Source organism: Lingula anatina, chromosome 10 (assembly GCF_051362555.1).
Source record: "Lingula anatina isolate TDL-2025a chromosome 10, LinAna3.0, whole genome shotgun sequence".
Lineage (NCBI taxonomy): Eukaryota > Metazoa > Brachiopoda > Lingulata > Lingulida > Lingulidae > Lingula > Lingula anatina.
The window spans coordinates 18,615,245-18,891,375 of record NC_141776.1 but is presented as its reverse complement, the minus strand read 5'-3'; the positions used below and the strand labels follow the sequence as shown (position 1 = coordinate 18,891,375).

General features: G+C 37.0%; 15 protein-coding genes and 2 long non-coding RNA genes across 42 annotated transcripts in view; 8 read left to right on the top strand and 9 right to left on the bottom strand.

The window, feature by feature from the left end:
- Window positions 1-13,156: 13,156 nt before the first annotated feature.
- Window positions 13,157-15,766, bottom strand: LOC106166943 (uncharacterized). The gene is made up of 3 exons (XM_086996504.1): window positions 15,546-15,766; window positions 14,753-15,003; window positions 13,157-14,585 (listed from the first exon to the last, which is right to left on the bottom strand). The coding sequence occupies exons 1-3, from the start codon at window positions 15,697-15,699 to the stop codon at window positions 14,277-14,279; spliced, it is 714 nt and encodes a 237-aa protein (XP_086852630.1). The 5' UTR covers window positions 15,700-15,766; the 3' UTR covers window positions 13,157-14,276.
- Window positions 15,767-21,386: 5,620 nt separating this feature from the next.
- LOC106157867 (uncharacterized) lies at window positions 21,387-22,930 on the bottom strand. Its single transcript, XM_013533657.2, has 3 exons — window positions 22,766-22,930; window positions 21,937-22,187; window positions 21,387-21,776 (listed from the first exon to the last, which is right to left on the bottom strand). The coding sequence occupies exons 1-3, from the start codon at window positions 22,917-22,919 to the stop codon at window positions 21,468-21,470; spliced, it is 714 nt and encodes a 237-aa protein (XP_013389111.1). The 5' UTR covers window positions 22,920-22,930; the 3' UTR covers window positions 21,387-21,467.
- Window positions 22,931-27,563: 4,633 nt separating this feature from the next.
- On the bottom strand, window positions 27,564-30,209 carry LOC147759719 (uncharacterized). Its single transcript, XM_086997772.1, has 3 exons — window positions 29,881-30,209; window positions 29,073-29,320; window positions 27,564-28,752 (listed from the first exon to the last, which is right to left on the bottom strand). Exons 1-3 carry the CDS (start codon window positions 30,032-30,034, stop codon window positions 28,444-28,446), a joined length of 711 nt encoding a protein of 236 aa, XP_086853898.1. The 5' UTR covers window positions 30,035-30,209; the 3' UTR covers window positions 27,564-28,443.
- A 4,951-nt stretch (window positions 30,210-35,160) lies between these two features.
- LOC106157860 (uncharacterized) lies at window positions 35,161-37,810 on the bottom strand. The gene is made up of 3 exons (XM_013533644.2): window positions 37,639-37,810; window positions 36,837-37,090; window positions 35,161-36,565 (listed from the first exon to the last, which is right to left on the bottom strand). Exons 1-3 carry the CDS (start codon window positions 37,793-37,795, stop codon window positions 36,251-36,253), a joined length of 726 nt encoding a protein of 241 aa, XP_013389098.2. The 5' UTR covers window positions 37,796-37,810; the 3' UTR covers window positions 35,161-36,250.
- A 10,130-nt stretch (window positions 37,811-47,940) lies between these two features.
- LOC106153394 (uncharacterized) lies at window positions 47,941-49,050 on the top strand. Its single transcript, XM_013527301.2, has one exon. It carries the CDS (start codon window positions 47,941-47,943, stop codon window positions 49,048-49,050), a length of 1,110 nt encoding a protein of 369 aa, XP_013382755.2.
- A 10,356-nt stretch (window positions 49,051-59,406) lies between these two features.
- LOC106172896 (collagen alpha-1(XIV) chain) lies at window positions 59,407-64,201 on the top strand. Its single transcript, XM_086997030.1, has 5 exons — window positions 59,407-59,679; window positions 60,083-60,392; window positions 60,818-61,077; window positions 63,273-63,479; window positions 63,850-64,201. The coding sequence occupies exons 1-5, from the start codon at window positions 59,577-59,579 to the stop codon at window positions 64,059-64,061; spliced, it is 1,092 nt and encodes a 363-aa protein (XP_086853156.1). The 5' UTR covers window positions 59,407-59,576; the 3' UTR covers window positions 64,062-64,201.
- A 2,693-nt stretch (window positions 64,202-66,894) lies between these two features.
- On the bottom strand, window positions 66,895-72,246 carry LOC106172907 (uncharacterized). The gene is made up of 5 exons (XM_013553836.2): window positions 72,138-72,246; window positions 70,480-70,635; window positions 70,079-70,171; window positions 69,445-69,562; window positions 66,895-69,041 (listed from the first exon to the last, which is right to left on the bottom strand). The coding sequence occupies exons 2-5, from the start codon at window positions 70,610-70,612 to the stop codon at window positions 68,534-68,536; spliced, it is 852 nt and encodes a 283-aa protein (XP_013409290.2). The 5' UTR covers window positions 70,613-70,635; window positions 72,138-72,246; the 3' UTR covers window positions 66,895-68,533.
- A 92-nt stretch (window positions 72,247-72,338) lies between these two features.
- On the top strand, window positions 72,339-97,217 carry LOC106157986 (run domain Beclin-1-interacting and cysteine-rich domain-containing protein). 5 transcript variants are annotated; one of them, XM_086997026.1, is made up of 24 exons: window positions 72,339-72,479; window positions 73,419-73,572; window positions 74,473-74,704; window positions 79,755-79,861; window positions 80,140-80,353; window positions 85,712-86,557; window positions 86,909-87,033; window positions 87,394-87,567; window positions 87,836-87,878; window positions 88,096-88,152; window positions 88,626-88,670; window positions 89,652-89,732; window positions 90,497-90,545; window positions 90,793-90,952; window positions 91,295-91,384; window positions 91,849-91,922; window positions 92,379-92,443; window positions 92,798-93,098; window positions 93,298-93,376; window positions 93,680-93,754; window positions 94,203-94,296; window positions 94,595-94,667; window positions 95,115-95,164; window positions 96,154-97,217. In XM_086997026.1, the coding sequence occupies exons 1-23, from the start codon at window positions 72,451-72,453 to the stop codon at window positions 95,149-95,151; spliced, it is 3,204 nt and encodes a 1,067-aa protein (XP_086853152.1). In that variant the 5' UTR covers window positions 72,339-72,450; the 3' UTR covers window positions 95,152-95,164; window positions 96,154-97,217. The 5 variants fall into 5 exon arrangements, with proteins under 5 accessions (XP_086853152.1, XP_086853151.1, XP_086853153.1 ...); XM_086997025.1 differs by lacking the exon at window positions 95,115-95,164; XM_086997027.1 differs by lacking the exons at window positions 89,652-89,732; window positions 95,115-95,164.
- Window positions 97,218-98,761: 1,544 nt separating this feature from the next.
- Window positions 98,762-100,410, top strand: LOC106179207 (uncharacterized). Its single transcript, XM_013562739.3, has 2 exons — window positions 98,762-99,026; window positions 99,675-100,410. Exons 1-2 carry the CDS (start codon window positions 98,844-98,846, stop codon window positions 100,188-100,190), a joined length of 699 nt encoding a protein of 232 aa, XP_013418193.2. The 5' UTR covers window positions 98,762-98,843; the 3' UTR covers window positions 100,191-100,410.
- A 797-nt stretch (window positions 100,411-101,207) lies between these two features.
- Window positions 101,208-118,971, bottom strand: LOC106179210 (sarcoplasmic calcium-binding protein-like). Its single transcript, XM_086996848.1, has 3 exons — window positions 118,865-118,971; window positions 102,619-102,930; window positions 101,208-101,956 (listed from the first exon to the last, which is right to left on the bottom strand). Exons 2-3 carry the CDS (start codon window positions 102,781-102,783, stop codon window positions 101,441-101,443), a joined length of 681 nt encoding a protein of 226 aa, XP_086852974.1. The 5' UTR covers window positions 102,784-102,930; window positions 118,865-118,971; the 3' UTR covers window positions 101,208-101,440.
- Window positions 108,438-110,715, bottom strand: LOC106172904 (uncharacterized). The gene is made up of 2 exons (XM_013553834.2): window positions 109,959-110,715; window positions 108,438-109,217 (listed from the first exon to the last, which is right to left on the bottom strand). The coding sequence occupies exons 1-2, from the start codon at window positions 110,253-110,255 to the stop codon at window positions 108,702-108,704; spliced, it is 813 nt and encodes a 270-aa protein (XP_013409288.2). The 5' UTR covers window positions 110,256-110,715; the 3' UTR covers window positions 108,438-108,701.
- LOC106172898 (uncharacterized) lies at window positions 113,393-125,738 on the top strand. Of its 3 annotated transcripts, none has more exons than XM_013553826.2 (2): window positions 113,393-113,581; window positions 122,648-125,738. In XM_013553826.2, exon 2 carries the CDS (start codon window positions 122,664-122,666, stop codon window positions 124,356-124,358), a length of 1,695 nt encoding a protein of 564 aa, XP_013409280.2. In that variant the 5' UTR covers window positions 113,393-113,581; window positions 122,648-122,663; the 3' UTR covers window positions 124,359-125,738. The 3 variants fall into 3 exon arrangements, with proteins under 3 accessions (XP_013409280.2, XP_086852956.1, XP_086852957.1); XM_086996830.1 differs by lacking the exon at window positions 113,393-113,581 and adding an exon at window positions 120,048-120,322; XM_086996831.1 differs by lacking the exon at window positions 113,393-113,581 and adding an exon at window positions 120,721-120,814.
- Window positions 125,739-125,850: 112 nt separating this feature from the next.
- On the bottom strand, window positions 125,851-136,014 carry LOC106172899 (uncharacterized). Its single transcript, XM_013553827.2, has 10 exons — window positions 134,895-136,014; window positions 131,165-131,294; window positions 130,659-130,828; window positions 129,980-130,158; window positions 129,512-129,615; window positions 128,679-128,831; window positions 128,239-128,369; window positions 127,754-127,956; window positions 127,102-127,169; window positions 125,851-126,890 (listed from the first exon to the last, which is right to left on the bottom strand). The coding sequence occupies exons 1-10, from the start codon at window positions 135,210-135,212 to the stop codon at window positions 126,646-126,648; spliced, it is 1,701 nt and encodes a 566-aa protein (XP_013409281.2). The 5' UTR covers window positions 135,213-136,014; the 3' UTR covers window positions 125,851-126,645.
- A 62-nt stretch (window positions 136,015-136,076) lies between these two features.
- LOC106163513 (peripheral plasma membrane protein CASK) lies at window positions 136,077-270,426 on the top strand. 20 transcript variants are annotated; one of them, XM_086996811.1, is made up of 27 exons: window positions 136,077-136,250; window positions 136,388-136,462; window positions 166,702-166,814; window positions 169,033-169,138; window positions 178,189-178,266; window positions 178,582-178,757; window positions 179,485-179,514; window positions 181,774-181,949; window positions 182,213-182,335; window positions 183,113-183,193; window positions 183,581-183,686; window positions 183,912-183,932; window positions 195,392-195,513; window positions 247,220-247,297; window positions 248,317-248,403; window positions 253,941-254,135; window positions 255,423-255,501; window positions 256,391-256,476; window positions 258,562-258,657; window positions 259,234-259,302; window positions 261,032-261,275; window positions 261,475-261,624; window positions 263,194-263,274; window positions 264,481-264,516; window positions 264,936-265,138; window positions 265,861-265,941; window positions 268,317-270,426. In XM_086996811.1, the coding sequence occupies exons 2-27, from the start codon at window positions 136,404-136,406 to the stop codon at window positions 268,491-268,493; spliced, it is 2,853 nt and encodes a 950-aa protein (XP_086852937.1). In that variant the 5' UTR covers window positions 136,077-136,250; window positions 136,388-136,403; the 3' UTR covers window positions 268,494-270,426. The 20 variants fall into 20 exon arrangements, with proteins under 20 accessions (XP_086852937.1, XP_086852935.1, XP_086852934.1 ...); XM_086996809.1 differs by lacking the exon at window positions 265,861-265,941 and adding an exon at window positions 267,323-267,424 and having other exon boundaries at window positions 136,078-136,250; window positions 195,395-195,513; XM_086996808.1 differs by lacking the exons at window positions 255,423-255,501; window positions 265,861-265,941 and adding exons at window positions 255,844-255,922; window positions 267,323-267,424 and having other exon boundaries at window positions 136,078-136,250.
- On the top strand, window positions 212,568-220,670 carry LOC147759718 (uncharacterized). Its single transcript, XR_015331313.1, has 3 exons — window positions 212,568-213,246; window positions 217,688-218,905; window positions 220,548-220,670. It is a non-coding gene; the product is annotated as an uncharacterized LOC147759718 (long non-coding RNA).
- Window positions 219,607-259,239, bottom strand: LOC147759717 (uncharacterized). The gene is made up of 2 exons (XR_015331314.1): window positions 259,037-259,239; window positions 219,607-220,197 (listed from the first exon to the last, which is right to left on the bottom strand). It is a non-coding gene; the product is annotated as an uncharacterized LOC147759717 (long non-coding RNA).
- Window positions 270,427-276,107: 5,681 nt separating the features above from the next.
- The window catches only part of LOC106160325 (beta-1,4-N-acetylgalactosaminyltransferase bre-4), a 15,815-nt gene continuing 15,791 nt past the window's right edge, over window positions 276,108-276,131 (top strand). Inside the window, exon 1 of the mRNA XM_086996838.1 lies at window positions 276,108-276,131. This exon is cut by the window's right edge and continues 162 nt beyond it. The gene's annotated coding sequence lies outside the window, so the exon portion shown is untranslated.

Sequence of the window (276,131 nt, the reverse complement as noted above, 5' to 3'; positions counted from 1 at the left end):
TTTTCATTTCTCTGAAAATAAAATATCATTACATTAATCATTTCATAGTCACTCTACGTATGTTATTTAGCGGATACAGGGAGCTATATGTAAACTGAAATATAACTCCCTCAATTATTCTAACGTTTTCTTTTTAATAATCAATACCCTTCAGCTCCTGTTATTAAAATTCACAAAATGAACAGTGTATTTGTTTTACTTACTTCAGTGCAGCTAATAATTGCCATATATTTTGCTCCTAAATGCTTAGTCAAAAGGGTATAAAGATGCAAAAATCGCACTGTAATTTCTAGCACAGCTGGCACATCTGGTACATGCCCTCTCCACAATTCACAAAAAATAAATAAATAAATAAATAGATAAATAAATAAATGAAATATGTTTAACGAAGGTACCCCCTCGCCTTTACTATATATAAACCGACATGTATAACAAACAAATAGGGGCACCTCTACATCTGAAAATAAAGTAGATTGTCCTCCTGTAATGTCTCATGTTGGCTTAATACAGCTAAATATGTTGAGTGATGCATATGTATCTAGACATTATGTATATGACGCAATCACATCAGTGATTAACGTAAAATAATAATTAAACACTACCATAAGATGTTGCACCAAAAGAACTCTTAACCTGTGATAGTCGAAGGCGGAACAGACAAATGCTGTGCTGACCCAGCGGGCAAATGACGTTGTTTTAACGTTGAAACAACGTTGAGCCATAACGTTGATAAGACATCGGATAAAAGTTGGATTTGAAACTTGGATCAGTGTCAGATAACAACATTGTATCAACCTCAGTTGTTAGACAACATTCTTGCACGAAAAGACATTAAAATGACCTGAAATGTTTTTATTTTTGGTACAAAACACAGGTGCACAATTATAACGTAGACTGTAAAAACATTCAAGTGCTTGCTTTGTCAGATTTATTCAACGCATTTAGCTCCCAAGCATGTTTTGCACCTAAGCATGGTACACCCTTTTAGCCTGGATGTGTTTAGCAGTAGCACATGTTTGATGGCTAAATATATGCAGGGTATATATGTATGACCTTTAAGTTAGGATTTCCAAGGTTTAATTAATATATATACACTTCAAACAGTTATACCGCAGGTTTATCAAGGTAACGTGCTACAATGTAACCCAATGTAAATGTCATCCCAAGAAAAAAGTCAGTCTTTGATACCTTAATGAATTGTTTGTAAGAGCGCTGTAAAATTGTATCAAAGGAAATGTTTTTGTGGCTGTTTCGGGTGTTTCTTTCTTAAAGTGTAAGCATGTGGCCGCAGGGTGGGTGGAGGTCATTTTTCACCCCCGGCACTAAATTAATTTTTTCGTGTCTAGAGTTTAATCGACTTTAACGTTAATGTGCATCACAGCAAGGCAATCATTTTTAAAGTAATTATCCTTGACGATGCTATATATATTTTCTCGACCCCTTGTAAAACTTTGGGTTTGGATGTTTCTCTGTTGGACTTGGGTTTGTGTGGGCGAGGGCCTCAAATACAAAAACCTTCCATCATATCGAGATTCAACTCCTCTTTTTTGTTGCATGTAATCACAGTAAACGTACATCTCATCGATTTTGTGAACGAAATATAGTATTTTTTTACAAATGCCAATGATAAAACAATGGTAAGAACAGTAGCTGAAAAGTTGTTTTCAGAAAATGTAATACTTGTTTGCATAATAAACAGAAATTATGGATATGTATGATTAAAAGTTATGTAATTTATATATGGTAATTTTAACCCAATCACAGGATAAAAAGACTTTCATTTTAGTTGTCTTAATAGCGGTATTCAATTGACCTCACCCTCCGAATCAATGCAAAATTTCTACTCTTAGCTCCTATGCTATCTGTTCTTACTCATAGCTAACGATTGTGACAACTTTATCAACTCATTTGAAGTTGATAACATGTTCTTGCATGTGATATCGTTTAAAATATCAGGTTGTTTTGAAATTAACGTGTACAAAACATAAAATATTGATATGCTCCACTTTGTTTTCAAACAGTTTTATTGAAAAAAATGGAAATGAATAATTAATAGATATGTTAAGCTTTCTCTAACAACCGCGTCCCACAAATCATAAATCATAGATCCGATTTAATGTTTTATTCATTCATTTATCTCCCTAACATTTAAATTCATTATTATGCTTTATTCATGTTCACTCTGAATAAAATCTGCATATTGCAATTCCACACTTTTAAGTATTTTCCAACCCTGACGTCGTCTTGGGCACTATGGTGTGTTTCTGTAGCTTCTGTAAAAACAGCAATGGATATGACGTCATCAATCTCTGAAAGTACACCATTGTTATAGCACTTGTTGCATAATTATTAAGTACTGAGCAAACTAATCCCAACATGTTCTACTATTTCTTGTACAGTAATCTACAGTAATTATGCAATACACAGTTCCGCATTCTATATAAGCTAACGTTGTGTTCTTCAATAGGGCTAACTGATTTTCATATCTGGGGCCTTAAATGTTATGTAAAAGGATTTTTAAAGTACAAGTATACCCAAACGCAAACCCTCTTGTAGTGTGCACTAGGAAGAAACGAACATATGGACACTATAAATCTTTACACTGCCCTCACCCCCATTCCCACCACAGGATCTCCCACAAACACACACAAAATGAAATACAAAATAAATGGGTTGCGCCTTTTCCGAATATTTTTGGAAAGAGACAATTCCTCATCCTTGCCTTTCAATACATCCAGAATCTAGTCTCCTCGCCTATTTGTGAGTTTCACTAAAAACTTCACCCGCATCAGTTTCATCAGCATTGTCTGCAAGGGCACGCTTGTTTTGACATTTGCAAACCGATCTTGTTTGCCCTCTGAAATGATACATTTGGTGTTTGAAATAAATGCCACGCATTAATTGTGATAAAGGGCATTTTGAAAAAGGCCATTTTAGTTGCACAAATTTAATCATAGTTGTCAATAATACACAATCCTGCGTTAAATAAACGTTATGATGGAATCAGTCTATGGGGTTCATTTAACAGAGTTCAAATTAAAATCTGACGACGAATCGTTACCGATGTTCTCACTTTCCTGGACAGCAGGATAGTTTAAGTATAATATCAACCTAAATTAGAATATGACATGTCGAATATAATAGCATACAATATACATAATATCTTACGGCAGCATAACCATTGCAGGCGAACAGTCTTCTTTGCATCCTCCTACGCAGGCACAACCAAAAATGTTGCAGCTCCCCTTTCCACAATACTCACCGTCGAGCTGCAGTAACAAATAAGACTCTCAAAAGATTTGATTTCAAAATTCCAGTTAAAATAATAATAATAATAATAATAATAATAATAATAATAATAATAATTACGAGGTCGCACACCTCAACTATTTCAGAACTGCTCCATTTTTCATATCCACAATGTTAATAGTGTCCAAATGGTAGTGTCCGATGGGTTGAAAATCCTAAACACATACCTGATGAAAGGTCTTTTAAAAATTCAAATGTTCAATGTAATGGCCAAGGAATTAGCAGAAAACACAACGTGAGAAAAATTAGAATCGACCATCGCCCAGGGCTAGCCCAACCTCCAGAAATTAAAATTATGACATGTCCATGCACATCCCTGATGACAGGTCTATCAATCACTAAAGTTTCAAGTTTCTTACTCTTATGGTCTAGGGGGAGTACACAGAAATTACTATGTGAAAATAATAAAGAATCGACCACACAAGGGGCAGACCAGCTCTCTGTTGCACTAAAATTTTGAAATGTTCGTGTACATCCCCTAATCAATCCCCAAAGTTTGAACTTCCTACATCTAATGATCTAGGAAGAAATGACTGAAATCACAAAAGCTCAGACACATCGACTCGCGGACAAGCAGGATAACATGATCCCCGACGTGTTTATCAGCTAATCCGAGTGCATTCAGCAGGGGTCCCCGCAGCGTTAGATCAAAGTACGTAGAACGATAGTTTCATTGGGAATGAACCATATGGTTTATGTATAATGCCCCTATTCCTCACCGACTACGAATTCCACGAACAGCCAAGAATCCATAAATCCCAGGATTCTTGGTTAAAACGTGATAATTTTTAAAGTTCTTAACTGATTCTTCTCTTTTCTCATTCATTTCATGCAATTCTTGAGAGATCGTCAAATCGACTCAAAAACTTCGACCCAGATTTCTATTTAACGCCAGTTGATGTTCATACTCCAGTTCTACATGTAGGACAAGTACTATAGGTGCTCTATGTTGAACATCCATTTTGCAGTGAAGCCCAAGCAGAGACAAGATTTCTACCAGAAATGTGCAAAATCCCAAGATACCTCACGATTTCTAAAATGTATCAACCCCTGGCGGTTCGTGGAATTCGTGGTTGGTGTGGAACAGGGGCATCATAGTATCAGTTAAACTTACCTTGCTACAATCAAGGCAAAGTTCATGATAAAAATACGAACTGTGACAACAAACTTCTTCGCTTCTCTCTGACAAAAGAACAGTTACAAGTACAATTACAGCAACAAGATGACCAGCCATTCTCTGCAATGTAATTCAAATGATCGTTTTAAGCGATAGTTTTAATATGAAAGTACAACGTAATACAAATGCCGTGCACGCTTGATTTGACAGATGCTGGCAGTATGTTTTTCTGTTTCCTGTAATTAATACGAATAGATTTTGAGTCCATTGTATTTTATCCTTGGCGTTGAATAGTTTTTTTTCTTTTTTTCCAAAAATTTATTTGATAAGAAGTCTGACTCACCGTGAATTGACACCTAAATCAGCAACACGCCATCCCCCTATTTTCCCAATAAATTATTCTTTAACAATGTTTAAAAAACATCAGGCTGACAAATGTGAACGATTCAATGCCATTATATCACCTTACAGAGAGACAGTAATTTTGAACAGTAGATATCATGTATATTCGTTAAGTCCCCTTATTTTTCAAGAAAGGAAACAGGAGAACGGTGTGCATTGTCCAGATGTCAAAACAAATAAATTGCTGTCAGCTTCCGAGAGCCGAGCGCGCACAAAAGTTAATTACACCCTTACAGCTTTTAGTAGGTGGGACAGACTTTTAAGTCGGTCAGGCTGACAGCAATCTAGTGAGACTACCCAGGGGGATAGATCGATTTTAATATTTGTGGTCTATTAATCAAAAGGGCATTAGGATGCAAAAAAAAAAAAAAAACACACACACACACACACACACACACACACACACACTGTAGCCTAAGTCCTAGCACAGCTAACACATCTGGCACATGCCCTCTCCCCAATTCACAATAAATATATAAATAAATAAAATAATAAATAAACAAATAAAATATAATGTTTAACGAAGGTTACCCCTCGTCCTTACTATATATAAACTGTACATGTATAACAAACGAACAAAGGCGCAATCAAGCGATTTCTTGCTTATGTCCCCTACATATTAAAGTAAAGCAGAATGTAGTCCCGTAATGTTTCATGTAGGCTTAATCCAGCTTAAGATGTTAAGTGATGTGCATGTATGTACATTATGTATATGACATCAATAATAAACATGAAATAATAATTAAACACCAAAGGACCTTACCCCAAAAAACTCGTACACCTGTGATAGTTGAAGGTGGAGCAGACGAATGCTGTGCTGTATTCATGATTAAATGTGTACGCTTTAAACAGCTATACCTCAGATTTATCAAGGTAATATGCTACAATGTAATCCAATGTAAATGTCATCTAAAGAAAAAAGTCAATATTTGATGCTTTAATGAATTGTTTGTAAGCGGGCTGAAAAATTGTATCAAAAGAAATGTTTGTTTTTTTCTTCCTTTATGTATATGAAACAATTGTGTCCGGCAAATCATCAAACTATCAGATCCAATTCAACGCTTTTTTCACTGATATATCTCACTGACATCCAAATCCATTATTTTAATAACTTAAAAGCTTTATTTATGTGCCTGTAGTCTCTGAATACAAACTGCATATTGCCATTCAACATTTTAGATGTTTTCAAAACTTGTTGATATCTTGTGTACTATGATGTGTGCCCGGGGCTTCTGTGATAACGGCGACTGGTATGACGTCATCAATCTCTGAAAATACACCAGATTTATAAAACTTGTTGCATAATACCCATCAGCATGTTACTAATTTAATACAAGGGATAGGAAAACTAAAGATGTCCGTATATATCTCAACGTATTCTACTATTTCTACTATTTACAGTTCCTCATTTTCTTTAAGCTAACAAACAAATGTGCTCTTAATTGTTTTACTCACTTCAGTAGGGCTAATTGGTTTTCTTATCTGTCGCTTAAATGTTCTGTACATGTAGAAGGGGTTTTAAGATACAAATATACCCAAACCTCTTGCAGTGTATAACATGAAGAAGACCTACATATGTACAATATAAATCTATACACTAAGCAGTAGTTGGTTTGGGGGAGGGGTAGCAGGTATCTAACACCTAACCCCTCACCCCCACCCGCACCAACGGATCACCCACAAACACACACAAAATGAAATACAAAATTAATGGCTTGCATCATTCCTGAACATTTGCCAAAAGAAATGAGAAAAAAATCCAATAAATCCACACCAAAAATTACCAAGCCCAACCTCTAGCAGTGTGTTACAGCACCATAAGGAAAACCAACATATGGACAATATAAATATATACACTGAGCAAACACAAAATTAATGGGTTGCGTCATTTCTGAATATTTTTGGAAAGAGATAATTTTTCATCCCTGAATTTACCATTAAATCCAGAATTTAGCCCCCTCTCCTATTTGTGGGTTTCACTAAAAACTTCACCCGCATCAGTTTCGTCAGCATTGTCTGCTAGGGCACGTTTGTTTTGACATTTGCAAACCGATCTTGTTTGCCCTCTGAAATGATACATTAGGAGTTTAAAATAAATGCCTCACATTAACTTCCAGTTTGATAAAGGGTATTTTATATTCCATATATATTTTATATTTATGTTCTTTACACAAATTTAATCAAAGTTGTCAATAATACAAAATATTTTATGGGGTTCATTGAATACAGTTCAAATTAAAGTCTGACGACGAATAGTTACCGATATTCTCACTTCCCTGGACAGCAGGATAGTTTAAATATAATATTGAAACCTAAATTTATATATGACATGCCGAATATAATAGCATACAATATACACAATATCTTACGGCGGCATAACAATTACAGGCGAACAGTCTTCTTTGCATCCTCCTACGCAGGCACAACCAAATATGTTGCAGCTCCCCTTTCCACAATACTCACCGTAGATCTGCAGTAACAAATCAGACACTCGAAAGATTTGATTTCATAACTTTAATCAACATAATAATAATAATAATAATATGTATCTGTTCACCTTAGACACTGGTTGATATATGCCGTTTTTCAGACATCAGAAATGTGACACTGACATGAGCGCATTTTATTACAAAGAGCAGATTGTTTTCTAATTTATTTTGGCTAAAATATTGTATTTTGTTTCATCAAATAGATTTTTTAAACTCTTGCACATTTAAGCTTCAGATTAAAAATGTGATATGGGTTGGCGGGTTTTTATTATCAAATGCATGTTGTCTGGAAAACAACTATTTCAGAACTGCTCAATTTTTCATATCCACAATATTAACACCATTCCTGAAGGAAGGTTCATCAAACATCAAATGTTCAACTCCAAATTGCAATGGATTAAAAGTCAGCAAAAAAACGATGTGAGAAAAAATTAGAATCAATCACCGCCCAGGGCCAGCCCAACCTCCAGACATTCTAAAATTCTGTCATATCCATGCACAACCCCGACGACAGATCTACCAATTACTTAAGTTTCAAGTTTCTTACTCTTATGGTCTAGGGGGAGTACACAGAAATAACAATGTGAAAATAATAAAGAATTAACAATCCCCCAGAGATAGACCAGCGCCCTTTTGCACTAAAATTTTGAAATGCTCGTGTACATCCTTCTATCAATCCCCAAAGTTTTAACTTCCTACATCAATGGTCTAAGAGGTAATAGCTGAAATTACTAACGCTCAGACACACCGACTCGAGGGCAGGTGGGATAACATGATCCCAGACGTGTTCATCTGCTAATCCGAGTGCGCACGTGGAACGATAGTTTCGTTGGTCATGAGCCATATGGTTTTTGTATAAAGCCCCAATTTCACATCGACTACGAATTTCACGAACCGCCAAGAATCGATAAATCCCAGGATTCTTGGTTAAAACGTGATAGATTTTTTGTCAAGTTCTTTACTGATTCTTATCTATTCTCATTCAGTTCATGCCATTTTTGAGAGATCGTGAAATCGATTGAAAAGTTTCGACCCTGGGTGCCAATGAAAACGCATCATTTATTTCTCAAATAATATTTCAAGTTCCTGTGGCACATTAGAAAATAACAGTTTTTGTGTGAAATATGTGAAATATGATATAGTGGTCAGCCCACTCTCTTATGGCCAAACAAGTGCAATTGTACTCGTTTATATGGTTGGAATCGATTCTCGGTAGAAAAGTACAAAAAAGTTTTCTGATGTGTTTTCATTGACTGTCATTATATTTATCACCATCTGATGTTCATACTGTAGTTCTAAGACAAGTACTAAAGCTGCTCTATGTTGAACATCCATTTTGGAAGTAAAGCCCAGGCAGACAGGGTTTCTACCAGAAGTGTGCATAATCTCAAGATTCCTCGCAATTTCTAAAATGTATCAACCTCTGCCGGTTCGTGGAATTCGTAGTTGGTGTGGAACACGGACATAATAGTATCAGTAAACCTACCTTGGTGCAATCACTGCAAAGATCATGATGAAAAAACGAATTGTGACAGCAAACTTCTTCGCTTCTCTCTACGAAAGTAACTGACAAAAGGGCAGTTACAAGTACAGTTACAGCAACAAGATGTCCAGCCATTCTCTGAAATGTAATTCAGATGATCACTTAAAGTGACAAATATGAAAATATAATATAATACAAATGTAGTATTAACTATGTAACTCCGTTAATTCTTAAAAGTAAATAACAGAAATGAATATTCAAACATAATTAGCTAGGAGTATATCTTAGTAATATGGTACATGAAAAAAAAACATTGTATCATTCGAACTCCTCTTGTTATGTATTACATGTATAACGATGTCAGTATAAAAATAAACGCGTCATTTACACCATCTAAAGAATGAACACTTTTAACACTAGTATTAGTAAAGGCACATAAGTTAGAATTTTGTCTGGCTCACCGTGCGCATAGTACATAAACAGTGAATTGACGGTAGAAACTGTACATATCATAAATACATAAGCACACGGCATTGTTGCTTTCTGTCATGTACCATCCAGCCAATCAGACAAGAGGTTAACATATCATACGTGCATCAGTGTCTATGGGTGGATTCCCATAGATTTTAGATCGATCTATCCCCGGGGGGTGTCTCACTAGATTACTGTCAGATAATCCAGCTTCAATGTCCGTCCCGCCTACTACAAGCTGTAAGGGGGTAATTAACTTTCGCTCCCGCTCGGCTGACAGCTATTTAGCGTAAACCCTGATTAATATTTGTTGAATAAAGCGGGAGCAATTTCATATCCTTGTCTTTCCGATAAATCGAGACAATTTGCTTAAAGGGATAGTAACTCTTCGTATGAGATCTACATTTCACAATAAAAACATTGTGCATAACTCATAGAAATATAATATATTCTGTTTTACCACAAAACAGCAGTTATAGCTATTATTCTGATATCTGAGCTCGTCTTTAGACCACGTGACCTCCATTGATGGCTATACTCTGTTAAAATCTCTTAAAAGATTTTAACAAAAAACCAAACTTTGTAGAAAAAAAACAGGGACTAACTTTGAATGTAAAAATGGATTCATTAACCATTGGTAAGTATGGGAAAATTGTTGTTTACTCCAGGAAAATTCATTTTTTTTGCCGAAACGAAGAGTTATTATCCCTTTAATTTGTGTGCGACTGTTTCATTTGCCGAATGAAGCGTGGCGATTTCTTTTCTTTTCCGCTCCATTGAACCGCGGTACTTCACCCTACATATCCAGACCCTGGGGAGGGGGGGAGTTCGAACAGACCTTTTTACCGGTGAAAGGTTGGTTTTGGGTAAAAGTTGATCGATGTTTAAGAAGATTTCTCAGAAAAAAAGTTTCCTCCCTTTGAAATAACTGGTTACGGTCTTGATAATATAGTCTTCTCCAAATGTTCCATTTGCCGAATTAAGCGTGGCGATTTCTTTTCGTTTCCGCTTCATTAAACCGCGGTACTTCACCTGTTTGTGACAAGTTCACTAGAAAATTCACCTGCATCAGATCGTTATCATTGCCTGCCTGGGAACCCTTGTTTTTACATCGTCAAACTGATCCTGTTTACGCTCTGAAAATATACGGGTTTAGAATAATTGCCAGGCGAAAATTGTCATTTTGGAAAAAGAAGTATTTTTATTTGTGCAGTACATCGCACGAGTTTTTTCAAGGTTTTTAACAGGAATTTTAACCAATGTAGTGAAAGAATAATTTAACGGGGTTCAACTTGAAGCCTGATGTTTAATATTTACCATTACCCTTACTACAATATATAGCAGAATTGTATAAATGCAATATCAAATTAAATTAGATCTTAATATGAAAACTTATTCAAAAGGAAAAGAACTAAACATCATAACAATTATAATCGAACAGTCCTCCGTCATCCCACGATGTCATACTCAGTTCTGCTGTTCAAAACCAGAACCACTATCGGGCTTGAAAGTTTATTATAACTCTTAAGTTACATAAGTATAATAACGGTAACTCCTTAGGGTACAAAATGTGCGTCAGCCACTTGTGTCAGAACTGGATGTCTAGCTCTACCAGAATTATACAGTGGGCCGTGGATATAATAAACATAATAATAATAATAATAATAATAATAATAATAATAATAATAATAATAATTTAGCGGTAACGCAAGCTTTAATTAAAATCTAAAGTACTGTAAGCTATTTGAGTTATTTCATGCGCAATGATACAAAGCTTTAAAATCTTAAAGTGCCCGTTAAGTACCAGTACACCTTCTAAAGAACTTGGTTCAATTGTGGAAACACGTGCAAAATCACCCGTTTGTAACACGTACCATTTATTCTTCAACAAAAAAAAAAAAAAAAATACTGACACCATGTTAGGTTATTTTTATACTTTTTGTCATCTGCAATATGAAATAATATATTACCTGCATAGCTAGATGTAATCCTATGTGTTAGTAACGTTAAATGTACCGTGGTACATTGTGTATTATATAGTTATTGACATTAGCGGATTTCTGTGAAGCAAAATGTTGATCAAATACATTGTCATCCGAGCCTCATGCGTCAGAGACAGGTGTTCAAGGCATGTGTTGTGAGAGGATAGCAGAGTATTATTTGGCATACATACCAAGATAAAAATGCTCGCATTTCACCGAAAAACCAACCTTAAATCCGAAAAAGCGCATATTGTCACGATCTCATAACGCATCTACTTCTCTAGATATGCATGCAATTTTTTGATTCCTTCACTCGCTTAAAAACAACGGATTACGTTAAGAGTCAACATTTAGTCCAGTTGCCACTCCCATAAGTCATACATAGAACCTGCAGTGTTATTTTCTAATTGACACATAATGACTGATTGGTTTAGTCATAGAGTATCTTAAATGGGCTTTTTTTTTCTTTTTTTTTGTGTGTGTGTTATAAAGATAAACTGTTTTATTTATATTTTCTTGCATGCTTGAAATGCAGGTATATCATTTTACTGAGATATTGGTAAATTTAATTGAAGTTGAAAGAAAAATTATTTTCATCTTTTTCTTTGTCTTTTCCATAACGTTTTTATGGTCATTTTGGATTCTACCTACCCAATACAGCATTTCTGATATCCATGAGATTGTGCATACGCATCATGAGTTCATATCTTATAGGCAGGAAGACCATTTGGGGATGCGGAGTCGAATTTGTTAGTCTGGGATTATTTGTTAGTCTGGGATTATGCAACATTGCTTTCATGTGGAGTTAGGCTGCGGATCATCTGTGGTGATTGCAGCCCAAATTTGTCTAAAAAAGTGTGATTTACAGTAGCTGGACAAAAGCACATGGAATTGGGGGTAGGACAACCCTTTTGACCAATGTTGTATGTGTTAATTAGTCTACGGAAAGCTGTTGTGGAATCGGCATAAATTAGTATTAAAAAGTATGATTTTGCAGTAGCAGGACAAAATTTGGACGCATTTATTTCCCCGTCCATCTTTCGAAAATGCCCGAAGTCAGTCTGAGATATTGACAAAGCAATGTTAATCAGCTTCTTAACGTGGTGCAAATAATGATATTCTACATTCCACACAAACAACACAATCAAGGGTCGTACTGCAGTTGCGGAGTCTGTTGGTGGCGACTGATTGGGCTGCAGCAAAATTTGATGAAGCAGACTTTGATGCGGAGAGGGGGGAGGGCTGGTTTAAATTAATTTTCCCATGAACAAATTTATCGACCAACCGAATCAAACGCCTTCACCCATGGCACAGTGACGGATTTGGGGGGAGGGGGTGCCAGGGGGCCCTGAAAAAACATACCAATGGCCCCCACTTGAAATTAGAATTTTGACTAGCTGAAACATAGTTCTAAACCGTACCAAATGGCACCGTTCACCCTCTAAAATACTAAAAATTTTCGAGGCCCTTTCAGCGGGCGGTGGGGTGGGGTGGGGTGGGGTGGAGTGGAGGGAAGAAAGTCGGCTCCACATCTGCAGACCCCCCCCCTTTCAAATAATCTCCGACGGTGCCGCCCCTTCCTCTGGGACCCCCAGTGAAGCAGTGAATATACCACATGCGGCAGTATTTGAACCCTTTGGTCGTCGACTCTCCCGCTGTGCCTATCTGCCATTGCAGCGTCACTTTAACTTATTATTATTATTATTATTATTATTATTATTATTATTTTGCCATGACTTTTCGTGGTCAATTTAAAAATCAGAGCACCGATAGGGTCACTTTCCATGTCCCACGCATTGCATGGTTCCTGTTGATAATAAGGGCAGTTATCATTTCCTATATTGTAACATAGCTGTAGCTTCCCTTTTTCAATAATATCCTTTCGAATAAAAATGTCGTCAACAGCTTTTTTTAACCTCTTTTATTCAATATTAAGCAAAGCTAAAAGAAGGAAATGATTTAGACCTCATAAATATACACAATCTTTTTTATCATTTTAGATATTTGAAATAAGCAAACAGAACTTCAAAATGTCTCTCTAACCCTCTTACTTACATGTAACACATATTCCACACATTAAAGATTGTTACATTTCAATGAAAAGTTTCAAATTTAAATCCCTCTTATATATCAGAAGAACAATTATTAAGTCTACGTTTGAATAAAAATACCACCACAACCTCGTATATGTCTTCACAGTAACAATACACACATAAGCACCCTGCCTTGGTAAAATAATGTGGAACAGGAAACAAATCAGTCTTTCGCTATAACTAATAACTAAAGATTCATTCTAATCAATATCCCATATAAATATGGTGGACAGAAACAATGTTCAGAATGCAGCAGAGGTAAACTGATTAAGATCTAATAAATACAAATGCATATACCAAGGTAAATACACCATTTTCTATCATTTCGCTCACTTGAAGAATTCCAAATTTGAAAACAGTGCCTCAAAATATCACAAACATTACCATTACTATTCTGTCCGTTCAAAGATGTTTTTAAAATTAAAATTGGAAAAAATGTTTTAATTTGAATCACTGTAATATATCAAATGCGAATACTAATTTAATCTACATTGCAATACATATGTTATGGGAAAATAAGATTACACAGACACATACATTTATGCCCTACCAAATAATTTGCTATAAGCACCCTGTCTATTACTAAAATAATTAAATGTATAAGTATGATCGCATGAAAAAGAACCCATTGGCATTAATAACTGACCAATTATTCCACAGTAATTGAAAGTCAATTAACATAGTTGAAGGAAACAGTATCTGAACCATAAAGAACCAAGAAACAGTCATTTTAGTTAAATAAAACAAGTGAAATTGCAGTTTGCGTTCTCCATGTTACCGTTCATTGTCCGTATTCTTATGGGTTTCAGTCCGTCTTGTTGTCTCTGTTTACCTATACATTTTATTTCTCCTATTAAATGTTTCATTTGTCCTTGTTCGTGTCTTTTTTATCATCGTCAACGTTCGAAATCCGTCATAATTCGTCCGAGATTAAATTAAGAAAGGTGTCCAGGCGGGGAAAGGTGGAGGTCCCAACAACTTAATCCAGTCGTTGACCGGCACGCCATTGAAGTCCGCACAAATACCACGTACTGCGTGTGGGCCACCGGTTGCCCACTCGCCGCTAGCGTGTATGCTAACTGTGTGTCGGAAGACAGAGACAAGTACGAATGGGACTATATCGCAATCTATCGTGATGTATTTCGCTGTGCCAGAAACCCACGCGGTGCCACCGGGAGGGGGGAAAAATCCTGGAAGACCTGCGACATCGATGGAAACCCATGCAGCACCATCCCAATACTGAAAGCAAAATGCAAGAATATTAACAAAGCGCAATGAAGTAAATGTTATGAACATTTTGACTGCGACTGTTAGAGAAACGAGAATAAGGGGTATGGTTATTTCAATAACTTCGTGCAAAAAGTGTTTACTGTTCCTACAACTACAGTATCACAAAGAAGACTCACATATAAGTTGACAAGCGACCCCAATGTAGCCCTGAAGTAAGTGGCATTTGGACACTTCACATATACTTCGCTGATGCGCGTTTTAGTTGTTCCACCAAAAAACTCGTGTTCAGTCATCACCCACCATGCATTGCCAATCCAAGGCAGGAGCATAACGCCGTACAAATGAACAGGAGAATTGAAAGGGAAGCGTCTGTCATCTAGAGTGTCGTAACGTACATCGCCGTGTCCCCAACAGTAGGAATCATCAACTACAAAAACATAAAATTCTTAATATTAACTGAGGATGTCACTTCTACATGTAAATATCATATGTTATGTGGCATGAATATTTGCATTTATGCTTCAAATAGTTTAAACAATGGTATGAATCAAGTCTTTGCTCTGCCGAGTATAGACTTAAAGAAGGCGAAAACAATTTCTTTTTTATGCCGTTCCCCTTCCACTCCACATATGCAGAGACTTTCAGAGAGATGGGAATAATCCTATAGCCCTCTGAAGCCACAGATTAGTGTGTAAAAGAAAAACATTACTCAGTTTTGGAGTTGGTTTTTTAAATGCATTCAATCTAGTTATAGGGTATACCCTACTAACTGCAATAATCGATTTTTTCTGATTAAGGCAGGCTCCATTTAATTTTGTCTATATCTCTGCATTTCATAATAAAATGAGTTATTTGTTAGTTGTCGGATTCACTGTGAACGCTGCATAACAGCAGTAGTGTCAAACACATACGTTGCATTTTCGTCGGCAATCAAATGCGTCCTGTATTAAGTCCGTTTCTACTACTTACGTACGCCTGGTCCTGCTGGCAACGGTGCGATGACCAAATGGGGTTCCAGCCTTTTTTCAAGCACTGGGGGAGTAGTAACGCCAACTACTGTCGCCTTAGGCCCAACGTTAAACAGCACCAGGGCCACGGCCAGTGACATAAGGTGTCGATCCATAACGAGCAGTTATTTCGGCAAGTTATCTTGACAGTCGTCAGTGCAGAGATTTTTATACTCCTCAAGTTCATTAAATTTTTATTGAGGCGGAACAGAAACGACCAATGAACGTTCTGATAAAATTTAATTTTGACGTCAATTCTACCTGTCCCGTGTGTCACGTTTTCATTGGCCTATATAGAAAAGGTGCGGAGTCAGTTTATTAATAATGGCATTCACAATTATATTTTTACTGACGAAAAAAGCTAATAACAGTGACGGATCCATATATTTCCAAATTATTTTTGTTAAGTCAGCCCCCATTTTTGACCGTCTTCCAACAGAAAAAATTAGATTCCCGTCAATGTAAACTTACAAATCTGACTGTCTTCCGGAAAACCCAGAAGACGGCCTAATCCGCCCCTGTATAATCTCTCCCTCCCCCCCCCCCCCATTCTCATTCATCCTTTGATTGATCATTATCGTTACTGTGCCTTAAACCGTCTGCTCCATTACTTCATATGGAGCCCTTTATTGAAAATTGATCTGCATTAAAATGATCTGATATTTTTTAAACGAAGGGAATTTTAAAAATATTATATTAATACACCTACAGCTTAAGACTAAATTTATATATACATATTAAAAGACAATATCAAAAACCCTAACAAATCCAGAACACAATAGGACTCATTTCTGACACCTCCTGTAAACGCCCATTCAGAATTAGAGGGACATGGGTCAACACCTTCCTCCCCCTCCCCCTTCCACACACACACAAAGTGTTTTCCCCAATATATCGATCATCATCAGTAGGCCTACCAGTTAACAGGATGAGACTTAATTAAAATACGAACACAGCACCTACGTCTCAACCGCATGTGTAATGCGGTGAATAATAAAAGAGGCTTTCGTCTTTCCACAAACCTCGCACAAGGTCCGATAACAGCTGCTTCAATTAAGCAACTTCTCCAGGCGCTCGTTGGATACTAACGTAAACACGGGCTATCTTCTGTTAAAACTTTTACTAACTCTTTTGCTGACAGGGGGGATCTAGTCTATATAGAATGTTATTTTTTCTAAAGAAATTACGAAAGTACTAGAAAGCCAGTATAGAATGGAAAATATGTGACTAGAGTCGGTATCAGATGGAATTTAATTCACGGGTGTGGGGGGGGGGGGGGGGGTAAGTTAATTCAGAATGGATGGACTCTTTTTCATCTGAAGCTTTTTAATTACTGTTTAAGAGCTGAGGGAAAACGTTTCCAAAATAGCAAAGACTTTGCATATTTAATAAAGTGAATGCGCCAAAAATTTCTGTTTGCCCGTATATTTTGCAAATCAAAACCTTATCGCCTGCATAATAAACCGCTTTAATTACGTTCTATCTTAAATGTAGATGAAGTATATCAAATCAGTCTAATGAAACACTGCATCTGTGGAAAATTGGTCATTTCTCATATAAGGAATATAATGAACAGTACTATAAGGAGCTTATATCAGGGCCACACCCAGGGCCCTATTCCAGAAAAAAATACAATTTTTATACTCAGTATTATAATATGATTGCAGACAAAATTTATTGACAAAACTTAACAAGGTATCTTCAGCTTCTTTGGCCATGAATACCTTACTATGTAAATTGCGCTCTCTTTTCTCTGTGTGATTATTTTTGGTTTCTCACGACAACGTCACAACAGTTATATATTGATTTCAAAACCCTTTATTATATTTTTTAATTCTTACCCCCTAGCAATCACTTTACTTATACAACCACCCTACACATATTTCGTTTTCAACATTGCATCCCTTTACAGTTTATACTTACAGCTTCACTTCTGAGTACCGTGTACATTTGTACCCTGGTATAGCATCGGCATCACCGGTATGACAGGGATGGTAGTCCTAGGAATGGAAGCCCGGGCTCCGATGTGATTGGTACAGATTAGTGTTGGGTTAGGGATACCCGGTTAATTGAGAGTGGATGATCTCGATATCGAATGACACATTGGCCGTGGGCTGTGACAACGGCCTTGTTTCCTTCTTATTGTCATCAGTGAATTCTTTTTCATCTGAAGCTTTTTTAATTACTGTTTAAGAGCTGAGGGAAAACGTTTCCAAAATAGCAACGACGTCGCATATCTAATGAAGTAAATGCGCCAAAAGTTTCTATTTACCCGTATGTTTTGCAAATCAAATCCTTATCGCCTGCAGAATAAACCGCTTTAATTACGTTTCATCTTCTATGTAGATGAAGTATATCAAATAAGTCAAACGAAACACTGCATCTGTGAAAAATTGGTCATTTCTCATATAAGGAATATGATGAACAGTATTATATTTTTGATAAGGAGCTTATATCAGGGCCACACCCAGTAGGGCCCTATTCCAGAAAAAAATGCATTTCTTATACTCAGTATTTTAATGTGATCGCAGACATCTGTTTTATTGACAAAAATTAACAAGGTAATTCCAATGCCACTGGTTATGAATAGGTTTTCTTACTGTGCTAATAATCCTCTCTTTCCTCCGTATTCTTTTTTTCCACAACAACGTCAGTACACAGTTAAATGTAGATATCGAAACCCGTTATTAAATTAATTTTATTCTTACCTCCCAGCAATCAGTTTACTTTTACAACCTCCCTACACATATTTTGTTTTCAACATTAATAATGATAATAAGAATAATTTATTGTCATATTTATACATAAAAGCGTAAAATTGAAATCGACATGATCTATCGATAAAATAAAATGGAATAATAATTAAAATCCATTACACTCATTAAAAATACGTACTGCTGATGGGTAAAAGCTATTTTTAGTGTTAGTATAGGGGCTGCCTTTAATGACCGTTGTCGATTTGATGACACGGGTATAAGTAAACTATTCGATGGGTGACCCTCTACGGTTTATACTTACAGCTTCACTCATGACTACTGTGTACAATTGTACCCCTAGAATCTGCATCACCGGTATGACAGACATGGTAGTCCTAGGAATGGAAGTCCAGGAACTGATGTGATATAGTACCGTACAGGTTAGTGTTATGTGAGGTATATTCCGATAAGTATATAAGACGAACGACACCTGTATTAAAATAAATCTCTAAAAACCTCTGAATTATCCTTTGAAGACAGACCCTTTGTTGACGTCCTTTGCTGGGGAAATTGATGAAATCGAACACAGCAGTACCATGCATTTTATTAAGCTAAATAAATCATAAGCTACCTTTGACTTTGCTCACATATTTGTGGTCGGGGAATATTATCTGCGAGGCTGACAGCAGCTGAACTGAACGTTGCAGTGCTGTTTACCGTGGAGGTTTTTAAAAGTGTTTCATATGTTTATGTATATGTAGGGTTACTTCTCTCGTTATTAAGGGAATAAAATAAACACGGATACAGTGTATCTTAATCTTAATAATACAACTACCCACATTCAGATCCAGGGCCCCGTAACTCGAAAGCATCGCCTACTGCGAATAGCGATATCACATAGAGGCTACAATGTATTATATGGGGCGAGTATGGGCGAGTTATGGAATCGAGACGCTTGCGCTCGGTCGCAATGCGCGATGCTTTCGAGTTACGGGGCCCAGGTTTTTACAGTCCCCCTCTCGTATCCCTCTCCTCCCCCCCCCCCCCCCCCCCCCCACAGGTTGGCTCTGAGAATGTCGCCATACACATGGGGTAATTACCTGTTAACCTTCACCTGTGCAAAACACTTGGAATTGGGGGGTGAGACAACTTTTTTTACCAACGTTGTATGTGTTAGTGTAAGGATCAGCAATTGTGAAATCGGCCTTAATTAGTTAAACAAAATATGATTTACAGTACCAGGACAAAATTTGGACGCTCTCGTTTCCACCGGCCATCTTGATCACATTTTAAAAAGGCCTGAAGTCAGTCTGAGATATTGATAAATCAATGTTAGTCAACTTCTTAATGTGGTGCAAATGATTATATTCCTAATTTCACACAAACAACATAATTAAAGGTCGTACTGCAGTTGCGGAGTCTGTTGGCGGAGACTGATTGGCCTGCAGCACAATTGCAACTTGCTGAGGTAGACTATGATGCCGGGAGGAAGTGGGTCGGATTCAATTAATTTTTTCATATGTAAATTTGCAGACGAACTGAATCAAACTCCTTCACCCATGGCACAGTGGCGGATTTAGGACCCCCTGACCCCCCCCCCCCCCCCCCCCCCCTTCAATTTCTGAGAAAGATCACACCAATGGCCTACACTTGAAATTACACTTTTGACTAGCTGAATTATGGTTCTAAACGGTACCAAACGGCACCGTTCACCCCTCTAAAATTCCAATTTTTTTCGGGGCCCGCTTGGCATCCGCAGACCCCCCCCCTTCAAATAATCTCCGACGGTGCCGCCCCTCCCCCTCCCCTGGGATCCCCAGTGAACCAGTGATTATACCACATGCGGCATTATTTGAACCCTTTGGTCATCAACTCTCCCATTATCTCTTTAAAAAAGATAAAGGTCAATATCCCAGAATCTGCCACTGTGCCACTCCTATCCAACGCATCTCCCAGTGCAACGTCATTTAAGTTTTTTAAAATTGTATTATTATTATTATTATTATTATTATTATTGACCGTTCGTAGTCAATTTGAAAATCAGAGCACCGATGGGGTCACTTTCCATGACCCACGCGTTGCCTGGTTGTTGTTGATCATAACGGCAATAATCATTTCTCTTATTGCAACATAGCTAAAACTGCTTTTTTTTCAACAATTTCCTTTACAAATAAGAAATGTCATCAACAATTTTTTTAACCTCTTTTATTCAAGATTAAGCAAAGCTAAAAGAAAGAAATGATTAAGACCTCATTAATAAACACAATGTTTTTTATCATTTCTCTCATTTGTATATTTGAAATATGCAAACAGAACTTTAGAATATCTCTCTAACCCTTTCACTTAACACATTTGAATGAAATTTCAATTTAAATTAATTTAAATCCCTCATACATATTATAAAAGAACAATAATTAAGTTTAAGTTTGAAAATACTACCACAACCTCATATATGTCTTCACCGTAATAATACACACATAAACACCCTGCCTTGGTAAAATAATGTGGATCAGGACAAAAATAAACCTTCTCTATAACTAATGACTTAATAATCATTCTAATCAAAATCCAATATTAATATGGCGAGCAGAATGAAGCTTAGGTAAACTGATTAAGACTAATAAATACATATGTATATACCAAGGTAAATAATTGAGACCTAAAAATGTACACCATTTTCTATCAAGTCGCTCCCTTAAAGAATTCCAAATTTGAAAACAGTGCCTCCAAATATCACGTTTACTTAGCACAAATATTCTGTCCGTTCAAAGTTGTTTAACTGGAAAAAATTGTTTTAATTTGAATCACTGTAATATATCAAATGCAAATACTAATTTAGTCTACATTTCAATACATATGTTATGGAAAAATAAGATATTACACAGCCACATACATTATATGCCCAACAAATAATTTGCCATAAGCAACCTGTCTACTACTAAAATGAATATATGTATAAGTATCATAGCATGAAAAAGAACCCATAAAGATCCAAGAATCAGTTAAGTAAAACAAGTGAAATTGCAGTTCGAGTTTCTCATTTTCAGCGTTCATTGTCCCTATTCTTGTGAGTTTAAGTCCGGTTTGTTGTGTTTATTTACCTACACTGTCCTTTTTCATGTTTCGTTTGTCCTTGTTCATGTATTCGTTATCATCGTCAACATTCGAACTTATTATTCGTCCCAGATTCAAATTAAGAAAGGTTTCCAGGCCGGAAGAGGAGGAGGTGCCTCCAAATCAACACAGTCGTTGCCCGGGTTGCCATTGAAGTCCGCGCAAATACCACGTACTGCATAAGGGCCACCGACGGCCCACTCGCCGTGCGCGTGTATGACAACTCTGTGCCGATAGACAGTGACGAACATGTATGGGGCCATATTGCAATCTATCTTGAAATACTTCGGTGTACCATAAACCCACGCGGTCCCATCTGGAGGGGGGAAATTAGCTGGTAGGCCTGCGGTAGCGATTGGAACCCATGCAGCGCCATCCCAATACTGAAAGCAAAATGCAAAAATATTTTTAATATGGTGCAATGAACTAAGTGTAATGAACATTTTGACTGCAACTGTTAGAGAAACGGGGATAAGGGGTATGGTTATTAAGTTGGTGCAAAAGGTGCTCATTGTATTTAAAACTGTAAGAAAGAAGACTCACATATAAGTTGACACGCCCCCCCAATGTGGCCCTAAAGTAGATGTCAGTTGGACACTTCACGTATACTTCTTTGATGCGCGTGGCATTTGGTGCACCATGTAACTCGTGCTCAGTCATCACCCACCACGGATTTCCTATCCAAGGAAGGATCATAACGCCGTATTTTTCAACAGGAGAAGGATAAGTGAAGGTTCTGTTATCTAGAGTGTTGTAATATACATCGCCGTGTCCCCCACACGTGGAATTATCAACTACAAAAACATAAAAATGTTAATTTTAAATGAGAATGTCACTTCTACATGTAAATATTGCATGTTATGTGGCATGAATTTTTGCATTTAAGCTTCAAATAGTTAAAACAGTGTAAGAATTAAATGTCTTGTTCTGCTTAGTAAAAAAGTAAAAAAAAATGTGAAAATAATTTCTTTTTATGCCTTTCACCATCCACCCCACACGTGTAAAGACTTTCAAAGAGATAGGAACGATCCTATAGCCCTCTGAAGCCTGCGGTTACTGTGTAAAAGCAAAAAAAAACTTTTTACTCAGTTTTGAAGTTGGCTTTTTAAAAATGCATCCAATCTAGTTATAGGGTATACCCTACTGACTGCTATAATCAAATTTGAGTGATGAAGGCCTCCATTTAATCTTGTATTTATCTCTGTATTTCACAACATAATGAGTATTCCGCACTCACTTGCCATACAAAAAGCGCAACATATTTTTGGTTGTCGCAAACATAGTGAACACTGCATAACAGAAGTAGCGACAAAAACTTACGTTGTGTTTTCATCGACAATCAAACTGCATTAACCCCGTTGCTACTACTTACGTATGCCTGGTCCTGCTGGCAACGGTTCTGTGACTAAATGAGGTGCCAACCTTGCTTCAAGCTGTGGGGGAGTAGCAACGCCAACTACAGTCGCCCTCGGGCCAACATAAACCAGCACCATGGCCACGGCCAGTGTCATAAGGCGTCGATCCATAATGAGTAGCTCTTTCGGCAAGTTCTCTTGACAGTCGTCAGTGCAGAGATTTTTATATTCCTCAAGTTCATTAAATTTCCATCGAGGCGGAACAGAAACGACCAATGAACGTTCTGATGAATATTAATTCTGACGTCAATTTTACACGTGTCCCGTGTGTCACGTTTTCATTGGACTATCTAGAAAACGGGCAGAGTCAGTTTATTACAATGGCATATTGCTGTCCGTACGCCAGTCGAAAATTCTTGGAGACATAGAATGACCTTTATAATGTAAAGGGGATACCAGATGTGAAGTAGACCTGGAATGGTACGAATTGAATCTACATGACCTGAAGCTGACAGCCCATTTCTTGCCTGACAACATTGATGTGAAAAGAAAGCTTTCTTGAAGCATAAAACCAGAGAGACAAGGGTATTGAAAGATAAAGACCAAGTAATTCATAGAGCTAATGATGGCAATTAAAATATTTTTTTTTACAGATGAAAAATCTTATAATCTCTTCCTTCTTATCCATCCTTGTCAATACTGTCTTAAACCGTTTGCTCTCTGAGATTCTCATCAAAAACAATCTGATATTTTTATAATGAGGGGGATTTTAAGAATATCATAACAATACAGCTGAAGGATATATATATATATATATATATATATATATATATATATATATATATATATATATATATATATCCAAAAACCTAACAAATCAGTTCCAAGTGTCTTATTTTAATATAAGCTAATTACCTCCGCCAAGGAGGTTATGTTTTTGGTTCCGTTAGTTTGTCTGTCTGTCTATCTGTCTGTCTATCTGTTAGCAACATTACAGAAAAAGTTATGCATCGATTTTGATGAAATATTCAGGTACTGTCAGAAGTGGGCCATGGAACAGATGATTACTTTTTGGTGGTGATCAGGATCAATAATCAATCAATAATCAAAAATCAAAAAACTATAAACATAATGATACTGCAAGTTCCACACAGAAACCCATGCTTTAAAAAATACTCGCTTTTTGTCATATTTTACCTTGTAGGGCCTAAAGAAAAAAGGACTTTAATTCTTGACACCACTACCCCCTGTTCAGAATTAGTACAATGTAGAACAGTTCACACCCCCTCCCCCCAAAAAAGAGGACTGGGACTGAAGCTTTAGCGAGGCGTTTTCCCACTACATCGATTATCATCAGTGCCAGTTAGAAGGATGAGACATAATTAAAATACAAACACAGCACCGTCGTCCCAATCGCATGCGTAATGCGGTGAATAGTTAAAGAGGCAATTTCGTCTTTCCACAATCTCGCACAAGGTCAGATAACAGCTGTTTGAATAAAAAGAATAGGTACCTGCCTCCTCTGTGGATACTTACGTTAATATGAGTTTTGTTATGTAAAACTTTATAGTAACTGTTTCTTTTGCTGATAGTGGGAATTTAGTCTATAAAGAACGTCATCTTTTCAAGAAATAACGAAGGTACTAGAAAGTCAGTCGAAAATGACAAATATCTGACTAGAGTTGGCACCAGATGGAATTTAATTGACAGGGGGAGTTAGTAAATTGAGAGTGGGTGGACTCGATATTGGATGGCACACCCGCCGTGGGCTGTGACGACGGTTTTGTTTCCTTGTTATTGTCATTAGTAGTGGGTTCTTTTTCATCTCGAGCTTTTTAATTACTGTTTAGGAGTCAAGGTAATATGTGGGGAAAAAACAAAGACGTCGCATATCTAATGTACTGAATGCGCCATAAGTTTCTTTTTTTCCGTATGTTTTGCAAATCAAATCCTTATTGCCTGCATAATAAACCGCTTTAATTAAGTTCTATCTTCTATGTAGATGACGTTTATCAAACAAGTCAAGCGAAACACTGCAGTTTTGGAAAATTGGTCATTTTCTCATACAAGGCATATAATAGTATAATATTTTGGATAACGATCTTATAGCAGGCCCGCAGCTAGGAGCCTATTCCAAAAAAGTATACATTTCTTATACTCAGTATTTTAATGTAATCGTTGGCATCAGTTGTAGGCCGCATCCACAACAGCAGATCAAATATGGCGACCCACGTAAAAGCTTGACGTCTAAACCCCTAATAGCCAGTGAATAGATTCCCAGTGGAGATTACGCATCAAGCACCTAAGAGGTTCGGCCATATTTGATCCGCGGGCTATTTAGTCCGCTGTTGTGAATGAGGATTTACTGACAAAATGTAACAAGTTAATTTAGATTCCCTTGGCAATGAACACGTTTTCGATCGCCCCATCTTTTTCTGTATATTTTATGTTTCTCACGACAACGTCTCTAGATAGATAGACATTGAAACCAGTTATTATATTCCTTTTATTTGTTACCCCCTAGCAATCAGTTTACTTTTACAACCTTCCTCCACCTAATTCGTTTTTAACATTGCATCCATTTGCAGTTTATGCTTACAGTTTCACTCATGGTTCCCAGCAGACTGCGGTTCCAAGCAGACTACGATTCCTAGCAGACTACGGATCCCAGCAGACTAACATTCCTGTCACACCTGGTCTAGTTTCAAATGTCTAACCAAACCCAAGGTCTTAAATGTCTTTTTTTTCAATGTCTTAAATGTCGATCCATATGACTTATTGTGCCTCAGATGGCTCAGTAACATCACCCTTACTACGTGTGAGTGTTTTATTATCTGTCCACATTTCAGTCTCCTGCTCAACACCTGCCTCTCCATCAAAACATCCCTGTCTGGGGTACATTACTTCAACATTTCTAACCATGTCACACTTATGGCCATTTACAACACTTGTGTTCAAACATATTAAAATATATCTCTCCAAAAAGGTCTGTATTGTCCTTTGAAGATCCTTTGTTGAGGCCCTTTGCTGGAAAATTGATGAAATCGAACACAGCAGTACCATGCAGTTTATTGAGCCATATAAGCTACCTGTTTCTGTGCTCACCTATTTGTGGTCAGGGAATATTATCTGTGAATCTGACAGCAGTTGAATTGAACGCTGCAGCTCTGTTCACCGTGTAGATTTTAAAAAGTGTTTCATATGTGTTTCATATGTAGATGAGCATGCAGAGTTGATTTTTTCATTATTAAGTGAATAAAATAAACACATATCTTATTAATTGCCTACCTTAAAATACAGTTTTTTACAGTTTAAATAGTTAAGAAATACCTTATAAATGTTTCTTCTCTTATCTCACTATACGTTTTTCTAGACCTCAATTAATGTGTGCATTCAGAACACTTTGATCCGCGGACTAACAAATCCTGCTGATCAAATATGGCCGACCAACCTGAAAGCTTGCTGCATAATGCCTTAATAGGCACTGAAAAGATTCCCCGCGGGGATTACGCGGTAGGCTTTCAAGTGAGTCGGCCATTTTTGAACATGGAATTTGTTAGTCTACATATCAACTTTGGTTGTGAGTGCTGCCAATTTATCATTGGCCCATTCAGAATAGGTGATCCGAGGACTAACTGATCCTCCGACTAATTATGGCTGACCACACTTCAAAAGCAATATCGCTGATTTCCGATGATCTCCCCGCCACCACACGCGCCATTCAAGAGATTTATACCACGGCTGGCGCTTTAAATAGTAGGATAATTGCACTTGTATTTTGCGTAGAGGTTTGTCTGTATTTTCATTCTCTTCGCTTCGTTTTTTCTATTGTTGGAAGCGCCAGTCGTGGTATAAGTCAGATGTAATTACGTTCTTGTATGTCGCAAACATTGGACGATTCGTATTGTAACTAGTACTAAATCTCGGCTCCGAGGTTTAATTGCTAGAGCTCTGCAGCGACGGCGAGTGTGGAGGCAGGAAGACCATGATGGAAATAGCGGCGTCGCTTTTGAAGTAAGGTCGGCCATATTTAGACGGCGTATCAGTTAGTACTCGGATCATCTATCCGAATGGGAGACCATTCGGGGATTGTGCGAAATTGCTTTCAAGAGGGGTTGGCCATATTCGTTAGTCTGTAGCAGGACGCAATCGATTTCACCATCTTTATCACTCAACTCGATCACATTTCAAAAAAGCCTGAAGTCAGTTTGAGATATTGATAAATCAACGTTAATCAACTTCCTGGCGTGGTGCAAATAATGGTATTTCTAATTTTGCACAAACAACACAATTAAAGGGCGATCTGCAGTTGCGGAGTCTGTTGGCGGTGACTGATTGGGCTGCAGCACAATTGCAATTTGCTGATGTAGAGTTTAATGCGGGAAGGGAGGGGGCGGTTTCAGTTAAATACCTTCATGTGTAAATTTGCTGACCAACCAAATCAAATGCCTTCGTCCTTGGCAATCTCCGACGGTGCCTTCCCTTTCCCCAGGACTTCAATGATTATACCGCATGCGGGAGAGTCGACTCTCCCACATTTTATGTAATTTTTTTTTCAAAATTTTATTATTATTATTATTATTATTATTATTATTATTATTATTGTTGTTGTTGTTGTTGTTGTTGTTGTTGTTATTTTGCCCTGACCGTTCGTGGTCAATTTGAAAATCAGAGCGCCGATGGGGTCACTTTCCATTATACACGCGTTGCATGATTGTTGTTGATTATAAGGCAGTTAACAATTCTCTTATTGAAACATAGCTGTAACTTCCTTTTTTTTCAACAATTTCATTTACAAGTAAGGAATGCCATCAATAACTTCTTGAACCTTCTTTATTCAAAATTAAGCATAGCTAAAAGAAAGAAATTTTAACGACATACACAATATTTTTTATCATTTTGCTCATTTAAAATATTTGAAATATGCAAACAGAACTTCAGAATATCTCTCTTACCCTCTCACTTAACATATATATCCATCCCATGCATTAAAGATTGTAACATTTGAATAGAATATTTAAAATTTAAGTCCCTCTTATATATCATAAAAGAACAAAAGAATAATAATTAAGTCACCAAGGTAAATAATTGAGACATAAAAAATACACAATTTTCTATCAATTCGCTCACTTGAAGAATACCAAATTTGAAAACAGTGTCTCAAAACATTACGTTTACTTAGCATAAATATTCTGTCCATTCAAAATTGATTAATAGGAAGGATGTTTTCATTTGAGTCACTGTAATATATCAAATGCGAATACCAATTTAGTCTACATATATACATATGTTATGGAAAAAATAAGATGTTACAAAAACATACATTATATGCGCAACATATAATTTGCCATAAGCACCTCGTCTATTACTAAAAAATTAATGTATAAATATCAAGACATGAAAAAAAAACTACGGCATATATAACTGACCAATCATTCTACCGTAATCGAATGTCAATATACATAGTTGAAGGAAACAGTATCTTATCCACAAACTTCGAATAATCAGGAAAATAAGTGAAATTGCAGTTTGCGTTCCCCATTTTCAGCTGTCAGTATTCTTATCGGTTTCAGTCCAATTTGTTGTCTTTGTTTACCTAAACGTTATCTTTGTCCTTTTTCATGTTTCGTTTGTCCTTGCTCGCGTCGTTTTTGTCATCGTCCACATTCAGATATTGACTTTATTCGTCCAGGATTCAAATTAAGAAAGGTTTCCAGGCCGGGAGAGGAGGAGGTGCCTCCAAATCAACACAGTCGTTGTCCGGGTTGCCATTGAAGTCCCCGCAAATGCCACGTATTGCATGAGGGCCACCGGCGGCCCACTGACCGCTCGCGTATATCCTGACACTGTGCAGATAAACAAGGGCGAACATGTATGTGTCCATTCTGCAGTCTATCCTGAACTTTTTCATTGCAGCATAAACCCAAGCGGTTCCAGCGGGAGGGGGGAAAACTCCTGGTACGTCTGCGAGATTGATAGGAACCCATGCATCGCCACCCCAATACTGGAAGCGAAATGCAAGAATATTAATATATATATATATATATATATATATATATATATATATAGAGAGAGAGAGAGAGAGAGAGAGAGAGAGAGAGAGAGAGAGAGAGAGAGAGCAATGACTTATGAGTTGTGAACATTGTGAATACAAATGGAGAACATAGATAACAATGACCCTGGCTCTGGATTGCTTTGCTTTAGTTTACAATTCTGACCCGAGAGAGAGAGAGAGAGAGAGAGAGAGAGAACAAGAGACGCGACAAACTGCTTGGTTCAAAAAGTGTTCGCTGTATTGAAAATTATACTGGAAAGATGACTCACAAACAACTTGATAACCGCCCCCAATATGGCCATGAAGTAGGTGTCAGTTGGGCACTTCACGTATACTACTTTAATGCGCGTGGCATTTGATTTTCTTAACTCATGCTCCGTAAGCACCCACGTTCTGTTACCACTCCAGGGCAGGAACATAACGCCGTATTGATCAACAGGAGAGTTGTACGCAAAGGGTCTGTGATCGAAAGTGTTGTACCTAACATCGCCGCGTGCCAAACAGACGGAATTGGCAACTACATAAGAAAAAACAATGATATAAACAAGAAATTCCAAGTTTAAATACATTATACTCTGTGTCAGTGAATACGTGTTTTAGCTTCGAATAGCTAAAGCAATAGTTTTAATCAAGGTTCTTGTTCTGTTGCGCAAAAAGTAAAATAGGTGAAAATGTTTTTTCTATTATGCTGTTCCGCCTCCACCCAATATGATCAGATATTTTCAGAATGGTCTTAGCCTTTTGAAACCTCCGATGGGTGTAAAAGACATTTATTTTTACTTGCGTTAGAAATGTTTTTATTTTTCCTTTGGCTGAGTTCAATTTAGCCACAGAGAATACCCTATTGACTACAGTGATACCTTGAGTGATTAAAACACATTTTAATCTCGTTTTAACGTACTCTGTATACACATAATAGCGTACATTTCGCACTTGCTTGCCATACAAAAACGCCACATGTTATCTGGTCGTCGCAGTGAACGCTGGATAACAGTAGTAGTGGCCTACTGTAATTATACGTTGCGTTTTAGTCGGCAATCAAACGCGTCCTGGCTTCATCCTGTTGCTACTACTTACGTACGCCTGGTCCTGTTGGCAATGGTTCGTTGACCAAATGACCGGCCAGCCTTTTTTCAAGCTGTTCGGGAGTAGCAGCACCAACTACTGTCGCCCTAGGCCCAACATAAACCAGCACCATGGCCACGGCCAGTGACATAAGGTGTCGATCCATAATGAGTAGTTCTTTCGGCAAGTTCTCTTGGCAGTTGTCGTCAGTGCAGAGATTTCTATACTTCTCAAGTTCATTAAATTTTCATTGAAGCGGAACAGATTCGACTAATGGACGTTTTGATGAATATTAATTCTGGCGTCAATTTTACATATATCCCGTGTGTCACGTTTTCATTGGCCTTTCTAGAAAAGGGGCGGAGTTAAAATTTTATTACAACGGAATATTTCTGCCCGTACACCAGTCAAAAAACCTTGGAGACAGACAGAATAACCTGTATTTACAGGCGTAAAACCAGAACAGTGTACTTTTATTGAAATGTACTACAGTGCAAATATCTACGAAGCTGATAGCATTTAAACTGAACGCTTACAAAAGCTAAACTTTTCAAAATATTTAATAGATGAAAGTTGAATTATTTTTCTCATTAATATGGTCCAATACACCAAAATATTTCATAAAAACACGTACAATTTTAAACTAGTTCAAATTTTGCATCTATGCCGAGTGAAAGCTATGTGACAGCTCCGAATGATTCAGCAAAACTATAAGAATTGTTTTGGAACAATATTGCATAATAATACTTGAAAGTTCTGTAAAGACACCCATGCTTTAAAAAAAACTCGCTTTTTATCATATTTTACCTTCCAGGTCCTGATGAAAAATGGACTTTTATTCTCGAGACCACTACCCCCTGTTAACACCCATTCAGAATTAGTACAATGTAGGACACAGGTCAGTTCACACACACTCGAGCCACACCCCAGAAGAGGACTGGAACTGAAGCTTTTTCCCCAATGCATAAATCATCATCAGTACCAGCTAGTGGGGATGAGACTTGTATTAAAATATGAACATACCACTGACGTCGCAATCGCATGTGTAATACAGTGAAGAGGCTATCGTCTTTCACAACCTTACACAAGGTCAGATAACAGCTGTTTGAATAGAAAGAATTGGCACCTGCTCCTGACGCTCTGTGGATACTTACGCAGGGGCGGATCCAGGATTATTTGAAGGGGGGTCGGCGGATCCTCCCCCCAGCGGAAGGGCCCCGAAAACTTTTGGTATTTTAGAGAGCGAACGGTGCCGTTTGGTACGGTTTAAAACTATGATTCAAGTAATCAAAAAAAATTTTCAAGAGGGGACCAGAAATCGAAGGGGGGGGGGGGCAGGACTCCCCTGACCCCCCTTTAAACTCGCCACTGTTACATACATAAGATTTCTTATGTTAAAGCATATACTGTATGTGTATAAACAGTTTATTATGCTGGCCGGTGGATCTAAATCTATATAGAATGTTATATTTTTAAAAAGAAGGATTACGAAGAAGGATTACGAAGGTACGAAAAAGTCAGTATAAAATGAAAAGCGACTAAAATACATGTGAGTACCAGATGGAATTTAATCGACTGGGGGAGTTAGTTATTTGAGAGTGGACTCAATATATCGCATGACACACCCGCCGTGGACTGGTGACAAAGCAATCATGTTTTCTATTTATTGCCATCACTGAATCATTTTCCATCTGAAGCTTTTTAATTACTGTTTAGGAGCCAAGGTTAAATGCGGGGGAAAAATCAAAGACGTCGCATATCTAATGTACTGAATGCGCCACAAGTTTCTTTTTGCCCGTATGTTTTGCAAATCAAATCCTCATTGCCTGCATAATAAATCGCTTTAATTACGTTCTATCTTCTGTATTGGAGAATTTCATTGAATACGTCAAATGAAACACTGCTATTTGGAAAACTGGTAATTTCTTATCTAAGGCATACGGATAGCACTAGAAATATTTCAAATAACGAGCGTGTGTCAGGACTGATTCCACAAAAGCATACATTTCTTATATTCTATATTTTAATGTGATTGTTGGCATCCATTGTAGGTCGCATTCACAACAGCGGATGAAATAAGCCGGCCAATGTATATCTTGCCGTCTAATCGCCTAATAGACAGTGAATAGATTTTCCCTGGGGGAAAACGCAACCAGCATTGAAGTGAGACAGCCATATTTGATCCGCGGACTAGTTGGACCGCAGTTGTGAATGCGGCCTCACCGAAATATGTAAATATAGGTAAATTCGATCCCCTTGGCAATGGGCATGTTATCTTATTATGTCGGTCGCCCCATCTTTTCACTGTATATTTTATGTTTCTCACGACGACGTCAATATATAGATATCGAAACCAGTTATTACATTCCTTTTAATTGTTGCCCCCTAGCAATCAGTTTACTTTAAAAAACCTCCCTACACGTATTTCAACATTGCTTCCCTTTACAGTCTATACTTACAGCTTCACTCATGGTTCCCAGCAGACAACGGTTCCTAGCAGACTACGGTTCCCAGCAGACTACGGTTCCTAGCCGACTAAGGTTCCTAGCAGGATAACATTCTTGTCACACCTGGTCTAGTTTCAAATGTCTAACTAAACCCAATGTCTTAAATGTCGATCCATGTGACTTATTGTGCCTCAGATGGCTCAGTAACATCACCCTTACTACGTGTGAGTGTTTTATTATCTGTCCACATTTCAGTCTCCTGCTCAACACCTGTCTCTCCATCAAAACATCCCTGTCTGAGGTACATTTCTTCAACATTTCTATCCATGTCACCCCCATGGCCATTTACACCACTTGTGTTCAAACATATTAAAATATATTTCTCCAAAAAGGTCTGTATTATCCTTTGAAGATCCTTTGTTGAGGTCCTTTGCTGGAAAATTGATGAAATCGAACACAGCAGTACCATGCAGTTTATTAAACCATAAAAGCTACCTTTGACTTTGCTCGCCTATTTGTGGTCAGGGAATATTAACTGTGAAGCTGATAGCAGTTCAGCTGAACGTTGCAGCTCTGTTCACCGTGTAGATTTTTAGTGTTTCATATGTGTATGTACATGTACATGCAAGGTTGATTTTTCTCATTATTAAGTGAATGAAATAAACACAGATCCTATTTATACAATTACATACCTTGAAATACAGGTTTTTACATTCAAATCTTTAAAAAATACCTAATACATGATTATGTTCTTATCTCATTATACATTTTTTCGAGCATCAATTAATGGGTGAATGCAGAGCAAGATGATCCGCGGACTAACAAATCCTGCTGATCCAACATGGCCGACCAACCTGAAAGCTTGCTGCATAATGCCTTAAAAGACATTGAAAAGATTCCCCACGGGGATTACGCGGTAGGCTTTCAAGTGAGTCGGCCATTTTTGAACATATAATTTGTTAGTCTACATATCAGCTTTGGTTGTGAACGCCGCCAATTTATCATTGGCCCATTCAGAATAGATGATCCGAGGACTAACTGATCCGCCGGCCAATTATTGCTGACCACACTTCAAAACCGACGACTCGTGTTGCTATGTACCAAATCTCGGCTCTGGGGTTTAGTTGCTGGGCCCCATCATGGAATAAGGGGCGGAATTTCCTATCACTTGTTTAAATACAACAGATTACTTTATGAGTCAACACTTGTCACTCCCATAAGTCAAACAATAGAACCAACGGTCCATTGGTTTAGTCATATGTACCTCTTTTTTTTTTTTTTTTTTTTTTTTTTTTTTTTTTTTTTTTTTGCAATAAAGATAAACTGTTTTATTTTTATTTTGTTGTATGCTTGAAATGCAGGTATATCATTTTACTGAGATATGTGTAAATTTCATTCATCAAGTTGACAGACCCAATAATTTTCAGCTTTCTTTGTATTTTCCATTATGTTTTGGTGGTCATTTTGGATTTTACCTGCTCAAACAGCATTTCTGAGATCCAACGACAAAGTTCACAGAAGTTCTTATAGGAGTTCCGACTTGGCGCGTGTGGTAGTAGGGGAGACCATTCGGGGATTATGCAACATTGCTTTCAAGGGGAGTAGGCCATACATGTATTAGTTAGTCTACGGATCAGCTGTTGTGACATCGGCCTAAATTAGTCTTAAAATAGTATGATTTACAGTAGCAGGACAAAATTTGGACGCACTCGTTTTCGAGGGCCATTTTGATCACATTTCAAAAAGGCCCGAAGTCAGTTTGAGATATTGATAAATCAACGTTAATCAACCTCTTAATGTGGTGCAAATGGTTATATTCCTAATTTCGCACAAACAACACAATCAGATGTCGTACTGCGGAGTCTGTTGGCGTTGACTGATTGGGATGCAGCACAATTGCAATTTGCTGAGGTAGACTTTGATGCAAGGAGGGAGCGGGCGGTTTCAATTAAATATCGTCATGTGTAAATTTGCTGACCAACTGAATCAAACTCTTTCACCCACGGCACAGTGGCGGGTACAGGGGGGGGGGGGGCAGATGGGTCAGAATGGTCCTGACCCCCTCCCCCCTTCAATTTCTGGAAAAAAATTACACTTGACATTACAATTTTGACTAGCGGAGTCACCGTACCAAATAACACCGTTCACACTCTACAATACCAAAATTTTGGGGTCCTTAACCCACGCTAAAGGAGAGGGGTTGAGGGTTGGCTTTGCATCCGCGTACCCTCCCCCCCCCCCCATTCAAATAACCCTGTGGCACCCTCCGACGGTGCCTCCTCTCCCCCCCCCCCGACCCCCAATGAACCGGTAAATATACCACATGCGGCATTATTTTTACCCTATGATCGTCCACTCTCCCACTGTGCCACTCTTGTCCACCGCATCTCCCAGTACAGCGTTACTTTTAATTTTTTCAAAAGGTCATTCATTATTATTATTATTATTATTATTATTATTATTATTATTATTATTATGCCATGACCGTTCGTGGTCATTTTGAAAATCAGAGCACCGATGGGGTCACTTTCCATGACCACGCGTTGCATGGCTACTGTTGATCATGAGGGCAGTTATCATTTTTCTTATTGTAACATAGACTCCGTTCACATGAAAATTCCGACTCCGAGCGCAGCCGAGAATTAATTACAGCTTTGGAAGAAACTGGCTCGCGCTGCCAGTAATTACGCCGCGGGGTATTCAGGGCACAGACCGTGATCACAAGATACCGCAAATAGAAAATAGATTTTTAGAAAATAGATTTTGCATGTGAACGGTCCCTTACACTGTAGCTGCAACTTCCTTTTTTCAACAATTTCCTTTACAAGTAAGGAATGCCATCAACAACTTTTTAACCTCCTTTATTCAAGATTAAGCAAAGCTAAAAGAAAGAAATGACCAAGACTTCATTAATAAACACAATCTTTTTTATCATTTCGCTCATTTTAAATATTAGAAATTAGCACACAGAACTTCAGAATATCTCTCTAACCCTCTCACTTAACACGTTCATGCATTAAAGATTGTTACATTTGATTGAAGTTTTAAATTTAAATCCCTCTTATATGTCATACAATAATTAATAATTATGTCTACGTTTGAATAAAAATAAACACCATAAACTCGTATATGTTATACACACATAAGCTCCCCGCCTTGGCAAAATAATGTGGAACAGGAAATAAACCAGTCCTTCGCTATAACTAATAACTAAAGAAACATTCCAATCAAAATCCAACATAAATATGGTGAACAGAAACATTCCTATTAAGACTAATAAATACATATGTATATACCAAGGTAAATTATTGAGACCTAAAAATATATGCCATTTTCCCTCACTTGAAGAATTCCACATTTAAAAACATTGCCTCAATATCACATTTACTTACCACAAATATTCTGTCCATTCAAAATTGTTTACTTGAAAGAATGTTTTAATTTGAATCCCTCGAATATATCAAATGTAAATACTAATTTAGTCTACATTCCAATAAACATGTTATGGAAAAATAAGATATTAAACAGCCACATACATTATATGCCCAACAAATAATTTACCATAAGCACCCTGTCTATTTCAAAAAAAAAAATAAATAAAAAAATAAATGTATTAGTATCATGACAACAAAAAAGACACCATTGGCATATACAGTATAACTGACCAATCATTCTACCGTAATTGAATGTCAATGTGCATAATTAAATCAAAAAGTGACTTAATTATAAAGATCCAAGAATCAGGCATTTTTGTTAAATGAAATTGCAGTTCGCGTTCCCCATTTTCATTGATCGTATTCTTATGGATTTCACTCCGGTCTGTCATCTCTGTTTACCTACACGTTTTCTTTGTCCTATTTCATGTTTAATTTATCCTTGTTCATGTCTCTTTTATCATCGTCAGCATTCAAACTTTGTCAGAATTCGTCCAAGATTCAAATTAAGAAAGGTGTCCAGTTCTGGAAGGAAGCAGGTGCCTCCAAATTAACACAGTCGTTGTCCGGGTTGCCATTGAAGTCCCCGCAAATACCACGTATTGCATCTAGACCACCGGCGGCCCACCAGCCGCTTGCGTATATCTTAACACTGTGCCGATAGACAGAAACAAACATGTAGGGGAATATGTTGCTATGAATCTCGTAGGTTTTTTCTATGCCATAATAAGAAATCCGAACATCACCATCGGAAGAGGAATACATTTTTGGTAAGTCTGGGATACTTATGGGAAACCATGCACCGCCAAACCAAACCTGTAAGCGAAATGCAAGAAATATTAGCATAACACAATGACTTATCTGTTGTGAACATTTCGATTACAAATGTAGAACAGAGATAACAATGACCACGGCTCTGGATTGTTTTGCTTAGAATTCTGACGCGAGAGAGAGAGAGAGAGAGAGAGAGAGAGAGATAAAGAGAGAGAGAGAAAGAGAGAGAGAGAGAGGTGGAATCAGGAACGTAGAAAATTGCTAGCTCCAAAAAGTGTTCGCTGTATTCAATATTATTAGAAAGAAGACTCACAAACAAGTCGACATCCGACCCCAATGTAGCTCTGAAGTAAAGATCAGTTGGAAACTTCACGTATACTTCTTTGATGCGTGTGGCCACGTCACCTGGTTTACGTAACTCATGCTCCGTCATCACCCATGTGCGGTTACCTCTCCAGGGCAAGAACATTACGCCGTATTGACCAACAGGAGAGTTGTACGCAAAGGTTTTGTGATCGAAAGTGTCGTACCTAACATCGCCGTGAGCCAAACAGACAGTATCCGCAACTACATAAACAAAAACAATAATATAAACCAATTTTAATTCCTTATGCTATCTGTCATAGAATACGTGTTTTAGTTTCAAATTGCTAAAGCAATAGTATTAATCAAGGTTCTTGCTCTGCTGCGTAAAAAGTGAAAAGGGTGAAAATTATTTTTTCAATTATGCCGTTTCGCTTCCACCCCACACCAACAGATATTTTCAAAGCTCGAGATAATGAAATGGTCATAGCTTTTTGAAGCCTCCGACGGATGTAAAATAGATATTTTTCTCCTGTTATACGTAGATTATTTAATACTTCATTTTAGTAAAAAAAAAATACCCTTTTGACTGAAATGATAAACATTGAAAGTGATTAGAAAGTGAAAGTGAGTGATTAGAACATATTTTAATCTCGTTTTAAAGCACCTCTCTATTTCACAAATAGCGGACGTTAAGCACTTGCATGCCAAAACGTCCAACATATTTTTCGGTTGCCGCAATCACAATGAACCTGCATAACAGTAATCGTCAATCAAACGCGTCCTGTATTAAGCCCTTTGCTACTACTTACGTACGCCTGGTCCTTCTGGAAACGGTGTTGTGGAGTCCAAATGAGGTTCCAGCTTTTTTTCAAGCTCTTCGGGAGTAGCAGCGCCATCTACTGTCGCCTTAGGCCCAACGCTAAACAGCACCATGGCCACGACCAGTGACATAAGGCGTCGATCCATATTGAGTAGTTCTTCGGCAAGTTATCTTGGCAGTCGTCAGTGCAGAGATTTTTATACTCCTCAAGTTCATTTAATTTTCATTGAGGCGGAACGTAAACGACCAATGAACGTTCTGATGAATATTAATTTTGACGTCAATTCTACACGCGTTCCGTGTGTCACGTTTTCATTGGCCTATCTAAAATAGGGATGGAGTAAGTTTATTCCAATGACATATTGCTGATTGCACATTATCGATACTGTGCCGAGAACCGTCTGCTCCTTGTATTTTATATGGTACTCGTTAATGAAAATTGATTCTCATTAAAAGTAATCTGATTCTTTTAATAATGATCGGAATTTTTAAAATATCATAATAATACACCGACAGCTTAAGACTGAATTTCGAAAACCTAGCAAATAGGTGTCAAGTGTCTTATTAAAAGTCATATTAGCCGATTGTAGCTTTGTTAACCATATTTGTGGTAAGGGAAAAATTTATCTAAAGATACGTGTTGGAGTAATACCAGAACAGCGTACTGATATTGTGCATGACTAAACGCTAACTTACTGTAGTAAAGTAAATTCTTCAAAACATTAAATATGTGAACATTAAATTATTTTCCTCAACAATATGGCATAGAGTAAGTCAAAATATTTCAATAACACACCTACAACTTAAAACTAGATATTACATCTATCCTGAGGGGAAAAAAATTGAGTAACAGCTCCAAATAATTCAGCAAAGCTGGGTAGATTTTGTTTGGGACGATATAACAAAACTACATACCTAAGAGTTCCATGAATTAACACATGCTTAAAAAAATTCTCGCTTCTGACATATTTTACTTTCTAGGCCCTAAAGAAAAAAAGGGGACACCCTCTACCCCTGTTAACACCCGGTCAGTTCACCCCCAAAAAAGGACAGGGACTGAAGTTTTAGGGAAGCGTTCTTTCCCAATGCATATATCATCATCAGCAACAGTTTACAGAGATGAAACTTTATTTAAATACGAACATAGCACCGATGTCTCAATCGCAAGTGTAATGTGATGAATAGTTATGGAGGTTTTCGTCTTTCCACAAATCTCGCACAAGGCCAGAGAACAGCTGCTTAAATTTAAAGAATAAGGAAATACTCCTACAGATACTAACATTTACACTTATAGTGACTGTTTATTTTGCTGACAGGGGGAATCTTAATCTACATAGAATGTTATTTTTAGAGAAATTACGAAGGTACTTCAAAGTCAGTATAGAAAGGCAAGTGTGTAACAGGGGGAGTAAGTTAACTGAGGACTCAAATATCGGAACACACACCCGTCGTGGGCTTACAACGGCTTGTTTCCCCTCTTATTGTCATCAGTGAATTATTTTTCAATTGAAGTTTTTTAATTACTGTTTAAGAGCTGAAGGAAAACGTTTCCAAAACAGCAAAGACGTCGCATATCTAATAAAGTGAATGCGCCAAAAGTTTCTATCTGCCCGTATATTTTGCACATCAAAACCTTATTGCCTGCATAATAAACCGCTTTAATTACGTTTTATCTTCTATGTAGGGGAAGTATATCAAATAACTCAAATGAAACCCTTGAACCGTCTGCTCCATGACTTTTATATGGTGCCCGTTACTGAAAATTGATTCTCATTAAAAATAATCTGGTATTTTTTCAACAACGAAGGGAATTTTTTAAATATTATATTAATACACCTACAGCTTAAGGCTAAATTAATATATACATAATGAAAGACAATATGAAAAACCCTAATAAATCCTGAACCCGAAATGACTTATTTTTGACACCTACTACCTCCTGTAAACACCCATTCAGAATTACAGGAACACTGGTCATCCCCTTCCCCCCCCCCCCCCCAACACACACACACACACACACACACACACACACACACACACCGAGGAGGGCTGGGATTGAAAATTAGGCCAAGTGTTTTTCCCAGTACATCGATCATCATCAGTACCAGTTAGTAAGATGAGACTTAATTAAAATACGAACACAGCACTGACGTCTAAACCGCCTATGTATTCTTTTTATCTCGAGCTTTTTAATTACTGTTTAAGAGCTGGAGCAAAAAGTTTGGAAAATAGCAAAGACGTCGCATATTTAATGAAGTTTATGCGCCAAAAGTTTCTTTTTGCCCGTATGTTTTGCAAATCAAATCCTTTTTGCCTGCATAATAAACCGCTTTAATTACGTTTTATCTTCTATGTAGATGAAATATGTAAAAACAAGTCCAACGGAACACTGTATTTTCGGAAAATTGGTCATTTCTTATATAAGGAATATGATTAACAGTATAATATTTTGGATAACTAGCATATCTCAGGCTCGCAGCCACGGGCCTATTCCAAAAAAAAAGGCATACATTTCGTATACTCAGTATTTTAATTTGATCGCAGGCACCTGTTTTATAGACAAAATTTAACAAGGTTATTTCAATGCCCTTGGCCATGAATAAGTTTTCTTAATATGTTAATTGCCCTCTCTTTTCTCTGTATTATTATTATTTTTATTGTTTTGTTTCTCACGACAACGTCACTACATATTTTTATATTTCCTTTTAATCTTACCCCCTGCCAATCACTTTACCTTTACAACCTCCCTACACATAATTATTTCGTTTACAACATTGCATCCCTTTACAGTTTATACTAACAGCTACACTCATGAGCAAAGTGCAAATTAAAATTTGTCCCCCAGTAAAGTAACGACATCACCGGTATGTCAGGAATGGAAGTCCGGCTACCTTATGACTAGCACAGTTTAATGTTAGTCGGAGTATTGCGGTTACTACATAAGACGCATGCCGTAAAGTAATGGGAGACAGACTACGGTTCCCAGCAGACTACCATCTCTGTCACACCTGGTCTAGTTTCAAATGCCTATCCAAATCCAGTGTCTTAAATGTTCATCCATAGGACTTCCTTTGCCTCAGTAACATCAACCTTACTGTGTGTGAGTGTTTTATTCTCAGTCCACATTCCAGGCTCCTGCTCGACGGCCGCCTCTCCATTAATACGTTTCTGTCTGAGGGACATTTCAAATTCCAGTACTTAATTTTTTAATGATCAACACATTTTTATCCATGTCACCCTCATGGCCACTTACAACATTTGTGGTCAAAAAATTAAGTGCATTTCCAAAAAAGTCTGTATTATCCTTTGAAGACCCTTTGTTGAAGCTCTTTGCTAAAGCGATGGATGAAATCGAACGAATAAGTATCATGGGATTTATCTAGCCATATAAGCCACCTGTCACTGTGCTCACCTATTTGTGGTTAGAAAATATAAAATATAAAGCTGCATGATACCAGTTGTATTAAACACTGAGGTTTTGTTAACCGCGTAGGTTGTATCAAAATGTTTCATATGTGTATGTTTATATAGTGTATCACTTTTCTTATTATTAAGGGAATGAAATAAGCGAAGAAACAGTGTATCTTATTAATACGTCTATCTACCTTTCAACCAGTTATTTCTTTTTTACGCTTTAAATCTGAGCAATATCAAATAGTTCATTTTTCTCTTATCTAACCATACATTTCTCTCAGCACTAATTAATGTGCAGATTCAAATATGGCCGAATAATGGCCAAATAATGCCCTAATAGACACTAAAAAGATTCCACGCGCGGCTTTCAAGTCGGTTGGCCATATTTGAACATGGAATTTGTTAGTCTACGTGTTTCTGTGGTAAAATTTGTGTTTCCAGCTGTGTGCTGACAGCATTCCTTTACTTAAGCAGCATTTTTATTTTTTGGGACTGTTTTTTTTTTTTTTTTTTTTTTTTTTTTCGCCCTCTCGCACCGATTTTGGGGTACCCAGAAGATGATATCCATAAAAATAAAAAAGTGTGGCCTTAGTTTTAGAAATTAAGACCATAACATTCCAAATCCACCTCCTAACTATAAGACAGAATATATACGGGTTTGAAGGGGAGACTGTTACGTAAAGGCTTTTTTGGTCCGATTCAATAATGTACTGGGTAGAAATAATCACCCCTGCGAAAATATGTTTCATTTAACGTTCACTTACGGTGCTCAATCTATTCTAGAACATTTGGTGTATTTTTTACAGTTCTAATGGTGCACTGTAATGAATGTAGCAGTTCGAGATCTTTTTTTGGGACGTCCTTCAGAATGTCCTAGAACAGATTAAAACATTTTTTCATTAAAAGAGAAAAACATTATGTTATGAGACAAATTTTCGCAGGGGCATTGTCGTTCTATGAGATAGTGCTGTCAAATAAAAAAAAATACACGGTGATTAATTTGCTTACTCCAGATGATAATGAAACAACAGTGTTTTTGAGGATAGAACTGCAATATTGATTTCAAACAAATTTCCCTTACCTGAGCATTTGTCAACACCGTTTTTTAAAACGTCTATTTAATCACAACAACAAGCAAGCATTAAAATCAGCTGTTGGATTTTTTTCCTTTAAAAGGCACCTTTCAGATTTTATCGGGAAAAGGCGAAATAATACATGTACCTTTGTTTATGGGACATCGTAATAAGGGCTTATATCTCGTAAACAAACAAAATATTGCCAAACACTGGCATTGAATTGCACTGTAGTTCACGCCCGACAGTAGCCGTCAACATCCTACTGAGTTACAAAGTTACGTTGGAAAGCGATCGGTATCTCACACCATACAAAGCAATGAAACTAATTTTTAATTGTATTTTATGCAAATTATTATTGAACTCACGATCCCCTTTCATTCAATTTGCAATGAATGGTTTCAGAGAGTGGCCATGTGGAGTTCTGCTTAGATATTTTGTAAACAATCAGATTGTATGCTGACCTGTTTTCTTATAATCTTGAGTAGTATGTTATGCACCGTTCGACCAACTTTTTCTGAAAATTTCAATGCAATCATATGGTACAAAAAAGAGGTACAGAATGAGGTGAGAGCAGCCTCGCTCTCAAGTTGACCTAGTTGGCCGCATCGCGTCTCTATGACCTTATCAAAGTAGGGCATTTGCAAGCGCGAGACTTAAGGATTATCAAATATTTGACAAGCACTGTATATCAATTAAGGCCTGGGAAAACAATAACCGGGTTATCAAAGGTTGATATTGTGACGTAAGCAACACAAACTTTTAACTCGAGCCTTTAGTGATTTTCAGGAATATTCTGCTATTTTAAGCTACCCACTAACACAGTAAACGCAGCAGCAACTTTTACGAATATTTTATTTGAAGAATATTTATTGAAAACAAAGTAAAATTCGCAGCAACAATTATTTATTTGATGACACTAGATATCCAAGGGTTCAGTAGACACTCCGTCGTTTAACACTTTTCTTTTACAGTAGAAATAACTAAAGGCGTCTCTTTTTTGTACGTAAGAATACATAGTGTTGTCAAATAAACGCATCCCTCTATTGACACCGCTGCCACTCTCTTTGTTTAATAGTACATCTAAGTATTTGTGTTCGTTGATATTGTTACATTTCCTATTGATCCCTTTGCAGCTAAATTTTGGTTTGGTGCCTTCCCCAAAACAATAGTATGTCTTACTACATAAACCAACGATTCCGTCACCGACCCACTCGGCTTTGAACAACCCGGGCGTCCGTTTGTCATAGGCCTCGTGCTCTGGGGTATCAGTGCGCGGAAACCACAGGTGTTTCTCGGCTCTGTACTGTGCTCTCATGTGTGGTTTTACTACGTCTTCTAAGCTGTCCGCCGAGAAGGCAATGTAAGCGGAATCCGTGTCCATTTCACAGTATTGAAAATCGGACGGATCCACGAATTTTAGCATGAAGTCGTAGTAAAACTCTAGCATGCGTAGCTTGGCGTACTGATACACCATCACGCCTATATGTAGAGGAAGGTCGAATTTGATGATTTTTTTGTTTAATTCAACCTCATACACATCTTCTGTAATTTGATCTAAACGTCGAAAACGGTGACTGTTGACTTTTTGGGAAGCTTTTGCCCCGCCACAATACTTGGTGTCGCGGTGCCGTTCTTTGTTGGTCACTGTTTTTCCGTAGCCCGAGTTACCAATGAGCTTCATGGTGTCAGCGACGATAGCTTTTGTCTTGTCCCTGTCGCCCTCTCTACGAGCGTCACTGACGGCGTTTCCGAAAAGCTTGAAACAGGCCTTTGGGGTGTATTCGATTACTTGATGGATACGCGTCACGCGAAGACCGTGTTCTAAGTACCATTTTATCAGCGGGGTTGCCAAAACGATTTTTTCGCCGAAAAAACTCCCAACCAACGAACGTCTCGGGTTGCTCATTATTTTATTTTCCTCCGCGAAATTTTTCATGTACGACCCGATGTCGTCTCGGGTAATCGTAGTGTTTTTAAAGATGGGTGGCATTTCGGAGAATTTTGATCTTATTTCGAGTGGAACTTCTATATCGCACTCAACGAATCCAAACAGATTGTCGTTGAGAATTGCATCTAGGATCTCGTTGAACGTGAGCAGATACCTGTGTTCGGTGGGGAGCGTGTACTTCTTCACGAACTGCCTTACTTCTTCACTTTCAAGTTGCAGTTTTTTCCATTCACACTCCCACATTTCGACAAGATTGTAGCCGCTATCCCGAATGTACTCGCTATTAATTTCAGTTTCGATTCTCAAAGATTCCATGGTCACCTTTTTTGTGTCGTTTATTTCTTTATAAGTGCCATCTTTGTTTTGGTTAAGATGGCACCGATGACCATGGAAATAACAGCCTTGGTACTGATACACGGTCTGCGTCTCTCGGCAAAATCCATCCACCGGTAGCCGACGGCACCCGATGCGCTTTTCCGTGCCGTTGAACTGATGCCTAATGTGTATATTGTTTGAACGGGCAACCCAGTCTAACCACTTCGTGGATGAGAATATTCGAGTGTATATTTAGACTCCTCTCGCCTGCGGATAAAAGTGCCCGTAGGCATGGGTTGCATCAAACACCACAGATACAGGGCATTGGCGTCGTACCCGACGATCTTTTTGCACAGCTTGGGCACTTCAGAGGTGGCCTTTCGAAGAAAGGTCTTATTCCTCTCGTGGTAGCGATGAAAGATGATGCTGGGACCGCCTACGATAGCATTTTTTAGAAGGTAGTAAAGATCGCTGTGCTTATCATCGAAAAGGGTAAAGAATGCATCTCCTACATTTTGAAAGAGGTATTTCAAAGTTAAACCCGGCACACTGATGCCGTCTTTAAACATGTCGATACCTCTTTCTTCGTAAAAAGCGAACATTTTTGCCACCGCTTCCAGCATCGGTTCAACGTCTTTGTTGTTGTACCACTCGAGGAAATCGCGCATTGTCTGCATACCGTTTTCTACCCACACGCGTTGGCACTCCGCGTAATCTTCCTCTGTGATATTACTTTGTTTTAATTTGGAGTAAAACGCTTCGCGAGAAGGGAGGTGAGGGCATTCCAGTTTGTCCAAAGAGTCCATCCACTCATAGGGAAAGAACCCCTTGGACTCCGTGCACTCAAACGCCTTAAGGAACTGACCATAGCTGCATCCGGGAGCTAAATAGTTACAAATGTCTAAAAGTTTTAGGCGTTCCGATTTCAACACCATGTAGTTGTTGTTGCGTTTTACCACAAATTTCAAGGTGTTCACCAACAACGGAAAAAACAACGTTTTCATGGCGTTGAGATCGTAATGCCCGCTATTGAAACCTAAGACGGGCAATTCCATTAAATAATTACTAAATCTACGGCTAAGTTTGGTTAGATAATGCTTTTTGGTTAAGGCTTCACCATCTTCGCCTTCGTCTTCGCTTTCCTGTATAATTTTGTTGATGTCTTTTTCTATTTTTTCATCAAGTTTTTCAAAGACCCAGGCAAACTTGTCCTTTAGAAGCTTTTCGGCTGCGTGGCTCATGTTTTGTAAGGTGTTGACAAACAATTGCACAGCTATCCTCGGCTCGCCATCAGAAATAATGCATTTTGGCTCGGAGTACCCGGGGACGTTGCTGCACACGCTGACGCTAAGAAACTGATGTTCACGCTCCAGCTGCAGTTTTTCACTTTTTTCAGGCTCTTCGGTATGTTGCAGCAAACATTCAATATCGAACGTCGCCCGATACGGGTAATACCTGTCTTTTTCGGGGACGCATATGCCCTCTTCTTCCAATTCTTCGAAAACGGTTTGCGGAGGAGTGTATGCTTTGCCAGGAAAACGGTGCTCGACGAGGACGTCGCAGGTCCGTTCGTGGCGTTGGAGCATGCCTTTGTGCTTAAACATTTTGCTGCATCTCGAACAGCAAAATGACTGAGTGTATTTGTTCACGTCCCGTATGTATGAAAAATGATTTTCGTGCACGTTCAGCGACATGGTGTCGTTGTACTTGTCAGTCGAACGACGAACGAGTTCTGCAAACACATCACCCTCTTCGTTTTGCTGTAATTCGAAAACGGCAATGTTTACCTCGAAGAGGTCTTCCACCTTGTGTAGTCGATGGAGCGCCACGCCTTGGAAACCTTTGCGTTTTCGTTTGCCTGTGGTATATTCTTTGAAGAGTCTCTTCGTCGGTTTTTCGAGAGCTGTAAGGGACGAACCTCTGTGCAAGGCGAGGCATCGAAAGAGGCAAAGATTGTCGCGGTATGGTTTTCCATTTGTGTTTTTTTGCAGGGCAACGAGACCCCTGTTGTGTAGCACATAAGACGGCAGGTCGACCCCGCAACCAATGGGGTGGCCCTTAAGCTTCGTCACGTAAAACGTGGCATTGGTTACCCTGTCTACCACCCACTTCGAATTTGGCCGCTCCTGTCGAGCACATTCTAAAATATCTCTTGTGGTCATGCTGTGGAAGAAACCATCGAGATCTTGGCGGTGGCGGATCACAGCGGGCGCTTCTAAGAAGCAATGGTTGTTGCTGCTGGGGTGGTAGTACCTCAGCTGCCCAGTCTCGTTGTTTCGGAGAAAAAAACCGTACGACACGTTGATCTTAAACGCCGTGCGTTGGTCTTCCAAAATCTGCTCCAGGACGTTTCGAAGGGCGTCGGGTTGAAGGGTGGTCAATCTGACATTGTACCAGTCTTGCAGTTTGTTACCCCTCGAGGATCTGGTCCGTATGCTGTTCCAGTGACTTTCGTACGCTTCAGCGACTGATGGGTCGACGTCCGAGGGTAGAAGATCGTCAGGCATGACGACGTGGTCAGATGAAAAGGCAGCTCCTGATCCCGTTTGGGTCTTAGGGACTTTGGCGGCGGTTGCATATTGGTTAGAAGACTTGGGCGTCGAGCGTTTTTTGTTCGAACTCACCGAGGTCCCCGGATCTCGCGTTTGGTGGAGGCGTCTATGCCTATTCATGTTATCCCGACGAGTAAAGGTCTTTCCGCATTCGGGGCACGCCACCTCTTTTTTCGTCGTGTGGCTGAGCCGATGGTGTTTTAGGTCACGGGCCCCATTAAAAGACGCACCACAAACATTGCATTTGTAGTGTCTCATGGTCTCTGTCGGTCTGAAATGAGAGTTAAATACAGACTTTTATAACAACACCGCAAAACAACACAGTTGGTTAAAATGACTCTTTGTATGTGATTGGATCTTGTCCAACAAAGCGGTTTCTGATTGGGTTTTGTCTTTGATAAATACTGCCGGTAAAAGCAAGTGTTTCATAAGTGATGGACGACAGTGAAGTATTCGAGGACTGTGCTCCCGATGACAAGCCTTTCTTTTTTCAAGTACCTTTTTGTAAGGAAGAAGAGAGGATTCTTAGTTTTCTTAACTGGCCTGGTAAACTTCTCATCAACCCTATACCTTTAGCCATAAGCGGGTTTTATAGAGACCCCAATGCATCAAGTACAGACGACACTGTTAATTGTTTCAACTGTCGGGTCAGTCTAAAGAATTGGGATCCACTGAGGGATGCTGCTGATAAAGAGCATGAAGACCACAGTCCGCAGTGTACTATGAATACCGTTGAAAGGAGACTTACGAATCCAATAAACGTCCCTCTCAAACCCGAAAAGCGCCACGAATTTGTGCAGCTGTTTGTCGCCAACGAAAAAAAAATCTAACTACACAGGCAGTACGGTGAAAACACTGTTGAACATAAACTTTGATGAAGTGGACAGAAATTCTGGGATATCTTCTCAAAAAACGTACAGACTCTTTTAAAGATATTTATTTAAACACATACTTTAGCCTTCTTGGAAACAGTTGTAAAAAGTAAGATGAAGAGAAAACAAACAAGCAGTAATAGTAAGAAACAGATAGATGAATATTTAAGGACATTATATTACGACCCTTCCAACCCTGCTAGTTTTGGCAGTGCATTGAAATTATATGAAGCGGCGAGAAAAGCTAAAAAGAAGATTACCCGTATGCAAATCGAAGAGTTCTTGACGAAACAAGATACATATACTCTACACGCTAACGTCAGAAAAAGATTCCATACCAATCGTGTTGTTGTTGGTCGTACAGATCAGCAATGGCAAGCAGATTTAGCTGACCTCAGCAAATTATCAAAATACAATAAAGGAATGAAATTTTTGTTAACTGTGATTGATGTTTTTTCAAAGTACGCATGGGCTGTGGCCATCAAATCAAAAACTGCTGATAGTGTGTTGGAAGCGTTTAATAATATTTTAGCAGAAGGCCGAAAACCGGCAATTTTACAAACCGATGCAGGAACAGAATTTACAAATAAAAAATTTCAGGCATACCTGAAGGAACAAGGAATAGCCTTTTTCACAACAAAGTCGGAACGAAAAAGTTCGATAGTCGAAAGGTTTAACAGAACGTTAAAATCTCGCATGTACAAATATTTCACCGCCAACAATACACTTACATATTTATACGCACTTGACCAACTTTTGAAGGGATACAATGCAGCTAAACACAGGAGCATTGGTATGTCACCAACAGAAGCGTCGAAAGAAAACAACTCAGAGTTGGTATGGAAAAACCTTTACGGGGATACAATATTCAAAAAAGCAAAGTTTAAATTCAACACTGGAGACACTGTTAGGTTGAGCAAGTATAGAACTCCATTTGCCAAAGGCTACGAGCAGGGTTGGACACAGGAGTTGTTTACAATAACGCAGCGTTTAAACAGGTCACCGCCCGTCTACAAGGTGGAAGATTACGAAGGAGAAGAGATAGAGGGTGTCTTCTACGAACCTGAAATGATTCGTGTTGTGAAGAAAGACGATGTGTACATAGTCGAAAAAATTTTAAAATCAAGAGGCAAGGGTAAATCGAGGGAACATTTTGTAAAATGGCGAGGTTATCCAGAAAAATTTAACAGTTGGATCAAGGCAGCAGATGTTAAAACGGTATAAATGATATTTCGTTTTCCCCGGAGCTCCAGTTGAAGCGATGGCCTCGTCTTTTCATGTTATCTTACCTTCTAACAGCAGCTTTAAGTATTTTCCAAAGAATAAAGCTGAGTCATTTCAAACAAAGTTGTCGTCAACCTTATATTTAGATGGTGACTACGAAGTTGCCTTAGTGGAACTTCAATATCCAAAAACATGGAAAAATCTAAAAGATAGTGCTCTGATGTATTATGATGGACTGACGACAAATACATTGTCTATCCCTGCTGGATACTATCGAACCATCAATGACCTCATAACTACAATCCACGATGACCTATCAACTGTTGGAAAAACAAACATCACACTAGGATATAATATTATATCGAGACGAGTTACAGTTCATTTACGTTCCGGTGCAAGTATCAATTTTACCGGTGATGTAGGAAAGATGTTAGGTTGGGTAACGGACACGAGGGTAACTTCAGACGTGATAGCTCCTAACCCTCCCAACATGACTCTAGGCTTTAATTCGCTATATGTATACGCGGATATCATACAAAATCAGTTGGTGGGGGATGCGTCTGCAAATTTACTGAAGATCGTTGGTGTCAATGGTAAACGTGAGGAAGTTGTTACCAAAACATTTGATTCGCCTATTTACATCCCTTTGAATCAACATCACATCGATACCATTCGAATAGATATATGTCGCGACACGGGTGAACTTGTGCATTTCGATAGTGGGAAGACGATTGCGACGTTACATTTTCGCCGAAAAAGTTTACTGTAACAATGGATCCTGTTTATCAAGCCCTAGTTAAAAGATACGAGACACAGGCGGGTGGTGGCTCTATACACAAGTTCCATGGTACAAGGATTCAACGGGGTGGTGGTAGGTTACATCCACCTCGACGTGCTGAAATATTGCAAGTGCATAAAACTGTTGCTTCAAAAAAGAACATGGCTGTGAAAAGAAAACCTAAAAAGAGAGGTGCACCTGACCTGTACGTGGATGGTGACGTCATAAGAAAAGCTTTAAACTCCATGACTATAAAGAAGAACAGATCACCTCAAGTGGTCAAAAGTCCAAAAGTTCGCAAGACACATCGGTCACCTGCAGTCAAGACACGAGATACAAATTTTTAGACATGAACGACCCAATTGTAAAAACAGAACTTGATTTATTTACCAATATTAGGGATCATTATCAAACGGATATTGAAAGCACTGTAGATGAGGAAATTCGACCGACGACTGCTGTGTCACAGGTCAGCAGTGTCTTTGAGTTTGTCATCAAAGGCACACCTGACGAATATATCGACCCCACTCAAATTAACTTGTATGTAGAGGGACAGCTCAGTAAGGCTGACTTGAGCAGTTTAGACATTGGTCAAAACACATCGGTCGTGAACAACACGCTTCACTCATTATTTGCATCAGTGGACGTTGAGCTTAACGACAATTTGATAACCCTTGGTCAAAATTATGCTTACCGAGCCTACCTTGAAAACCTATTGTACTACGGAAAAAGTGCAAAGGATACATGGCTTACTAGCGAAATGTGGTATAAAGACACTGCCGGTCAAATGAACAGTACAAATGTTAGTGGCGACCCTGGAAACAAGGGGTTACAAGATCGCGACTTTTGGTTTCAGCGTAGTAGGAAAGTGGAGATGTATGGTCGACTGAAAATCGATTTGGCAAATCAAGAAAAACTACTTTTGAACAACGTGGACGTGCGAATCAGGCTAAGAAGAACACCCGATGCATTCTGTTTGATGTCAGAAACCAAAGACAAAAATGAAAAATTTTTGATCAACAACATCTCTCTTTTTGTGAGGAGAGTCAAAGTATCCGATCGGCTGAAATCGGCCCATGACAGTATATTGACCAAACATGTAGCCTGCTATCCTCTTACAAGAAAAGAAGTAAAGGTTATAAATTTGCCTAACGGAGTCAGAAATGCTAATCTTGATAATATTTACATCGGGACTATGCCGAAACGTATCATTTTTGGAATTGTTGACGATGATGCCTTTTCGGGAGTCTATGACAAAAGCCCTTTCTTATTTAACCATAATGATTTAAAAAGCACTTGCGATTAACGGTGGCAGGGGAGCAAATTCCATTCAAGCCTTATAATTTTGATTTTTCCGTCAACGAAGGTTTGAACTATATAAGAGCTTATTACGACCTTCTTTTGTCAGTTGGCGCTGCTGGTGGCGAGAGTGATATAGATGTGTCTAGACTTGATTACCTGTACGGAAACACGCTTTTTGGCTTCGATCTGACAGCAGACAAAAACTTTGAAAACTATATTTCACCAACAAGACAAGGTACACTCAACATTAATCTAGAATTTGATAAAGCCACCAACAACAGCGTCTTGGTTGTTTTGGCAGAATTTGATTCTGTTATAAAGATTGATCAACGTCGCAGTGTTTACATTGAGTATTGATGGATACTCGACAATTGGACTGCATACTAAACTCTGATCCTTTTACGAGTGCCTGTTTTCAAGGAGTATACGCATCTGACACGTTGCCTAAGAAAATTCAGATATTTCCTGCCTGTTTTGTGTCAAATACAGATAAACATACGGGTCCTGGCAGACATTGGGTCGCTTTTCACTTCAACGAAAATGGGGTTGGAGAATTTTTTGACTCTTACGGGCAACCCCCTGATTATTATGATGAAATGTTCGAACGTTTTCTAGATGAAAACTCTACAACTGCATGGACGTGTAATTCTAGAGCACTACAGAGCATTTACACTAAAGTGTGTGGTCAATACTGTATATATTATTTAATGAACCGTTCTCGTGGGAAACCTTTAGCACAAATACTTAAAAGTTTTACAACTGATAAACAATTTAATGATATGTTAGTGCATGATTATGTTAATACGCGTTGCATTATACCCAGCTTTGTAAATACGAATTGTCAAACTTGTAAATCAAAAAAATCTTTAGGATTCATGTATTAGATACGTTTATTCAATTAAAATAAAGAATGATTTACATGTACAACAGTGTGTGTTGCTTCAATATATGTTGAATGGTGCCAACTTTAGAAAATTCCCAGAACCTGTCTGACTTTTGGCAGAGGAAGTGTCTCCATCCGCAATCTGGTGCCGTCGCTTTATGTTCGCAATAGTATTTAAAGGTACATTTAGACGTTTCAAACCCTGAAGAAAGACAGAAAGCCCCGCTGGCGTATACTTTTTACGTGACACGAAGAGATCATTCATCAAATCTACAATGTTGGTGCCTTCTATAACATTCCCATCGTATTTTAATAACCCTTGTTCATTATAGGACAATACATTAGGGTTGTTAGACATGTATCTAAGCACTATCCTAGCCTTTTTTTGCATCCTTTGTGGGATGGAATCCAATATTTCTTGGTTGAAATATGTTTTTTTAGGGAGGTCTTCTGTTTTAATGGGTGGACTGTCCATTGTTGCTGATGCGGTTTGTAGGGCAGGGGCTGGTGTATTCTGAATAACTACAGCAACTGGCTCCTTTTTTCGGGCAATCTTCAAATATTGAACTTGCAAATCGTTGTACATTTTCATTTTTTCGTCAAAAGATATATCTGTTCTTTGCATAGTCTTTGTCATTTCATTTTGCAATCGTAGCGTCTCTTCTTGTAAGGGAGAGTAATACCTGTTGACTTGTTGTTTCAAGGCGTTCAGTTCAGATTCACTTATCAAGACCATTTTCTGAAAGTTTGACATTTCTTGATATCGGCTTTTAAAATTGCTTTGACCACAGGAGGGTGTCGTAACAAAAGTTTTTTCTTGGACTGTATGGAGACTTTTTTATCAGCCAGTTGTACAACGACGCGTTTAACTCTGCGTAGTGCTGATTTTTCTGTTAAATTCAGCTTGATATCCTTGTTATACAGTATATTAGCAGCAAAGTTGCACAGGATTCGAATCAGATCATAGGGAGAGTTTAGTATTATACCATGTATCAATTTCCTATCGGCTACTGAGAGCAATTTGAGATGAAAATGAAATAACTTTTCGGTCCCGGCTTTCATGTTACAATTAAGTCAAGACAGAGGCTGCACAAGCATTTATAGTCAATGACTTAACTTCCAGATATATGTATTGTGACTACTTTGAGGTCCATCAACAAAATAGCTGTGTATGTTTAAAAAAAATATTTATACATATTGGTGTTTCCAGTCAAATACACACCAATTGTTTATTTGCGTAAACAAACAAAGAAATCTTCATTTACATTTAAAGGTTCTTTCAAATACCCCCTGTATGGCAAATTTCCCTTTATCTGTCAAAGCACGAGTGCCAATTCCTGCAAAATGACGCGTGAGTTCTGGCACATCTGGATATAATTTGAACATTTTTCTTACAAAATCCAACTTGTACCATTGACATGACCCTTCTTCCACCCCAGTCCTTTCGTTTTTAAAAGAGTCAAACACATAGACGGGTTTATTCTTGTCTACTGCCATTTGCACTGCCCACCCTGTTCCACCGTCAACCATCTTGTTCATAATAACTTTTCCAACAGCAAAAACAGCATCAGAATTTTTCACCTGATACCAGTTACGTTGAAGTAAACTGTCGACAAAAGCCTTGCCCGTGGGAAACTTTCTGTGCAGTGACTTGTTGGCTTTAAGCAAATGCTCATTAGAATCTTTTAGTTCTTTTTTATTCAAAACTTTTCTGTAAGGATTGCTTGTAGCGTGGCCTGAGAATGAATACACAACTGTCTTGACATTATACCTTTCACTCGTTTTTTGCCAATATATATCACTCCCAGTGGCACCACCAGAATGGTTGGTATACAAAGCTGGAGTGTTGACAATTCGATGCTGATTAAAAGTAGTTTGACTCAATTCTAATCTGACTGGAGATGACCCTGGTTCTTCTGCAGCTCTAAGTAGTTTACTGTAATAGACAAATTCACCCCCTAAACTAAACATCTTTCTTTTTTCTTGTCACTGACAGCAAAGAAAATGAGTATATGACTATTCCAGTGTCAATCAACAATTAACTGTGCATACATGAAAAGTAAAAAGATATACACATATTTGTGTCAAGCACGCACGAAGGCAACTTGCGTCTCTCCCGGAAATACACTACTTCTCAAACGAATCTCGTCTGGGCAATCTTGGGTTAAATCGATCAGTAGATAACCGTTTGGTTTTTCTGTTGCCTGTTTGAACGCGCCAAGAAAGCCGCTTGCTTCCCCGTACATTTGTGTGGCTAAAGTTCGTACTTGGAGAATATCTCTTGGGTTTTTAAAAAGCACGATATAGTGGCTATTCAAAGAGATTGTTCTGGCTTGCTTTTCCTTTGGAAATAATGTTTGCATTATAAATATTACGCTGACGTTCAAATGGTGAGAGCCTTTGGTAAACAAATCGCGTATTCTAATGTCACCCCCCGCTTCTGCGAATAAGTCATCAAAAATGACCAGATTGCTTAGATTTGCATCAAAAAAGTGCTCAGGTTGAAAGTCAACAGGTATGCCTTTTACAAATTTTATGTTGTTAACTGTGTCTTCCATTTCAGCAAAAACGGGTTGCCAGATCGAATAGAAATAGAATATTTTATCAGGCGGCGGAGACACCATTTCACCGGCGTTTAGCAAAAGACGTTTCACCCAAGTAGTTTTCCCGCATTTTGTCGGTCCAGAAACAATCATCGTACTAGGCGATTTAAACCTCACGTCACCCATGGTGATTACTGACATTAGCAAAGCACAACGCGACACTTTATAATAGTTTTCTATCACGTGTTTGTTCTCACCTTTGTTTTTTAGCGCTCTGTTCAGAAGACTCAACTAGCTCACCATCGCTTATAGTTTGATGTTCAAAGCCTTGCCGTCTTTCGTATTCTTCTAAATGTGCAACCATTTCACTGTCAGAAATACAGCTCTGCCATAATTCTGAGTGATCCATGCTTGCTGGAAAGCCTTGCCGTCTTTCGTATTCTTCTAAATGCGCAACCATTTCACTGTCAGAAATACAGCTCTGCCATAGTTCTGACTGATCCATGTCTACACAGTTGCCTACTGGAGTCCCTTACATCTCGGACTTACTATTATATACAGCGAAACAAAATGTGTGACTTATCAAAACAGAATATTCTAGTTTCGTGACTAAGACTTTTCCAGAAGAAAAAAATTATGTAATAAAATGTTCTAGGCGTGAATATCAGATTAGAAAGAGAATATCCCAAAACTGGTGAAAACCGGCCTTGATAGGAAAATTCCAGTTCTATCTTAATACCATGTAACAGAATGTGTCCGACGGATTACAAAAGTAGCTAATCAAATAGATATTATATCACAGAATGTTCCAGTTCCGTGACTCAGCGATTTTCTTCCTGTATATATATAGGCCAAAAAAACCCACAGATGTACATAGACTGATCCTAAAGCCATGGCCACATTTCTACCCTTCGGTGCATCATTTTGCGCAACAGTCTGCCATAACCGACATGGCGAGTTACTGGTGGTGTTGACGGACAAGGCAAAATGCAAAATACGATTTAGCTCGATCGTATGGGGCCAGTTCAAAATACACGCGGCAGAACTTGAAGAGGCCTTGCTGAAAGAGCAAGTTTCAACAATTTCTTTCTGCGATGGCTACAACTTGTCTTCAGATGGTTCCGGATCCCCGATTAAGATCAGCTACGCGCTGGGTGATGCCACCCCCACGGTCATTGAAATGCCGTATGCAGATTGGTCGGCGTTTATGCGACAGTTCCGAGAAATCGATGCAAACTTAGATAAGAAGAAAGAAAAAGATGATGCCTCGACGAGCACTTCCGTCATTCGCCTGATTTACGCCTATTTTCTCACGAGGAAAATAGTGCAACTGCGTAGTCAAAATTGTAATGGCTGTGAGATCGATCACCCTAGCCAGCGCGAACATGCCTGCCTTGAACCGGTGTGGTCGATTTCAGTGTATCAGTTTATTGATGATGCATTTCAACATATCCAAAACAGCGTCATACTGCGAGCATACGAGCTGTATTGTTCTACTAAAGGGGTAGCAGACGATCCGTACATTTTCGCCATTATTGAGCGCGTTGCTCAAAACCGCGAACAACTTGTACATGAAGTGATTGCAGCAGCTGACAGCTTCCAATGCGCTGAAGACACCTTGAAAACTTGCTACAATCGTATATACGAACTGTAAAGTACATGTATTTAATTGTCATATCCAATGCATTATTCGGACTTTACGTGTTAAATCATCCATATGTGCTGTGCTTTGCAATCTTTAGTGAACCAATATGATTTGGATATTAATATCATATTAATAAAGTCATATAAGACACAGAGTATAACAATTTCGTTGCTCACCAACGACTTTGATAAATAAAAAAGTAACCAACTAAAATTTCTTTCTAATCGTTTATTAATTTTTTTTTTAAATCGAGCTCAGGAGAGGTTTACTCTTCGTCTCTCTCTTCTGGCTCTGAAAAATAACACATCTTAAAATCAATACGCTTATCTCCTTTCTTTTTTATCTCGCGACAAGCAAAGCTCCGATGTTTCAGTACGCACCCTTCTCTATAATACCTAAATTCACAGTAAACGTACCATACACTTTACATTAACTTTCTATGATACGCCGTAATAAAAGAAAATTTTACTACGTGACGCTGGTATAATACTTCCTCTTCTTCTTCCGGTTCGTCAAGTAACCGAACAAACTGCAATGTAAAAAAAATCATACCCGTTATTGCTCTGTCGTACTCCGTGGGAGTAGTTATACTTATTTAACCAAATCCCCCTGTGGGCGGTATGCTGTGAGAATCGCTGGTCTTTTAAATAACATGTAATATTTTACACTTACCTTTGCCTTATAGCTGCCTTCAGCTAAATTTTCCACAGTATCCTGTAAATATAAAAAACTTAAAAATAAAACCAAATCTAACTATTTGATATGCATGAACCTCTATAAACACAAAAACGATAACTTAATGTTTGGCCTTTAATAAAAGACATGATGACATGATGTTATACGTACCGTTATTTTTAAGGCGACAAGTATGTCGCCGGTGTCGAGAAAGACAAACAAGAATATCTTGTTACAGTGTCCACAGCGCTTCAGTATCACCTTCCCCATAGTGTGTGTTGCTCCCCCTTCTGAAAACTGGACATATATATACAGTACCGCCGAAGTTCCAAACGTGAATTCCGACTTAAAGAAGCATATACAATATTCCTCTTAGTGCATGAATGCAGCGCACTTATCAATACATGGTACGGGCGCTTACAAATCAAATTAAAATCTAATTAAACCCTTCCACCTGACGTTTTTCCTTATACCTCATCTCTAGCTTATTCTAATGGCGTGACATTTGTTTTGTCAAACATATGGCAGTTTCCGACACACAAACGACCGCACCTGAGAGGTATTACTTAACTTTGTCATGTCTTCTGTAGCTCCTATCATTCTGTTATTCAACCAAAGGCTTGCACCATTTCCCAAACGTGAATTTCGGATTGAAAAGAATTTTTCTTATACCTCCTGTTGACACTATAACGCTTCGTAAATTTCAACTTAAAGAGAGGATATACAATATTCCTCATTGTGCATAAATGCAGTGCACTTGGTGCGAGCCCCTACAAGTCAAAATTTACCCTACGTTTTTCCCAATACCTCATCTCTAGCTTATTCTAATGTCGTGACATTTGTTTTATCAAACATATGGCAGTTTCCGACATACCAACAACCGCACCTGAGAGCTATTACTTAACTTGGTCATGTCTTCTGTAGCTCCACACATTCTGTTATTCAACCAAAGTCTTACATAAATTTCCAAACGTGAATTTCGGATTAAAAAGAAGATATAAAATTTTCGTATACCTCCCATTGACAATGATAACTGACAATCCTATTGACACCGTAACGCTTCGCCTTGCCAGGAGACGGTAAGTGTTATGTTGCTGATTTTCAGTAATTTTTATAAGGAAATGCACTGTGTAATATTGACTACGAGATAACATTTGTGCAGCTTACTAACGATATTGAAATTTGTTGAATGAATGTTGGACGATATAGCAGCATAGAAGGATAATGGTCATGCAATTTATTGTTTTTTTTTTAGAAAATGGATCTTGACAATATGTTGCAAATTCTAATGCCAGCGTGGGAACCCAAAGAAAGAATTTGGCGGGAGAACCCAAAAGAGCTGTACCACTTGGCAGCGGTCAACGTTGAAGTCAACAGATACAACGCTGAAGAAGTTGTCGGGGTAGGGAAGGCGCTTAACGACAGGCGTCTTTTGGAACAAGGCCAGGACTTCATCATAGACAATATAGAGGCCTACGAAAAAAAATTATCTAAAGACGACTGTCTTGAACTGTTAGTCTATTTGAGAAACCAAGTCAAAGGATTCTAACAAAGGAAATACTTGGCCTAAATAAAACACTTTTCACGGTAAATGTTTGTGTTGCTTACTTTACCGCGTCACAATACAAACCTATGATAACCAGGGTAATGTTTCCCCATGCCTAACTGATATACAGTGCTTGTCAAATATTTGATAATGCTTAACACATGCTAGGTCTCGCGCTTGCAAATCCCCTATTTCTGATAAGGCAACAGACACTCTGTGCGGCGAACTACTCTAGGTCAGCTCGCCCTTGCAAATCCCCTATTTACCGATAAGCCCGCAGACAACCCTGTGCGGTCAGCGTGAGTGCGTGGCTGCTTTCACCTGAATATACCTCACGACTGTCTTAAACTGTTAGTCTATTTGAGAAACCAAGTCAAAGGATTCTAACAAAGGAAATACTTGGCCTAAATAAAACACTTTTCACGGTAAATGTTTGTGTTGCTTACTTTACCGCGTCACAATACAAACCTACGATAACTAGGGTAATGTTTCCCCATGCCTAACTGATATACAGTGCTTGTCAAATATTTGATAATGCTTAACACATGCTAGGTCTCGCGCTTGCAAATCCCCTATTTCTGATAAGGCAACAGACACTCTGTGCGGCCAACTACTGTAGGTCAGCTCGCCCTTGCAAATCCCCTATTTACCGATAAGCCCGCAGACAACACAGACAACCCTGTGCGGTCAGCTTGAGTGCGTGGCTGCTTTCACCTGAATATACCTCATTCTGTACCTCTTTTTTGTGCCATATAATTGCATTGAAATTTTCAGAAAAAGTTGGTTGAACGGTGCATAACATACTACTATCTTGTATGGTGAAAATGTGACGTATGTTATCAAAACCCTAAACCCATACAGGGGAAATGATCCGAATCCTGTATCAACAGAATACGTACATAATCCGGCTATCTTCCCAACCATAATGGAACATACATTATTATGACAGCCCGATATAAACGTGGTCACATTGAGCTGGTGTCAGAAACCACTCAGTTCAGGAGTCACGTGCCAGCCATGGATATAAATTTAGAAACCCCGATATTCGCATTACAAAACTAAATACATCATGCGTTCATATCTCCTCACTGTCGACCATTCCTCCATCATCACGACAAGCTGCGTTTCTGGGAAATTCTTAACCGTTCGTTAATATGCGGGGTGTGGTAGTAGTCTGGCTGGCGGGATTCTCTGTTGTTTGGACAGTGATGCTGTCTGGGTATACTGCAGCCTCGGCAGGATCGTCTAACACTACAGGTAACGAACAATGAATAACAGGTGTGCAAAAAATGAACGCCATCTGTGGATGCTAGGTCTTTTTCAGAATTTGCTGTATTTAATTCTGTGGTTATTTATTTTTTATTTATTTATTGAGAGAGAAAAAGCAAATTTATGGCCCCATATAACTCATCCTGTTCTCATGTATCTTTTTTTTCTTTTATCTAGCGTTCTGTTAATTTAGTTATCAGAAATTTATTGATATTGACATTAATTATAATATTTTTTTTTTCGTCCTACTATAAATGTCTAACATGAACAGAAAACATTATACTTTAAGCATAATTGACCAACATTAGCTATTTGATAATTTCATTCGTTTATTTCCATTATTTCTTTATCCTTTTATATTTATTTCTTATGTTTATTTTATTTTTAACAGACTGTGAAATCTACGCAGGCGACATAGTTTTTGCTCTGGATGAGTCGGGTAGCATTGAGAAAGACAATTGGGAAAAAGTTCTCGCCTTTGTCCAAGATGTAGTCCAAACGTTTGATATAGGCCCTGACAACACATATTTTGGGGTTGTCACGTTCGGGAATGGAGCCCAAAGGCAGTTTGACTTGCAATCTTTTCCTACCAGAGATGGTTTAGTGGAGGCCATTGGTAACATCTCTTATGGGGGAGGAAGAACTGATACTGCAAAAGCCATTGATGTTCTGAGAGTGACAATGTTTAACCCCAAAAACGAGTAGGTATACACCTTCTTGAGAATTTTCGTGATAATTTTAGACTTAAAAGAAAATTTTATTTTTGGGGTCTCCATTTCTAAAAATAATTCTTCTGTAGTATGAAAGTTGTCTGTGGATTGCTCCATGCATATATTACACAGATGATAAGACATAAAACCTAAAAGGGTCGTCCACTTTTATCCTCGTCTCCATAAGTCTACATGTACAAACCATACGCTGGAGGAAAGGGCCTCAGTGACCTCTGTATGCATACGAAAATAATGCTAAAAATGGATGACCCCTTTGCATGGTTTGATATTTTGAAAAATAAAAAAATGTACAAGACAAATTATGCCTCACCCACCAGCCATTTTACTCCAAAACTCGATCCTATTTGCATCAGCTTTAAAGAAACAAACGTTAACATTTTGTTGACGTATTTCAGAAAAGGCGGTCGACCGGGTATTCCACATATTGGTATCATTCTGACCGACGGTCTCTCCACTGAACGTGAGGCAACACAGCAAAGCGCTAAAGAAGCTCGGGATTCCGGCATCATTTTATTCGCCGTTGGAGTCGGCGACACAGATTACGAAGAACTAAGGGGCATAGCGAGCGATCCCGATGACTCCCACGTTTTTCATGTTAATGATTTCAGCAGTTTTCAGCTCATACATGATAAGCTAGTTCGTGACGTTTGCCATGGTAAGTACAGTGTAGTTGTCCTGGTTTCACAAAAAATATTTTAAAATAAGTCAGGTTCCCTGGCTAAGAAATTAATTACCGATGTGACGCGGTCACGTGGACACATCTTACCCTACCATGGGCCGGTGTTACAACACTCTTTTGGAAATCCTAGTCAACTAAGCCAGAAAACGGACTAAAGTTTTTGTTTCGTGAAGCTGGGGCCAGGAATGTGTGGATATCACGAAGTACACCGACGTCGACATGACGTGATTATGACGCCCTATAATGTCGTTATAATAATGTCACAGTGGCGTCGCAATTTTTTTTCATTTTGACATGTGAAAAGATGAAACACAGTTGTGAGAACAGTGGAAACGCACCTCATTATTATCCACCCACTTCAGTTGTTACCAGAGAGGCGAATTTCCACTGTCCACTGTAACTCTGGGCCTCCGTCACCTTTGCCTTTCACTGTATCTACCGGTTTTCTCTGAATCAAATACCTATATCTACCGGTACGTGATAAACTGATTCAAAGGTTGTGCGCGGTTTTTAGATCCTTTTATTAATCTTGAAAACAACCGAAATAAGACTTACAGTTTGAGAGCAAGGGATTATAATTAATAATCAGTGTACACAAATGCTGACCGAATTAACATGATTTTGCAAGCAGAACAATATAGATATTATCATATAACTATTTAAGGTAAATCAGTCATACTTCAGTAGATACATAGGCCCTATAGTTATCAACAAATCCTACCTGCTTCGTGGGCTATATATGGATTCTAGGCAGATAATGACGTCTAGTTGTGTAATTTTTAATGTTATATATCTTGCCTGCTCTTCCCTAGTGTTTAGAAATAGTTTGTTTTATAGATAATGTAGATAATATCTACGTACGAAAATTGCATCATGCACTGTGACTTAGGGACCGTTCATATGAAAAATCTATTTTCTAAAAATCTATTTTCTATCCGCGGTACCTTGTGATCACTCCGAGCGCAGCCGAAAATTAATTACAGCTTTGGAAGTAACTGGGTCGCGCTGCCAGTAATTACGCCGCGGGGTATTCAGGGCACAAACCGTGATCACAAGATACCGCGAATAGAAAATAGACTTTTAGAAAATAGATTTTTCATATGAACGGTCCCTTACACACGCGCTAAGGGGGCAAGGAAAATTGACAACACGGTACGCAATACGCAAACAGTAGACAATTTAAGGCCATTATTATTTATACTGGTACATAAAATGACTGTTTTTTGCCGTTTTTATGTTTCATATCTGTAGAAAATGTAATAATATCCTTTCAAGAACTTTTTGGTTGATTTCCTCTAGTTATTTTCTTTTACAAATTCATCTTTTGGGGTATAAAATGCAATATTTGTGTTCGAGCGCAAAAAATAGGTGTGAAGGCAAATTGGCCCCAAGGAGAATACTAGTACATCCTTATGAAAATTGCCCATAGGACGTCATATGGGAGACCTAGGACTTTATAGGAATCTATGGGAATTCCATCGGACGTTCCATAGGATTCCTGCATGTGTCTATCTATCTATAGGACATATGTCCTATATGTCCTTTTTTGGATTTTGGGCCAATTTCCCCTAGGTTCCTGTAAGTATAAGGGTAAGCCTTGCCTACTAGTAGCCATTTCTCAGGGAGGACCCTCTGTCAGGGCTACAGATTGACTTAAACTATATACTCACAGAAATTTCTTTGGTTAATTCTGTACAATTGCCTGCACTGTGAGAATTTTCAGCACAGAATTGACTTCATCACTCAGCTGGTATGACGTAGAATTGACGTCATCACTTAGCTGGCCTTTGGTACAGGTATGGTGATATGGAGACGCATTTTCTGACAAAGTGGACCATTTTACCCGCTCAGTTCAACTTCTTATCTCGAGAAAAAATCCAGTCTTGGTTCAGAATGGACCATTTTCGCATAAACCCCACCCCCACCCTCCCTATAACCAACGGGAGATCTGTTTTAAAAAAAGCTCCTGTAACAAGGAGGCCCCGTACTATGCATACAGCTCAGACATTTGACCGCTTATGGATTCACTGGTTGCCTAGCAAAACATCTTTCCATGGGGAATAGAAGCAGCAAATTTCACTCTCATTTGTTTGTTTGTTTGTTTGTTTGTTTGTAAGTTTGAACGTTAAAAATATTTACCATTACAAATTATTTCAATTTCCTCATTTCAGATTTATGCCCCAAGGACTGGCAGAGGATAGGCAACAAATGTTTCTTTCTGTCCCCAGACCAAACCTCCTGTCTCCAGGCCAGCAAGAGATGTACCGCCCTTCACTACAAGGCACGTCTCGCTACCGCCCGTAATAAACACGAGTTTAAGACGCTCACCAAACAACTGGTCTTCCCGGCGACGCAACATACGCGATCGCACTTCATCGGTGAGTGGACGGTAGTGAGATTTTTATAAAGGCTTTGGCTTTGTCTTGTGATTGTAATTTTGTTGTTGTTGTTATAAACGGCATGATCCCTTCCACTGTCGAACTGTGAAACTTTTATTATTTACTCACTTATTCATCAAATTGCAAGTTATTTTCCCGCCATCAAGTATTTCTTATTTAATCATGAATTTATATCACATTATTTATTGATGGATTTAGAAGACGAAATTATACGTTTCTTGCGATTTCATACGCGAATGTCTTGGTGAATCTTTTGCTGAAATATGTGTTTAATTATCTGTGTTTTCTGTGATATTAATTATCTGTGTTAATTCAAGTATTTATTATCAAGAATTGTTATTACACATAGGCCTAGATGATCTCGATCACCCCTCAAGCTTCAAGTTCAGTGACGGAAGTCCACTGGGTGACTATAACGAGTGGATTCCAGACCTCGGCAATAAGGAACGAACTGGGTGCGTGATATTGGATCACGAGGAATCGTTTATGTGGCGCGGAGTCGACAAGACCAAACACGAGGACTATTTCATCTGTGAAATAAACAAAGAAGCTGGACAATAACGCTAAGCCACCGTGCAGAATGTTTAAAACTACATATGTAGATACCTTTATCCCCTTGACATCATTAAGTTTATGTTCCGTGTGCGAAAAAATATACAATAATTATAAGTAAATAAAAAGACGGACCCTGTCATCTGTCAGTCCTCTTGAGAGTTCTTTAATTGCGTACAAAGCATAAAGTCAAAGCTTGAAATGATGGCAAAATTTGAAAAGAACTACTTAATCCTCCCAGATTGTCACTGAATATAATGGGAAGGGTCAAGAAAAGGGGGGTCAAAGCTTAATTAGTCAGAAAAAAGCAGGTTTCCACATGAAATTTGAGCTTTTCCAGGAAAATATTACAAAACTAGAGGATCAGAGAGGCGATACCGCCTCCGAATATTGTACCACCAGCTGGAGCAAGCGCATTTGTATAGACCCCCACATATACAAAATAAGGAACACAGCCACCAGTCTTGTGCTTGCCAAGCTGTAAAAATGCAATCAACAAGAATTTTCAAAATATGCAAAAAATATATATATAACTAAGAATGGTACAATCAAAGTTAAGTTCATCGTAAGGTAGGTCAAAGGTCAATTCCAAGGTCACAGTAAATTGCCAGTATATGACTTCCTATTCAACTTCAATAGTAACTATGGGCCTATCTCTGCCAGGTTAGGAGTTAAAAGAAAAAGAAATTAGCAGAGTTCAGTTCATGATAATAAGTAGGTCAAAGGTCAATTTCAAGGTCACACTTAGATTGCCAGTATATGACTTCCTATTCACGTTCAATAGTAACTATGGACCTATGGACCTATCTCTGCCAGTTTTGGAGATAAAAGGGAAGCAAAATTTGCAAAGTTCAGTTCATGGTGAAAAGTAGGTCAAAGGTCAATTTTAAGGTCACTTTTAGATTGCCAGTATATGACTTCCTATTCAACTTCAATAGAGACTATGGACCCATCTCTGCCAGTTTTGGAGATAAAAGGGAAGCAAAATTTGCAAAGTTCAGTTCATGGTGAAAAGTAGGTCAAAGGTCAATTTTAAGGTCACATTTAGATTGCCAGTATATGACTTCCTATTCAAGTTCAATAGAAACTATGGACCTATCTCTGCCAGTTTTGGAGATAAAAGGGAAGCAAAATTTGCAAAGTTCAGTTCATGGTGAAAAGTAGGTCAAAGGTCAATTTTAAGGTCACATTAAGATTGCCAGTATATGACTTCCTATTCAACTTCAATAGTAACTATGGACCTATCTCTGCCAGTTTTGGAGATAAAAGGGAAGCAAAATTTGCAAAGTTCAGTTCATGGTGAAAAGTAGGTCAAAGGTCAATTTTAAGGTCACATTTAGATTGCCAGTATATGACTTCCTATTCAAGTTCAATAGAAACTATGGACCTATCTCTGCCAGTTTTGGAGATAAAAGGGAAGCAAAATTTGCAAAGTTCAGTTCATGGTGAAAAGTAGGTCAAAGGTCAATTTTAGGGTCACATTTAGATTGCCAGTATATGACTTCCTATTCAACTTCAATAGTAACTATGGACCTATCTCTGCCAGTTTTGGAGATATAAGGGACTAAATGTTAAAATTTTGGAGTTACCATAATGTGCCATAAATTTCCTACAGAAAAAATTAATTAAAATAAAGAAAAGGTCATTTTGGTCAAAATTCTTGAAATGGGAGGTGGTCTGAAGTTCCAGATGTTCAAATTTGATGAAATAATGTCATTTTTGACCACAAGTTGTCTGCTTTGCCAAGCCTTATGTTTTATTTTTCCGGAGTTCAAAATTTATTATCCATTACCGTACTGCACATTTTGCTTTCACCACCAATATGTACTTTTTGATACAGCGTAACTCGAAAACGGTATGGAATACAAAAAAATGGAGACCAACTCCAGTGTTGGGCTTTACATGCTCTACAAAATGCAAAAAAGAATGGGTGTCTAGCATTAACGGTTCCCAAATTAGAGACAGTTTTAAGTTTCGATATCTTATGGCCGCTACTCCCATGAAAATGCACCGATTGACCCCAAATTCACGGAGATGAAAGATGACCCGAAGGGTAACACTTTCCATTAATATTATTAGTTAAGTCTGTGTGGTATCTGAATAAGGCCGCAAATAATTTTTTTTTCGGCAAAAATTTTGTTTTTTTGAAAATTTTGGCCTGTTTGACCTTGAAATAAAGGTCAAAGGTCAAATCCAAGGGCATATATGAAATCTACACATATGACTTTTGGAAAGCTGTCTGTAGAAATTTTTCCCATAATTCCTTCTGTAGGGGAGATAATTAGCATTTAATTTTGCCATTTTTGGACAAGGGTGCATTGCAATGAATGCCACACCTAGACCCCAATACCGACAAAGCCCAAATTTTACGTGGAACGAGTTGAGATTATAGGTGACCTAAATCCAAGAGATGGGTATGGAGGCCCTTACCGTCTAGGAGGAGAAGCGGTAACGGTGACTTGGCGGTGGAGCCGCAGGAGCCGGCGGAGCCGCAGGAGCCGGCGGAACATACGGGTCAGGACTAAAACCATGTGTACCGCCAGCGCCTACGCTGGTGGTACAATAACGTGACAGAGTCTCCCATGCTGGAGACCCCGCTTCCCATTCATTTGTACAGGTGAGCCTCGCCCTAGATTTTGACCCACTTAGGTCAGACTAACCCTAACCATTAAAACTAAATGGAGGACAGACTTTCTGTTATAGGGACCCTCAGTTTCGTTACACAGGGTTCCCCTCCACAATGTCTCAGCTCTTAAAGTCCAAACTGTGGACCTCTGTGGGTACTTAGAATGATGGTGCTCAGAGACAACATGAAGGATTTATCACAAATATAATCCCAATATCATATTCACAACTTTATTCTCAATATGCAAGAAATTAGTACAAAAGCACATAAAATGGAACTCTTTGACGGATACCTTGAGCACCTTCAACACCAATACTTTTCACTTGGATCAGAATACTTTCATGCTTGAAAAAAAAAATTACAAAAAAATGTAAATTAAAATAGAAAATACTGCCTTTACAAGGGGTCTGTGAACATCCAAACCCAAAGTCCATTGATTTGGACCAAACCATCGGCGAGTCCCGAGACTCCTGGCTTTCTTTGTCGTACATGTGGCCATCATCTTTGGCCGAGTTGCCAGCCTAATCTAACTTAATAATACAGCAGCTCTACATTGTATACATAATGTGACATAACAAAAACCTCAGCTGCCATAATATAACATTAGCCTTCAGAGTACAGATTATATACTCGGTATAGCATAATCCATTATTATTACCTGTATTATTATTTAAATACTTCTTTGTTTCTATTTTTTCTCACATAAGAGATATTCCAATGTGTTATCAAATATGGATGAGGCACATTAAAATCTCTCTCATCTGAGTAATTATTTTTATTGTGGCAAAAGAACTTCTGGTCTTTATTACTCAATGAAAGCTCTGACTGGGTGTACATAAAATTCATATAAATTGCCATCCTAACAAACTACTACACAGAAGGTATATTTCAATTGTTTAAACCAGACATCATTTTGGAATGAAAAAAAGCAAAAAAAAAAAAAAAATGTTGCAATTAATGGATCTTTGACGTTACCCTAAAAGTGGTAAACTCAAATGCAAAATTCAGTTCTGAATTGGAAAAAAAAATGTCTGAACCTTAACCATTGCTGAAGATGTAAAGAACACAAAAATGCAAAATATATGGAAATTCATACATGTATGTACCCCCCCCCCCCAAAAAAAAGAATTCAATAATATATTCTATTATACTGTCTTCCCACAAAGTGAAAAGAAATACTTTGCAATTGTATAATGGTATAATGAATAACTGACTAGTACAGGGATGAGATCAGTCCTCACTGAAAAAGTAGGAAAATTGGCTGGGGTCCAGGGTACAGGATTCACAAGAATGATCCAAATGACACTGAAAAAGTTGGAATTCCAACAAAAGTCAGAAAAGTTTCATCAGTGCTAGTAATAAGTGCATGCTTAATGGAAGAGCTCTCGGCTGGCGTTTAGTGCACTTGACTTATCTAGGGATGACCTTTCCCATGGAGAATTACCCCAACTTATCCGACATTTTCGACGCTCCCTAGCAGCAAGCCCCTCTTACACAACAGCTCTGAATAAATAGCTATGATATTAATAATCTGGACTAATAATATAACCTAACCTTTCTGATGTAATAAATTAATTTTACTGATTATTTCTAAATTAAAATCTAATTTGTACTTTGAAGTCAATATATAAAATAGAATACAAAAAAGGCATAATATAATACTATGGAAACCAGTTTCACATTATGGTTATTCACAATAATCCACCCGCAGCAAATACTTTAATACTGCCATAACACCGGATAAAGAATATTACATAACATTCTAAAAATCTGATTAAAAACTGTTTATCACTTATTAACAAAACAGCAAATCTTGAAGCTAATTAATAGCCAATATAAGAACAACAGCTGCATTTTAAAGCATTTTACTAACAATAAAAAACGAAGCCATAAAAGCTCCTGCATACGGCAAATCTTTCATGATGCTGCCTGTTCCCATTCCTGGTCCGTGCCTCTTAGAAATCCTATACATCTCAATCAGGCAGACTACGATATGGAGGACATCCGGCGGAGTCATTCCTATGTCTCTAAACACTTGGAAAGCATAACCTCTGCCAAGGAACACATTAGCCACAAACTGGTCGATTCCAGCCACAACCACGTGCATGAAATTAATGCTGAACACCATCAAAAGCTTTCTAGAAGTCACTGCTTGGTTTTTGTTGCAGAGGTTCAAATCGACTGCTGTTGAGATTATTTCTGTTGTGGAGAACAGTAACTGGTGATACCACTGGGAGTAGAACCTCTCGTTTATGTAGTTAAAGTAGTTCCAAACTGAGTAATAATGTGGATAGACGGAGGCGGCAAACAAGAAAAACCAAGTCCAACGTACTGCACCCTTCCTCAGCACCTTAATCAAATACCTAGAATAATATTATTTTTTTCTTCGTGAAACTTGTGGTGCATTAATAAAACTTATCCATTTTTCGTACATTTTGTTAACTGCATTAAAATCAACCCCACATGATGGCTGTGGTGCAAATTTGACAGTTACTGGGAATCACAAATTAACAACTATGAATGCTACAAAGTAGGAATCCATTGATATTCATATTTTAACGTAAATAGAAAATGTTAACAAATCCATGAATAATCATTCTTACTGTCACAACTATAATTCACCACTTAAAGGACCACAATCAAAAAGACATATCTGAACACAGGAATTATTCTTTAATCAACTCTATTTTTGTCCTGTCTTTTGTGTGCAAACAACACGAAAAAAAAAAAGTACAAATATTTTTAAAAATTTAAAGTCATACCCACCGAATCACCTCATAACTGATGAGCAGAGATCCCACAATAAGGGCCCAGATCTGCAAGCTGCCAGCAGTGGCATTGAAATAAACATTTTTGTATCCCGTCACTCCTCGTTCATAGCTGCCTGAAAAACAACAGGGTAAAAGTTGTCAATTGCAAGCTGAAAATTATTGCAAAGAAGCAGATTTTTGTCCATTTTGTAAAAACTCCATGACAAATAATAGATCTTGGTGCAATAAGGAATTTAATAGTAATTAAAACAACAGTGAGAGGCAGAGGGAGAGACAGAGATTACAATCAAAGGGTAATCTTATTGTCCTACTCTAATGCCAACCCAATTTACCCAGGAAATTAATAAATATTCATATTATCCAAAAACATACACAATGTTTAATAAGGCAGCTACACATACACAACTGCTCACGTTGCATGTAACATCAGACAGTGAGTTAACGTTTAGTTTTATAATATAAGTACCTCATATTAACTATACACACAGTGACACAGCATTATTTTAGTTTATGTCCTAGTAAGTCAACTATTCTGTGTAAAATATATATATATATATATATTCTCTCTAAATTAATCCATCTCCAAATTAATCTGTCTCCAAGACAGATTTAAGGGCACAATCATACACCTCTAAATATTGTGTCAAAACAGCTACAGGTGCAGGAGCCCATGTCTACCTTCCCCACTTTCTCAGGTACCCAGAACCATCTGTGGATTATTCCTGGATATCAAGAAAAATCAACATCAGTATATACTATAATACAGAAAACTTATATCGCATTGTCTCAAACCTTTGTGCTTAAATACAATTTTTAACAGAGCCAACAAAGTGGAAGTGATGTGGTAAGTAGCAGTTAAAATGTCAGCCTGTTTGGGTCATGCTTACAAGTTTTAAGACACAAACAATGGGATGTGTGGACTTACTAGACTCTCTGTACTTTTTCACTGTGTTCAGTATTAAGCTAAACCACCAAAATTTGAGAAAGAGAGAAAGAGAGTGAGGAAAGAGAGAGAGGGAGGGAAAGTTACCTATATGAATATATGGAATTCCAATGAGTGCCAACATCCCCACTGTAAATGTAATGGTGTGCGACTTCCATGAGTCCAACTTTAACTTCCTGACAATGCTTTGATCTCCTGACAAAGACATTACTGAATCCATCCTGGTTGCCAATATGGTGCAACCTATTTATAGACAATGAAAACCAATAAATGATATAATGATATATAAACAAACAACAATAATAAACAAATAATGTATTTAAAGTTAAGGTATACTCAAGACATTTCAATATGAAGTAAAAATCATATGTTCACTGGAATAGCTCAGTTACCTGCCTAGGAAACTTCCTTGCTTCAAATGAGTATTTCTGACAGAAGAACGGAGTACATTTTACTGGTAAACCATTGACAAGTGATTCACGTCCTTTAAATTTAGTATGTTATGAATTATACTGGTATCAACTCCCAGCAACCTATTTTCTGTAGACAGAGAAAACACAGACTTCAAAGAAATCAAATGGATGGGATCAAAAGGATGCTTTAAATGCGCTGTGACTGAATTGCGCAATACACCGCAATACAGCGCAACACAACGCACTACACTTGAAAAATCAAATCCAGTTGCAATAACACAAAAGAAATGGCCATTCCCAGCAAAGTAGGGTGATATAAAATCAATGTATATTACTATGTTAACAAACAGCAAGACTTTTATATTGGGGACTACCTAAATTGCGCAATACGCCGCAATACAGCGCAATACACTTGAAAAAATGAGTCCACTCACAAGTAAACACAGAAAACGTTCATTCTCAACAAGATAAGCTGACATGAGAGCGAAATATATTACTAAATAATTAATAGCCTTGATAAAACGTAACAAATTTGCACAGTTTGTTTATCGTCAGGTCAGTCGCCATGTTGGTTAGTGGCTCTTCTTGGCCAGTAATATTGTCAAGAGGAGCCACAAGCCAACATTGCTGCCGACCCAACGATATTAGAAGTAGCGCCTATGTGTTAGTTACATCAATGACATCAATAATTTAGTCAAATATTTTGCTTTTATATTACCTTATTTTGTTGAGAATGGCCGTTTTCTGTGTTTACTTGTGACTGGACTTGTTATTTCAAGTGTAATGCGCTGTGTTGCGCTGTTTTACGGTGTATTGTGTAATTTAGGCAGACCGTTTATATCGTCCAGTCGGAAGCCATGTTGACAAGTGGCTCTTCTTGGATATATTACTGGCCAAGACGAGCTACTCGCCAACATGGCGGCTGACCCAACAATGAAAAAATTGTACCGATTTCTTAAGTTGTATCAGCAATATGAATTACTATGCTCTATATTTTGCTTTTATATCACCCTATTTTGTTTGAGATTACCCTTTCCCGTGTTTACTTGCAACTGGACTTGTTTTATCAAGTATATTGCGCTGTGTTGCGCCGTATTGCAGTGTATTGCGCAATTCAGTCACACCCCTTTAAATGTGTTAATTCACGGTAAGGTGGCGCTCAAGCCGTATCACGTACGGTATCATTCATCGTATGACATTTTATTCCGGTTTCTTTTTGTAAACATTGCTTTAAATCTGATCACAAAACAAGTCAAATCATAAGCCAGTTAAGATCATTCATCCACTCAGTAGTTACTCTTCGGGTTCTTGAAACAGATGACGCTATTTTACCTTTCAAAATGCTACATCACAACACGTTCTCTCAAACGCTCTAAGCATTGGTGACGATATGGATGACCTCGACCGGTCACAGCGCATGTAGCGTCAGACAGCGTAATGATGTTTAGTTTTATAATATACTTCAAATTTACTATGTTGCACAATTTTACACAGCATTATTTTAGTTTTGATTACCTATTAAGTCAATTATTGTGTGTATTATTTATATATTATTTCTATAGATGTATTCAAAAGAGATAGATTTTAGTGCACATTAATATTCGAAACTACATATCAACACAACTCCGTTTGTAAAGTGGGAGTGATGGAGAGCGAAGAGGAGGAAGACGTACGGTGAGTTCACAAAATTATTTGTACGAACATTTTTGGGTCAGAAATATAGCCTTTTCGGGGCATGCTGGATCATCTGAGAGACTTTCAAGTAGAACGCTGCATGTACCAAGTCATATACCAATGGCAAAGGGAAAGTATTTCAAAAATGCCACTCCATCCGAGTGATACTCCCACACATGACACACACGATCTTGTCAACGCAGCGAGGTGCATACTCAGTGATTAATCCCCGCATTGTCATAACTGTAGTTATGTATGTGTGTAATATATAGATACGTATAGATAACCTTTGTATATCGGTAAACTGCGTCCGAGTATAGCAAGTGTCTCCCTAAGTCTTAAAAAACAATATGTCCATGCTACCAGCATTACACCGACTGTTCCTGGTGGATGTCTTAATATTCACCAGGAGCGTTCTGTCATGGCGTTCCTTTTAAGCATTATATCTTAAGAGATTGACAGCGAAAAGATTGCTATACATAAGTCTTTTTCTTTATCTGCTGAGATAATGCTGTTATAAACAGTGTCATTGTCTAAAAAATTACTTCAGTCAAAAATACATCAGGATGAATTTGCCAATTTGAGCTGTTGATATAACAGCTGTTTCTATGGAAAAGTTGTTAACACAAATATAAAGATAAGTATTTTTATGTAAAGAAATGGTGAAGAATCTATTTTGCCTGGTATATGGTTTATATATGTATATACTAGTATATATGGATGCCAGGCAACTAAGGACTTAAACCCAAACCACTTTATAGCCCTATAATCAACTAAGTGAAGCCCCTGCATTAATATATTAATAGCTCCCCCCTGCTACTTTGTGTTGAAGTGTTTTCTCATTATTTGCTTCTTTTGTGTGAAAAGGATCATAGGCAGTCATTAAATATACTAATACAAGAATTAAATTTAAAAAATAGAAAAATATGTATTTTCCAGAGGCCAGCACCATGGATTATTAACAGGGTTAAAGTCCACAGTGGAGGGTTTACTGGCCACTAACAGCACCAATGTGTGGAATACATATGGTGGACTGACCAGACTATGCACTGCAGTAGAGAAGATCCTCAACCACAAACTGAAAGTAACACAGGTGAGATTGCGTTAGAGAAGACAAAGGAAAGTGAATTGTGCTAAGTAGATTTCTGCTATATGCTGACCACATTATATTTTGGTTAAGGGATTTGTATATAATTGTACTGTGTCCAGACATGAATGCCAGTGACGTCTATTTTAGTAGTTACATTAAAGGGATAACAACTGTTTGCAAGATAACCATAATTCACTATAAATACATGGCAAACAACTCACAGAAATAAAATATAATCTATTTTACCACCAAAACGGCAGTTAACGCATTTATTCTGAATTTTGTGCTTGCCATCATATCACGTGACCTCCATCTAGATGGCTGCACTCTGTAATAATATCTTAAGAGAATATTACAAAAAAACCAAACTTTTTAGAAAAAAACAGGGACTAACTTGGAATGTGGAAATTAATTCATTTACCATTGGGAAGTATGGAAAAATTGTCCTTTACCCTAGGAAAATTCATTTTTTGGCCAAAATGAATAGTTATTATCCCTTTAAGAATATTAAATAAGTAGATATTTGTCTGACTGAATATTACTGAAGTTGAAGAGTTTTACTGCATAATTTCACGTGTCTAATTACTCAATCAGATGGTAGAGAAAATTTGGATTGTGTTAAAGCAGAAAAATACAGTAGATATTAGGTCTGAAGGTTGTAGTGTGTTACTTTTAAAATTCATTGATTTATTGATTAATTTATTTGTCAATGAATATAAGTTATTGAATTCTTGTATGGAATTTACTCATTGGCTTGGTAGCCATGAAGACAGAAATGTCCTCTTTTTCCTTCTTTTCTTATATTTTTAACTAATATTCTGGTGCTACAAAATCATTTTATCATTGTTTCCCCATGTCTGTAGCACAAGAAAGTCATTTTATATCAATCAATGTTTATTGTAGACCCAGTTTGGCAACACACTTGACTACTGGAACTTTATCAAGGGGCTAAAATGGCTGAACCCAGTACTGGCGCCATCTATTGAGCAGATTAACAGGCAGGCTGGCACTGCAGGTGACCTTGACCTCTCCAGAGGTCACACTTGGGTCAAGCAAAGTCTGCAGAACCACAACTTATCTTCACAGTTACAAACACTGGTAGAGAACAGAGAGCATCTTAAACAGCATTATGAAGGTGAGTTATGGAAAAATATTAATTTTTTTCTTATACAGGAGTTCATCTATGGGAAGATATTATTTCGGAGAGTGAGACAGTGTACTAGTAAAGTTTTCTTATTGATGGTGACTTGAAAATTGCCAGAAAATTAAAGACTGTTTACTTTTATGAAAGAACATGGATATTTTATATATATATTATATATATATATTATATATATATATATTTTTTTTTAATTTATAAATAGTTTTTTTGTGATCAGGTATCTTCTCCTGGACTTGATTACCATTTGTATAAAAAGTATATTTGCTGGGTAGCACTAACCCTCGCCAATTAGCCAAATGCTAAAACTGACTTAAGTTGGCTGAACAAAAACTGGTTTATTTAACTTGTCTTAGTCAAGTTTAAACCATTTAGAAAAAAAAAGTAATGAAAAAGTAGTGATTTGGCTAGAGAAAAAAATGGCCAGAGCTATCCCATAATTATTTGCCTGTATATCCACCAGATCTTGTTCTAAAGATCATAATACATTCCTGCTGATATGTATGAAGTTGAAAAGTACCTCAGTGCCTTGTGAAAAGCAGAGTTTCCATCTCAAATGTTTAGTTGAGGAGTTATTCCTCTTGGCATGCAAGACCTGTCTTTTTAGTATCTATTTTCCAAAATCATAGGTTAATATTCATTTGACCACCCATGCGTAGATATAGATTTATATCAAGTATTGAACTGAATAATATTTTCAACATAATGTTGTAATATAATCATGTGAAGTGTACTTAGTAAATGTGATTTCTCAGACAAGTTGATTGAAGGATGCCATTACAGTACCTTTCCTGCTTATCTCACAAAGTTTTGCAATCAAGTGGTCTGTAACTGGAGCTAATCCAAAACTTATGTTCATATATTTTATTTCCCTTTCTTTGGCATTTCCCTTTTGCTCAAATACTAGTCGTTATGGGCATAGTCTGTGCAGCATTTCTATTATTTACCTTTTTGTTATAGTTAGTTTCTTTCCATATAGATATATTGATATTTGAACTCTTTCAGATAGATAATTTTCATGTAATTTTGTCATTTCTGCTGGTTCATATATTACCACATACTAGTAGGCCTGCATCAGTACACGTTGGGCTCATTCCCAACAAAACTGTTGTTCTACATAGATCGATCCAACTCCGCAGGGACTCTCACTGGATGCTATCATATTAACACACCTCCTCTTATTTCTAACTTGACTCTTATATAATCATCAGCTTTTCTGTATTACACTCAATACCAGGAGGAGGCTTGTTAATTTTTTAATCTGGCTGTATTCACCCCACGGAGTTGGATCGAACTAGGTAGATTGATAGTTTCATTCGGAAAGAGCCCATTGTCTGTGTACAGATTTTACATGACAGAAGTGATAGAACAACATATCTGTGTTCATGATGTGAAGGCTCACACACATTTTTGTGCAGCACTTCAGACATTTGAGGCATGTGGATCGGATGGTCAATATGGTTTCAAATGCACCTGTCTACTTACGTAGCTCTACCCATGTCTCCTCCATCTACTTGTACTAAGTGAAAAAATGAAAAATGACATTTTAGGGAAAGATAGGATCTTATCAAGAAATCTGTGGATTTTTTTCTAACTTTTTGATGACTTATATATAATTTGTATTATTTATGACATGTGAAGCAGATGTGACATGTGAAGCTAGGTTATGGGAGGTGGACATGTACTGGATCATTAGTCTGGATATGAAGTAACACAGGGGGAGGGTCAGTTTGCTGTCGTGCAAGGAGATGATAAAAATAAAGCATGCTGTTGCTTTGAGACAGTGTAGAGTATGGACAGCTCTCTGTGGTGAAGATTATTATGGACTGATGGTATGGTATTGAAAAGAATATATTTCTGTGAGTCTTTTTTTTATTTCAAATTGATGAAATTAATAAGAAATTTTAGATTTAATTTTGATATAAATTTCTCTCTCTCTCTTTCTCGTGTGTGCTAAATTTGCTCACTGGATAAGATGTCTTCTGCCCCATCATTTTACCTGTGTAAGACCAGGTTTCAGTTAATACCTGCTGCTTTAGTGATGTTTTTTTTTTTATTTTTAAGTGTGATGAGGAAGCATCTGCTTGTGCAATGCTGGGTTTACACTATACAAGATCTTATCAGCACCTTAAGCGTGTCTGGTTTGCATATCTGCCACTGTACACCAGTTTCAATGAGAAAAAAAAACTTTTTTGTGATTGTTTTTAGTTGCTTTTCTACTGATAAAGTAGAGAAAACCAAACCTTTTTTCCCCCTCTGGCAAACATTTATGAACTCTTTGTTCAAACCAGTATCATGCCAATTTGCTTGACGTCTAAATGGGTAAGGAATTTGGAATAGAGCAGGTGCTTGAGGGACATTGTCTGTGAACAAAGAATTTGGGTCAGTAAGGTAGGATTTGTGATATATATATTTAAAGATATGAAAGGCTTTCTGCAGGTTAGTACAGTTTTCATATTTTGCTTATTGCTTGTTTTACTTTTGTTATTATAAAGGGTGCAAGAATTAAACTTCTTTTTATTATTATTATTTTCACAAATAATGCATGTATATCAAGGGGGGGGGGCAAGTCTAGAAAGTCATCAGACTATGGATAAAATGTCAAGGCAATTTAAAAAAGTAGGTTTTTTTTTTTTTTTCTGGTAAAGCATCCAGGCCTTTAACCATGAAACTTTCATGTACCTTGATAAAATTTTACCCAGAGGGGACCTTTTCCCAGCAAAAAGGGGGGTTCTGACTATGAACCTTATGTCTTTCCAACTTCCACAAAAACAGTACTCATATCATGCTCTGACAAATGATACTATATGCAGAAAACATGCCAGACATGCAGGTGTGCCGTTATATGTAGCACATTGTGAGTTATAATAATTATAATTGAATTAATTATAATTGAAGTAATGCAGTTCATCGCAGAAGACCACCAGGTACAGAGTAAGTATGTTAATTGATAGCAACATGACGTAGCCCTATCAGCCCAGATTCTCCTGTGTCATTACATATGATGGTTCACTAGCTCGTATTTGGCTTATGGCCATAGGCTATTGTGTCTTATTATTTATTTATTTATTTATTTATTTATTTATTTATTTATTTTTTTAATTATTAAATAATTTAATTTTTAATTAATTTTTCATTATTTATTTATTTATTTATTTAATTTTCCAAGTCAGATTTCCTTGTTGTAGCATGCTGTGAAGATAGTGGAGTTCTTCAGTGATCTTGTGGCAGACTAGTGGGGTGGGGGTGGGGGCAGGGGGGGGGTGGGGGCAGGGGGGGTGGATGGGGTGAGTACCTAGAGAGGGGAGAGACGGAAGAAAGGATACAGTTTAATTTATAATGTTGTGATCATATGGAAATGCTGAATGTCTCCCTGTTTTGAACAAATCATTACTTGTCAGTAATAAAGAATTGAAAACAATGTATAAAGGATATACAGTTTTGGAAGCGTTTCTTTATAGTTTGGATATTTTCCTTTGAATTACAGGGGTGTAGACTCTATATGTCAGGCCATCACCTTCAAATACCCATTACTTATATAATTATATTCAGTCAGATGTCACTGTCATATTTCTTTGTCATGTGTCACCCATATCTAGAGACAGGGGAAATAAGTGGAGATGAGGACACAAATATGAACGGGATAATATGTGTACAGTATTGTTATTTATTTGGCTGATGCCCAGGTAATAGTGTGTATATATACGTATAATTACCAAACTTGAGTCACCCAGTTACCAAGTATATCAGGGTGAACGGTTAAGACGAGGACGCGGAGGTGATGTGTATTGGATGAAATCCAGGGCAAATTATGGTGTTGTATTATAAGTGGGACACATGAGTAACCTCAGGATTCTTGAGCACATTATGTAGTACACTTTTAAATGTGAACGTTTTTGTGGCAGAGGTTGCCCCTTGCCTTTTGCAGGGTGGTAGGAATTTTCCTTTTCTGAGGGAATAAAAAAAGTTTGTCTTAGACTAGTAACTAGGTGATTGGATATTGAAAGAAAAAGGGATGAAAAGGAAAAAAAAGGTTCAAAATAGCACATGACTGGATTTTATTTCAGGTCCACATTTTTTTGCAGAACAAAGCTTGTACATCTTTTGAATATATCCTAATTCTTAGCACACAGCATTTTCTATCTGTCATTTCGATCACTCTCCTATCACATCATCTGTCTTCTGTGATCACACACCGCCTGCGTGCACACGAGGGGCCGTTGGATCCCCTATAACATGGCATTCTGTACAAATTGATGATAAAAATCTGCCATTATTTCATCAGGACTTCTCTCTTGGCATCTCACCAAGACTCAGGCTGATTTATTTCAACCTGTACCCCCTCAGGATGGAAAAATAAGAGTTACCCAGGTCAGCCGTGATTTAATAGTTAAGCTTGTAAGTGGGAGAGTCCATGAAAGAACCTAGGGGAGGGGATGTAAATGTAAACAAAAGCACATGGACAAAGCATGTGACATAGCCTTCATATTTGTATGTGTTCAAACATAATTGTGGTATATTTATGTGACATTTTAAGAAGGTTGGGAAGTCATCCTGTTAAAATTAGAGATATACTGTTCATGGGATAAACTGGTGGTACACGATTTAGCAACCATAATATCATATCAGATTTTATAGTGGATTATTAGAACAAGTAAACAAACAGCAGGGATTTGTGTACATATTATATTAACTCTCGAGTAAAGACAATGTATAATACCATTGTATGGACAAGTTTATATGGATATGACAAGCACTATTCTAAGTTTTATGTGTTCAAGTGACCGTGGGGCTTGTGAGGGATATCCAGTGCAGACGAGAGGTTTTTCTTTGCTAGGGACATCACTCCACTGCAACAAGTGTAAAAGGTTATCGTCTAGTCCATAAAGTCCTTAAGTATTTTTATGGACAATCACATGAATTTGAGATACTTTCTGTGGTTTTGACGGGTTAATGATACCAACCAAGTTTGAAAGCTTTATTTATTTATTTATTTATTTATTTATTTATTTATTTATTATTTCAGAGTCAGCATTCCTGCGTCACCATGAGTACATGCGAGCCATGCTTATCTGCCTCCAGGCTGTGGAGAACAACAGGGTAGCCTTACTGGCCGAGATCAACCCTTTACTGGTAGGTTGTTTACACCGATTGCATAAAAGAAAGGGTGGGGGCTGCCTTGAGTCCACTAAGTTTCCCGGGCTGCTTTAAGAAAAAAAAAAGAGCTGTATTTTTGGAAAATATGCATTGTTTTAGAGTTGATATCACAGGTATCTTTATTGTATACTGTAAAACTTCTTGTCAGTGATTATGTTTTTGTTTGTTTGATTTTGAAGGTAAAATTTCCACTGTTTTTATGAAGGATCATATTAGCACGTTTGCCTTGTATTTATTTATTTATTTATATTCAGCTAAGAACAGGCAGCAGTCAAAGAACCAGGGGTTTGGTAATATCACATGTGAGGAGTTCCTCTACGAGCTCACTCCCCGCCACGCTACCCTCCAGCTCAGCCATCACCATGCCGCGGAGAGTGAGTGAGACGGACCCTCTGGCGCCGCCATTACCGTCACCAAAGTCTGACTCTGTCCTGGAGACATCAGCAGAACATGCTACTGCTACCTTGGGTAAGTTTGAGATGAAAACAGTGAATGAGATGCCATCTTCTTTCCTACACACACATGTGCACAGACACACGCTATAATTATAATCTTTGTGAATTTTCTTACCATAATTTTGATAAAACTAGCAATACCTTTAGTATCAGGCCCGTAGCCAGGGGGGGTTCAGGGGATTCGAAAGAACCACCCTTTTTGCTGGGAAAAGGTCCACTCTGGATAAAATTTGACCTATGTACTTGAGGATTTTATGGTAAAAGGTTCACTTTTTCAGAAAACGAACCCTCCCCTCCCCCTCTGAAATTGATGGCTACGGGCCTGAGTCTTGATATATGAAAATATCTGCTCCACTTGTTGGACTTCATTTCTCAGTCAACAGAGGTAGAAGTATGAGATAACAGCAGGTCATTGACCTGTTCATTGTGTTAGGTGTGACAGATTGGTTGTGACAGTGGAGATGCTGGTGCAATGGGAGTGTTAGTAAAAACTAATGCAGTACGGATAAATGGTTGTGCTTAAGTCACACACTCATGCATTGGTATAAACACATATTACACACACACACACTTACACACAAGCACCTTTATTATGAAATAAATTACCATGCTAAATTCTACATAATAATTTTTAGGTATGATATAAGACCTTTAATTGAAACTTCATTTCAGATGTTTGCTAGCACTGCTCATTGCAGACAAAATTACACATTTTGCTAACTTACTTGGAAGTCACATTCATTTATTTCTGCTATGAGTTATTTCACCTTGAAATGACCCTTCAAACATCCATATATTATATATTATGTAAAAGAGGCGTGTCACCTAAACTCATCAATCATGGACATAGCATGGAGATGTATTATGCAATGCTAATTGTGATTGGCTACCTTAACACATGATGGACATTTGAGGGAGGGGCATGTCATGAGTGACATTTGGAGGGAGGGCAGACTTGAGAATTCTTGGGTTGAAAGTGAAAAGAGAGATATCATGGTAAGTTAGATCTGTATCTCATAGAAGACATGGCTCTAGAAATAGTGAGAGCTAGAAAAACATTCAAAGAGACCCTGTATGATCTTATCAATGAGCAGGCAGAGGAAGGGGCATTGTGTGGATTATCTGCCCTGCAAGGTGGGAAATGAGCTGTTTGTTTTTTGTAAATATATTAAAATTCTTGGAATATATTTAAGAATTCATATAGTAAATGTCTTTATTTGAATTAATCATTTTACATATTAAACTGCATGTACTTTATTTATTTATTTCGTTTTAAATTTAATATGTTCCAATATAGTGTTTACTCTCAAATAACCAAGGAATGTAAGGATATGAATGTTGCTCAAATATTATTGTGCATGATAAGGAATTTAGCTGCCTTCTTTACCTTAGTCTATGAAAAAAAGTAGAAAAATCTTAAGTTTTGACTAAATGAATATTGAGTTATTGATAAAATACTTTTTCAGTTATTTTTTTCCATTAATCCTTTATTATATAATTGCATATTTTATGGATAAGTTTGTGCATGTGTGTTAAAGGATTATAATAATGAACTGATATTTTTTTTAATGTAGAGGTCTCTATGTCATGTGTTGGAATAAGAAATCAATACAGCATTGAGATTATGTGTTCATCTAGAGTTTCGCATGGAGAGTTTAAAAAAATGAAAAAAAAAAATTAAAGGCAAATATTTATTTTATAAAATGTTAATTTTCCTCTTGGTGCACATTTATTTTAACTATAAACAAAAGCTTTAGATAGTATTTAGTTGGTGTACAGATAGTTGGCATACCTGCCCAGGCTAAGAATGTCAGGTATTCCTTAATTGTCCTGTGACCCATGACTTCCTGTCATCAACTGTTGAAGACATACCTGGATTATAGCTTAGGTCAGGTACAGACACAATGAATGCTGTGTCCTACTCTCCTAAATTAACTATCTCCTTCTCCCCCCCTCTCTCTCTCTCTCTCTACCCCTCTCTTGCTCTTCTTCCCCCCCCCCCCGCTCTTTCTTTCCTCCCCCTTGCTCAGCCCTCTCCTTCTCTTTCTCTTTCCCTCTTTCTCTCTCTCTCTCACACACAAACACACATACGTATTCACATAAACACACATATAAATACTAGCACACACACACACACACACACACACACACACACACACACACACACACACACACACACACACACACACACACACACACACACACACACACACACACACACACACACACACACACACACACAGAGAGAGGACCGCCAAGGGTTACAAACCAGACTGATCTTATCATCCACACACAGTGGTCACAGATTATCAACAATGACTCCCCCTGTGCTTCACTGACATATGTGTGTACATATATCACCTTTGCCACTGACAGTACAAAGTATTGTGTACAGTGTAATATTTTATCCTGTGTCCCAGATAGGAACTCCTCATACATGTGACAGGGTCTTTTCACATAAATTAAGACCAGTGGTATGACTTCGGCTGTCATATAAGCTTTAGGGAGAAATTGGCTAATATTACTATATTGGATATCAGGACATAGACTTTTTTACAGGATTTTCAGTGATATTTATATTGCAGGTAGGTATTACTTTACATACGTGTATTTCATCCAACGTGTGCATTCAAGCAGTATGTGCGTATGTGCAGATGAATATGTGTGCAGGCACGTGTGTGTATATGAGTGTATATAATTACTACTGCATGTAACATTTAAAGTAAATGTCATGCATAGATTTCCTTGTTAAGTGAACACAAAAGTGAAAGTGAAACTGCTTCATTTTCATAATGTTTTTGTGATTATCATGCGGTACACACATAAGTGTAATGTTGTGCCATTGATGTAAAGTCAGCACTAGGTTGAGATCTGTGAGTGCAGTGTGTGTGTGTGTGTGTGTGCTTGGGTGTGTGTGTGTGTGTGTGTGTGTGTGTGTGTGTGTGTGTGTGTGTGTGTGTGTACCAATTGGAGTTGGTCATTATATATACATGTATATATAACAGTCTGTGCCTGGGAGCTTTCTGCCTGCTGGTCACTCTGTCCAGTAGACCCCATACAACTACTTTCTGAATGTCCAAATGTACCAGTTAATAGAGCATGGAAAATTGATCTCAAACAGGCACATAAATTATATTACCTCTAGGTACAATTGGGCTAGAAACTATGATTATTCTTACTTGTTCGATGCAAAATCTATAAGTCAACTGGCTTAAACCTGTAGCTGTTTGTGCCAGCTGGCTACATTTAAAATGGGCATGAGCCTTTTGTAAAACCTAGGTAGGTAGTATGGGAGTTTTAGCATTTTGACAGCCATTTTTTATCTGGTTTAGTTAACTGGTACTGCATATGATATTGTCTGTACATGTACAGTAATCTTCTGGGCTGTTATTTCATTTATCATTAACACCATAATATAGATTCTGTTTGACTAAGATAACAGTGTCTGATATCAAGTAACGTTCACATATATATATATACACATATGTACAGGTGATAATTGTCTAAATTTTAACCAAAGGCTAGGTGGGGTTGCTTTACATGTACATCAGTTGTGCCTTGTCAGTATAATATAATGCCATACATACTTAATGATGTGGTACAGAGGCATGCAGAATGTTTTCACTTTTTTATTTTTATTGAAAATCTTTGTAGGATTGCCACCACAATTGATTCCTTCTATTCAGCTATTTATTCTCTAAATATTTGTTATACATTTTATGCAAATAATAATTATAATAAAAAAGCTTTGTCGTAGGTTATTTCAACTCCAATAACGCTTAGCTGTAGTGTATGTGCATGTCGAACGAGTACATGTGCAGACCACGTTATTGATTTGTTGCATAGCTGAAAGAGAAGATTTATTATTTTGGCAAAAATGCTGAAAAAGATGCCAAATCATTCTTTGTCAGGGTCTTTGTAGTAATTACCGATAATTGCGAAAGAAATATTACGAAGTCCTCATCATTTTCTGCTGTATATTTGGAGTGTGCACACATTTTAGGAAAACTTTGTTATATCAAGCAGGTCATTAGTGGAACAACACCTGATAAACCTCTCTAGTAGCTCAATCAAGAAAGGTAAAAATGCACAAAAAGTACTTGTATGTTTTAATTGGTGCTCTGATTACTTTCTAAATCATGTTGTCTTTTCTGAACAATGCTAATTTTAGTCATGTTTTCCTTAAAGTTAGCTATCAGGAAATTTATACCAGGAAGTGAAGTCCATGTTTATATATACCGAGTGAGTGTGGTATACAAGCTCTCTGACAATAAGTTATGCTACAGTAATCTAGGAAGGCCACATATGAAGTGATATATAATAGATAGGGAGGCCATGCTGATTGTATTCAAGCTGGTGGATGCACAGCAATATGCTGAAAGGAGTGAAATTGGGTCTGGTTTCACATGCTGCCAGCTTAGGGTAATATTCTGTGGATATGATCCACTTGTCTCAGTTCAAGTTACTCAAAAGATATGTATATGAGTGTGTAAGTATGTGTATTGAGGTCAGTGCTGGTAGTTGATATATGTACAGATCCTGCAGGTGGAATCGACCTGACAGTGGCACATACACATAGATGGATGAACACAGAGAGAGAGAGAGAGATTTGGACATGCCTCCTCAGATATAAGAGACAAATTACGTATAATTGTACAACAGTAGATGTTGAAATTTAATATATCATGTAATATATAGCTTAATTGTTAAACTAAACTTGATCATGTATTATTCACATGTGATGACTGCTGTAGGATATTAGTCATGCACATTGTATCTGGCCATGTTTATACATAATGTTGTGTAAATACTCTGTATTATTATCTGTAGTATTTGAAAGCATATTTCTATCATATGATAAATGCACAAGTTTTATTTGACAGTGATTTCATCATCTAAAATCTGCTTTCATCAGAACTGCCAAGGTTCATCCCCTTTATATAGACATGTTTACCATCTGAAGTTTTCAGCATTCAGAACATGGAAAAAATCACATATCAATACCTCCGCCATTATCTGGGTCAGTGCCTTTTGTTAGTCTTACGTAAGAGATTACTGTGGGGCCATACACAGTGAAATATGCTGACATAGTTAATGTGCATTAACTCCACAGGGACTCTCGCTGAATGCAGTCAGATTAATAAACTTGCTCGCTTCCTCTTAGTTTTAAGAAGAATACAGAAAAGCTGGTGAATATGTGAGTACGCTATAATCAAAAGGAGGTGTGGTAGTCTGTTTATCTGATTGCATTCAACGAATTGGACTAGTTCAGTTATGGTACTGGATGTGAAAAGGTCCTCGGTGCCTGCTGAAAATGGTCTTTTCTCTTTTCAAAATTCAAAATTGAAATTATATTGTTTTTCCCCTCCAGATTCTAGCCCAGACGTCCAGCCGTCAGCCAAAGCAGCTCTGTTGTCCGTACTAGAAAAGGATGGTTCTTCTGTGGAGCTGGAATCCACTCTGAGCTTTCCACGCATTGAAAGCGATCCTCTCCTGAATACAGAATTTTTCCCAGAGGATGATATGCTTTCACATGTGGAGCCCCTGGGGGTGAGCAGGAGTCCCCATAGAGCGTCCTTTGTGATAAGTGGGAGTCCCCATACACAGGCTGTGATTGGGATTAAGAATCCACATACTGTTGGTGTAACAAGAAGTTTAAGTGTGAATACGGTTCATCATAGACAAACAAGTGTGCCATATTCCCCCAGAGGGCAGCAGGGATCAGGAACAAGACTATCACGGTCTATATCCTCGTCAAACACAGAGGCGTCAAAAGTTTTGGACAATTTGCTCAATAGTGATAGTACAGGAGATGACTCAGAAGATACAAATTTATTTCCCAGGACTAATTTATTCAATCAACATTCAGTTGGCCTTAGCACATTACCTGATCAAAATGGAAATGTATCTCTAACAGGTACTCAAAACTTGTTTGAATATCCGACTGGCAAAAGAAACGGTGTTTTAGATAAGGGTAAAGAACACAGCACAGACGATAGCAAAAGGAGGAGTTTAACTGACGAAGGGACACATTCAAAAGGACAATCGAAAGGGAGGAAAATTTCACATATCCGTTCAAGATCGGATGGTGCTACTCTGAAAGAGATGTCATTGGACGATCCTGCTGACCAATCAGACTCCACTTTGGTGGATCCTGCGACCTACTCATCGTCTCTTCCGGCCCATGCTGCTGGCGGTATGGGGAGGAAAGGAAATGGTAAAAACTTCTTTATTGTGTATGTTAAAATTTACATTTTTCTTTAAAGGAGTCAGACTGTGTACACTGAAAATTATTTGCATACATAACATGGTTATTTTGTTACTTTTATTTTAAGTTGATAGCTTAACGTACAAGTCTGAATTCTTGTTACACAGATGCATGAGACATACTCCCCTTGTTGTGTTGACTGCATTCTAATTAATTTTAAAAATCTGTAAAAGTGAAATCTGTATCAAATATTTATAAAATTTGACTTTGAAAACTGCAGCCATTACTTCCTAATTTGTAAACGATCATTTAAGCACAAAAAATCAGTTTTCAAGTATTCATTTCCACTCTTTAATTAAGCCGGTGCAGGTGCCCTACACCCTGGTGACAGCACAGAAAGTTTCCTGTCTCGTCCCGCGGAAGGTCAGTCTCTGATCAACTACTTACAGTCCCAAGACTTCAGCTACAGTGCTGACCTGGATAAGGTAAGTGTCAACATAGTGCTTGCTATTAACCTGTCTCCTGGAATCAAAATGACAAAAAGAAGTGGTATCAAGGTACTAAAGGGCTCATTCCCAATGGAACATTTGTTCTATGTAGGTCAACAGAGAGGGGACTCTTGCTGAAGGCAATCAGATTTACAGATTTAAATGTCTCTTCTTGTTTCCGACGAACTCATATTTGACTCTTTGCCAGGAGGTGGTGTGTTAATCTGATATCTGGTTGCATTCAGCTCGAGTCCCCACCGAGTTGGACGATGCAATTAGAAGGCTAGTTTTATTGGGAATGATCCCCAAGTCCCTGTCTCCGTAAAAATATCTGATGTTTCCTGCCTCCCATTCCAGGAGAATGCTCACTTCAGTATCTCCGAGGCACTGATAGCTGCCATAGAGCAAATGAAATGGAATCAGGTGATAAGACCCTTCCGAGAGTCTGACGAGGAGGAGGCAGACTCAGACGAAGAAATACAGCAATTAAAACAAAGAATTAGAATTAGGAGGAGAGAGAGGTTAAAAGAGGTTTGTACCTATATGTATTGGTATATTGAAAAGTTCAGATCCAATTTTAAAGGCCAATTAGGACATTTGTAAGAGAAATATTTGAATTAAATCAGATCTATGAGAACAAAATGTGAGGTTAATTGTTATTTTAATTTTTATGCATGTTAACAAAATGTTCTGATTGATTTGTATATTTGCAAAGTTGTAGAATTGATATTGATAAAAGATAACTACATATTACACAGGGGTTAGAGGTGATAACATTTGCTGTTTTTAATTTTATCAGAAGCATCCAGAATTCCCTGCATTTAGTGATGGAAAGACAGACAGTAGGTGTTACACTAGATCTAAAGTAAAGGGTTTAAAAAGTTTTTTCTATGAATCAGACCAATTATTTTACTATATATATTTTAAAGTTTTTGTAGCCAAAGTAAGTGAGAATATAAATTTGACAAAAGGTCATAAATTTTTCGTCATCAGATGTACAGACATCTAATTCAAGATGTGTATTTGAGGTTACGACAACTAAATAAATTTTTCTTGCAGCAACCAACAGTACTGCTTCCAACCTGAGCTCCTCTCACGACTCTTCAGATTACTCAGGTAATTTTTTGGAATAATTCATGTATGTAAATTTTATATTAATTTATTTGAAGTTGTTTGTCTTAACTCCTATGATATTTTATTTAAATGTGAATCAGTATAATGTACAAAAAGACATCTAAATAGAAAAATTTAGAGTATAATTATGGTTTCCTCGTAAAAACAACTATAGAAATTTAGGAACTTAAATGAAAGTTGTATCATGTGCACAGTAGGAGTATTTGATAACTTATTTGATAACGTATTTATTACTTTTTGCATCTTCTGCAGGATGATATTTCAATAATCATAATTATTTATTTATTTATTTATTTATTTATTTATTTATTTATTTGAACGTGAGATAAGTTTTGTTTGAATGTTTAAATGTTGTTTCAGAAGTTTCAGATCACCATATTTCTGAATCTGAGAATTTTTATTACATGGCAAGATTTCTTGATATTTTTCCACTGTATCATTATTGCCATTTTCAGATATTGACAGTGGAAGTGATGAAGTGGAAGACAGAGAAATTGAAGGTAAAGTCATTGCTACATTTGGGTTTATGGAGGCATCTCAGATAGTTGTGCTAGTCACAGTGACCATTTTATATTTTATTAATTTTATTAATTTTTTACCATTTATTTATTTATTTATTTATTGCAATTTTATGAAGCATGCCCTTTTGCTTTTAGTGTATTTTTGTGAATACCAGTATGTTTAGAGTCGTATGGCAGTGTTAGAGTCTTCAGCTTTATGGTCATGTTCACAGCAGAACTAAGATAAAACACAAACCAGATATGTGGTCTAAATTACATGACCATATGGCCAGATTGCTGATAACATGTGGCATAGAAACAGTCCATTACATGAGCTCTGGCTGCCAAATGACAGTAAAATTGAAGATACCTGATGGGCCACAAAAATTGAAAATTTCTTCAGATAATTTCCACAGTTTTTGCTTTTGACCATTACATTCTTACAGACCCTGGTGGCTTGAAGGGCCAGTGGGGTTAAAAGTTTTTGACACGGAATAAACTACTCTGGATGTGATCAGGGTGATGTGATGTAGACCATGTCTTGTCTGTTCCGTTGTGAATGTAGCCTGGTATAATGTTGTGTATGTTACAAGTCATGTTTATAGTATATAGTTGGGATAGTGGTGCTGCTTATTACTCTTTATGAACTGTGTTCATTGCATTATGAAATACATATTTTCTTTATCAATCTTTATTTTTTTTTTTATTAATTGATGCAAATTTAGCCCAATCAAAGTCCAGGTGTAAATTCCTAACTTAAAATGATAAAAAGGGAATGACATCATAAAAGAAGTGTTATTTCCACCATTTGTCCAAAATTCACAAATTTGAGTTAGAATCTAAAATCAAACAAAATTTTATTGAATTTGGAATGAAATCATCTTACATCTGGACCGAAAGGGTTGAATTTCAATGAATAAATTGATGACATCAAATGAATTGTATTAGAATGGATTAATTCTGGTAATTATTTGCTTACAGACTCTTCTCCACAAGAGTCCTCCAACCTGGCATCTCTCCAAAATAGCTGCCTGTCCCTCTCAATGGCTTCACTTTATAATGGTAGGTTTTTAGTAAACCTACGTCATCGAGAAAAGTACTTGGTCAGAAAAAAACAACATGCCTTTATTTTCTTAGTAATAGCTGGTATTCACTTCCTCCCATCATCAGTATAAATGGCATATATTTTATGAAAATATCTTAAAATAACTTTAAACACCAACAACATGCACAAGGATGGAGGTCGCTGAGCCACCAAGGTAAGACCAAGTGCTGTTCTCAGACTACAGGCCGGTTTTCTAACTGGCTTGAATTACTGATAAAGAAAAGTAACCGTACATTTAACAGATGTTTGTGATATTTGTGATTATAAGGCTCAAATAATTAAATGTACTTGTAGATACCTGATATGTTCATGATTACTGAACATAACAAAAGTGGAAATTGTTTGCATGTTGTTAGTTCTTTATTATGAAATGGTCATATTGTTGAGAGAAAGAAAGAAAATTGCTTTAGACCCTGTAAACCATAACCTTGAATCAAAGGTTTTTGCTATATATGCCTGCTACTGTAGTCATAGAGATAGTTTGTTGACATCAAAATATTTTAAATATACCTAAATTGCTTTTGGATATTCAGTTAATGTGCTATTAGGTCAAATTTAAACTTATTGCATCAGTGCTTAACATCTTTGACTATAGTGCAGTAGGTCTAAGCATTAGAAATGCAATGAAAAAGAAACATTTTAAAGAAAAGTGACAGAATTACAGGTGTGTTTTAGTAAGTATAATGATGTATCCAATGTTAAGTTTTCTCTCGATCTCCAGATGCAGAACTTCAAAAGGCCAATAGTCAAGTTAAATTTGACTCACAAAGGTAAGATAGATTGGAATCACCTTTCCCTCTTACATTTTATTTACAAAACAAAATATATTCACAAAAGAAAAGACAATAAAATGATGAATTTCATCTTATGACTTTTATAATCCTAAGAATGTAGTGATTACAATTATTTACAATATTTCTTGAAAATAAAGAGTTTTCACCCTTTGATTCAGATATTCAACAAATTTTGTCTTCACAATATTGTTTCTTCATAGTGATAGTATTTATAATGTTTCAGTTCAGGCAATGAGAGTAGCAATTTCAACCAGAGTGGGAATTCTGGCAATTTATCTGCCGAGTCTGTGGCTATTGCTCTATTGAAGAGGTTCTCAGAACACCAGCTCCCCAAGGCGTCTGATCTGGAATGGCTGGTCTCAGAACAGGATGTACCACAGAAGGTTCGTTAGTGTGCATGTTGGTCCATAGGGGGCAGTGCTGTATGAGACTGTCCTGGAATAACCTTGATATTGATATTTGTACTGATTAGATCTCAATTTATTCAAATGCAATCTGCAGTTTTTCACTTCTGAGGTAAAATCAGATATTATTTAGTTAGGTGAATGCATTGTGGATTTTGGAAGTAATTATATTGGTATTAATTTTTTGTGTATTTATTTCTGAAACAGCTGTTCACAGGTTGAGGGGAATCAGATAAGCAAAAGAGAACAGAATTGAAATTCAGGATAAATTTTATATGTGAAAGTTGTAAGTTATAATTGAATTCTCTGTCTCACTTGTAGCTGCTGCCGCTGCCAGATTCTCTGCCCATTTCTCCAGATGACAGTGAAAATCTCCTCATTTTGAAAAGACAGAATTCATCTGCACAGTCTGTGAGTAATATTTTTTATTTTGATGCATGAAGGAAAATTTGTAGTCAATTTAAGAGAAACACAAAGCCATTTTATTTATTTAGTTTGTTTGTTTGTTAGTTTGTTTGTTTGTTTGTTTCTTTATCATTCAAAACCTTTCTTGGTCATATTGAAAACACTGACTATCGCTGCCATTTATGAGTTGTGGATTATTAACCTGTGATGTGCCTACTGCTTTATCTTTACTGCAGTTTTGTTAATTCACCTTGGTTGATTTATATATAACAACAACTCTCTGCAGTTAGGTAAGATAAATCCTTGATTTCACTGTACTGTCTGAGCTAAGTTTGTGATAAGTGACTGTTTACTGTCAAGATGTCTTTCAAATCTGAAGCTTTGTGTTTACTTCTTCCTCGTCTACAATTCAATCACAAGTACAAGTGTCTGTGACTGTAAAAATAAAATCTGAAGTTTGATTTTTTCAGACTCGTCTCCGTGGCAACTTTGAGTGGGCTCCACCCAGACCACAGATTATTTTCAACATCCACCCAACACCAAAGTAGGTGCTCATAGTGTAAATTGTGTTGGTGGAGATTGTGCTAGTTGAGATTGTGTTGGATGAGATCGTACTGGTTGCAATTTTGTTAGATGTGTTAGATTGAGGCTGTTGTGTTTTACAATATATGGTTGTAAGTTTATTGCAGTACTGTTTGTTAGATATGTTTACTTTGTTGAAAAAATGTGTCTTAAACAGTTATCTTAGCAGTGTCAGTCACTGAATTAGATGAAAGCTTTCTTTCTCTTTTGCTTGGGTTGGAAAAAAAGAAACAAAAAGAAATTTATGAATATGGAAAAAATTTCAGTGGTTGCGTCAGCCATAGCAAAGTTAAAACTAACCTTCACAACTTTTCACCTATCTCTGTTTTCTGTTACCCCTTTGAAGAGCCACACCAGCTGGTGGTACATGTCCAGTAGGTGGTGACACCTCTCTGATGATAAACTGATATTGTTTCAGGAGGAAGGTGCTGATTGCCAAACAAAACTACAGATGTGCTGGATGTGGTACCAAGGTGGAAACTGGTAATATTTTTCTGTTCTATTTCTTCTCTTTATTTTTTCTTTTGGTAAAATTGCAGTTACCCCAAGCAAATTGAATTATATTAACTTCATAATCTTATTATAAAGTGAACTGTTTTTATGTTTATATAATACATTGTCACTAGATGTGTCTAGTGTATAAGTTGCAAATAAATTTAACATAATTTCTTATTTACATTTTTTTCTTTAAACAAATATTTTGCAAATAATACTGACAAGTTGGTTGAAATACATCAATACCAGTAGGTGGATTAAGTTTTGAAGATGACTTATGTTTTTGAAAAAAATTAATTCAAATTTTATGATTGGCAAATTCAATTTTTTCATCTCCCTCAGGTTACATCAAACGCTATCGCTACTGCGAGTACCTGGGCAAGTACTTCTGCCAGTGTTGCCATAGCAGCGCAATAACATACATTCCTGGACGAATCCTGCGCAAATGGGACTTCACTAAGTACCCAGTCTCCAATTTCTCCCGAGACCTCCTCCAGAAGATGCACACTGATCCCCTGTTCAGTATTCAGGACATTAACCCCACGCTGTACAGGAGAGTGAAGGCGTTAGACACTGTCAAGGAGTTCCGGAGGCAGCTGTTTCATTTTAGGCGGTTTGTCAAAACTTGCCGCTTAGGGCAAAGGTAAGCGTTAGAAAGATGAGAGTAGCTTTCTAACTTAAAGTTAGTTATAATTAGTAATTTGTACACAGTGATTTTATTGTGAAATTTTTCTATATGTTATTATTATTGCTGTAGTTGCTATTAATATTTTATACACATATTTGTTTTCTTTCTTTTTATTTTATTTGTTTGTTTATTATTATTATTATTATTATTTCAGCTTGTTTGCTGAATTGGAGTCCCTTCCATCCAGTTGGCTTGACGACGTCCATGTCTACTCCATAGCTGACCTGATTAAGGTAGGTTACCATGAAAACAGGTAATACGTACATAACGCATTCAGTCAATTTGAGACAGCTCAACTTGCTGTCTCTGCAGAGAGTTGTAATATCACAGTCTCAGTATGGGATGCTGGTGCCAATACTCTTGGTGTCCTGTCCACTATATATAATACAATAAGTTGTGATTATAAGTTGTTATATAGCACTGACACATTGTCATATTTTATGTGTTTGAAAGAAGACCAGCTGATAAGACACAGAAGCTTAAGTTTGCTTAAGTTTTTTTCTTTTCTAAAATTTTGATTTTGTTTGCTTTGTCAGGTGAGGTCTGGTGAGATGTACGATCTTCTGAAGAAACTGGTCACTAAGTGCTATGAACATACAAGAGACTGTCCTGTGAGTTCTCCTCTCTCTCTCTCTCTCTCTCTCTCTCTCTCTCACACACACACACACACACACACACACACACACACACACACAACATTGTCTGGCTGACCTCAGCCAGCCAGTCTGTGGTTGTTTTGTTATATGATTTAACACCTGAATGTCAGTGACCTCCAAGAAAACATCATAAGTTACAACTCTGCTGCCATCCAACATTGTTGTCATCTAATTCTTTTAAAAATTATTATTATAGTACTATTTCTGATTGTTCATAAAATCAGTGATTTCTCTTTTTTTTTTTTCAGTCTCATGTTTGGTGATTTTGTCATTGGTCAAAATCATGTTTTATCAGACCTCACATGCCCAGATTTAAGATTTTAATATGTGACTATTATATGAAAATAGGTAGTATGGAAAATGATATTTTTATTAATTTTTATTTATTTATTTTGTTATCTAGCTCTGCCAAGCCAAGGGTTTCTTCTGTGAGTTTTGCAACAACCGTCAAGATGTCATTTTCCCATTTGAGCTGCATAAAGTTGAAAACTGCCCATGTAAGTGCTGTCGGATTGAAAATCCTGTATGATGTGGTGAATAAATGGCAAATGAATGTTCAGTTGCGAAAAATTTGAGTGTTAAAAATAAAAGGCAAAAAATTATTTGTAAAACAAACAAAAAAAAAAAATTCAGATTTCTGAAAATTATCAACTGAAAACTTTAAAGTAAACATAATGTGTGAAAGTGAACTACAGTCAATCATAAACCATTTTGTATATGAAGAAGAATATCTAGAATATTTATAAATCAGATATGTATGATGTAATATTTAATTGTATAATATTTTTCACACAGCCTGCAGTGCTTGTTTCCACAAAGGGTGCTATATCCCAGGCAAGTGCCCCAGATGTGCCAGGATAGAAGCTAGGTAAGGATACACACAGACATATACCCTGCCTTGAGTGCTGTGTATTATCTCACATCAGTGTGTTAGATGTGACAACATTGTGTTGGGTGTGACAGCATTGTATTAAAGATTGCATCAGTGAGTTAGTTCTAGAAACATTGTGTTAAGTGTCGCATCAGTTCGTTTGATGTGTCAGCATTGTTTTAGTTGTGACACTGTTTTAAGTGTGACACCAGTGAGTTAGTTGTGACAACATTGTGTTAAGTGTGACGGCAGCGTGTTAGGTGTGACGTAATTATGTTATTTGTGACGTCAGTGTGTTAGATGTGACATTGTGTTAGATGTGACATTGTGTTTGGTGTGACCTAAAGGAAGGGTAAAAGGCATAGTGAACGCAGCACAATTCTTCATCTCCTTGTAGTTGTCTACCTCCTATTTTACTTGTTGTTGTGTACTGTTATTCCGTAGGCATGGTAAAGTAGACTCTGTAAGTGAAATTGCATGAATGCCACGTGTTGGTAAGTTCAATCTTTTCATCTGTGATTCACCTTGCACCTTTATCATTAATATGAAACAATTTTAATGAAACCTATGTTGCTTGCTTATAGCAGCCATTGTGTTTAGGTTTAGAAATCAGAAAAAAAAACTTCCCAATCCTGTGGCACTTGTCCCCAAACAATTGCTATCTCTATTTAATATCTATTCAGAAATGGCAGTGTATCAGTTTCCTACACCCTCACTTAAATCACATTGATTTATATGCAAGATTATTTTCTCATATACAGCTGCACCCACTCCCCTACCCTGCTTGAACCACAATTAGAGCAGTTCTCACTATATATTTTGGTGCTGCTAGCCAATCAAGACTATAATTTGATACTTATATGTGAAATATTACTTTCACACATTTTGTACATTTCGAAAACTGGTCTGGACAGTTTAATATCCACACAGATAGCTATAATTTCCTACAAAGTCATAACCAGTGACAACCTGTTCTTGTCTTGTTTAGACTGGTGATCACTAGCTTTTGTGTGTGTGTGTGTGAGAGAGAGAGAGAGAGAGAGAGAGTGAGTGAGAGAGAGAGAGGGAGAGAGAGAGTAGTCATGTAAAGCTACATCTCTGCAAAACCTGCTGTTTTTCTTGATTGCTTTTCACTCAGTCAATTTCACCGTTTTATGAAGAAGATATTTGACAGTATGTTGCCCATGAAAATTCTTGCCTGTCATCTTAGAAATAATTAATATGGATGAAGACAGAAAGGAATAACTTGACATGAAGCAAGTTTGACTACTTTATAACTTTGTAAATTGATCTTGTTATTTTTACGTGTTGCTTTTTTTTTTCTCGTGTACTTGACATAATTCTCAAGTGAAATAAACATAAAAAGTCAGTCATTTGAATGCATCCGAGCAAATAGCAATTTATTACTTTCTTATTTAAACAAAACAATGAGTTGGTCATTTTTTCTATGATACTAAAGCACACCTTCCTCAATTCATTCCAGAAAGCTTACAATAAATACAGAGCTGTCCTCAGAATCGTCCACACCGGAAAGAGAGAACCTCAACCACAGCTGACAGCAGAAAACACAAAATGGACATCTGACAAATGATGCCAGAATAATATATATATACCCCCGGTAGAACTGAGCAAGAAGAGTTCTAGGACGTCCTCACTTAAGCACTACAGCGAATCAGGAGAGCTTTTTGCTGCCATCTATCGATAGCCTTCCAAACTTATCACACGTGCGCAAACATTTCAGTAAACAAGAGAAGACGGTGACAACTGTCCTAACTGCTTGGTGTCAAGTTCGATTATGACTTAGATTGACGAAATTAGAGAAGGTTTAAAAGAAATGCCAAAGATTTTGAATTGAAGACGAAAAGAGGCAGGATTATAACAGGCAGTATGTGATTTATTTCGGAGGGCGGTTTTGAACAAAATAACTGATACGGAATGGAGCTAATAACCAAAAAGGCAGTCAATTAAGAACAGTTTTATACTGAAACAGGGTAAAATGGCAAAATTTTTGTTTGTCAACAGTGGGATTTTTTGTTAAGATTGTTATTTTAAAATACGATGAAAAATGCAAAGAATACGCGTGATACCAAATACAAGTACATATGAACCCACAGACGGTCTCAAGTAAGGTAGACTGACACGTGAAGGAGATAGTCTACGAGGTCATTAGACTCATGAGATGCATCAGAGAATACACAATGTGATAAAGTTGTTGTCGTAATTATTACAGATTAAACACATGCAGGTCATGGTTTAATCAAGAACCTGTTTCACATATCGTTCCTCAGTACAGTGATATTCATCATGCTATTTCACATGTTGATTCACATGCTGCTTCACATTTTATAATTAATGTAACCTATATAATATATGCACACTTAAAGTGAAGAAAAAGGAAATTAGATTAATGATTCAAAGATTGGAAGGTTGTGAGAAGCTTGATTGCCATTACGCAATAAATATTCTTATCTGCAAGAACGTATTTTATCACTGTCGAACTGATTTTTTTAAAAATATTATTTATACCGAATAAAACAATTGAAATCATGGAGAAAGCCACTTTTGAATATTCGTCGTGGATGCAGGGGGGGGGGGGGTGCAGGCCTTTTCACAGTTAATGATATCCTATGGTGACGTTATATTTCTGTAGTGCACATCGACGTGATTATCGTGATCAAGATTCTAAAGTGGTTAAAAACACGTTTTATGTGTTCAGATAAGATTTACTTTGAAATTTCATACCACCATGACGCGAGAAACAACAAAAACCGCAACGTAAGACCTGTTTCACCGAACCTAAAAACCTGGGAAAGATAATGTAATTGGTATACGTAGAGTTTGCTGTAACGACATACAAAAGACATCAAAATGCCTGTTGTGATTTTTGAGAAGAAATTATGTAGGGCGGGTCAGTTCCCAATTATTATTATTATTTTATCTATAATACTAAAAACTGAAGCACGCTAAGGCGAAAACAAGACCTCCGCATACGCTCAGTGTTATAAAATGCGAAGAATTGTTTCATTTTTCACAGAGGTGTGAAGGGAAGCTGGGGAAATTTCTCCACCTTGTTATCTGGTCAGTAGATATAGTTTTTCGCTTTAATAGATATATTTTTTCGAGTTAGATTTGTCAGAATAAAAGCAAGTGAAAAAAAGGATATGCACCGCTCGCCGATTGTGATAGGTTTTGGAGAATCGAAGGGTGTGCTGGTGGTGTGGGAGGGAGGGGGGCTGGATGCATATTTATTTTGAAAAAAAAATAAATGGTCGGGTCAATTAATTTCGCAATTAATAACGTTTCGCAATCCGAAGCGATACTTTTTTTTTTTTTTTTTTTGACTGGACAAAAGAAATATATATACACGTACAAGAAGAAAAAAACAGAGAACAGGTGAAAAAAGACCATGCTCCGTTCTCAATAAAACTATTTTTTCGGGGTTTTGCGTCCGCTAAAAGTCGAGTGCACAACGCCAACCGTAAGAGAAATAGCGAATAACTGACCTTCTGGAAGACGGTCAGATTTTCAAGTTTACATTGACGGGTAGGCCCCCTATCTAATTTTTTCTGTCGGAAGACGGTCAAAAATGGAGGATGGATCAACAAAGATGATTTGGAAGACTGTAAGAAAATATTTCTGGCTCCGCCCCAAGTTATGGGTAGGTTTACTAGTATGTGCTTGTCAACTGGGAGACGGGAGCAGGATGGGACTTCCGCACACAAGGGTTGGCTGGAACAAATGGAACGCTGTGGACCACGCCCAGTACGAGTATATATGTGTCGCCCACGCACTAACAGAAAGTGGCGATCTCATCTGAAACCACGGACGTTGACAGGTTGTTATGGTCATGTGTCTGTGACAGCACTATAGCCAGCTGTTCTCAACTTGGGTCTCGTGACACGGGTGGTGTAGAAAACGAACAGTCCGGACAAGTTTTTGAAATTTGCGAAAACACTATTTCGTGGATTGATGCCAAACTATGGATTTGATTGGCTGGCGGCGCATCCGTTGCGAGAACTGCTCGAATAGAACTTCTTGCACGACAGGGGGCGTAGCAGACCTCTCTGTCTGTATATAAACAGGGTGTGGCTCACAGTGCAGCATTTGTACCAGTCTTCGTGCAGACCTTCCGTCTTGTTCCGGTCTACCAGCTGAGAAGCACACGCCAGTACGATGTTCAGCTTCAAGCCGTTTCTCCTGCTGTTGGCTTTGTGGTCTTGCCTGTTGTTAACGGACGCAAAACGCCGAAAACAAACGCTCACGAAGAAGACTCCAAAGTTTGGAACACTGTCCGAAAGGGTCCTTAGGAGAGAGTTTCAAGACTTTCTCAGTAAGAAACTGCTCGCTCTAACAGCGGTAAGTCACATGTTCAACAACGGTTAGCTGGCGGTGTTGCCGACTAATTCAATATCGACAAAACATTGTTGGATTGATTTGTCATTTGCATATTCTACCGAACCTTGTCACCTCTACCCTGTGAGATGTAGTTGCATGGAGTTTTGGACGGCACATTTAATAGACGGTTATGTTACCATTTTGGCATGGCCAAGAAAGCATAAAGTCAAATGATTAACCAAGCTGACTGCTTTCGGCCTGTGGTCGTGATTCGCGAAAAGTTGTCTTCACAGTTGGTTGAAGCTTCAATTCTGTTTGAATACGTTTAGGTCACAGATAAAAAAAACCGTCAACTGCTGTCTTAGTTGTGAGAATAAATCTTTACGTTTTGCTGCTGGTAGCACAATAGTTGTTATTCACCTGAGTGTTGAAGGTATCGATGATAAGAACAATATAAAAAGTATGTATCACTCGTAATTCTTGACATGTGTCACTTTTTTTAGTTCTCCAGTGATACACATTTACTGGACCTTAACAAATTAAGTTGTTCGTTGTGGCAAATTTCAAAGCTCATCTGGTATTTTAGAGTACACGTCATAATCTGTGACTACTCTTACTTTTTAAAACCTATCCTTTTTATGGAATTAATTCTGTTTTTCATCATGCCAGGGGCCATCAGCTATATATGCTACGAAACTACGGCGATTCGCCCGCCTCTTCGACCTAAACAGGGACGGCATAGTGAGCAAAGCGGAAGTCGTTGGGGAGACGGTGCAGGAAGCAAACAGCGCATTAGACAAGGAAACGGCTGCCGAAGTTGCCGACACTGTAACCGAGGCATGGAAAGCCGTGTTCGCTGTTCCCGAGGAAGGACTGAGGATCGATTCTGATGATCTCGTAAAGAGAGCCGGCAAACTATGTACCAGTGAGGACAGGAAGAGGGAACTTAGAATTTGGGCGAGAAGCGTCTTTGAAGAGTCCGACTCGGACCGCAACGTTGAGCTTAGTTCAGCAGAGTACCGGCTGACTTTTGGCATGTTCCACGTTCCTCCTACCGGCCTCAAGGCGTCTTTCACCGGAGCTGATGCAAACAAGAACGGCAAAGTGGAAAAGGTTGAATTTGTCAATGCAGTTTTAGACTATTTCTGCAATAAGTCTAAAGATTCTCCTTTCTTCGGCCCGTAGGTAAAATGAAATAATAAAATCGGACTTGACCTGCTTCTGCGCTTTAGAAATTTCAACAGGCATGGATATGGACTTTTTTACCGATGATATACGTTAGTGTTTTGCCTACTACTACAATTACTAGTAATAAGAAACTACTTGTTAATGACATGTTTACTTGTTCAGTAAATCGCCTATACGTTAAAAAAATCCCTCTGTAATAAAATCTATCTAGCAGATATATCACTTTGTTGTTCTCTTGTAACATTGAATCCCCCCCCCCCCCCATCCCCAGTCAAATAAATTAAATTAAATTAATCAAGGTCCATGGCCCGGTTGCACCAACCGGTCGTAAGTGAGGCGTAGCAGTTGCGCTGGCGTAAACCGGGCGCAAAATGCTACGTCCGAGAAAAGTCAGTTGCACCAAACTGGAATAGTGTTTACGTCGGTCGTAAATTTACGCCTGTCAGCTAGGTGGTGTAATTCGGTCGTAGCTCGTTTTCCACTATGGCTAGGCTGTCACAGAGAGAGTTTGATGACAATGATCGTAGTTAACGTAGAAAATGTGGAATGTTATTTGTTTGTTTCTTCCACAAAACTTCTGTCTGTATAGTTTGGTTTCAAAAAAAAACTAATTTTATATATAAAAATAAGTAAAATAGCTCGAGGCCACAGTTTAAAAGGTAACCTTCTTAGAATTGCGCAATAGACAAGAGCATACAAGACAGCACTGGAATATTTGCGCACTGGACAGCAGTCCACTAATAAACATTATGAAAAGACATTTTGAGAGAATAAAAAAACAAGTAAATAGAAAAATGGGTAAAAGGGGAGCTCGGTGCATTTACGTATTTATAATATAAACAGTCACAATTTTAAAAGCCAAGTTTAGATAGGCGATTTTCTGGCCTGCGGTCGTACAATTAAAGTTAATCTTATTATTCTAACATTTTGAAAACTGAAGGCAACTACTACACACCGTCCTAAGCTTTTTTATGTGGGTGAACGTGATTAACATATACATATAACAAAAAAAAACATTTTTGAAAGATTTATTTAAAGGTAATTTTTCACAGAAGAAAACCATTTTGTTGTATTACTTGAAATCTCCGTTAAATCTTCCATTGAGAACTATTAGAAAGTAGTTGTTTCTACCGTCTTGAAGCAAGCTATTGAGTCTTACGTATACCATCAGTTAAATTGGTTCTATAGCCATGAACTGTATAGATTTTTCTCTGTAAAATATCTGATATGGAAGAGGCAGTATAGACCTACTGCCCGAACAATGGGGAATCCTGAGATTTATTACAAAAATAATCTACAACTGCATCCACAAGTTCAACCTTTTCGACTGAGCCATTATTGTTTCTATCCGCGGCGACAAAGGATGCCTCGAGACCAGCCGGGGGAACACGGAGCATCTCAAATGAGAGCCTGTGCTCGGGTCGACTAAGTTCGGCGTTGTGGTTAGTGTCGGCCTCTTCAAAGACGTTTCTTGCCCATATTCTGAGTTCCCTCTTCCTGTCTTCATTGCCACATACCATGTCGGCTGTCTTCACAATATCATCGGAACTGATCGTTAGGCCATTTTCAGGCATGCCGAACAGGGCCTTCCATGCCTCAGCTACAGTGTCGGCGACTTCGGCAGCCGTTTCTGTGTCTAGCGAATTCTTTGCTTCCTCTACTGTCTTTCCAACGATTTCGTCTTTGGTCACTACGCCGTTGCCGTCAAGGTCGAAGTGGCGGGCAAATCGACGTAGTTTCATAGCCCATACGTCAGATGGCGCCTGGTATGACAAAATGTGAATTAAATTGATAATACAACGGGCTAAAAAAAGTGGCTGAAATGAAAAGATAATGACTCGTTTTCCTGCCATTCTCTGGTCATTTCTGAACTGAAATTCCCATAATGAGCAGTTTTATAAAGCAGAGTAACTAGCGGTGTTAAGAATTCCGAATGGTATTTCCATTGCACTTGTCACCGATCTCTTCAAATTTTAGATTTTTAACAACTGCCAAAAACCAAAAGATCAAAGCAAAAGTCTAAAAGGATTTTTCACATCTATAAGATGTCTTCCAGCACGTGAATGTTTAATAATCGTCTAAGTGATTTGTAGAAAATCACGACCACAAGTCCAAACCTGTCAGCCGGAATAATTCAGTGACTCGATACGACGCTCGTCAAGGACACTAAATTGTAACATTTTCCTCTACCAACTAATGCGCCAATTCTAACATTGGACAAATAACGTTTTATTCGTCCAAGGTCTAATAGATCAAACAACAGATGACTTCAATCACCAGGATTTAGCCAATTATAGGGGGACGTATTTAGAAACACGGTGTATACAAGGCAACATTTAACTAACGAAACTATATTGATTTGGTCGGCAATAGAACTGTTGAACGCTGAATAGAAGTATTGGACGCTGTTAACCCTATGACTTACCATTCGTTGGCCAAACAGCTTCTCATCGAGAAGATCTTTAAATTCTCTCGTAAGGATATCGTCATACAGAGAGCCAAGCTCTCGAGTCAGCCTCGGTTTTGCCTCCGTAAAGAACAGGCAGGTGCCCAAAGCCAACAGGAGAAGAAACGGCTTGAAGCTGGCCATCTTTCTGGGTCGGTTTACTGGTAACTGCTTGGTTTACCCGCTATGTGGTGGAAAGGAACAAACTGGAACGTCCGCACACAAGGGTAGACGAGACCAAATGTTGCGGTGTGAAAGATGGAAGATCACTTAATACCCATCGATGTCATGCTAGAAAAATATTTTTGAAAGATGAAAATTAGAGATGTCTCTTACTTGTCTTCGATGTAATTACCCACGTTGCCCCCAAGCAAATGTAAGTCCCACTTCTATTGTCCCACTTATTTTTAGTGCTATATTTTTGACAATCCTTAAAAATTAACGCACGAACTGCCACCCACAAATGTGAGGGTCGTGCAGTTGGAGCCAGTTATTATTTTCATAGGTATATATTACTATTTTTTCACAATTGAAATTCATGAGTGCCCTCCTGCTGTTATTTTACTGTTGAAAATCTAAGATAATCATCATGTTTTCACAGTTGTGTCACACGTGTAACACATACATTAAGTCAGCTGCTGAGTGTTCCAGTGGAACAATGTGTCTGCGGATAGGAGTCATGCGAGGTAAGGGGTAGTGATCCATACACTAAAGGCGCATTCCCAACAAAACTATCGTTCTACGTTAATCGAAACAATTCTGCAGGGACTCGTTGAGGAGGTGATCAACTGTCATGCATGTGCACTTCGTTTTTGGGTGCTACCGAAAGCGCACGAAAGTTAATCAACCCCTAGCTGCCCAAGGGAGGCGTGTCATTCAGTTAATCTGACTGCATTCAGCGAGAGTCCCGGCAGGGTTGGATTCGTCTACGTAGAACGTTAGATTTATTGAGAATGCGCCCTTTAATATTTGAAGAAGCAGTCGAATGTCACGAGTTATAAAATATCCCAAGGCAGATAACAAGCAGTGGACCTTCATCTCCCGAACAAACCAAGGAGTTATATCTGTTATAACTCCTTGAACAAACTAAACGTTTCAGCAAGTTTCCCCTCGTCACCAAGGAATACAAACTCATCTTTTTAAAACTCATCTTTTAAAAAATATTTCGAGGTGACTGTAATGAAGAAAGCAACCAAGAAGTCTTGAAGCCGAAACCATTTGTTCCGTGATGGTAGCCTACCCTCTACCAGTGCCGCAGTTATTATTGTGGACAAAAATGACTGTCTGTTTATCTATAGACATATCTGTGAACATCTGTGGAAAATCAATTTGTCGCCCTGGTAGAGGGTAATGGTAGCCAAGCTTTTTATCATTTCCAAACTTCCTATGAAAACTGAGACGCAGCTGCTATTACAAAATAAATCAGGGCTACAGGGCTTTGACTTGTTGTTTTATTGGACGGTGTTAACATGAAAATAGAACAGAAACATTTTAGAATAATTTTATTAAAGATGTTTTTCTCAATCTGTTGGCGACTTGTTGTACTACGCAAAATTTGAATTAGGCCTATATGTTCTTGTAAGAACTTCTTAGAAAAAAGTCTTTTTGTCCTCGCAGTGATAGCTGGGCTATTTTGTCTTACTGTGCATATACGGTAAGATCACACTTTAAAATATCATGTTGTGGAAGCTAAATGGATATATATTTTCTTTAAAATCTCTCATGTCCAAGAGAAAGGTCAGGCCTGATTTTATTTATTATTTTTTATTTTTTTTTACCTACAGACCAAACAATGCAGAATCCTGTGATTTATTACAGAAATACCCTACAATTGCATTGACAAATTCGATCTTTTCGAGTTCGCCATTGTTGTTGAAGTCAGCTTCATGGAAGGATGCTGCAATAGCGGCCTGGGGAACATGAAAGAAAATCTTAAACATGAACTCATGTTCCGCTGCACTGAGCTTGCAGTCGTGGTTCGTATCGACCACTTGGAACACGCTTCGTGCCCACATTCTCAGCTTCCTCTTTCTGAGATCACTGCTGCAATGTCCTGCCCCCAACACTTCATCAGAATTGACGTCAATTCCGTCGTCCGGCATAGCGAACACTGTGCTCCATGCCTCGGCCACAACGTCGGCGACTTCTGCGGCCATTACCCCGTCAAGGGCGTCTCCCGCTTCCTCTACGGTCTTTGAACGACTTCGTCTTTGGTCACAACGCCGTCCCCGTCAAGGTCGAAAAGGCGGCCGAATCGACGCAGTTTTCTAACCCATACCGCTGGTGGAGCGTGGTATGATAGAAAATTTTAATTCATATAAATCGAAATTTATATGATATTTTAATTATAATAAAATTTAAATTTTAATTCATATAAATTAAAATTTATATGATAAATAAACAAGTTTAAAAAGTGGCTGAAAGCAACAACTAGCAAAAAAATTAAAAAAAAAAAAATAACGTGTTTGTCAGATAATTTCTGAAATAGGATAGCCGTAAGGAACATTTCATTATGGTCTAGCGATTTTTTGTCAATGACAATTTATTTCATTTTCTTCAGCCTCATTCTTTGAAAAACACCACAGGAGTATATGTACATCCAGGAAAACGAAATGTCCAAGAAGTACATCATCCAAGTAGTCAATAAAGTGATATATTGTCATGAATTTAGAGTGTTAAAAATTTTCATTTTGCTATTATCACCGATACTTAGTACATGTATGTCCGTAACAACTTGGGCTAACTGCACTACCACCAAAAAGTACTAAGCCTTATAATTATTTATCACGTCTTAAACTCCGAGTTGAAAAATTTCAACAACTATCTAATTGATTTAAATTTAATGCATGCATTTAAGCTGTGAACAACTCGGAGGGAACCACGTCCATAATGGCAAGGAACTTGATGCCAGGCTTGACCAAGAAGCTACATAAGCTGGAGACGCAACACTTAAGGGTGGTGCCCGTTTGCCGCTCTCTGATTGGTCGGAATGTATAGAGTGCTGAGTACAATGGGAGGCAAGGAGTGTAAGATAGGTCTTAAAAATGATCCCTTAATAATGATCTTTATGATCCTGTTGATCGCGACCTAAGCCTTCAAAACGACGCAGTAGAGGCAACCAGAAGTGACTAATAAAGACGAGGCAACATCAAACTCCAGAAACTGAAAAACAAAAATCCTTGACCACATAGAATCAGTTGGAAATAAGGTTGAGGGATAAACGCTACGAACCATGTGACTTACCGCTCTTAGTTCCAATAGCTTCTCGTTGAGAACGTCTTGAAATTCTCTGCTTAGGACATCTTCATACAGAGTTTCCAACTCTCGAGACGGCTGCGCAAGCGTGGGTCTTTTGCGTAATGCGTCCGCTAACAACAAGCAAGTGCTCAAAGCCAACAGGAGGAGAAACGGCTTAAAGCTGGCCATCGTTTGGGTTTGGTGTACTGGTATGTGGTGGATTTTAACGTTAAGTGGTGAACAGGATCAAGCCGAAACGCCCGCGTACAAGGGTAGACGTGAAGGATGGAAGTTTTCTTACATAAACACTGATGTCATACTTTGAGGAAGCACAATTAGGGACGTCTCTTGTTTGTCATCGTTTTTGTTGCCTCCGATGCCTTAGAACAATTACTAACTTTTATTATCTAACTCTTTTTGTATACTAGTAGTTTTCGCAACCTTAATAATATACCCTGATAAAGTGCCGAGCGTAATTCTGACAACTGAGTGACGTGACCACAGTTATTATTTCACAGTTATCATGCATTTTCATTGTACTTTCACCCTTTAAAAACGCGAGTGCACTTTTTCACCTTTGAAAGTCTATATAGTAATCTTTGTGAGACCACAAAGCTGACACGTGTGTTACATAAATGTCGCCAGTCAGCGAACTGTTACAATGTACCAATGTTTCAGCGGATGAGTGCGTGCGGACACAACCGCATTCAACCTTCTATATACACTGCAATAGTTCCAGAAGCAGTTGAATCTACGTCACGAGTTGAAATGTGCCAAAACAGATCGATAACAAGCTTGAGAACTTCATTTCCAAAAAGGTCATCTTCATTGTTCAAAAAGGTTGTCCCATCCCAATGTGCTTTTATTAACAAATGATCACCTTTTACTTGCAAAAAATGTTTCTAAACCTTTATTTATTCATTTTTAATTTTATTTCATTACATTTCTCTGTCTGTGTCTATGTTTGTGTAATTGTCATTAATTATCATTAATTGTCATTAATATATGTCATAATTTACTGCAAATAGTTATTTCTTCGCCAACATCTCTCGAACCTCTGTGAACGGCAAGAACGGTTCCCAGCACCAAGGAAAGCCTGAAGGGTAACGACATCTGCAGTGTACTCCCTTCTCCAGGCGATATTCCCCTATAACAGCTACTACGTCAACAGGTGTCGCAACAGGCAAACTCTTCGATGTAGGTGTGCTTTTTATTTATTTATTTATTTATTTATTTAATGAATTGCAATTTACTATCTATAATCGAATTTTAAGATCGCTTAATCATAAATATATTTTGATTCATTCATATATTCAATCATAAGAAAATGCGAGTACTATCCGGTATCTTAGGGAAAAAATTCAAATTTGCACACAAAAAGTTTTCTCCTACATGTGCCCCCACAATAATAGCTCATTTCAACTGAAATATATAATTTGTTTTATTTGACTGGTCAGACATTGTGCATTAGGGAAGATCGACAACTTGTCCATCTATTAATCATTTTGATGGGGAGGGGTTAACGATCTGAATAGGGAAAGGTATGCACATTTGAAAGATATAAAACGAGATTATGGAGCATTTTCAGAAGACCAAATGTAAAATCTATTAGATTTCTCTCAATATCCAAATTTGCATTTTTAACGCATATAGGTCACAGTTAACGTAAGCTCATCCAATGGCACGGGTATGTTTACCAATGGCCCGGTAACCATGGCAATATCATTGTCGTCCATACGGAGTTTGGTTTATACTAACAATAGAACCCAACCCTACGCGTTTGCATAAACATCGTACCCAGGGGCGGATTTAGGCCGTCTTCTAGGTCTTCTGAAAGACGGTCAGATTTTCAAGTTTACATTGTCAGTAATCTAATGTTTTCTTTTGGAAGACGGTCAAAAATGGAAGATGGATCAACAAAGATAATTTGGAAGACTGTCAGAAAATATCTCTGGATCTGCCCCTGGTACCTGACGGTCTTCTGGAAAAAGAACCAACACCTACTTGCTGCTCACCTAGATATAAAGATGGCAGCTAAGCGTGGTGAGACGTTTTGATTTTAAAACATTTAAAACGAGATCATCCAAGCGTTTATGGATTTCATTGCAAGGTGGCTTCATTCTACTTTGATAGCTTATACATATACTACCGTCTGATGCAGAGGAGATACAGAATGCATGCCAAAGGATACCCCAAATCAATTCCTCCTTCAGCCAAAAAATAAAATAGCTTTAAAACTGCACCTTTATTGGGCCCATCAAGTCCGCGAAAGTTCGCCAAGGGACGTAGTAATGTATCGTTTATTAGTGCTGCGTGCTCACTAGTTAGCTTTTATCATTTAAGTGAGACTCGGGGCAAAAAACGGCGGAGGGTTATACATGTACATGTATATAGTGCAGAAAGAAAGCAGAAAATATCTGATAAAATGTATATTTTCGGGAAACATGAAACAACGCCCTTTCTTATTTCAAACTACATGGTCGCTTTTGGTCGGGTTCATTGTCAAAGATTTGACTTTATGTGTATTGACTGGGCTGAATTAACGTACACATAAAACAGGAAAGATTTTTAGAGAAGTTTTATTGAGATAACTTTTCTCAGCCTGTAGGTGATTTGTTGTAACACGCCACATTTCCCATTAAATTTTCTTGTACCAACTATATTTAGAAAGTAGTCTTTTTTTTCCTTTGTAAAAACAGTCTATACAGTCTAACGTGTACTATCGGTTGAATTGGATCGAAAGGTATGTTGCGGAGAAGTTCTGGATGAATTTTTCTCTTTAAAATCTCTCATGTTGAAGATACAGGTGAGGCCTGAGTTTTAATCTACGGTCCGAACAATGCAGAATCCTCAGATTTATTACAGAAATAACCAATCATTGCACCGAGAAATTCAGCCTTTGTAATCTCGCCACTGCCGTCGGCATCAGCCGCATCGAAGGAGGCCGCGAGAGCGCTCTGGGTCACGTGGTTCATACCAAATGTTAACCCATGCTCGGCTCTACTCAGCTTGCAGCTCAGGTCGGAGTCGCTCTCTGAGAAGACACTTCGGGCCCAAATTCTTAGTTTTCTCTTCCTGTCGTCATTGTTACATACCGCGTTGCCTATGGCCAGAATAGCAGCAGAATCGATGTCAATGCCACTGTCAGGGATGACGAATACTGAGCTCCATGCCTCGGCTATAGTGTCTGTAATTTCGTCAGCGGTTTCCGAGTCAAGGGCGCTCTGTACTTCCTGCACTAGCTGTCCAACCGCCTCGGCTTTGGTCAGTATGCCGTCGCCGTCACTGTCGAAGAGGCGGGCGAATCGGCGTAGTTTCGTAGCCCATACCCCTGATTGGGACTGGTATGATAAAAATTTGAATTAATTTGATTAAAAAAAGCGGGTTTACAAATTGACTGAAAACAACTGTTGTTTGGTGTGTTCTGTCAGATGATTTCTGACATGAAATAACGATAATGAACATTTTAAAATGTCCTGTATTTATCAAATAAATATTTATTTAGTTTATTTAACCACGTGTTACACTTGTTGATTTAAAAAACAAAACAAAAATAGAAAATTTAATCTAGGTAAAAAAAAAAACACCACAGGCATACATTCAGGAAAACGGAATGCCAAAGAAGTGCTACATACGCGCTGTCATATGTACTAAAATATTTTCAAGTATTTCGAGTGTTGAAAAATTTCATGTTACACTCATCACCGTCACCGATATTTACTTTGCTGAGATGACTATCACAACTTCGGCTTACTGCACTACCTCGCAAATTATTGTGTCACGAGATCCCCCCCCCCCCCCCCCCCCATAAAAAAAACTTAGGTTATCTCATACATTTAGTTAGTTTAAATACATGTACGAGCCAATTGTCAATTATCCCGTTTTGATCCCGTTGATAGCGACCTTCCTCAAAACGACGCAGTAGACGCAAGAGATCCAACGGGACAAATAAAAACTACAAATCAACACCAGACAACACCGAACTACAGAAACTAACAAACAAATATAACAAATATCCTTATCGACATTGATTTAAAAGACAATAAAACTGAGTGATACACGCTGTAAACCACGTGACTTACCCCTCTTAGTTCAAAAAGTTTCTCATTGAGAACGTCTTGAAGTTCTCTTCTTAGGACATCTTCATACAGATTTTCCAACTCTCGAGACGGCTTCGCGAGCTTCGGTACTTTGCGTAATGCGTCCGCTGACAGCAGGCAAGTGCTCAAAGCCAACAGGAGGAGAAACGGCTTAAAGCTGGTCATCGTTGGTTTACCCGTGAACAGGAGCAAGCTGGAACTTCCGCACACAAGGGTAGACGGGTCCAAATGTTGCAGTGTAAACAACGGGAAGATCACTAATATAAGCGCCGATGTCATGCTCGAAAAAATTACTTTTGGAATATCAAAAGTAGAGATGTCTCTTACTTGTCTTCGCTTTCATTACCCACGTTGCCCCAAAGCAAATGTAAGTCCAACCTTTATTGTCTCATTCATTTTGACTTCTATAGTTTTTGCCACCCTAATAATATAGCTCATAAAGTGACAACCGTAATTTAGACTCTGACAACTGAGTGACGTGACCACAGTGGTTATTTCACAGTTATCATGCATTTTCATTGTATATCCACCCTTTGAAAACAAGAGTGCACTTGGTCATTTCACCGTTGACAGTCTATGGCAGTAACCGTGTGACCACAAGGCAGACACGTGTGTTATGTAAATGTCGCCAGTCAGCAAACTGTTACAATGTAACGATGTGTGGGAGATTAGAAGGTGGGCAGTGTCTGGGTATCTGTGGGACTTCTATTTTATTATTATTATTGTATTTATTTATTTATTTATTTATAATATTTATTATTGTAGTAGTATTACAGTGTACCTACTGAGATGTCGGGCTGTACCTGGATTTCTTATTTATTTATTTATTTATTTATTTTTAGTTTTCATTTTTTAATTTTTTTTTTTTTCATTTATTTCCTCCAGTATTGAAAATTTAATTATTCCCATGTTCTTTTTGCACTTAAGTTGGATCTGTCGCCTAAAATCGGGTTTGAAGTGATTATTTTGCTCTTTTTCGGCGATTGGAAAGGTGACAATAGTACAATCAATCATAAAATCACTTTCAATTTTTTCTTAAGAAGCCGGCTTAGAATAAACAATTTTCATGTATCACATAAATTGCATAGGCGTAATTTAAAATAAATATTCATTCTTGGCTAGAACCACATAGTTGACAAGAGAAGAGAACTATTACGTTCAATCTCCGTGTTTGGCTTTCGGAGATATTCAATTGGTATTATTCTATCTCTCTCTGTAGTACAGTTTGCATGGGTTTGACAGCAGCTTTGTTGGAACACTGTATTACCAAATCGAATTTTTTAAAGTCCCCCTAGAGGAAGCAATATAAAAAGTAACTCCCAATATCTTAAAACAGCAAAACTGGGCACATGTAGAACCTTATAATTCTCAGTTTTTCAAATTTTCTTAGTCAAAAAAATAAACGAAGGATGTTTTAAGACGTTACTGTAAATAAAAATGCTTCAACTTCTCTCTCTTTCTTACCCCACCCTCCTCTCTCCCCCTCTCTCTTATTTGTAACTATATTGCAACAGTATCCAAGCACGTGTATTGTTGCACTGTGCCGGTGTTACTCCAGCAATAGTAACCGATATTGATGCTGCCAACTCAACCGAAATGGGGCAATGACTGAAGGTGACATTTTAATACGGAGCAATCCCAAGGTGCCAAGTAGTTGTTAAGAGCCTTTGTTGTAATTATTAGAAAAACGCACTTGACTTTTTGGCACTTATCCCATCGAGATGGCATTCCTGAATGGTTGATTAAGAAACCGGTGACGGTTCAGATATCTACTTTGTTATTATGATGAAGGTGAATTACCCCCCCCCCTCCCGTGATGGGGTCTTTCCTGCACAAGAAATTTAGCAATAAGGATAGTATCACGCCTACTGTCCCTAAAAGCAATCTGTACACGTAGAAAAACAAGTTTACCAACAGCAATGCAAACTTTTAAGGAGCACATTTTGATTGATTATATTATTTTGTCAAAAGATCACATTAATTTTCCATTTATACTTGTAAATATGACAATGTTTTATTACCCAAAAACACACAAAAGTAACCTATTATATAGCCAAAAAAGGTTTGGTTTGGTTACCCTCTACCATGAGCATATTCAGAAGTTTAAATACAAGTATAATTTTCGGTAAACCAAAGATACAGAAACTGAATTAAATTTTATAGAAAAATAGTTTTAAAATAATTATAATTGATTAATCTAATTAAAAGCTTAACTAATGGAATAAAAAGAAAAACTGGTACTAGTAGTAGCAGTCTTCTATATTATATACAGACAACCTTGCTGTAACCGTAGCTATTGTAAAGGTAGCACCTCTTTTCCGCCCATGATGGCTCAACATACCGAGTTCAAAATTCATAGGCTACGGCGTGCATAATAATCCCCCAGCATAGGAGACAAAACACCCATAACAAAAAAAAAACATTTGGTACAGTGTATGATACTAAATAGTTTCACCTGTAAGATAAAAAAAGGTCGTGAAATTTCATAAGTTGAACATGTGAAATAAAAAGACGTTTGTGTCAAGGGTGCTAAACTATTTTATTTGAGGCCCCAATGATTGATGACGCGATATGTCTTTGCACTTTGTTCAACTTCTTTAGCCCGCTAGAGCAAAAAAGATCTGACGCAACTAATACGGATTATATATGCTGGCAACAGGTCCATTTTCTTGCATATTGCAATGTAATTAAAACCACGCATGCTCATTGGTCACGTTATCAGTGTTTGTTTACACACTCGAACGATTAAAATAAGCATATAATTAATTGCGTGTAGATTTATCCCAAAATAATCTCCATTTGAACCAACAATTGAGGCACGTAGATTTTCTAAGCATTCATTGTATCCAAGTTTCTTAGCGTATTAGGCCAGGTAATAATGTCTAAGGACAAGCACAAAGGACACGTAAAACTTTCGGGCACATTGCGTGGGGTATTGTTCGTTGAAAAGCATTGCCGGCGCTGTATCAGATTTACTGCCTAGGGGTGTCACTCGATAATACACCTGGAGAGGTCTCTCCCCCCCCCCCTCTCTCTCTCTCTCTCTCTCTCTCTCTCTCTCTCTCTCTCTCTCTCTCGTACAGCCTTGTTTGTCATAAGCCTATGTACATCTCTCTGATTTACATTTGGATGTCGTTTATACACATACGACCTACATCGTTTTTCAAAATTTGTGCCTCGGTATGTAGAAAAAAAGAATTCGCTACAATTTGCTGTACCTTCCAAGCTTTAATTATGAATGTCGTCCAATACCTGCTCGATTTTGCATCACCAACCAGTCGCATTTCGGGTGCTCTCAAATGAATAACCCTAAACAATCGAGAACATAATCCAACTGAAATAATTCTTAAACAAATAATGTCTTCTATAGCCTGCTTAAAGCTGCCAGTGCCCCCACCCTGTTCTTCCCCCCGCGTGACCCGAGTTAAGGTAGCTGCCATAGTGTAAACATTGAACACTGAGGTATTCAATGGCTTCAAGGCGGCGGGCAATGGTGTACCGTTCTTAAACTGTTCTTTTAATTTCTCATCAAAAAGGACACTTTAAACGACTACAGACACTGAACAAGATATACGAATTACGAGGGTTGGCAATGGACAGAAAAGGTAAGAATTTGTGATGACATTTCTCTCATATTTTTTGACGTTTGTGTGCCCGAGTTCTCTGGTCGTCTGCGTTTTTCTTCTCAAAGAGGTCACGTGGCCGCCATAGCTCGGCAGGTCGTAAACATCTTTGTTACTGGATCTATTTTTAAACCCGTTGGTTATTTTCGTTTAATGAAGCGGAACTCGTATTCTAGCTGCCCTATCCGTTTTTTACTGACTAGACTCTCGTAAATTTTTGGCGCCTTATTGGTCGTGAAGACCCCCACTTTTAACAGGTGAGCCAACACCAATTACTACGATGGGCCTCTTTACACACACTGGAACGGCGTAGCTGAAACTCTGTCTGACGACTACTCGCTATCTTGAGAAGCTATTAAGTTGCCAGTCTGTCAAACTACAGTTAACTGCACCGCCCGATGTGAAAAAGGTCTCAGCTTCTCTCTCTCTCTTTCTCTCTCTCCCCCCAAGTATCAGGAGATTCGCCATTACTCAAGGAACTTACGAAACCTATCTTGATCTGATTCAACTGATTCAAAGCTCTCTGTAAATGACAATAATTTATTAGTAGCAATGGAAATTTTGTAGTATTGATAATTATTATCAAACACTCTTCACTTCTATAGTATCTTAGAGATATAAAGTCTTATCTAGATATAAAGTCTCAAATCTTGAATTAACAAGGAATGCACGAATGTGTATTCCAGCCAATGGAGTAAAGGAAATATTGATATAGAAAACTTTTGTTCATTGGAAAATTTCTGTGTGTAAGTTATAATGTTCGGTAAAGACTTAATCTCTTGGGGACTACTGGAAAATCGTTGATAAACTTTTCGTGCAAGATGTAGAGACACAGGTACAGTGTGCATTGTCTAGAACCTTTGTACATGAGACATTGAACTTTACTGGAAATTCTAACATTTTCCCTTAATTTACCGCTTTCAAAAACATTCACAGAACTACGATCAATCAACTTGTTTTTGAGTTTTGACTTTTCAGTTTTGTAAGTCACTGAAAAAAGAGGGCATAAGTTAAAATTTAGAAATTGATAACTCAAAAACAGTTTTTTGGTTCTTTCCACTGTAATGTGTGGGGTTATGGCTTACCATAGTGATGAAGGAAGTAATGGAATTTATTAGGAAATGGGATAATGACAACAGTATTTATTATTATTATTATTATTATTTTAAGCGAAATATCATTGTTTTTATTATGAGGAATAGCTGAATCTGTTACTACACAATAGATCCCTCCACAAATTCCGATATGAGAAATCTACATAGAAATTCTTTACCCTCTACCGGAGCCATGGAATGATTTCTCTCTAGATATTCACATATGTGTCTCTAGGTTAAATGATGACACTTTTTTTTGCACTGTGAGAGAAAAGTGCACATAATTATCTTCGACTCTGGCAGAGGGAAGAAATCCTTCCATGTCTCGGTCACCTGTTTTAGTGCATAATTCCCAGTGAACGACAGTGTGAGTTGATAGTATATGACTGCAATGCTAGGGTACTAGGTAAAAATAAGTGCGTGTCACGAAGATAAGCCGAGAGTGGCAGGACTTATTTGAACAAAACCGTTCGTTAAATACCCTACTATTTTTTAATCATACACGCGTGTGTGTTAACGTCAGGGTATTGTTGACGGACACAGTGCAGTCAAAACACTGACTCTGTTTGGTAAAAATAACACATGGCATTCGGCTGTGGAGGTGGACAAACAAAAGTCGCTGGTACCACTCCTTGCTGACATACCTGGCGCGCAGGGTGTGGCCCCATACTGAAATTATTGTGTTTAGAAAACTAATGGTTGTTCTGACCAAAGACGAATATACCTCTTCGACGTTAAGTGTATATATTTAAGTCTGTTATTTTGCGCCTTGCACCAGTCACTGTCTGAAGCCTGTGATTTAGACAGAGACAGAGAGAGAGAGAGAGAGAGGGGGGGGGGGGAGAGAAAGACAGAGAGAGAGAGAAGGGGGAGAAGAGAGAAGGGAAGGAGAGAGAGGGGGAGAGAGAAAGAGAGAGAGGGAGGAGGAGAGTGAGAAAACGGAGAGAGAGATAGAGCAGGGGTAGGGGGTGGGGGGGCAGGAGGGGTTCAATGGGCGCAGAATCATACAATAATACCCACTTAATCTGATGAACGAATGGGTTGATATAACAATAATGTGAACAAGACTCTATCTGCAGTAGAAAGCTCTTATAACTGCCATCCAACATACTAAAAAAATGCCGATTTATTCATGGGCCTGCAAAGATAGCTTGGAGTATATCAGAATACGGCAATTGGACTTAATGTATTGGCCTTTGCATTTCTTAAATAATATGTATTTTATCATACATGTATCTTTGTTCACTATCAAGCCCTTTTTGATCCCGTTTCTCTGATGCAAGAAGGGTTTACCAGATGAAAACTAAGTGCGTTAAAGTTGAAGTTGTTGATCGGCTGCTGTTCATTGATGTGCGTAATCTGAAGTAGCTTATGTAAACAGCATGTGGCATTCGATAATCAACTGTGAATAGTGACGCGGTTCAGCGGTTCGTTCACTTGGGGATATCGGTCAATGATTCTTTTCTTTCTGTTTTATTACTCTTCTTTCCTTCCTTCCTTTCTATCTATCAATCTACCTTCCTTCCTTCCACTTTCCCTTTCATTGACCATGGTCTATCTTAGAAAACACCAAATGTGTTTTGTGTTGTTCAGCATAGTGTTTATTCTATTCATCCATTTGAGCGTTTGTCGTTTTGAAGTAATATTTTAATAAAAGCACCTTAAATCAAGAATGTTCGTATGACTGATTCTTACCGTGGAGACAGTAGGTTAATTTAATCCACTTTTCACCTTTAAATATGAATATTTAAACGAACGAAAGTGGCTGAATCGAACCTCCATAAGACGTTTGTCACCATTTCACTTCAAATGACTTCAAATGGCTCTTCCAATGAAAATCTTCTAACTGAATTGACTGGAATTGGATAGAATGCGCAAGAATTGGATGGTCATTTCTGCCATGATTTTAACTGTTATTGATGCGGTCACTAATTTGATGTCTTTTTTTTTCTGTTTGGCAGGTTTTAACATCTTGTTTTTTTTATTTATTTTCAACGCTTTTAGATATTTTTGTTATTTTCTTTTATTGGTGGGTCAGCCACAACTTTAACCCCGTTACGGTTTCTGAAAAAAATAATATAGGATTTTTCTGATTGCATAGGTTTGTTTTTGTTTTTGGTCTGTTTTTTTAAGAGGACACGTGGTCAGACTATACCGAAATGTCACAAACACTTTTGTTTAGGGATTTATTTTTAGACCTATCGGATATTTTTATTTCGGTGTCACCACCAAAGACCACAGGGTGTCTGAAAATGAATTTCCCTTTTGTGTGGCTTTATTTATTGTTATTATTATTTTTCTTTTGATAAGCTACTTCTTTGAGATGTTTCTTTGGTGAAAGAAAGAAATAACTTTTGTCTGAGGAAGCGCCTGATATTTCATTCGTGAACTCTATGTAGTTTCGTCTTATCAAAGAAATTGCAATATTCGTGGTCGAAGGTATTTCTCTTACATCTTGTATGTGCCAAAGAAACGAAACATTTGCCTTTTGTTGAAACCAGCCAGGACTTGACGACGAGAACTGAGCGTTTTAAGAAAAAAAAAAGATACACTAACGCACGTAGGCATATGAAACTTTACTTGGCCGGTGTAACGTGACGGAGAGTTCCCCATGATAGAGAATCCGCTTCCCATTCAATTGTACAGGTGAACCTCACCCTAGATTTTGACCCACTTAGGTCAGACCAAGAAGTTATCTCATTATAACTTCTTGGTCAGACTAACCCTAACTGTTATAGCTAGATGGGGGGAAACCCTCAGTTTCATTACACCGGCAGCTTAGGTTGCACAATGCGTCGCCACAACAGTATTGGAAACGATGCACAACTAACACAATCGCCACTTTGTACATAATGAATAGTCTTACTGTGGCAAATTGGTTTTATTTGTGGGCCGTGTGCTTAACTCTAAATGCAAAATGGTGATTACTTTCATTATATGTCATATGCGATATTACAGTTGAAAGAATACACGTGCCCTCAAAAGCCTTTTCCCCGTATTATTTTGTTTTCCCCATCTGTTTCGATTTTTTTTTTTTTTTTTTTTTTTTTTTGAAACTGGACATGACTTTGTTTTGGGCAGAGGAAAAGTACAGTCAGTGTAATGTAATAGCAAAAGCAAGAGAAATCCAAAAGTTGGTACGTCTTCATCCTTATACAAGAACCCCTCCCACCCGCAGCCCTAGCTTACAGAGTGAACAACTCACCCTGAAACGCAAGTTTATAACCACTCTTTTCGTATTTCATGATACCATACGCTAGGAAGTTCAGGACAGGCAACCCAGCGTCCATGGCCTTAACTCTAAGGTGAAACATTCCGACTCATTAAATCACCTCTATTTCTGACATTTGTCCTCACGGGTTAACCACGAGTCAGGTAGAATTAAAACCTTTAACAAGAATCGAAGGCTGTTAGATGCAATGTAATCTTGAAGCACAGTTATTCTTCTCACTTGTATTGAGTGAAAATATTTACGAAATCAGCGGATATGTAAAGAAAGAGTGACCCGACGACTGCCTGGAAACCACGTGTTAATGACCACTCTGCTGAGGACAAGAGCTGATAAACCACCTGATATGTTATTAAGCAAATATTTGGCTCTGTGCTCCGTTATTAAAAGCATTCAGATTTAAACTGAAATAGTATTAGTATGATGATCTAAATGAATTACATTCACCAAACGTGTAAAGTGCATGTATTACTTTTAAGGTGTGGGTGTGTGTGTGTGTGTTGGGGGGGGGGGCTCTTTGGTAGACAATGGCAGCAGTGTTTTTTTTTTTCGTGTGTAAGACACACTTGCGCGTGCTTGCACACACACACACGTTCACACACACACACACACACACACACACACAAAAGCACATTACAGTGCATTCATCTAATCAAGACAGCTACAGTGTACATACATGTAACTAGGTTCAATATCGAATTCCTGTCAAAATGCTTCAACAAATGATACAAATTGATTCAATCCCTGCACTCTGTGATATTGATTAATGCAATAACCATTTAATACTTTTGCTAAATAACTAAAAAATACTTGATATTGTTTACGTCCCACGACGGAAGCTCACACACGGTTGTGTATTATTTTTTTAATCATAGCTGTCTAGTTCATAAATCTAATAATCTATGACTATGAACGATGTGTCAAACTCAGTTCTTATCTTACCCCGGTTTCAAATCTCTGCGCCTTTTTCTCGTCTTGCATGGATAAAACGTAAACAGCATGAAATGTGTTAAACCTGTCCCATTTGTAGGTGAATGACCCGTTGACGTAATCTTGTTTACGATGCATTCGATCTGCCTGGCAGCCCTGGGCTAGCATTATAGTACGGCCTAATTCCAAAATAGTTTACTTTGAGATACAAGTAGCTCCCTATATCAACAAATGCTTCAAGACATAAAGGATAGTTTTGAAATTGGAAACAGCTTAAGCGGAACTGTATGTTTTTAAGAAATACGAGAAGCTTCGGCAATTGTCCCTCGTTCATAGTACAAAGGTTGGATGCAATCTACAATGTACATTTTCACAAGGATATTTACTTGGTCCACGTCACCAAAAAGTGTTTTTCTTGCATGACAAATTAAATATGGCACGTATTGTGCTGCAAAATTCTTAGAATACACCTTCAACCCAGCTTTCCCATTCCTTGTAGTCAAAACTAGGTTTTTTTCAACGTTGACGTTAATATAAATATAAGTGATTTAACATTAATGCTTATAAAAATATTTCAAATGAAATTAACTTTAAAGTAAATAAATTGCGCGGCACTGTTGCACTGAATAAAAACAATTTGGTAGAGTTTTTTACATCTGTTATATTTGATTTATAATAATATTCTGTTCAGAAATTTTTGTGAAACTGTCCAAGATGGATTTTATGTAGGCTTGACACCTACCATTCATATATATCTGAGGGAATTCTATAACGATAAGAAACCAAGCGCTTTAAAACGTTCACTTTAGGGCACTTGATCTCGAACAGTTATAAACTAATAGTCCAGGTACGCAAGAGTGATCCAAGACTCGCACCACCTGCGATATTGAAATGTAACAAATGTACATAACTTAACGTTTACTGTGAAAACAATACACTATTCTTCTATATTTTACTAACTGCCTTAACAATGAAGAGGCTGACGTGAGAGTGCAATTGGCGGTTGTCCAGTCTACGGCAGACCAGTGGCTATACTAGCAAACAAGTATGAATGAAAATAAGCGTGACCTCTGACCTGAATCTCAGCCATAGGGTGCGAGCCCAAGCTGTAAACAATCACCCTCCACACGCAGGTCTCGTTATCAGTACAGTGATTGTGGTTACAAGGGAAGGGGTAGTGAGCCACAGCGAGGCCCAGGTAGTTAATAAACATCGCCCCTTTTATAAGACGGGTGACAAAACAAACTCCTGCGATTGCATGAACGCCTTGGCTTTAATCTGATAAGTTACAGACGCTCGAAGTCAATAACAAACTTGAAGCGAATTAAGAGAGAGAAATAACACGAGTGACATTAATTTTCCAATAGTCAACGACTGATCGACATCTACGAAAGCCTAGAGAACGAAGTACATGTAGATGGTGCGTTTCATTCAAACGGTACCTGCCCAAAATCCATTTGGTTTTGTTTGGTATGTATCTTATGTATCTGATGTTGAATACGGTATAAATATAGGTTAACTTTTATCTTTATTTGTTTAGATTAAATGGCGTCAATTTACTTCTGATGTTTCCGGTATCACACGTACTTATGCCAGAATGAAATTGTTTCTTGCGGATGGATTGAACTTCATGTGTTTCACTTTTTTTATTACGCATTCCGCTATGCGACAGTTCATTTTAGCGTGGGTTTTTTCTTCTGGATAAAACGAAAAAGTCATAACAATTTTCAAACTAGCTAGATTAGGTTTAAATCTTAAAGGTAGGATTTAATCTTCGCGCGATAACCGGGTAATGTAGTGTTAGTGAGTACAAATCTAAAAGATCGTTTCGCTTGTTTACGTGATCTAGGCGTGACGCACGTGACTATATTTTGGTCTATTTTAAGTGGGGGACATCTGAATTTAATTCAAAATGACGGACGGAAGGAGACTGTTAGAAAATGTACGAAAGCGCCAGCTCAGGTTAGTTTCTGCTGCATGTATGTAGGTCGCAGGCTGTTTTTAAAAAATGGTTTGATGGACAGTTCTGTGAAGTTTCTGTCCTCTTCAAACTAGGTTTGAGATAGTAAAGATCAGAACATGGCGTGCAATCCACTTGTTTGAAATGTTAGTTCTGAAACGCCATCGACACTGGTCTAAAGAGCGTTTTTTAGATCATTCATACTTACACTTGCTGTGTTGTGTGCTTATTTCTGATAGGGTGCCAAGTTTTAAGAAGCGCCAGCGTTTTTATAAAAGGTTGATGCCAAGCAAATATACTGGATTAATATGTTGAGCGGGGCCGACTGCTTACACTGTAACAAAACAATTTGTAGGCATTATTTATATATTCATACATACATATACATGTTCATAATATTTCCCTTTGGGGGGGGGGAGGTTACAACGTCGCTTTGGTTGCTTATAAAAGGGAAGAAAGCTCACATAGTCTCAGTCTTTCTGAAGGGTAGAAGTTCGCCGTAATCCGCCTGCAAGTTGACCTATTCGCCTATTGGGTTGAATATTTTTTTCTTTTACTTTATCAAAATTTTAGTCTCAGTCAGTAACAAACTATCTAACCAGTTTATTTTTACACAGGTTAGACATAAAATATTACTTTTTCTAAGGGCATAAGCCTCACCATCCACATTTTGTGCTAATAGCCCATTTGTAAGCGTTCCGCTGATAGCTGACTTAACTTCTATGACCTTATACATAGGAGGTGAGGCTTAAATAAGTAATAACTTCAGATTCGATCGATCAGTAACGTTAATGACCAAACTTCTGATAAACGGCTATTTTTAAGTTGAAGGAGGTATCGGGCGGTCAAAGCGAACTTAGCCCCTGTGATCCACTGCGTGGGTCTGTGTTCTTTGTTACTGGGGAAGGGTTAATGTACAAGAATCGTTTTTTGATCCGCGCATTCCTGATATGATGCGCATGTTCCCGTTTAAGATATAGTAAATACCATGTTTAGTTACCTTTATGTTAGACTCGTGGCTTATGTTTTTCTCTTTTTTTATGTTTTTTCCAAGTTTTTTTAAAATAAATATGTACAGCAAAGGGCTTTTAAGTCGCTGCCAAAAACAAAAAAAACAGGGATAAGCGAATATAACATTGTTGATAAAAATTTAGCCCATTATGAAATGCCAACCTTTCGCTCGAATGAGCAGCACCAGTGCTTATGTAAATACAGTAGCAACTACAAGTATATCTATCTATATATATATATATACTCAGTATTTGAGAGGGAGAGAGAGAGAGAGAGGCGGGGGTTTTATTCGGCGCATTTCACCTCGTGCAATTTCACCCCTGTCGGTGTCAGCGAAAAAAGAGAATAAAAAAACAAACACGAAAGGGAAAATGGGGTAACACTGTAGCAAATTTGCGCTATTAAAGTTTACTTCCAATTGACTGGAGTTAATTAATTGACCTTCTATCACAAAAGCCTATTGACGTGTACACACTCTCTGTTATCGCGCGATATCGATAAGAAAGCACATTATTGGACTTGATATGGCGCTGTTGTCGATACGCTGGCATTGGAAAGTTCTCGGTCAGTTTAGTACGAGCTTTATTTTTACCTTTGACGAATACGCGTTTTGCTTTTAAACTTCAGCTGAAAATAACATGGTATTTGTTGTAAACGGTAGGATTTTATTTAAATTTTAAGATCCGAACAGTTTCTGGCTTTTCTTTCTTTCGTTTCATTTTTATAAATATATAAATATCAAAATTATTTTAGCTGTTTCGAAATGGCACCGCCAATCTGGATGTTTGCCCACGTCTGACTTTCCATTTTGTTTCTGTTTCTAGATGATTCCAGGTCTCCATGCTGCGCAGTATGGCTCCGTTACGGATCGGCCAGCATGTCTCTCCATTGGCGTTAGCAACTCTGAGCGAGAACCCAGAGGATAATTACAACTACAATTCTCATATGATGAAAGACTTGGACAACTCTTCAATAGACTCAACTACACCAATGGCGACCAGCATTGACGATCACACATCTTCTGAATATTCCTATTCAGGATCAAACTTAGATGAAATGAAAGGAGCGCGTGACGTCACCCACACGTTGCACGCGGTATCACGTCACGGTAGTTCACATAGACGACGGGGTAGCGCCGTGGACGTTCTAATGACCCCTGAACCTCCCGAACCATTCGAAGTTCACCTAGCGAAAGGTGACTTTAAGCATCGTCGGTTTTCCCTTGGACAATGTTATAATCAATTTATTGAGCATTCTCTTAACCCGAAAGTAGTAACAAATATACCCAAAAACACCAGTGACAGGTATCTTGTGATGGGAATTTCCCCTCCACCGGGGGTTTCCGGAACATTCAAGGAAACCATTGCAGATCTGACGTCAAAGGAACCCGAGCATCTCGGTAGCAGTGTCAACCAATCAGCAGTTACTTTACAGAAATATATCGAAACATTTGATCAGCCACAAAAGGATGACGACAGTTCCTCGTCGTCCGACAGAGGCGAGTACGGCTCACGCTTCCCGACCATTACGTCACCCGTTCAGGTGCCCCGGAGGAGAAGTTCTCGATTGTCGGCAGAAAGTCGTCTGCTTTCCCGCTCGCACTCACCGCCTTTATCTCGAGACCAGAGACACAGCGCAGATCACGCGGAACAAATGTCAAGGGAGAGGTCTTTCTCTCACGGTGCGCGGAATGAATTGCGCAGGAATTCTCTACTGCCCAGGATCGAGACCGACGGACAAAAACCATCGGGCAACGAAAAGAAGAAAAATTTCATCGCAGAAAATAAAAAGAAATTAGCCGAAGTTTCTGCTAAAAATAGGAGAAGGTCTGTTGAAATGATTGATGCCTCACAGTCACCGCTGGGCAGTTCAGAAAAGCTGCACAGCGCCAGCAGACGACTCCGCGGAGAGGACGGGATGTTAAGCCCACGAGCGGGAACCTCTTCTCAAAAGCGTTTTAGCAGCGTTGGGCTGACGCGTGCCGATGAAGCGAACCGCCCGCCATCTAGAGACGGCCAGCGACCGAGAGCGAAAAGTTTCAGCCACTACATTGAGAGAACGCGAAAACTCAAGATCGCAGACGAAGATCTAAGTTCAAGCAGCTCTTCCAGCGGGTCCTCCGGAGAGGATCAAGATGAGGAATCGCGCCCGCGTTCCAGCAGTTTCTCTTCCGCAAATCACAGCGTTCACTTCGGCGAGGCTGTGCAGGAGGAGGCGGCCGAGCACCACGAGCCTCTTCCCCTGGCGCTCTATCCCAAACACTCCATCCTGAAGGTGAAGGAACACCATTATAACGACGAAATGGCGCCCGTTTGTTATTTCGTCACTCACCAGGAGGACTTTAAAGACGAAGATGAAAGCATGTTCACCAACGTATACACTGAGAAAAGCGTTAAGAAGGCCGCCGCGAAATTCACGTCTCTACTTAAAGGGCGACTATCAAAACCCCCTGCGTTAGCCAAAAAATCGGGTGTCAACTTTGCTGCGAGTGCGGCCTCTGGCGAAGCTACTGTTGCGACATCTGGCGGTCAATAACGCAGGGCTGATTTCTTGGCTGTTGGCCAGTAGTTCAATTTCACAGTGCCTTTCAGTGTGATGGGCATTATTGGCCTCATTGTACATGACGCCTTGCAGTGTGGTTGTTGGGTTGTGGAGATTGAAAAATAATAACTTTTCAATGGATTTAAATGAGGTTACATTTTTTTATAAACAGTGCTTGAAGACATCTGTGCTAGCTGTATTGAAATAAGACAATGCTCTAGCATTCGGCTACTTTAATTGAAGTGCCAATTATTTTTATGTCAGTTTTCAAATTTGCGTGCCATCTTGTATATAGTATCTATTGCTATTTCTACTTGTATATATAGTACTAGCACTGTATGTATTAGAAATTAGGCTAAATTCAATCAATTATTAGTTCTAACATGACAAACCGAAGAAACATTGTGCGTTTGATTATTTGATCGTATTGTAAGATATCTTAATTTGTGATTTAGTACTTTATATTATTGTACTGAACAACCGCTGATGTTGTAAAACCAAATGTGTCCCCTGAAATTCTGATGTTTTAATACTGAGAACACCAGGATCTTGTTGTTAACTTTCATCCAGTATTCTATTATCTTTATATATCACTGTATACTAGTGACTATAAACTATAAGAGTACGTAAGTTCTCGTAGTAAAGAAAAGTGGATAGATTTACCAGAGACATATCTGTGAATATCTAGGGAAAACTCAAACTGTGACCCTGGTATAAGGTTTTATAAAAATTACCTCAGCGTAGAATTTCATTAGCTTTGTTGCACATGTACGCCTGTTCCCTCATTCCCTGAAAAAAGTGTCTAAGGAGACACTGAATATTGGGGTGCCAACAACTTAACATTTAAATGTTCTTAGTACAAATTACCTCAGATTTTACCACTGGTTCAGGTATAATCCAATTGTTAACAAAAAATTTATTCTTTCATTTCCTAAAAGTAGCAGCAGACAGAAAACCAAATGAATGCTCACAACCCGAAAGCCATTTGCGGGAATAATTTATTAAGGGCTGTACCTTGACATACCTGTATTCCGATTAAATTTTGCTATATTCATATATTGGAACTTTTAAAACGTTATACGCAAGCACCATCAGTATTAAGAAGCTTTTTTACTTTATGTTGGCTTATACGTGCGCGTTACGTGTACACATATAATGTTAAAAGAGGTTTTAGTGGTCAGATAGATAGTACACGTGACTATCATTGGTAAGTGGACCAATGAGATGAGAGAACACTAGGCAAGCAAGTTAAAGAGGCGAACCTGCTAGTATTAAATGTATGTATGTAGCCGTTTGTACATATTGAATACAATATTTATTGTCATTGTGAATTTACAATTTCTCTTGTCTTAATAAATGTTTATTCTCTTCGTATTATGTAGCAATATGGTGGTATATTTCAGTAATTCATCTCGGTAATTTGGCCCCTGCGAGCAGTGCTTAATGTAAATACTGTCAGACATATTTAGACAAACACATAACTCAATTAATTTGATCGTCATTTTATTCAACAATTCTTTAAAATAGGGGGTACACCAGGCTTTGTCAGACCAGGGAATTATATCGGACGTAATATAATCTCCCTTAAAACGAAAATATCGGAGTCAGGTAAAAAGTATTGCCATATTTTAATCCAATACAGCAAAATAAATAAATAAAAAATAAATAGAAATATAATTTTAAAAAAGGACCAATGGTGCACATCTACCTCTATCGGTAGGAAAGATGCCCAAAATTTTATATGCGAACAGAAACAAGGATAAAATGATCCAAAAAATTACAAGAAATGACAGCAAGCACACCTGAACACTATAAATATTAATACTGAATCATTTAACCCAAGTATTTTTTTTTTAAATAGAAGCGAGTCTCATATCTTTTGAAGCAGCCCTGTGCGTATCCTAATCTTACAAATAAAAGAAGTAAAATTATTTATGAACCAATGAATTGCCTGCCAATTAAGCCATTCCAAACAGCGGAGTTCACAAAACGTGGCAAAGAAAATATGAAAATAAGGTATCAATTTCAATATCAAATTCTGTAGTAAGTTGAAAAATACATCTTCAAATTATAATGACCATAGATTTTTATGCGTATTTTCCATTGTTTAATTCTTATTTGATTCTTTTACTTAAATGATTACACCTTAATTATTCAATGTTGTAACAAAATACAAAGTTGGGGAATATTGTCTTTGAACAGAGCAAATAACCCATACTTGGTGATAATAATGTCAATTAAAATACTTGAATTTTTGGTTACAAAGTTATTCCGTCTGAAATCACTTGAACCAAATGCTCATGGCTCCCGTGTACCCGTTGCCGTTCAGAGAGTACCAGCCTCGGTGTGAGTAACAGCGATTTCCTCCAGTCACATCCGGGTCCCACTTGCTGCACGTGCATGAACAAGACGTCCCACTTCCAGAGTGAACAGAGGGAAAAAACGGACCCTTGTCAAATGATCCGGACAACTGGTCGTTCTCGTTGAATCCGTATCCAGCGGGGAACGAGCTTGACCACGTCACGCCTAGGAAAAGGGTAGGAGTGTGTTACAGAGCATTGTTTTAGTCAATAGTCGCAATAGAATGGCCTTTTCTAACACAATTTGCATAGCTTGAAACTCGAGCCTTTCATTGTAACACAATTTAGATTAGACAATTACTGAAGAAGCATGCTCCTTACTTGACCCATTTTAATTAACGTTAAAACGTTAACTGTAGAGAGAGAGAACGACTCACCCAGGGCTTCAGCCAGGGCGTATCGGGTAGCAGTTCCAGATTCTCCTTTCATGGCCGTCACGGTATACCTGGCCAAAGTTCATAAACAGACAATAATCTCAATGCGTAACTAATGGCCACCCTTTCATTTCCATACTGTATATCCTTTCTAATTTGAGACTGACTTTTAACATACCTGAGGTTTAGATTTTCGGAAGTTTACAGATAGGCTATATTTAGATTTAGATTTCGAACTATGTATTTTACATATTTGCAAAGTAAAACTTGGCTTCTTCACATAGTTTAAACATACAACTTATACCTCTTCTACGTAGCCAAAACATCACTCGTTTACTAATATACTGCTTGTAATACAAAGAGGTAAAAAATCGAGTATATGATTGGCAGGATAGGCAAGGAGTAGTCGATTTAATTTGATCGAAGTCATGGAGGTGGTGGATGGACGATAAAGACTAGTAAGAAGTACAATTCCGGCAAACACAGAACGTTTTATAACGTTACCATAACGTGGCCATAACGATTTTTTTGGTAAAATTAACGTTATGGTAACGTTATAATAACGTTATGTGTTTGCTGGGATGTATAGTTTCCTTACTATTACCCAGCGAACACAAAGGATTGATTTCTGTATATCACAAAACATTCTACTTACGCCTGAGAATGCATGTGTGTCCCCAATTTGTAGTGGCTGTGGTTCTCAAACGTTATAGTGTACTTTTTATGTCTGATGTCGATCTTATAGGCGTGACTGTATTCGTCTATCGCACCGGTGGTCGGGTTATTTCCCGCCGCCATCAGCATATAATTGGCGTTGTTGGCGATTTTGATTGCGCCGTCTTGCAATGGTATCAAACCCTGGAAAAAATCCAGAATGTCACCCGTTAAAACTGTGTACCAGAAGCCAGCTGAGTGAGGACAAATTGTGGCTGGACAGTAGAAAAACGTTTGAAAATTTCCCCAGATATATATTTGTATATATCTAGTGAAAAATCAATCTGTGACCCTGGTAGAGGGTAACCCGTCACCATGCTGTTCGTAGTATTGGTCACCGTAATGGTGCCGCCCTGCTCTCGTTGTAGGCCCTAAGCAAAAAAGTGAAGAAACACAGAAAAAAAAGAAAGATGAGACAATATTTACGTGGCTATTGGCGCGGCTTATGGGGTCCCAGTTGTAGCCATTTTGTCTGTTCATGTTCACCAAATTGCGGCTGTTCCCGTCGTTGCCTGTACTGTGCATGTAGCCGTAGGAAACCAGGGTCCAACCACCGCCTGCAAAACATAAAAATACGTGAATGCTTAACAACAAAACAGCGCCAATGGCAAACACCAAAACTGTGCCCATATTTAAACGTTACCAAAAGCATGGCACCCAACTCTGGGAACTAGAGCACTCTCCAATCAAGCCATGCGCGACTTACAGGTACGACGTAACGCGACACAATGTGACGTAATTACTAATTACTGAAGAATACAGCACCGCGCCACACATTGTAACCTAAGGCAAGATATATTATGTAGCGGAACCCAACAAAACAGTGTAAAATGATCTCAGTATGTAAGTCGTGCATGATGTGTTACCGTCAAAATCCATATCACACCACGTCCTAGCAGCTAAACCGGTGTCCCCCCTGGGGCGGATAAAGTAGATACCGGTGCCGTAACTGGCGTTGTTACTGAGGATTTCGAAGCAACTACTAGCAGGCCTCCGCCAGTGACTGCCAATGGGGAACCCTACATTGAAGAAACAGAAGTTGAATTATTACAACTGTGTCTCTTTTGAGTATAACACATTGGGAAAAAGCAGGTACCGGCTGGTACTGAGATTTGCACAGACTGGTATGAAGGGAAGGCAACTTTCGGTTTTGTTCAAAATCAAAAAATTATAACGATTAATTTTTAAATACCTATTTTTTATTGAATGTAGATATATAAATTCACAGCATGAAAATATTGATATATGTATATTAGCCGTATCAGTACGTGTAGTAGACTATAGATATCTTATATGACAAACAATATGTGAACTGTCGCCATGCACAATAAGCTTAGTGTCTGCCAATTCATTGTATAAAAATAATTTGTTTGTGGCTGTAAACGTATTATCCAGAAAGAATAATGCATGATGCACACAGTAATATCAAACGCTGTACGACGCATATCCACAAGTATCAAATGCATGACTGGCCTGTAAAAGGCTTATCTATTTCACGAAGTGCTTCTCATAATAATAATGAAAACCATTATTGATTTTTGTTCACAGGTTATGTTATCGTGCAGGGAACTTCAAGAATCCCTTCCTTGATTGTGACAAAACAAACCCAATGTCAGATTTGAAGATGTCGTTCAAACCTGCCACTGTTACGTATTGCCACGTGACGACCAGCGTCATAGGTCACGTGGTATCAACTCACCTTTATGGTTGTAATCTGCCAGGGTTTTGCGCAGCGTGCCTTGCATGTACGTGATAGTAGCCGTCTTTGAGTCCCATCGAAGGAGTCCATTGACGTCATAGTACCTGTCAAATTTGAGACAAATGTATGATTAAACCCTGGCCTGTGACCAGTAATTTCATCCAAGGGGGTATTTTTCTGAAAAAGTGAATCTTTTTAACTCTCATAGTTGGCACAGCTTGAGAAATGGCAAAAGGCCGCATTCAGAACAAATTAATCCGCGGATCAAATATGGCTGACTGACTTAAAACAATGCTGCCTAATCCCCTAATGGACTCCCCGCCTCCCACACGCGCCATTCCTGCAAAGTAAATCTCGGACTGAAGTATTTAAATAAAGTTGTAAAATGTACCTTAAACAGTGTCAGTTTCATTTGTTGAGAAAAAAAAGAAGAAGAACGACCACGCGGACTCTGTGATGAACCCTTACCTGAGACCGCCGTCGTTCTCCAGTACGATGTGAGAGGGCGAGAACGGCGTGCCTGTTATGATGGTGTAATCGATGGAAAAGTGAGCGGTGTTGCCGGAATCGTAGGACACTAGGTTCCCGTCGTTTTGGAGTGTGAAGTAGACATCGTTTGTCCCTGACGTGTTACTGTGCCACACAAGCTGATGAAGAAGATTGAGAACTACATAATGTATCGTTTTCTACGGAGCTTTTAAAAGGACGTGCAAAAGAAATCATTTTTGCATTCGAACGCAACGTTAAGCTTTCACTCCAAGACGGCTACATCCTCGTCTTCGTGTTACGATTGCGTTCGAACGTAAAAATTGTTGCGTTCCCTCGCAAGTATTTCGTTCGAACGTAATTATTCGTTCCCTCGCATATGGCATTTTTAAAATTTTATTTTATTTTATTTTACTTATTTATCATTATAAATAAATGGGGTGGAGGGGGGGGGGCAAAATACTTAGTTAATCCATTGCTGGGGAGATATGGAAGTATTGGTCAACTGTTAAAAACGCAGTTTGTGTTGAGTGGGCCTTTTTCCCGTCTGCAGCAAGGAATGCTATATTTTTACACAAGAAAATCAAAATACTGTTCAAAACACAGTCAACACTGTATGACATAGAAACCGCCTCGTTCTCGTCTAGGACACGTAACTCACCTGGGGAGGATCAGCGTTCATGTACTCCCCGAGGTCATAAATGACGACATCTCCGTCCGTCTCCACATACAGCTTGTAGCGTCCGCTGGCAGAGCAGAGGGAGTCGGGGTGGTTGGTATCGGTGCGGTGGATTTTCTCCCCAGCGAGCAGTCGGTCAGGACAGCTGCTGACTGGAAATAAATATTAGCTTCGTGGATAAGTCAATGTAATCACACCTCTGGTTTAGACAACGCTTGAGCCTGTTTTACAAAACGACTACAGTCGAAAGTCGGACCAAGCAAGGACGGCTAAAAAATTAAACTGTGGCCATTGCCTTCACCAAGGAGGTAACGTCTTTTGCCTCTGTTGGTTTGATGTTGAACAGCCTAACTCAAAAGAAAATTCGAAGGACTGACTTTGATAAAATAATTAGGAAAGGTCAAAAATGGAATTATTTTCAAAATGATCTACACGTAGACACGTACAGCTGCACGTATGATGTTTTGCGTGTGAGTGTGTGCACCTACCTGACTCATTGCAGCGTGCACCTGCAAATCCTTCCTCGCACGTGCACGTGTACCCAGCTGCCGCGTCACAGCTCCTCGTGCACGTTCCGTGCATGCAAGGGTTGGGGGAGCAGGGGTTACTGTCGGGGAGCTGGAACAAAGAGGACAGTTTTAAGTTAAAATATTGTATTTAATTGTTCTGTTATCTCTTTGGCGATTTGCTGTAGACCTTTGGAATGGCCTCAGAAAGAATTTCGCGATTATAACAAAAAAAAAAAAAAAAAAAAATAATAATAATAATAATAATAATAATAATAATAACATAAAAGACAAATAAATAAAATTATAATGATAAACTTTGAGGTTCATGTCATTTGGCAAACCTCGGGTACTTTTGTTTCCTTTACTCGGAACTTTGCCGGCAGAGAGCTGAAGGTACATGTGATGTAGAAATGTAGTTGACCTAACTTTGAACTAGACACCGCACCTCTGTTGACTAAAGGCGCTCGGAAGGATATCGATCTTCCTGGGATAAAAGGTATTTTTACTCCGACTAATAACCAGCCTTAGATCCCCCTTTCCTGGCACTCGCCATTACCCTGTCTGAATAAGGAAAATTTGAAACACCCACACTAAATTTTAGTTCAAACCCTAGTCGTTAACCATGCTAATTTTCATAATATTACTTATACTTGGTTACAGAGTTACGGCGGAAACCGATCACTATATCTATCACCAATTTACAAAGGAAATAAATTGAGGAGAAATAGATCATGGCCACCCAATGTGCAGTAACGGGTGATGTGCTGAATGAAATAACAAAAGGGGAATTTTTTGCACTTAGAGATAAGTTTTTTATTTCGCTTATAATAAGTATTTTTAAAGGAAAAAACATTTGCCACTTGTAGACCATTATATCGCAGTCGTACACTTTAATGTCACTTTAAAACACGGTAGATGTATAAATTGCATCAAGCGTTTATATTTCATTTTTGTTTTGTCAAATGAACAACGTGAACTTTTGGCACCGAGTCCTAATGTTAAAAAAATCGATCTTAATACCATATCGTGACACTGACCCAGCCGTTATGTTTACCATTTTTACATTGTTAAAGCACGCATTTGTAGCTTTCTTTTATTTTTTGTAAACAACATGCCGTAAAATCATGACGTTAAATCATATTTCTTGAAATGTTTGCGGTTAACAAGTGAAATAAAAAAGAATACGCCCATTCAGTATATGTACTCCGATGTCGTTGTCTGAGGGTTTGATTTGTTTATGTTGTACATTGTAGCTAAATGACAACAATGTCAGCAATACTAAAGCCAGCGAGAGTGCTCAATCACAATTCCAAAATTGATCTCGAAAACGCACAGGAAGCTAGGCCTTAGAGGGTTTTGTTTGTATTGGATATGCTATGCTGACATTAGAGATAAGTTTTAATGGAGAGTTTTTCACGTCAACAGCAACGCATGCGTATACTTTATATTAAGAGGCGTTTCATTGATAAAATCCTAAATATGCATTCTGTCAATGCGCTTGCAGTGTAGTTGCAAGGTTTATTTCCTGTCCTGACGAAACCTTTAAAGTATAGAATGTGGTGGAGCTCAAGCATGTATTGAATGGATTTGAGACAAAAAGTCGAAACAACATTGCACTCATATTACAACTACAGCACATCCCCTTCATTTGAAGGATTTTATTATATCCAAAGCCTGCACTGGGAAAGATAATATGAGGAAGAAAATATAAACATAGAAAATATTACTTTGGGGCCTTTATGTAGTCTGCGCGGTGGAGACACGGCGTCTACAAAGAGAATAAATTGTAAATCCGGCCGTAGATTAAAGAAAACTTCATTCATGCAATAAAGTTATAATTAAACACGATTGAATTACTAAACTTTGCAGTAAAAAATAATCCATTTACTTTTCGCTTTTGTATCTATAACATAATTTTAATTGAACTCGTTTATTAAAGTTAGATCTAATAATGGAATATTACTCTCGGTTCCTGCGGTACATTGCGACGGGGCAGGACGTACGTATTATTCCGCTCTGTTTCCTCGTCGCTAGAGACGAGGAAAGTGCCGACGGGTCACTCCAAACAGGAGGCAACACACATGTAAATTCACATAGCATTCAAAGTAACCCTTTAATCGAATAAGTTTTATAAATCCATCCATTCCTGTTGTAAGAAACGTGTGGTAGTCTATAATTTAGACTGGCTAGAATATGACCATATAAGTTAAAGAGCAGTCCATACGCCATAGCAAATCCGTTTTGCCCTTACTTATGTCAACACAACTGGTCCATTTCAAGTTGTATTTTAATCGATCACATATAGCATTGATTAGTCTGCTACTCAGTGATACATAAAAACTGTAACGACTTAAAGCATATGACAAGACCCATTACAAACACACAATTGATTTTCAAAGTTCTTTTTCGTTTACAATGAAAAACAATGTCAGGGACGACAATATGTCGATAGTATTTTTCTTTAGAAAAAAAGGTATCACATTCGATAATGGATATCGAATAAAGAAAATGTTTCATATCGAATTGCTGAAGGAGCCGATAGCGGCAATTAAAGGTAAAAAGGTAGAGTTTCAGTTCTTTTTGGCAGTGTCAATTTCACAGTTTCTAAACACACCGTCAAGAGTACTTATTATTTATGCACTATGTACAAAAATACTTTGCGTGCAAGAAGCACAATAAAGACATGACTGATTAACAGGCGCTTACGATTAAGATGTAAAAGAAATATGAACAATGTTTTCATTTATTTTGCAGGTTCTAATTGCAAACAACGGGGAAAAATCAAGCTTTGTCGCATGGAAACTTAGTAGGGCACTTTGTAATTTCGTACCAAATATATAATTCTGCAATTCGTTGATATTTAGCTTTGAATGTTATCATTTGACTAATTAACAAAATGAAAAAAGAAAAAGAAAATTGAGAATAATTGAGAGAGAGAGAGAGAGAGAGAGAGAGAGAGAAAATGAAACAGAAACTGGTATCGAAATTCGATCAGACCTAAACTTTTAATCAATTCTGCATTTCGTATTATACCCTTTTTTCTAAAATTAACGGTCTTACTGTGCGCGTTTGAAATCCCATAAGTCATATTCATATATCTCTACGTACATATCCTGCAAAGCTACTTATCTTTCGCAATTTAGTGGATTTTAAAATCTACACAAAACCCTTAAGTAAAAGTACATAATGTCGATAGTGTCTCAGAACTGTATAGGAAGACATGGCTGCTGGTTTGTCATTTAGAACTAAATTACCAAAATCTAAATAGAACAAAAAGTCGAACAAAGCGGAGGGTCCAGCAATGATACGAGATTTGTCAATATCATATAAACAAAACACCTTTAAGTTACTAAATAATAACCATTCGTGAATGAAATATATATTTTAAAAAATGCTAAGAGCCGTTTGACAAGGCCAGTGATAAAAAGATTATTTAAATTTCAATTAATGAAATGGTCGCCGCCTCTATGGCTTCCAAAGAAAGTAGTCTAGATACAGTAGTCTAGCATACAGGTTTTTTTTTCTTTTCGAGTAATCAAAATGTCTGTCTGTCAGTCTGCCTGTCATGGCAAAAGACTTGTGGCAGTGTTTTGGAAGTTTTAAAAAAGAATTCAAGAGTTTAACTGAAAAACCCGCCTATGAATTGTAAATGCGATTTGAATAGGCCTAGGACTCCGTATTCGAAACTCTAAACTCTCACTCCACGTACCTGACTCTCTGTCAAACTTTTCTTGGTGGCGTACACCCAGTCAGCGTTACAGGTGAGGGATGGGGTGCCGGGGATTGTGTCAAGATGCTGGCACAGTCCAGTCAAAGTATCGTAATTAGTGGCCTCACACTGCGAGCTGGCCTGGCACTCTGTCATACACTGTCCTTCTGTTGTCCCTTCCAGCGAGGCAATCACGGTCGTCCCGTTGTCTAGATGAGAACCTCTTGCTATGAACGAATGACCATAGGTGGACAGCGAGCCCTCAATGAACGCAGGTGTCCCATAAAGTAGGAAAAGAGTGGCCAGAACGCGTGCCATATTGTTGCAAGGCGTTCTGTGACAGTCAGGTGCGACGCCGTCGGCGTTGGTTATGCTGTTTGGTTCCAATTAATCCCGTTATGAATAAAATTGATCGCACATGACCTCGGTCAGTAAATAAAGGTCGTCACTATTACGTATGCAGGTAGAATGATTCGATCTGCTTTTGTCGATTTTGTTGAAATGTTTGCATTGTATTTCCAAATTGATTGGCTTTATTTATACCTGTGGCTCTTGGGCGGATCTTAAAGGAGTTTCGGTCGATAGAGAGTATGATGGTTACAACCAACAGTTGAGAAACTGAACAGGTATAACATTTCCGCTTAAAACTAGGATGGTCAGTTTTGATGCGCTTGATTCTTAGGGTCTAGTTGTTTCAATGGAGAAAATAATTTATAAACAGAATTGCAATGCACATTTCAATTTGGGCTAAATCGGTTTGCCCAAAGCGGGAGTCAATTTTATTGATCGCCAAACAACGTTTAACTTATCGGGCACTTACATTATCAAGATATCACACCATTATGCACTTAGAATTATTTTTGACACATAGACGGGAAGATGGATGGCGTGGGTGGAGGGGGGATTTTCCTCTTTTCCCTGTAGTCAACGTCAAGCGGGCGAAAGTGGTGCATGGACCTACTAGACTTTCAACACATCCGCTCACCCTATTTACACCCCTACCAAATGGTCCATAAAAATGTAAAGGAAAAAGAAATCGGACAAATTATGTATGACATAGATCCATAGATCCATGTGCCCATCATTGGAACCAAACACAAAGAATCAGGAGCGAACCGTCAGCGGATTGTGTTAGTTGAGACAAGTGTTGGCGCACCTGTGGTTGAGAAATGTGCAGCATTGTCCCAGAATGCAGTGTTGCGGAAAGATCGTCCAATGGCGTCCACTTGATCGTGCCGCCCGGCTATCGTTATTAAAACCGTGTGCTTTCTAAAAGACCTGTTACCCAAAGGATTATATAAATTCCCTGAGACACACTTCGCCTTTTAAGGATAATGCTCTAGAGGTTTCACATTGGTAGGTGGGCTGTGAACGAAGTAAGCGTTAATGAAATGCAAGGCATTCATTGCCAAGTCCGCTATTTGCAGATTGACCTATTTCCTAGGGGAGGTCACCATGAAATGAACATTCACGACCTGTTTCTGATCTTGTAGATTCCAAGCAAGGAAAATGGCTGATGAAGAAGTGTTATTCGATGATATATACGAGCTGCAGGAAGTCATAGGAAAGTAAGTGATTCGTAATTCCGGCTATTTCCAGCTTTTTCCTGCCAGATGTTTTTGATATCGAACTGTTGACTCTGCCGTTTCCTTGGCATGTTTTAGACCCGAATTCTGTACTTCCTCCGTTTGTTTGTAAGGAAGACAACTGTGCCGTGCACTGCTTTGGCAATTATGTATTTAACAGGTGCCCCCAGACGAGGTGCAGCATTGGTCATTGCCTTGCTAGCTTTCCCAATTGCTTAATTGGGTGTTTATTAGGCCTGTGGGGATATTGACTTTTCTGAGTTTTGCTCACACACGTATGCAGACAGACAGACAGACCATTTGATATACACCTCACATGCATATTCGCATGAAAAATAACACAGAAACACTAATGTGACATGTGCATGCGTGTGCACACTTGCATGCACACACGCACATGCACACACATGCGCATGTGCGCTCACACACTCACATACACACACTCTGCAATTGCAGGGTCAATAAAGTCTTTGATGGATAACTTTATGGTTTTAATTTTTTTATTACGTATCAATGGGAATACAAACCTACTCAGTGATATATGACTGCGTAGGAAAGTTTGGACTTATTTGCCTCCTTGTAGACATGCATTTGAACATCTCTTTCCCTATTTCATATATCGTCACTCTGTTGCTAGAATTAAACATTAGGCCCTTTTCAGATTGAGTGGTATACTTACGTATGGATTGAAAAATTGACAACTTATTAACTAGCTTAACTATTACTTTGTAGATTTACTACTTAAATGGAGTCATCATGCTCTCTGTGGCCATTTAATTAACTTTAACCCAAAGAGTAGTAAGTAGTAAGGGAACTACTAAAAGTGACCCCCCCCCCCCCCAAATTTAGACTAAATGCATGATCCGACCTCTCAAAGTGTTTTAGTACAAACTGTATCACTTGGTATGCTGCTTCTTGTTGAGAGGAACTTAAGATACAGCAGTCTTCAAATCATCAACTGTAAGTAGAACTTGAGATAATTTTTTAAAAAAATTATACCTCAAATAATCTTCAAAAGAAATGCACCAGCGAATAAGAACATCGTAACTCTAAGCAAGTCCAGAACTGTTTATACATCAGCAATTACATGTTCCGTCTGATTTTCAAAGGAAATTCGCCAAGTTTTAGACATGCTTCTGGCAGCTGTTCTAGGCAGAGAAAAACACCTTGTCAGGGAATTTTGCCAATTAGACTAAACTAAACTTAGACAATATGAATCTTGTAATGATGCATAGACGTGGGTTCTTTTTTTTTTGCCACAAACATGGATAAGCGAGCCAAGAATATCTTCATTAGATGTGCAGGTAATAATAATAATTATATAATGATAATAAATGTCTGCAGTGTTGATCATTATACACATGCTGAAAGGAGCACATTTAAGAATGAGAAATGTCGAAGTCAAAAGGGTTATTAGTAAAATGAGAAAATTCATATACTAGTAGGTATATTATAATTGCATCTCTGTCTTACCTGAGGGAAGTTTATATAAAGATGTTCTTAATGCTTAAGTTCAAAATAAACACATCACAGCAAATATGATGTGTGTGCTGCTCAGTGCTTAATGCATCAATTTATCTCACCTTGTTTATTATGTAGGGGACGTGATTATAACATTTACATTTATTGAAGATACATTTTCAGCCTTGCCCTGAATATATTTGCATGAAGGAGGAATCTACCTGAGATTTTTGTATCCTAAAGAGTTGAGGTAGTTAACATTTATAGGTATCTAGTGTGTATTAAGTGGATCAATGGACATATTATGTGGGATAGGAGCAGACTGGAACTGTTAAATTGCTTGCAGGTTAGGCTGCTTGCAGCACCTTGGCTTTAGCTCAACCTAGACTGCTTTCTCTCTCTGTCTATCTCTCTCTCTCTCATACACACACAGACACAGACATACACACATTGAAAGTAGACACAAAGCAGGTTTTTAATAAAGTGATTGGGCTAATGAATTGTGAAAGGTCTGCTGTTTAGCATATCAACAATAGAATAACATCTAAAAAACAGCAACTGTAGAAATGTGTAGAATATTTGTAGTTGTGAATGAATACCTTAGCAAACTCCTCATTACTTCTTCATTTTTTCTTTAGGAAGTGTCATTACTTTCCAAGTGGAATTAGCACTTAGTTGTCATTATATGTGAAGGGGTTTTGTAAAAATCTGTCTGTTACCTTTGCTGTTTTTAGTATACAATTAAAAAAGGAGAGATTCCAGTGGCGTCAGAAATGAAGGGTGTTTGCAGGAAAGTGATGAGCTGGAAACCATATATAGCAGACATGGAACAAGTTCAGTCCTATCGTGAAAGCTAATTTTCTTATGAAATTATGAAATTAGACAACTCTATACACCCTTCAGGAACAGCAGACACTATTTTCTTCCTCATAAATAGAAGGAATAAAAAAACCTGATTCAAATAAGTCAATGGCCCTAGGGTCTGTATTCCCAGTGAGTCATGAAGCTGTAGTCCCCAGAGTGCTGCTATCGCTGATAGAGGTATTGACACGGGGGGACGTCGTGATGAGATTACGACACCGCGACCTAGCCTGGATGGTTTATTTTAATACACCTTCAGATAGAGAGGAAGAGTGGTCCTGTCAGATAAGGTAGAGCAATAGAAAGAGAGAGTTAACAAAAAAAAAAAAAACTGGCATTTACTAGTAATTGAGTCAATTTAAATGGGACATTTTTTTCTCAGAAGTTGTGAAAATATATAACTGCTGCATGCGTGCATGTGTGTGTTATATCAATGGTCTGCTTTCTGAAGTTTAATTTTAACTCTGAGTTAGATCAGAGTGAAAGGGAACAGAGCCCCATATTCACACACCCACATAAGTACACACACATTAAGACATACACACATGCACATGCACAAATGCACACACACATACACAACCCTGCTGTATTGAGAACACACTTGCCAGTAATTGTGGATAGCAGTTACAAAAAGCCTGTTGAGTGCATTTTGCTGTTGGAATAATCAAACTCTTTAACACTGACACGCAAGCTCATCTTTAAACTAATTTTTTAAAATCCGTCACTCCAGTCGAGTATTTTCTTCTCTGCATTTCAGTGGAGATGTTTTATTTATAGTCAGTATTATACATAATTTATGAGCAACATAGTGCATATAAAAACCAAATTGAAAACACACTCAAGAGTACAAGCTATACCCAATAATTCCTTAACAGGTGTCACACACCTTGACTGTAATCTGGAAAACAAATATCCAAGAAAAAAATTAAGGTGTCATTTAGTGATGAGTAAGCTTGGTGCTTGTTTTATACACAAGTTTATTCCGCAATAGTTACTTAGTAGCTCTTACAGCAGTCCAACTACCTGCACCCAACTCCACAAAATACATGGGACTATGTATTTTCTGTGGTTACTTTGGTCTATATCTAGAGATTAATGCAGGGTCTGCCCCCCCCCCATTGTTTCTTTTCACCTTGAACTTTTCACCTGTTCTTTTGGTACCGATTTAGCCAAAGACAGTAGATGCATGGTGGTCCTCCTCATCCAATTTCCTTTTCCTTTTTTTTTGGTAAGTTAGATGCAAATGAAAACCTTTTATGTAGAAAGGGGGAGGGGGGATATGACAACTATTCCCCAGCAGGAAAGTGAGCTTTATGATATTTGTGGGGGGAGGGGGGTCTGCCTTTGTAAGTTCTTAAGGTAACTGTATATTTCTGTCAGCCATATTTCATAATGGAATTTAAAAAGATTTAAAGGGATAACTCTTCGTATGAGATCTAATTTTCACAATAAAAACATTGTGAATAACTCATAGAAATATAATATACTCTGTTTTAGCACAAAAACGGCAGTTATAGCTATTATTCTGATATCTGAGCTTGTCTTTAGACCACGTGACCTCCATTGATGGGTATACTCTATTAAAATCTCTTAAGAGATTTTATTAAAAAACCAAACTTTTTAGAAAAAAAAAACAGGGACTAACTTTGAATGTAAAAATGGATTCATTAACCATTGGTAAGTGTGGGAAAATTGTTGTTTACTCCAGGAAAATTCATTTTTTGGCCGAAGCGAAGAGTTATTATACCTTTAAGAGAAGAATAAAGTTGGAAGAGAAAAAATTTGACTTGGCTTAATTTCCAGATTGTACCTGCGGCCAGTGACTCAGATCTGCCTATTTTCATCTTTGTAGTTAACAATAGCATGTTACATTTATAGCATGCAGAGTGAAAATATCCATGAAAATGCCTGTCTGTGCATATACCATTGGTCATGACTGGAAAACAAATGCCTGCACATTGATTATCATTCGCACCTTTTAACTTGGAAGTCTTTTCATGCGAAAGCAGAAGTCACGCTATTGACTGATTTTTTAAAATTCTCTGAGTCAGCTGATAAGTTCTCTCAAACTTGACATCAAATACAGATAAGAGCTTGCAGCATGTTAGGTTAAGGATGTACATAAGATAAAATATGGAAAAATGGAAATTTTATTAAGTCATGAGTACCAGTAAAAGGCCACATTTCATCTCATTTTCAAGGGTCAGTGCAGTTTCATTTTTATTTTCAGCTCTTAGTTGCCAAAAAGAACCAAGAAAAAGACCAGTTTTTGTAGTTGACTTTAAAGTTCCCGAACTGTGACTGTCAGAAAAACTGACTTTTTTCTGTTGACGTGTTTTCTGTCAGTTGTAAATTGGGTAGGGTATGACTAGTTTTCGTTTTTTTATGAATTAATTCTTTTCGGCTCCTGTCCTCCATAAACTACTAGTATTTCACATATTGTGAAGATGAAAAAAAGATAGATAATAGAAGTCATAGTGCCAACATTCATGTTCTCAGCAGGGGTATTTCAGTTTATTCTCAAGGTTCTGTTTTCTCTGTTTGAAAGGCGTAATCAGTTTAGATTGGCAATGACAAATGCTGTCCCTGCTGTTTATTAGGTTATTGATAATTCAATCACACCTCGGGGCTGGCGATACCTGAGTGAGTAATGTGGGGCCAGCGCTAAATGGAGGATCTAGGAGATTGTGACTGGGAGAGAAAAAAAGAAAAAAAAAGGTGCCACACTAATTACAATGAATTAAATGAAGACAGTATTGGACATGTTGCAGAACTGAATACATGAAACATGCATTCTGCCTTGTGTATCCCTCACGGAAGTAGACAGTGATGGAATCAATTGTTTTATTTCTTAAAAAAGTAAAAGTGTGAATGATGTCACGGGCTGACAACAGGTGGAGCTAGCAAAAGGGAGTACACCCCACCCCCTCTCGTTCCCCCCCCCCCCCTCCCCAAAATGTAGCAACATGTTTGAACCAGTTAAACTGGTGTGATATGTACAGAAAACGGGCCCCAGCCCACTAACTACCACTGGCTATGAGTGGTGTCATAGGTGACCTCTCTGTGTCCTCAACTGTGGGAACTGCTCTTACGGGGCTCTGTGGAACACAACATGTGGTTATCTCATTTCTATTTAGATTTGATGAAAATGTTTTGCTTTGAGTGACTGAATTTTGAAACAATTTATATTGAATACTTTAAAGGATCAGTAATTTAGAATTTATCTTATCTGTTTTATGGGGCACATATTATTCTCAATATTTTATAGATAAATAAACGGATAAGTTTGCAAATGTCATGAAATAAAGTAACCAAGATTATATGAAACACAAGCTTAAGGTTGTCAACAGTGAAATTAATGGGGGAAGAGACATTGATGTTACACTGAAATATTACTACTAAGTTCTTAAAGCTGCTGCCAGAGCACAGAATTAGATTTGACATTTTATTTGCTGACACTTGTTCTGATAGGTTGCTGAGACCTATCAGTTTTCAAAGCTTACCAAGAAAGCAAAATACGCTAATCTCCACTGCTGTTTCATAAACTAAAAGGTGTTTTTTTTTTCAAGATTGCAAGGTGCAAATATATGGCTTATTTCAGTAGAAGGTACAGTGGATACCAAATTACACTAAAGAAACAGAGGTACTCCCAGTGGGTTGTATTGGTATAAACTTGGAAGCTGGTTTTCAGCTGATAATTGCTAGTACTGGCATTTTCTTAGAGCTCAGAGCACATTCAGAACTGCGGACTAAGACCCCATTCCCAAAGATTTTAGATTGATCTATCCCTGTGGGGAGTCTCACTAGATTACTGTCAGCTTAGCCGGCTTAAGCATCTGTCCCGCCTACTAAAAGCTGTAAGGGGGTAATTAACTTTTGTGCTCGCTCTGCTGACAGCAAGTTAGTGTGAACCTCCAGGGAGTTAGGTCGATCTGTATGGATTGATCTAAATCTCTGGGAATGCACTCTAACAAATCCTTGGATCAGATACATATGACAGACCTACTTAAATGATTGTTGCGTAGAATTTATGTGTAGAATTTATGCAGTGCCTAATCAAGACTTTTTAGTGGGTTGCCATGTTTGATCTGCGGATCTGTTAGTCCCCTGTTCTGAATGTGTTCTTAAAATAAACGTACCCCCAGTCATTTGTTTTAATGCCATTTACATGATCTATACAGTGCACTTGATAATAATTTGCATCAAAACAAATATATATGTTTATAATCAAAACAAACATTTATGTTTATAATCAAAACAATTAAGAGGCATCTGTATTGTAATTAGCACTATATTATGGAGTTGTCAGGTACCACATATGCAGATCATGACATGTTAATGAGATCGATATTTTTAACCGTGTACTTAATAATTACATTGGCCTTAAATAGAATCCCGACCAACATGGGGTTTACAGGAATATCTCCCAGGGGGCATTCAGAACTGTGGACTAATAGTCCTGGATCCAATATGGCTGACCCACTTAAAAACTTGTCACATAGTCCACTAATAGATACTGATTGGATTGTTACTTTTGAGAACCTCAGGAATGCCATCTTGTAACAGTTGCTTTCAAAGGCAGCATTTCAAAAGCCACATGCAGAATGGGTAGCTTCAACCTTTATCTTTCATCTTAAAACAATTTGTAAATTAATCCAGTGCCTGCATTTCAGCTGGCTTTTCACCGCTGCTGCAAAATCTAGTTTGAAGTTCCATGATTCAAATTATAGAAAGCTCTCAAAAAAAAAAAAAAAAAAAAAAAAAAAAGATTTTTCCACTCCTCATTAAAGAGGAAAACATTACAGATTACATCAAGTGTAACATAAGTTGTGCCATTACATTAATGCTTTTGTTAACCAGGTTTAATCATCTTTATTATTTAAGGTGAAATGGCATTTTAAGGAAATCAATGGAGGGGTATAATAACCAGCTATTGATCACTGATTTCTATTGCGATATGTTTTTCTCATTTTTGTATGCAATTCTGAATTGCCAGCTTGTTGTACCTGCAAGGAAATGAAATTTGCCGTGAAAGAAAAAACCATTCAAGCTTGTGTAATAGACCTGTCTTGTTTGTTATCTGATGTGAGTAGTATCCTTATATATAAAGCAGCTCTTTATACTAATGTTTCATAGTCTACAATTTACCAAACGTGTCAATTGCAAATAAATAAAATAACAACAATAACAGCATCATCAACAACAAATGAAATGAAAAGAAAAAAAAAGTGAGAAAAAAATAATAAGTGAATTTTTTTAATGGATAAAAATTGAAGTTAGATTCTTCAATTTTGTCATTGTCTTCAGATGTGAATCATGGCCTCAGTGTAGCTTTGAAAGTACCCAAAGGTTCATGGGGGGGGGGGGGGGGGGGGGGGCGAGGGGGGTAAAGGGGGACTGGACTTGACAGCATAGAGCTGTCCAGCCAACATTTGGATGGCCATAAGCCTCAAAAGATTTCCTACATTTCCAAAGACAGCTGTACAGCTTGAAAAATGTTTGGGGATAGTCAGATTGTTTGGTTGGGCTTGCTTGGGTAGGACTCTTAGTAAATCAATGACGAAACATTTTGGACTCCCCTGTACCCCAACTATTGATGAAACCCCTGCTTTGGAATCTTTAACACACTCTTGTTTCTGCATCATCTGATTCGAGAATGTTGCAGAAGGATTAGCTTTATTGGCTGCTCAGACAGGATAACATTTTTTTGTTTGCCGAATTCAGTCAAAGACCTTGTTCAGAACAGCAGACAAACTAGTCCATGGGTCAAATATGGCGGACCCCCTTGAATACTGCCCCTCGGGGAATCTATTCAGCATCTGTTAGCGGATTACATTTTTTTGTTTGCCGAATTCAGTCAAATACCTCGTTCAGAACAGCAGACAAACTAGTCCATGGGTCAAATATGGCGGACCCCCTTGAATACTGCCCCTCAGGGAATCTATTCAGCATCTGTTAGCGGATTACGTAGATGGCAAGCTTTTTAGTTCCTATGGACTAGATACACCCCATTTCCATAGATTTTTAGATCGATCTATCCCTGTGGGGAGTCTCACTAGATTACTGTCAGCTTGGCCGGCTTAAGCGTCTGTCCCGCCCTAAAAGCTGTAAGGGGGTAATTAACTATGGTGCCCGCTCGGCCGACTGCAATTTAGCGTGAACCCCCAGGGAGTTAGGTTGATCTAAATCTTAATCTTTAGATCGATCTAAATCTCTGGGAAAGCACCCTTAGTCTGCTGTTTTGAATGCAGTCTTAATGTGTGTAGTCTGATTGGTGTGTTACATCCCGTTTCCAGTTAAGATAGATAAATCTGCCAAATGTGCCAGTTATTTATTTACAAAATGAACTAATGAACCAAAATGTATAAATATGAGAAGGTATAACAATAAATAAAAAGACTATAAATAAAACAAAATATCATATTGTATCATAAAAATGTGCAAATTTCCCAGAATATAGGGATTCCTATGCCTGACACGCTATGATAGATGGGTTTGTTCTCAAAAATAGTGCAGCAATTTCCTGTCTGTGCTTTAGAAGAAACACCTTGAGGGATTGAGTAGTTTGTATGAGTGTGTGGAACTGTGATTGTATTGTTAGAATAAGAGTTCTTCTCTTCTTTTGAGATCCTGCACAGACAAATTGTTATGTGCATTGTAAATTGTCCACGTCTTGCTTTTTTTAATCTCTCTCTCTCTCTCTCTCTCTCTCTCTCTCTCTCTCTCTCTCTCTCTCTCTCTCTCTCTCTCTCTCTCTCTCTCTCTCTCTCTCTCTCTCTCTCTCTCTCTCGTTGAAACATCAAGACACTATTTGATATCTGAACTATTTTTAGGGACAAGACATGCTTCAGGGAAATTAATTACCTCAAAAAGTGAGGCCAGTTCCTGCGATCTTAATCCCAGAAGAAATGCTCCTGTCATGTTTTATTACTGCCAGCTTCATTGCCAATTAAAGATGTATTGGCCTTGTAGTTATATTAACTGCCTGCGGTAGTGTTTGGGTCAGTTTTGGGCATATTTGTCTTAAAACTAGGTCACCTGACTGGGAGGGGGGGCTTCCTGGCACTTTGGTAAGAACCACCATAGACCCCATAAGTTTCACCAGATTTTATGGACTTTTTCTTTTCTGTTTATCAAAAATTGAGCTAGTTTTTAAACTGCATGAAAGTTCAGGAATATTCAAATGCTTATATATCAGACAAGATTTTTTTTCTTGGGGGGGGGGGGGGATTGTCCAGTTCACTGAACCATTTCTTCCTGCTTTTATCTTAAAAGTCAAAATCTTGTCTGTTTAGATGAAAATTTACCTAAGTTGAACATTAAAAGGAAAATCTTTGAAGAAGAGTCCTTCCACTACTTTTGGGGGTGGGTGGGATGAGAAGATAACTGAAACAACTGAGCAGACATCCCTAAATGGTTGAAGTAAAAACAGGCAGCAATCTTACGCTTTACTGACTCATTATTTTCTAATAAATCTGTGGCTCAGCACTGTTTATAATGGAACTGGGGGTAGGCAGCTGGCCTTTGAGAAGTCTCAGAATGTCTTGTTGCCATGGCTTCACAGACGTCAGTTATAATAGCCGAGTCATGTCCAGCAGAGGGTGTGATGTGCTAATAGCTTAAAGCTTTCTTAGAATAGGAACAATTTAACATTTGGGTTCTGAGTACTAGTCCTTTTAAAGCCGCTGCAAGCTAATGGTTGTCATCATATGCATCTTCCAACTTATGTGGAGAAATTGATAATATTATTTATTTATTTAACCACCTTAAAAAGATGAATGAAAGAAAAAAACAACAAATGAAATAATATAATGATTATAACAGTGAGGATAATTATAACAATGATAATGAAGAAATAACAAGCTTAAAGGGATAATAACTCTTCGTATGAGGTCTATATTTCACAATAAAAACATTGTGAATAACTCATAGAAATATAATATATTCTGTTTTACAACAAAAACAGCAGTTAAAGCTATTATTCTGATATCTGAGCTTGTCTTCAGACCACGTGACCTCCATTGATGGCTATACTCTGTTATAATCTGTTAAGAGATTTTAACAAAAAACCAAACTTTTTAGAAAAAAACCAGGGAATAACTTTGAATGTAAAAATGGATTCATTAACCATTGGTAAGTACAGGAAAATTGTTGTTTACTCCAGGAAAATTCATTTTATGGCCAAAATGAAGAGTTATTATCCCTTTAACAATAATATTATTTTTAATTTATTTCTAATAATACTATTATTTACAGTATTAAGTTGAATGATATGATGGTAAACAGATTGAAAAAAATATATATCTAATTTCAACTCACTCCGTATTATGAAATACTGCATAGTTCCAGTGGATTGTATTACATGATGAATATGTCTTTTACTTAAGATTTGGGGTCTAGAGAATCAGCGATAATTGAGGAAGGGAATACATGTAGAATGCCATGAGCGCTGGCATTGCCATTGTTATTGAATTTTTGCAATACGTAGCTGATGTTCTTCATATAATGGGCTTTTGAAGTGGGGAAAGTAGTTGTTATGTCGTAAGGATTGGGGTTTTGAGATTTCCTCTTTTACTAGAAAATATAGAACCATTTTGTATGAAATATTCAGAAAAATTATTCACAGCGGAGGTTATGGCAGGAAGAAAGCTCTCTTTCAGAAGCTTTATAAATCTGTTTCTGAATATCATAGTACAACCAGCAAAACTCTAAATGCTTTGAAGACCAAGATCCGATTCAGAAGTAAGGAACTCCCTGGCTGACATGATTGCTATATAGTCAATGCCAATTTCAACGTTCACGTGGCCACCATTATTCAGCAGGGAGTAGTGTGGTTAGAGCACATTTATCAATTATTGAAATTTGACTACTTTAGAGGTTTCCAATTTCTGCAAAATGTGGTAGGATAAAATGGTCATCCTTATAATTTGATGAAAGAAAGTTGGAAATATCTTAATTCTATCAAAATGGAGATAGAAAGAAAAATAGGATTTTTTTTTTTATGGACCATCCTGTATAAATTTTGCAAAATGGGCTGTGAATGATGATGTATGGTTGGTAAAAATTGATTCAAAGTTGTACCTGAATAGATATAAAATTGCCCTGGCTGTGAGAGATTGATTTGACCGATTTGTAACTTGAAAGCAGTGACATACTAGTACTAGTATATGAACCAAGGCAAGCCACGGGACTGTCCAATAATTCCCCGTCTTGATCCACTCTCTGTGTTTACATATATTGGAGCATGTGTGTACACAGTGGTGATCGACAATTGCCTTCTTTATTATGTACTAGTAGGATTCTTGGCTCATCAATATTTTTCTCTTTTCAGAAACATTGAAGATCACCAATAAGAGTGATGATGATGGAGAGAGAGAGAGAGAGAGAGAGAGAGAGAGAGAGAATGAGAGAGAGAGAGAAAAGGAGAGAGAGAATGAGAGAGAGAGAGAGAGAGAGAGGAGGGAGAGAGAGAGAGAAAAGGAGAGAGAGAATGAGAGAGAGAGAGAGAGAGAGAGAGAGAGAATGAGAGAGAGAGAGAAAAGGAGAGAGAGAATGAGAGAGAGAGAGAGAGAGAGAGAGAGAGAGGAGGGAGAGAGAGAGGGAGAGAGAGAGAGAGAGAGAGAGAATGAGAGAGAGAGAGAAAAGGAGAGAGAGAATGAGAGAGAGAGAGAGAGAGAGAGGAGGGAGAGAGAGAGGGAGAGAGAGAGAGGAGAGAGAGAATGAGAGAGAGAGAGAGAGGAGGGCAAAGAGAGGGAGGGGGTAGGGAAAGAATTTGATGGGGTACTAAGTGTCAGATCTGTATTACATACATAGTACAGGCATAAAAGAGATAACAGAAATGAAAGGTTGGGAGAAAACTGTTCATTTTCAATGGTAAATAGGAAACAAGTGCATGGACCATCATGGGGGGGGGGGGGGGGCAATGTGAGAAATATACCCTCTCCCCATAGCATCCCTGCTAAAGATTTTTACACACACAAAAAAGAAAGAATTCTAATGGAGCCTGTGAAATTCCCCTCCCCCTTCTTTAATCCCTTTTATCAGTGAATAAATTCATGAGATATCCGTAACATTCCTCTGCAGCAGCATCAAGAAATTTCCTGAAGCAGTCAGAGTAGACCTAAATTTAGAATCCATAATTTAGACAAACTTGTGAAACAGCCTCCTGATGATTGCCTGCTGAGTTGCTTTTTTTTCCCCCAAGATATCCCGTCCTAAGTTGAGTGGAAACTCAAGTTACTGATGTTTTTGCTGAGATACACTGACCCAAGTTGAGATGAAACTCGACTTCAGAGCCCTTCTCATTAGTTGCCTTGGGGCTGAGAATGTGCAGTATGCATGGGTTGTTTACAATGTAACATGTATGTATATAGTCTGGATATGTTATTCATCTCAACATGCACTCAATGGAGGATAAGTCGTAATAGTCAGTGTGTGTGGTTTATAGATATGAGGAATAGGCTGACAGAGGCAGCCAACATTTAGAAATAGAATTGAAGAACTGTACAAATATGAGTTTATAGATCTATCTCTAAAGCAGCAAGTCCTCTCCCTCTCTCTCTCTCTCTCTCTCTGTGTGTGTGGGGGGGGGGTAGTGATAGTGTTTTGTTAAAAAAATTACTGTCCCCTTTCTGTTTAGAGAGTTTAGGATTCCTAGAAGTCAGAATGAGCTGTGCTGAATATAGTCAGAAACTTTAAAAATCACAATTTGTTAAGCTTGTGCATTATGAAAATAAAAGGAAAAACAGACTTTTTATCCTTAGATGTTTTGACTGGATAACAGACAGAACAAAGCATGTAATCAAATCTTTTTATAGAAAAAGTGAAATTAAAAGCTAGTTTAAAAAAATTTAGCAAACTGAAAATGTCATGCAGTATCTAGCTAATCAGCCAATTTGTTGAAAAGCTCACGCTATAAGACTGCAGACTTGAGATTTCTTAATTTGAGAAACTACAGTTATTACTGGTAAATTTTGAAGACCACAGATTTGTACCAACCAGAAAAAAGTTCCCTTCACAAAAAAAAGAAAACATACCAAAATTGCATAATAAGGTCGTAAAATCTTTTTTTTCAAAGAAGGTGAGATATTGGAGTAAGTATGTATCTTTATATCTAGGAATGTCCACATCTTATGTTTTAGCACAGAACAAAATAGACTGTACTTTAAGCTGAGCCCCTAGGAAAAAATCAGCCCTAGACAATCAATTTGATGGGGAACATGAAATGTGTGCACTGTCCTGAAATCCATACTGTAAGTTTAGTAAAGTAGTTTAGTTCATTTCGGCAAAGAGGCGTCAAAAATTAGGTGGAAAAAAGGTATTTATCAAGAAAAGAGCTGAACCTGAAATCGGAGAAAGTAGGTGGAGCAGAGGAATCGTGTTCATAACTGTAGAAAATAACAGCCTGGCAAACATGACTTCTTCCACCTGTAAAGTTATTCAAGTCACACACTTGATATTGAGATCCCCCCAGATCAGTGATCAGTATTGTGTAGAGGTCGCCAGGTGTCGCCAGGTGTCGCCAGGTGTCGCCAGGGATCAATGTCTCATACACAGGCTGTGTTTGTACAAACTACAACAGTTCAGGTACAGCCATTGTTAGACTTCCGTGGATGCGTTCAGAACAAGTTGATCCTTGGACTAACAGTCCCTGTAATGTACAAACCCATGTGGACAACCCCATACAAATTAGTACAAAGACAATAGCATCTTTAGGCATATGCATAGTGCAGGTGTATTGGTGCATATAGACATATATTCACTGATGAGACTTTTCCGACTTTTGTCAGAATTCCGACTTTTTCAGGGTCATTTGGGTCATTCTTGTGAATCGTGGGCCTGGACCCCCAGCCAATTTTCCTACTTTTTCAGTGAGGACTGGTCTCATCCCTACATATTGGTGTATGCTTCCATGAGCACGGACATGCACACATGCATGCATGTTCTTTCTTACCTGTTTGTTCACCTGTAAATTCCCAGGTAAACATGCAAACAGGAAGCCATGCTCATATTTATGGGTACGTTTGCTCCTACAAACAGGCACACACACACACACACACACACACACACACACACACACACACACACACACCTGCATTCATACACTCACAGAACTTCCCCCTTGCTGTTTCCTTCTTGTAAGATTAATGTTCTCCAGTGTATCACATCCACTCTTTGTCAGGTCGTAACATCATTCGATACCTCCAGGAGAAATAAAGCCCATTTAATAAACCCAATTTTCATGGCTGTCTAAGATTGATCTGTCGCTGAGGAGATGGAAGAAAGAAAAATGTCAAAAGGATTTTAGGATGAAGCAGATCAAAGTGGAATAGAATTACGGAGAAGCCAAGGATGGACAGTGATTGGTGTTGTTTTTGAAACAAGAGTGATTGAGGTACTTATACCATGTGAGACCCTTTGGCGTAAATCGTCCTCTTTGAAATTAGTGAAGATGTCTTTTTCTCCAACAAAGCATGTCCTAGATTTTGGTTGTTTTTATGAAAGGATAAAAAAGAAAAGAAAGAAAGAGCTAAAGATTTGCCTTTTATCATATACATTATGATTTTACTTGCCCTAAGGAAAGAAATATTTTTCAATACACTATGTCCTGTTAAAGTGTGATAAGTAAATTGTGCGGAAAGATCTACATGTTTTCATACCTAAGAATAAAGCTTTCTGTTAATTTTGATGAAAATGAGTTCACTTAATGCAAGTAATAAGAGTTATTTGTGAGAAAATTGAACAGAGTCAACCAGTCAGCTAATGTCTTTAAAAGAAACCACTATTGGTATTTCCTTCTTTTATTTATCTAATTGATCAATAAATGTGCAGTCTGCACAATGGGCATATTAATTAAAGGACCACCATATTGTACTCTGTCTGTCCAGGGCAATACTTGGTGGTGGTGACTCAATTTTTTTCAATGGGAAATAAATATCAGTTTTTAGGATGTAAATAATTTTGAAATCATTTTGAAAGCACTTTTAGTAATTTAACTGTAGAGAATAGAACTACTTTGTTATTACCATACGACAGGAATGTTCCAATTTTAAGAACTTATGACTTAAAAAATGTTATAAATCTGTAAAATTCACAAATTTCCCCACTGAAAAGATGGAGTCATTACCATACATTCTCTTTAGAAATGGTTTCTTTATTTTACCATCCTTCGCCAGACACAAACTACTCTTGCTACTGTCAAAAGTTAAGCCAATGTTACATAGATCAGCAGAATCCTGGATAAAATAAAATCTGGCAAATCCTCGTGTCTTGTAAGTCTAAGATATCAGCTGAATTTAACACAGCCTCATAAAATCCTTGGTGGAATCAAAACGTCCATCCATCCAGCGACCCAAGATTGGTCTCATGTCTGACAATTTTCCGCCTGAGATAAAGGAACGGATGGGTAAATAAATGACATAAATAGATGATTGGTTCTTGGCTATAAGTGGCCCTTCACTTACTTACACATGTCACTTGACTGGAGGGTATTGATCAGGATAGGAACTACTGTTGGTGTAGTAGAGCTGGGCTGCTGCTGCTTTGGCCCCATTCAGAATAGGGAATAACTAGTCCGAGGGTCAAATACTGCCGACCCACTTGAATACGTCCCCACGAGATATCTGTTCAGTGTCTATTATCGGATTAGACGGCAAGCTTGAACGAGACGCCCTTTTTGCCAGGAAAAGGTCCACTGTCGGTAAAATTTGATTAAGGAATGTGAAGATTTCATGCTGAAAGGTTCACTTCTTCAGAAAAAAGAGCCTCCTCCCCCCTCTTGAAATTGCTGGTTGTGGGCTTGTTATGTATTATGTATACAATAGCACAGCCTTTTCTTTTTTATAAAATTGTTATTTGGAACTTCTGCCCCTTAAGAGCCTTTGATCGAAACAGCTGAAAGGTGGAATAAAGTAATGTGGGAAGTCATGACGTTTTTATTTTGTCCTAGTGTAAATATATATGGATAGCAAAGCACAGGGGGATGTCATGTAGATCTGGCTTAAAGTGTTGTCTGGCACTTTTCTACAGCTTATTACCTCTCGTGGGCGTTCGCAATACGCACGGCATCATTTAGAACTGCTCGTTTCCTCTTAACATGCCATGTTGTATAACTGTATTGACCTACAGTACACATCAGCATGTTGGAATTATACCTTTTGTTTTCTGACATAAATGAAAAAAAAAATGTTTTAAATGCCTCATCAGTAACATATCCTGCGTGGAATGTTTGTAAATCTGCCTACAGGAACAACTAAGAGTGCTTTACTGACAAGTATTGATTTAGGTATTGGGAGTACTTTTATAAGACTATGCTGGGATTCGGGAACACTTAATGCTGTTAAAGTTGACCCAGGGGGACTAGTTTATTTGAAGGAATGGGGGATGAGGGAAGGGAGAAGGCGATGCTGTTAAGACCGATTCCAAGTGAAAATGATCCCAATTGTTACAACTTCAAAAGCCAACCATTGTATGTCAACAGGGATATAAGCGTCTGAGTACAATTTTTTTTTATACTTAGGTACCCCAGTGTTTATTTTATACAAATGCTACTGTTTATTTCCATACACACAAGTACAGTGGTTGAGACTTGAAATTGCAGAGAAACAGATGTGGTCATCTTGTTACCTGTGCTTTTTACAGGGGTGTGTTTAGGTGCTTGAAATGTCTTTCTTGTCTCTAACCAACTTAACAACTCATAGAAAAAGTGGAATTGATTTTAAGATGAACTTTTTTTAAACTTTCTGATAAAAGTTATGAAAATATTATTAAATTTTTTAATCGGGAGTTGGGTGGTGGGAGACAGGGTATTTGTGTAATTTGAGTTTTGTATTTGGTGTCATATGTTTGCAGGCAGTGGCGCTGAATCTGTCTGTAGCAACAATAATAACTCTGCCCGTTAGAGAACATTTTCAGTCATCTGAACCACGCAGGTTAACAAGAAACTCTTTTGAAAACAATTTTATACTCAATCACTGTGAAATAGACAGAAAATGCAACAAATTCTATGGAGACCGGGCTTTTACTGTTTATGCTCCAAAATTGTGGAACAAATTGCCTTTTAGTATCAGAGCTGAAAGTGACTATAATACTTTTAAAGCCTGTCTTAAAACTCATCTTTTTAAAGAATTTTATGGTTAGTGTTCCTTTAAGCCTTTTAGTTGTTTATCATTTATTAAGAGTGAGCTTGGGTTAATTTTAGTAGTATTTTAAAGTTATATCAATAAATTTTCTCTGCTTTCTCTAATTAATTAATTTTATCAGTAAATGTTAAAAGTATTTTAGTATTGTTATTTTTAGACTTTTTTAATTATTTGTAAAGTGCATTGAAATGTAAAAAATGGAATGCGCTATATAAGAAATAAATATTATTATTATTAACATTTTAAAACATTCTTTAGTTAACAACATTTATACCGTGAAAAATTACCAAGTCTGTACTGAATACTTAGTTGAAGTAGAAGTGTATAATGGTCTTGGAGTTTATGTACAAAATGTATGCTATATGTGGCATTATGGGCTCTGAGACTGAAGAAACTGTTGAACTGTCTTGTGCGTTGAATTATTCATGAAGGCAAATAGGATTAGGGCAGAAATCAGAAAATTAGCAGTTCAGTTCATGGCAGCCGAGTGGTTTGCTACAGACAAGGAAGTTCTGTCTGTCCATTGAAAGAGAATTGGCTGTTTAAGGAAAAATTAAGTTCAGTCATCAAAATTGAAATTAAACCCAGAAGATAAATGATTGCAGGGCGGGAGGGGGGAGAAGGATGACCTTGAAAATATGATGTTCCATCAATCCAGGTGGCAAGGTCATAGCTTTATAATGACTTCTAATTATGGCAAAAATTAAAACTTTTTCACTTGGGGCATCTTGATCTTTAATTTTAAACTTTCAGCTAGTAAGTGACACATTCTAATGATTATTTTCTGCTAAAAAGCACCATCCTGTTGTTTTTTGATGAAAATTGTAGATAATGATAAGTCATTTCCAATAGTGTTTTAACTGGCTTATTATACTATATTGACACCTCTGTTGATATGCCTAATTGAAGCCTACAAGGCAATTAATAGATGTGATGAATACATTTGGCTGGTGAGGGCACAGGCATAGAACTGTGAATATTTGATACTTGTGAACTATAAAGATTAATGCCTTTTTTAATTCTTTGTGAAAGGCAATCGAGTTGGTTTAGTCTCAGCAGACTAAAAGTTTAACCGGAATAACTTTGTGAAATGAAACTTGGCCATGATGGCTCAAGTAAAGATTAAAAAGACTTTATCTCCAAAAAATAAGTTCTGTTAGTAATTTTGGCAGTTTGCTTGTCCCATTCAGTCACAAAATGACTTCGTGTCATCTTACGCCATTTTTGTACGCTATCTAATAAGAAACAGATACTGTCTGAAACGGAACAAATTTTGTCAAACAACAACCATCCTCTTTTCAGCATAAAAATAGATAAAAATATTAAAAATAAACAATGAATAAAAACAAAATAAAAATGAAGGAATATAAACCTTAAAAATACAGTTGTTTACCTCAGTTGACAGCTGGCAAATGAACAATTAAGTTCAAAGAAAATGAGATGAAAAGTGAGCTGTACTTTACAGATTACATGACAGCAGTAATCATCTGCTCACTTAAGCTCGGGAACTGCCTTCTGATCACCGCTGCTAATGATTACTGTCATCGCTGGCCGTCATCACTGGGAATTGCTGTCATTATTGCTAATATAAAGACTGCTTGGTATTATGGTATACTAAATGTGCAAAATACAAGCATATCAACTCTTGTGTTAAGACAGACAAGGAGATGGACGGAGAGAAACATGAAGACATACAGACAGATAGACAAAAGAGAGAGAAAGAGAATGAAGATGTGGACAATTTTATTTTTATTTGAATAACACACCCACCTACAGTTTTTAACTTTGTATTGAGAGAGAGAGAGAGAAGATAATGTTGATATATCAGTTTTCTTTTAATAACACCTTTCAACAATAATTTTCAACCTTGAAGCTGTTTCTTATTTGCCTACAGATTTTTTTTTTAAATAGAAATTCCAAACTAATCGGATATCTGAAATAGGATTTTGTATCTTTTCATCAGAAACAGCTGAGGAAATTTCTTGCAAGCTGTATTTCTAAGACACACTCACACATTTTGACATTTGGATGAAAACTGTGATCCGTCCTTATTTCCCCCCCTTTAAAGATGTGAAAAGAAACACAACAGATAAAATGTCACCTGGCATTTAGAAAACCTAAATTAATAAGATAGATGTGTTACATCATGTATTTATTGGAAGTTTATTCATTAGATCATGTTCATTATTTCTCTTATCTCGTCTCCGACAACAGTTGTTCAATGAAGGATTAGACCCGGGAGAATGCTTGAGAAGAGTTTGCAGTGAAAATAATGAATTGGTTGATATGATTATAGAATTCGACAGCTTTTTTGTTATTTTATGTCTTCTTTTTGTCTCAGTAGGCTTCACATGTTGGTGGTCCCCTGTCGGAAAAGGTACATGTAGCCAAATAAATCATCGTCTTAGTTTTGTATCATAGATGCGATGGATATAAGAAGGAGTGCAGAAACTGTAATGAAGATAATGAGCTGATTAATTTGATGAAAGGATTTTAGATCTTGTCATTATGAAAGATTTTCTTTGGGGCGGGGTTATTACATCATTAGGTTGCAGATCTTTATTTGTATTTTTATTAATATTTTTGGCAACTAATGAGACCCCAGGGACTGGCCATAGGCTTAGATGGCATCAGGAAATGGACGGAAATATGTACCTATTTTCAGTTTGCCAAAGGTTATTCAATAAGAACAGTAATTACTTGATTTGTCAGGGGACAATTTAATGTTATACTGTATTGCCATTTTCCCAACAGATTTCTGCATCTGATTCAAATCTCCTCCCTAAAACTGTGAAATGTAATTCAATAAAGAATGAATCCCCCCCTGCACCGGTCGCATGGTTATTTATTGAGAACCAAGGGACAGGAATGCAGGACATTGACTTGTACTGAAATACTAGTTCTTAGCGAAGAGATTTGCTGGCCTGAAACATAAATGAAACTTTTAGATTAAGCTGACTGAATAACTTCAGTAAATAAATAAATAAATAAATAAATAAATAAATAAATAAATAAATAAATAAAATTCAAACAAATTGACAATATCTTTATATTACAGTATGTTATACTAGCATTCATGAAACAGCACGTTATCAGCATGACCTTGGAAAGTACTCATTAACCATATTTTAGACTTAAAAGCATTGACAGTCTACTTTCTATGCCTTGAGAAACTACAAACAAATAATCTCTTAGATATAATGACATTACAGTGTTCATCCTTTCTTAGAGAAAAAAGTGTAGCCCTAAAATGCTCGCAGCGTGGACACAGTTTATTACCTTATTAACAGTCTCCTCTTGCAGTGCGTTAGGGTTTGAAGAACACTTAGAATGTATTGATTCCTCAGAAGCTACAACAACTACTCTAAAAATCCCAACACGTGACTTCTTATACTTTTTTCTTGCATGTTTCATAAAATTTGTAGTTGCCAGCATGGAAATTTTCAGACTTGATTCCTACTTACTGTGTACATTTTTAAGATCGGCATGATAGGATTTGTAAACAAAATTGTGTTTGAAAAAATTCATGTATTAATTTTATTCAAAATTTTTGAGAAATTACAGTACTAAGGTTGGCAGGGTACAGTAACCTTGGGAGAAAGCTTGGAGGAAATTAATTATTATTTTTTTTATGTACAGACACAGATGTGTCTGTACATATTGCCATCACCTGCGTCTGTCGTCGCCGTCGTCGCCGATGGCGATGCCGATGCCGATGCCGATGCCGTGCACTTTCCTTGTAAACACGATAAGTGGAACACAGTTTTATTTTTTGCTTTTATATTTACAGAGCTGATGAATATTCATAAAACGCAGGTCAAGTTCGAAAATCAGCATGATCGGGCCATTATAGTAGATGTTATGCTGTTTTTTCACTTTTCAGCATATATGCAACCCTGTAAACACATTTTTAGGAAAACCGTTAGGCCAATTGTCATTAAACTCACAGGAGTGGTCAATCTTACTAAAACGCAGGTTGAGTTCGAAAATCAGCATAATCGGGCCATTATTTTAGAAGTTATGCTGTTTTTTCACATTTCCTCAGATTCAGTTCTTAGGCATGTTAACAGTCTTATCATTTAACTAATAAGATACATAAAAGTGTTTGTTTAACATTTCCTGCATCTTTACAACATTGTTAGTTGATTATGTAAAAATGATGGTAAACTTGTTATTGTGTATTGTGTTATAAAGAATCAAAAATGGAAATAAACTCATATCATTGCAGTTTGTCATATTCAATAATTCAGTATGTTCAGAATCTCAGAATGGAAGAAATTGGACATTTTACACTATTCTATTGATATTTTCCCCATCTCATCAATTTTCTTAGTTGATCATATAAAAATGGCAGTAAACTGTTAATTTTGTTTTGTGTAAAAAAATTGTTAAAAATGGGAAAAAAAACCCATTTCAGAACAGTGCTGTCTTGTTTCACATTTCTACAGATTCAGTTCTTAGGCATGTTAACACTCTCATTATTGAACTAATAAGATACATAAAAGTGTTTGTTTGACATTTCCTTCATCTTTACAACCTTGTTAGTTGATTGTGTAAAAATGATGGTAAACTTGTTATCGTGTATTGTGTAATAAAGTGTCAAAAATGGAAATAAACTCATATCATTGCAGTTTGTCAGATTCAATCATTCACTATGTTCAGAATCTCAGAATGGAAGAAATTGGACATTTAACACTGTTCTATTGATATTTTTCACATCTCATCAATTTTCTTAGTTGATCATATAAAAAATGGCAGTATCCTATTAATTTTGTTTTATGTTAAAAAAGTGTTAAAACAGGAAATAAACCCATTTCAGAACAGTGCTGTCTTGTTTCACATTTTGGCATTTTCAAGTTGTGACTTTGAAGTTCCATGGGCCTGAAGACCTTTGCTAGTCACATTTACTGAATATCCATAATACTAATATTTTATTATTAAAGTTGATGGTCATTATGCTGTTAAACATTATGTAATATTGCATCAAAATTTGAAAAAAAAAACCTATTTTGGGCACTGCTCCCATGATGACCATTTAAGAAAAACCATGTCACTTACTGTTCTCAAACAGTACAGTTAATATGTACAGATGTGTCTGTACATATTGCCATCACCTGCGTCTGTCGTCGCCGTCGTTGCCATCACTGTCGCTATCGCCGGCGCCGTGCACTTTCATTGTAAACACGATAAGTGGAAGAAAGTTTTACTTTTTGGCTGTATATTTACAGAGCTGCTGAATATTCATAAAATGCAGGTCAAGTTCGAAAATCAGCATAATCGGGCCATTATTGTAGAAGTTATGCTGTTTTTATGTACAGACACAGATGTGTCTGTACATATTGCCATCACCTGCGTCTGTCGTCGCCGATGGCGATGGCGATGCCGATGCCGATGCCGATGCCGATGCCGATGCCGATGCCGGCGCCGTGCACTTTCCTTGTAAACACGATAAGTGGAGGGCAGTTTTACTTTTTGGCTTTATATTTACAGAGCTGATGAATATTCATAAAATGCAGGTCAAGTTCGAAAATCAGCATGATCGGGCCATTATTGTAGAAGTTATGCTGTTTTTTCACTTTTCAGCATATTTTTCACATTTCCTCAGATTCAATTCTTAGGCATGTTAACAGTCTCATTATTAAACTAATAAGATACGTAAAAGTGTTTGTTTGACATTTCCTGCATCTTTACAACATTGTTAGTTGATTTTGTAAAAATGATGGTAAACTTGTTATCGTGTATTGTGTAATAAAGTTTCAAAAATGGAAATAAACTCATATCATTGCAGTTTGTCAGATTGAATTATTCACTATGTTCAGAATCTCAGAATGGAAGAAATTGGACATTTAACACTGGTCTGTGGATATTTTTCCCATCTCATCAATTTTCTTAGTTGATAATATAAAAATGGCAGTAAACTGTTAATTTTGTTTTATGTTAAAAATTGTTAAAAATGGAAAAAAAAAACATTTCAGAACAGTGCTGTCTTGTTTACATTTTGGCATTTTCAAGTTGTGACTTTGAAGTTCCATGGGCCTGAAGACCTTTGCTAGTCACATTTTCTGAATATCCATGATACTAATATTTTATTATTAAAAATTGATGGTCATCATGCTGTTAAACATTATGTAATATTGCATCAAAATTTGAAAAAAACCTATTTTGGGCACTGCTCCCATGATGACCATTTAAGAAAAACCATGTCACTTACTGTTCTCAAACAGTACAGTAAATATATATAGATGTGTCTGTACATATTGCCATCACCTGCGTCTGTCGTCGCCGTCGCCGTCGGCGCCGTGCACTTTCCTTGTAAACACGATAAGTGGAAGGCAGTTTTACTTTTTGGCTTTATATTTACAGAGCTGATGAATATTCATAAAATGCAGGTCAAGTTCGAAAATCAGCATGATCGGGCCATTATTGTAGAAGTTATGCTGTTTTTTCACTTTTCAGCATATATGCAACACTGTAAACACATTTCAACAAAAACCGATAGGCCTGTTGTCATGAAACTCACAGGAAAAATTGATCTTACTAAAACACAGGTCAAGTTCGAAAATTGGCATGATCGGGCCACTATTTTAGTAGTTATGCTTTTTTTTCTTTTTTCAGCATATATGCAACACTGTAAACACAATATAAGAAAAACAGATAGGCCAATTGTCAATAAACTCACAGGAGTGGTCAATCCTGCTAAAACGCAAGTCAAGTTCAAAAATCAGCATAATCAGGCCATTATTTTAGAAGTTATGCTGTTTTTTACATTTCCTTAGATTCAATTCTTAGGCATGTTAACAGTTTCATTATTTAATTTATAAGATATGTAAAAGTGTTTTTTTGACATTTCCTGCATCTTTACTACATTGTTAGTTGATTTTGTAAAAATGATGTTAAACTTGTTATTGTGTATTGTGTAATAAAGTTTCAAAAATGGAAATAAACTCATATCATTGCAGTTTGTCAGATTGAATCATTCACTATGTTCAGAATCTCAGAATGGAGGAAATTGGACATTTGACACTATTCTATTGATATTTTTCCCATCTCATCAATTTTCTTAGTTGATCATATAAAAATGGCAGTTAACTGTTAATTTTGTTTTATGTTAAAAATTGTTAAAAATGGAAATAAACCCATTTCAGAACAGTGCTGTCTTGTTTACATTTTGGCATTTTCAAGTTGTGGCTTTGAAGTTCCATGGGCCTAAAGACCTTTGCTAGTCACATTTTCTGAATATCCATGATACTAATATTTTATTATTAAAAATTGATGGTCATTATGCTGTTAAACATTATGTAATATTGCATCAAAATTTGAAAAAAAACTATTTTGGGCACTGCTCCCATGATGACCATTTAAGAAAAACCATGTCACTTACTGTTCTCAAACAGTACAGTAAATATGTACAGATGTGTCTGTACATATTGCCATCACCTGCGTCTGTCGTCGCCGTCATCGCTGTTGCCGGCACCTTGCACTTTCATTGTAAACACGATAAGTGGAAGGCAGTTTTACTTTTGGGCTTTATATTTACAGAGCTGATGAATATTCATAAAACGCAGGTCAAGTTCGAAAATCAGGATGATCGGGCCATTATTGTAGAAGTTATGCTTTTTTCTTTCACTTTTCAACATATATGCAACACTGTAAACACATTTCAAGGAAAACCGATAGGCCTGTTGTCGTGAAACTCTCAGGAGTAATCGATCTTACTAAAACGGAGGTCAAGTTCGAAAATTGGCATGCAGCCTGAGTTGGAAAAGCAGTCTAATTGGCTTCTTTTTCTGGAAGTTATACATTTTCAAAGTGTGAACTTGAACTCTCATGGGCCTGAAGCCTTATGCTTGTTACACATTTTACTTTCATTGGTTTTACCTGTTGAGCATAATTAAAATTTGATGTTGAATTTACAGTTTAACATAATGTACTTTTGCATCAGAATAAACAGTAGCCTATTTTGTGCATAGTTATTTCCTGCTTTTTGTCTGTACATTTGACAGCTTTGCTGCCTTGTTTCATTCTTATTGGAAATATTCTTAGAATCAATCTCTGTATTAAATTTTGATGAAACAAATTGAAAACTCTGATGATATTCCAAACAGTTTGTGTGATGAACATTTTGGAAAAAAAAAGACAAAGATTTTTATAAGAGTTAGATATACAAGCTTACTAACTAAATTGATGACATATTGATTGAGAAAAAGTTAAAAGACTTATATGCATTTAAAGTGTTCTGTATGTTTATTGTTTCCTCATGGGAGAAGAATTAGAAAATTGATGCTCATTTCTGGACTGTATTGCCTGTTAAATTAGTGAAACAGTAGGTTCTATATTAGCAGATCTGTATGGAAGTTAGCAACATTACTTATCAATACTCAAGAGATGCACTGTATGGAAATATTTGGCATCAACAACAGCAACAGATGAATAATCTTTTTCTGGACTAATATATAGAAAATGAAGCACGGCAACCCCATGCTGCTTAATGTGCAATCTAAGCAGATCTGGAGGAAAAACAGTAAGATAACTATTTTGGAATTTGGCAAAAATAGGATTATAATGGTGTTTATGGTTGTCATGGTGATAATTATAGTAGTGATGATAATAATTGGAACAAGGAAAAATGAGTGACATTCAGCTGTTAATGAGAAAAATATATTTCTGCATCACTGTTTTGCTACATAGCTAGTATATATGTGCCATATATATATATATGGCAAAAAAAAATTGGAAAACTTCACATATGCTGGTAGAAGGTATGAAGTGGGCAGGAAAAAAAATTGAGAGAAAGTTCACATCGCACGCAGTATAAAGCAGTATTAACAACTTGAGAATGAGAAAAAGATCACTGAAGATTTCCTGTCACATGCACTAGGAAGCAAATAGAAATAATTATGACGTAAAGAAGCAGCCTGCCGTATGAGAGAAGATCGCACTGACAGTAATTCTATATTGCATGGAAAGAAGTTTTTGAAGCCTCAGTGAATAAATAAATCAGCAGACTGAGCTGAGGGGGTGTAGACATGTACTTTCCTACCTTCCTCGTGACAGAGGCTGTCTCTGTGGTGGTAATGATGCCTTTGCCTGACTACCCGCAAGGTAATTTGATAAAACACGACGTAATCGTGACCAATTCAAGGTGATATTTTTTAACCAGGCAGAGGCTATGGTCAAAAATGGGGAATATCAACATGCTATGTATTAGTATATATTCTCTCTCTCACATTAATGCACACACATGCATACACACGCACGCACACACACACACACGCGCAAGTAAAAGAGATAAAAGCATTCTGCTTACATGTGTGAACTGAACTCATTGTAAATTGTAATTAATCTGCCTTCACACTGCAGGGGTTTATAAACAGTTTTCAAGTTAGATGTGTAGCTGACAGGCTGAAGTCACTGATTGAATTTGGTTGTAATCAAATGGTTTCCTGCTCAGCAGTAGTCCACCTAGTTGTGTAGAATTGAGTCCTTGTCGTAAGCTGTTTGGCTAGTAAGCAAGACATCAAGCAGTTTACAAGGCCAGTCTCAGATTTTGGCTCTGCATTACTGAAATAGGATAGATGCTTATAGTTTTCCTGCAAATTTTGATAAGATCTAGCTTTATCTTATGGTAGCATATGGTCTTACAGGCAGCTTTTGATGAGTTTTCAGTCTTTGCCTAGTTTCTGCCTTAATGATTTTTTTTCTCCTCTGAACTGGTCTTATTGCTCCAGTATGAATCCGCCCTTTTCTCAACACACGTAACAGTAAGCACAAAACTTGATTTGGGAAATGTATTCTTGTGGTTACCAGGATGGTGGAGGCGGTGATGACAGGTGCTTTGATGAAGATATGGGATATGTCCACGTGATTGACTTCAATTTATACAGAACATACGGGGGATCATTTCCACTTGCAAAATACCTGAATAATTTTAGAACAGTTTTGGAGTTTGTGCACCACATGAGTAGGAATATTTTACTTTTTGGGGGGCTTTTAAGAATGTGTTTAGCTAAAATTTGGATAAAATAAACCAAAATAGAGTGAGCACAGTCATTTTTTCCATGACGCTTTGAAAAAGGATATTTTACTCTAAAGAAGTTTCGGGGGGGGGGGGGGGGGGGGGGCAGCAGTGCAAGAAACTCTATTGAAAGTAATGTTTCCATCTACTTTTTTTGAAGATCTTTCTAGCACTAACGTTAAAGGGATAATAACTCTTCGAATGAGATCTATATTTCACAATAAAAACATTGTGAATAACTCATAGAAATATAATATATTCTGTTTTACCACAAAAACGGCAGTTATAGCTATTATTCTGATGTCTGAGCGTGTCTTTAGACCACGTGACCTCCATTGATGGCTATACTCTGTTAAAATCTCTTAAGAGATTTTAACAAAAAACCAAACTTTTTAGAAAAAAACCAGGGACTAACTTTGAATGTAAAAATGGACTCATAAACCATTGGTAAGTATGGGAAAATTGTTGTTTACTCCAGGAAAATTCATTTTTTGGCCGAAACGAAGAGTTATTATCCCTTTAACCAGAATAACAGCAAACATCTTGTTAAAATTATGTATCATTAATCATTAATGCATGTTTATCAATCAAAAGTCATCAGGTACTATATTTCCATGTCTGGTATAAAGGTCTGCAGCACATCTGTCTCAACTAACACATTCAGGGTCTCATCTCAACTGCTGCAATGTGGACAACTAAGTGTCACCATAAAGAGCACACAGCATTTCTGATATTTCAAGTTCAGGGATGGGTTCTATATAAGTAATTTAAGTTTGACGTTGGTCTTGTTTATCTTTGATATTGAAAAAAAATTATATGTCAGCCCATAATAATTGAATAGTGGATTATTTAATTTGGATTAAATAACTGCATCTAAACCTGGACTAATTATGTTACTGTAATTTATGAAACAAGCCCAATATTCCTACAGTATATAGTTGGACTAGGTATTGCCAATTTATCTTCAGTTAGTGTAGACTTCAATATTAAAAGACCTTAAAACTGAGACGGACTCCATAGAAAAGTTATTTTGTGGTGCCTACTCTAGAATTAAGTTAATTTGTGCCTGTAAAGGACTAGTGAAATAATGAAATAACAGATTATCTATTTGTTAATAAAAATATGGATTTCATAGTTCAGTTTTTTTATTTAGCTGCATTTTGTTTTGCTCTAATAATCTTACAACGTACTCAGTATCATAAGACAGTGTGATAAATGTATAATACTCTTAGACTACATTCCCACAGATTTAGATCGATCCATCTGGATTGACCTAACTCACTGGGGGTTCACGCTAAATTGCTGTCAGCCGAGCGCGCACTATAGTTAATTATCCCCTTACAGCTTTTAGTAGGCAGGACAGACATTTAAGCCGGCTAAGCTGACACCAATCTAGTGAGACTCCCCCAGGGGATAGATCGATCTAAAAATCTGTGGGAATGCAGTCTTAGAAGATTGTGTAAGCATGCATTATTGCACGGTTTCAAAGATAAATTATTCTGCTGTAACAAAATGGAAATTACCATTTTACCAGTTTCTTTATCGATTAAGCAGACAGTTTAGTTTAGCCTTATTTGCTGAGGTAAGAATATAATTAGTTGGCCTCAATACCTGGCAGGGCTACTTTGGTATATTTTGTTTTTTTAGAAGAATGATTGATTATTTCAATAAGAGACAATGTTTTAGAAGGTCTCTGGAGACTAATGGTATTAAGCTAGTGGAACATTATTGCATCATCAATCCAGACCTGTTGTATCATGGCAGACAGCTGTGAAAATTCACCATAGAGCAATGAGCTGGAAATTATGACACTGATCATTTGTTTTTTCCCCCTCCTTTATTAATCTTGCAGTGTGACAGACAATATATATCCATAAACCTGCTACCTTAACTAAGATTGGTTATTGGTTATTTTGTTATCCACAAATACCAATGGTGTCTGTTTGAATGGGGCCCAAGTTGGCGTCATTGTGAAGAGGATCGTGCACGTTTGACGAAGCAGTGTTTCTGCTGCTCTGGGTGGCAACTAATGGTTGCTCCCAGTAGATTGCTAACATCATTGTCATCACGGCAGAATGGTCAGTCTTCTGGTTAAAATTAAAACCAAGATTTATTGAAATCCTGTTGGACATTACCTCTAAATCCTTTAACCTTTTTCTGTTCACTGAAAATAAGATGCATCTTTGGCTCTTTTCGATTGTTTGGATTTGTCTTGGTAAAAGCGTTGCTTGGGGTTATTGCAACAGGTCTGATATCATGCAAATGAAAGCTCACAGGCAGGAGGTACATTTCCTTTGTTGAAATTAAACTCCCTTATTACATATAATGATGGAAAATAATAAAGGTAATTTACAAAAAAAAAAAAAAAAAAAAAAAAATTCACAAATGAATTTGAAAATGTATGACTGTCAGTAATCAAAAATAGTTCACTGCAGTATTTCAGGGACAAATCTTTCTTAAATTTAAGTTTAATATTTTCCAATGGCAAGGGCTTTGAACAGAGAGATAATTACACTAGTCTTGTATTTCGCCTGTATTTTAATACACTTCACTGCTTTTCCAAGTGAAGTATCCTTTTGTTCGAAATGCCATCCATGAGTTACAGCTACTCGTCATCCATTGCATCTCGATATAGTTACTCTCTTCTGTGTTACCTCTAGTGGACGACTTAAGTTGTAACTGGTATGTTACTTGCCTTACTGACCATTTTGATTCATGGTTTTTAAATTTGTTTTATTCCACAGAGGGCCGTTCAGCGTGGTGAGGAGATGCGTCCACAAGGAGTCCCAGCAGCAGTTCGCTGTAAAGATCGTGGATGTGTCCAAATTTACATGTAGCCCTGGACTCAGTACAGATGGTAGGTAGGAATGTGTGGGCATGCACGTGCAATATGTGCCAAAAAAAAAAGGTCTTGCTTACATAGGGACAGTGCCAGAGTACTGTGCCATGGCAAAAATGTGTGTGTGTGTGTGTGTGTGTGTGTGTGTGTGTGTGTGTACATGTTTGTGTGTGTGTATTTGTGTGCATGTTTGTGTATGTGCATGTTTTTTTTGTGTGTGTGTGTGTGTAAGATGAAAAGAGGGGCAGCTCCATTGCAAAATGTGTGCGCATTTATGTATGTGTGTGAACGTGCACTTGTGTCGTTGTGAACAAAATCCTTGTTAAGTTTAGCAAAAAATATGTCATCTTCTCCTAAGCCAGTTTTGAACATTTGAGTGGCATTTAACTAAGACTACCAGGAGTAGAGTAAGCCCAGTGATTTTAGGAATGAGTGCAATTTTGTGTTGTGTCACACAGTAATACCCTGAACACAATACAGACATTACAGTTTCAAACTTTGTTTAACAGTCTTTCAATGAAATATCTGAGTGACAAGCTCTGTAGTCACAAGAATTTTCGCAGTAATGAAACTTCCAACTTCACAACAGCTTCCTATCAAAATTGAATTATTTCTGTGATAATAGCATCATAACTCCCCCTGCTGTGGCTAGGAAACCCGATTACACAGCTTTGTATGGAAGTTAGATGGCAGGAAATTTGGTTATGCTTTGTAACTACGTATTCTTTGCATGTTAATATAGCCAGGAGTGTGTCCACGCTCTTTGAGACAGGAACAGCCGTTTTCTGATAACTGCCCCTTCCATTTCAATACCATATACTTTTGTACATTACCATGAGTTCCATGAGAGTACTAGTAGAGACTTTAAAAAATAAGGATGGATACTCTCTCTCTCTCTCTGTGTGTGTGTGTGTGTGTGTGTGTGTGTGTGTGTGTGTGGCCTTTTCTTTCAGAATTTTTAGCCACCATAGATGTCTAATGTTCTCTTTCTTGGGCACTTCTAATCAACTGTTTGGTGTAAACTCAATCCTTTTGTTGAGGCTCTTCATGAATGTAAAAACTTCCTAAATGAAAATTACCAGATACAAGTGAAAAACTTTTATTCGTTAGCTTTTTCATCTTGCGTTTGATAATTTTCATTTATGATCCAACTACACTAAGGCCACACTTTTTTAATTTTATGGATGACATCCTGCGCGCGCACCGATTTTCGCCCGTTCTCCGAAAAAAAAAAAAAAAAATCGCCCCCCCCCCCCCCAGCCCCCAACAAAGTCGGTTGGCGCAAACGTCGTTAGTGAATTTGCCAGGAAATGAGCTTTCTGCGCATGCGTATTATCGCCACGTGGAAATGTGGCCGTTTTGCCGTCAAATTCATCTCTAGGATAACTTTCAAATAACACGACAATTAAAGTCATAAGGAGAACGGGTGCCGTCGTTTTGGATTGGTATGCCATTGATATTAGGCATGGAGATATCACCTTTTTACAATTGTGCGAAAGGCTGGCGGCCGCCAGCGATTATCGCCCGAAAAATTTCAGTGACATTCTGTACAAAGCAGCACAAAGGCTACCAGGTTTTCTGTAGCGAAAAAAGGGTCGACAAGGGCATCGAGGTATTTGGTGGGCTGAAGGTCGGACAGGCCACCTGACAGTTTGGCCGTGTGAGTCGAAGTAGACAAAATGGCATCGTCCGAAATGACCTTTAATAGATTTGGTAGTATTAAGCATATCTTTGCATCATTTTTTTAAACATTTCTGTGAAGTGTTCAAAATGCTTTAATATTCTGAGAATACGAATAAAGACACACTGTTTGTTTGATATTTGTTTTATTGATTGCTATACCAACAAAATGCATGAAATAACCTTAATAGATTTTGTAATAAAAAGTATATCTATTCATGTCTTTTTTTTTTTACATTTCTACGAAGTATTCACAATGCTTTAATATTTTGAGAGTATGGATAAAGACATATTGTAAGTTTGATACGTGTTTCTGTGGTAAAATTTGTGTTTCCAGCTGTGTACTGACAGCATTCCTTTACTTAAGCAGTATTTTTTTTTTTTTTTGGACCGTTTTTTTTTTTTCGCCCTCTCGCACCGATTTTGGGGTACCCAGAGGATGTCATCCATAAAAATAAAAAAGTGTGGCCTAAGCTAATGAACATTTTTGCTGAAAAAAAAAAAACAAAAACTCCATGTTTTCGCTCTTATTTCCACATTTCGCCATAATTTTCAGACCTGAAGCGTGAAGCCACCATCTGTCACCTGTTGAAGCACCCACACATCGTAGAGCTACTGGAGACGTACAGCTCTGATGGCATGCTGTACATGGTGTTTGAGTAGTAAGTACCCGTTGTATATAGATTCATTCTGGAACTATAAGCATTTAGTTTGAATGGTTCCAAGATATTTTATATGAAGTTTTGGGGTAGCACTAGCAATTTTTTTCGCTTAGCCGAATCACCACTTTTTTGTCAATTTGTTATCAAAATGTTGTAATTTGACTAAAACAAGTCAGATCAAGTCCTTTTTCTTTAGCCAATTTAAGTAAGTTTTAGCATTTGGCTAAATTGGGGAGTGTTAGCGCTACCCCAGAAGTTGAATGTTTTGAACAGTTTTATTCAAAACAAAGGGTTTTATAATTTTTTTTTTTTTTGGCTAGTGGACCATATATATGTGACCATTTCTTTAAATGTGCCAAGGAAAGCCCAAAATGCACTCAACCACAAATGAACACTATTCCACTTAGTTGATTTTGTTGTGTATAGATCCCAGGGTTCCCAACAGAAGTCTTCTAGGAAATGGCAAATTTCATGAAAGCTTGATATGCACCACACTGGGAGACAGTGTGATTCTCACTGCTTGAAATGAATTTTGTGGAAGTACAAAGAAACAGTGTATTTGTACTTTTGATTTGCTTTTGTCGATTAATCCATACGAGATTGGTTTTGCCCAGTAATGTCTGACATGGTAATTCCCTTGTATATGATAGATAATTGAGCTTACTCTGTAGGACAACAGTCTTAAATGCTTCATTTTCAGAAAGGTCAGTCCTTGAGGAAGATGAGATGACAGAAGAAACATCATTTTATCAAATAAATACATAAAATGTTTCATTTATGAATGTCTGCATTAACAACTCTGATCTTGCAATTTAAGTGATTTTGGCCACTTGATACTGCTCTTCTGAGAACTGTCTTGCTGCAAGCTTTGAGTGGAGAGGCAGTTTTATTTGGTTAGTTTTATTTTTCAAAAATGCTCTTAGATGATCCGATATTAGGTGCCAGAATGTTGACATGGACATCCATTTATATGTGGTTGTGTATATGTACATATATGTATGCATGTATGTTTGGGTTTGTTTTATTGTGTACGTGACAGTTGTAATTTTTTTAAAATTGTATTTGTGTGTGTGTGTGTGTGTGTGTGTGTGTGTGTGTGTGTGTGTGTGAGAGAGAGAGAGAGAGAGAGAGAGAGAGAGAGAGGCTAACATTTAAAAGATCAGCCATCAACCCCAGTGCTACCCAGCCACTACTGATACTATGTAATATTAATTGCCGTTACCATTCCTGTATTAACACCTCCCCGCAGACAATCAATAGTCTCTCTCGGCCCCTCTTCAGCAGCTTTGTCAGTTCTAAATGGAGAGCTTATAATAAACATCCACTAATGATGGTGATCCTCGACAAAGGTGTACGGCGTCACATACATGGATGGTACGATTGGGGTGGGTTGATGGCTAAATTGATATTCCTAACTGAGGACTGACAAATTAGACAAGGTAGCAATTGTCTAATAGAGCAGAACTATCTGTTGTGGAGCAGCGTGCATTGATGTGTGTGTTTATTTAGGAGGCAGTTGTTACTTGTGGAAGTTTAAGGTCATTGACTTTTGGACTCCATGTTCGTGGAGTTTTTGACATGTTTGGGAGTTATTCCGGGGACAGCTTAGAAGACTGTAAGTTTTTATTTTGGCATTTATCTTTTTTATAATGTCCCTGATAAATTTAATTGCAACAGTTATTGACGCGGCAAAAAATGTAGGAAGTTTTTACTCCTTATGTGCAGCAGAAATCAGACCATTCTGTCATTTTATTGGAAATTTTAGTTCGTGCAGTCTAAAAGATTTTGATTAATTTTGAAGTATTTTTGTGCCCAGCAGTGGAAACTGCATTTGGATCATGGCATGTTACTACAGAAAAATAGAACGTAAAGCACGTACATACATGCAAACAAAACATACCAGTATGTTACTGGCATCACGTCAAACATACCTTAAACCTTGCCAAGCTGTCTTTACAGGTTTTTGTAATCTTTTGGTGACTGGTATTGCTCAGCATTAATTAAATGTCGATGTACTTTGAGAAAAGTGGAAAATATGAAAAAAAAGGTGAAGAAATATGTAATTATATTGTATAGATGAGAAAAAGAACAAATTAAAACTTATAAAACTGTACATTTTAGTGAATCTGAATTTGACCATTGGATAGGCTTAAATTAAAATTTCCTCTCTCTCTCTCTCTCTCTCTCTCTCCACACTAACCATGATTAGTAATTAAATTACGTGTGCAGGAAATCTTGTGTTGGAAGCCTTCCCTAATCAGTACCCAGTTCTCTGCATGATTGCTTCTCCCGGGCTCGCAGATCAATCACGGTCATACGTGTTGGTTTACTGTGATGTTCACTACTCCATTACCCATGTAGCTGCTCATTTTGGAGAATATATGTTACTTAAGATTATGGCTCTTCAGAGACTTTTTATTCAAATTCGATACGGGTGCATAAAGCACAGTTGTGGATGCTTAAAAAAGCCAATTCAGACGGGCAATTGTGATGATTTGTACTGAAAGGTAATTGCTTGGCGAAATGCAATGATTCATGCAAATTTGCCAAGAACTAGCAAAAAAAAATGTTAAGAGAAAAGTCATGGTCTTGTATTGATGCAGAAGGGAGGGGTTGGCAATTATTCATTAATTTCGAGTAGAATTGAATGAATGATTGAATTTTTTGTACAAAAAGAAAAAGAGTTACAATCTAATGTTGAAATACAGAATTGCACAATTTATGAAAGGCACATTGGATACATTTAAGAATGGTTCCATTTAGAAATAAAAATAAAGGATTTGAAATTTATTAGAAATGACCATAACTCAGATACATGTATGTATAAGGTACCTTGTGGGATCTTTTTGGAAACTGTCTTTTCAGTTTCATTCGTTCTGTCTGGGATAAATTTGAACTTGTTTATTAAATTTTGGCTTCAAATAATATTCCAGCAAGTTTGGAACTTCAAGGTGCTGCATTTTGTCATAAGAATTATATAGATGGTTTGTTATAAGAATTATTAAGATGATTCATTTGTAAATTATATAAAGAGCGGGATATTTTGTACATTATTTTGTGGCAGGCAGGCTTGTCTTGTTTGAAAGTACCAGGCATTTTATCAGCTTGAAGATAGATTTCATTTTGGCAAAATCCGAATTGAATTCCACGTAAATGTGTAATTAGCAAATTTACTTTACTTGCTGTGATTATCAGTTTATTGCATTAGGTGGGAAATTGCTTTAACTTATAGTTCACATGCTGATGAATTTGTCAATGTAGATATACTGAAATACCTTTGGACTTTTTAAGTAGGTGGCTGGGCCATATCCTGTTCTTTTCTCTTCGCATTTTCTCCAACAAGTGTTGGTATTGTTTTGTGTTTCTATAGATATTGACTTGAAGCAAATGCCTTTATATTATCATTAGACAAAGATATGTCACTTTCTATAAGAGTTAACTTTCATGGCTTCCTTTGTGAGAACTCGGGCGTCTGTGTAAACAGGTTCAAATGACTCCAGTCAGTGAGATTACTTGGACCCTTTTTTGATGTGAAGTTTGATATTTCTGATTGAAGACCCAATTTACTTTTCATATTTCTTCTTGTATTGTTGGAATAAAAAAGGGAGAGGTGCACAAAAGAGAAATCCCACCAAACTTCTAATTTTCAATTTTCCTAAACAATAGCCAGTTTGTTAAATGTTTTTTTTTTCTCAATATTCATATTACCTCAAAACTTTGAATCAGTACCTTTCCTTACAACATTTGGCCTCTAAATCGAAATGCTGTAAGGTATATATTCAGTCGACACCATGATTGAATTAAACATTAGAAGTGACATACGTTTGTATGCTTACATGAATTGTAGATTATCTGTATAAATTATTCTGGATTATGACAAATACCAAGAATTACGTCTACTTATTAAGTGGTTTTGTTCCACAGGGGACACTTGTTGCAAGAGGTGGTTCACAGATTCTAATTCAAGCTGACTGATATCAAGAAGTTTGTAAATATTTTCAAAGGTACCTAAGGTTGTCATGGTAACTTGTGTATCATTGTAGAATATGGTGCTGAAGTTACCTTATAAAATGGACTGGGAATAGAATTTTTTTTGATTGTTACAGATTTGAAAAAAAAATTGCTTTAAAATTTTGGCATATTTAGGGGGTTTTGGGTGTTGTATGCCAAACTCTACATTTTTTGAATCTGCAGTTCTTTACTAAACAAGACTAGAGAAAAGGGTCCAAAATGTGTCCTGTGACATTCATTGCCATCGAGCTAATTTTGGTAAAAAATTGTCATTTCCCATGCTTACCAATGGAAAATGAATCCATATCAACATTCAGAGTTAGTCCTTTTTCTTTTTTTTGGTTATAATCTCTTAAGAGTCTCTAAGGAGATATAGCCATCTATGCAGGCCCATATGGTATGATAGCAATCACATATTCCAGAATAAATGCGATAACTGCTGTTTTGGTTGTAAAATGGAATTAATTATATTATCTAATAGTGGTATATAGAGTATTTATTAAGCATGAATCTCATATCGACACTTGTTATCCCTTTAACATGCCGCATAAATTACAAGTTTTATATTTCATGATATAGATGTGGCCTAGCATGGCAGATGCTCTTTCTCTTAAAACAAAGCCATGAAACTGTTGTGCAATATGATTGGCCCAGTTTTCGTCAAGGAAGGTTGTTTTGTTATTTCTTTTTAAACACACGAGAACACAATGCAAGGGGCAGAACCAACCATTAGTGTCTTGCACTACAGCTATTATGAGATTCTTGCATGAAAGAAACCAATTTTAACGAGAATTCTGCCATTTATTAAGCCAGGAAGAAGGGCGCCATTCAGTCTGTGAATCAAGGTCGGCGTTAAGAGAAGGAGAGAAAGAAATACAGAGAAAGGGAGTTGTTTTTATTTGGTTTTTCATTGCATGCTACTGAATAGCTGGATACTTAGAATTGGCGGTTCTCAATTTTTACCTCAAGGTGGATGTCATTGTCACGATGGATGTCATAGTCAGGCTTGGTACCATTGACGATTTGACAGATATATTAAGAGCGAGATGCTGATAGAAGCTGTCAGTCTGGAAACTTCATCCACCTGAGCAAAGAATCAGTTCAGTTTTTATAGTGAAAGGAATCGTAAATGATGGAGTTGATTGGCTGGAGATAAAAACGAGTTGGTAGATGTCAAGTGACACACTGAGGATTGGAGGAGTCATCACATGTAGTTGTTAGTTTAAGGATTTTGTTTTGGAACCTGAATGCCAACTGGACTGCCAAAATGTGTGGTAAAGTTTCAATTGTGATTACACGAAATGGAAAAGAAGATTGGTAAGTCTTTAAAAGAAATGCTGTGCTTATCTCTTATGAGTGTTTATTATTTTTTTAAATTGTAAGAGGAAAGTTGAGACAGATATGGCATTTTGTGTGATATGTTCAGAATATGATAAAAAGGGGTTGCCATCATGTCCCATTGCCTGTTCCTTTCTCTTTGTACTTAAAAAGTAGTAATATGAACAGGTGGATTGTTTGAAGAGTATTGACTGATCTGTGCTCATTATTTTTGAGATATCTGATTAAGTCATGTTAATACAGTCTGCCGGAGTCTATCTTACAAAGTAATGAACAAATCAAACTTTTTGATTAGCGCATGTCATAATCAATTTAATGGTATCAGACTTGGCACCATTACATTGGAGGAGAGGGAGAGAATAGACACTCCTTGAAATAGGGTTTTCATTGTATTTTCTCTAATTAAAATAGAAAAATTAATTATTTCTAAATATTTCTTACCGAAGTCTTATATTGAAGGGTAAAAATGGAATGCTGGGTATCCGTGTGAAATGCATTTAGTTTCTTGAGAAAGGATTTACTTTTTTTACTAACAGAGAAATTTGATAGATTTGCTACCTTTGGTGATTGTACTGTGGTTTTACAGCCTACAAGCTGGTGAGATTTGATGCTAAGGCCGCATTCAGAACAGTGGCTTACTAGTCCGAGGGTCAAATATGGCTGGCCCACTTGAATATGTTCCCACTGGGAATCTATTCAGTGTTTATTAGAGGATTAGATGGCAAGCTTAGTAGTGGGTTGCCATATTTGAAGCTCTTATTAGTAAGTCCACTGTTCTGAATGTAGCCTGAGATATACCAACCCAGCTGGGATAGGAACATGTCTAAAAGAACGTTAGTCAGCTTTGGTTGGTTAGAACTACATAATGGCATTTTCACTGTGATCTTTATTGGAACTTAAAGTATTCCTAAATGGAAAAAAATCTAGATTCTGTATCTTCTCTTTGTGCTATCCTTTATGGGACTAAAATGAATTGCAGTTAAGGGAACTTAGCCTTATGAAATCTAGCAAAATGAGGAAAAGCAGTGAGATGACCTTTGTAATTATGTTTTTATTTCTAGGCATCGCATTTCATTCATTCTATAATTAACAGGGACTTTACTAAAGAAATTGGAAATATGCGTAGATGAAATCCTCTATTCACTATCCTCAGGTAGTTCAAATATTCTGCTAATAATTACTTTCTGGATGAAGGAAATTAAAGTTTTATGAAGCTGAAGAAAGCCTCAGAGCTTCTGCGGTTTAACCTCAAGTAAAAATCTATTTGGCTCCCAGGGTAATCTTTTCCCTGGATAAAACTTAAAGGTATTTTGTATGGAAATATAGAGTGTTTGTGAAGAAGGAAAGTTGAAAAATAATAGTTTAATCATCAGCTGCTCTGAGACGATGAAGCATGGAATAAACCATGTAGCTGAAGAAACATACACTTTTTTAGTATGTTATTAAATTAAATTTTAGTTATTTCAGCGTACAACAAGTGCTTGTCTGTTTGTCTCTCTATCCAATTGTGAATCTTTCTGTAGCTGGTACACTGGTATACTTTCTGTCTGGATTTCTGTCTTTTTGCCTTGTCAAATATCTTTTTATGGCTGATATTTTTCTCCTTTGTTTGTCCTACAGCTGAATCTTTCTTTGGTTGGTCCTCTGTCTTAAAGGCAATCTAGCCATATGAACAAATAATACATCGTATATCCATTTTTCATTATTATTATTACTATAATATAGATGGCAGCATATCTACAGTCCATTGTCAGTGTCATAAATTCTGTGTTACCATTTGCAGAAATGAGTCTATTGTGAAATGGGATATTTTGCACGGCTAAATCACCATACAGGGAAAAAATTGATTCTGTGTCTTTAAGGGCATCCAAACATCATGTAAAATACAAAAGCCCTGACATAACCACGAAAGTTTTACATCATTTTATTGACTAAATATGGTGGGTTTTTTTTTCACTTTCATCAGTTTTAAGGAAATTTCTCAATATAAGCTAGCAACAGTTAGTATATTGCATCGTAACTGGTACAGTACTGTTATCAATTATCTAATAATTGGATGGTAGAAAGCTTCATTTTTTTGCCACAGTCTGGAGTAGATTTGCGTGTTCGGACAAGTCCCTGGTGGTTGGAATGGAAAACGGTACAAGTAACGTGATCAGAGAGTTCCAGAATGTAGCAGTTTATTTCCAGTAGAATGTATGAATTTATAAGGTTATCCTTACATGTGTGTATGTGTGTGTGTGTGTGTGTGTGTGAGAGAGAGAGAGAGAGAGAGAGAGAGAGAGAGAGAAACATCAATTCTGAAGCAGTAAAGTAGGATTTATCAAGGAATATTTCATCACCATTTTGTCGCTTGATGTAAGATTATTTAATATTTGGCTTGTATCCAGATGGCAGAGTTAATTGAATTTAAGCACAGATTGATCATCTGGCAGCACGAAAGATGCCTTGCATCGAAACTCAGTTTATCATAATTAGCGTATGCTTTGTCGTTATTACTTCATGGTTACTGAGCTGAACTTTCCTCATGGTTATTGATTTACATTTTTTTCTTTTTTTTTTCTTTTTTTTTTTCTTTGTACTTGTGTGCATTGTTTTCTAGGTAAATCTGTATCAAGAACAAAATGTCTTAGGTGTGATTAAAAATAGCATTAATAATTTTTATTCTGTTTATTTAATATACAATGAACAATACCCATGCGAGGTATTAATTACAGTTAAATGAGTGCTTCCAAGAAATAATTATATGATTACAGTTGTTCTGATTTTTATCGTTTCCATGTAAATCCTGTCAACATTTTTTTCTTTGGGTCATATTGTATGCATTTTACTTCTTCACCTGTTCCTATAAACAAGCTTTGGGCAGTGTTGTATCACTACTAAATCTATGGAATCTTGGAAAATCAAGTGTGACATTCACAGCCAGACATGAGTCAAAATAGGTTGATTTGTCATGGTAAACCTTTGTACCCAGGTTGACCTTTGTACCTAGGTTGACCTTTGGACCTAAGTTGACCTTTACCTAGGTTGACCTTTCTAGCAAGGCTGACCTTTGTTGGTTGACCTTGATGAGTTGACCTTTTTAGCTAGTTTCACCTTTCTGGGTTGACCTTTCTAGCAAGGACTACCCTTGTTTGTTGACCTTTGTGCGTTAACCTTTTAAGGTTGACACTTTTGGACGGACCTGTCTGAGTATACAACTAAACTCTGGTATATTTGTTACTGAGTACCTGAGTGTGATACCAATCACAACTATGACCCCATTCCCATAGATTTTAGATCGATCTATCCCTGTGGGGAGTCTCACTAGATTACTGTCAGTTTAGCTGGCTTGAGCATCTGTCCTGCCTACTTAAAGGTGTAAGGTGGCAATTAACTATGTTGCGCGCTCGGCTGACTGCAATTTAGCGTGAACCCCCAGGGAGTTAGGTCGATCTAATTCTTAATCTCTGGATCGATCTAAGTCTCTGGGAATGCACCCTATGTAATCAAGGTTTGTCTTATGCCATTAGCCAAACTTCCTAAGCTGAGAGGTCGCAACCCCAGGGCGTGCTGAGATGATCCATTTATCAAGCTAGGTCTGCACATTTTTCACTGGAAACACGATTTAATTTAAGGAATATTCTGAATATTATAGACACCCTTTTAATTACATTGCCTATATGTTGTTCTGCAGTCTAACATCTGTGTATTATTTCCAGTATGGACGGCGCAGACCTGTGCTTTGAGATTGTGAAGAGAGCTTCTGCGGGGTTTGTCTACAGTGAAGCTGTTGCCAGGTAACCAGATGTAGAGTCGGTCTGTTAATGAAAGCCATCTTTTCTCATTTTTGCACCCCATATACCTTGTAATATCCAGAAACAATTTAAGATAATGTTTTGCTGTTTGATATTAAATTGCTCCATTTGATGTCAGTTAAGATACCAGTGTCCTTTTATTTTTACATATTAATCAAAGTTAAAGGATATTTATGTGTTTGAATATTGAGGTTTAGTGGTGCATGAAATTAAATCTGCAAAGCAAAAAATAGTCATTACTTACTCAGTACAACTTACAGTGGTGTCTCATTTATTTTATAATGTCTAAATTTTCAGTCACTACCTCCGACAAATTTTAGAGGCCTTACGTTACTGTCATGAAAATGACGTCATCCATCGCGACATGAAACCCCATTGTGTTCTATTGGCTTCCAAGGAGAATTCCGCTCCTGTAAAAATTGGTGGATTTGGTGTCGCAATACAGCTTCCAGAGTCTGGAAAGATATCCGGAGGTGAGATATATACTTAAAAGTTCGATCATTGAGGCCTATTTTGGGTATAATTGTGACCCGTTTGTGGGGGCATGTTTTATTTATTATCATAATTGGTAAAATTTGTTCCATCTTTGTTTGTTTAAGACAAACTTGTAAGTTTTTTAGGATATTTGTTCAAGTGATTAGAATATTTTCTAATTGCTCACAAATTTCATACCCCATACTTTAACTGATATCTATCCTTGATTACTTTTAAGGATACCATTTGTAGTTACTCTCAGAATTGCTTTTCGGCACCAGCCTGATTTCCTTTTAGGGACCTGAATTAATGTTAATTAGAAACTACTCAAAAAACATTTTGAGAAGGAAAACCAATCAATTTTATATGTATTTATGAGCAATTATGGTAGTTTTTACACTTAGTTTGAATTATTTGATTTGGGTTGCCCTAAGGACATATGTAGGAACGGTGTTATTGCCAGTGTAAGAAGCTTGTTTTATGAGTAAATGATATTAGGTATGCATGAGTTTTAAAATCAGTATTATCAACAGCTTTTAGGCTTTTGACCTGGATGTGGGAAGTATGAGGATTGAATTTTATTGATCACAATTCGTACCTTTTCATGATTAATGCATCCTCATTCTTAGGTGTGTGAAAATTAGTTTTCCTCAGTCTGATAATTCTTATATATATATTTATAGGTATTGTGTCTTTTTCATTTTTGTAAAAATGGTTTTATTGCAGTTGATGAAAAAAGCTTGTTTGCGCATGACAGTAAGTGGATTAAGAAGTGAAAGTGATTTTTTATTTTCATTTTTATTATTTACTAATGATATTACCCATTTTTTAGATGTTATAAAGGTCTTGGAGTGTTTTAATATTACTTATTTGTCTTACATGCATGGTTTTGGATTTTGAGACCACTTAATTTGATATTTCATTATTTAGAGTGAAGAGCTTGATATTATCTATTTAATTTAACAATATGCAGTGTTTTTCTTGGTTTGCTAAACGAGCACTTTCATTTTTTTAGCAGACTTGACATTTGATCTTTACATATTAACTAAAGTTGATTATTAGGTTGATTATTACATATATAAAAATGTATACCAGTGTTTTTCTGAGAACTGCAAATATAATTAGTATAATTATACAGTTTCTTTACTATATTGAAAGAAAGTGAAGGTCGTTGAAGCGGTCTTTAACATTCTGTCCATGTGTCTTTCATGTGTCCATGTGTTCTCTCTCTCTCTCTCATTGCTGTTTTGTTTCACACTTATTCAGTAAAAAGCATGTTATGATTTCATAAACCAAAGCGTATGTCAATGCAGCAAAAAATTCTCAACTATTCAGGAAGCCTGGCATGGAACATTTTCTTTTAATTTAATGGACTGTTTTGCCTTTCTCAAGCAATCATAAAGTCTGATCACAGAATATTTCTCGCCAGCACACAGTTCACTTACTGCACTCCCACAGATGGTAATCCCAGCCGCGTTCACACTAGCCCCTAATGGTTATGCATCTGATTCAGTGCTGTGAACAGAGCCCCTTGTTACGACAAATCCTGGGAGTTATCATGGCGATTTGTAGTAAATGCCTTCATCTTTATGAGAAGCATTTAGTGTTTGGAGCTGTGTGTGTGTGTGTGTGTGTGTGTGTGCGTGCGTGCGTGCGTGCATGTGTGCGTGCTTGTATGTCTATCTGTGTGTGTGTAAAAGAAAGAGCGAGATGAACTGTTAAACCTGGTTTTGGTTGTGGTTATAACTGCTGTTCTCAGATGTAACTTAAGGTGATTGTGATCACACCATACGCTTCATTGAAGTTTTAAATTCTTTTTAAAATCAAAACCATGGAGAGAGTAGCCAAAACCTGGTTCACACCAATACATTCAACTTCAATCATTCTCTTCCTAGTGTAAACTCGGTCCTATTCTATTGATTTGCTCCATAATCATATCATCACTTACTCGCTGTTTACACTGAAAAGGCCAGGCAAATATGTCCAAAAACCACTTAACTGAATAAGAACAAGTGCCATATACTGCTACTTAGTAATTGTCTAAAGGAGCGTGCCTCTGATGGCAGTTGGGTGTTTTCAGAAAGCGCAGGAGAGCGAAATGGCCAATTTAGATAAAAATTGCCATCAGAGAAGTGATTGAAGTCATTGTATGCACCACACGGCTACTTGTGAATGTTCTGGAGTAAGAAATTGTTATACTAACTGTCAATTTTGACAGGGAATATAAAGTTAATGAGATTGATTAGCCTTAATAACAAAATGCAATAAGTGCTCTGACAACATAACTAACTTAAAGTCTTGTCTGGAATGGGCCATATAGCAGTATAAATATCATGCTTTTACCTTGATTGTCTTTGATTGTAAACTCTCTTTATGACTGGACTTGACTCTTTTATTATTAATTATTTTTGGGTCTTGTGTTAAAAACATTCTTCTTAAAAACAATCAGTTATTGACAGAGTTATGATGAAATAGTGCAGATCAACTACTGCCTGTCTGAACATTTCACTGACTATTCAGAACTTTCAGTTAAGTAAAAATATATGGGAATGAATTCAGGGGCAGATCCAGAGATATTTTCTGACAGTCTTCCAAGTTATCCTTCATCTTCCAACAGAAAAAAAATTAGATGCTGGTCAACCTAAACTTGAAAAATGCTGATTGTCTTCTGGAAGACCTGGAAGATGGCCTCAATCTGCCCCTGATGATAAAATTTATGTATTTATTGTCAGGCAGAAGAACAAATTTGAACCTGATCATTGCAGTGTCTTGAGAGCTGGCTTTTGGTTTGGGAAGTAGCTTCACCATAGTATTTGACTGTGCTGATATAAGCAGCTTTCAGTGTAAAGGTGTTTTGCAGTGAAATACTAGTACTATCTCTAAGTACGTATGTCAAAAAATACACTGTCACATCATACTTCTCTCTAACAGTGGAGGTGTTCTGGCATATAACCCTCAGGTGACACACAGGTGTATCATACAGGTGTATTATTTCACATTTGGTCTACTTTCCAGGTCGTATCGGCACCCCGCACTTCATGTCCCCCGAGGTGGTGAAGAGGGAGCCTTATGGGAAACCCGTGGACGCGTGGGGAGGCGGAATTCTTATGTATATTCTACTCAGTGGGTCACTGCCTTTCTACGGCACCAGGGAGCACCTGTTTGAGAATATTGTGAATGGAAGGATGCATGTAAGTGGGGAGACATTTTGTTGGATATTTGACAGAGTTCAGAATGCTATTCTAAGAAAGAATATATGTGTAGATTGATAAAAATGGTCTGCACTGCTCATTATTTGGTTGCATTTTGAGACTAACATGTCCACTCAAAAAGCTATATTTTTTAAATAATTTTTTTCATAATTTAGTGCGTGTGTGTGTGTGAGAGAGAGAGAGAGAGAGAGAGAGAGAGAGAGAGAGAGAGAGCAATAATATATATATTTGTATGTTTGCAGATGAAACCTAAAATCTGGCAGTTTATTTCTGAGGACGCCAAGGATTTATTGTACAGACTTCTGGAGTTGGACCCAGATCATCGCTACACCATAGAAGAGGCACTGAACCACCCCTGGATAAAGGTACTGTACAACACACACACACACACACGCACACATGCACTTCCACACACACACACACACACACACACACACACTTTTTTCACACTGATTGATTAGCATTCAAAGTTTCATGCTTGTTAGCTTATACAGTAATGGGAATATCTCAACTGAAGACTTCATTCTACCATTTAGCATGCATGATATATAATTGATAAAATCATATCTGTGAGTTGATGCAGCAGTTGAGCTGAATGAGTAGTTTTTCTCACCTAACGCAATTTCATGTGAGTCGGCTGTCATGTTAGATTTCCACAGTGACACAGATCAATTCGCAATTAGTTTTAACAGAACAGCTGTGCCAAAGTGCACAACAACCCATGTGTCATATTGAATTTCCATTATTAAGTGTACACTAATGTGTCTTAACTCAAACCAGGTGTTCCAGAGCATTGTGCTGTCAATTGGTAATGAGGTCATTATTAATTTCATAAACTTCAAGGCTGCAGTTTTAAGTTTAAAGTGCACTTGTTTTCCCATGGTTATTGCCTGTGTATTACACATTTAATACAGGTTCAAAGTCTTATTTGTAAGGATGTCTGTTTTTCAATGATTAAAGCAGGGAAACCCAGCTCAATAGCACTTATCCTGTCCTGTTAGATTGTTATCATTTAATGCAGTTGTTTTAGTGGGGTGATTTCTTTGTTTTTGGTGTTGTAGGAAAGAGGGAAAGCGCCATGTATTGTTATCATTTAATGCGGTTGTTTTAGTGGGGTGATTTCTTTGTTTTTGGTGTTGTAGGAAAGAGGGAAAGCGCCAAGACTGCATTTAGCTGAAACAGTGGAGGAAATGAAGAGATTTAATGCTAGGAGAAAACTTAAGGTCAGTATTTTGATTTTGAAAAATTTCAGGCTCTTTTGGAAAGCAAAACTGTTGTAATTTATATCATCCTATATTTTTTATTTATTTTAATAGATTTAGGTTTTACTAGTTCCATATACTCAGGTTAAAAAGAATCAAGAATTTTGTTTAAAAGTGATTTGGATTTTGAATTAGCAAAATGCTTCATAGTAAACATCACAGATTATCAAGTCCATTTTTATCTTTTACAGCTGTTGCAACATTGGATTTTTTTATCCAGCATTACTTACGATGAAAGTAGTACTGCTTAGAAGTCCTACAGCATTATGGGTGGCTGTCCTTAGTATTTCTGATACACTTGGAGGATAATACTTATTTCATTGCAAATGTATTAAAAATTAATTCCAGGGTGCTGTCTTGGCTGCAGTGTCCAGCAGTAAATGGGTCGACTTCTACAACGACCCCAACCCTACCGCCAACGGCATGGACTATATGGATGAGTATACATCATCTGGTAAGTCTTCATCATTATTATTATTATCATTATTATTATTATTATTATTATTATAAACAAAACTGAACGAGATTGATCGTAGAGTTAGGTTTTTAAAAAGGACATGATGAGCCTTTCTACCCTGTATGTACTCTGAACAAATTTGATTTTATTATTTTTATTTATTTATCTTTAAAAATATCATAGATGTGCAATTTGATTTTCTTTGTCTCTTTGGATTTTAAGTTAAAAATGCAGAGAACATGGGTAAGTAGAATGGGTATTTCCCCTCACAGTGTGTATATATATATATATAAAATACCATTTGTAATGTACTTGCACAAGCCATGCATGGTTGTGATGTAGGCAGATGTCTGTGTTTTCTATGTTTATCTTTTTTATATAATTTTTTTTGTACATTAGGTACATGTGGCTCTTGCAGTGTTATTCACTTTGAAGGAGATGTACATGTAGCTTTTTTTTTCTTTTCTTTTTTTTTTTTAAGAAAAATTTTGGAAACCCAGCGTATGTTGTGAATGTTTCCACTTGAGTTTGTTTTAAACTTATGATGTTTTTTCAACAGTTTTCACCAAATTTATAAAATACAGGTTATTGATTGAACAAAAATATTACAAGTTTGTGAATATTTTCATTTTTTTTTTAAAAAAGCTTTGTTTTTTTACCAGCTGTTTTTGCATTATAAATGTTCACTTGGGTATTTTCTCCCTGGAAGCAGATGGATGTTCCAGATTTCATGTTGCATGAAATGTCAGTGTTTCTTGATCTACATGTCACACCTACCACATCCGTATTTGACTGATTGTGTCCTTTGGCACATCTAACACAATGGGAGGTACCTTCAGCACAATTGCACTCAGAGCAATCACAGCTAATACATTCATATCCAACACATTCCCATATAACACAGCTTGTAACATCTCTTTATTGGAAGTACATATTTCATTCTATGAATGCAAAGTTATGGTAATTGGTGATGGGCTTAAAATATAGATCTACTTTCTATATGTAAAGATTAACCTGGTTTTATACATAATTTCCATTGAATATGTTTCTATAGGGGTTTTGATATAGCCTCTTCATAATAAGAAAAATCATGAAAGAACATGAATGGGAAGCGAATACAATTCCACCTGGCCTTTTTTAGTCCTTGTACTTGATGATATCAATCAAAAGAGTTCAGTTACTGAAATGAAATGTGTAGAAGTGGCACTCATTATTCCCTCTGTACCAATTGATTTCATAGATGTTTATTTATTCAGCACCAGGTGGCAGCAGCAGCAGAGGAGTGAGGGTCAGGCCAATATTAATATTTTATCAAGTAATATGCACTAATTCACTGTTTATTGTTGCAATAGGAAGAAGAACAGTTTGTGTTTTGTATTCCATATTACTACAGTGGGGAGAGAAAAGCCATTCACTATACATTACTATAGCCATTGTTTGCAGATTTGCACAAGATTATTTTTATGATTACGGATACCTGAGTATTTGAGATGAAGTTTTCTGCAGTATTCAAGTGCTATTAAAAAGTGACATAAAAAAAGTAATAATAATCTGACATGAACCAAACAAACTTTTCAGATATCTGTACTAAAATATTATCACATTAATATATTACTGTAATAATTGTAATTGTGTAGAAAATTGTTGCTTATTCTGAAGAGGTGCAATAATTTCTTTGTCTTATTATTCTCAATTTTTGTATTGGAAAGAAATAGATACTTTGTAATATCCATAGGATTGTCACTGAACGATGACCAATCAGTTTTTATAATCACATGTTTCAAGCACATTTCTGATCTCTAGTGATCCCAGTCTGAATGTGACCTAATAAGATTTGTTCTATAACACGCCTTCATTGTGTTGTCTTTGAAGATCTCACTTTTGTCTCTATTGGAAGATACGGGAAGGAAGATGAATCTTGAGAATCGTTGCAGCTGTCCCTTTCTGCCAATCAATAAAGATGGCATGTCTGCCTTTCAAACTTGATTGCAGCTATTTGAGATGTTTCTGAAGATACACTAAGTGCAATTTTGCCACTTGATGTTGACTTTTCAAACAGAAATGTCTCAGACATCTATTGTGAAGTTTTCAATAGATTTGGAAGATTATCATGTCTGTATTTTCATTGTGGATTTCACAAGATGATAGCTTGACTTTCACTACGCTGGTATGACGTAAATTCTCTCTAAAATAAATTAAGATGAACTGGGTGACTGTGCCCCCAGAGTCAGTACTACAAAGAGGCAATCCATTAATAAGCTTAAGACAGTCTGGTGCTAATTTCTGAATTTTATGGAATGAAGTATCTGAGAGCATTCATATAATCAAGAATGTGTTACTTGTAAACCTTCAGACAATCAAAGGTGCCAAAAACTAAGTTTGCATATCAGTTTGGATGATGTTAGGGGGTATTTTCCTGGGCCGATTATCGACATTTTTGATTAATCATATTTGGCAATATATACATTCTTGATAGGATACCAGCTTATCTCACCTACAATTTGTGTTGGTATCTGTGTGTATAGCTGAGTGAAAAGAGACTCTGGTTGTTAAATGCCTTGCCTTGAGTCACTTGTGGATTAGGGTTATTACAGAAAAATGTGAGAAGGTAAAAAAAAAAAAGGTGATTTGGACAATTGCCATTATGTATTGTCATTTTTTAAATAATGTTATTTTGCAATGACATTTTGATGAGAAAATTCAGATTTCACATTATTTTTCATAAGAACCATAAATCAGTCATTGCAGCATTTTCTGATGAGATTTTCATACTGACAGCTCTGGTTGTACTCTAAATCCTCAAATCCAAGTCAGCAACTCAATTTACATGTCAGAGAAAATTGCCTTTGAAGACAACTCATCTTTAGGGAGCTTTGATAGTGTTAGGGAGGGAGAATTAAGCAATCCGTCAATTAAGCAGGAGGAAGAAAACTGCCCAGGGAAAAAATTTAACTTGTCCATTCGCAGACCTCTGATGTATCAATTCTCTGTCCTAATGTAGGCAGTGCTTCGAGGATAGTGTATATTAAATAATTTTTGGAGTAAAAGCCCATGGTCCTTGCTAAGTTGTTTTTTTATTGATATGGCTTGCAGTATTGTTGTATAACACTCAAAATGTCTTGCTTTGCTGTTTATCATATTTACTTATTTATTTTTTCTGTAAAATATTTCATTAAATTTTTTTCTCTATAAAATACTTGCATAGATGCAAAGGAAGTATATTTGTTACATGATGCTCATTACTGCTCAGACAAACTCTGTAATCAGAAGACCAGTAATTTTCCTCTATGTGTTTGAAACTTTTTAATACAACTGCATTGTCGTGGATCAGCTAACAAAGTAAAAAATCTTATTGGACATTGGACAGTCTTCAGCGAGATGAAAATTCCTGTGATTGGAGAAAAAGGAATCAGATGTGTCTGTAGTAAATCTAGCCTCAGGAGCTGTGACACCCTCCCTGTTAAAACGACGGAGTCATGTGGTGGGAAAAGTTTTATAATAAACGCTTGACGCATCTTTGATTGATCTTTAATGATATTTGTGTGTCTGTGGTATATACTGAGATGTGAAGGACAGGCAGTTGTGAGGAGCTAGGAATACCCATGTCTTCTGAAGGTAAGAGTGGTGGTCTGAAGGGTGGAGTTGGGAGGGGAGTTGTGGTGGGGGTGGGGAGAAAGGGGTTGTGTGTTTGTGTGTGGAAGGGGGGGGAAGGGATGGTCAGTTTGAGTATTTACATCTCATTGTCACTTGGAGATATTTATACAGCTTGTATGGTTGAGGTAGGAACCTGTTTTGCTCTTGGTCAGTCCAAGAGGTCTCTTATGGTGACTCTCTTATGTAATAACAAAGCTACTGTCGCTCTCACAAATGCAATTTGTACAGACTGATATGTTTCGGTCTCACTCAAAATGAATCGTTAATAAAAAAAAAGCTTCCAAAAGTGAGCACACACTGCCTCCTAGAGGAGGCGTGTCATTCAGTTAATCTGACTGCATTCAGCGAGAGTCTCCATGGACTTGGATTAAATCTTTGTAGAACTAATTACAGTTTCATTGGGAGTGTGCTCCTAGAGAAGTCAATGTGAATTATTACTACATACATGTGTACCATCTGTAGTGACAGGTCTGTTATTAATTTATACCAATTTATACTTGTCTGGACTGATATGTCATACTTTATGCCTTATTTTTCTCATTCATTGTGTCTTGAAGTGATGTCATGCAATACCAGGACACCTTACCTGACCCACTCCACTTGAAAGCCGTCTTGGGATTTTTTGAACCTAATGATCGGCTTGATTGGATATGAATTTTCTGTGTTACTGAACTACAGCACACTATCTGGAGATTATCTGATGTTCTTTAATTATTTACTTATTTCTGTCTGTAGTCTGGTAATATGAACTTGAATGGGTATTGCCGTGATGTCTGATAGTAGCTATGATTCCACGCCACTGTTATTGAGTATGAAATAGATGTATTACAAATAAAAATAGTTGTAGTTATCAGTAATGGGCTGTTCTTAGGGACTGTTTCAGAAATCCTAAAGTTTTCCGACTTACAACTTCTCATTTAATATGGCCTTGTATGTAAATCTAAATCAAATCGCTTAACATGGTGACAGTAGTCTTAGGGTATGGTCACAATAAATCTTTCTAGCTACTGCGAATCACCCCTGAGGGACTCTTGCTGAATGTTATCAGATTAACAACTCAACACGCCCCCTCGTTTCTTGTATAATCACCAGTTTTTCTATATTCTACTCGATGCCAAGAGGAGGCGTGGCAGTCTGTTAATCTGATTTTAATCAGTGAGAGTCCTCAAGGAGTTGTACAATAGATTCATTGTGATAGCAGTCTTAGACTGGGTTCCCACAGATTTAGATCGATCCATCTGGATCGACCTATCTCCCTGGGGGTTCAAGCTAAATTGCTGTCAGCCGAGCGCACGAAAGTTAATTACCCCTTTACAGCTTTTAGGAGGCGGGACAGACATTTAAGCCGGCTAATCTGACAGCAATCTAGTGAGACTCCCCACGGGGATAGATTGATCTAAAATCTGTGGGAATGCAGTCTTAGAGCTAGTATGTAACAAACTGGCCCTCGATTCATATAGTTGACATCCCAAGTGGACTACTGGCACTGCTGAATGTACAGCTACTGTCACATCTATCACAATATTCCCTGGGGATCTGAAGTTAAAACACACTTTAAAAAATTAAGTAAACAGCCCCTTGGATTTTTTGAGAAATCCAATTTTGCCGCTTACAATTCTTAGGAGTCCATGCTAAATTGGTACAACTGACCTAAATTAAAGACACCTGTAGCTGTCTTACCTGGTCTGCCAAGGCTTGTGTCCTCTGTCACATGGGATAAAATCTGTGGATTCACAGTCTCAAATTACCAGCAAGGGAAAGAACAAGCTCTCTTCTGGGCCAACTGTTCCTCTGGACCTTGATCATGTTTTGGTGATATTGAAACTGTTTGTCTAGACAAACTATTAAATAATACTGCTAGCTAATTGTATAGACTGTTATATAATTACTGTCTATAAGGGCACCTGCTCTCTATATCTGACACTTATACCAAGGTTCATTGACTTATATGTACTCATCACAAAGAATGATCTGACATACTCTAACAGAACACAGAAAATAATGAGTTAATTTGTTCTCTGGTAATTAGACTTATTTCAAGCATACTGAAAATAGGTTCTGCAATCCATCTGGCATTACTTTGCCAGTTGCATCTGATTAGATTGACTTTCCTCTTTTTTTGTGCCATTTTGGGAGATTGACAACGTAATAGCCTGGCTGTTGCTTAAGAGAGTGATTTAAAGAAAGGTTTGGATTATTTCTTATTTGTCCTTTATTAGACTGTGATTAAGAAAAATTAAAGGTGCAAACTGGTAGATGATTGGTCTATCAAGAAGACATATCTCAGTTAACATGGCAGCTCCTTCTTGACTGGCATTTCAATGAATGATTACAACACACCAACATCCAATGTTATGGCTGATATCTTGCATTATTTATTACGCTTAGTCTTGATGGCCAGGTATATTAGTGTCGACAGATTTGCATTCATGGATTGAATTGTGATTTACATGAAGTGGTGAAAATATACATCTGAAATTAATGAAATAAGATTTTTTTTCCTGGTGACTTGTGTGTCTGTTTATGCTGTTACCTGCAAATATAATAATAATATAAATTTTTTCATATTGCATGATAAATTTGTGACAATGTGACTAATTAAATATTATAGACTCCTGGGACATCTGATTACTGATATTAAATTTTCCTTTAGAAATCTTACTGGGCTCTATGGGACTCTATAGGAATTCTATCAAATGTCCTATAGGATACCTATCTAGGACATATGTCCTACAGGATCCTATAGGATTTTGGACCAGTGTCCTTTACTTTAGAGAAAATAAATATATACACTTGGAAAATGTTCCTGCTACATGTGGCAGTTTTAACTCCAGCAGCCTGCAATTTATCATATATCATCAGACAAGCACCATGCAGGCTCTCTAAGGTAGACTGATGGTTTGGACACAGTGCTCCAATGAACTCTGACAGATGATGAAATCAACTTACCACCATCAAATATGTTATATAACATTGACACTCATGTACTTTATACTTCAGAAAGTAAGTCACACTGATTACCTGTGCTAAATGAACACTACTTGGCGGATTGGATATATTAATAATGCTTCAATTTGTTGGCCATCAAGTGGCAATTGAATGAATGACAAGTTACGTATATCATCAATAATTATAGTATAGCGAGAATTTAATGACTTGTTTTCTATATTTATCTGGATTATTGGCAAGTGATTTGATGTGCAATTACCCGTCCCAACAGCCATATTTGTAGCCTCTGTGACAAAATACTTAAATTACAAAAGTAAAACTGAGGTACTTAAGTACTGAACTATACTAAATGGCGTATTTGAACCTGTTGGTCTTAATTTGCGTCAAGATAGAGGATTTGTAGTCGCTGTTGTTACAGCAGTGACTGGATGGAAACGGTTTTCAAGCGTAGAGCATATTTGAGAGATGAACATGCAAGTATTACGTCAGATATCTGGCTCCAGTTCCAGTTGGTATCTCTTGCTGGCACTATCATTCAGCAAGTGTAACAGGAGACCATCTATTATCTTCCCTTGAGTAGTGTTTCTTAGGGACCATTCCCACAGATATTTGGATCGATCTATCTCCACAGGGAGTCTCACTAAATTGCTATCTGCTATCGGCACAGCCGAGCATGCAAGTAAGATAATTACCCCCTAACTGATTGAGTAGGCGTGACAGACGTTTAAGCCTCTTCAGCTGATAGCAATTTAGCGTGAACCCCCAGGGAATTTGGTCGATCCAGTTGGATTGATCTAGGCATGGGAACCCAGTCTAATACATAAAGTTATGGTTGGCTTGTGCAGACATGTATATATATATATCCCTAGTCTGTTTTTTATGACAGGAACAATTTGTTCATCCCTGAGAGCACTCGAGGAGTTCTGGTGATACCATTGAGACTATTGGCAGTGAAAGTTCTCTCATACCCTTTGATAAGGAATTTTGAATCACAACCAATGGTCTGAGTTGAGTAAGGAAATTTGTACCAGGATATTGCCTCTGCGTCAAAGATATAGATTAATAGTAGGGACAGGCAAGGGATGACTTCAAACTGAGGCCAACGTAATTTATAAACTTCTGGATGATGTGGTGTGTTCTGCTGCTGCTGCTAAGGTCGAAAGAACTTTCACAGCGTAATCCGTCCTTCGTGACTGGATGAGTTCACCGAACTTGTCTCTGTCGAGTAATCTTGGTTTCTGGAATAGTTTGCTTTTCTCAGTGTTTCTACATCTCCTTTGTCATGTTTTGAATCACAGATAAGGGGTTACAACTCGTGAAGTGGAGTTTGTCTGATCAGATTATCAATTAATTAATCATTTGATTTGTAATTAATTGATTGATTGATTGATTGATTGATTGGTTACAGTGGGACTTGCATATGATTCAGGGAAGTAATACATTGGAGATAAGAATCATTTTTCAATGCAGCTACTATGTTAAGCATACATACTAAGAGGTGAATGGAGTTTTCTGTATATTTAATGTCATGGTAATGGTGGTCGATATGCTAATCAATTATTAAATCCTTGTTATAAATATCAATAGGAAAATTGAATCTTTTCTGTCATGCCAAAGATGGAAAGTAGGAGCCTTATGTAGACTGTATATTACTGGCATTTGAAAGGCTATTGGCATGTGTGATGATTAATAATAAATCAGTGTTTGTTGTAGATGGATTGAAGGAAGGCAGCTTGTATTTCGAGGCGTTGAATTACCGGGTATCACAGAGTGTCGAAGAGTCGTTAAAACGTAAAGCAGATCCAGTGTTCATCACAGATTGTGTATAGCATTTACATTACAAGGATACAGCATCGGATACGTTTTTATTACTGAAGGGTTGAACAGATGAGTAGGGAAGTACTGCCTTTTAGGTCAAGGTCATCAGATCTGGATTGGCTATTCTTTAACTTTCAGCTTTATTTCTGTTGTATCAGTTGGAAGTACTGCCAGGCACATATGCTTTCTACTAGCAGTTGATTAATTGAGATATTCCCACAGTATTGTAAGAGTTGTGAAGAGGATGGGTTGGAACTTCTCAGTTGAATCTTTATCTAGAAATGGATATATGGATTTATATGAAGTGAAATAAGATGTGCCATTGATGTATTGAGAAGGGGATGAAATAAAAAAATGAAAAAAGAAGCATTGGAAACTAAATTATGTTTTATGCTAAATGTGCTAAAAATAAAATTTCAAAAATATTTAATTAACGACACGAAAGGAGAGCACTTGCTAATTTAATTGCAATCATCATTTAGATTTAATTTACTGAAAAGACAAATTGTCTGGTCCAAATGCAGATGTGGTTCAGAAATTCTATTACTTGAAGACAGTTTCTCTAGAGGCAGAGTAGTTGGTATGGGAAAAATGATTGGTGTGGTTCAATATTGTACAGTAGCTTTGGAGCAACTGGCAGTGGTAGCTTTTTTCATTGAAGGTATTCTTTTCTTGTAAAGATTGCAAAAGTGGTTAAAAATAGAGTATGGATTTTGTTCACTTTCTTTACATCATCTTGTTATAGAGTTGAAGTCATCTCATGTTAAAAAATGGGAACGTGTTCACGAGGAACATGTGGTCTTCATCGTCAAGAGCAACATTACTACATTGTTATGCAGAACCAGCATAAAGACAGTTTTCATGTAGCAAAGTATTAAAACTGATGCATATGACTTAAAAATTTGGAATAGTTTATCAAGAACTTTTGGCCATTACGCATGGCCTTGATCATTTGGACTAGACAGTTTTCCCTTTGCTCAACAATTGATGAGTTGAAATTACAATATGGTACCAGGGAACTTTTGTCAGAATATGATGTCATGGTTTAACTGTGATATCACAACAACATGTAGCAGCAACTGCAGTAGCGAAGATAATAACAATAACTACAACATCTGATAGCAAAAACAAGGGTGGAGTTACCAGTTACAACAATTTGTTCTGTGATCAAAAGAGAACCATTATGCCATGAGTGTCAGGGAGAACATTATTAGTCCAGCAAAATATTTCATCAGTTGCGTCATGTGTGTTAAGTTACAGCAGTAGCTGTCATTGCCTAACGAAGGTGTCATATGAGACGTTGAACTATTGGAGTGGTAGTAACTCTTGAATTTAGCTGTTGTACAAAGCCATGTTATAGTATTTGGGAGGAGCTGATTTCACCATGTAGTCCATGAATCGTTCGTGGTGACTATTCATTGTGATGACAATAAGAGGCATAATAGCAGCAAAAATTGATGTTGTCAGGATTATTTATTCATTTGTTCTATGTTATAAGGATTACTACAACCCCTACATATCTGGTTCGCACATTAATATATAATGTATTTATTATGTGGCTTAATCGCCCATCAGTCACACTGTGAGTCCCTAGAAAACCAAATTAGAAAAAGTCAACATTGGATAATAGAGATTAATATTTTTCACTTTAAAGAGGAAGACATCTTCATTGTCAGTAGTCAAAGTATATTGAAATGTGATGGAAAGAGGCAACAATTTCTCTGGAAGGACCAATCACACTTTTGGATATATTGAATGAAAATCATTTAAGTTAAACACTGACTGAAACAACGATCTCAACAATAGCCATTGTCATGATGCCAGCTCATCGTCATAGTAACTTCAAACAAAACGAACATTTTGAGGCAGCAAGTACCAGAAATATGGGCAGCAGTCATTGGAAGCATAATTATTATCCACCGTACACAGGAAGTGGTATGTATAGATAAAGGCTAGATACTGTACAGTCAGAATGTCTAATCATTTTATTCCACACATTTTTCTCTTTTTTGAACTGGAAATCCATTTATTCTAGGTGTTTTTCTTGCCTTTAGCCTAACCACAAGGCTATCAGGCCATTTCTTCGTGCTTTTTTTTTTTCAAAACTGTATCTGTTATTTGTGCTAGTTAAATGATTTTACTGTGTTGTTACTTTTAAGGTCATTGATGTGTTTCACATGTTTGACTGCTACTACCCGCATGTTCCTGTTGATGTACTGTTTGATGTTATCTGCTATCACTTTTGTTAAGAAAGTTTTTATTTCAGTGTTTATTTATTGGAATTATTTATATATAAGAGCTATAATAATGTTATAGAAAATCTTTGGTATAGTTTTGAAGCTGCAGTTATACATGTTTCATTCATAACTGCCTTGTGAAGACCTCAGATATTTCTGCTGGTGGAAACAATTGATTCTCACGCTGTATTGATCCAAGATTTGTGATTGGCTTGATTTGTTCTCTCAAGGGAGTGTTTCACTCATTTGAACAAATCTCTGAGATCTGCAAAATTGACCATGACAAGTAATTAGTTGATTTCAAATCATTTATTTTTAAGGGTGTTCGCATAGGGAAACATACTGTCCAGTGAATTTTGCAAACGTTGACAAATGAATGAAGTGTTTCTTTTAAGTATGTTTAGATGGAGTAATTAAAAAAAAGGCGATTTGAAAATTCTAAAGAGCAACTTCAGTTTAAGTTAGTGTATTTGTTTTTGTGATATTTTGAAAATTTTCGAAATAACGACGAAACAGTCAATCATCAAATATACACTTTGAAAGAACAATTGGAAAATAGTGTGATTTCTGTAGGAGATTATTTTCTGTGAAGCAGTTTTCCAGATTTTGACAGTCTTGGTTGAACACAATAACATACTAGCTGCTACCTCTTTATCAAGTTTCAGATGTGTTTACAAGAAAATTCCTTGATGGAATAACTAAGCATTTGACACAAAAAAAAAGTCACCAGTCTAACTGTTGTTTGTTTGTCATCTATCAATATAGGGTTGGTGGTCTTCCTGATGTGTCCATAAATCCTGCTATTTGGGTATTGTATTTATGTCCCTCCTCCCTTGTGGATCTGTGTATTTTTGGTGCTTGCATTTTCAGGATTAAAAAAAAATCTTCTTTCATATCTGACCAATATATTTTCAACAAAAGTCCTTGATGGAAGAGATGAACATCTAATATGTGGATCTATCATTGAAATTAGATAAAAACTTTTAAACAATGTTCATCATTTTTATATCAGTATCAAGAGTCTCTCGTTTTATTTTTTCAAAGGAGCAGTGTCCCAGATCCTGGACAGCCTAGAGGAGATCCAGTGCCTGACAGACTGTCACCTTAATGACACGGACTTCCTGGAGCGCATTTTCCAAGATCAGCAACTGCATGCCCTGCTGGAGGTAAGACCCGGAATGACGAGTTTTCCCCTCTGCCACATAAATATTATATCTGCGCATTTGTGGTCTTTACTCTCTTAATGGATTTTTAACCCTCTGCCATATTGAGTGAGTGTATAGTGGGTTTTTTGTGTGATGATTGAATCCTTGGCCTCTCTTTATTGTTTATGTATATCAGTTCTGTAAAGGGTGGTAACAATAGAGAATGTGCTAGGTGTGACAGTTTAGATTGTGTTGGGTGTGACACTGCAATTCTCCCCTTCTAGACAAACAGTTGATAAATGAAATGGCAGAGGGTTGATCTGTTTATTATTTCCTGAGACCAGGTCCCTTTAGTGTGAAGACCATCATTTTATTTTGGACCATTTATGATAATTAAAATCATGGCATAACTCTTGAAATTCAGACATGCTGAAACTGAAACTGTCCTGTAAAGAAATTTTCCAAGGACCAGCTTAATATTGTGGTCAGTCCATCTAAGGGATCGGTAACAATTTTAGAGGTGCCATTTTGAATATGCATCTGGCAAAACGTTCTTGGGTCCAGAAAATTTTTCATAACAATGGGTCGTAATGTCCAGTTGTTTAAAAAAGTTTTCAGCATGTCTGGCAATGTGTTAGTGTGAAAATCACAGTTAAATTGTGGTGTGGTGTCTGAAAGAGGCCATTGGTATGACATATCTTGCTGTTTGAGTATGTGTTTTATGTCTGATGTAATAGAGAAATTCAGGGTGGTGTTAACTGCCCCTTTCGTGTGTTTTTCAACCTCGTGGAAGTGGGTGATCTTCATTGTTCACCAGCTGAAACCCTTCACTGAGAAGAAAGCAGTGTGAAGAGGACAAGGAGACCACAGGGGCGGATCCAAAATATTTTCTGACAGTCTTCCAAATTATCTTTGTTGATCCAACCTCCATATTTGACCGTCTTCCGACAGAAAAAAATAGATACCCGTCAATGTAAACTTGAAAATCTGACCGTCTTCCGGAAGACCCAGAAGACGGCCTAAATCCGCCCCTGGACCAGGTTCATGAACATCTGATTATTTCTGTATTTGTTCTATAATGGCTGAAATGAATATTTTATTTTTAAACCATCCATTTTCTTTCAGCAAATTGTTTTGTGTTCCTAGGTTTTTTTATTGTGTAAAAAAAAAAAAAAAAAGAGCAGCTCCATTGAGGAATATTCAAACAGGATTTTAATTTGAACAGAAGACTTAGTTCTAAGATAAAATTATCTGAATTATTTATTAAGATATCCTGATGAATATAAATGTGGTGTAATGTTAACACTGAATATTTCCCACGGTAGCAGTCTAAGTGGGCCCAACAATCATATTAATGCTATCATCTCAACCAAAGTTCAACCCTTGTATCTTTCTCATTTGAAAATGATCCTAATGCATCCCTTCTGAAGGAAATTGTTCCTGTAAACAGGATGTAATATTGACTTTTTGAGATGTAATTTTACCAGGAGAGAGGATATGTGTCTATCTGTCTTAAGGCTATCTGTGGCATTTCACATGAAGTAACCCAGTTTGGAGCTGAAACCTGCTTCAAATGGCAACATGATGCAATTTAGAGGAGTGGAGTGTTCCAATAGTGTTCCCGTAGCAGAATACAAAATGATTTTTAGGGACAGATTTGATCTTTTGATTTATATACAATGGCAAAGATAGGGTTTAGGAGCAAAAGCAGAGAATTAATAACGTGTGTGTGTGTGTGTGTTTTTTTAATTTTTTTTTTAATCACAGGGTTCAATTTTTACCTTTTTGTTCCCTTTATAGTGTCATAAAAAGAATATCATTTTGGGAAATTGGTCTATAGGATCCAGCATATTTTTATAATATTTTCCTGCTCCTAATCTCTCTGCAAACTTGACAGTGCCTTGTGAATATTTTGTCATTGTGATAGATGTACCTAATTGTGCATGGGTGAGACTAGACAAAATCTGAAGAACATCAATAATATAAAACCGTCCTGTAACATCACACCTTACTTGCAGACTATGACATCTTCTGGGAACTGTTTTTTTGTCTTCCTATGAAAATGATTGCTTGATCTTTGGTCAGAAGATTCAGGAAAGGGATATTGGGTCTTGTCTTTGTGGGTATGATATATGATGGCTATTGAGTCTTATGTTTTCATTTCCCATTACCTGTGGAAATTGAGGCAGAAAGAAAGTTCAAGGGTGATTCGTTTTAGCCTCAAATGTACCACTATATCTTCACGTAGATTGCTTCCGAATTCAAGGTTGCTTTGGTTTCCTGAAATCCTCAAGTCAGTTTTGTATAAGCTCACTGTAAAGTTCATCTTCGCCAGAAGTCTGACACAGTTAATCCCACCCAGTCAGCCCACATTAAGGCATTGGTCAACTCACAACAAATGCTGTAATCCAATTATTAAATATATGAGGTGAAACCAGTGGCCCCTGCGACCTATAGAAATTGTATTAAAAGCCTGCTGGTGGCACAGCGCTGCCTGATTTAACAGATTACTTCCAATATTTGGGAAAAGACAGGAGTAAGAGAATAGATTTGAGACAAGTATAAGGAATATGGTGAAACTTGGAGCCATGTAAAATGAAGAAATGAAGAATAAATTTGTAGTCAACATGTAGCATAGTATGAGAGAGAGAGAGAGGGAGAGAGAGAGAGAAAGTGTGTGTGTGTGTGTGTGTGTGTGTGTGTGTGTGTGTGTGTGTGTGTAAAAGAGAGAGAGAGAGGCAATTATAATGCATACTCCAGCAATAGTGTTAGATCAAAATTGTAGGTCTTAGAGACGGAAAATACCAACAAATTTTATGATATTTTATAATCAACAAGTCTGTATTATTTTATTATTCCTGGTCTGTTTGGCTAGGAGGGGCCAGCAGAGGTACAGGGTGTCCCCGCAGGCATGTTATTGTGAACTACGTAATACATAACACGTGAACCAGGTTAAATTGACCAATTGACCATGGTCCTCTCAGGACCTGGACACTGTGTCCTAGAATAGCTGGACATTACGGAGGTCAAACGGGGGGTGAAGACATGATTAAGTGTTAAAACGTTGATGCACGGTCAAAAAATGTTCAAAGATGTTTTGACCTGATTTGCAGTAATTTGGAGTTGTGGTTTTTGATAGCCTGTAAGTCGTCAAAGCTTATTGAGAAAATTGCAGAATCTGATGTATTTTCTGTCCAAGTTGTAGTATTTTACGTGAAATATTAGTGAAAAACTTTGAGTTGAGACCTGAACAGCGCAGAAAGAAAACTCCGGATGCTTAGGATGCACTTTGACTGTTGAATGTTATTTCTGTTGATGTTGAGAATGCAGAACGCCAAGACATCAGTATGTGGTGAGTGTTACATTTAAATTTATGATATGGAATAAACAGTGAGAAAAATAAATTCTGAGTTCAAGATAAAGAGCCAAACAGGTAGGATTTATAAATTGTTGTGAGTTAAGATTTATCGAGGACCCTATGAAGTTACCTGTAAAAGATCTCAATTTGTCATGTGAAAAGAAATGATGCTCTATCTAAAAAAAAAAAAAAAAGACCAAGTTTTTTTTTTTTTTTCTAATTTTATATAACAGAGGGATAATGCAAAATAACTTAAAAGATACCGAATGCTCCATGCCTTTTACCAATTCAAGCAGGAGCAATGGTTATATAAGAAGCTCCATTGGAACGAGTGCACTCCATACTCAGACTGGTATCGGCATCTGGGGCATAAAAATGCTGTGGTAGACATATATTAGCATCTAGCCTAATACCTCTGGACGTGTTGTACATAATTTGATTTGCCAAAAATAAACATATCGCCTCCTAACAAAGTAAACAAGGATTAAAAGAAAAGTTGACTTTTGTCCTCAGTGGACAAAAGATGGCGGCTGACACCCATTGGTGTCTAATCGGGCGAAACTGTTTTATTGAATGTTGCCGATTTCTTTTAAATTAAATGTCAGATTTTGGTATTCAGTTGGGTAGTTTTTCATAAAAATCAAAACCAAACGGGTTAGCTGTGTGATTTTGTTGATTTCTGTCTGAGCACGGAGTTGTGCTTGCTATAGGGTTTATCAGGTTCGTAGTTGTGGGTTGGGGGGGAAGGGGGGGGGGCATATATATTTTGATAGATTTTGATGCTGTGTGAGGGCCCAAAAGTGTCCAGAACTGATAGTGGATAAATTGATTATTTATATATTTCATTGAAGTCACAACTCTTTGAAAATCCATGTATGAGGGTCTAGAAGTGGCCAAACTGAGTGGATAAATTTACATAGATTATTTATATATTTTATCGAACTTGGTCACAATTTGTTGAAAATCCAGATAATTATTAATACAAGGAGTGAAAAGAAGAAAAAAAAACATTTTCCACTCTCACATCTTTAACGATGAAAATGCACAGTTTAATTGTTAGCAATTACAGATATTTAAAAGTGTAAAGCACCCAAACACTTTATAGGTCTGCAGTAGCATGGTCCCAGGCTAAATGGATTTTGATTTAGTCAGTCAGAAATGAATTTCTTTAACATTTTCTTTTTTTACAGATACAGTTGTCAACTCAATAAGTGGGAGTTTACTTGGCAGTATGACTGTTAGGAAATAAGTGGATTTGGATTCTGACCAACAGTGGTTCCTTGTGGAATATATAGTATAACTCTCTGTTGCTAGACTGTCTATAAAACTCAGAAAGGATTTTCCAAAAAAAAAAAAAAGGGAAAAATAAAAGAAAATACACATAACAATCATGAAGATGGAAAGAAATGGAAGGAAAATGTCTCGGAGTCTCCCAGGTATTTTAGAACTAAAAATATCACTTATTAGTTCTTGATTACTTTTTAGTTGTATAAGATGGCAAATGATATTTTGCGGTCTGAGAATTAATCAGTTACTAGAGGATTATCATCTTAATCATATCTTACCAACCTCAACTTGGCAATAGATCAGTTAGTCAAGCCACACTGACCTTGACACTTTGCCACAATGACCTTGACATAATTGACCTTGACCTTGTGCATAACCTTGGCTAACATTCACAGGAAGTGACTAACTAGATTTCACAGTTAACATTCCTATTGGATTCAAGATAATTGAACTAACATTTGAATAATACCTTATTTGATTGGTAATGCTCCTTCATCTTTTACTCATACCTTAGATTACATTTGCAGTTATTAGATAGTGCTTAATGCAGATAATAAATGGTGTCTTATATTCAGTCTGCAAGAATTAACAGGTTTCATTCTTGGTCTGGTAGTTTGCTCTCTCACCATCACTCTCACCGTTGAGCACATCACACAACTTACTCTGAGGAAAAAAGAAAAATCTATTTGGGCCATGGGGAAAAAGAGATTAATACTTACCACATTTTTATCCTCAGTAAATAAAATTATACTATTGCTGCTTCCACTTGGCATTAATTTCAAACCAAACCTCTGGAACAAAATAAAGAATATTAAAAGAGAATATATATTTTGAAGACTATGAATTTGAAATCTGGCATTAGAGGAATTTTTATTTCTATATGTAATTTGTGAGTGTGCATTACTACATTGGAAACACAGTCTTTGCTAGCAAGCAAGGCACCTGCAGTGTGTTTCATGATGGAGTACTAAAGCTAACAGTTAGGTAAAGTTTTAAGCAGTACAAGATATTGCTCTTTTGGGGAAAAACATGTTTCTTTTTGTGATGGTTAATTTCATTACATCCCTGAAGTTGTTTGGATTAGGACACCTTTTGATCCTTGCATTTTAATGGGAGGTGTTTCATTCTCTACAGATGAAGGTTTGTAATTGGCTGATTGATAAGAACTGAGCTACAGATGAAAGTGCTCTCTAATCCACACATTGTTCCCACACTGGTCCCCTGTTTTTGTAGGGATTTTTGTGGTATTCTTGTTAAAGGGGTGATGACGTGTGACCTCTCTGTCGGCCATTCCCCCTCCTCCCCGCCCCCCGTAATTACCCTCTCCATTTCTTGAAATCTACTACACATACTATAATACTATACACTTGTATCAGTGAGGATTTTTTTAGCCAAATTAAATCAGAAATCTGATTTTTTTTTCTTGGTGGTATTTTTCTGTAAGCTAGCAGCCCCAGTTTCCTGTCCATAGGGTCGTGAAGCCATTTCTTTCTATTTTTCCTTACAACCCAAGATCATATCAGATTTTATGTTGTCTTAAGTTTTTTTTTTTTTTTTAAGTTCATCATTCACTTCATAGCAGTAAACTCACAAATTCCTTTTTTCCATTATATTATATTTATATAAAGGAATGACAAAGTAATGAGTTAGTTTGCTTAGAGCCCTTAATTTTACTGATATGATAAGAAAGCTTGAAAACCCAATTACGTCCATAAGTGTGCTCAGACAAGGAGTATTTGGACCGAATAATATGGCTCACTCAGTTCTTCTGAGAACCAGTGTTCCAAATTTCAGGGACCTAGTGGAATTACGGTTAGACTCCACTGTCAGGCCTGAAGGCAGCAATTTCGATGGGGTTGTCTGTCTAAAAATGTGGACCTTTTTAACCCATCTTGATTTAGCGTGGACCATTTCTGGAAAAGGGGGTGTTACTTTGATACCCCCTACCTATGAGCCTGATGGTGCTTTGCTATTTAAGACAGAAGACATTCGGTTTTCTGTTTTCAAGAAGGCCTTGTCTGATTGGACCTCGAGTTGAACACTCAAAGTAATAATAGTCGTATGTATCTTGTTTGATTGGGATAGAAAGATCTTTTTGGCTGGCATGATCATGAGAACAGGAATCAGATTCTTGCACAGAAATCACTGGCTATAAAAACCAAGGACAAACAGATATTGATATTGATATGGACATTTTCTTCTGTTAGCTGACTGAGATTACGGGATCACGATTCTGATTTCAACATCATTAGTTCTAAGGAATAATCAAACATGCAGATTTAAGATTGGAAGATTCTTGGATGTTTGCCACTGTTAGTTATCCAAGATTGATTGGGATGATTGGATGTATTATATGCACCCAGGTCCCAGGGATAGACTTATATATATATATATATATATATATATATTTGGATGTCCAGGCCAGGATTCCACCCAAACTCATTTTCTTGAAATGATCGAAACCATTTGATGCTTACTATAGGTCTAAACCTGAAGATTTATAGCTGAGCACAAGTTACTCTGATTTAAAAGGGATTTCGTTTCAGGATAAGCCCTAAAATCTTTTGTTAAGATGGATGAATTCTTCTTCCTGAAATGGAGGGCCTTTCTTATTCGATTGACAGAATGTGTTGCATTTGGGAGTTTTGCTTTGATGAATTCACGTCAGGATATAGAGGTTTTCTCCTGGAAACTTCCTGGTTAAGCTCTTGCAGTCTTTCAGTTGAAACATTGTGTTCAGATGATAAAGTGTGGTGTGCACCAATTCTGTCATAAGATATATACTGTATTGTTTTGTACTTATTAGAGAGATATCAGTGTGGTAAGAAGGCAAGAGTGAAGGAGGAAAGAAAATATGGGAGTAAATACTTTCCCTTGGATAATTACAGAAGTGAGCTGTTTTGTTACAAACTTTGGATAAAAAAGATGACTTGCGTCAGGCTTTCTTTACTGCTTCCTGTGATATTACTTGGAGAGAAAATTGGAGAGTAAGTGAAATTATTTCATTTGATGCATCTTAGAGGGACGCTAAAGTTTCCCCTTGCTTACAGGCCCCCTGGGCGCTAGCACTCTTTACGCCACGGCTTTTATAAGGACCTCAGGCACAATGGCATGGTTTCCCAGGAAGGGAACTACTCCAATCTCCCCAGACGCCTGTTGGTTTTGGAAAGACTTCTAACAGACGTTAATATTTTAACTGATCCGCAGGTAGTGCTTACAAGCCTCATGTAATGTTAGAGTCTATTGGATTATGGTGATTTGATTATGTGCAGAGATTTGTTTTGGTCATAGAGTGTTTTGTGATGCAGACTGCTTGCCAAGGATTGCTATGATGCTGCGTACCAAGTCTTTTAATTGGATTACAAAGATTTAAAGCAAAGTTATTAAAATGTGTGACTGTCACCAACCCCACCATAATACACCACACTTGTGAAAGCCAATTTCGTCACATTATTGATCAGGTTTCCCATTTATTTTAAAATTTGAGTTCTTTAATTAATTGAAATTATTAGCAATATACTGATGGTGCGATTTTATAGGAACAGAACATTTTGATTACTTTGCCTGAATTGAAAATATATCTTTTGATCTGGTCAACACATACAATTTCAGTTAAAGATTGTCACTTTTATGTATAATATGTAACAACATGATAAGTATGTCACTTGATTTAAAGATATTTGCCACAAATTGCAGATAAATCCCACCAACCAAGAAAAATTTATGTAATCTTCCTCCCTCCCCTATGTATTATGGTGGATGTGAATCTATAAGTCCCGTGTATGCATCATCGATAAATCTCAAGTGTTTTCACAATATTTTCTTAACGTCTCAAATTGTTTTTGTTGCACCTCAACAATAATATGAATATTCACAAAAGACACCCCAATAAGAAAAACATGGCCATGTCTTCTTCATCAGGATAAGGTCACTTCTGTGGATTATTGTTAGTACCTATGTGTTCAGGAGGTTTTTTCGGTACCCCCCGTGCCCCAAAATATGTTTTATGCAAACAGCATTAAGGCACATAGTGTTATCCATGTTCCTGGCTTATTCTATGCAGTGCTACTCCTGCATCAAGGTGTAGTGCTGAAACTTTTATTTATCACTGTAAATCAGCACCAGTCCCTTTCTCTGTATTAATATTTACATCCACCATAAGAACAATTTTAACGCAGGTGGGTTTATAAAGGCAGTTGCACAGGACGGAGTAATAAACATTTTGCTCTGATCGCAGCAGGATAAATACACATACTGAAGACTCGACGTTCGTACTTATTTCAAGGAATCTTATGCTGCAGGAGCCATGTATTAGGCATGTGGATGGTGTATACATTAGAACAATTAAACCAGGATGTCCGCTACTTAGACCAGTGTGCATGCTGTTGGCTTATGTTACTGTTTTTACTAGGAATCCGGCTCCTGGAAATTTTTCTAATCTAATTCTCTCAGGCTTCCAGTTGGTTTGAGAAAGCCTTTTTCAGTGGAGTTTATCTAGGATTTTATGAGGGCAGTTCCCCTAGAGCTGATGTTTATAGACTTGACAGGTCTTTTCTCTAACAGATGAGTGGAGTTGTGAAAAAAGACGACTTATTTTCCAGCAATTTCTTGTTGTCTTGGTTGAACTGATCTTTCAAGGATGAGCAGTTATTTCTTTGTTGATTGGAAAATTCATCAAGCATCCTGCGTTTATGCAATGAGTTGTCAAATTTCAGTCAGTCTCAATCAGCACTAGGATATATACCTTGATCCCCACTGTCTCTGTAACTGAAAAAATTGAAAAGACAGGCATTATCTCATCTGGAGTCTTCCTGATATTGCTTGTATCTACTCGGATTATCTAACTCACAATTGCTCTGTGATTTGACAGCCTACAAATTGCCTTGCGACATGATTCCTGTGGGAATTACAAGTCAGGTTGAGTGAATTGCAAGCCAGTTACTTCTATAACTTGTGTGCATTGGTCGGAAGGGCAGGAGAAATCTCTGATTTTCAATTCTGCTTAGGGCATTCTTAGAAGTGTGAAACAATCACCATGGCTGCAGGAATCCCAGGTAGGCTTCGGACATATTTTTTTCTTTTTTTTCTACCTCATAACAACATGAAATTAATTTGAAAAATAGTTTAGTAATTGGTCTCACTGCACCCAGTTGTGTACACACGCACATGCAGTTCGTAACATGTGTCTTTAAGTTTGTGTAATCAAACAAACCACCTACTAGCTACGAGTTGTGGGGAGGGTGACCCGCCATTGCTTGTTATATAAACCTGGCTCGATTATGTTCTAAACAAACAAACAATTCATATTTGAATAAGTAATTTGGAGAAAGGAAGTGCAGCAATTCTCCTGGTAGAAATCTTCAATCACAGGGTTGGGTTAATGTCTTCGCATTGCACAATATTTTCATGAAAACATTTCATAAATAGTTTGTTGTGTTTATTGTTTGCTTTCTCAATGACGTAAATGAAGCTTGGTTGACTAAATCAACAACCGTGAAAGGTGTGAGAAAGTTGAATTAGAAATCAAAGAACTGGAAAGCCAGTGCTCTGTTTATTGGATATAGACTTTGCAGGCTTTGGGGTTTTGGGGACAAAAGCCCTAGAGTTATTAAAAAGCATGGTGCCTTTTCAATCCTTTTGAAAAATCAATACATTTGATTGTAGAGGGAGTTTATTTCATAAATGGGGCTTGTTATTTTATAGAATTTACTGACCTTACTTTTTTTAAAACTAAATCAGCGTGCATGTCAAGTGGCTTAATCCTCCTTTAAAAAACACAGGTTTTTTCAAAAGTTGAATTTTGCACGTATGTGAAATTAGCAGTTGAATAAGAAAATAATACTTGTACCATATCTGTATATCTACTGTTTCACAATGAGCTTTTGCCGTTGATTCTTCAGTTTAATAATAAAACATCAGACAATTTGGTGTGTGGACATGAACATATTCCTCAATATGGTGTGACATTCATTTGTGGCATTGTGTCATAGAAAACATATTCAGACGTGCTCGCGCATGTTGACACACACACACACACATGAATGCATGCAAACATGTATACGCGTGCACTCACACACACGCCCACACACACACACACACACACATCGATGTGATATATGAACTGAATCCATTGAATCCATTAATGTAAGTGTTTAAAATAGGTACATTTTATAATATTACGCTGACAGTTTGACCAACATCGTTTCTAGTCCACAACATGAGCTATGAGTCCATGAGGTCGCATTCTGAGGAAGGATGGCATTACCGCCATACCATTCACCTATCCACCATCAACATCGGCCTCTCGTTCGCCGTGGTCAGCTATATGGCCATACGCTACCTGAGACAGAGGGACAGGGAGAAAATGGAGGCTGCGGTAGGTGTCTGAGATTTTAGAAGATTTTTGTCGTGGTTAGTTGCTTGCTATGGTTGTTTGCAGTTTGAACCAGAATGACAGGAAGAGGATGGATGCAGAGGTAGGTGTCATGGATTATTATTATTATTTTTTTTTATAATACTGGAAAATGAGAACCTTGCACGGTTGAAATTGGAATGATCTTCAACGTGTCGGGATTTGATGGATAATCACTCTTCAGAGAAAGTGAGAAGTTTTTTACCATGGGAACTCAAGAGGAGGAGTGACATTGCAGCAATATGTATGGCTATATATGGGGCAGTATATCGCACTGAAATTGTTTTAGAGCACAGGATGGTAATTGTAGGCAGTTTTATTGGGGAAGTGTCTGATTGGTTTCAGAGGGAAAAAAATGGGTGATTGTGTAAAACAAATAGCTGTAAGTGTACTTGCACTGCTACGAGGGGAAAGAGAAAGCATCTTATCCATGAGCTCCCGGTCCTTTTGGTATACACTATTTCTAATTAACATGTGTAGGTTGTAAGCTTTATTTACTAGAATGCATTATATTTTGCTTTCAAAGAAACAAAGTAAATGGTGTAAAGACATGTAATGTATAAAAGTGAGAAGTACATTATAAAGGAGGAGGTTATTAAGATGTAGAGCCATTTTCATATCATTGACAGCAGAGAATGCACAGCTGTTAGTGATTGGAGAACAGATTATCCATCAGTTACTCTTAAATGAATCAGAGCTATCTTCAAATGAAGTGCTATCTGTCATAGTTCCCAATGGCCCCATTCAGAATAGGAGACTAAGACCCCATTTCCAGAGATTAGATCGACCTACTTTAGATCGACCTAACTCCCTGGGGGTTCACGCTAAATAGCTGTCAGCCGGGCGGACACAAAAGTTAATTATCCCCTTACAGCTTGTAGTAGGCGGGACGGACATTTAAGTCGGATTATCTGAAAGTAATCTAGTGAGACTCCCCGCGGGGATAGATCGATCTAAAATCTATGGGAATAGAGCCTAAGACCCCATTTAGAATAGAGGACTAACTTGTCTGAGGGTCAAATATGGTTGACCCACTTGAATACTTCCCAACGAGATATCTGTTCAGTTTCTATTAGCGGATTAGACGACAAGCTTTGTAGTGGGTCACCATATTTGACCCTCCGACTAGTAAGTCCCCTATTCTGAATGGGGCCATAGAGATTCTGGAGAGAGAGAGAGATGTCAGGTGAAAAAATAGCCTTTTTTTTTTCAATACATCATTCAAAATTTTTCCTCAGACAAAATTACCTTAAACAGATCAGATATATGTTAATTGGGTTGCTGTGCCCAGATTTATGGGTTTGTCATCTCAGAAATGACATCTTTTTTTCTGATAATGAATAAAAAAAGATTGATAAAACTGACTAAAAGTGGGACTTAAAATAAGCTGATTTGGAGAACCAGAAGATATTTCCAGAAGAAATTTCATAACTGAAATATATTTGAATTACCTGTGCCAGATAGATGTAACAGTCCTCTTATTCCCATTATGCCCATCCAGAAGAGTAGTGAATTAGTTTTTTATAGGAGAGGTTCTTAGGCCAGATAAGATAAATACTGGATCATTTTCTTGAAGGTCAGAAGTAAAGGCAGTGTGGATCGGTGTGTTCTCGCAGAGGCTGAAGGTAGAAGGTAGATCACCTGCACATTGCTAAATACAATAATCTAGGTTTACAAATTCCAGGTGATTTTTATCTTGAAGAAGCAATTTGTTGCACCAGTTATGCTATGTTTAAATGGAGCCTGATGCCATATTAACTATTTCCAAGCAGAATTATAAGTTGCATGTGGTAACTACCAGTTAGTGACTTGCCTGGAAAATGGAAGAGAACAGCATACTATAATTATTTACTGCAAAGCACCTAGGTTGCCTGTAAAAGCACCAATGTTGAACATCAATGTCTAGAAGAACAAAGATGTTAGGATTGAACAGTTCTTACACAATCATCGAAGTTCTGCATCTAATCTTAACTTTTTTTTTCTGTGTTGGGTGATAAAAAATACCAACTTCATTCCATTTTTGTTGTCCCAAGAAGTAGAGAAGTTGGCTGCGCTGCCTTCATGTGCATACCTTTTGGTTGTATGAGGATGTGACTAGTGTTAGAAGAAATGTGTTAGTTGAGACAGCGAGAGCAATCTGGTAAAATTCTGCACTGTGGGTTCTTTTAGCAATTGTGATATGAACCAAAAGAAGTAAACTGATCAGGTTTCATCTTATACTTTTGTAAGGTGTGATAAGGTGTTTTTGCCATGGCATTCAACAGGAATGCTTAGTTTGATTGTTTTATTATGAATCTGTATCACATTATTTCGGGATCATTAAGATTGCCGATGGTCCTTTGAAATATTTCTTGAGCAATTTTGGAGTTTGTGACAAAACAGAAGTATTACTACTAACATTCTGCAAAGTTATCTTGGCATTTTCAAGGTAACCTTGACGTGGATATTCTTAATTTAAAACATTCCTGTATGTCCAATAATTGAAAAATAATGACAACTTCTTCATTCTTGTCTAATTATGATGCAGAGGAAGTAATTTCTAAATGAGCATTTTGATAGCTTTGATTTAGTGACTCATATCTACAGTGATGAGGAAATTTAAAAACAATTTGATGGATCTTATCCAGGGTATTGAACTGGGTCTTTACTGAATGCTTTATTTATCTTGTAAAGGAACTTATTGGTCTTCTGTTCAAGTATTTGCATGTCATATCTTTGGTAGATCTCTTTCTGGGTTCCAGCATTGGCAGTGTCTGCAGAAAAGTGGGAAGAGTATCAAGAGCACACGGCACATGCTTTACTTGATATACTGATAGTTTAAATTTTGAGCTTTTGGCTGCTTAATTCATTAGGTTGACAAGGAAATAAATGAATACATAATTTGCAAACAAGATTAAATCAATAAAATAATAAACAAGAAATAAGAGAAGTGTCTATTTTTGATATGGTTTAAGATGGGCATGTCTAAGTTCTGTGTAATGATGTGTAAATGATGGAGTTTTTCAGGACCAGTGTGAATGCGTCCCACAACAAGAACATCTCATGCTGTATGAAAAAAAAAAAAAACTTATAAAATATAAAAGCAAAAGGCAGTAGTTCTCACCTCAATATGTGGACTGATTCTTCTTTTAAATGTGTTTCGTCTTTTGGGAAATAAATTGTTGGTAGAGGTGGTTCTTAAAATGCAGTTCCCTTTACTGACAGTCCCAAGTGGTAAAACTTAAGTGTTGGATTAAGGCTGTAAACACTAGCTGATTGCTAAGTAATTACATTGAGAACATCTTTTGGCACCCTGGCGGTCTGAAGGTGGCTAAACTGGAACACTTTTGGTGTGGCGTTTGGTGTTTAGACTGCAGAACTTGCCAAACCCTGATCTTCCAAGTTTGCAAGGACTTGAATTATGCAGAGGGGAAATTTGGATATAAATGTTGCAATCTGGATAATTGGAATTGTGTGGATATATATATATATAATTGTATATCCATATATATATTGTGTAAATATTGTAGTCTAGAGAGCCTGCAAATGTATTCACATCATTTAGTGCTCAATAAACTTATTATTATTATATTATTATTATTATTATATGTTTCAAAATCATGTACATGAAAATAATTTCAAATCTCTCTCTCTCTCTCTCTCTTTCTCTCTCAGTCCTTTTTTCAATGCCAACATCACCTACTAAGCAGTTGCAATTATCTGAAGCCAGGATGTGCTCACTATTATAACACCATTCGACCCAAATCTCTCTCCACCCCCAGAATTCAACAGACACCTGATCATAATTTTAGAAACAGGTGATTTGCTGACTAATAACACAATAACAGGTGCAAATGTACCATGTAATACCTGTGGAGTTCCAAAATGGCAGAGCATTTGATGTTCTCTCTTCCGGCCCTCCCCCGCCATACTCTTAATACAAGCACTTGCTGTATCTCTAGACCTTTTGCTTATTACTGTTTTATCTTTATTGCTTGTTCCTGGCTACAGGAAAAAAAGAGATAGTTACGAACATTTCATTCAGAAGGATTGGTATTTACCATTATAATGACATGACAAATGTCAGAGCTATCATAAGACTTACTATAATTGTGTCAGGAATTGAAATTTTGTGTGTCACTCAGTCATTTTTCTAATTCAGATTGATGAAAATTATTATCTTAGAATATAAAATATCAGTGGTGCACATTAAGGTATGATGTTTAAAATTGGTATTGGGTTTAAGTTAAGCTCTTTTTTTTCATCAGTTTCTTGTTCAGCATATCATGTTAATTATTAGGTAAAGCATAATGAATGAAAATATGTGAGGTTCTGTAATGCTATAATAACTTACTACCATCATTTGACTTGTAAATATTTGTCAAACCATGTAACACCATGTTAATTTATTATTCTCAAGACAATTGTAAATATGTGAGGATTTGTAATGCCATTATGATATAAACTGGTTCATCTCATTAGACCAATACATATATGTCGCATCATGTAATACCCTGTTATATTGTTTACATCACCGGATACATCGGATGTGAGGTTTTATAATTATACCACATTAACTTGTTTTTCTCCCAAGATTCACCATCTGGTCCCACTATAATTCACATGAACTGTGATAAGTTATCATGAGCCTTTGTATTCTAACAACATAGAGAACTAATCACAGCCACTGCTCTTTGATTCCACACCTTGCAGGTGAGATTGCTTCAGAAAAAAAAGTGACAGCGACACATGAGGAGAAGCCTTACCGTGATAATGGCTGCAATGATAGTCTCACCTTGATCAGATAAAACAGCAGACCTCCAGGACAGCTCAAGATGCAGACAATAAATGCATGTGATCCATTCTTACTGTATTTTAAAGTAAAAATAATGAAACAGTTGTCCAAGTTGTAGGAGGAGGGGAGGTCAAGAAATTGTGAAGAAATGCCCTTTTGTTTGAAAATGTCTACTTTGAAGCAAGTTTTAATCTAAGTTCTATGGCATTTGTCAGGTTGATCCAACTAAAAGGATACCCTGGGGAAGGGGTGAAAGTCTACCATCCCCCTCTGTTTCTTCCACCATCCCCTGGATACCCTGGGGTATGGGTGACAGTTTGCCACCCCCTCCCCTTCCTCCACCACCCCCTGGATACCCTGGGGCCAAGCAGGCAATGAAGTGTATCTATCCAGGATAGAGCAGTAGCTAGCTCTCAGGTGCAGACACAAGTTCCCTTATTCCCAACAGATGGACATTTCTATAGAAACAGAAGTACCTATTCAGATGATTTACTGGCAGTTTTGTATCTAATTTCCAGCAGGAATCAATGAAGGAAAAAAGGCCACTTTCCTCCCACAACATTTCAGAGGTTGTGTTGTGGTTCAGCAGTGTATTGTTGATAGAGTGAGGTGGAATATTGATATGCAGTGCTGTATGTTGTAGCTTTTTTAAAATAATTACTCCGTAGAAAGCTATCTTTATCCAAACCAGTGTAATGGAGGGAAGATGCCTGGCATGCAGTGGTATAGATGTAGCAAATTATTACATACTTATACATTGTTGCATGCATGAGTCACATGCCTGGTGAATTGATACAAACTGATATAATTTTGCATGCTTGGGTCATAGACAAATTAAGTAAATTGATACATGTATATTACATGAGTGTTTTTTTTTCCTTTGGCACAGGACTGATACATATTTGTATTATATGTAAAATTTGGCAGTCTGTGTACATCTGTTGGTATGCATTAATTTTTATTTATTAGTGTATTATGTAACCATGTTGTATTCAGGGGCGGATTTAGGCCGTCTTCTGGGTCTTCCGGAAGACGGTCAGATTTTCAAGTTAACATTGACAGGTATCTATTTCTTTCTGTTGGAAGACGGTCAAAATTGGAGGATGAATCAACAAAGATAATTTGGAAGACTGTCAGTAAATAGCTCTGCATCCGCCCCTGGTATTATACTACTTTATTAGATGGTGTTCATGAACAAAATCATTAAGGCATAAAAAATTGCACTGGCATTCATGTTTCCCATAGAACTAAAATCCTAATTTACATAATCTGCCAGTGGACAGTTGGTGATGTTATTTGGTCCATTTCCAGTGTTAAGCTTTTCTGGTTGTGATCACGGCTTTATAGCATGAACTGCCAGTTATATTGGTCTGTAGCAGTGTGCGTGTTTGTGTGATAGAGAAAAAGAGCTTGAGGGATAAAAAGAGCTGGAAAAGATCGAGCATATATATAAAAGAGAGCATTCCACTATCTATACGTCACATTTATTTGTGTGGGGGAGTGCACTTATTCATGCTGTGCACAGATGGTGATATCGCAGAGCCAAAAAGCAGGAAGGAAGCTAGTACATTAACTCTGCCAGCGCAATAAGAAAGTACGTCAGACAGGATCATGTGACCTGGAAGGATATTTTGGGTCCAATACAACTTATCATACCTGAAGTTAATCACTTAGCTGACAGGTAAACAACCACAATGGCACTTTGTGCTGATGCACAACAGTATACAGTGCATTTCGACAGCGGTACTCTGAGGAATTGGTTCTGAACAAGATTGGCTGTGGCTTCTGTCTACAAGGCGATGCTTTTGTGTTGTGTGGATATGTGATTTTTACAGTGCAGAAGTGACTTGATTCGTGCCTCCTAGGCTTTGTTATTTTAGAGCGGAAGAGTAGCTACGTGAAGTTCATTGCAATATATATAAGGTACAGTGTTTATCATGGAAAGATGAATAATGAAATGTTACTTGTTTAGGGCTTTACTTTCTACCGATAGGTCATAGGCCATGTAAGAGCTCTAAACTCTGATACCAACTCATTGGTATATTGTACTATATTTGTGTTTGGTGAACATTTAGAGTATAAATCTAGAAATGAATTCAGAGGTTGATTTTTTTTTCTGTAGTCGTTATAAAGAATGCCTCATAACCCTAAAGATGCCAATTTATGGTCCAATGAATCATTTTATGAGATTGTTTCCATTAAATTGTTATCTCACATTACATTGTACTGTAATAAAACCTCTCCCAAATGACAACTAAAGCGATATATTTACTTAATTAGCATTATTCCCGTGGAATTCTCACAATTATGCCAAGATTCTAGTGAGATAGGCACTATCAGGCCCACGAGGGATGAGGTTCAATAGTTTTTCTTTCACATCTTTAATCAGTCGTGCTTAATGTTAGAGAGAAGATGATCGCATTCTGAAGATGCCGTTGTAAGATATAAAAGGTCTCTTTCTTGGTAAATGGTCTCATTTGATTATTTCTCTTTACCAAATAAGGTTTCATAACTCTGATCTTGCCAAAACTCAGATCTTTGTCTTTGCCCTCAAGAGAGCTAAAAATGATATCGAGTTAGTTGTTGCAACATTTTTGAATATTTGAGGAAGACTTTCTGCATCAGTTACTTTTTTTGATGAATTTATTTTTGAAATTTTCCAGATGACCAAGAGAGAATAGCAAAGTTTAGTTCAGAAACTAAGTGGAACAATTTTGTCAAGGCATGATACACTTGCTGATTTATTGCAATTTTTTTTTTCAAAAAAAAAAAAAAAAAAAAAAAAATCATTGTGCAGTTGGAATTTGTGAAGAAGTAACCATAGAAACTTATCATGAAGGCATTTTTCATCGGGAAATGACAACATTTTCTGATTTTATCTTCCATTTCATTGGTTGAAATCTTTGGGGAGCTAAAATACAGAACAAAATGATGAAAACTATTCACAGTAGGTTTCTGTTGGGACGTCAATGTAATGGTGATGTTTCATTCTTAAATACATGGTTGACTCAGTTGACTTTTTTCGTGCAAAAATTAATTCTACATTGATCATTCCACCATGTCTATGTGCCTATAATGAAAATGTTCATTCTAATCAGTATATGGTAACAGTCTGACTATTCTCGCCTAAGTTAAACCAGTTGCGAACAGGTTTCAAAAATTGATATTTTGTTGGAGAAGGCCAACACAAAACAATTTGATTGTCTATAGATATAACAAGCAGTAATCCAATCTGAAATGCTATTACTTCGACCCCAGTTGTTACCCTTGGGATGGAACGGTCAATTTTAAACAAGGGAGGAAGAAAAATAGCTCTCATGCGATATGGGGTTTAAATAGGAAGGAGGATAAAGGTACAGAAAAACACAAATGAAATTATATAATTTGGATAACTTTCTTTTCTGAGAAAATGAAATAGAAAGTGGGAAAATGTTTGTAAAAATTGGATTCCATCTCTCTGGAAGAAGAATTACGAGGTGACAGTAAAGCACTCATTGCCATGGTTACTTTAAAGGCCACAATATATATATATATTTATTTTTTTTCATTATAATATTTTAATTATAGTAATTGTTACATGTATTTGCTTGCAAGACAATAAATCCCATTGCCTTTCTGATATTTGACCTTTAATCTGAGACATTTTTGACATTGCTTTCTTTCGATTTTCTTCATGCCTAGTGTAAAGTTCAGATTGCTAACTTATCATAAATAGTGATTTGATAAAGAAAAGAGTATGGAAAAGAAGGCAAACTTAAATGTGACTTGGTTAAGAATTGTTGAGAAGCATTATATAACATGTCTGTATGTAATCTCATGTGTTATTTTTGTCTTTTAAATTGCTTATTTCAAGATGGAAAACCTATCCTTGCATATATTATCAGCAAGTCTGTCTGCCTTCTGCCTTATCTCCAGAAATGTATGCTGTATATTACCTAATTGTCCTGACATTTTTTGGTAAAGCTTTCATGAATTTGGAAACTCGGAATGATTGGACAAATACCAAATTGGTGATTTAATCTGCTTTATATTTGAATTCCTTTATATCAACAGTGAGAAACGGAAACCTTTGGCAAAATGTCAATGTTCCTTACACACCGCATTGGTGCTGGCACCTGAAGAAGAAGATATTATGACTTAATTCCCCTTGCTTTGTTGACCATTGATATGAAAAGTATTCAAATAGACACACTGAAGAGTTAAAAAGTCTCTGTCTGATGTTTTATCAATTTCCAAATTAATGCCTATTTGGTGAGATAAAGCATAACGCGAGGCATTGGGGTATGAAATTCTAGAGACGGTTGTTAATATGAATACAGATTGATCACTGGCACTCACGCTTTATAATCATCTCACACAGACATAAAAGTGATGAATCAGTGTATGAAGGGATTGAAGCTTGGTTCTCGCAGCAGACGACACTTGTTGTCGTGCAAACTTGTGGACTCCTGTTTTGGACTCCTGTCTGGGTGGATGGACTCGGGGGTTTTCTAGGTGAAGAGATTGACGTGGTCTCTTACTGGTGAATTCTGGGACATTCCAGAGGAAATTCAGAGATATTTCGCTGAGATGTGTGATTTCTGAATAGCATAGCTGTCATAACCTGCTTCAGAGAAGTTTCAATTTTTTAGTTAAATGAACAATATCAGTATGAAATTGTGGAACATTTTGTAGAGGAAATTATTAGATTTCTTGGGGGAAAACGATTATTTGGATTTGATCTTTTGAAAAATATTCAGAAAAATGTCACGGGAATGTTTTCAGTGTAGAATTATAGAACATTTTTTATCGTACAAAAACACAGCACAAAAACAAAATGGCAGTTGTCCATTTTTTTCCACGAGACAGATCATACCACTTATATTGTCCTCCAGTGCAGGAGAGCTTGATGCTGCAGTGGCTCCCTCTATACATACAGTATGGAAATACCTTAATACAGCATCACATTTCTGAGATAACAATCAGTGGATTACTGTGATTTTCCCTCGTTTACCAAACTGAAGTGGTGAAGCATGCAGAAAGATGAAGCAAATGGAAATTAATGTCACTTAATTACATTGTTAAAAGTAACACTGCCAGATTTGATGCTCGTGAACTCTGGGCTGCTGGTTCGACATTTTGTTCTTTATATGTTGACAATATTTGAATGCCTCTATGAATAGAATGAAGCTGGCAGGCAATTTTCTGAAACAATTTTTTTTCTGGGAAATCATACATAGGTGACTGATTAAATCTTGTGTGACATGTGACAACAATGAACACAATAAATAGTAATGCCAAGAGAAAAATACAACACAATGTGAAATGTCAGCCTTTATCGATAAAACATGATGGGAGAAATCTTCCCACGTGCATGCTGCTTGTCTCTCGTCGCTATAATGAACACAGTGAAGACCTAGAGGTGCTGGAAAATATGTCTGTATGTCTATTTTTTTCTTATGTGGCAGGACAAGAGAGCCATTTTGCAAGTGACGTGGAAAATTGAAACCGTTTCAGCACTGTAAAGTGAGTTACAGTATTTGATCTTAACCTCTAATGGCAAAGGTTTATAGGCGTCAGGTTTAACCTCTTTTTAGTGTTTGTTCGCAAGATCCCTGATTTGCAATTACATGAAAAGAGACTGAGAATATTCTAGAGCTTAGTTACATCTGTATGCATCAGATCAGTATGGTATTCAAAACACAAAGTTTTCTTGATCAGATCTGGTCAATGTAATTACTTAGGTTGAAGCCATTTTATTTATCATGCTGTGTTTTTTGTAGGGCAGAGTAATGAACTGGGATATTTGTAAGAACAACTGGATATAGTGATTAAACGTATGGCTGAAAGTACACGGCATGTGAATTGTGATGCCACCTAATCTGAGAACATTGAACGAAAAAATGGTTTTGCAATTTTGAAGTCGTTATAAAAAAATAGTGAAACTTTATTTTTTACTATTCAAAATTGTCAAAAGGTAATTTGAGATATAATGTAAAAAATACTATGTGCAGAAATGTTCAAATTATCTTTTCGCCATCTTAGAAGGTTATAAAAATGAAAACTTCCTTAAAAAGCACTAGTTCCACATCCAGATGAAATGTTATCTTTATAAGAAAAATGCCTCAAGGGACTAGTTTACACGTAGTGATTTCACATAATACACATTGTGCCATTTTGAAAAGAAAAATAGGTAGCTAGATTTTATGCTGCAAAATCCCATTGAAAGTCACATTTTGAAGGATTGCAATTTAATTTGCAAATCAGGTGCTCTCTGTTGAGTGATTACATCATTCTAAAAAGATCTATATGATTCAAATGCTGTGGAGGAAGGTTGTCTATCCATAAGACCAAGGGCGCCACTGTATATTTACTCTTGTTTTAGATCTCACAACACAAAAGCATTGCCCTTAAAGTCATCAGAACAGGATTTTAGCAGCCATCATGGAGACAAAATGGACAGGAATTCCTTAATTTCCCATTGGCATAACCACCATTTCTCAGGCAGCAGTATCACTATTGCCACTATCACCTGCAACAATGCAGTAAATCTGCTGTAATAGAAACATTTCACCTGAGAGCATTTAAAACATGCTTTTCTGGAAATAATATTGCATAAGTAGAAGCAGTGGAGTTGTTCGTGCTGTAACATTAAAAGGTAATAGGCATTGCTGCCACAGACGGAAATAAATAACAGAAGACGACAGTGCGTGGTATTTCACACCATTGTATGAAGAAAAAAGCTACATTCAACTGATACAACAGCAGCTATTGTATTGATACAATCAGTTATTTCAAAGAAGACATTCCCACTAAAGGAAAACATTTCATATATTTGATATTTTAGGGCAGTGAATAGGCTTTAAAAGAAGTTGTATCCTTTGTACCATGAAGGTTGACGTCTCAAATATAATGTCTAAGCAGTAGAACCTTGGAAGACTCTTAGACCCCATTTCCATAGATTAGATCGACCTACTTTAGATCGACCTAACTCCCTGGGGGTTCACGCTAAATAGCTGTCAGCCGGACGGACACGAAAGTTAATTATCCATTACAGCTTGTAGTAGACGGGGACGGACACTTAAGGCGGATTATCTGACAGTAATCTAGTGAGACTCCCCGCGGTGATAGATCGATCTAAAAGTTGTGAGAACAGAGCCATAGAGGATCAAATATACCATCAGTTACCATAGACTAAATTATCACATGGTGAAAGAAGTAAACTCTTTGATTCCAAGTTAAAGAAGGAACCTCTTGCAGTGGGTGCGTAGCTGCAAAGTACAACTGTTCTGCTCTTGAAAAGTATTGCCATCAGAAATCAGGTAGGAGTCGCGATCAGAGACTGCAGACATCTCTTCCGTGAAATTTGCTTAATTGCCCTGACTGCATCAGACAGGTTAAAGAAGAAAATACCACTGCCAGAGACAATTTCGTAGCTATGTTCTCCTGCAGCATGGCGTACTATGACCGTAGCCACCAGTTCCCGCCGGTTCGCTACAAAGATCCTCGAATGACCCAAAAGCTTTCCTCAGAGTACCATTGGTTTTATCCTCACAATCCTCGGCGCCATCTTCCGTACGGGCACCATGACTACATATGCTGGGTAGGAGGATGATTTTGTGCATGTGCCCGTTTTATATATAATGTATAAATGAATCGTATGTGTGGTATCCAAATAGCTCAACTATGCGGAGCATTTATGCACAATTAAAGAATAAATAAATAAACCCGAGATATGTCTAAATCTCGATCCTGAAGGATATGTCCGTGAAACTCAGATTTGGGGTTAAGACATGTCTCAGGTTTATTTATTTATTTATTTATTTTTAATTGTGTGTTTGTGTGTGTGTGAGTGCCTGCGTTTAGTAAATGGCATGTATGTATCGTGAGCATTCTACTTAGCTGTCATGCTTGACTTGGTTGATGTATTAATTTTGTAACCTTGCATGGTGTTTGGTGTCTGGTTTACTAATTGGCTTGTATAATATAGTGACATATGTATGTATTGTGTTGAAAAAAAATATTGATATGAAAACGAATATCTATGGGCTAACTCTCAATGAAACTTGTTCTCTGGAGTTGAGCAGAATACAGAAAAGTAGGTGATTATATGAGTACGGTGGAAACAAGAGGTGTGTTAATCCGTTAAACTGATCACATTCAGCGAGAATCCCCACAGAATTGTATCAAGCTGTGCAGAATGATAGTTTCATTGGGAATGAGCCAAATAACGTTGGTGTATTGTGTTGGTTTTACAGATTGATTTATATATTTAAGGACATTTGTATTTATTGTGTTGGAAAAAAAATTAAGCAGATAAATGTGTTTGGTGCTTAAAAAGGGAATTTATTGCAGTTACAAGTTAAGTTGTAGCTATAGGTACTATAATCAGGGGCGGATTTAGGCCGCTTCCAGAAGACGGTCAGATTTTCAAGTTTACATTGAAGGGTATCTATTATTTTTTTTGTCAGAAGACGGTCAAAAATGGTGGATGGATTAACAAAGATAATTTGGAAGACTGTCAGAAAATATCTCTGGCTCCACCCCTGATAATGGTACATGATATCATAGCCATGTTAAAAATGACTAAAAACCTTCACAATTTTGTTTTTTCTTGAAAATAAAATCTGCCTCTGGCCAGTACATTTACAGCCACATAGCTTGACATTTGGTTACTTCAATTTCACTTCCCTAGATTTTTTTTACAACACGTCCTCTTGCCTGACTTAATTCTACACTTCATGATAGACATTAGCTCACAGTGCGTGCCTTGTCTGCAACTTGATTTATAAAAAGCAGTGGCAAATGGAAGCATATAACTCCGTCGCCAGTACCTTCATTGCCATCATCTTCCAGATTGTACCTTGCTTGCCGTATTAGTGTCAGGCTTTCATTCTGGAATGTAAATGTAGACCCATGTATGCATTAGTGTGTGTATGCATTTCATTATTTTTCCACTTTGTAAAAAGAGAAGCTTTGTATTTTTCATAAGATGAAAGAATTGAAAGAGCAGATTTTTTCCCTCTATTTGCATTAATTGTTTCCTTGTATTTATATCGTCAAAGAAGACAATATCTGCCACACCATGATTTGTTATAAAAGTGCCAGTTTTTTCTAGAAATAACCCATTTCACAACAACTAATACCTAGGCTATGTCTGCAGTTATAGTGTGAATAACAAAGCTGTATATGTCTCCCTAATGAGAAATTAAGAGTTTCAAAAATTGCTTTTGGTTATTTGACAGAGTGGTGTCAAAGCGAGAATAACTGAGTCACAGTTTAGTGTAACCATCCGTGTTATTGGCCAGGTTTTTCATGGAAAATGATATGAGGTGTGAAGTCATACCAGAGACGTAAAGGTAAACTAGTCATTATGATACGATATGAAATGGTGGGTTTAATGAATTATATCACTGATTGCGTGCAGTATTGCCATTTTACTGTGATTACCAATAGCTGGGTGACTCCAACGATGGGTATTAATAGTAATACTTGAAGTTTTGAACACCATATTCTTAACGTAATGATTTTATCATTTCAGGATTTACATTTTTTTCATAACTCATAAAACTGATTTCTGTGACTCACACCCCAGGTTACCTTTCAAACTTGTTATCCTCTTATTTTGTAGGTATTATAGGTATAGAACATCTTAATTGTTGGAAAACTGATAAACTGATGTTGTGCTCATTTACTGAGTTGTTGCCGTAGAAAATTGCAGAATGTTAGTGGTATATGACAGATGATGAGCTTTCACGGTGATTGCTTGAATGACAAGATGGGTGATTACATTCATTATGTAATGCAATAAGTGAAAGCAAGGATGTCAGTTGTATTACATGAATCACTCGAAAATGGGCTCCGATGTCTCGCCTGATTGGCAATAAACGGCATCGTAACTGATGAATGTCAAATGACCAGCTTTTAGTGTAAAATTACTCCATACTTTTAGTGAAAGCTGGTGTAAGGTTAGCAAACCTTTGAAATCGATGACAGTAGACGCGACTTTCTGGGGGTGGTAATTGGGGAAAAATGATTGATGAAAAACAGCTCAGCTTAGACTGTGGATGCCAAATAGGCAGATATGCAAGTGGAGATGATGCCCTCAATGAATTATAAGCAAGAAAGAAAACTGAAAATGAATAAAATGGCTACTTGTTATACTTAAAATTGCTACTTGTTATACTGCATTCTCTTTGAATTTTAAAAAGTTTCAATCTATAACTTAGCAGCCATTCTTCTCTCTCTCTCTCTCTCTCTCTCTCTCTCTCTCTCTCTCTCTCTCTCAAAGTCTTCCACATTTATCCAGAAATGGATTCCCCAGACCCCTTCCCCCTAATATAGGGATGCACACCTTTGGCGCTTCTATTTTCAGGATTTTTTTTAAGTCCGCCTTCAGTTTTGTCTGTCATCCATACTCGCACTTTTTTTCATGCGCACACATCGACTCAACCACTTGCGCAACCTAAAAGCCTTTCTTTAGTGTGCTTGACATTAAAAATTGGAGGAATTGATAAAGAGTATTGTATTGAGCACTCTTGGGAATATTATCTTACATTTATAGATTAATAGCTTGACATTTGTCTTACATTGCCATCCAGTCTGGCTTTTTTTTTTTTTTTTTTTTTTTTTTTTTCCTCAGGAAATTTTATCTAAAATAGTTCCAGACCACAATAGGTTTGAGTTAAGAATCAATTATTACTGTTTGGGAACAATCCTTGTTTACATGAAACCTTTTTAATGTTGTTATATTTTATATTCATTTTTAATTATTTATTTATTTTCATTTATTGTTGTTATATTTCAAATTATTATAGCAGTTGTGGATAGATATAATAATAATTTTAATTATCAATAATGAAGTTTGATATCCAGAAATGGTAGAGATATAGAAATTGATCATAAGATGACGTTATATTTCCTTCCTGCAGTCTTGGCGGGTGAATGAAACCAGTTTTAATATTGCTTGGTGTGATTTCATTGACTGATTGTCCACATTAGATGATGTCGGCTTTCTGCATTCCATTTGCCATTGGAATGTCATTTCTTTTGCTGGTTTCATATATTATTTGTTTAATGAACCGAGTCAGTGGATGCATGTCAGAGCTCATGGTGTAAAATTGTTTGTTGTTATCAGTTGGCACACATCTGGACATGGTAGTCTCAAGAGAAACGATTGGTTACATAAGTTAAATAGTTCACCGATGTGGTATTCACTTTACATGGCTGGTCATTTCTGTCTCTTTTCTTACCACTATGGTTTGGTTCTCCCCATGTGATGTGTTTGTTAGAATGAAAATGAGATACCACGGTGTACAGAACTGTAGCCAGTAATTTTAAAAGGGGGGTTCTTTTTCTGAAAAAAAAAAAGGACCTTTTTCCATAAAAACTTCATGTACCTAGGTCAAATTTTACCCAGAGTGGACCTTTTCCCAGCCAAAAAGACATCTCTTTCTAACCTCCTGACCTCTCCACTGAGTTTGGCCTGGTGTAGTTATGTAATGCAGTATTTTTCATTTCGGAATGGAAAGGAAAAGTTACGGAAGACAGTCATGACCAGGGCCCCGTAACTCGCAAGCGTCTCAATTCCATAACTCCCTCACACTCGCCCCATATAATAAACTGTAGCCTCTATGTGATATCACTATTCGCAATACTCGATGCTTTCGAGTTAGGGGGCCCAGAATGACCATGCGCCATACCCCGGCCTGGAGTTTCACTGGAGTACTGGGGTCAGTATTTGATCTTAGCTGTAGTTCTGATATAGCAGTCTGGGCTGTTTTCCCTTGGGATAAAACAGTAGTAGACACTAATATGAGAATAATGGGTCTGCTTCTTGAAAGATAAAAAAAGATTCAAGTATTCCATCAATAATTGTGTGTGTGAGAGAGAATGTGTGTGTGTGTGTGTGTGTGTGTGTGTGTATGTGTGTGCGCCCGCGCTATCACAGATTTATGCTGTAGAATTTCTTTTCTTAAAGTAAATACTCCATTTTACTCCATTTACCTTGGGATACAGGGACTTTATCATCAGTTTTTTTGTTTTTTTTTCCCTGAAGTCATCATGACTTCCTGTTATCAAATATATCCATTTAGGGACGCAGACTGGTTTAGCTGAATTGAATAAATAAAGGAGAAGAATCTTGTTAAATGTTTCTAGCTTTCCACTATGGGTATTAATTACAACAGTAAATGTGATATGTTTATATACATGAAGTATTGCAGTTCTTCAATCCCTCTGGTATTCAAATAGTTTTTTTGGAATCAACTTCACGTATTACAGATAACTGATGAGTAGTCTTTGAAGACTGTTTGTGTAATTACCCTTGTAAGTGCCCTGCAAGTCGTCACTCCAGAGACCCGGGTTATTGATAATAGTATTACCAGGTGGTGAAGAATTGAATGGGAAGGCTTATAATGTTGATTGTGTACACTGTTTGGTATGTGACAATGTGTGTGTGTATGTTCTATTGAATATTGTCAGCACTTTACATGTACGTGCATGCAACTAGTGTTTGACTTAGTAAATTGATTTTGCATTAAGACAACTTTTGTTTATCTCCTTAGACAAATAAATTGATAATTGTTTGTTAATTTGTTTTTCAATGTCATTTTAAAGAACAAAACATCTGTGATCTGGACTGAAACTAATCTGACCTGTGAGCAAAGCTACATCATTGTGTTAGGTGAGATGTGTCACATCCAGACACATTTGACTCTGGAAAAACACATCCAGTGGAGACCATGGTTTTGGGTTTTCTACCACATTGCGTGAGTTTGAATATTGAACCTTCGTGTATTGAACTAGTCAAAAATTGTTTCAGTTTTGGGCCTAGATTTATGTTGCGAAGTCATGTTTTTCTACAGAGAAAAATAATATTGAATGTGGTTTTAATGGAATGCATTGGTATCTTTGTGTTATTGGTCTGTTGGTGAAGAAACCAGAAATTATTATTGGCAAATTCCTCTTTAAACTGGTCAATACTTGTGGACATTGATTACCTGCTTGTAGTGGGGAGTGGAGTATACCCGTGCTTGGTCTTTTGGAAAGTGTGCTTAGTTTCCTAGAAAATTAGTTTTATTCTGCCTGGAAAAAAAATGCTTGAACTGTCATTGAAATACAATATTTTCAGTTCTTCATTAGACATTTATCATTGCCTAACAAAACTGGTGCTCTTGGCCATTTGGATTGTATTTAGTTCAGGATTAGTTGTGGAACCTACAAATTTTTGTTCCTATGAAGATATTTTTTTCTTGATTTAAGGTGCCATTGAGCCCAACAGCTGATTTTGCTTGGTTATTACCTTGGCAACATCAGGCGATACTTGCATGGTATCCTGGTACATTTTTGATCAATTTTTCATTCATAGTATTCCACATATACTGTATGCTAGGACTGACACGTGAGGTTTTCAAGTCTTAAGCACTGAGAATACTCCCCTTGAGTAAAGAGAAGACCCAAATGTCAACCAGTGCATTCTAGTTTTGTGCCAATGTAGTGGTTCTAAGTGGATGAAATATACAAAGATGTTGTTTAGAGGCTCATTCCCAATAAAATAACCATGAAACATAGAAATGTAAATTGATCCAGCTCTGCTGGGACTCTTGCTGAATGCAGTCAGATTAAGAGATTAACATTCCTCCTCCTGAAGTTGAATAAAATACAAAAAAACTGGTGATTTTATGAGTACATTGGAAATAAAAAGAGGTGTGTTAATCTGATTGTATTCATCGAGTCCCCACGGAGTTGAATCAATCTATATAGAATAATAGTTTTGTTGGGAATGGACCCTAACTTGCTATTCTTAGAAATTCAACACTCAAAAGCATTTACGTTCAACAGTAAAAGACACTTGGCAGTAAAATGAAACTGAGGTAAAAACCTAAATTAGTGAATTGAGTTGTAAAGGTCGTTGGAAGAATGCCAGTTGATGCATCACATCAAAGATGTGTTACCCAGGTAGAATAATTTAAGCCACATAGCAAGGAAATTGGCACAGCACCTTTTATTAGGGTTATTTCGGTCAAATAGTTCTGTTAAGATACTTGTGTGAACATGCTGTTTACCAGAATGTTACTGTCAGGAAACACGGGAATGGCGTGTCAATTAGGAAAATATCATTTTCAAGAGGTGGAAGATAGGAACATTCTCGTAGTGTAGAGGAGTATTAGATTTGGTATAGAACATATATGGAGGTATTATTTATTTATTTATTTATTTATTTATTTTAGATTTAAGGGTGCTGTTAACCAGGGGAAAAATGAAAACAAAATATTTTTAGAATTGTAGTCTTTCACTCTTAACAAAAGTATAGTTTTGGCTATTAACCAAGAGACAATGTTTGCTATTTCTTCATGTTTGATGGATTTCAAGCAGTTTTTGAATTTTTTATGGCTAGAAACTGACTTTTGCAAACATTGACTTTCGCTTAGTGAAGCAAACCATGCAAACTTAAATAAAGATGCATATCTAAAATTAGGGAGAAACAAGTATGACAGCCGTAACTAGAAAACAAAATTCAATTTTCAAAATCAAACTCCTCTGGGAGCACAGGCAATTAGAGAAATTGAACAAAATGGCCTGTTTTGGATACAAAAAAATGGGATTGTAACTGAGATTGGAATAAAGATAGGAAGTCCTTGCAAAAAAAAAAAAAAAAAAAAAAAAAAAAAAATACTATGTAGCTTTCATAAGTGACATTTGGGTCAATGTTGTCAGTGTATTTTAATGGAATTACCAGACCCATAGGCATCTATATCTTCTGCCCTCTCCAGTGATAAGGTTGTTGCCCTGTGTTCTCAGGGATTGAACCCAGTGTCGTTGTAAATTGAACAGCAATTAGTGGTCTGCTTGATTAAGTTAATGCTGGAATTGACATTTAATCAGCTGTAAAAGGTTATTTGAAAAAAGAAAGAGACAGCGGCCCTGACCTTATTGTGACATATATATATTAGTGTCCCATCGTGTCATCCCCAAGTGAATTCTGGTTGGGATCTGCCTGCTTTAAATCGATCTGCAAGTGGATTTCCATGTCATGGAGAAGAGGCCAATAATCAGGCATAAATCAGCAGACTGACAGGCGACTTCCCTTCTCTGTTAATAAAAATCCTCAGACGTGATAAAGCATCAAAAGAAAGGTGACCCAAAAGTTTATCAGCAATGTCCAGGAAGGATACTGCGTCCAAAGGTGCCGATGGTTTTTGAGATTGAACATGTCTTGTTTTCAAAGAAAGCTTTGATATATGCATATATTTTGAAACCTGACTGGCAGTGCTGAACCCACCACATGTTTAGAGAATATCAAAGGTGCGGTTACTCTGTTACAGTCAACATTGTCAAGGTAAAGGAAGTCTTGGAATTGTGAAGGAAGGAGGACAGAACTGCCCTTATGTGACCCTGGCGCACTTGTCAAATATGAGCATACTCTTCGTATTCATATACATGTAGCCTCCAACCATTATTGGCATTACAGCACTAAATCATTCACCCATTCTGAATTGGAGATGATATCTTGGTTGGTGAACAGCTGGATAGTCTGAGGAATGAAACAGAGCAGGTGTTTGGAAACCTGGGGACCAGTGAATTACGGATGTTCCGACTCTATACGCATTGACGGGTATTCTATGTGTATTTTTGCAGATTCTTTAGGACAGATTTCTATTGTTTTACAGGTGTTACTCTGTTGTTTGTAAGGAGTTAGACAATTTTGAGCACTGTCCTGTTTTATGACAACTGTTAATACAGATTTATGCCATGGTGACTGGAAGGACTAGTTGCTAATTGAAAAATGTTTCAATAATGTCTAGAGGATAACATGAGGTGAATGGTACCATGTTGGGCATGGTTCTTGTGACATAGCTTTCATTGAGATGAAAACTAAGGACTGGATGACAAAAGGGCAATAAAGCCAACTCCTTGAGCACTACAAGACAGAAGCCAAAAACTTGTGCTTCGAATGCTCGAGACAATTACCAAAAGGAGCTGTGATCATCGAAGAAAATGCATGAAAAATTATAGGGATTGCAGAGTGGGAAAGATTGTTAACTGAATATCAATAACAGTGCTGATATTTTAGCAATAAAAAAAAAACTCCATTCTAGAAGGTTCTTATCCAGTCATAGTCAGTGGAGAAGGATGTCAATATGCACAGGAGAAGACGGTGCCTTCTGCTGGGCAATGAAGACCTTTCTCGCCACCAGATGATCCAGAAACACACCATTGAAATGATAGCTTTTTGGTGGTTCATGGATTATGTACAGGTTAAGTCTCTCTCTCTCTCTCTCTCTCTCTCTCTCTCTCTCTCTCTCTCTCTCTCTCTCTCTCTCTCTCTCTCTCTCTCTCTCTCTCTCTCTCTCTCTCTCTCTCTCTCTCTCTCTCTCTCTCTCTCTCTCTCTGAATGGATTGTGACAGTTGTGACTGAGAAGGAATTGACATTGTGTTTGTTGAGGTAGTTTCACAACATAGCACATTGCTCGCTGCCAGAGGGAGTTTTGGTTTGCTCAGATAATGTGTTTGCAGTACTATCCAGTGATCTGTATCCCTATATATCATTTAATGTTTTCCATAGAAATACTTCAGAAACTGTTTATCAAACAAGAAGAAAGAAGTAGGAACAATGTTCTTCAGAAACTGTTTATCAGAAAAGATGAAAGAAGTGGGAGCAACTTCTGAAATTTAATTTATGAAATAATAATTTCTCGTAATAATCTGATTTAAATAGTCATTTTTTGACACTATCAGAACATTACAATTTTCTTTTAAGCCAAAAAATATTTTTTTTGAGTAGCTCCAACACTATGTTTCTTTGAATGCTATGGCATACCATAACAGATTGGGACTTCTCTACAACTAGTATTGATCATAGTTGTTTAATGAAATGATTGTTGATGGTAGTTAGTGAAGCAGAAGAAAGCTGCCTTAATGAGAATATGCTTGATTAACTGCCTTAGTGTTCAAGAGATACGTGTTTATTTGTAAGTGTCAATTAAGGGCTAACTGGGAGCTGTCATCTTTTTATCGACTTTTTTTCTGAAGTGCTTTCTAGAATGCTTTTGAAGAATGTGATTGTTTTTGTTTTAATTAATTTTTTTTAGTTAATTTTTTAACATATAAATATTAAATCATTCGGCAAAATGCCAAAATTTAAGAGTAAAAGCACTCAAGTAAGAGTGCCTAGCATAAATTTGTTAACCTTTCTTTTAATAACTGGATCCATTTTGACTGAATTTAAGAAACTTATTTAAACTGTTGTGGTTTTGAAGTCCCCTTAACATATTTAGTAGATTTTGAATTGGAGTGAAATATTAATAAAGCAAAATTGGACATTGCACACATATAAAGGATGCTATAAGTCTGGGATTAATGTAAAATATTTTTGATAGTCCTAATTAGGTCAGTTCAGGGAGGCTGATGTCTCCGTAGATGCCATTCCACCTTCCCCTTGTTTGTATCACTGTTGATGTTCCTCTTCTATCTTACTTATCTCTAGATAAATAGATTAACCAGATTTAACGTTGGTTTTTATACATATCAGCAGTCTCTAAGGTATACCATGAAGTGTATTAGTAATACCTGAGAGCATGTTGAGGTATCAGTGAATGCATAATCACAGTTCAGCCGGGGAGATGACCTGCAGGCTTCAGGGCGCTTTGAAGATGATTAAAACTAAAATATTGGATTTAGAATATGAGAAAGCCAAGACTTTAGCCATTATATCTACCCATCAAGTTGCTGTCTGTTTGTGGTGTGGTATTCATTCACAATTTTCAAACAACTTTTTTTTTTCAGTGTTTTATTTTTTCTGTCATGATTTGACACTTTCAGTTACTGTATACAGCTCACTTTTAAGGATGTTTTATGAAGTATCAATTTAAATTTTCACAAAAACATTGTTTTAAGATATATGATCCTTCCGTTGTGTTTGAAATTAATGAGTATCTACCGTAATGATTATTTCCATTTTGGCAGTCTTTTCATGGTATATTGAATTCAAATGATGTCCCATTAGGACAGTATCTTGATTATACTGTACAAATCAAAAGAAAGGGTTCTTGGAAAGAAAAAGTTCTTCTCAAGAGATTTTAAGATTGAATCAAAATCTGATTAATTTTTTTTTTTTTTTTTTTTTTTTTTTTTGTTCCATTTTTGTTTCTATGGGGCAATGGCAATACTGGCAGGGTTTTAAAGGTATTTTTTGGGTTGTCTTCAAACTTAACAAAATTTGCAGATTTTAATAAACATTGATTTAATTGGTCTGGGAATCGCAATCTACTATTTTTTTTTTTTTTTTTTTTTTTTTTTGTAAATGCCAAAGACCAACATCGAGGTTTGTTATTGAGCAGCAAAACACCTCCACAGTACTATTGTTCAGAAAATTGAATCCCCACGGGTAAAACACCAGCCTGATCTATGAAGCTCCAGACCACAGCCTTTGTTCTAGGTAGAATTAAAAAAAAAAAAAAACAGAGAGCTAACCTCACTTTTGAGAGCTAACCTCATTATTAAGTAGTCAACTAGGGATAGAATACCATCTTGTCATGTTTGTTATTGTGGAAAATGAGTAATACACCTACAGCTATCAACCTGGCCAACCTGATGGTTTTATCGTCAGGGATCGAAATAAGCAGTAGTTCTGGAGTTTTCTGTCATTTCCAAGTCAGGTGTATGTATGAGGGCTCATTCCCAATAAAACTATTGATCTAGGTAGATTGATTCCACACCGATTTGCTGAATACAATCAGGTTAATGCACCACCTTGCATTGAGTAGAATACAGAAAAGCTGGTGATTGTAGGAGTGTGTTAGAAACAAGAGGAAGCTTCATTAATCTCTTAATATGACTTCATTCAGAGAGAGATCCCACTATGATCATCCCACTGCGATCAAAGTCTTAAGACCAGATGTTGGCCTTACTTTTGCCATCAGATGGCCAAATTTGGTGCACTTAAATTGTCTAATCAACAGACTGTATTGCTTACATGGTAAGTGTACCACTCCATATTTAAAGAACCTCAGCAGAAACAGCTACGTGCCTGCTTTGTTTAAATTCATCATGGTCCCAGATTCTTGCAGTGTCCAGCTTTAGACCAGCCTTGATTGTCCTTTATCAGGCCTGCTGCAAATTTGCTGCAGTATGGCTACAAATTAGCAGCAATAAAGTTTTTCTCGCAAACCCCTGCAAACCCATTCTGCAATTTTTCTGTAAACTTTTCATTTTGCTAAGGGCTGTTCCTTACATTTGAACTGTCAGTCAATCATTATAGAAAAACATCTAGTAACCACTTGAATCCCAATATAGCTTGTTATTTCTAAGAGTATACATGATAATTAAAATTCCAAGGGACTTTCTAGCCTGTCATATATTGGAGCTAGCTAGGTTGAGACTTCCTGAATTTCATAAACCAATAAAGAGTGAACTTCATAGCTGATAGTGTCTTTGTTGCAGACAATGTACCCATTTATTTTGTTGGTTGGGCTAAAAAAATGGTTTTTTGTGTTGAAAGGAGATAGGCTTTTTGTTGCAAAAATCTGTTCTAATATCTTGTATTAATGGGGGAAAATAAATAGAAAAGAGAATAAATGAGTTTGTGAACGTATTTATTTTTTTCTCTTTTGCTGTTAATATTAGGGAGATGCATTGCTAGATGGCATGTGTTCAGTGAAGAATGTGCTGTGCCAGAGAGAGAGAGAGAGAGAGAGAGAGAGAGAGAGAAATTTCTTTTTAATAAACCAGATTTCTCTGCTTGTACCTAGATTGTCTGTACCAAATCTCAGCCATGTACCATAGAATAAATTGCTCTCTGGGAGTCCGTCTCCCATTGAAAGTAAACCATTTAATGAACATCTCGGCCCATGCATTATTGACTCTGAAACAGAAACTCGAAATTGATTTCTGCCACAGGAAATAAGAAGGAAGAATATCAGATTTTGCAACAAGACATCTCATAGCATTATGATTGGGAGATTGTCACGATGTGATGGAAGTGCATGTTATAATGAAAAAAAAAAATAATAAAGGAATGTAAGAAATTTTAGCGGATTTTTATTTCCTTTTTTAACCCAAATTTCATGAATTCAGTATGGTATGAGCAAAATTTACAGAGCTACATTCAGTTGTGTTCTTTAGTTGAATAAAATTCTCATGGATCAGAAATCTACTAGGGATATTTAAACATGATCAGAAAATTTTATTTAAAAAAAAAATAGTGTCTCATTCTGAAGCTGAGAAATAATAGGATATCATATTCTAAGTAAAAACAACCTTATGTCACCTTTTAAAGAGATGAGACTTCTTAGTCACTCGTTATTTTCCCCTGACATGAAACTTGACACATTTGTTTCGTGATTAATTTTCCGTAATCAGTTAGAATGGGAGACAAGTTTTGCCCCATGGGCATTATTGCTGTGATTATGGAAAAACATGATCACTTTTTTGTGTTCAAATTAGGTTACTTTATTCTGCACAGCTGATACTGAGTGTGCCGCAAAGACGATGAAAGGTATTGCACTGTGATAGTACTTGCCTTGGAATCCCAAATTACAAAAACATTAAATCGAAAGAAAGTGCATTTTTTTGTCTTTTGTGCCACGGCATAAGACAGCAATGTGAAATGTCTATTCATTCTAGAAGGCAGGCGCAGTGGGATTTGATTGAATTGAAGTTTCTGGTATTTTTCGCTCAACATTTGCAGCCAAACTACTAATGTTTCATAGTATATCACTAACTTGAAACTGGTTTGGGGAATGTTCCTGATTTCTGTCACGTTGGAAGACCATATGCATTTTTATGAAGCATTTGCTCTTTTTGATGGTCTGTGAAGGATTTTTCTATATTTTTTCTTCTTCTTCTTCTTATTATTATTATTATTTTTGTATGATGGCAGTTTATCATTATCCATGGTCTAAACTGATGTCAGAACTACTGTGATTATATACAGTGGGTGACTTGTGACAAGACACTGGTGGTCATATTGTACAGGAGTATTTGATGTTTTAATTGGCAGATAGATGTTGAAGGACATATCATTTGGACTTGAATTTCCAAGACTTTAACACAGCTTCAGTGAGAAATGTGATTATTTTTCTGCTGTGGTACATACTTGCATTTAAAGCAGTCACGTGATAAATGAGATGAAGTCTTAGTTTGAAGATTCAGAATTGGAACATAAGGTACAATTGTTGATACAAATGAGCAGGAATTTCCAGTGATTTATTTCAAGGAGAACTGTAGGTAAGGTGCATGGGAGGATCCTGCCTGATGCTTGTGTAATAGAGTTTTAAATTATACTAAAGCTAGTACATGCTTTCCGAGGCACTGGGTTTGGTGAAGACACATTTGATTGGTGAAGATCCCCCTAGATTGTTGCTCAGGAAATGGACTTGTTGTGGTTTGAGAATACTCAGATTTCAGCGCAAGAGACAAGATGAAAAATAAATCTCTCTATCATCAAGAATTTAAAACATTCAGATGAATCTTGGATTGGATTGGTACTTCTACAACAAGAAGGATGTTATAGTATATTTGAATTACCTTACACTAAAGTGATTGTGGATTGAAAAAAAAAAAACTGAAGAAGAAATCAGACAACTTAATTTCATCGAACAAGGGCTCACAGTCGGGAGTTCTGTGTATATTTGTTAAGAATAGCTTTAAGACTGGTTGGTGATAATATAATTAGGGTTGCAGGTGCTCTCAAGTCTATAGCTACCTGATATGCAATTAGCTACAATATCTCTGAGGCCATACCATTTGATGTACTGGCTGATCAACACCACATGCGTCCAAACATCCATCTCTATGGCAGGTAAACTCAGAAGGAGTCCAGATGCTCAATTTTCCATCTCGCAGTACCTAAAGCTACCGATAAATACTGCGCCCGTCTGGGAATAGGACCAACTTGCTGCCTAATAGTCTTGTTTCGTAAACAAGACATGAGATGTAGTAGTTTTGGTAAATGGTAACCTTATCAATTAGGTAGCATTTACAAGACCTTTCAAAGATGTATGCCCCCAAATTTTCATTTCCTCTTCCTGAAATGTTTCATTGCTTAATACCACCTGAGCAATGGAGAGAAGAAGCGGCAGTTCGAGGTTTAAATTGGTTATAGCTCGACTTCCTCATTCTTATTAGCTGCAGTAGCAATTGGAGATATAGCAAGTAAACAAAGCCCAGGTGTTAAATACCTATACACAGGGACAATTAGTGTAACAGTTGGTTTTCTAGGACTTGGGGAAGAAAGGGTGATAAATCCAGCAAGTCCACATGAAATTTGTGGTGTGTGAGTTAATTCTCTGTAAACCAGAAAGACTGCAGGATCCTGTACTGTAAATTCCTCCAGCTACTGATCTGGAGGAATTAATGCGGTTTTTCATTTTTTTTCTCACTGTTGAAGATGTGGTGCTGCACTGCCATGTATAACCAAGGCGATGTTATAGGTACATAGCACCATGTTTGAGTGAGTACTGAGGGAAATTGCAGTGCGAGAGAACCAGATAGGTTAATTCTATATGTGCAAGGTTGCAGAGGGACGGTGTTCCGGCCGTCCTGTGCATTGTATAGGCCCAAATCACCAAAGGATTTTCAAAGGTACCAATTGCCATAAGAAATACAGCACAGTGTGATCAAGTTGCCTTGGGACAGAGCATAAGTAATGGCAGACTATTGGAATACAGTCTGCAGCTAAAGATACCAAGCTACCATCCAGATACAAAAGCAATTGGCACTTGTATAGGCCATGTGATAGAGCCACATGTAGTTTTACCAGGGATATTGCATTGTGCTGTGAAAGCCAAAGAACTGTCTCTATTATTACAGTGTCACTTGCCAGCAAAGGGTCACCTGTTGTTTCCCAGGAAGTACCCAAGGGTTAAATTAACAATGGTGACACAGTCCTTGTGTTCTGTTCTTTACAATGAAACAGCTGATAATCCAAGGTGTTACATGTGGACAGATATTGTCAGATAAGTATTATACTCTTTTTTATACATCTTCAGCCAGCTTCTGTGTTTTTTGCATTATCTTTCAATATTGGAAAAAGAAAACTGAGTGAAGGGGATGTTTATGTTACCATGGTCACAAAGTAGAAACCATAACTGATGCTCTTTGCCAAAAATGGCTGACAACATCTCCATGGTAACAAAGTTACCATAGAAAAAAGGTCACCATGGAAACCAAAGCAAGAAGGTCACTTTTTTCAAACTACATGTGTGCCAATGGCTGAAAAAAAAATTTAAGACTCTGTCTCGGATATGAGTGATTCCAAAGTGAGCCGTAGCTTGACCATGCCTGAGCCCCTGGGGCAGACCCTGAACTGGAGGGGGCGGAAGGAAAACCGCCAGATACATATTTCATTTTCGGAGGAAATTCTCAAAGTTTATTACTGGGAGGAGGAACCCGTAGAAAAGGTAGTGATCGCACAGCGAGTTTGCTTGTGATTGTGGGAGTGTAAGCTCGCACGGTATGTTTGGCTATGAATGTGGGAATGAGGGGTCGCAAGAGTGTTTTAGGAGAAAGAGGGTAGTAATTAAGGCATTTCCCTGATTTCTTAGTGACAGGGCACACTGCAATACATTCATGCATTTTTTAAAACATCTGTAGAAAAAATTTAAGACATTTCCTTTTTTATTTCATTTTATGTTTTATTTTTGTTGTATTATCTTGCTCTTAGATGTGTAATTGTTGTTATAATAAGATTCTTTCGTATGTCAGATCCATGTTTTTAATCTGACCAAAATGCCATTGGCTCCAAAAGAAGAGCCGCAGAGAAAGCATAGTATTTGTCATTGTTTCTAGCAAAAACAAATCCACATACTGCCTGAAAGTAGAGCACTCATGCAGTAACATCGAACCAAACTGATTATTGAAGAGAAACCACATGCTTCATCCATCTTGATATCCCAAAAGATACATTTGACACGCAAAGCTGTGTTATTATTCTACACGCTGAAAGTCAGGCAATGAGGCAGACGGCAGCATTGATAGTTTTTTTTTTTTTTTCAAAATTTTTTAAAAATTTTTTAGATGTATCTGTTGTGACTCAGTGATGAAGGTCTAATTAAATCCCTAGATTCTGGTCTTAGATAATTCAGATACCTGCCTTTGGGTTGAATACCCATTATTGTGGCCCACAAATTGTTTATAAAACACCTTTGCCTGATATAGGGGGTGGGAGGGGGTGTTAAAAGAACCACCCCAATCCCCACCGGCTCTGCTTTACTTGCATATCATTGACTTTTTAACAGGCTGGATTCCAGTAATTTCAAACGAACCCTTCCCCCTTTTAAATTGCTGGCTACGGGCCTGTTGAAAAAATCAAATACTTGAATAGCAGAGAATTCAGTATCAGTGTTTGCAATAAGCCAGATGCCATCAACGTAAGAACTGATTAACAGGAAATAAGTCAAATACAAGTTTGCTTTTCTTTTCTCTCAAATACATTCTATGAATAGTTGTCTTGAGGCAAGAATTAATAAATTATTTATATGCCATTGAAGGTTCTTTTTTTCCTCCCATACATCTCTCCCGTTTCCATTGATAAGATATGTGAGGCCAGCTTAATGGTGTGATCAATTTATATCTGCTTTCAATAACGTTACAGTATGCAATTAACAGGCTATTAATGGGATTTTAGCTTCTACTCAATTTACTTCTTCTATTACCCAATAATAGCCCCATTTATTAGCACTGGACAAAATTCTTAGGTGAACTTTGATTTAAAAAAAAAAGTATTTCTGGTAATATTGTCTATTGTGTTTATAAATATTTGCAAAATATGATAGTTAGCTGTACATGTGTACTGAGGAGGTTTGTTTTTGGAAAATAACAAAGATGGCACTTGCATCCCTTATTGGTCAAGATAAGCCCTACTCAAAGATCAATAGACTAAGTGGTTGAATGAATTCTAGGTCTGCCATATTCTTTCTAAATGAAAGATGCATTTGGATTTTTTTTCTAATGAATTTTTTCAGTGCACCACCGTTCTAGAGAGTGAGTAATACAAAATTTATTCGTTTAGAATAAAATCAATTACAGTACAGTATCAAAGGAAAGAAGATAATTACATCACTATCAATAATTTAATTGTCAGCTATCTGATAAGAATAATCTCTGAGAATATGATACATGGCATTTCATTCACAAGTTGGCATGTAGTTGAAAAAAATGTGACGTGACAGTAATGGTAATTACTCTGTCACTAACATTGATCTTGAATTATTGACGTTATTTTTCTTACTTTTAGGGTAATCTTAATTATATCTAAGTATTTTTGTTAGTATTATCCCAAAATGAGTTGAAAGACATTTATGTCTGAATCTTTGTGTGTGCGTGTGTGTGTGTGTGTGTGTGTGCACCACTGAAAAATCATCTTAAAATCAGTTTGAAAAGCATGATAATAACAATTAACAAGCAGTGACAATATTTTTTTAACAAAAGCATCTAATCCTGCTTTGACATCACATAGTTTTAACTCTGGGAGTTAAACATATGGGAGAGAAAGGTAAAATCTATACACGTCAAAACTTCTCAATCTAGAAACAGCACGGACCTAATTAAGCCTTCATGCCAGTCAATATTTTTTGACACTCTGTAAATATATTTGTCGGTGAAAGTTCTCTTGGTATTGTGTCTCTTCTATCTGTTGTGCCATGAGTGTGGGAAATGCATCTGGTGTGCAGAATATAAGAATGCACATGAAGTGAGGAGCATACATTCATTAGTGTTCAGTAACTGCATGTTTTTATAGGCAACTTTGACAGGTGGTGTCAGTACTCTTTATCTGGCTGTGAATCTGCTGCAGTGATATGGTATTGGTTCACAAAAGTGAATCAGATTTGATGATTTTGGATTTTTGAGATATTGATTTGTAAGATCAGATTTTTGCAAATGTTTTATTAGAAAAGTTCAGTACTTTTTTTTTTTTTTTGGAAATACATTTTGAAATAAAAAAAGTTAAGGTTTTATCTTTTTTTCACAAAATTAGTGTTTAAAAGCAGAAAAATAAATCCAGTTGATTTTCATATGAACAAAAGCACTCTGAAATTCGAAGACTCGTGAGCAAGTACCTCTGGAACATTAACTGTCTGCTTCTGGTGCCTCCTGACAAATCTTCATGGCCAGGTTGCTAACACATTGCATCACTGATGTTTTATTGAGTAAAAAGAACATAATTGCCCTGAAAGCATCTTTCTGTCTTACTTTTTGGGGGTTAAAATAAGTCTCCAGATCAGACAGTTTTGTCGGGTTTTAATGGGAAATGGTTGGGTTTAATGTTTGCGTTGTTGTAAAGTACAGGTCCATGTGATGTCTGGAGAAGGAAGTTATTGCCCCAGGTACAGATAATGCAGACTTGAAACAGTTTGGATTATGGCCATAGATTTTTGCTAAAAATGATGGTAATTTACGGCATGTTTTTACATCATAGCTTGAACATTTACTTTGTCGGAAGACTGATTATCGTTGGTAGTCAGAATATTCCTTAAATTGATGTTTTATATTCTTATAGCTTTAATTAGTCTGTCTGCAAGTGATTGATATTTCATGACAAACTGTTTAGATAGGCTGGTTCCACAATTCTGATGAATTTTATCTTTAAATTTTATCTTCAAATGCATATAAATAATACAGAAATGAGGAAAGATTAATTTAAGAATAATGGGAAACATCTTGGGGATGACTTTGGAAGGGAAATATTGTTGAAAACTCCAATCCCTTAATAAGTACAGCTATAGTACATAATTATAATAAGGCATTGCTGAACACAAATTTAAATGATGATTTTCGAATGGGTCATTTTGTGTTGTCATTTTGTAAATGGCTCTTTTTTTATTCCTAAGAGCAAGTCAGCATGAACATTTGGTCCAGACTTTGATGCCAAGTTTGATGGGTTATGTGGCATGAAAATAACAATTTGATTGGAATATAAGGAGACAAAATTGCCAAAATATTGTATAATGGAAGCATATGATAGACTTGGGTCTAGACAGTGCACCTAATGAGCCTTATCAGAGGCACAATATACAGCCAACTTAAAATCAAATCATGCTGCTATTGATTTTGTGGGAAATCTGAAATAATTAGGATTTGCATTTGCCTGCTGTGGAAAATATCCTGCAGATGGGATGCTGGTATTTAGAGTACATTTCTGAAGGTTTGATTTTTTTTCTTTTTTTTTTTTTTTTTGGGGGGGGGGGGGAGGTTAGTGGTGCCTTTAGTATAGACTTTTTCAAATGAAGTATGTCTTGGGAAGTTTAAAAAATTTGAAAAAAAATTAAAAATAGCCTCAATTTACAAAGGAAAATATTTTGTTGTTGTTATTTCATCTTTCAATTCATCTTACAGAAAAATTTTAGATAATTGGCTGCTCTTGGAAAAAGCAAGATTTTTTGTTTGTGCACCATTCTAACGTGATACCAAACTTAAATTTTAGATCTGACAAATTCACCCTGTGTTGCTGAAAGATATTTTATCGGCTAAGGGGTTCTTTGTGTAGTTATATATAAATGACATTGAATTTACATGTAATGGAGTTGGTCCTGAGGCACACATACTTTGAACATTTACTGTGACTCAGGGGCGGATTGAGGCGGTCTTCTGGGTCTTCCGGAAGACGGTCAAATTTGTAAGTTTACATTGATGAGTAATTTTTTCTGTCAGAAAGTCAAAAAATGGAGGATGGATCAACAAAGATAATGTGGAAGATTGTCAGAAATATCTCTGGATCCACCCCTGTGACTGATTGTAATAGAGTTCACACCTGAGATGTTTGCATGTAGTGACTTTTTCCTACAGTTGGAATGTTCTTTACTCACTCAACCAAGGAAATAAGTGGCCTGTGTTAAGCGGTTTGATAGCCAAGTACTGGTATCTCATGCCACAGACCTAGAGTGTGTACCTATTCAACTTGATACCTAATCAATACACAATGCCAACTCATACCTTTTAATTACACTCTCACTTGCCACAAGTCCCTCAATTAAGAGTATTTGACATCTCGGGTTGTACTTTAAGTTACGGTTGATTAACTGTAATGACACTGATCAATGAGCTATAATGGCAAGTGTAAACTGGGAGTTGTGTGGTTGAAAGAAACTTAGAAATGGCTTTATGAATATGCTGTTGACTTAAGAAAAAACCTTCAAGTTGTTGCCACCCACTAAGCTAAAAGTGAGGTCACAGTTATAGTGTACTTAAAAGTTAAGTGAAAGGGAAAATATGCTTGGCTTAATTGGTAAATATGCAGGCAAAGCCTTTACATATTGGTTGATATTTCTTTTTTCTCTGGCGATAAAAAAAATTGAAATTCAGGCTGAGCATTCACACGAAGCAGTTGTAGACAAAATAAAGTATCCCCAAATTTGCCGAGTGCTTAATTAGGTTTACAAAAGTCGTTAGGTGTGGCAAACACAACGCCTAGCAGTGCACACTGAGCAAAGCGTGACATCACGCAAACCCATTATCCTAATGAGAAATTGATACACATGAATCTCTACCAGGGTAAATACCAATAGAAAAGGATTGTGCATCTTTTATAGATTTCTTCCATTGTTGAGTCACCGAGTCCTATTACAGTATGATGGCTAAATGCCACCGAGGATTGTTAGTCTTTGGATGGCAGGGCTGTTGCCTCATTGGAACTGTGTCAATTTTATTCAATTGCATTAAATACAAATCAATTGCCTTTCACTCTAGTTCTGAGTGTGTTTTGCCATGGTTCAACAACAACCTCTGCTGAAATAACAGTTTATTGTTAGGAAACTGAAGATTCAGATACCTAATTCCAAGATGTTAATACAGCACACATATTTTTTGTGTCTACACCACAAATTTTTGCTCTCTTAAATAATTTTCTTTTAGTGCAGCAGTTACTGTCATGCTTTATGCTGTATTCTAGATTGGTTCATAGGTTTATCCTCCCACACGTCCCATATACACATTTACAACCCCAAAAACAAATAAAAACTTCAGAACTATGATTTCACACTGTCCGGCTACAACAACAGTTACTGTCATTTCCCCGTGTTAACTGTATCAGAAGGAGACCACCAATCAATCTTTGGCCACATGACCTATTGAAGCAAAACCACGCTGAGGAACCCGTCATTGTTCTAGCTCTTGCGTTGGATTTGCTTAGAAAGTGAGTGAGAGAGAGAGAGAAGTAGAAATCAATGCCTCCCATTGTGGAGGGCCTGGGATTAGACCAGCGCTGTTTTCACAGTGCTGGGTTTTCTCCCAAGACACGATCAATCCCGTCCTCCATTGTGATGTTAAGATAGCTAGGACAAATGCGGTAGTGTGTGAGGATCTGTGTACTGGGAATCAGTATAACATCAGCAGCAGCAGGAACAGAGCCGTTCTGAGAGGTGACAGAGAACTTACAGACAGACTTTCCATAGTGGAAACTGCTGTCTCTGACTTTCGGGACTGTTAGGACTGGTAGTAGATATGTGTAGCAATATCGTTATCATGGCTACCTTACACTTTTTTAGAAAAAGGTAACAGAAGTTTGGATATAGTGTCTTTCCATTGTATCAGAGAACTCTTTGATGTCACTCAGATTTCTGTGATTTCATTTTGTTGTTTGGCAAAAGCTTTTGAGGTGAGTGGAGAGAACATGGATTCAAATGGAAAAGGCAAACATAATTTACAGTGACAGATTTGTGTTTGAACTTCGTCGGGAATTGTTATGAATAACCAGAAACATGTTTGAAGTCTCTGCCGCTTTGATTAAAACACAAAATTTGATGTTAATTTCTAGCTGGCAGTAACAGTCAGAACATTTTTTTGCAGATATGATTTTCTGATTATTAACTTCAAAAGTATTGATCTTTATGTCTGCAGTCATTCAAGCGCTGAAGAAAAATTTTCAAACCCTCTTGGGGATTACTCCATCATAGAAGGGAAATTACACAATCTAATGGCAACTCCATTCTTATAACAACCATAACACGGCAAACAGCATCTGGATTAAAAACCAGTTGGAAGTTGATTTTCCTACATATACAATTGCAAGGACAGAGCCTTTTGGGACTTACCCATTGCAACTTCACTGTTATTTTGTATTAAGTGCAATTTCGGACTAATGGCAGAGTGTAAAAGACCATCCTGCAGGGACATGTGGATATATTAGACCAGATTGTAATTAAGTACATAGGAAAACATACTTGTGAATAATTCTACAGAAACTTACCAAAAAAATGGGTAGTTTACTGAACATTTTACCAAGAAATGTATGATTGAATAAAACTGATTGTACAACAACTGATGCTTTGGAAGATTGTGGACACATTGGCTAAAAAAACTGGAAAGGAAGACTTTTTTGTCCACAGTAGATTTAGATATGAACATTGCCAGGGTTCTTTTTTCATAAAAATTGAGGGGAAAACAGATGGAGATGAATTGATGCAACATAATGTCCAGAATTGTGAAGCTTTCGAAGGAACAAATAGTTGAGCACACTTAATGTACATTTAAGGAAATGGAAACATCGTATTGCAGTTAGCAGTACACTCTAGATTGGGACTGAGCAAATATTTTATTGAACTGTATTCATTGAAAAGACTTCAAAGTCAAGCCAAAGAAAAGCACAGCAATGCTATTTACAATTTGTTCCTTGCTCTATTATGTGTTATCAATCAATGGTGAACTCGATGATGGCCGCACATTGAACTGATTAGATTTTTTTTCTTAGATTTTCTCTCCAGGTACTCAAATTCAAAGGCAATTCATGCTTAAAGGTTGAGAATCATCATCGGGACAGGGTATTTGTGGTAACTTTTGATATAAATCTGGCTTCAGGGCAACTTTTAGATAGTTATCGCCTTTTTGCAGATTTATTCTAAGAATTGACCACCAAGGAAAGAGAAAAAAACAGTGATAATTGGATTGACTTTATGTTTAAAACCTGGGATTTTTCATAAGGAAATTCATGTTATAGCAGCTTTGCCCTTAAACAGTGCATCAGAACTAGAGAGGATACAAATAGAGCATTGTGTCAAACCCAGAAAAGATACAAGCTAAAACTTTGTATCAGACACCAGAAAAGATACAAACTAAAACATTGTATCTCACCCAGAAAGGATACAAACTAAAACATTGTATCACACCCAGAAAGGATACAAACTAAAATAATGTACCTCAGTGTGAAGTTTACCCTGAAAGCAATTCAGGTGAAGTATAAATGGATTTCATGTACCAGTTAGGAATCAGGTGTTGAATACATAGATTCCAATATCAACACTGTGCCTGTGGGAGAAGTTTTAGCTTTTAGACTTGCAACATTTTATAGCATGAAGAAGTGGTACATGCAACAAACTTTTTTTCTGATTTGATTAATGCAGTAATAACTTGAAAAGAGATGAAATATTTACAGGTTTGTCTTGCAGTAAAATAGAGAATAGATTTATTCAGCAAACTGTGGTGGTATAGATATCATGGGTAACACCTGACCCTAAACTTGCACTTGAGCAATTCTGGAAAAAAAAGGGGGAAATTACTAACATATATACATATATACTGGAATACTGGAATGCCATTGGTAAGATGAAAGTGTACCAGTTGTGACTGTTTATCTTTTGAAGGATTGACCTGAGAGACAGAAAATGAAAAAGGAGGGTCGGACAGCACCTGGATATTAATTTATTATAAACACTTATCGTTACGTCATTTCTCAAGGCTTTGGGTGAAGATATATTTGACAGTTTAGCACTCGCCTACAGGAGCTTAGATTAGAGCTACATAAACAACGCTCAGTGTTCTCGCTGATTATTTACCTATTTCAACAATAGCATGAAGAAAGTTGATAAGTGATTATTTCTGCCACAGGTGAATGATTTGAGTAAATATACAGTCAGCAGGTGTCTAGATAAATCTGCACAGCAGGCAGCATCTGTGCATTATGTGCATTGGCGCCTTGTGTATCAATACTCAGACAAGTGGAAGAAAAAATACATACACATTGTATTACAGAGGAAAAAATAGGAATAGGAAAGTTGTATCAGTGGGAAGATAAATATTGTTGCTTAATTAACATATGGGGGCCTTCTTGTAGTAAGGCAACGAGATAAGAAGAGCAGCTGTTATCATGGGAAAATAAATCTCATATTGATTGGGGATTTATTGGGAGAATAAATATCAAATGGAAGTGTAATTTTAGATATGATGGAGGGTGCTTAGGAAAAAATATATATGGAGAGGAGAAAAGAAGCCCAAGCGTTATTCCAGAATAAATAGCCATTTGCTGAAGGGCTTATTTTAGGAATGACACATCATATGTTATAGGAACCAAGAACATGTGGGAATCAGGGCAGCCTCCAACTAGGGTTTCTCACCCAACGCGCCAAGTAGAATACATACCTGTAGTCAGAACAGGGAGAGAGGTACACAGGAGAAAAGGAGGGATCAGCAGGCAAAACGGACACTCTCCAAAACGTCCTAATAGTTTTGGCGTCCAGTGGGACGTGAGAATAGGATTTGCTAATGACAGAGAAAGGAGTACCTCTCCTAAGTATCGGTCAGTTTCAGCAGATGAGAAAGTCAGCTCTCGGACCTTGCAGGAGTTTCCCACGTTTAAACCCAAGCGCAAAGGGCTCTCAGATAATGGTGATGTTGGTGATGAAACCTCATCACCTTGGACATTGAAAAAAAGTGGCGATACGAACGGAATTTTCAGGTCAAGGTCAACTTCGCCAAGGCTTCAACGGTGGAAGGAGAATACTCACAGTTATAAAATGGCTAACCCTTCGCAGTACGATATCCGTGGTCTTCCAAGGCGACCAGCCAGTTGTCCCGCAAAAGAGACTCAAACTAGTCAAACACTGTTAGAGCCAGAGGACGAGTTAGGTGTACTCTCGTATCTTCCGGATGACTTTTACTTTAATGAGAAAGGAGAGCTTCAGCGTTTAAGCTGTGCTTTGTGTCACTGTGATGAGCATGATTATATAGATAATAAGTCCTGTAATGGAAGTGTGCACACACATAAGTCGGATAATGTTTCTGATGATGGTGCTGCTGATGGACCACCATCAAGGAAACCGAGTGGCACCTGTCAGTCACCCAAAGTGATTCTGATTCCTAGGAGTCAAATTTTCCCAGAATTTGAGAAACAAATTGGCGGTATCTCTGAACCCAGTTCAGTGTACTCCAGTCCGCCCATCTCACATCGGAAGATGATCAGCTGTTCGACACAGACGGAGGACCAGGACACGGTAACGGTAAACCCTGATCCGATCTGGATCAGGCGAAAAGTGGATCGTGGAGTGTGTACGACTAAACGCTCAGTTAGCTTTTACGACACGAGAAACTGTGTCACGCCCCCAATTTCCCGAGCAAGCACTGCTTTTAACTTGCATAACATCAAAAAAGTCATGCCTCCCAAATCTAAGAGCTATGACGAACCCTACCCCCCGTGTATTACCACTTGCATGAAGTCCCCAAGCTTAGAGAGAATAACCCGCGGCATGATGCCGAAGAAATCAGTCAGCTTCACGGAGAAGTTTAGCGTGGGGACCTTTGTGCCTTCTCAGGCGTCTATGCATATTTTGCATGTGGCAGATCATGTGATCAGGAGACCTGACCCTGTAGCCACGTTTGGCTTTGAGCAGGTAATATTGCACTGAATTACACTAGTGGGCTTGATTTGGTCTTAAAGTGCAATTTAAGATCACAGATTGTCTTACATGATCTTAAAACATGAATAAGACCATTGCTGGTCTAACAGCCAATTAAGTTGTCTCCTCTTACACATTTTCCTATTGTGAGCAGAGGTGTCCTCTATTGTGAGGGGAGGTGTCCTCTGTTGTGAGGGGAGGAAACTGCTTGACCACTTAAGTAGATGTTAGATCATTTTTGAACTTAAAAGCAGATTCAGTCCATTTTAAGACTATTGCTGTAATGATTAAGATCGTGTAAGATCACTAGTTATCTTAAATTGCACTTTACAAATCCAGCCCACTAGTGTTAGTAATTGATAAGACCCTTTTTTTTTTTTTTTTTGTGGAAAAGTGCATGTATCCTGTTTATTCTATATTAATTGCTATGACGTTTTGTTCATAATTAGCCTGTGTATATGTGCGTAACATTAGATAGATCAGAATTTTCGTGCATGTTTCTTACATCTAACTTAGCTGAATGGGACCTCAATTTCTTTTTCTGGATAGAAAGATGTTGATTTTTTTCTCATTACAGACATTTATGTGTTCTTTAGATATCTAACATTTTGTGACTGAATTAGATTACATCTTGATTTATTACTACCCTATTTATCCACCAGTAATAGCATGTATACAGTTACACCAAAACTGATGCGATGAAAAGCTGCGATGAAAAGCTAAAAAACCTATCATAACCTCCCATCATCTCAAATTTCTGCTTGGATTAATGCCAATTGCCTGGAAACACTGCAATCGGGAGCTTAATGCCGTCTTTTGAGATTTGAGCCATTTCCGCAGAGGATGATTCTGTCAAGCGTCTTGCCAATCTGTCAGTGTTGTGTGACAGATGAGTTATGACATGGTATTTAACATGACTGAAACACTGCAGAGAGTTGATTACATTTGATGGTAGATTTAATGGTTTTTATTGAGGGGGGGAGGGACAAAAGAGAAAAATGGAGAGAGAGAGAGAGAGAGAGAGAGAGGGAGAGAGAGGGAGTTAAGAAAATGGAAAGAGAGAGAGAGAGAGAGAAAGAGAGAGAGAGAGGGAGTTAAGAAAATGGAAAGAGAGAGAGAGAGAATTAAGAAAATGGAGAGAGAGAGAGAATTAAGAAAATTAAGAGAGAGAGAGAGTAGTTAATGTGTTTCATATTTTTCCAGGTATAGAGTATATAGTAGTATGTAACCACCTGGAGATGTCTGTATATTTGTTGTCAAAACAGTTGTGATTCCTCAAAATTATGTGTACTGCTATGGTCTGGAAGTAGCCATACCTGGTTGTATCAAAAAAATTAAACTTTTTTTTTTTTTTGAAGTCTAATATTGTCCTCATTGGAGAACTGTGTAATTCTTTATAAATTGGATAAAGCTTGCACTTTCTTTAACAAAAATCCTCACGACTTTTATGAATAAGGATGATTTTGTTGTGATAGACAGATAAGGATAATATAATCTAAATCAAGATGCTGTACTAGTGAATGTTGTTTTCTTAGAGAAAAGTGTGTACATGAGTATTTCCCTAGGAAAGGTGTTTATTTGTGCCATTGATAATTCCCGAAGAAGGCCCAGGGGCTCAAAGCTCGGATTGTATTTTAAAACTATAACGTAGATCTTCAAAGGTGCTTTAATATGTATACTTCTATTGCCATTGTCTACAAACACAGCTTCAACAGAAAGACCCCCCAACAAGTGATTTACGAACTAAGGAGCTTCTGGTAATATGTCATATACGAGAGTGTAATCCCACATGCTGGGCCAATTGTGTTTGTACAGAAATGAAGAGTGGGTGTGAACCACAGGTGCTTTATGATTATTCCAGTAGTAGTATTTTAGTATTTTTCATATTTTTAGATCACACAGCTGATGGCAAAGACCTAATGGTTTTTGATGGTGTTTGCACACTTATGGACCTGGGTCAATCTCATTATTCTACACCTTTTCTTTTTTGCTGACTTTTTTTGAATTAATAATTTGTTATTATGAAATGTGTTGCTATTTTGTCATGTTATGCAATGTCATGTTATCTTATGTCATGTCATGGTGTCATGTTATCTTAAGTCATGCCATGCCATGATATGTTATGCGTCATGAAATGTGTCTGATCGAATGTGAAAGTATGTGAAACCTGTATGAGAAAAGATGGATGATTCTCAGGGTTATGCCATGTGTTCACATATTAGATACTAAAAAACACTTTCAAGCTGAAATAAATTATTTTATTGACTGATGATCTTCTTCAAATTATTACATCTTTTCTTTGTTTCTTTTACCAGCTCTATGACAGAATTAACACACGATCGCTCAGTCCCACGAGGCCTCCGCCATCAGACTCGGTGGTTAGAGCCAGAGAGGTGAGTGCAGGTGCTGCATTAATGGGGTCATGACATTTCAGGTGTCTGACCTAAATGGTGTATGCTCCAGGAGTTTTTTTGGGTTATACTTTGAACATCATGATATTATTATATTATTGACTACCTATCAACCAAGAAATGATGTGTACCTCCTTTTTTTTGGGGGGTGGGGGGAGGGATTCCTATGATGGTCTTATGTTAATATTTCACTAAATGATGCAATGCAATATTGCTGTTTTATTAAAAGATATATGTAAAAAACTGCACCCATTGTTTCAGTTAAATCAGGACAAAGTGTGCATCAACATTGCAAAGCATTCTGTTTCATAGAGAGAGAGTTGCTGATGTTTTCACCAAATTTAGTCTCGCAAACAGTTCTCACATTAATCTAATTAAATAGTTACAGAAGTGCCTGTAAGAAATCGGAGATTTCCCTCAGTTTATTTTATTCCCACCTTAAGCTGCACTCAGATCTGTGCCAAAAGAAGTTCACATGCCATTTAGATGACAAACAGAGCTTTTTAGGAGGTTCACCACCTTTCACTTTGATACAGATTTTAGAAAGGAATTTCCTGATAAGAATTCTTCAAAAAATATTCTTAGGAATGCTCTGTCATGGCCCCTTTCTCTTTATCCTTAGAACTTTGAAAAAGTCACCCTAGACAGTTATCATTGAGGTAGGAGTGGAAAAATATTGAGTTATGAAATTCTGTTCATAATTAATGAACAGCTACAATAAATAAATAAATAGTACTTAAAATGGGGTTTGGATGCTAAATTGATGCTTTTGTTTTTTCAAAAGAGAAAAGAAATTGAAGAACTTGCTCCAAACCTGATGTTATTTAGAAATAAAAGAAGGAGAGGAATGGTATTAAAGCTGACAGTTTGGGGAACTACTCCCAGTCTTATGTAAGCATGTTCCTTCCTTACCTGGTCCTTATACATTGAAGTCATGTGGCAAGTTAGTTTTTTTTTTTTAGATAGAAACTATTATCCAATAAAAATGTTCCTACTTTCAGGTTCTGGATGCTGTTCAAGAACACTCGCCGATCACGGCCAAAGAGACGGAAGAACTTCGTCAGATACTTACCAGTCCTAACTTTACTGTAAGTACATAGTTTGTTCTTTGTGTTAAATAGTGTTACCAGAATGCTTAGTCTTAATAAATGAATTTATTTATTTTATTTATTTTGTAGTTTTAAAGTCCAGTAAAGTGTACATAATAATGTGTTTCAGTTCTCATCAGTACCATTTTTACAGATCACTATCATTGCTGTGTCTTCACTCAGACCACTTTTCAAGAGAAAAAAATTCAATCTCCATGCACATTGTTATGTATATTATTAATTATCCTGTTTCAAAGGATGTATCTTGCCTTTGGTATAGAAACACAGGTAAGCTTTGAAAAGAAATGGGAGATGACAAAAGTCTATCCTGTGGCCTGTCTAAGGACAGGAAGTTTAGAGGCGTTGAGTTTGATAACTTAGCGCAGACTCATTTCCTGTTGCCAAGTATCTTCCTAAATTACCCACATGTTCTAAACATGTATGGTTTTCTTCAAACTGATATCATGCTGCCATTTTTTTCCTCTCCTGAAGAATTTGCTAATGGAATTGCATGTGCCAAAGAAAAGGTAGATGGGCAAGATTTTTTTTTTTTTTTTTTTTTTTTTTACTGTAGAAAGTTTGGTGTTCAGGTTGTGTTAATCTATGAACACTGTGAGGAATGGGTGCTTGGAATGCATGACTCATAGTATTCTAAAATAATTCATTCAAACATATCTTGGAATAAATGTATACATTTTGATCACCCATTGTGCTTGGGTGTGCGTCAGAATTGCAGTTGGTGTGACAGTGATTGTGAAAAACACAATCAGTTCTTATTTAGCTGTTGGTGAAGTTTGCTGTTAATAATCCATTATATGAAGGAAAGGGCAAGAAAGGGTTTCTTATAGAAATAATCACGTCTTTGAAACATCTGTTACAAGAATTGTATCTCAAGTCGATATATTTGTGCAGTTTGTTTCAAACTATACTGTAGTAATCCCTTATTTGTAGTATTGCTGTGGGAAAGTGCAAGTTGGATTCCTTCTTGATATTGATGGTATTGAACCAGTAAACCTCTTTAGTAGTGGAAAGTATGTGTACCATTGAAAGAGCTGTTGATGCATGAATAGATGAAGAAATTATGAAGTTAGGATGGTCCAGTGCATTGTTTTACATGTTGGTTTTATTGGAAAACCTGATAATAATATATAGGAGTCGGTGACTAAGACTGCATTCCCACAGATTTAGATCGATCCATCTGGATCGACCTAATTCCCTGGGGGTTCACGCTAAATTGCTGTCAGCCAAGCGGACACGGAAGTTAATTACCCCCTTGCAGCTTTTAGTAGGCGGGACAGACATTTCAGCTGCTAAGCTGACAGTAATCTAGTGAGACTCCCCATGGGGATAGATCGATCTAAAATCTGTGGGAATGCAGTCTAAAAAATATATATTATTTATCCAGTTATCTCAATCTTGTGCAAAAGTTCTACAACATGGAGATCAATGGAAGGGTAAGTACAAAAACATGTCTGAATTCCAGCATTTGGTAGGAACAGAATATATCTGATTGAATACGAATCTCCATTGCTTTTGATAAGTTATCAGCTGTAAACATTGTATGCAGGCGAAAAGTTGCCAACATGACAGCTAGTACTCCAGATGAATAGATCGACTGTTTTAATGCTTTATTATCAATTGAATAACACATGTAAACAATAAGGGCGAGTCATATATGATATGTAGAATACATGTAAATGTACACAGAGTTGGCAGCCCTGCAAACAATACTGATATGAAGTAGGTGGCAGTAGGGCAGCTAGGTCACTCCAAATTTTTTGGAAACCTTCCAGGATTTAATTAGGGATCTAGTTTTTCCTAGGTTTTCCAACTTGGAAATCCCAAGGTCACCTGTCTGCTTGACGGTACAATGGAGTCCCTGATTTAAATACGCATATACTGGATCAAGTTTAAATTTATTTAAAAGTATACCAACATGTTTGAAATATCCCAGCTGCATATGGCTGTATTTTTCCAATTCAGACATTAAAAATGATAAAACTCCTCAAGTAGAAGTATCTGATATCAACATTTCATTCAGAAATGTCAGGAAGACTGTGGTGAACTAAATGTACGGAGATATATTTAGAACTGTATTATGAAAGTAGAAGTGGTTGAAAACCTCAAACCCTCATGCAGAAATATGTTGTGCAGTGATACTTGAATTTTTTTCTCTCCAGAAATATTAGATTTGGTGAAATATTTTGGTAGATTTGGAGAGGATATCTCTAAGTAAAGGGAAGATTCATCACACATTGTCTTATTATAGTTTCAATGTTTAGCAATATGGTGTATTGTTTACCTTAGCCTGGTTTCCTTGTTTAGAAATATTGTGTGTGAGATCCTGACCACACTGATTAGTATGGAATAAACTCATAAACCTGAATGGTATAATTTTTGGGATTTGCCAATTGTTCTATATGGTATATAAAGGCCACATAATAGAGATTTTGCATGGTTTTGTTTTCCTTCTTTTAACATGGATCAACCATTGCAGTCCAAGGCCTATAGCTAGTTGCTTCTGTCAGTTTTTCTTACCATGACCTCATCTTTCCAACATATGCTGGCTTATCTTAATGAAATATTAAACATGTTTTACTTTGCCAAAGAAATGGAATAAATCATGCAATGTCAAGTCCAAATTCACTGATGTTACTCCACAAGATGTGCTATACCTTGCTGAAGAGCAAAACCACAGAGAATGCATCACAAGCTTTATCTTGGTTTTGACAACATTGTACTGCAGATAGATTCATGTAACAGATAGTGATTGTTCTAATGACGTAAATCAAATCCCTGTATTTGTTGGTATGACAGAAATAAACTTATATATATATATTTTTTTTTTTTTTTTTTTTTTTTTTTTTAATCCCAGGGAAGCATTGCTAGCATATGTATCTTTTCTACAGTGCAAGTACAGAATCTTTCACAAAATATATTGACATACTGCCTAATTTATCATGGTCTTGATGCCATTAAAGAACCTGAAAGGTGCAAATCTTATGGATCGCCAACCATTTTCAAGCAAGATACAGTGCTCTTCAGGCCTGAAGAGAGCGGTTGTAGAGGGGTTTGAAAGATTTGATTTAGGTTCTATGCCATTTCTCAAATTGGGTAAACTGAGAGGATAAAAAAAGTTCATTTTTCAGAAAAAGGATCTCTCTCTCTATCCCTCTTACTGCCCTACTTTCTCTCTCTCTCTTTCTCTCTCTCTCTCTTTCTCTTTCTCTCTCTCTCTCTTTCTCTTTCTCTCTCTCTCTCTCTGTCTCTCTCTCTCTCTCTCTTTCTCTCTCTCAACTTGAACATTGCTAGCAACAGATCTTCCCCGATTACCGGTCAGAATTTATGCAATTAGTATAAGAATTATGAATCTTTCTCTCTAAATCCCCGAGTGCTGTAACAGTTAATAGAAGTTTATTGGAAGGAGTATAACGATTTCCAGGGTAAGCATGCGTCACTTGTTAGCAAGACACTACTCCTGGCTGCTCAACCCCTGGACTGTTGGAGCCAGAACTATTGATCATTGTTTACTTCAGCCAATATTTGTGTCTCTAGGACTGTTTATTGCTGGTGAATTCTGAGATACACAGGAAAGTAGACGTAAGGCATGAATAAGGCATAGAGTAGTTATTATGTTTTTAGGCGCCATTCCCATAGACGCCATCGGTCCACGTACGATCCAACTCCGCAGGAGCTCTGGCTGAATGCAAGCAGTTTAGCAATTAACACACCCTCTTCTGGCATTATGTAAAATACAGAAAAGCTTGTAATTATACGAGTATGTTGGAAACCATGGAGACGTGTCATTCAGTTAAGCTGATTGCACTCAGTGAGAGTCCCTGCAGAGTTGGATTGATCTACATAGGCTGATGGTGTCTATGGGAATGGGGTCTTAGACACTAGAACAGTTATCATATTCTTAGGCATTCAGTGTATTTGTGTATACTCTATATAGTGCCTGGTCATCACCAGTATATTAAGGTTACAGTCTGCAGTATGTTAACTAGTTCCTAGAAACCTCCAGGTAAGAGTGCAGTTTGTATAAGAGGGACCGTGGACAGGTGTTCCCCATATATTCTCAATTAAGTTTATGGAGAATATATGTACGTTCACTGGTATGCTTTCAGACCGCCAGATATTTCATGTGTACCTTATTTTTTAACTGATTGCCACATTTAAGGAGCATAAAAGTGGTAGTTTTAGATGTTAAGGTAGCCATTCTGAAATAACACTGCCATTAGAAGATAGCTGTTAACTTTTTGCGCTGTGTTAATAAACACATGCAAGCAAAGAAAAAAAGGAAAAAAATAGAAGCTTGTTACATGATTGATGGAAGGGTCGTAAATGTTTCTTTGAAGTTGACCTAAAAAGAAGTTTTAGTGTGACAGTAAGAGGTTTGGATGCCAAGAAAGCTTACCACATTTGATCATGATCATTTGGAGAAATTTATTCACAAGTTCTCTCTGAGTGGCTGTATAGATTTGGATGGATGTATGGAGCAGTTTATTGGTAGTTATACAGGGATGAAGTCATCTAGACACAGGTAATGCTTCTTCAAAGGAAAAAAAAACACCTTATTGCTATTTAAAAAAGCTTCTGGTGTCTGTTTGTCTGTTTGCCAGAGACTACTGTATAAATTAAGCCTTTTTCATGTAACATATGTTGGGCTCAGTGGTAGGAAAAGTGTTCGGTTAAAAATTGTTTTATTTTGCACGTTATGTATTTGGGCATGGAGAAGGGCAGATACCTTTGAAGACAGGACAAGCAAGCCCCCCTCTCCCCCCTGCTCTCCATTGCCTTGGGTAAACTATTTTATTGGCCACATTTACTGTAAGGATGACAAGAAATCAATTTAATCTGATTGTCATATTGATCATTTTTACAGATGAACATGAACAGTTAGGGAAATTGGGTTCCTTGTTTGCCTGGGATAATGGACATGAAAGGCATATCTGGACTCTCCTGATAGTCGTAGAATTTACTAGAATTATCCATAAACTGTACTAAAAAGTAGTATATCCAGTTGTACCGTTTTATAGTGCAGTGAGGAGAAAGGCCTGAAAGGAAGCGAAAAAAATCTGCATTGAATATCCACAGAAATCTGGAAGTAGGCAGAAGCCTCGTGGAAGATTTAGGGTAGAGTTGGTATTATTACCTTTTTGTTCTCTCTTCACTCTTCTCTCAATTGTTATAGACTACAGGTAGTGCATGTAGTGAGTTTATTGAATTATGGATGAAATGCAGGTCTTCTGATAGGAGGAATTTATCATTTTTAAAAATTTATATATTTATTTAGTTTTTTTTTTCTTTTTTGTTTCATAAAAAAGGGACAAACTAATAGCTACCTTTACTTTAGTGGATCTCCATGGATATATCCTGAATTCATGCATGCCCAAATTTTTGGGTCTTAAAATTACGACCGAATCTCTGCCCTGTAAGGTACTGGATACAGGATTGACCCACCAAAATGAATTTTCCTCATGAAAAGGGCAATTTTCTCCAACTCACAAATTAAGTTTGTGAACGCCCACTTTCAGGCATTACTGCAAACCCATGACGTAGTGGCGCACGAGGTCTATGGGGAAGACGCCATTCGCGTGACGCCGCCTCCGCTGATGCCGTACCTGAACGGAGACACAGATGCTGATGTGGCGCCTCAATTTGACGGAGAGATGGAGAATGTGACGAGGGTTCGTCTGGTACAGTTCCAAAAAGCTGCTGATGAGGCTATGGTGAGATTTCTTTCTAAATAAAATGATTTTTTTTAATAACTTTATTCACTCAAAGAAAGTAAGATAATATACATATATAATGAAATATTTAAATAGATAATCAAAAATTAAATGCATATAATACTGGTGAAAATTATGGTAATTAATGATGCTGTATAAATAAAATGATGTTGTACAAGTCTGATATGCTGTTTAGGATTATGGGAGTGATATGAAGATACAGAATGAAGTATAAAAATACATATTTAGAACTTTTATGAAACAGTAGACGGAGTAGATTTTAATTTCATCCAAATATATCACAGAAGTAAAGTTTATTTTACATAAAATGCAGTGAATTTTGATATAAAACCAATATTGAGCATTGTAAGTTATTAACATATGTAAGTAATCAAAGTGATAAGTTGTTTTAATTCAACATTTTAAAATATATATTTTGAAATTATATATATACGATTTGTTTTGCAGTATTTAGGTTTTTCCATCATTCTTTTCTTGTTCAGTATTGATGTGGTTGTGTTTGCATTTTATTCATTAATTCAAACAGTAGCACCTTTGAGTAGCCCTTTTCTATTTCTTATAGAAAGAAAAAACACCATTTTGCAATTTTACCGCTTGATTATAGATATTCCCTTTAGACACTTATGCAACCTACTGTGTTACATTACTTTAAGTGTATTAATAAACATAACTTTCTTGTGTAATCACCAGTATATATTTCCTTCACTGTCACCTCCAGGGGCGGATCCAGAGATATTTTCTGACAGTCTTCCAAATTATCTTTGTTGATCCATTCTCCATTTTCGACCGTCTTCCGACAGAAAATATTAGATGCCTGACATTGTTAACTTGAAAATCTAGCCGTCTTCCGGAAGACCCAGAAGACGACCTAAATTCGCCCCTGACCTCCAGGGTTTATCATCACAAAGTCCTTTAGATCAACATTTCCACTTAATCATTTATAAACTGAGAATATTCAGCAAATTTTATTCTCAAATTCTTGGATTCATATGTCCACATTAATAGTGCAGTGTGCTGAAACTCTGTATCAGGCCTTAGTTGAACTGGTGCTACATAAAAATGTTATTTTTAGTATTTATTACATCATATATTCTCTTTTAGTCTTTGAAATGGCCCTAGATTGGTTTAATTGGATTTTCATTTACTAATTTAGTTGACTATAGTTTTGCAGTTTGTCTTTAGCCAAAGTAAAAAAAAAAAAATCTATAGCTTGCACCTGCTTTGAACTTTTCGTGTTCTTTATTTTGTTGTGTTATTTTCACACAGGGCATCACTCTGAAAATAAATGAGCATGGACGATGTGTTGTAGCACGCATTTTGCATGGCGGCATGGTTGACCGGCAAGGTGGGTGGAGAACATGGGACAGGTAACCAGGGGAAACAGCCAATCAAATTTGCTCATCTGCATGGACTTCATCCCTCTTTATTTTCTGAGCACCTTTTTACCTTTACTTTATCTGTGGGACCTTACAGGATGTGGTTTGAGTGAAATTAGCGATAGCTTCAAGTTTTGTGTCTTGTGAATTTATCCCATTCATCAGTGTTCTTATATTAACACTACTTTTACATGCACCCTTGAAAGCTTGGTTTTGATTGGCTGTCTCTTTGTCATGGTTACGCTATCAACAACTATATAATAAGTTTTAGTTCTTTTGGTAAATTTTGACCGTTACATATTCCTGTCTAGGGCATCACATTAAAAAGATTAGATGATGGCAGATGTATGGTGAGCCGTATACTACATGGTGGTATGATACACAGGCAAGGTGAGGACAAGGTCAGATAAAATTGGGTCAAGGTCAGATGGAATTCAGTCGTTTATAGATTGAAGATGGCGGCAGATATTTGAGAAACATTATACAGAGACTACATATCAATTTATTTCTCTTCATGGCAGTGCTATGCATAGCAAAGTCCGAGGTTAAAAGATATTGGATCAGGATCATACAAGAAAAAAGGCCAAAACCTATTTTTAAAAATTGAGATTAATGTATTGATATGTTACTGAATATAGTTATTAGATTAGTATGTACTGAGTTATTTGAAGTCAAAATGTTTTGGTGATTTTGATTTTTCAGGGTAAGTCTTTTTTTAACACAATGAGGATTACTTTCTTTTTCTATTATTAATACAGATATATTGCAATCAAACAATAGGAATACAAATTTATGTTTTTTGTATTTTTGGTGGACCAGTAGATTACCTTATTTGACTTTATTATATTTTGGGTTCAGGAACTCTGCACGTCGGAGATGAAATAAGAGAAATTAATGGGATCAGTGTGGCCAACCAGCAAATAGAGCACTTACAGAGACTACTGGTGGGTACCTTAAAGTTTTATAATACTGGAAACAACAGGTGTCTTCATAACTGGATCAAGCTTCAGTTTGGTACTGGGTATGGTAATGACTCGTGGATTTTACCAAATGAAGCTGTATTTTTTCCATGTCATAAAATCCTTTGAATTTGAACAACCCTATTGACTGGTAGCAACAAAAATGAAAAACTGGTTTGTCTTGGGCTGATCAGCAGGTTTGGACCTATTTTCATACTTAACTTATTTTATGAAGCAGGACGTTTGGTCTTAACTTGATTCAGTTATAAACATGCCTGTGGTTGAAGGAAGCCATCACTCCATTGGACTTGGAATGAATAGGATGAAGAATACAAAACTTATTTTTACTTGTGAATACTTTTCAATGCGGAAAAAAAAAAGTTTCATGGATTAAAAATGATAAAAATAGAACTTTCAAATGTTTAAAGTTTTCATGGTATGTTTTAAGTGACAGGATTTCGGTGGAGCATTTTGGTTGATGAAATCTAAGACTGGTTCCCATAGATTTAGATCGATCTATCCGGATCGACCTAACTCCTTGGGTGTTCATGCTAAATTGCTGTCAGGTTCCGAGAGCCAAGCACGCACAAAAGTTAATTACCCCCTTACAGCTTTTAGTAGGCGGGACAGACATTTAAGCCGGTCAGGCTGACAACAATCTAGTGAGACTCCCCACGGGGATAGATTGATCTAAAAATCTATGGGAATGCTCTCTAAAATTTGTTTGGACTATAAATTGTTACTGAGATGCAGGTCTTGCATTTGATGCTTAATTCAGTATGTTGCATATATAGTGTGCATTTTATTCTGCAGGGTTGCCAGCATTGCAGTACTCATAACCCGTACATTTGTGGCTAGAAAAATATTTTTGTGATTACTTAATTATTAACATGAATGTAAGGAATAGAACAACAGAAAGTGGTGTCAATCAATCTAGAATACTGCACAGGGTATATGGGTTCAGTTGGCAACCAATATCTCTCTCTATTTCAACGTGAACTTCTTTTGGCATGTGCTAGCTTTTGTAAGCATGTATGAAGATTTCACCCAATGGCTAGGAGTTACCATGGTAACGATGGAAATGTAATATCGCATCGATCTCTTACTGGAGCTTCGCAGATTGAATCACAATTGCATCTTCTTCTCAGTTAAAACCATAGAAACATTTAAAGTTTTCCTTAAATTTTTCATTTTGATAGCTAGAAGCTACTGGTGTTCAAATAATACTGAAATAAACATGATTTTTACATTTTTTAATTGTCAACTCGTCATAGATTTGGCTTCAGATTTGATTTGATTTGTAGACATTTGGCTTAAACGAAAAAAGCTTTCTTTGTAACATTGTATTATCCATGTGCCGGAATTGGTTCAATGCATACATACTAAAGTTTATTTGAAAAGATTGGATTTTTGGATTTTTTCCATATTTGAACAGCCCTTATTTGGAATCTAGTTCAAAATTTTGTTTTGGCCCGTCAAAAATAGAAAACAGCATCTCTGATGTTAGAACTGCATGTTTTCAGAGGGTTCGGATTTTGCATGTTAAGATTGAGAATGCATATATATCACTAATAGATTGTTTTGCACAAATATGTCATTTTATTTCAGGTCCAGTAAAAATATTGATAAAATGATCTGGTTAATGTTTTTGTCTGTTTGTTTCAGGTTTGCATGGCTTGACTTGTTGAATGGACATGATATTATCTTGTTAATAATGTTACTAAACATTGCAAGAAATGCAGCAGATTTTGTACTTTAGCGAAACCAAAAACAGAACTTATGATACAATTGTTTGAAATAGTTTTGAAAAAATGAGAAATTCCAAATGATTCACCTTTTAAGTTATTGAAATTCTTGGATGAATTAAGAACAAACAGACAATAAAAGATACAAAAAAGTCAGAATGTCCATTGAGTCAGACTGAAAAACAAAACTTGATCCAAGTGAAATAGTTTGCTTCTTTAAATTCTGAATTGTTAACAGTTATTGATTGAAATTGTAGAGTATCAGGCTGAGAATGTTATGTACAAAGTATTGCCTATACATCTATGATCTGTTTGTTTTCCCCAGAGGAATTTGCATGGTGATGTAGTAATGACAGTAGTTGCTTCAAATGATCGCTGCTTTTATGAAAGTATAGCGGATAATTCGCCACTCATTGCAGAGGTAGGTTTCCATGGCAACCGCATACAGGCATGACTGTGGTAGTCTGTCAAGATGTGATTTTTTTAGGGGGGAGGGGTAGAGATGGGCCCCTTCCATCCCTTCCTAAGAGGTGCACGTCATAGCATGTCAATTATGGGGTGCTTTTGTGTGGCACAGGTGAGAATTAAAGGAGGGCTACAGGTTTTCTGAGCTACAGGATGTATATATACTTTTTTGGTCAAAAAGTATTTCAAATATTTATTATTTTATAATTATAATTGAATTGTTTGAAACATTTGATTTGTTTTCTGAACCATTTAGTACGACAAAATTCATGGGGCCCTCCAAAAGAGGACCTCCAAATGTATTAATTTTGTTTCCGATTAATCTTTGCACCTACCAGTTGCTTAATTTTCATTTCAAAAGTTCAGAAATCCTTGCTGGCCCTCCTTCACTCTCTCACACCTGGCACGTGTCGCTTGTTTCTCTTCCAGTGTCCTCTGTGGCGTAACAGCATGTGGTGGCTTTTGTTTGTTGTTTGTTTGTTTTTCTTATTAATTTCTTATATCACCTTGGTTTGCTGTCGTTTTATTACAGCGAGATTCACATGGCAGTGTCACGTTGAAGATTGTCCCTAGCTATCGGCACCAACCCACCCAGTGCGAGGTAATACCCTATAAATAGCTATGATGTAATGCTCTATAAATAGCTTTGATTTAATGCTCTATAAATAACTGATATAATGCTCTATAAGTAACTATAGTGTAATGCTCTGTGAATAACAATGATATAATGCTCTATATAAAAGTATGGTGTGATGCTCCGTTAATAATTGACATAATACCCCTTAGCTATGAATAATTATGATGCAGTGCTCTTGAAGTTACTGTGATATAACACTAATTCAAAACCCAAAAGATAACAGATTTTACCCCTTAATAAACTGATATAATTATCCTTATAAATTTTTTATTCTATAAAGCAATAGAGATAGCTATTACACATTGCCCTGAAGGTTATAAATATGAAATCCATGTTCTATACAAATATGATAATCATTGGCCATGTTGAGAAGGAAAGCAAAATATGAGTTATAAATACCCCAGAAATTATGCTAATATTACCATGGGCATTTCTCCTTAATCGTGAGATGAGGAAGATTTTTCATCATTAAGGCAATTAAGCTATGCAACTGGTAAAGGTCTTTAATAATAGTATCCTATTTAAGTAAATACCTTAATTGTCCAATTCTGGTCTGTGATAGTTTAACAATTTTTTGTCGTGTGACTTTTCAGATTTCTTAAATAGGAGTTTTGGCTGACCCTGTCAAGTCTTTATTAACTGCTAAAACTGCTTTATTTACTTATTTATGGGTTTTTATTTATTTATCTACTTATTTATTTATTGTAATTTGTATTTGCAGTTGATACTGTCATGTGTCTATATGTTTAAAAGGCAGAAAAGTTCCTTTCATCTGATATAATGCTGCATAAATAAGCCTAAATTCTGGGATTGTAATTTAAAAAATAGATTTATGTGTGTGTTATGGTACCACTGACAAAACTTTTCTCTCGCTCTTCCATCTAAATGTGCGATTAATTTGGTTCCAACTTTTGATGTTTGTCGTCTCTCAGTACAGAAGGTCAACTTTGGAATGACCTCAACTACATGTATTGCTATTTTCTTCTTAACAATAAATGGCCTTCTTAGTTGAATAATGTTAATCCACTCTTTGAGACTCTATTTGTTTCTTTTGATGGTAGCAGTGTTTTGCTTCGTGTATAACATTTAACTGGGGACTGGATAGGGGCTGGATCTCCTTCTACTTGGTGTTTTTATCTTATTTAGTTAATAATTCTTGCCCTTTTTATTCACGTTTTTTTCTGTTCTAAATTAACACTTTTTTCCAAGTACTGTAGCATTTATATGTGTTCATACCCCCTATAAAGAGAAGTGGGTTCTTCCTTGTCAATATAAATGAGTTGCAAATGGTTGGGTCCATTTTGTTATTTGAGGTTTGTGAGTTGCATATGTTTCATCATAATTGACGTTATACCAGACATTTTATTTCTGATATTCAAGTTAAAAAGAACATCATTTTTGAGAGTCTCAATCCTAATTGACACATATGAAAAAGACAATGTGCAATATTTATACAAAATGTCCACAATTTATAACATTTATGTGATTGAACTTAACATAGCTTTGAAAAAAATGTACTTTTATTTGTATTTTTTTCCTTTGGTGAATAGATAAACTAAAGAAAAATGTTGGAATAAATGACATAAATATGGCAGATATCCTACCCTAAAACAACAGATCTTCACAGAATGAAATCACCCTTCTCCATTCCATCATCATTATAACCTACCACTGGCCTCCATTTGCCTTTCAGATTTACGTCCGGTGCCTTTTTGATTACAACCCAGTAGATGATGAACTCATCCCCTGCCAGCAAGCTGGCATATCCTTTGGACGAGGCGACATCTTACAAGTGATCAGCAAAGACGACCACAACTGGTGGCAGGCACGCAAATGGAACGCAGCACCCAGTGACCCTGCCGGGCTGATCCCGTCGCCAGAGTTGCAGGAATGGAGGACGGCATGCCTGGCCATTGAAAAGGCAAAACAGGAACAAGGTGAGGGGAAAATCAGGGGGCGGATCCAGAGATTTTTTTTTTGGACAGATTTCCAAATTATCTTTTCCATTCTCCATTTTTGACCATCTTCTGACAGAAAAAAAATTAGATGTTAGTTAGATTTTGTTATTTTTGAATTTTAATAATATTACTTAAATCATCACTTTTTATGCAAAACAACATTGTCTCTCTACTTCAGCCAACTGCTCGTGGTTTAGCCGTAAGAAGAAGCATTACAAAGACAAATACCTGGCCAAACACAATGCAATCTTTGACCAACTGGACCTGGTCACTTACGAGGAGGTGGTCAGGCTCCCGGCCTTTATGAGGAAAACTCTGGTTTTATTAGGTAAAGTTTTCTAGGCCCCATTCAGAATAGGGAGACTAACTAGTCCTAGGGTCAAATATGGATGATCCCCTTGAATTCTTCCCCATGGGATATCTATTCTGTGTCTGTTAGTAGGTCCCCATATTTGACCCTAGGACTAGTATCATTTAAACCACGGCTAGCACAGAGAACAAAAGACTAGGCAGTGCTGTATGCGACATACAAGCACATCATGTACGAGTGCATTCCATGGTCTGTTGCACTTCCATTCCTCACTAGTGTAGTAGCCAATCAGAGGCCGTGGTTTAAGCTAGATACAACACTCGTCGCCGAGCTGTACGTGAAAATTACTCGTGTATTGTCTCGCCTGCGGCTCGCTAATACACTCGTAATATTTCACGTACAGCTCGGCGACTCGTATTGTATCTACATGTATCACATAATTCCTTCATTTTGACACCAACCCAGTGGCATCTTATAAGGCCACACTTTTTTAATTTTATGGATGACATCCTGCGCGCGCACGGATTTTCGCCCGTTCTCCAAAAAAAAAAAAAAAAAAAGCCCCCCCCCCCCCAGCCCCCAACGAAGTCGGTTGTCGCAAACGTTGTTATTGAATTTGCAAGGAAATGAGCTTTCTGCGCATGCGTATTTTCACCACGTGGAAATGCGGCCACTTTGCTGTCAAATTCATCTCTAGGATTACTTTCAAATTACACAACAATAAAAGTCATCAAGAGAACGGGCGCCATCGTTTTGGATTGGTATGCCATTGATATTGGGCATGGAGATATCACCTTTTTACAATTGTGCGAAAGGCTGGAGGCGGCCGAAACATTTCTGTGACATTCTGTATAAAGCAGCACATTAATACCAGGTTTTCTGTAGCGAAAAAAGGGTCGACAAGGGCGTCGAGGTATTTGGTGGGCTGAAGGACGGACAGGCCACCTGACAGTTAAGCTGCTTCGTGTGAGTTGAAGTTGACAAAATGGCATCGTCTGAAATGACCTTTAATAGATTTGGTAGTATTAAGCATATCTTTGCATCATTTTTTAAACATTTCTGTGAAGTGTTCAAAATGTTTTAATATTCTGAGAATACAAATAAAGACGCACTGTTTGATTGATATTTGTTTTATTGATTGCTTTACCAAATGAATGCATGAAATAACCTTAAATAGATTTGGTAATATGAAGTATATCAATTCATGACTTTTTTTTTACATTTCTACGAAGTATTCACAATGCTTTAATATTTTGAGAGCATGGATAAAGACATATTGTTAGTTTGATACGTGTTTCTGTGGTTAAATTTGTGTTTCCAGCTGTGTACTGACAGCATTCCTTTACTTTAGCAGTTTTTTTTTTTTTTTTGGACTGTTTTTTTTTTTTTCGCCCTCTCGCACCGATTTTGGGGTACCCAGAGGATGTCATCCATAAAAATAAAAAAGGGTGGCCTAATATAAACAAACAACTAGTGATATCAGCCAAAAGAAAACTATGAATTAAAAAAATAAACAATTCATTCTTTTCAACTATTTGTTACTTTGTAAAACTGAAAAAGAAATTATGTATATATTTATGTCCCCAGGTGCTCATGGAGTTGGTAGGAGGCATATCAAGAATACACTTATAACCAGCCACCCAGACAGATTTGCCTACCCCATCCCACGTATGTATTTATATACTGTAGATTCTGAAATAAATATGTATCTTTATGCCTACAGTAACTACTACCAGTATGTATTCTCTGCAGTGTAGAGTGATCTTGATATATGGTAATTACTTGGAAGAAGTAATGTCTAAAATGCTGGTGTAAAATGTTTGAGAAGTCGTTGGTTTCATGTCAAAAATTACTCCGTTGTCATTGTCTGATATTGGAAATCCTGAAAATTTAGTAAAATACGATGATTTATGCTTGTAATATTTCTAAAAAAAAAGTTGTTTGAAATTTTTTTCAGTAATCACCATATACTGTTTTTTATGATATTAGTTTTCAGTCTCTTTTATTTCATATTTAGGCCTTTACTTTGGTTTCAGTATCACTAACAAGGGGCTTGATATTTTGTTTATTTTTTAATTCTGATAATTTTGCCTCTGATTTGATAGCTGTGAAGACTGTCAAAGCTGTTAATGCAACATATTTGTATTTTCTTATATTTTACAATTTTTTTTTATTGTCCACTTAAGCTCTATTGCAAACTATGTAAAGTTAATGTTCTGAATAACATTTCCGTTTAACATCCATAGTCTGCTTCATTTATTTTTTCTCATATTATACTTTTCGTAAGATGAGATGAGGGGGATGGTCAGCCAAGTATAATGCAAAAAATGTATCTTAAGACAACCACTAGACTTATTATAAGGAAAATGGTGCCTTTTTTTTCTGTTAGCATAAAAACAATTGCTGCCTATTAGACTCATTTCTATTCAAGTTCTACAATTATATGATTAAGTTGTAGGCTTAGATCAAGTGGATTAAGTTTTGCATGCCTGGGAGGCATTTTCTAAACAAAAATTTTAAAAATGTAAGATTATTCCTATATACCACCAACAAATCTTACGCGAAGGCTTAAGTTGGCTAAATGTAGCTTATTTTTTAATCAGGCTTAGAACAATAAGCATTGAAAAATACAATAAAAATATCTTGGGCAATTCAAATTAAGGCTGAATTTGTATATTTAATGTCACCATTCAACATTGCATGTATTAAAAGGATTCAACAATGACAATTGCCTGTTAGTTTAAATGTTTGACGTTAAGAGTTACAATGATATATTAAATGTTTTCAATATAAATTCAAAGTCTACTAAATACCACATCTAGTAGTGATATAGAGCTGTTGATAGTAGTAGGAGTTGTTCTTTTTGTATTACAGACACTACTAAGGCATGCAAGAGAAGTGAAGAAAATGGCAAGAAATGTTTCTTTGTCACATTTGCATGCACAACTATTCTCATTAAAATTTGTAAAAATAATAATAAGGATTCCGGTGGAATAATGTGCATTACCTATAACACCAAATTTGGTTTGCAATGTTTTTCATCATTTTTTTAGTGTTTTACAATGATTGTATCCAATGTATCCTCTGTAATGTTACACAATTAAGCTGTGTAGTTACATATTAACAGAAAAAAAGGTCTTTGAATTTGGTAATTAAATATTATGAACTTGTTAGGGACCCCAATATGTTTGTTTTTTTTCCTTATTGAAAAGCATTCATTATTTATACAGTGCTCTTCATAGCTTAGTGTTTAACGTATAGGTGAAATATGAATTTCTTGATGTCAAGTATAAATCTTAATTTTTAAATATTATCCTTTTTTTTTTCAGATACGACCAGATCCTCCAAAAAAGATGAAGAAAATGGCAAAAACTATTTCTTTGTGACGCACGAGCAGATGATGCGGGACATTGCCAACAATGAGTACTTGGAATACGGGACCCACGAAGATGCCATGTATGGGACGAAACTGGAAACAATTCGTCAGATACATGACCAGGGACTTATGGCGATATTAGACGTCGAACCTCAGGTGATTGAAATAATGATGATAACAGTTATGGAAGATATTCGTTACTGTTTTTGCGTTGCTCAGATTAATTTGTGGACAACTGCTGAGAAATTTAAGTGATGGCAGGACTTTGTGAGATAGTGAGATAAATATTTCATCAGCTATGAATGAGAGAAAAAATACCACTTTACTTGATGTTTGGTTTGAAGCTCTCAGTAAAAGTGATATTTCTGAAATTATTTACATCATTTCATGCATTTTATTTATAAATGTAATGTTTGCATCCTTTGAATCAGGTGATAATATACAGATTGCACTATTGGTAAAGGTAAATCAACAGAAGAAAATGATTTACATATATTCACTTGAATATTTAATTTTTTTCCAAATAGAATTTATTTTATTTTATTTCAAATACTGTAATTTGATTCCTAGCCTGTGTAATGCCTCTAAACAGTTTCATGGAATCTTTATACATCTTTTTCAACTCAGTATAGTATGTGTCTGCATTATTGGTCCCATATTTATATTTAGCCTTATTTTTGTGTTATCATATTATCGTAAGCAGTGAGTTCAAAGAGAGGCCATCCATCGGAGCCAGTCTTTTATCTGAACCTCCTATTCTTTTCACGATCATGAGCACCCGTGAGAATCTTTATATTGAAGAAAAATTACTTTATTTTTTAGAAAAGCATGCATAAGTTCTTTCTCATATTAATAAAAGTTGACTTATCTTTTTCCAGGCATTGAAAGTTCTGCGCATTGCAGAGTTTTTTCCCTTTGTAGTATTTATAGCTGCTCCGGACATGATTTCATTTCATGAGGTAAACAGATATGATCACTGTGTCATCGCTGTGGCAACTGTAACTATGGCAACTGTAACCCTAGCAACAAAAACAGCAAATCCCCCCCCTTTCCCTTTATTTTCTTCCTTTGTAGATGCTGTTTTGTGACCCCCTAATTGTTGTGATGCACAAGGTGTGGTGCACTTGTGGGGTATTTGCTTGAGGAATGGGGTGGAGTGGAGTGAGGGTGGGGCTAAGGGGGGGGGGGGGGAGGGGCAAGTCAGAGAAGGGGCCGTAGCGATAGTCCGAAGGTTCAATAGTCCGAAGGTTCATTGGTCCGAATGTTCACTATAGAACCTTCGGACCAATGAACCCTTGATTAAAAAATCGATGAAAATGTTACCACTTTTCGGACCAATGAACCTTCGGACCAATGAACCTTCGGACTATCGAGACGCCCCCTCAGAGAACACTGGGGGATGGGGACTCTTTGATTGTGGTAAGAGAGCCTACGGAAATACAAGTGGATTGTCGAACCAATAGATTTCGGATTTTGATATTCAGATTGTTTTAGTTGGAATGGTGACTCAATCCTGTCCACTCCTCAAGCAGGTACTAATAGCTAGTATTTGATGTTGTAATACTGTAATGGTGTTCTCTGGGTTGTTGTATGGTACCCCATTGTCACCAATTGACAATAATTTTTTTTTTTTTTTTTTTTTTTTTTTTTTTTTTTTTTTTTTTTTTGAGGGGGGTGTAGATGAAATTTTAGATAAATAAGGGCATTATTTTTTGTTTTAGTATCTTCTGAGAACAATAAGATTACTAAGGAGTTTTTATATTATTTTTAAAAGAGGGTACCATGCTACACCCATACCAAATGTTGTCGTATCATCTCTAAACAAGTAACATCATCTCTCTTAGACCTGGGGTCATCTAGTTGGAAAGAGGGGGGTGGGGGCGATAATGAAATATGGACCTGTCCCATCTAGGAGAGCAGTTCCCTTGGCAAAATATCAGACCTCAAATTGCAATTCCTTCTTGCAAATTTGCAGCAAATTAGCTGCAATATGGCTGCAAAATTAGTAGCAATTGATATTGCTGCAATGTTACAGCAAACTTTTCATTTTGCTAAGGGTTTGTTTGAGGCCCACCCATCCCCAGTGCTTCAGTGGAATCTTTTCCAAAATCTAAGTTAAATAAAATAGGATGAAGAAGAATGTTTGGGATTTTTTTTTTTTTTTTTTTTTTTTTCTCACAGTGGGTCTTAGGTTTGGGGATACAAAGTACTTGTTTATTGATGTTTGATGTCATTTTCTTTTCATTTTACAGCTTGCAAGGACATTGGTGTTTAGCATAATTTTTGTCGTGTGGTAACTGATAATTCACAATGCATGTGTGTTCTCTCCCCCCGTTATAGGCACTTAAGGTTCTTCGGTCCTCCGAGTTTTCCCCTTTTGTAGTATTCATAGCGGCACCAAGCATGGCAAATCTGGCAGACCCCAAGTTTAGCCAGATTAATGTAAGTGTAAAGCCAGGGGAGGGTTTTTTTTTTTTTCTGATGAAATTCATGGCAAAGGATGGGGATCTGAATACTTCCTTAGAAACTACTGACATAATTTTAATTGAGCACCAACTGGGATAATTACATTCTATTAAATGAATGGGTTTAGATTCAAGCTGTTTCTGATAATTTTCCGTTATCAATGGAAGTGGTGTAACCGCTGAAATTGTGCCCCTATTTTTAACTGTGAAGATCCCATTCCTGGGGATTCTAAAGTCTCATTCACAATAGATGGCCTAACTGATCCTCAAACTTAATATGGCTGACCCCATTAAAAGCAATGCCGCCTAATTCCCTTATGGTCTCTCCACCTCCACATGCACCATCCCTGCAGGAGCCTGTACTTAAACCTTGGAGCCGAGATTTAATCCCATTACTTGCAAGGCCCCTGTAGGCCTGGTCCTTGTGGTAGGCCGGGAGGCCTTTAGGGGATAAGGTGGCATCGCTTTTAAGTGGGGCTGGCCATATTTGATCTGTGGACGAGTTAGTCTGTGGATTATATCTGTTCTGAATGCGGCCTAGTTGGCTGTCTGGGTATGTCACAGTAGTCTAACAGGTGATCAGTGTGTCCTTTTGTCACTAGAGTGTTTACACGTTTGTTTGCACATAGTTTTTCCCCCGTGGCCAGGTGTATAGAGTTTTTAAATGTACTAAATAAATTGGACCTTTCTTCTGAAATCAAAGAAATACGTAAAATTAATTATTACTTTGTGATAAAACTTAATAGCATAATGTATTATGTTGTGCCATTTATTTATTCATTTATTTATGTAGTCTTTATTCTTTTTTCATTTTATTTGGGTTTCTTGAATCTAATTTCTGTTCTTTTATATTCATGTTACTTCTCTAGGATGGAAGTCTAGAGCGTCTTGCAAAAGAGAGTGATCTCTTGGAGAAAGCTTATGGACACTACTTTGACTTGAAAATTGCCAATAATGACATTGAGGAGACCATACGTACATTAGAACAGGCCATCGACGAAGTATGCACCACTCCACAGTGGGTGCCTGTCAGCTGGGTGTATTGAAAACAAGGAACGTGATCAGTTTGATGGAGTGGATGCTGAGGTTGATAGGAAAAAAAGGCTTGGGCTTTCAAAAGAAAATACATTTTGATGTAAAACTTTGAATTGGGATGGAATTTGGAGAAACGCTGAGTGGCGGTACTGGAATAAAAACAAGGCTGCTGCGGGGTATTTGTTGGCTGCGAGTAGCAAAGCCAAGAACTCTGGGTACTGCTTGATGAAGTGGCAACTGATTCAAGAAGGAAAAAGAGCTCAAGTTAGGGAAAAAAAAAAACAAAAGAACTCGAGAGTTAGTGGTTAGACCTAAGGTTTGAAAGTGCATTGGACTGCTGATTCACCCTTACACAGTATAACAATTTTTTTAATAGATGGAAATATTCTGGAAATTTTGAAAGCAGAAAAAAAGATGCACTTTTATTATGAATATTAAGTTTGGTTTAATAATTAAGCAAAATCGAAATGTAGATTTTTAAGTGAAAGGGAACCTTGTTAGTGAAATGTGATATTAAGCTAGAGCTCATTTTGTTAGATGATGAGGAATGATTACAAGGAAGAACCTTTTCTTTTCATTTTAATACTGCCTCTTTTGACATAGGGAATAAAGATGACCACTTTATATCGAAGGCTCCCATTATTATTTCTGTAGGGAGGTTTATGCTTGGGCAGCACTGCATTCTGGGAAGATGTATTTGGAACTGTTAACAGTCCATAGTATTAAAAAATCCAAATGTTTGATTTTACTGTAGTATGATTGATAACTGTTGATTGATTTAATTTTCAAGACATTTAGTCTTTACATAAGATGGGTTTGAAATCAGGAATAGTCAGTTGCAGCTTCTTGCATGAGAGTGGTTATTTTATACGAAGAATGTGAACAGGATTAGTAAGTACTGGTATGAACTGCTAGTGTCAAAGCAATATTTTTACTTTCTTTTCAGTAGGTAGAAATCAGTTATAGCATTTGCTTATCATATAATACTAGTGATGGTATACAGATTTCATCCAAGTAGGTTAGGAAAAATGACTAGAGGGGTTTAGATTTTTCTTAGGTGATTTTTTTTTTATTATTTTAATTAAGAGTATATTAGAGATAGTAAACAACGTTAACAGACAGGTAAATTTGATATTAGATGTATCTGTTTCACTTGTTATAAAACTGTAGGGATTATATTACAAAGTATTTGAAATAAGGATTATTATCATGTATAAAATTTGAAAATTTATCCAATTGTTATAACGCATTTTAAGCCAACCAGTAAGTTCCCATGTGGTTCAGTTTTTGGGGACCTATCACCCAAACCCAATATAGAGGTGCATTTCACAAGTTCAAGTCTCAAAAAATGAAATTGAATGAATTCGATGTATTATCCAATTTTTTAAAACTTACATGTGTATAGAACAAAAACCCACAAATGTCCCAATTTTACGCCCACGGGTTTCTGTTTTGTAAGCAAATAAATTGATAGCCGTTTGAAGTGAAAAAAAGCGTAAGAAAGAACATACGTTACCACTGTATCGCCTGATACAAACACGATCATTAGTTGAGCACTGTGGAAATTTGTGCAAGCTAAACACTATCAGAACCCTATGAGTCATTAATAATGGAAAAGTGGTAGGAAAATACATTTAAATTGACCAGATCTAGGAAAATTACTTTCAAACTAAAGATCATTTTTCTTTACAATGTCCACGTTGATGACTCTTTCAATAGCAGTAATTGTCAATTGTATAGAGAATTGAAAATTTTGTTACCTAAAAGTTATCTACCATTGGTCATATTCGTCGTGAATTTAAAACTCATGGACAGTTTCAAATTTTGGGTGTATTAGTTACAATACCAACTACGCCTCGCATCCTACGCATACCGTTATGTAACGTATGTTCCACAGCCATAGAAAAGATACGGGACACGAGTTTAATAAATATTGATAAGATATTTTTCGCTTTTTTTCGTAGAATTTATTGAGGTTTTAAAAGTAACTCAGACATCAAAAGTGATAGATAACCTATTACACAAACACGATCCGCGTATCAAACGTCTTAATCATTTGCATGTAAAGAAATACAGTTCCCAGAAACATCTAACCTCCCACCTCTTTAAACGAAGCCTTTTTCAACACCTATAAGTTTTCAAATACATCAGAGAATTCGTTCAAAATGAGATTTACTATCCTCTCTGAAAGGTCTAAATTGTCTTGCGGATTTCGGCACTTTTGGGAATTAAAAAAATGTATATATATAATGTTTGTTCCATCTATAAGAAGTAAGTGGCTCACAAAATTACGTTTTGAAGTCTTTCTATTGAGTGGGTATAAGAAACAGGTACCACTTTAGAGTTCTAGGGTCTCTACGGTCCTCATCAGTCGCTATTTAAGACAAATTATAGGCTGCATGATATGTTGTAAAAGTTTCCTTGAGATTTCTTAGATGTTCATACAGTGTTTTTACTGTGCCAACGTGATGGATGATTTTTTTTTTTTTTTTTTTTTTTGTTACTGGCGCTCTTGGGCTCTACTATAGTCGTCTCGTTCAAAAAAATGTATACAGCTTGCCTTTTTTTCCTGCTACTCCCGTCCGTCGACTTTTCGATCAGTTCATCCCCTTTTCGCGAGTTCTCGACCAACGATTCCGGCAAATGCCAGTAGCAGCGGAAAGAAATCTGAGACAACGGTACGTCTTCGCAATCTTCTCAGCCACTATATTATGCAAAATGTTCATCTTACTTCTTGGTGTAACTCGTTAAACTTGACCCACTGTAGCTAAAAAAACATTTTCTACAGTGTATAAGTCATCATATTTTTAGGATGATGAGTCTTATTGAATATTATGTGTATATATAATATTATTTTTATCTTAGGATAAAGGCAACGATTTGCTACATTGTTATTATTGCTAAAATAATTAGGGTAGTGGGGTTATAAGATAAAAGCGGCCTTGTTTGACCAAATCGATATTCTTTGTTGCCTTCTTTTTGTTATAAATAAGACTATGAAGTTTGTGGTACACTGTACACTGGGATGGAGGAGACATAAAAAGTAATTGCTTCTGCACAGTACTAGTGTTAGCTTGGGTCTATAGCCTGCTGTATGATGCGTTCTGTCTTAATTTTGGGGCATGTGGGAAATTCAGGTGGTTCCGTATTTCGTCTTCTACAATGGCTAAACGTTGCCGGATAGCATTTTCCCTCTTTCTTATGGAATTAACCTGTGATTGTAGTTCTTTAATTGTTCATTGTGACTGCCATTAGTTTCTTCTCAATCATTTCCACGTTGTGGCCACCTCGCACACACAACAAGTCTCTCAGGTGGTGATTGCTGTGGACTTGCCTCGGCAACTTCTATAGCAGCTAGGAGCTCTTCTTTCCTTTGGTGAAGTCTACGTTTTTGCGATTTAGTCTTCGCATGCCTCTTTTGTCTTTCACGACATTTATAAGGAGGCGGAAGGTAGGCCTACATAGTATTTTGAACCCGTTTTCTTTCGCTTCCAAATAAGCGTCACCCTCGTTTTCTTAGGAGATCGATATATATTTTTTTTAATCTCAGCTCTGGTTTCGCATTTTTTCTGAAATTATGATGTTCCGTTCGGTATCAATGTATTTAGCACTGCGCTCACTGCGCTCGTTGGCGATTATTTTTTCCTTCCATAGTCTTGTTTGACATTTATTTCCGTCTTTGACATTCATTTCTGTATTTGAATTAAATTTTTTATTACGACAAAATCATTCACTTCGCTGACATCGTTACTGAGGATTTTATTAATTTATTTACACTTGTAACTAACCTCATCTAATCTTTAGCTCGAGCAGACGTCAGAAAGAACCACCTGACACCTCAAACAGAAGCTAATTTTTCTTTCGGAGCCAGTTTCGGGCACAAGTAGATTTTCACTGGTAACGTATGTTCCGGTAACGTATGTTCCAGGCCACCTAATTTTTATTTTCATAACGTGTTCTTATATATTTTAAAGTGATTCGATCATGTTAAATTAAATATGACGTAAGGACGTTTTTTATAAACATTTAAACCGTATCTAATGGGGCCTACGTCATAGCTAATACTAGGTAACGTATGTTCCCTAGGAAAATTAACAAAATGTTTCATTTTCTACAAGTACTTGGTGCAAGAGAAAACAATGTTTTCTTTTGCTGCCAGAAAAATATATCATGATTTCATGATAGTTTGACATTTCAGATATAATATTTGGAGCACGAGGGGAAAAATAATTTATTAAATGCTTATTTTACTGTCGGTAGGGTGTATTTTCCCAGTTTTTTTAATATTCAGTGACAGGCAAACTTAAGTCGCTAAAAAACAATTAACTGCTCTGTACAAAAGCTTTTCGTAATTTTTTACAACGTTATACTTGTAGGAGATAAATTAAAGAACAAAACCCGTGATGATTGAATTTTCAAAGTGATTAAAACGTTTCCACAGTTAGACGTTATGCATTTGTGACAGTAACGTATGTTCCTTTTTGGGGTTAGATGATGAATTATTTTGTATTATTCGTGGTTCCAGGAAAGTGAAACTTTAATACAAACTTCTTTATGTGGGACCCTAAAATAATCAAACATAGTTTGTAATCTGTGCACTACATATTTTCAGGAACATGCCTGTGACATCGTTTGCACCTCTATATTGGGTTTGGGTGCTATGTCCAAGTTCAGCATTTTCGTATTTTACAAACATGAGGCAGTCGTACGTGTAGAGACAAACTGCACAGTTTGGGCGACCAACAAGCACCAAGACAATGGTGTATCATCCCCTCAAATTGTGAAGGTTTTTTTTGCCTGTAGGTCCAGTGTAAAAAGTGTTCATTGCCATTTGTTTATCTCAGCACTTCTGTACAGTGCATTTACTAGCATATTGATATAGATTCCGCTAGAATCTGGCATTTCTAGTTTTTTCCATATAGAGAATTCCTGTGGGACAGTTACACTGCACGGTTGGTGGGTTATATCTTTTTTTTTTTTTTTTTTTTTTTCTACAGAAATGTACAAAGCATTGTTAAAATATAAGACGGCTAGGTGGCACATTAGTTATCATGATTATTTCTTTTTTACACCTTTTTATAAAAAAAATCTGAGACACTGGCTTGTATTGGCTAGGCACTTGGATGTCTGAAGAACACTTGTGAGTGACACCTAGTGGTAGATTTTGTTTTTATGCTCTGTGTATTTTGTTGAGATGCTCATTTGCTTGTTGTGTTCAGAAATGTACATTCAGACCTTCAGCCAGCATTTTAAAGGATTTTTTTTCTCAAAAAGTGGTCCTCTTCACCTTTTAGTTAGCCTATTTTGTTAAATATCATAAAACCCAGAACATAATTTTCTTGCTATTATTCAGAGCAGGTTATTTCCTACCAAATGTGTGTTTTTTCCAACCCATACCTCCCCCTACCCCACCTACCTACTGACATTTTAACTTTCAGAACCAAGGCCTGCCAATTTTTTCTCTAAGAATTGATTTGGAATTCATAAATCTTCCTTTCTTAAGATTTTGTTTTGTCATGTGATTTTGATTGTTCTTGGAAGACACCAGTGCTGAACCCTTCCCTCCCCCCCCCCCCCTCCCTTGTTTATGAATGCATATTATCACTTTCGTCAACATATACAAGCATATTTTCACTTGATGGGAAAAAAGTAATAGCATTTGGTGGTTTCACTTATCTCACATAATCATAATAGCATTTGGAATATTATTTGATGGCTTTGGTTACTGAAAACTAAATAGGTACAGAATGTTAAAAAATAGATTTTTAGGTGTGATGCACGTATCTTTTTATTTAGAGGCCAGGGTAGGTCACATGAACAGAAAAAATTGCAAAAGGCATTCTTTATTTATAAATTTTGGGTAGAAGAAATGAAGTCTGCTGTGTGCCTTTTTTATCTTATTTAGGAAAACCCTTTATCCATTTGTATTAATTTTTTTTTTCATTTCCCTGTCACAAAATGTAAACGTAACGCAGTGGCAAAATCGCTCGCCTTTTGGTTATTCAGGTCTATTAAGTTGCACACACACACACACACACACACACACACAATCCTCACCCCCCCCCCCCTTTTTTATTTATTTATTTTTTTTTTTTTTAAAGAACCCCCTGTCTGCCGCTCCTGAGGTAGTGTTTGGTGAAATAATTCACAGCATATTGGTCACTCATACCGGCTAGTTCACGGTAGGATGACCACTGTAGTTGACCATTCATTGTAATTATGCACACTACATTGTACATTGTATGACGACCACTTGATTGATATATTAAATGCTGCCTCCAATATGACTCGTATTTTTGTTGTGATTTCCTTCCGCGTATAACGTTTTAGCCTGAGCTTGGACATAATATAATTCTGTCCAAGGCCTGAACAAGAGCAGAAACGTGTTTAATTTGAAAAATATTCGGTTTCAACATTTTTTTCACGAGTACAAGATCGTGTATATTTGTATCCATTCAGTTCTGCAGCCGTGGTGTGTGTGTGTGTAGAATACTGTTAGGTACAAACACTTCCTCACATTTCCCACGTGGAGTTCCGTTTTTTATCAATTTTCAAAGCTCGATATCAGCATCAACGTATAAATCGACAGAAAAGTCTCAAGGCATTGTGTTTTTATTTGGTTGTCCATTAAAGATATATATCAGGGGCGGATTTAGGCCGTCTTCTGGGTCTTCCAGAAAACGGTCAGATTTTCAAGTTTACATTGACGGGTATCTAATTTTTTCTGTCGGAAGACGGTAAAAAAATTGAGGATGGATCAACAAAGATAATGTGGAAGACTGTCAGAAAATATCTCTGGATCCGCCCCTGTATATTGACTTGCGAACTTCAATATCTATAAAGGTAGCCTATGATAAGGTAGAAGTGAGAAATCGGTACAACCCCCCCTCCCCCCCTCCCCCACTCCCCGCGCCGACAAGTTTGTTGGAAAACTTGGAGGAGTAGATAACCTTGCGTGTAAGTATGGATGTGGGTATTATATTGATTAAACCATCATCATCATTATTATTACAAATGCCTACTGGTAGCACAAGACGACTTGGAACGGAAGATACAGGTGAAGTAATAATATGTAGCCCAAGATGTGCTTTAGACGCAAGTCAAGCTCGCAAAGCACATTTTAGGCGTAGTCTTCCGGTGATTCCCTACGTGAAGGGAAAGATGGGCTCGGAAGGGCAGTTTTGGGAGGTGATCTCTCTCAGTGATGCCCTAGGTAAAGAGAAAGATGGACTTCATAAGAGCCGATGAGGGGAGTGTTTCTCCTGTTTATAATTTATTTATTTATCTATTCATTATACAGTGCATATACTATACTAGTATATAAGTCACTGGAATCTGGCATAGAGAATCCTTGTATGACAGTTACGCTGCTAGGATTGGTGAGTTAGGCCTATAGGCCTATCTTTTTTTTTTTTTTTTTTTTTTTTTTTTTTTTTTTTTTTTTTTTTTTTTTACAGAAGTGTACCAACAATCTTTTTTTATGAAATAGTGAAAGATAACCTTTTCGCCGGATGTTCACATATATTTCTTTGTCAAGTACGGGCATCTCTCTGTACTGTAAACTGGGGGGGAGGGGGGGGGGTTAGCGAGGCTTTGACGTCACCGCTCGCTGTAGCTGCTAGTAGTGTGTCGTGAATTTATAGGAGGAC

Bases quoted from the DNA above. Each gene is read 5' to 3' on its own strand.
- LOC106172896 (XM_086997030.1), top strand. From the start codon at position 59,577: ATGCGGGGTGTGGTAGTAGTCTGGCTGGCGGGATTCTCTGTTGTTTGG. The intron at 59,680-60,082 runs GTAACGAACAAT...TATTTTTAACAG, and splicing joins AGGATCGTCTAACACTACAG to ACTGTGAAATCTACGCAGGC. The intron at 60,393-60,817 runs GTAGGTATACAC...GACGTATTTCAG, and splicing joins ATGTTTAACCCCAAAAACGA to AAAAGGCGGTCGACCGGGTA.
- LOC106153394 (XM_013527301.2), top strand. From the start codon at position 47,941: ATGAAGAGAAAACAAACAAGCAGTAATAGTAAGAAACAGATAGATGAA.
- LOC106157986 (XM_086997025.1), top strand. From the start codon at position 72,451: ATGGAGAGCGAAGAGGAGGAAGACGTACG. The intron at 80,354-85,711 runs GTAAGTTTGAGA...TTTCCCCTCCAG, and splicing joins ACATGCTACTGCTACCTTGG to ATTCTAGCCCAGACGTCCAG. The intron at 88,671-89,651 runs GTAAAGTCATTG...ATTTGCTTACAG, and splicing joins GGAAGACAGAGAAATTGAAG to ACTCTTCTCCACAAGAGTCC.
- LOC106172899 (XM_013553827.2), bottom strand. From the start codon at position 135,212: ATGGCACGCGTTCTGGCCACTCTTTTCCTACTTTATGGGACACCTGCG. The intron at 131,295-134,894 runs GTACGTGGAGTG...TCTTTGTTCCAG, and splicing joins AAAGTTTGACAGAGAGTCAG to CTCCCCGACAGTAACCCCTG. The intron at 127,170-127,753 runs GTAAGTAGAATG...AACTTTGGCCAG, and splicing joins ACACACATGCATTCTCAGGC to GTATACCGTGACGGCCATGA.
- LOC106172898 (XM_013553826.2), top strand. From the start codon at position 122,664: ATGCTGCGCAGTATGGCTCCGTTACGGATCGGCCAGCATGTCTCTCCA.
- LOC106163513 (XM_086996808.1), top strand. From the start codon at position 136,404: ATGGCTGATGAAGAAGTGTTATTCGATGATATATACGAGCTGCAGGAA. The intron at 183,933-195,391 runs GTAAGTAGAATG...ATTTTTTCAAAG, and splicing joins TAAAAATGCAGAGAACATGG to GAGCAGTGTCCCAGATCCTG. The intron at 264,517-264,935 runs GCAAGAAATGTT...TTTTTTTTTCAG, and splicing joins CAAGAGAAGTGAAGAAAATG to ATACGACCAGATCCTCCAAA.
- LOC106166943 (XM_086996504.1), bottom strand. From the start codon at position 15,699: ATGGATCGACACCTTATGTCACTGGCCGTGGCCCTGGTGCTGTTTAAC. The intron at 15,004-15,545 runs GTAAGTAGTAGA...ATGTTTTTGTAG, and splicing joins GCCAGCAGGACCAGGCGTAC to TTGATGATTCCTACTGTTGG. The intron at 14,586-14,752 runs GTGAGTCTTCTT...TTTTGCTTTCAG, and splicing joins GGTCGCTTGTCAACTTATAT to TATTGGGATGGTGCTGCATG.
- LOC106172904 (XM_013553834.2), bottom strand. From the start codon at position 110,255: ATGACATCGGCGCTTATATTAGTGATCTTCCCGTTGTTTACACTGCAA. The intron at 109,218-109,958 runs GTAAGTCACGTG...TTATCATACCAG, and splicing joins AACTTTTTGAACTAAGAGGG to TCCCAATCAGGGGTATGGGC.
- LOC106179207 (XM_013562739.3), top strand. From the start codon at position 98,844: ATGTTCAGCTTCAAGCCGTTTCTCCTGCTGTTGGCTTTGTGGTCTTGC. The intron at 99,027-99,674 runs GTAAGTCACATG...TCATCATGCCAG, and splicing joins AACTGCTCGCTCTAACAGCG to GGGCCATCAGCTATATATGC.
- LOC106172907 (XM_013553836.2), bottom strand. From the start codon at position 70,612: ATGGATTCAGTAATGTCTTTGTCAGGAGATCAAAGCATTGTCAGGAAG. The intron at 69,563-70,078 runs GTGTATGATTGT...GTTGTTTTTCAG, and splicing joins TTTTGACACAATATTTAGAG to GCAGCTATGAACGAGGAGTG. The intron at 69,042-69,444 runs GTGGGTATGACT...ATATTATTCTAG, and splicing joins ATCAGTTATGAGGTGATTCG to GTATTTGATTAAGGTGCTGA.
- LOC106179210 (XM_086996848.1), bottom strand. From the start codon at position 102,783: ATGGCCAGCTTCAAGCCGTTTCTTCTCCTGTTGGCTTTGGGCACCTGC. The intron at 101,957-102,618 runs GTAAGTCATAGG...TTGTCATACCAG, and splicing joins AGCTGTTTGGCCAACGAATG to GCGCCATCTGACGTATGGGC.
- LOC106157867 (XM_013533657.2), bottom strand. From the start codon at position 22,919: ATGGATCGACGCCTTATGACACTGGCCGTGGCCATGGTGCTGGTTTAT. The intron at 22,188-22,765 runs GTAAGTAGTAGC...ATGTTTTTGTAG, and splicing joins GCCAGCAGGACCAGGCATAC to TTGATAATTCCACGTGTGGG. The intron at 21,777-21,936 runs GTGAGTCTTCTT...TTTTGCTTTCAG, and splicing joins GGGGGCGTGTCAACTTATAT to TATTGGGATGGCGCTGCATG.
- LOC106157860 (XM_013533644.2), bottom strand. From the start codon at position 37,795: ATGGATCGACGCCTTATGTCACTGGTCGTGGCCATGGTGCTGTTTAGC. The intron at 37,091-37,638 runs GTAAGTAGTAGC...TTGTTTATGTAG, and splicing joins TCCAGAAGGACCAGGCGTAC to TTGCGGATACTGTCTGTTTG. The intron at 36,566-36,836 runs GTGAGTCTTCTT...TTTCGCTTACAG, and splicing joins GGTCGGATGTCGACTTGTTT to GTTTGGTTTGGCGGTGCATG.
- LOC147759719 (XM_086997772.1), bottom strand. From the start codon at position 30,034: ATGGATCGACACCTTATGTCACTGGCCGTGGCCATGGTGCTGGTTTAT. The intron at 29,321-29,880 runs GTAAGTAGTAGC...TTTCTTATGTAG, and splicing joins GCCAACAGGACCAGGCGTAC to TTGCCAATTCCGTCTGTTTG. The intron at 28,753-29,072 runs GTGAGTCATCTT...TTTCGCTTCCAG, and splicing joins GGGCGGTTATCAAGTTGTTT to TATTGGGGTGGCGATGCATG.